General features: G+C 39.4%; 1 protein-coding gene across 6 annotated transcripts; it reads right to left on the reverse strand.

Moving 5' to 3' along the window:
• Positions 1-5626: 5626 nt before the first annotated feature.
• LOC101167610 (low-density lipoprotein receptor-related protein 8) lies at positions 5627-176106 on the reverse strand. Of its 6 annotated transcripts, none has more exons than XM_023954326.1 (19): positions 175876-176106; positions 175122-175247; positions 92323-92445; positions 75169-75297; positions 54500-54874; positions 50352-50474; positions 48248-48370; positions 46255-46374; positions 44998-45123; positions 38984-39155; positions 36323-36547; positions 35611-35729; positions 32958-33097; positions 26794-26935; positions 24071-24223; positions 18218-18565; positions 14804-14872; positions 11751-11923; positions 5627-10363 (listed from the first exon to the last, which is right to left on the reverse strand). In XM_023954326.1, exons 1-19 carry the CDS (start codon positions 175979-175981, stop codon positions 10325-10327), a joined length of 2931 nt encoding a protein of 976 aa, XP_023810094.1. In that variant the 5' UTR covers positions 175982-176106; the 3' UTR covers positions 5627-10324. The 6 variants fall into 6 exon arrangements, with proteins under 6 accessions (XP_023810094.1, XP_023810093.1, XP_011472457.1 ...); XM_023954325.1 differs by having other exon boundaries at positions 11751-11941; XM_011474155.3 differs by having other exon boundaries at positions 5627-11923; positions 14804-14869.
• Positions 176107-272162: the final 96056 nt, after the last annotated feature.

Consider the following 272162-nt stretch of genomic DNA (forward strand, 5'->3'; position numbering starts at 1 on the left):
CACCCCCTGGTGGTTGTGGGGTGTAAGGACAATGAAGAGATGAAAAAAATATGGGGTCAAATGCACGCCAAAGCACAGCGCGAGAGGTATGAAAATAAATAAATAAATTGATGCCCCCCTTCTCCCCCCCTCCACCCCCTGGTGGTCGTGGGGTGTAAGGACAATGAAGAGAGGATGATAAAAAAAAAGTATTGTCTCGTGGGGTCGTTTACGATCCGTAAAACAGCGGAGTGAACGCTTTTTTTTTTGGAGAAAAAAAAATAAAGTATTGTCTCTTGGGGTCATTTGAGCTCCGTAAAACAGCGGAGTGAACGCTTTTTTTTTTAATAATACGGGGTCGAATGCACGCCAAAGCACAGCGCGAGGGGTATAAAAATAAATTTTAAAAAAAATGATACCCTCCTCCCTCCCTCTCCACCCCCTGGTCTTGGGGTGTAAAGAAAATGAAGAGAGGATGGAGAGAGAAAAAAAATAAAGTATTGTCTCGTGGGGTCACTTATGCCCTGTAGAACAGCGGAGGGAATGGGTTTCGTGCTGGCCACCGAGAAATGCATCGTGGGGTCACTTATGCCCTGTAACACAGCGGAGAGGATGGAAAGAGAAAAAAAAAAAATAAAGTATTGTCTCGTGGGGTCACTTATGCCCTGTAGAACAGCGGAGGGAATGGGTTTCGTGCTGGCCACCGAGAAATGCATCGTGGGGTCACTTATGCCCTGTAACACAGCGGAGAGGATGGAAAGAGAAAAAAAAAATAAAGTATTGTCTCGTGGGGTCACTTATGCCCGTTAAAACAGCGGAGGGAATGGGTTTCGTGCTGGCCACCGAGAAATGCATCGTGGGGTCACTTATGCCCTGTAACACAGCGGAGGGAGTTATATTTTTTTGGAGTGGGGTCATGCAGACCCCAAAGCACATGCCAACCTAAGGGAGCGGAAGGGTTATGCAACCATTTATTTGTTTTAAAAAATATGTTTGGTTGACATAAATAAAGGTAGCCACTAGATGGTGCTATGGCTTTGCAGAAAAAAAGAAAGTTTGAATTTGTAACAAAAAACTATAAGTCACATTTAAGGTTTGTTAAATGAAAATAATATTTAACTTAATAGTTAACTTATTTCTGGTTGCTATACAGGGATAAAATAAATATTTAAGGATGATAATGATGATGATAATAATAATAATAATAATAATAATAATAATAATAATAATAATAATAATAATAATAATAATAATAATAATAATAGGCCATCTTTAGACAAGTATGTGATCACTAATATTAAGTAAGTTCCTCATAAATCTTACATTTAAATTCAAAATTCTGATATCCAATTATGTGTTCCATGTGGACCAATGTGAAATGAAAAAGGATAAACTGCATGAAAAATGATGGAAATGAATAAGAGTAAAAATAAGTTTTAGTTGCATTTTTTCAAGTTTGATAAGGAGATGAACTTCTATATGATGCAATACAATTTTCATATCCAAATCAAAGTAGAGTCTAAATACATGTAATCATAGTCTTGCATTTTTTTTGTTTGTCAGAGATCTTTAACTTTAACTCAACTGTGAGTCTTAAAAATGATATTTCAGTGCAAACATCTACCTACTTTTTTATTTTGGTAAATTATAGAATTATTAGATCAGCATTCCAATCAATAAATGACCTTTATCATTAGGCTTGGTCTTCCGGTCCATTTTTCTGTCATTAGATTAAAGGTACGCAATTAGATTAGCACTCTTGCCTCACAGCGAGAAAGAAGCCTCTGGTTCAAATCCCAGCTGGGATCTTTCTAGGTGGAATTTTTTAGTTTTTCCCTGGTTGTCTCTCAGTGATGGTGATTCTCAATTGTCCTTCAGCTGAGTGTGTCCAGGGTTAAGCCCCGCCTTAACCCCACAAATGCTGGGTCAGCTTCACCATTGCCGTGAACTTGAGCAGGAGTAAGCAGGTTTAGAAGATGAATGAAAAAAAGATGCTATTAGGATTGTTTTTCATTCACTAACAGCAGAGCCAAAGCAGTGTCTTTGAGCAAAGCGCCAATCAAGTTCAGAACCACCAAGAAAAGGAAAAAAAAAATCCACATTAAACAGAAAAGCTGACATCAAGTGATAAAAGAAAAAAAGAAAAAAAAAGCATTTGAATTTTTGTACAAACTTTGTTTGAATAAACCATCAAACGTAAGTTGATTGAATTTTGCTTCATTTTAGAGACTATTTTGCACGTATATGGAGACAAACCTGTAGATACAAACACACTTAAGTTTTCTTTAATCTTTTTTAACCAATTCCACAGGGGAACAAATTAAAAATGTATATTAAATTAGATTTTATTTAACAAAATAGGAAAAAATATTAAATTTTAGGACAAAAAGCTCAATTATTTCATACACATCATGTTGATTCTAAATTGAAAAAAAGGCTATTACTGGGAGTAAATAGATTTCTTATTAGAAGCGGCAGAGAGCAGAGAAGAGCTGAACTCATCGTTCACCAAGCTCCTATAACAGCAAATTAAAACTAATGTTTGCATTGATGTGTGTGCATCCTAAAACATGCAAACACACCCTAACAAGATGATTTCTGTCATAAAATGTCAACACGTGTCTCTGCAGTCCCTTTACATTTAGACTAAAAAAATAAATAACATAAAAATAATGCACAAATGTGGAAAAGACGAAAGTTGGAGCACAAGTGTAGCTGATCTGAATTGCAGATATGTCTTTGTGTGTTCCGAATCTACCAGCTTTCTGTTGATGAGCAGTACTCGTTAGCATGGAGACTTTTTAACAGTAATTATCTCTAAATGGCACTTAGCCCATCAGCTCCTCCTGTAGAGTCCTACTGCAGGCACAGTCTCATGTACCTGCGCACACACCTACACACACGCACACACACACACGCTTAAATGCACGTACACAGTCACAGCAATGCAGTCGAGGAAAAATCCATTAAAGCAGACGAACATGAAAAGCTAAACCCAGTTATAGTGGAATCCACCACTATGAGCAGAAGGGGCTGGAATGGGTACGCACACAAACACACAAACCCAGTGCCATATCGTTGCTCCCATGCTGACGCCTCTGGCTAATCTGTGCAACTTATTATCCGGGAGATAATAGAAACTGTCATCCGTGAGAGGAAGGTGCGAGGCAGAGGTGCTCACTGCATTTTTAAACAGAGGACTGTTGCAATAACTTTGTGGGAATAGAGGTTGCTTGCTGTTTGCTGCAACTTTCACAAATCTCTAAAACAAATGATGCCAATGGCAAAGTAATATAAAAGCGGGAGAGAAAGTGCTGATAAGGGGGTAAAATGGAATGGGCCCAGAGAGGCAGGCGGTGGGCTGCAAATGCAGGTCTTGTATTTAATTCTAAGCATGGTAAGTAAAAGTGTAAAAGTGTTCATTTTTGGGAAAACAGCTCAAGTGCAGCAAATTGTAATCTGATTGGAAGAAAAAGGAGCAGAGAAATATAATGGAAGGGAGAATGGCTGACAGATGGATGCTGCTGCAAACCAAGAGCAGAGATTGTGTCAATTCAAAAGAAAATGGCAGATTGATCTGTGTTTGATCATCAGAGATGAGCAGATCAGCAGCCTGTCTGGGTTTTGATGTCTCCCTTTTACAATAAAAGAATGGGTGTAAGTACACCGCGCAGCCACAAGGGGCAGCAGAGCACACAAAAGGTCTCAGGGATTCAGCTTTCATCTGAGAAATGATAATAAAACCTCCTCTCTTCCTTATTTTTAGCTGAAAAGATAAAAGTCAGCGATCCAAATCATTAAATATAAGTTAATCAATTACTACATTAGAAGATATTGACAATATGAGGTACAATTCATGCATTTCTTTTAAATAATCAAAGTTTTATAAATATGTGGATCACATGATGCTGCAAATGTTTAATGATCTGAGGAAATCCCAAAAACCCCCACTGATTTTACCTTTCTTCTAAGGGTTCTGGACACAGATTGTCATTATTAATATTGATGATAAATTACCTATGCATTTTATTTTCAAGGGAAAAGGAAAATCTTGAAATTCTAAGCAATGCAAAATGACACCCTTCCCATAGGTCTGCTAATGCACCAGTGTTAAATACAAAATCCCTGTTAGGCTTTTTTTATTATTATTTTTAATTTACTTCTGATGTAGACTAAAAAATTAAGTTCTATTTTTTATCTAGTTAGATGCACAGCATGCTCATTTGTTGAAGAATTTTGTTTTTCCCATTTAGTGCAGAAACAAAGAGATAATGAAATATATATATATATATATAAAAAACACGGACTCTAAAAGAATAGAGCTTAACCTACAGTTTCTGACAGCTTCTGAAATTGATTTGACAATTTTAAAAAAAGGATGAACAAATATGAATAGAAAAACGCCAATATGCCTACTGAGGCTGTTTCAGGTAAACAACTGAACCTTAATATTTATTTTCAGTGATTATCAAATGTCTACACCCTTGTAAAAAAATGTTGTCCAGATTTTTGGTTTAAACATTTCTAAAAAATCCCTTTGTGTGTTTGTATAGCACATCAAATATTGCTTTGAGATAAAACATATTAAGTGTGTAAAAGAAAGTTTAATTGCACTGGATCATTTCATTTTAGAGGTACTGGTGAGAAAAAGGAGCTGCATTTTCTTTGGTTATGACAAAACATCCCCCCAAAAATTTAAAAACTATTGCAGTCACCATCATAGCTTCTGTAAGTCTGACAGATCATGAAACGCAGCAGCAGCCTGGGACCAAACAATAGGCAGATGGTGCAGCTGTGCTCCGTGTCCTTTTTTAATTGATGTTGGATATAAATAACAGCTGTGGAGCAACAGCGTCTCATTTTGTTAAGTGCCTGTTGCCTCAGAGGCTCCAACCTCCAATTTCCTTCCAGGACTCAGGTGATGGTCAGAAGAGGAGTTTTGAAGAACCACCTCCAATGAAAATCTCTTTGTGTGTGTCTTTAACACATTTTTGTGCCGTTTTTGTCACGATGGGGGACATGTAACAAAGATTATGCTTAAAGCTCAGTGTTCAGGGTATGTCTTTACTCAAATCATTGTGAATCAAGAAAAGACAAAAAAAAAAAAATCCTGTTGGAAACATCTTGTAGGCGTAACGTACAGGCCACAAGCCCCCTGCTCCATTCTGATAAATCACTTACAATGAATAGATCCATGTACGTCTTTGTTTTCCTCGTCTGAGCTGATATCTAGATCAAAACTGTACGATTGGGTAGCTGCAATATTGCACGCCAATTTGCTGCACCAATAATGCACCAGTAAGGGTGTGAGGGGCTGTAAGCTAGCGGGAGACTGTAAACAGATGGATTTAAGGAAGAAACGGCAGGCTTACTCCACAATAACAGTCCCACCCACACCTCAGACAAACATTGATCTACTGCTGCTCTGTAGAAACTATGTCCTAGAAAACCAAAGCTTTTTTGATTTTGTTTAAAAGCAGCTTAATCATAATTAAAAGACCACTGGGAACACATTTAAAATGGATCAAAAGATAATTGGAGTGAGACTTTAATGCATTTTACGCATAATGTTAAAAGATTAGATTTTTGTTAAATAAAAAATAACAATTAACTAAATGTAACAGGTAAAAAACGACAGCTTAGACACTTAAAGGTTGCAGAGTTTTTATAAATTTAATATATCAATATATAGAGATATTTATCAACAACTTGATTTCATAGAAACGTGAGTGAGACCATTTTGGCATACAGTACAGATATTCCATGTAAGTACAGAAGTTGCTAAGTTTTTTTTTTTTTTTAACACCACCATCTCCCCTTTAGTACCCCCCACCCCTCCACCCCAAATTCCCCCCCTTCTTACAGACACACAACACGGAGAAACAGAAAGTTTAAAAGTATACAGGAGCACAAAACAAGGCACCAATAAATTAAAAATACCCCCTCTCTTTAAAAACAAGCAGAAAATTAAATGCAATAGAATTACAGAGCGGACGCTAGAGTCCGCAGAGATGTTAAGCTAAACTCAAACTGAGAAAAAGAACGGTACAAACAGGAAAAAAAAAAAGTAAAAACACTTTGGCAGATTATTAATTTTTAGTTACAATCAAGTAGTAAAGAAACCCAGTGCTCTTGTGTACAAATAAATTCATATATAGTCTACACTCCTTTTTAACCAGAACTGTATGTACAATTTGTTGTTGCTTTTTTTTAGTTTTTTTTTTTTACAGAAACATTTAAAACATTATCAAAAAAGTTTTTTTTTGCGGTATGAAAACGTATTATTTACACGATTTGAAAACCATTGGACTGTTCTCATCAGCCCCCCACCCACCCCATTTTCCTTCCCCACCAGGAGCATCATCTCTTTACACAGTGCAGAAGGCTTTTTGAAAAGTCATGTGCAACAAACAGCGTAAAAAATGCCTGTCATGTGGCTGAGGAATGGACACAAACACAGGTTAGCAAAAATATGTGACGTTGTTTAAAATGACTGAATAAATGTGCTGCAAAAAGTTGCCAAATCCACATAAACCGAACGGACTTCTTCCTTCATCTTTGACGGAGTCTTCCTTCATCTTGCATCAGCTGCAGGGTGACTGTGAGCGACTGAACCTTCAACTTTTCAAACATCGAGCGGGTCAAACTGTGGGGTAGTTTGGAAAGGAGCTAGTACAACTCACATGCAGTTTCACAGTTCAAAACATGGTTAAAAAGGAAAAAAAAAAGACCTATGAGAACCAGAGGAGAGTCAGAAATGTCACCAAAGCAGAGTCTCTGACAGTTTCCGGAAAGTGTCGCTGGAGGGCGAAGCTCCTTTTTGGGATCGTGCGCCGGTTTACTGGTTCTCTAGAGGAAGTGTTTCCCCTCTCAGGTCTGGGAAGTTTTCTTTGTTTCTGTGATGTTGAAGGGATTTCCTCCAGCGCTCGCTTCATCCACTGCAACTGTCTACAAGAAAACTGAGAGCCCTTGCCGAAGAAAAGATGGCTGAGATGAAGAGATGGGAGGGCAACAAGATGCAGACAGTTTTGCTTTGTGGAAAACGTAAAATTCAGGAAAAATGACAAGCAATGAATTAAAAAAGCTCTGAGCTGGAACTACAAGGGATGCTGCATGAAGAAGGAGGGCGAGTTAGTGGTTAAAGTCACGTCAGAGAAGCATTATAAGTGCAGAGAGGAAGGACAGGAGCAAAAAAAAAATCAGGAAGTCTGCTGACAAAATATAAAAGATGTTACGATAAAAGTAAAAAAGTTTCCCCATACAGGAAGCTTAAATTATTAAAACACTACGGAAAATGCAACAAACATCTCTGATGGTCTAGATTTTTTTTACAAATAATTCCAGTTTTACAACGCAGATGCTTGCTTGACGACAGTGTTTATTATTAATATTAATATGATTAAATTATGTCTCATTACTTCATTAAATAAAACTTGACAGACTCTGGTCATTAACATTTAATTATAAAAAATGAAACGAAAGCTCTCTCTGTTGGTTTTCAACTAATTCTAAAAGGTGTTAATAAGATTCAGTAGCAGCGCTAGAAATTATTTAGCACTTTACACGTCAAGTTTCTCAACCTTAGGACTAAGTCCTCAACATAAAGCAGCACTAGATCTACTATTTCTAATAAATAACAACAACAAGTAGAGCTATCAAAACTCTAAAAGTGCTAGAAATGACTTGACTTCAGCTGTTTGGTGTCATTGGTTTTTCCAAAGCACCAAATAGTGGATTTAACACTGAAAATGTCCACGTAATGGACACAAACCTACTTTCAAGAGAACAGTAGCGGCACAACCAAACACTCCGATACCTGAATAAGTTAACACATGGACACACAACCAACATTCACATCGCGTCAGCAAAAACAAACCAAAAAAAGAAGTTCAGTCCTTTAATTGATCCTTATTCCTGGAGGCTGCTACCAGACCATAACAACGCCTGCCTCCGAGTGCGAATTAGAGCCTAAATGGTCCCTGTAAATACACATCAACAGCACAGCAGGGGTGTGGAGAGCATAAGGTCACCCCGTGGCCTTTGCTACCACCACAATTACTGCCTTCTAAGTAACGGGAGCCGAGTCTGGACTTGAGGCGGTGTCCTTCAGCGAAGACGGCGCCTCTGGAGGAGAGCACAAAGTGGGCCAACCAATCTGTCTTCACATTGTCGCAATAACAACTTTTCCACAATGTCACGCTCAGGCACCTAAATAAATAAGCAATTTATTGCAAGCCCACAGCATGGAATTAGACCGGAGGCAAACGCACTTTGGAGGGAAAGTGTGTGTGGGGGGGGCAGAGCCGACTCAACTCAAGGGTCAATCTGACAACGCCTGAGTTTTTTATCCAGCCTTAACCCAACACAGATGAGACACCTGTCTTCTACCCCTTATTGTTTTTCATCTCTCTTTTGTCCCTTAGAGACACGATCCTGTAAGTACCACACCGACTCCTCATTCCCGGTGTGTGTAAACTCTCAAAGTCAGTCCATTAGATTGAGTCCCTGTGCAAAAATGCAACAATGAAGAAAACCAGCAATGTATACAGGCTGTTCTGTCACCCTCTGCATCTTAGTTTGACTCAAATAGAGCAGGAAGAAGAATAAAGGAAGCCTAACTGATCATCTTTGGGTTAGATGTAGCTGCAAATGAGATGTTGGACTGCAGTCTGGCCTCAAAAAAAGCGAATTGTCTGACACAAAAAATACCCAACAGACTCCTATGTGGTGTAGAGTCACTCCACAGCTTCAGTCTGCATCCTGATCTCACATATCAGAGTAGAAACAGCCAGACGGCTAAAAGTTAACCAACAGTTGAGGAACAGGAAGACGGTTCATTCATTCTGTTTTGGAAAAACAAACTGAACACTGTTTTATAAGAGTGGAAGACTAAAGAAAACAAGCTGAATCTACGATCAATTGCTGCTTTGTACCTTGCATATTTCATGCAATATAAGTGCTTGGAGACATCAAAAAGGCCAATTATGGATAAAATCCAGTCTGAAGTACAGATTTGTTAATAATGTTACCGTTTATAACATCCTCAAGCCACAATATGAACAGTTATCATGATTTTCAGTGGGGCATAAATCCCATCCGAGCTGGAAGCATATCAGAATCAAGTCAGCTCTGGCTCACACACTTCCTCCCCAGCTTTGAAATCAAATCAGCGCTGGGTTCAGTCAACCCTGGAGAATTACTCATCTGCTCGAACCAAATAGTGCCACTCAAAAGCAAGACGGACCCTCAGTGACAGCAGCGAGAGCGCCTTCCTCCGAATCCGAGTGTTTTTCTTTTGCATCATTTCACCCGGTTGCACCTTCAAACGAGCACCCGAAGCCCGTGAAGCCACAGCAAGCAGGCCGCTAATGTCTGCACTGTGCAACAGCTAACGATGAAATCTGTCAATCATGTCAAATTGAGAGAAGAGCAATCGATTTGGAGTATAAATACTTTAGGTAGGGTTTAAGCTCCCCTCTGGCAGCTGTTTTAAACCCATCAATATTTATGTCACTGTCTGAGTGAGGGGAAAAAAGGAAACGCTTCTGTTCAGCAGCTTGTAATTCCAAAACTTTAGCAGCAGAGCTGAAGTCTGCAGGTGATACCTGTCTCTGTCTTCATTTAAATTTAATTTCTCCCACAAATTCTTTACTTTTTGACATAAGAAGGACTTACTCACAATTCATTGCTATTTCTGCCTTGGTAGGTTTTGCCTTCAAACACCCTTAATAAAACAAACAAAAAAAAAAAATGGCTCAACTCTCATTTTTATCTCAAACTTACCTCCAAAAAAAACAAAACAAACAAACATACAAGCCCTACACTTTTTATTCTTCTTTTCTCTTGGCTAGAATTAGCTTCCCAGTGTGTCAGAGGGCGAATCTGAGGGTCTGGAAAAGGATAAAAGCTTCTCTTTTCTAAAATAAGACGGAAACTGACCTGCTGAGAAGTTACACGTTGACTAAATACCCGAAAACGGAAAAATCTAAAGCCCACCCCCACAGCAGCCTTTCCATTCACAGACAGCAGAATGAGCCATCATCCTGTCTGAACACCACTACAGTTAAGAAAAGGTAGAGGAAGGACAGTGGCAGAGGATAGTAATCCAGCACTAATGGTAGTAGTAGTAGTAGTAGTAGTAGTAAGAATTGCTAGTAATGGTAATGTTGACACTTCTGGGTAAGAACTAAGAGATGCCATCTGTGCTCTTTAAAAGTGGAGGCAGAGTGAGGGCTCGCCTCCTCTGTTATACTGGTCTCTGTGTACAGGTGTGGAGGTTGTGGTGGGAAGACGGGTCAGGTAGGAAGGGGGGGGGGGGGGGGCACAAAACCCTTCCCCCCACACATCAGGGATACCCATCGTCCTCCAGACTGAGAGCCACGCGCTGCAAACAGCAGATAAAAACACGGTTACCACAGGGGAGAGAGGAGGGGCATCAAGTGAAAAGGATAGGAGCAGAAAGAAGACAAATAGCAGCTAAGGCTTTATTTTTCCTCTCCTTGGGACTGTTCAGGTGTCCCTCCTCTCCCTGACCTTCCTTCAATGTCTCTCTTCAGTTCTCCCCTCCTTCCTTCATTGTGTGAGGTCTGCAGGTTGCTTACAACTGCAAATATGTGACCCAAAAAAACACCAGCATGACTTCTATTTGTGGCTGCCAGAGTGACCCCCTCCACAAAATAACACGAGGCGTTAAAGAGACGAGAAGTCGAGAGCAAAGGTGGGGGAAATAAAGTAGGTAGTCTGGAAAACACGAGAAAAAAAACAGTCTCTTTCCCGTCCTTCTCTAAAGCTGCTTGTTCCTTCGACCTTGAATCTTAATCGTGCACCTGCTTCATGTGTGTGTGCTTTTAGCCTGTCATTGTGCCAGCAATACCCAGAATTCTTTGCTTTTTTTCACCCCCCCTTCTCACTATTCAGTCCCACAAAGGAATCTGAGCTACCATGCCAACCGATCAAAGCACAAGACTCCCTCCTCCCTTTGATAAAACCTTTTTGGATGCCTTGTATTTTTACATAAAACACACATTTCGAGAGATTTCGCTGCATTTTCATACATAAACAATGCAGGTTCAAATTGTACCGGGAAGCGTGAACATTTAAGACGTTCTTTTAACAGTCATGGTTTCCGCAGCTGATAGAAAAACAGGAAAATTGCAGATGCGGTTTGTCCTTCGACTTGATTTGTGCTTCCTTGTTGTGCTTTGCTGAACTATAGTCTGTCAATTCTCTCAGATGAAGACAGCAGTTACTATTTAAGCCTCAATACCAGATAAAAAACTGTTGGGATTTTTATTTTAGCAAGAAAGTAATTCCTCTCTCACACACCTCACAATGCTTATCTGGTGACTCAGATGGATTAAAAAATACATTTTGAATAAATTGTTTTGTCATAAAATGCTAAAGTGGTTTGGATTTTTTTTTCAGGACGAACAGACTGAACTGAAAACACAATGTAGATGGGATGGTGGGGCGTCAACAGTGAGCTGGTGGTGACAGATGTGTGTACGGCTGCTGAATGTGAATGAAATCTGATCACAGGTGTTGTTGTCAGTGATGTCAGACAGATATGTGAGCATGTGGAAGTGTGCGTGTGCAAGCCTGTTTCTACCCTCTCCACCAGGCCGAACTTGTGCATCTTCCCTTTTCTGTCCTGTTCCTTCTTACTTGCCACTGGAAAGCATAGGGGCCCCCGAGTACCAGTGAGAGTTGCTGTCTGAGATGCTGCCCCCCAGAGGAAGAGCCAGAAACGGCTGACTGTGGCTGCCACTCACAGGCGGGTAGACGTGGCCGATGGACTCGCTGTGGCGGCCGATGTGAATCTCATCATCGTCGTCCTCCGTGGTTTTGCGGTAAACCGGGTTGTCGAAGTTCATGCTCTTGGTGTTCTTGCGCCGCCAGTTCCTCCAAACCAGGTATCCGCCGGTGCAGAGCAATCCAATGACCACTGTGGCAAGGATAGGGACTGCATGTGTTTAACACACACAACAACACACGGCGGGAGCGTTAACACAGCCCAGGGGACACGGAGCGGCGCTTAAAGCACTCAAACAAACACAACCAGCACAGTTTCTTAGATTGCCAGAAGACTCATTATTTTCAAAATAATTCCCACCGTGGATCCGGTAATGAAGATCTTACATAAATCAGTGGGACAAATTTCTTTAGAAGTGATTGATCGAGAGTAAAGGGATCTCTCAAAATTTAGCAACTGTTTTGACAAAATTCTTAATAAAACCCAAAAAATAATGAGCCTTCACCCCCAGTAAAAACACTCATACAAAAACTCTCCTTAATATTCATGAATGATCAAATGCACACACATACAAAAACACACATGCACATTTTCTTTTACCACTGCATGAACAATTATGACAATGAATAAATCCCTTCATCATTTGCACATGCATATATCAACTCATGAAAGCAGATTAAACAGATCTTTGAATAAATCAATAAACACCCTGAAAAAAGTGATTTGTCTTTTAGTTCATTAATAAATCTCTGAATGGTCACTCAGCTGTCGTCAGTGTTTCATCTCAGTGCACCATGTAGGCTGGGATGTATAATTTTGCACTCAACTGAGAAATGAAAAATTAAATCGTGTCTACAAATGGGCTGGTTAGGAGAAAAGAGGAAAAAACACAAGGAGCTGAAGGATTAAAGATGAACTCTCTTCTCATATAGCATAACAGCCCAACCATCTGGCTGTGCAGAGCCTGTGTGTGTTTGTGTGTGACAGGAGAGGCCGACAGACCAACCAGAGGAGAGAGAACGTCACAGTCTTTTATGTGAGCCATACTGCATCTCCAGACGTTTACCTCCCAGAACTGAAGCTTTATCCTTCAACAATACAGATCCCAGCACAGCTATGCTGGAAAACCCGTCTTTATACTCCATGCGCTCAATCGTTCAAAAATCTTTTGGTTCGTTTTGAACATTTCCCTCCAATTAGAGAGCAGCAGAGCAGCTTGACTTCCACTAAATACTGCTAATCATTGCTGTTCTTCTTCTCCTTGTGGAGCTGTGGGTGGCGTGTTCCTGGATGTGAGAGCAGAACCGAGCTGCACAAAGCCAGCCCTTGTGGGCTTCCAATAATAATTACTGTTTTAAAGCTGCCAGAAATAAAAGAATGAGGAGGGATTTATGGCAGAATGGCAGGGGAACTGATTCCAGAACGAGAGGCAAAGGGTTAATAGTATCTTGAATAAGCTGGTATTTTGACAGTTAAAAATTGTTTTAGAATGTTTTTAAGCTTCTATGACATGAAATTATTGAGCAGCAAGGATGAAAATGTTTTCAACCAACAGCTTATGCTGATTCTGAAAAGTCATTTAAGGGTAAAACTGAGAGCAAAATTATTTAATATTTACATAAAATGTGTTTTTTTCCATTTCAAAACAGAGCTAATAGAAAAGATTAGTTCACTAAGCTGGTTTAAACAAAGAAAATACATTACAATAAACACTCACTGGCCACTTTATTTGGTACACCTGTCCAATTGCTCATTAATGCAAATTTCTATTCAGCAAATCAAATGGCAGCAATTCAGTGCATTTAGACACGATCAAGATGATCTGCTACAGTTCAACCCGAGCATCAGAATGGAGAAGAAAGGTCACTGAAGTGACTTTGAATTGTTTGCATAGTTATTGGTGCCAAACGGGCTGGTCTGAGGATTTCAGAAACTGCTGATCTACTGGGATTTTCTCCCACAACCATCTCTAGGGTTTACAGAGAAATGGTCTGAGAAAGAGAAAATATCCAGTTCTGTAGGTGGAAATGCCTTGTTGATGTCAGAAGAGAACGGCCAGACTGGTGATGGAAAGGCAACAGTAACTCAAATAACCACTGGTTACAACCGAAGTCTGCAGAAGAGCATCTCTGAATGCATGACATGTCCAACATTGAGGCAGATGTGGCTACAGCTAAGAACAGGCAACTAAGGGTCCAATTCACACAGGATCACCAAAATTAGACAATAGAAGACTGAAAAACGTATTCCAGTCTGATGGCATCATGGATGTGCATCCGACAAATCTGCAGCAACTGTGTTATTGTAGCATTCCATCAATATGGACCGAACTCTCTGAGGAAGGTTTCCAGTAACTTGTTGAATACATGTCACAGGGCAGTTAAGGCAGTTCTGAAGGCAAAAGGCGGTGCAACCCGGTACTAGCAAAGTGTACCTAATAAGGTGGCCGGTGAGTCTACATTGAATGTATGAGTAGTTAAGTGATGGCTTCTTCTTGTTTTTGCTGCTTGTACAGAGTGGACATAAATGTATAGCTCTGGCTCAGACATGTTATCTGATTAATCCCCAGTTCAGCAGAGTCTAGCTCGGTCACAGAAGTAGGTCAGATGGCTGAAGGGTTGGATGGCCAGTCTACTGTCTCATGGAGCATCTAGTTAATACTCTGACAGCTGGGGATGACAAAATATGAAAAGTATTTTTTTTTTATTGTCAAAAAGGACTAACGAAGTGATACTGTGCGCATTACAGAGTCTGGCTGTTCACCAGCAGACAAGTTTAATGGCTCTTTCCAACCATAATAATAGTGTTAGATACTTTCTCAATTGTTAAAATATTATTTAGTACTTTCCTTTCTCTCTGTGTCATCAGTTGAGTGAACTTTAGATTTAATTGTTCTGTTTGGTGATTCTAAAACAGTGAAAACATAAGTTCTGCCGCACGAAAACACAAAACACACTCATGCACAAATAACATGCAGCACTTCAGAGGCGAGCAGAGGTGGAGGAGCAAGGAGGGAGAAGCAGCAGGCAGAAAACTCAAAGACAACACAGAGTGGAGGTTAAGAGCACTCACCGATGGGAATGACAATTCCCAAAACAGCCACTGTGATGTTGTTCCCTATGAGGTAGTGATCACTTGCTGCTGGAACAATAGGACAGAGAAAAGGGCGATCAAGCCGAGATAAGTTTGGTTTTTACTCTAACACAAACCCACACTCTAAATGCTTGGTGAGGATGTTTGATGGAACTTAAGGGCCTCGTGCTACCAATAGATCATATTTGCATAATGTAAAGACAGAGAAACCATCTGCGGGATGCTTTTAAAGAGGAAAGAAGGATTCTAGGATGCTATAAAATGCAATGAGATGCTTTGTTGTTATACTAGAGGAGACGCATGGATTAAAACTAAGTCTTGATCGGAGTTTCTGTGAATATAATAGAAAGACTTAAAATCCTAGATATTCTTTAGCTCAAATTCAATTTAACAAACTGCAAAGTTCAAACATTTTTACCTGAGTAAAAAGTGAAGATTAACAAATAAGAAGCTAATGTTGACTTTGCCAATTTATGAGTCAGTGTTAAGAAGATTAAAGTTTCTATGATGAGCAGAAAGCCCTAAATGGTGTGGGAGGATCAAACAGGTTATAGATCATAAATATAAAAAAAACACAAATATTTGGAACAGGATTTCACTTTTATCTTCAAATATGAGTGGCATTTCTTTATTTCAATATGTTGAATGGGATCATTACAACCTTTTTAACCAAAGCTGTTGTTACTCCAGAGGGCAAAAAGCAAAAAGTGAATATTTTAGTAGAAGAACTTTAATTAAGAAAGATTTACTTTTCTTTGCATAAACAGTAATATTTTCCTTTAAAGGACATATAATGAGGACTAGTATGTAAGTCATTAATAGGCAAACATTTTATTAGAGTGGAATTAAAAAAACAATTAAAAAATAAACATGTAACCAACTCTAAACAAAATATTTTTGAGGACTATTTTAGCACTATATAAATATTTCTAATATCACAGTTCCTTTAGAAAAAAATGAATATCTATTCAAATATTAAAAGGAATTCTTGACATGTGCATCTTACAGCCAGTTAAACGTAACTGACAAGAACTCTGGCAATGTTGTGTGCATCTACAGCCCCAACTCATTTTAGCGTTTGCTCCTCCTTTAATTGATTCAATTATGTTCCCTCAGATGCTTCACTGCGCATACTTTCCATTTACACAGTTTCACACAAGAATTAAAAAGGTTCTAGAACACTTTTAAGGGGTGGTGTTACAAACTAAAGCAGCATGAAAAAGAACAAAAACATCTTAGTGTAAACAAAAACTGTCAAGTTTGTGGAATTATTACCTCTATGAATAGAAAATGAAAACATATATATGAATATGAAAATTACTCATTTTAAAGACAGTACCAGCCGTTTGTTTTTTATCCACCCTATGTGAAGTACGGGGTTTCTCTGCGCCCCACCATGTGGGCCCCAGTGCAGCACACGTAACAGTTGATGCCAGCAGACTTGACAGTCCGCAGCGACGTAAAAATGATAACTCACAACCCATGGGTTAGTAGACATGTCTTGTTTATGCCTCTTTTTTTGCGTGTGCGTATTTCACCTCTCGTTTGCAGCATTGGCGGTGAGCGGAAGTAGCGCACAACCACAGAGAAATGAAGGAACAGCTTGTTGTTTTATGAAAAACACTCAGGGTCCAAAAGTGATGCAGCAAGTACTTCCCTCATGTTGGAAAATGCTAATATGTTACATAATTTTCCTGGTAACATTTGGATATTTTTCCCCCACTAGTCATCAACTCTTTTTTTCTTCTTTATAGTCTGTTGTTTCATCTTTTCATGCAATACTATAAAGGCCCCCCACCCTGGTGAAAATTGTGTTTTTGGTGTTTTTAACATCTTTTTTCTGATGATGTAGGACATAAAGACAATTAAGCCTAAAGTGCTGACTCTCTGTGGTTTTTATTGGCATTTTTTACAAGCCCTTTATCCTATTTAAATAGAAATGAGATGCAGAAAAGTCTCTGTTATACTACTTCTCATCTCAAAGTACAGGGGGTTGGGGGGGCGTGCTGTCACTCAGAGTACCATCAAAACCAGGTCAGAAAAATATGCTGCCCACACAAAACGCACTCTGACAGTTGTGCTATAGACCTTAGTTGGTACTCTGTGATGTACATCCCATAATATGCAGTAGGCTCTGGAGCGGGTCTGAAAAAGTGTGAGCGGTTTTCTAAAACTTGTAATTTCTCAACTTTTAAGTGAAGGTTAGAACAACTAAACTCAGCTTCAAAAGAATTGAAAAAAATGAACGTGCGAGTTGGCTTAAAAAAAAACAAAAATCTGAGCTAACCACACAAGAAAAGAACTTTTAACTGCCATTTGTGAATACAACAGTATATCAATTAGTTCAATTCTATGAATTCCCAAGGAGAAAATGAAGCCCACAACAAAGAGCTATAATTGGAGCATCGCTTTACTTTAGCTTTGCATCAGCCTCAATACAATTGTTCTCTTAGTAACACTCTTAAATCTATATACGACATGATGACTGATCACACGTTTAAATGAAACATTTAAAGAAAAATGATCACGATGGGTGCACAAGAAGGTTAAGTGATAGAATGTTGCAAATTTAGCCTTTAAGATATAAATCTATACGACTGCTACTTCATTATTACAACAAAAGTAGAAAAAAATCATTTTGATGTAATAAATTATTAGTTTCCATTTTTCTAAACAGTGTATTGCTTGATAGATTTGATATATTTTTTATTTTATAACAGATACATTAGAATGTACAAAAGAACAATAATATTTTTGAAGAACTGCATCATTAATAATTATATGGAATTGTTTAAACTGCCAGATCTGACAGGTGTCAACTGTTTTAATAGAAGCTTTGCTTAAAGACAGAAACATATGAATATGCAAATAATGAAAAGAATTGAATTCATAAATGCAATTTAAGTCTCAGCATAGCTTTGTCAACAAGTGACGCTGTTCTCAATTTGTGCTGTAATTGTTTGTCAGGCCTGTAGGATGGTGTTTTTTGCAGCTTGATTGGGGTTTTGGATGAAAACAGGGGAGAGAGATGGAGGAAAGGACAAACTCAAACGGTGAAGACAGGAGAGACTGGCAGAAAGTGAAGATGAGTGATGAGAGGTGGATGGAGGGAATTGTTTGTTATTCCTGACACCTCTAACGGACGATGGTCACCAGGGACGGGAGAGAGAAGACCAGGAGGGAGATTCACTGGTAAATGGTGAGAGAGGTAGAGGACGGGGTCATTAAGGAGATAGACAGATGGTGAGAAGGAGAAGTGAAGGGAAAGAAGCTGGAATAAGTATTGGTTTTCAGCTCCCTGCTGCCTCATTGGCAGGGGGTGATGATAGTGGCTGACAGCCCACACTTGACACTGCTTTCATATATTTTTGTGCACAGATCTATCACACGTACCTCTGTGGGAGAGGTTGGCGTTGGCCTCTCTTTGACTGCTGTCAGGGGCTGCTGGGGCCAGTGGTGGCGTCTGCGTGGACGTGGGGCTGACAGCGGCGGCCATCTCTGTACTCGTTGCAGTGGGGCTCCAAGGGTGCACAGTGGTGGTGAAGCGTCTGGTTGTCTGAGGCAGCGCTTGTCTGGTTGTGGAGCTTTGTGTGGTTATGACAGGCGTGGTGGTAGTGCTTGTGGTGGAGGGGGTTGTGGTGCGAACCGTGGTGCTAGTGGTTGTAGTACTTGTGGTAGTGGTTGTGATGGGTGTTGTTGTAGTGGTGGTTGGTGCTGCTGTTGTGGTTGTCCTCAATCGAACTGTATAATAAAACAAAGTAAAAGGAGAACATTTGTGTAACAAGGCAACACATGCGATATGAATCTATATTAGCCTACTATCAAAATTACTAAGTTGGCTACAAATACATAATGAGCATTCATGATTAAATGTTTATTTACCCATCAGTGCATTTTATGGAGAACAACGCGTCACGTGACTGCTCTGTTGTACAAGTTTAACTTCATTACAATTTTAATGAAATATGTTTCATTGCTTTGATAAAATTAAAGAAATGCAATAAAGAAATCCGATTTTTGATGTCATTTTTATTTTGAGGATTCGAAAAACCAACAATAAAATGGAAAGTGTATAACGTGCCCCTTCTCTGGGAACTAAACAGAGTGCAATAAAACACAGCCAGCGTTTATAAAAATAAAACAGCAGCCTTTTGAAAAGGTAAAGTATATAAAAATCAAATTAATACAGTTTAAGTTTGATTTCTGTGCGAATGCCAAGCAAGTCAGTGCAAGGGTAAAACGCAGCAGCATCCTCTCCTCTTCTTTCACTTCACACCAGCGTGCGCTCGAATGAAAAAACAGCTTCAAGCATTTGCAGCGCAGTGTTTCCCCGCCCCTGGAGACTTTCATTCAGCTGGTTTAGGTGGCTTGTCAGAGTCAGGTCCACCAAAAAGTGTAGTTTTTCGAGCCACTTAGTATCTTCCAGTTGCGGGTAGTTCAGATCTTTGCTTTTCAGGAATGTTTAATCTAAACAGACGACAAAGCAACGCAAAACCTCGCCCCTGGACAGCCGTCAGACTTTGTTGTGTAGCAGGAGATCAGAATATTCACTTTCAACTTCATCAAGCAATGCACGGAACTGACAGTAGTTCAATTTACATCAGCCACCTGCCTAGCAGTCCGCCGCCCTGCTGGTAGAAACGTGTGTCGCAGACTATGACGCAAATCTTCGTTGACAGAAATGTTGACATTTAATATTTATTCTACACATTCTTACAACATTGAAAAATGTTAAGAATGTTTGTGTCATGTTTGTCCTCCTTTACAAAAACCACATTAAAACAAAAAATATATTTCTCTTCCCCATCTTTTTACATTTTCAAACGTTTTGAAAATGCTCCAGGGAGCCACTAGGGCAGCGCTAAAGAGCTGCATTCTGCCGGCCCCCGCGCTAGGGGCAGTAGTAGGGGTTTTCCTGGTCATTTCAAAATGGCTGCTTCCAAGAAATCTTAAAAAAACAAACACTTTTGGTGGGAAATAGTTTGCTAATTTTTCAAAAAATTATGTTGCAAATTATTCGTTTATATAATTATTTAACGTCTTGAAAGAAGGCAACATTAGCTGTTAATCATTCCTTATAAAACAGTAACACCATGTGAAAAAGGTGGGGTTGAAATTAGAGACGGTGGACAAATAAGTGAGTAAGTCAACATATTTGCATCTTAGACTAACATTGTTGTGAACAAAAACTTCCCAAATCACGCAACGTATTATAATTGATACAATCTATACCTCGTTAAAAAAAATAAAATGAAAAAGATTGTTTGGTAACACTTTATATTAAGATTCCTTAACCAGCTTTGTTAACACATTAACAAGCATTATAAATTAATTTATAGGGTGTTAGTAAGACATTTATTAGTACAATAAGTTTAATAAGGTTTATTAAATTACTTAGTTAACATATTTACAAGCATTATTATTAGGATGTTTTCAAGATGCTAATGATGCATTTACTGATATTATAGGTGCCTAACAAATGTGTCAGTGTTAATAAGCTTAATGAGATTTATTAACAACCTTTGTTAACAAATTAAGAAGTATTATTATTGTTTGGGGTTCTAGTAAGATATTTATTAGCATTATAGACGCCTGACACAAACCTAAGTGTTCATAGGCTCAATAAGTTTTATTAACTAACTTAACAAATTATTTGGCTTTATTAATGTGTCAGATGCTAGGAAGATATTTATTAGCATTATAGATGTCTTGCAAATACCTGAAAGTGTTAATAAGATTTATTAACATCTAAAGTCAGACAATTGTCTCCTAAATCCATATTACTAAACTGCTTATTAGCTTTACAAATGTATTAATTAACTTTGTTAATAGTTTATTAATTGTTTTGCAGCACCTCATCTAAAGTGTGGACGTTTTTTTACCACAAACAACCACAAAGCATAAAGATTGTAAAAAGAACTTTTACATTAAAACAGAATAAACATACACAAATTGTTCTGCAAAAGATATATAATAATTTAATTCAGACAAATATTTTTTTTTAAAACATATATACTGGTGTTGGATGACTCTAGCATCATAGCTAATATGGATAAAGTATTAGCATCTATCCTGAGTGAAACATTTATTGCAAATCCCATCACCAGGAGACAATTCTCTGCATTCAATGCCAACTGCATTCAACCACTGTTGCCTTGCTTGAAAGTCCACAAGAAAGTAAGTTGCACAAGCCAGTCATTTTTGAAGAACGAAGACAATAAACCTACCTACGCTAACACACTAACCTGCCCATCTTTGCTTATGAATCAAAGATGGGGAGGTTAACTAATGTCACCATTGGCTAATGAATCTGTCAATCAAACTCATCAGCAAAACAGGCGTGCTCACTTTCAGCCAATTGCATGGCCTCTTAGACTTTGCTTTCACACAGGTGACGAAAAAAGCCCCGCCCATCTTTGATTCTGTACCGGTCGGTCGTTAGAGTGTTAGCTTTAGCATGGCTCCTGTAGGTTTATTGTCTTCGTTCTTCAAAAATTACTGGCTTGTGCAACTTTCTTGTGGACTTTCAAGCAAGGCAACAGTGGTTGAATGCTGTTGGCATTGAATGCAGAGAACTGTCTCCTGGTGATGGGATTTGCAATGAATGTTTCACTCAGGATATATGCTAATACTTTATCCTTATTAGCTATGATGCTAGTCATCCAACACCAGTATATATGTTTTTTTTTTAAATTATTTGTCTGAATTAAATTTTTATATATCTTTTACAGAACGATTTGTGTATGTTTAGTCTGTTTTAATGTCATAAAGTTCTTTTTACAATCTTTATGCTTTGTGGTTGTTTGTGATAAAACACTTTAGACACACTTTAGATGGAATGCTGCAAAACAATTAATAAACTATTAACAAAGTAAATTAATACATTTGTAAAGCTTATAAGCAGTTAAGTAATATGGATTTAGAAGACAATGGTCTGACTTTAGATGTTAATAAATCTTATTAACACTTTCAGGTATTTGCAAGACATCTATAATGCTAATAAATATCTTCCTAGCATCTGACACATTAATAAAGCCTATTAATTTGTTAAGTTAGTTAATAAAACTTATTGAGCCTATGAACACTTAGGTTTGTGTCAGGCGTCTATAATGCTAATAAATATCTTACTAGAACCCCAAACAATAATAATACTTCTTAATTTGTTAACAAAGGTTGTTAATAAATCTCATTAAGCTTATTAACACTGACACATTTGTTAGGCACCTATAATATCAGTAAATGCATCATTAGCATCTTGAAAACATCCTAATAATAATGCATGTAAATGTGTTAACTAAGTAATTTAATAAACCTTATTAGACTTATTGTACTAATTAATGTCTTACTAACACCCTATAAATGAATGTATAATGCTTGTTAATGTGTTAACAAAGCTTGTTAAGGAATCTTAATATAAAGTGTTACCGATTGTTTTTTGTGGATTTCATCAAAGGCTTTAAAAAAACATCTTAATTTCCCAAAGTTTGAAGTTTCTGTCATTTTTTTATGCAATGAGTTAAAGAGTAAATTTGTGGATTAGCAAGAAAATTGTATTTAATTTAGTCAAACCCTATAAAAAACAGAATAGTTTAAAGAAGATTGTATATAAACTAAAACTTTAGACTAAGCAAAGTACTTTAAAATAAAGCAAAATTCATAAAGGAAGTCATTAAACATTTCTTTTCAGGTTATTTAGTACAATCCAGTGCTCTGCAGAAGCATCTGAATCTTGGGCTTTAAGACAGGCAGCTAGCAAAATGTTTCCTTTTGCCTCATGTGCACAAACCAGAAGAATGAAAATCCAGCCGGTTTATTAAAGATAACAACTTTACTGACGCCGTGACTCAATGGACGCAGTGAAGCAGTTGAAACTGTGCAATAAGCTGACTGAAATAATGGAGGTATGTCAGGGAAGCAGGAAGAATCCCTGACCCATTTCCTGGTAATGTGTTGAAGGAAGGAAAAACCTTTATTTCCTCGTACGGTGGATCCCTCAAAATTAAAGTGATTACATGTACACTCTGCTGACACTAACACTTTTTAACTTTTATATAAAAAATAGAAAAACTTTGGCTTCTAAGGTCATACACTGAATTATTTGGGTACTACCATTCTGTTTATTCTTATATTTTTCCACACTTCTTATAATGTACCTTATTAAAAATGATCCATACACACTAAAGAAGAACTTGCACATTAGATTGCAACAAATATATATGGAATCATATTGTATTTAATAAGGAAAAATGTTTTTTTGTTCTAGTTTTTGGGAGGCTTTCATGCTAATTTTTTCTCTAAATAAAAAAAAGGTGTTTTTCCTTAAAGTTTTTATGCTTGTTTTCATTTATTCATTCATTTTCTACCATTTTATCCCTTTCGGGGTCATGGGGCTGCCAGAGCCTATCCTGGCCACTTGTGGGCGAAGGCAGGGTACATCCTGGACTGTACGCCAGTCTGTCGCAGGGCCACAGTCACACACCCATTCACTCTCACATTCACACCTAAGGACAATTCTATGCTAGTTTTATTTTGTATTTTTATGCTATTTCTTTAAGAACCACATGAAAACAACCTTTACAGCTGTCCTTAATTTGACCTTTTGTAGACATTGAAATACACAAGAGATATTAGGCTCCTCTCTAAAAAGATGATTTACCTCAACGTCTATGTGTCTATGATATTTTAAATGTCAATCAGCGTATAATCAGGTGAACATTTTTACACTATATTCATAACTGTTTTCTTCTTTTCATAGTTTATTTATATACAATGTTTGAAACAGTAAAATCCTGATTGGTTCCAACTAAAAAAATCTTACTTGTATGCAACGGTATTACTTATCTATGGAGTATTCAGATTAGTTTGTTCTAACTTTTTAAGATATATTTTCTTTTATTTTTTAAATACTTTGTTTTTTAAGATGAATTTTTTTGTTTTTTCATGATTTTCGAGATAATAGTTTTGTTTTTCCCAGACATGTTTTTCTAAGTTGCATTTTTTTTCAGAGAATTATTTTTTAGTTTTTATAAAATTAGAATAAAGAACTTGTTTTTAATTTTTATTGAATACATTATGTTTCCAAATTAATGTACAATATCATAACAAAATTCCTTTCTGAAATGGAGAAGTGTGATTAGAGTAGTGGGCCAGGAGCTCAAAAAGCTTTCTTTTTTTTTTTTTTTTTTTTTTTAATTATGTGTGTCTCCAGACACACTGCTTCACTGGTGGGGAGTGTGGCGGACTTACCCACAGCACAGCGTCTCATGTCAGGTCCCAGCTCCATGCCGTCAGGACACGCACAGGTGTATTTGGGGGAGTGGTCTGTGATCTGGGGGGCTTTTAAACAAAGATACTCACAGCCCCCGTTGGGTAGGCTCCCCATATTGCACGTATCGGGAGCTTTAGAAGGTGGGGGTTGACATAAAAAGAGAATTAAAGAAAATGATTTATAACTGTTTTGGAAAGTAAACAGAATGTTGTACAGTTTAAAATCTCTACGCAAAGCTAAAATGAACTTATAAGAGGATAAAATGACATCAAACAACCAAGACAGATGGCCAGGTAACACACAAAAAGGCAAAAAGTAAAAAAAGGCAACAACAGAAAAAAAAACAGAGACAAAGACTCGCAAAAAATGCTGTCTGTTCTCATTCTACATTTATTTTTCTGTCTCTGAACTATCATCATTTGGTCTCAAATAAAACCTTACAGTGGAGCTGGAAGGAAAACAGGAATGTCCAGGCAAAAAACGTAATGTATGGATTTAACAACGCTGAAAGATAAGAGCATCCCAGTGGGAAAATACTACAGTTCCAGAAATGTTTCAGCTGGCACTAACTTTAGTGAACTAATTGTCTGTAAATCTGAAATTATAAATTCCTTATCACTCTATATGTATTGACCTTTTTTCTTTAGTGGGTCCATTTTGGCCAGAAGACTTATTTAAGGAGCTTGATACTAATTTGTGCATGAACCGGTCACTGAGGCATCCAAATCTATCCCATCAATGTAACATGTCAGCCAAAAAATAAAAGCGCATCAGATTGACATGTGCTGTTAAACCAGTGCTTCTTAATTATTTTTTGCCAGGCCCCCCCTAAGAAAAAGAAAATGTTTTGCGCCCCTCCTCACACTCGCGCGGTGACAATATACTAGGTTAGTATCTATAAAAATTGTTTAAGTATACCTAAAATTGTATCTTCTAACATTAACAAAACAAAACAGCAATATTAATCCACTTTCACACATTAACTTTATTTTGCCACAGAAACCCTGTTATAATCTAAAAGAAAAAAGTAGCTTAAAGTGCCTGAAATAAAAAATCTGTCAGTCCTTATTGAAACTAGAAACATTTTGACCAACTGAACCATTTGATGCTGAGAAAAATATTTCAATCAATAAATGATATTAAATGTAAATTGATCTGAAACATTAACACAGCAGCACCAATGTATTTAACATTTGTAGTCTGAAGAAACAGGTAAAAAAATTTGTGCTCATTTTTTTCACGTAGCCGTGTGTGACAGGAGACAGGACCAGCTGCAGGGACGGCAGTTCACAGTTTCAGGCTGTTACAAACTCTGTCATACTGCGCGCATCCCCTGGCATCATTCAGAAGAATATTTATTTTTAAGAAAATGCTAACTGGACTCCAATATTGTGTATGCTGGAGATATTCAGAGGATGCAAAGCCTTTAAGAGAAAATAAACTCTAATACTATATATTTTACACAAAGGGCATGTGACCCCATTCCAGAATTCACGTTTAGCCCATGGTGTTCTCACTGGACAAACAAGAAGGTCCTGCTTCTTTTTCTCCTTTTTCTACTGTTTACAAGCACATGTCTGCAATCCATCCGTCACTACCAAATTTGAGTCCCTGATTGGTCCAAGTTTGACCTGGTTTTACTTTTGACAAACATTGTTTATAGAGCACAAAAATGGTTTAAAAAGTTTGCATGATTGTGAGAGTTTTGAACGCGACAGCCAGAACTGTGGATTTCATTATTTTACATAGACTTTTCGTTGGAAGTGACCACTTAAACGCCAATTGCTAAGGGTTGTGTGTAAATGCAAAATTATAGAGCATCTTGAAATTATGCAAAATAAGAAAAGATGTCTTTTTTTTCTGTCCCATTCCACATTAACAAATGTTGCTCTAATTGCAACACAAAACTGAGCAGATTATGAGGTCTTCCTAGAACAAGTAAAGTCATTTTGATTACAGATTAATTGATCAGTCTATTATTTCTTTTTTTTTGCAAATTTATATATTTTTTCAAACTGTAAATTTATGCAGCCAAATAATATAAAAGTGCATGTTTACAAATTTTATTTCTTTCAAATTATAGTTGTAGGAAACTATTTTTACTAACATAAAAAATAAATGTTTACTGATCGCATCAACAGCTAGGAGTTGTTTGATCCATACAGCTAAAAACAGTTGGAACAATCTATTAATCCAGATAGTTTTGTAGTGGTTGGACCACTGGAGGCTGTTTGAATTCAGATATATCCTTTTTTTGAGCAGAACTTTTGATTTATTAATGAACGAATGCAATTAGCTCCCAATTGGCACATGGTCTGCTCTGAGTAAGCAGAGAAAAACAAAGCGGAAAAACACAGAAAACACATACTGCTGGCGCACATTGCCAAACACACAGCAGTGTTCACTGCAGCAGCGGCTTTCACTGCAGCAGCAGCATTAACAAGCAGACACGCATACTGGGAATGCATCCATCCCGGGGAAAAAGTAATGAACACATCATTGTACATTTCGCAGCACAGCCACTAATCTAATTACACTCACAGAGTTAGCCCTTATTGCCTTAGAGACTTTTCCTAAGAGTGTCCTCTGATATTTTACCATTATTAGTCCGATTACATGTCACCTGTGGCTTGTTGTCAGGAGTTATCAAACTGACTTAAGGAAGGCCTGACTAAAGCCATGAATGGAAAGCGTTTGTTACCTTTGGGCTGCCTCTGCTCATGAAACACCACCAGGTCCAGAGGGTTGTTGAGGTCTTCTGCCACCTTCGCCACATCATGTCCAGTTAATCTGTTTACACTGTAAATAGCCTCCTCCTCCAGGTCGGTCCAGAAGACACGATCCTGCATAGAAAGCAGACAAACGCCCTCATTGACAAAACATATATAGAAGTATTTTCTGCTTTTACCACATATGACTGACAAAGAAAATACCGGTGTCAGCGTTTGAAATAGCTGACCTGAGCAACATCTAAATTATAGCTGAGGCAAAATCTGAAGCAACCTAAGCTTTAAGTAATATTAACAGCAGGGGTTTAAGAGCCAGAATGAGGTTAGTTTTAGTGAAACACATTTCTTCTACCCATCACTCAGTCATTCATAAATAAAGTGGGTAACACAGGACTTTCTGCAACCCCAATTTCTCCTGATCCCAGCAAAATCAGCTCACAGTGAATGGAGAATTTTAGGTGGGGTCTGCTTATGTGCACTAGGCTGTTTTTCTTTTCTCTTTAATTTAAACCAAACTTGTTAATAGATGATTTTGTGGATTCAAATATCTCTCGTGTAAAACAGGTTGGGAAAACAAAAGTCGTCTTTACTCTGTGACAAAACAATAGAAAGTTATGGTTAAAATAAAGGGTGAGATTAAGGGAAAATGGCTCAAAAAGAGGGATAAATGAGAAGAAATGAAGAATGAATCAGAAATTTTATTTTTGTTGCATTCCGGAGCAGTTTACATAAGATTTTTGGTTTTTAAATAATTAAAACCTTTTGAGTAACACTAAGTATATCCCATTACTAAAGCGGATAAACATAAATAGCGGTACTTCATGTCAAAGTATTCTGAACTGTTTTGATTGATTCCTTTTTGGTCATATCTCTATTGAAGCTGCGTCATCGCACGACCATTGAATTCATTCATCAGTTTACTAATCAGCTTGATTCCTAATTGCATGCATCATCAATACATTTTTTTAATTTCGTCTTTTGGTTTAAAAAAAATCTTTTTATGTGCGTTTATATAAACTGAGCAAAGACAGAACTTTGATTATCATTATTATAGTTTCTTATAGTCGGAACAAACACAAAACACTTTTTTTTCACTTTAAAATTAACAAGAAATTGATTTTGAGAAAAATTGATTCAGGAATTTAATGAATACTTTTTGCACAATGTAAATGGAGATTGATCTAATTCCAATCACTTTTTAAAACCCAGATCTAGGTTTAACATAAGTTCTGTCTGTGCTTGAAAAAAAACCCTTTTAATGATAGAAATTAGGCTTTTACCATAATCAAACTAATCTCATAGACATCTCATTCTCTAAAACCTCAACATTTCTTTCATTGTGCTCCAAAAGAAAAAGAAAAATTCACAAATGGCTACAGCACTTTGTTTCCACAGCAACCACAATTTATTCTGTCTTGATAGGGGTCTTAACTTAATATTATAATAATAACAATAACAATAATAAAAAAAGACACAATTTAAGAAGAAATTGTGTCTGTTTGCATCACTGTGATTGTCCTCATCTTCCAGTTGTACAGGATTATCAGGTGAATCTAACCTTTCTCAAACCTTTTCCAATCTTTTAGTGAGCTCTTTTTTTTTAATTCTCTGCACTCAGGATAGGTTAACCTTCAGTCCTGTGACAGAAGGGTTGAAGGTATGAAAGGTGACTATCGTGCATGCTGGGAAAACAATTCTTTCATCTCTTATTCCATCTTTCTCTTTGACTTTCTCTCCCTGTGGATGTTGTCTTCTCTACCTGTACCTTTCTTCTTCTTCAGCTTCTCTGCTGTCAGTCTTTTCACATGTCACTTCTTCTGACCTTGAACGCTTCAAACAGCAATGGCAAACCTGAGGAGTGGTGGTTCGCTTTTTTGGTAGGATCAAGGTGAGTCTTATGTGTTGGAGTATAGGCCAAATTTAGACAAGTAAGCACAAACATCTTTCTCCTGAGCATGTTGAATGCAATGAGTGGAGAGCACATTTAAATGGATTTGAAGTCATTAAAGAGTCCAAGGAGAACACAGGTTTTGCCATTTTCTTTTTTTTTTTTTTTACACAAAGCTGATGTGGAATCACAAACTAAAGCTGGATAGAAGGCATGTATTAAATCCTGCCTCTGTACTCAGATGCAACTGCACAAAACAAATTTTTAGATCTTTCGGTGCTTATTTTCCCTATTAAATGCAAAGTCAACTTATAGGAATCGAGAAACATAAAAAATACATTTTTGAGACATTCAAAATAATCGTGGGCTCTTTGCCAAATTTATTGAACAAAAGATGACTTTTCTGCTTACTTTCCATTAATTAAGCTTTAAAATGTAACTGAAGATTTTCATTACATCAACATAGATGTTTAATAGAAATGCAATAAAATGTCTGTTTTTCTGAACTTCAGATCCACAAGTTAAACGGCCTATACCATGCAAAATTATCTCTTGAGCTTTTTGAGTATAAAAACCTGCGCTCTTATATCTATTAAAACATTTGAAAACATTTTATTTTAAAACACAAAGGTAAAGTTACCAACCAAAGGTTGCACACATTTCAGAAAAGACTTTTCTTCAAGACACATAGAAGTCTAAATATAAGTAGGGATGGGTATCGTTAAGGTTTTAACTGTACTACTACTCTTATTGATACTGCTTATCAATCCGGTTTTTTAACGATACTCTTATCGATACTTTTTGAGGATGAAAAATAAATAAATAAATAACAAATTAAGAACATAAAGTGTTTTATTTCCTCATTATGCAGAAGTGGTTAAAGTCCTCACTTCCTTGTTTCGATTCTGCTCATAAAGTTGCTTAGTTCCAACAAAAAGACCAGCTAAAGCTCATATTTAGCGGTGTAGCTTTCCGCGGGATCCGGTATCAGACCGTGAAACAAGTGAACAAACCAAGAATCTCAGAGACGCGAGTCTGTCTGGCGTTCGGCGGCTGTTTGCACTACATCTCCCATGAGGCATTGGGTTAAAGTGACAGCGTCTCTGCGCACAATGAGTCTGCCTTTGACGTCTTGAAACCACAACAAACACACGTCAGACAGTTTTTAAATCTTGTAACTTAACTTTTATTACATCATTTAGAAAAACAGCTGCAACTTCCAGCTTTTCTTCCACAATTATGACAAATATGCACGTGAGATTGCAGAGGTGCTGTACATCAATCCAGACTAAGAGTTTCTTTTTTTTTTTTTTTTTTTTTGGATGCTGGTGTGCCGCGGGATTTTTGTCAAGGTTAAAGTGTGCCGTAGCTCAAAAAAGGTTGAAAAATACTGCTCTACACAGAAAGCGCAACATACGGTCATCATAAAAGCAAGGTAACAGGATAGTAGGGGCGCCCTGACGCAAATTTAATGAATTTTACGCGGGAATGGGTGGTCTAAGTCTAGGGGAATACATTTTTTTTTTCTTTTTTGGGCGCTCACGTGTCCCCTACGAGATCGCCACTGACTGTCTTTCCAGAAAAATCCATCCCTAGATATAAGCCTGTAAGACTGTCACATTGATCCCACACTTTAAACAAAAATGGAAGACACAACCTGAGTTCAAATAGAAGAAGTCTCCTAAACTTTTACTGCTATTCCAGCTTTAAATTTCCTTGTTGGGAAAGCTCTCAGTGTGTGTTTGGTGATGGTTTCTTGCTGTACTTCTATTCCTGGTGTCGTGCAAATTAACTACGAAACCTTAAATATGACGTTCAGGATTAGAAGCATTGTCTTCCTCCTTTTAGCAGAAATTACGGAGGCACTACTAGTGCAAAATCATGGTATCTTCTAACAACAAGCAGAGGAGATTTACTAAATATACAATAATGTCAAAATAATAGCTACAAAGAAATAAAAACATCACAACTTCTAAGACAGGTGTTAGACTAAAACAGCATTGGTGCTTCTGGTAAATGCTTCAGAGGTTGCTATGGCTTCAGATGGCCACTAGATGTCCCTGTTTTTTAGATGACCTATGCTTCAAAGCTTCGAACCTGTTAAAGCGACACACAGACACTCATATCTCATGCTTGCAAATTAAAATTGTTGAAGTCCCATCGCAGTTCTGACAGCTTCCTGAAAACCAGTAGCAGTGATGGTGCTTCAGATATGCCTAAACTTAAAGCGCCACCGAACAGAAATGTCACATGACCGTTGCCGTTCCCAGGCAACTCCCTCTGCTTGCAAACTGTCTGCAGCCGTGCTTGAGAAGAACCAGCTGTTTCTGTTGATGAGCATCTATACCAACCAGCTGCTGATCTAAAAGCTCCTCAAAATGCAGACAACACTATTTGCACTTTAATGAGCTTTTTTTGCCCAGCTTGAATGTCAGGCATTGGATTGCGGCGCCAAAAGCAGCGTCGCTCCTGTGAGCCCGTATCTACTTTAAGCAGAAATGTCATCACTTTCAGAATACTGTGTTCAGGAAATTTCCGTGTTTGCATATAAAGACATATGAGGAAGCAAATGATGGTGCAGAAACATTACTTTAGGCTGGTAAAGTGTTGTTAATGAAGTCATGATTTCATAGCCAAGCCCTTTAAAAGACATCAAAATGACAAATTTGATTTTTGCAGGGGTTTTATGATGGTATAAGCTTATGTCTTTAGTTTAACATTCAAACTATTTTCATGAAATGTAAAATGTTAAAATGTTTAAATGTTTAAAGATTAAATTCAGTTTTTGGTGATTTTAACATGTTTTGTGGCATTTTTCTCATGATGGAGGACACATATCTTTATAAAAACTGGATAATACTAATTAAAAGACCTATGTGAACGTTTTTACAATAGATGAAAAGATGATCGGAGTGGGTCTTTAAGTGTGTTGCTTTTACGCTGTCGTTTTTTAAAATCATGACATGTGTTTGTCGTCATCTCACTGTCTCACAAAGCATTTTCCTGCAACGTAAACCTGCTAAAGTCGTTAGGAGCGTTTTCTTTTGGATAGCACTTTTCCTAAAGAGTGCACTGTTTCTTTAAGAGTGGGTACCAACTGATTTTACAAAAGCCCTCGTGTTTCACCTCACAGCTTGTTCCGAGGAAACCCAAAGAAACAGATTTCACACCATCGCTCAGTGGGAAGCTGGACAACCTCCTGTACAGCTAAAGGATTTTTAATTTGTTCTGTATCATAGCCAGAACAGAACATAGAGCAGAACAGCAAAGGGCTATTAATCTCAAGAGCTTAGCTTCCAATGCTGTCTGACAGGGGTTCTCTTCACATACACACAGAGAGCCAGACATGATGGATGCCCCACCTTTGGTTTGCTTCTTATCATCATTGCGTGGGCAGGAAAGAGAATACTAATAAAAAAAAAACTACTGTTCACATTTGGCCTCCTGCTTTCCTCTGACTTCTTCTATTCTCTCCTTTGGCTGTTTCAACCTTTTCCCCACATTTGCTTTTGATGGAGTCAAACAAAACTAAAATACTCCCATAGTAGTTGTATTGATTGCTAAAACTCTCCCCTTGCCTCATAGAAAATAGACAGTTCGTTTTCTGTGTTTTTTTCTTTTTGGCTGAGGGGGGCATTCTTAATCAATCAGGTCTCTCTCATTTTTATCTTTTCCTAAATCGTTTAAGAACCAACACTTTCCATCCTCCCACTGTGCGAAACCCTCTAAGAAAAAACCTCCATGAGTTTAATAAAGTAAAAACAGCCATCGCGTGTATTAGTCATCAAAAGCAAACACGTTGTTCCTGCAGCATTTTATTTACATCTCTGATAAGGAAGACAAAAATAGCAAATTCAAGTCTAAGACCTCTTAAAGTCACTAGATTTGGCTCACACATGTCTTTAAATAAGCATCGGTGATGGAAATCCACTGTAGGAAACATTTACCTGAAGACACAAATCAAATTGGAGTAACTTTTCATCTCAAAATTAAAAAAACTGCAAGAAATTTAGCCCAAAATCATTATATATATAATCTTTTGAAGTTATTGGGGCATTTAGTTTTCAGCCATCAAAGATGGTTTTACCCGAGCTTCTATTTACAACCTTGGGAAGCATTTAAAGTGCAGAGATCCAGAGCTGTTTGAGGATTTTCCAGATGTCTGTATTAGCACACACTGAAAGCTCTTTGACGGCACAGACTAGGCTGTGCCACTGCCTATATACTAGTCTTGATTCGCTCTCGTACCTCAAAGACGGTGAGGGCGAAGGGGTGTCCTAGGTGGTGATGGGAAGACAGCAACACTTTACGGTTCCCGCCGCTCAGATCCACGCTGGACAGCAGGTGCAGCTTGGAGTCCACCCAATAAAGTCGCCTGTTAGACAAATCTGACAAGATGTGGGGGGAGTTTAAAACATGAATAAAATCAGGGGTTGAGAAGAAAAAAAGAAAGAGAAAAGAAGAGGTCACTTGGCTACGAAAGGCATCAGACTGAGGTATATGAACATAATGGCCGAGTAGCTGCACCATCAATCTTCTCTGACATGACGGCTGAGAAAACCCACACGCCATTGTGATATTCCTGTTTGACTTGCCTGCAGGGAGGCGGGAATATTTGGACCCTTCAACAAATTCATTACTTTCGGTGGACCGTCTTTAAAAGATGCTGTTTGTATCAGAATCCACAAGAGTTTACAAAAAGCCTGCAACATTTCAGCTGTGGTGATGATGGCCTTCATATGGTGGATTCTTTTATTCATCTATTTTCAGACTATGCGAAATTTGACATAAAGGACAAATAAAGTGGGATTTTCACATTGTTTTCATAAGTTGAAAAAACATGACTAAAGACCTACTTTGATGAAAATTGTGTTTTTTGTGTTTTTAACATGGCATTTTTTAGCTTAAAATTGCATTTCTGAGTATTTATTTACTCACTTTGTTGTTAATCAGGAGCAGACGAAAAAATGCCATTTGAAAAAGCTTGTAATTGTGACGTAGATGCTACTACGGCAAGCCAAAAGCTCAAAGCTCAGCTCCTTTTTACATCTTTGTTTTCCTCATCCGAGCTGGCATCTGGCTCCAGCTGGATAGCTCCAATATTGCTCGCCATTTTTGTTGCACCCCCACCACTAATGGTTGGGGGTGTTGCTCTGCACCAACAGCCTCGCCTACAACTCAGAGGCGAATTTCCAATGAACTCCTGCGGCACTGGAGAAAACTATATCGTACAAAACAACACTTTTTATGTGGCCAAAAAACAGTAAAATCATAATTTCAAGAAAACTGGGAACATTTTTAAACTAGATCAAAAGATGATCAGGGTGGGTCTTTAAAGAAAAAAAATCAAAGCAAATTTGCCAAGAATTTGGCAACTATAAACACGTGCTTAATCCCCTTAGCAGTCACAGGGTTGCTGGAGCCTATCCCAACCGCTATCGGGCAAAGACGGTGGATATTTGCCAGCCTTTCATAGGGTTTAACATAGATATTTCATGTAAAAGTCAAGTTATTAATGTAAAAGCATAAAAACTGTTTCAAAATTTAAATGGAGGTTGAACTTCAAAACTGACTTGTCAATGAACACACGCTGTACTGAGATGCAGTGTGTGAGTATCTGTGAGGGCTACAAATCCAAATTGTATTATTTTATATTGCATTAAAATGTATTAAAATTGCTGTTGTTTTTCCAAACTACAGAAAAAAAAACCCATCATTTTCCTTCCTGGCTTCCAAATCAGTCTCTGGCTCTCTATGATATTTCGATCGAAGGAAAATAATCCCCCCCCACCTCCCACAGAAGTGCAGTGCAGTCGGGGCCTGCTCCCTCATCTGCTTTATTTTAAAAAGAATTTGTTTTCATACAGATGCACGACACCTCAATTCCACAGAGCGAGGCAGCTGAGGGGCTTTTATTTTTCCTCAGGCAAAAGCGACCAAGAGAAATTGGCTGGTGCAGCGGAGGGAGTTGAAAAGGATGACGGGAGGTATCGACAGCACAGACAGCACTGGCTTATTAATTCGTGGACCCATACTCGCTGTTTTGATTGATGAGAGCCAGGCCCAAACTGAACCCTAACAATAAGAGCTTCATCTAACTGCAGCACTCCCAGAACATTTTCCATCCTCAACTCAAGCGGTTTATTTCCGTTCCTTGTAGAATCTCTACTGATGTCTTTTTTTTGGTCAAATTGATTACTTTTGCAAGTAAAAATAGGCAATTTTTAAGTATTGTTTGTACGTTTTTTTTCTTTTTTTGGTGTATAGGTTGAGTTTTTTTTGGCCAGGGTTGCGACTTTTACTCGGAAGCAAGATGTGATTTAAAAATATATATATATATATCGGCTCATATATCCGTTATTTTCCCACTAACAACCGGTTGCTGTTCAGCAGTTGTTTCCCACTAACCATCGCTAAAGGACACTGTAGTCGTGTGTATCAATATTTGCTACCGACAGCAACAGACGAAGCGCCATCCAAAACAAACATGGAGGAGAATCAGATCGTTCTTTTTTTTAACTTTATGATATTCTTCTTATTTGCATCCTGAAATTATTATTCTTGTTTTGATTTTTTCCTTCCTCAGACTAATGCGGGACAGCAAGTCGTCAAACAAAAGTACAGCTGTACTCAGTGGTCGAACACTCATAGGGAGATTACAGGTTCAGTTCCCGCTTTGCCCGCCTATGTGCTGAAGTGTCTTTGGGCAAGACACTGAACCTCACATTGCTCCTGGTAGTTATAGGTTGGTACCAGTGTTTGGCAGCAGAGCAGCTATCAGTGCATGAATGTGAATGTATGAATGTGACTGGAAAGGCCTTTGGGACTTAAAGGAAGGTGTATATACAGTATATATTTATAAGGTGTATATATATATTTATGTGTATACTCAATTTCTTACCTAGAGTGATTCCATTGGGCCACTCGATGTGATCAGACACCAGAACTTGTCTGTCCACCCCATTCATCCCAGCTTTTTCGATCTTTGCATGCTCTCCCCAGTCTGACCAGTACATAAATCTGTGAGAAATAAGTTGGATTAAAAAAACATGCATCTGCATATGCAACTTCAATGTCAAGACCCACCATGTGTGATATCCAACAATGCTCTCAGGTCATGTTTCTGTCTACTTTTGAAAAAGCCTTGCAGACTCTAAAGGATGGCAGAGAGTGTGCAGAGCAGCACAAGCTGGGAACTTATGAATATGTTTGTCCAGGAGAAACATTAAAACTCTGTCATTTGCATGTATTTTATGCAAGCCTGGCTTTGTGGATATGTGAGAACATTCCCTCAGGGAGCTCGAGACATCGCAAATGATGAGTAGAGAAAAAAAATAATAGAAAGAGTTGCGTCGCCTCTCTGAAAAATTGTTAAAATGCTTAATATACCAGATGGCAGAGCACGAAGACAAGAATTTCAATGGATCTGCAAACTGTTTTGGGTAAACTAGTGATTTTATTTATTTTGTCTATGAAGTCATTCTTGCTCACTATTAGAAAATAACAATATATTTTTGAATCAATCTTTCTGATATCTACTTATCCTTCGTCCATTTGTCCAAATAATGATCGACACAAAACAAAGAAAAAAAACAAAAAACTTTTTGACTCACCCTTGGTGTGGATCCACTGCGATGGCGCGCGGTTCGCTCAGCTCTGTAGCTATAAGCACTTTCCTCTTCCTGCCGTCTCCCGTGGCGACAGAGATGCTCTTGTTGCCTGAGTCGGTCCAGTAAATGTTCTTATGGACCCAGTCCACGGCCAGACCCTCAGGGGAGTGCAGCGAGTCAATCAGAGTCACCTGCTGCGAAGAGTCACTGGCCTTGTTGATGTAAGCACTGGTAAATGAAAAGGAAAGAAAGTTTGTTGCTTAAAACATTACAATATGCAATTGTTCTGCTCTTTATTGCATCACTCATATTCATTTTAGTCGCTTATAAAAAATCAGCATTGTAAAAAAAAATTGGAAAATGTCACTTTTTACATTTTTTACACGGATAAAAATATCTCTTTTTTTCCAGAAGAGGATGGGCAAGTTCATAGAGTGAGGGATGGACAATAGATTGATACTTCCAAGCAAATCTTCCTGACGATTGTCAGTGCCACCGTTTTCCACACACACACTCTTCCTATGCGACTGTGTAGTGGTAACGCTGCTGCTCCGTAACTGACAGAAAATCCAGAAAGGAGGTTCCTGTCTGTTCTTTTACGCCTCAGGGTGTGAAATGTAAATCCAACACCTGTCTCCCACAGGGGGGAAACTGAAGTGAGGGCTGGAGCAAAGTGGTGGAAATCTCTCCTTTTATTGATGTGACAGAGGGCCATCTCTGATCTGAAGTGAAGATCAGACCACTCTGAGAGAAAGACAATTGGCCTTTTTTTTTTCTTTACACACAGTGCAAACCCACCCCTCTGTGTTAATCCCAAACCAGATCTGAGTCTCATCCTAGAGGGAAATATTGCTATTCACAAATATTGGGAGGCATTGCCATCATTTGATTAGGTTCTTTGTATGAAACTCTGAATTTTCTGGTAGATGTGGCCTGGAAGAAAAAAGGCTACAGGAAGCAGCAGAGACTGGGACAGACTAACATTTTTTGCTTTCCACATTAGCCATGTAATTTTCATTTTCATTTGAACAAGATAAAAATACAACATGATAATACAGACAAAAAACACACAAGCTGGAGCATACAGTAAAGTGATAAAAGCTTTTAATAGGTTAATTTTGGACTTGTGATGTAGATGTACAACAAAAAATGATATATTTGCATCTGCCTTGGTGTTAAAATTACAAATAATAATCATAAAATGCTCCAAAATATAGAGGTTTTCTGCTCTATAGCCTCAAATGCAGAGCCCACTGGAATTTTAAGCAATTTAAGAAATTCTCGTCTGCAAAATGTTGTTCAAACTATAGAATTATTGCCTCTATCTCTAATGTGTTTTCAATTGTCCATAAGATGCAAAAAGCAAGGGGTGGGAACATTTTGCAACTAACTGGAGATGACAATTTCAGATCTCAAACAACCTGTGCACGATCTGCAGCCACATTTTGGCCAGATTTTCTTCACTTGAAAATAATAGAGTACCAATTAGGACCAATAAAAACATGTAGAGATTGTTCATGTCATACAAATCTTAAGTCTCAAACCAATGACATGCTAGTATTGTTAAGATAGAATGAAAAGATTCAACCGTAACAGCAGATATAATGTCACCAATTTCCCAAAGTAAAAAGTTGAACCTGAACCACCACAGAGGGAGAAACATTGCAGGTTAATCCTATGGATCATGTGTTTGGTTAAGCAAGAGCTTTTCCTTTCATTTGATGTTCCCAAAAGTAAATGTAAAGAAATTCCTCATTTATATTCAGGGAAAACATATCCTGAAACAAAAATAAAACAGAGGATAATTATTTCATGATGTCCCTGAGAAAAAGACGAATACTGAACTACGTCTGTAAAAGTTGACCATTGCTTGGCAGCATCAGCAAACTCAAGTAAACATCAGATTTTTTCAGTGTGAATCCTCTGTAACAAACTCACATGAGCTTGGAATTGTGTGAACACAGCAGTAAACGTACAAATATAACTGACAATATGATGTATCTTTTTTGGTATTTGTTACTACAATCTTGTTTGAGTGTGTCGCATAAACACACACACATTTATTTGCAGCTTTGAAAATAGAGTTCACTTTGAAGAATGACTTTATTTGTCCTTTCCTTGTCACAAGCCCCTGAGTGCAGTTTCCCTGACCAAATTTAGAAGATTAAAAAGGTGTGTGAGTGCTTTTGTATGTGTGAGTAATGATTGTGATTATTGAGACAGTAAAATTAGTGGGAGCATATGGCTCAACAAGGATGATAGAAGGCCCTTCCATCTACCTGTGTGTGTGTGTGTGTGTGTGTGTGAAGGACAAACGGCTCCGCCCTTTGCCATCAGTCAAATGACACAGCCCTCCAGGTGAGTGTGCCTCACAAGCAGAACCGTGACAGCTTCAAAGAGAAAGGACAGATACACCTGACAGATAATAATCGACTGGCTGAAAACTGCTCTAAACTTCAGAGCTCTTGGGTCTGGGCATCATCATCATCATCATCATCATCATCCTCCTGCTGCTCTGTGAAATTAACTAAAAGATACCGAGCATTGAGTCAAGAATGTTTTTCTTTTCCCAGCAGAAAAGCAGCTGACTGATGCAGTTTCCTTTTTTCACTTCTGTACAGCACAAACATGGATGGATGAAAGCAGGTGGGCATCTGCGTTTACCTGTATATTTTACGGTGATAGAGATCACACCAGAACATCTTGTTGGTGGACACGTCCACATCCAGGGCCACAGCGTTCTTCAGAGTGGGGACGACCTGCGTGTACTCACTCCTGAGCAGGTCAATGCGGCGGATTTCATGGCGGTTGGTGAACATCAGGTATGGACTGTTTCCTAATGATGGGGGAGGGGGAGGGGGGATATGCAGCATGATTATTTATGAGCGGATACTTTTTTATGGTCTGTATTTAATATTGGATGATGGAGGTCAGGGCGGCCTTGAAGCTAAGGAAGATAGAAAATCATTGAAAGATTCCCAAAGGTCAATGCACAAAAGAGATTTTTTAAATGTATTAAATAAAAATGTAGAGGTTTATGATTAAATTTGTGATGTTGCAGTTGTTTGGCAGAAACGGCAGTGATATTTAACATGTAAATGACTACTTAATAGCACATTAGGCCACTTTTTAATCATAAAGTGATTAGTAATTAGAATTAAGTCAATTATCCAATAATTGTTTAAACGCAATATTATATCAATGAATCTGTGCTTGTTTTTTTTTTACAAAGAAATATTTCGCCTCCACTAAAGTATATCTCTCATATTATAATATATGATATTCTAAACAGCCCAATAAGATACATAAACCTTTTTTTTATCTGGAAATGTGTTGGTATTTTATAATATCATTAATTTTTTAAAGAATCTCCTCAGAAGGAGCAAAAGCAGAGTCACTGCTTTCAAAGTGAATCTTTCATTATAAATGAGCCAAGGATCCCTTACAGTTTGACTTTTAAGAGAGGTTTTTTTTTATATATAAAAGAAATGCCTATTCACCAACTGTTTTGGTGCAATAGAAAATCTATTCAAAAAGGCAGCAATTCTAGATGACCATGTCGCAGCAGCATCAATGTGAGATGGAGAGACGGAGTATTCGATCTGCTTTCTGCTCCCATTCACACCACACTCGTTTTAGTCTTTTATAACTTCCCAAGCACAGAGCCGTTGACCACATTCTGTCATTTTGTGGAGCTGTTACTCATAGGTTTACATAAACAGATCACTGAAGTGGGAGTAATGGGCTGAGCGAATGGAGCTACAGTCTAAATTGTTTGTTCAGGGGCATTTTTGCTTTGAGTTTCTGTCTTTAGATAAGATTCTAACTCAAAGATTTACTAAGATTCAAGTTCATTATTTTTACAGATCTATAAATACAGGTATTGAACTGGGGGATCAGAAGTGCAAAGATAGCAAATGCAAAATAAAATACTAAAAAAAATCCATGTCAAATAACTGAAATAAAATGATCTCCTTTTAGCTTTTATGTCACACTTACAAGCTTTTTCCAAATGCATTTTTTGTCTGCTCCTGATTCACAGTGATTTGAATAAAGAAATACTCAGAAATGCAATTTTAAGCTTAATTTTCTTAATATATGTCCTCCATCGTGAGAAAAATGGTACAAGAACATGGAAACACAGAAAACACAACTTTCATCTGAGCTGGTCTTTAACTCTTTACAGCCCACAAGCTAAACTTAACGTCCGCAAGCTAATTTCAGCTCACAGCTTTTTACTCAGTCTTCTAAAACTGGCTGTTCCTGGTGCACTGACCATGAACCAGGTGCGCTATCGTACATTTGTGAGCGTGTAAAGAGATATCTTTATCTCCACAGAGGCAGAGCAAATTTCCAACCGGAATCAAGAGAAAGCCACATGTAATTTCAAAATCTAAAAACAGGAAGGTTTTCATAGAAAGCAATTAAAACAGACTTTCAAAAAAAAAAAAATTAGAAAAGGGGACGTCTTCTTTGTTTGGGGGCTGTGATGGTAGTGAGGGAGGATGAGAGAAATGTGAAGGCCAGTGTTGATGATTGTTTTTTTTGGTTCGTTTTTATGTTTTTTACTGAAGGTTTGATTGTTTTTGTGAGGTGAAGCACTAATTTAAATGAAGTCCTACAAACTACAAAAAAATTGGAAAAATAGGGAAAAAGAATGATCCAGCTGTTGAAATGCAGAGTCCACAGTCATAAAAGCTTCTTTAAAAAAATAAATAAATGAATAAATAAAATAAATAAAACTTCTATTGGTAGCTTTATTTTGAGTGAACAATAGTCTCTTGGATTTTTTTTTTTATATCTCTACAAGTTAAAAGTCAACAAGCAAGTCTGTCTCCAATAACAGAGACTTTCATTTGACACTAATAATTTAAAATAAAGTCATTGGTAAAATTGTTTTTTTCATACTTTTCATTTATTGGAAAAGTTTTCTGATTGACTAAACCTCACTTGTGGTGAAACTAGAATTAGCTTTTGCTTCATACATAACCAATTGAGGCTGTACATGACTGTACAATGGTGAAGCTTCATTTTTTTAACAAATTACTTCAGGTTATAATATTTTATTTCGTTTTTATTTTTTTCTCGTTATCAGACAGTAAAGAATAAATTTTTTTTTTTCCTTCAGCCAAAACGTCACAGATTTGATTATTTTTTTTTTTTTTGCATCAGGGTTTAGATGATCCTTATCACAATTCCTTTTTTGCACACCTCACTCAAAAATAACACTCTCCAAAAACAAAGATGTTCTCACTTCTTCTTTAAAACATATACAATAACGTTTTTACATTTCTGCTTCTGTTAGGATGAAATAATTTCCCCCTGACTAGATTTGTAGGCATAAATCTCACCAGATGAGAGAGATGGAATGGAATAGAGCCAGGAAGAGACGGGGAGATGAAAATGTGATGAATACAGGCACTGGCATGGAGGAATGAAGAGTGAGAGGATGTAATTAGAGGGGAGAAAAATAACATATCAACTGACAGTGGGGTTAGAAACTCAGTCAGTGAAGTGAAGGAAGAAAACAGGATGGAAAAAATAAAACACAAGCATGTGTGTTAAGGCAGGAGTGGGCCCTAGTTTTCCAAACCCCAGGTTGACATTTGAGGCAATATAACTTCTTTGTTTTTAAGTAATAAATTACTGTTTTCTTAGGCCGCAGCAAAATAAAGATGTTTTTCTACAAAACTGTATACTTAATATTCATGTAAATCCAACGCAGCAACAGGCGGATATAATAAAAAAGACATGCTTCCCCCAAAAAACTTTTAATCTGAAGGACCACCTCGGGGATGCTCTTCCATGTTAGCCAATTAAGATAAGCTTGATATGATAAATACGGGCTGGGGAACGCTGTTAGGTACTGATCTGGTTTGCACCTTAGCAGATGTTTATGTTATGAAGTTGGCAAAGAAAAAAGCCAGAATCCAAAATGATAAGAAATTCTGCAGCTTCAGGGAAATTTTCAGATGCAACAAGACTTTATGGAGCCACATGGGGGGGCAATAATGGAGGGCTGTTTCAGGGGCATGTGAGAGCTTGGGATTGGGAGAAGCAAAGCGAGTAAAAGATGACCTGGTTTTTCTGAGGCATAAAATTCAAGATGACATACTTCTTGCATTTATTAAACAAGACTGCATTTTGAAAAACAAGGGAAAATGTAGGGATGTACAGAATGAGATCACTGATTGAAGTTACATTGTTAGTTGCACATCATCAAACCTTTTGTAGATCTGTAAGACTCTTATCTCTCCCGTGTGCAGTTCTAGTCGTGAATCAAATAAAGGTTTTGTCAATTGTTAAAAATAATACTAAGCTCTTATTAAAGAACTATTTAAGATAAATTTAAATCTAGATCAAATTGCAACAGAAAAGATGACAAGACCCACGAGTTAAGAGTTTTTAAGATCACAGTGCTTTTGAGAGGCAAAAAAACTAATTCCAAGTATAATCTTATGTTCAGTGGAATACGGATGTTCCTCCACACAATTAGAAAAGGATAAACAGTGCGTTTTCACAGTGTGATATCAGATGCATGGTGTAAACATGTATCTAAACAAAAAAAAAAAAATTGTGGCAGAACTTCAGGTATATTTACATTTACAGTGAGTATCTATTCAGGTTCTTGTAATCCTAGTTAAGTGAACATATTCTACAGGTTCCCAGCATTTCTGTTGGTGTTCTAGTGTTTAATGCTACATGAAAATAAACTTTTCAAAAACGCTCTTGAGTTTTAGGGCCATCCAAAATCTCTATTTTAATTTACATTTATATACATATATATATATACATACATACATATCCATACATACATACATATATATATATATATATATATATATATATATATATATATATATATATATGAGATAAAGTCATAAAATTTTGAGAAAAAGTTGTAAAATGAGAACAATTACAAAGGAATATAAGGGCCTCCATTAATATATACTTTTTTGAGAATAAAGCCATAAAAATATGAAAAAAAAGTCCAAATTTGACAAGAATATAGTCAGAAATTTCAGAAAAAGTCAACTTTGCAAGAACCAAATAATAATTTCCTAACTTAAAAAGTTGAAATTTTACAAGAAAAAAGTCACGCTTTTTCTCAAATCAAGATGGAATTTCATGAGAATCAAAAGTAAAGCATATTCAGCGATATCTAAAAGCTGTTAATGTCTATCACATTTCTTTAAATTGTATGCAAATTGTAAATAAATAAACTGGTAATGTTTGAATATCATTGTTGAAAAATGTTTAAAGCTAAATGCAAGCTAAAGAAAAACATGTTTTGATGTAGAATTCTTCTCATAATATGACACATTTATTTTCATAAAATGTCCACTTTTTGTGTAATTCTTTCATTAAATGTTTACTTTTCTATCATATTTTTACAACCTTATTCCCATGTATTTGTTTTTCTTATGCTTCCCCTATACCCTGTCTCTACACTCTTGCATGTCACTGGATTACATTGTCTGTTTTATTTTACCGTGTTTATTCTTGTTGGTTTTTGCACATAAAAGTGACAATAAATTGAGCACATGTCACTATATTTTGTTTTTTTAATTTGGAAATCCATGAACGAACTAGCAAAATGATTCACACTATACATATTTATAAGTCACCTGGACAAGGGCGGTGCTCCCTGTCTCAAAAGGTTCACAGAGACATTAAGCAATCAATTTTTATGCTACTTAGTTCAGGAGTGATGACATATTTTCCGCTTTAAGTACTCTCATTACAGACCAGTTTACCCCACAATGACTTTACCTAAGACCATAATTACTTATTAGACTCTCTGTCTGCTTCTTCTCCTTCAGCAAAGTTAATTCATCGTGTAAGTCTGGCCCATTTAAACCTGTAAAGGACCGACACACACGGATATTTTACCATTAGTTCTTAATCTTCCTTTTTAGTGATGCTTTGATAAGTCCTAACACAGCTAAAGTCAAACAGGAGTCATGGATTCCTTCACTAAACTAGTTATTTGGTTTCTTTTGTTCTGAATACTTGCACCATTGCTCATCAACATAAAGTAATCGTCACCAAATTAAGAAGAACCTTTGCTGTGTTCTTCTTGATTCACACTGTTAGTCTATATGGTATTGTGGGTGTTGCACAACAAAATAGGGTAAAAATTATCTAAAAACTACAGTTTTGAGTTGAGGTCTAAATCGTTTTAAGTGGACAAACAACCAATTTCATGGCAATGAAGAATTCCTTTCTCAGAAATGGGGTTTATCAGCTGCATCTCTGTGGGGGCTGGGTTTCATTTTCATTCAAAACACAGCTCACTGCTCTCTGTAAAACCAACAAAGGTTACAAACCCTGCCTGTGCCCCGCTGCGAGTACAGGCTTATTTCTCACACGGCATCGGTGTTGATGCCCCTCTGACGGCTGCAAATTTGTCGTTAGTGAGGACAGCAGAAAAAAGACGGCAAATATTTATCTTTGCACAGATTGCAGTGCAAACCATGCACACAAAGGAACAGCCACACAGTGTGAGAATAGCATAGAGCTTCACTTGGTAGCTAGGGGTGCTGGAATGATGGGTAATTGGTGTTTATATAAGACGAGACCTCAAAGTATGATTATAGCTCAGTATATGTCCGTTCATGGATGTAGGTTTGGTGAGAACGTCTATCAGGGACGGTGTGCTGCGAGAAAATGCTCACCCACGGCTTTGCAGGTCTTGGAGGCTGGGTCCATCTCGTAGCCTTCGTAGCACTCGCACTTATAGTCACCTTTGTAGTTGATGCAGATTTGACTGCAGGCGTCTGGATTCTCACACTCATCTATGTCTGTGGACATAAACAAAATGGATCAAATGAAAGCCATTTGTTTTCCGTTTTCAGACATTTGTTGATTAAATTGATGAACAAATTCAGAATACTGTGTGCCAGCAGAAAACGGCATCTTCCTCTTTTATGAAGTGGACTGTATGTTAGTTTCTTATGTTAACAAACACACAAAATACGTCTTCACTGCTAGCACTGCGAATAAAACGAAGCAGCTAATATAGTAAAATAAAACACAATATCACATAGATATTTACATAGATATGGATTCCTGAAAAAATAACAGCCACATTTGCCACATTTGAAAAAATATGGTATTGTTGGCAGTTGCCTCCATAAACTGATGCTTATGTTGTACCTATGTGGTTGGTAGTGCTAGTATGCTACAGGGCTGTAACGGCTTGTAACACGTTAAAAACAAAAACAAAAATGTAGGAGAAAATTTAGCAAAAATGTGCTTTTTGAATCCTGTTGAATTGCTGTTGCATTAATGTTGTGACATACTGTAATTAAATTAGCCTGCAAAACATAAAAGTGAGGCAGGAAGATGCACCATTGTTTTACTGTAATGTTGCCTATAGTTAATCAAGATCTTGCCTTATAGTGGTCCTCTGCAGCTGCAGTTGTTTGCTCAACCAGTTTCTCTTTGGAGGATTATGGATTTTGTCTTTGCAAAGTTAAAAACTCTTGCAAAAAACAAGCTAACTGATCCGTCTGGAATCGAGAGCCTTTGTCTGCTCACAACAAAGCTAAATGTGTGGAAACTGTTATGAGTGCAGGCTTGAGATGTACAAGGGTTTATTGGTTATTTGGCTTATAAACTTGAGGAGCTTTAAGTGTAGAAAAAGTTCAGTGCAGAAGCAAGTTTGTGACCCCTAATGTAGTTTTTGATAGATAGCTTTTAGGAACTTGAGGTGAATTTAAACATTTGGCAGACTTTGTAGTACTTCTCTTGCAAATACTGTTCATACTTTGTTTACAGGAGTTGCTGTCCAGTGACATCTCAACTTCGTGCTTAATAGTCAAGTTAATCACGTAATAGAAAGTTGTCACATTATGTAAAGTCTTCTTGTTGAATGTGAACTTGGCGAATAAAAATACATATCATATGTACTAATGTTGTTTTTTTCTTACCTCCACAGGTCTTTTTGTCCAGCAGTTTGTATCCTGAAGGACAGTCGCATTCATGACCAATTCTCCGGTCCCTGCAGATGTGGGAGCAGCCACCATTGTTGTCTGCGCACTCGTTCAGACCTAGACAGAGGAGGAGACAGTCAGAGAGAAAGGGCAGAAGAACAACTAGACGGTAAAAGAAAAACTGAGGGGGAGCGTAGTCAAATATTAAATAATTCCAGCCGATTCAGACAATGTACCACATACCCACAAATCACTGCATGTGAGGGATGTTTTCGAGCAACCTGCCAGTCAAGATAATTCTATCCCTTCAAAGATATTTGTGCATATCCGAATTTTCCTTCGGTTTAGAAGCCGGTAAGTCTACAGGTAACACAAAGACACTATTATAAGGTGTTTTACATTGTGTTCATGGCTTAAAATGGCTTAAATTGGCCAAAAGCCTTCAGAACTGATCTAGTCCTCCACGCTAATTGTGTCTTACCAGGTCCCACTCTGTTATAATACTCATTGTTACGTGAGCACACCGCTTCTTCACCCCCCCCCCCCCCCCAAACACACACACATCTTTATTGTTTCACTTTCCTAAAGCAGAACAGAGAATTCTCTCTGTAAGCTCTCCTCTCCGTATCAGTTACTGCACCTCCAATTATCTCTTTGTCTTTCAGTCACCATCTGTGGATCTAGGAGTGATAACTGCAGAGAGCTAAAGCTCCTGCTTCATTAACGATTTCCACTAAAACCAGAGGCCACCGGCACACCCGCGAGACACTTCAAAGACTCAAGTGGACAGACAGAGGCAGGTGATGACTTTGACAAGTCAGCACTGCGTTAAAAATCTTAAAACTGCCACTGCAAGCGGAATCGCTGGAATGACATCAAACGAGGCATGAAACAGCTCAGATGAGTTTCACTGGAAAATGAGACCAGCTGCACCAAACTGTGCGTAAAGCAGTTTTATGTAATGTGTCTTTTAACAAGAGAAACACAATTAGTGTCAGTTATATTATGATTCAACTAATCTAAGTGTACAAAAAAAGAAATCAAAGTTAAAGTCGTTGCACCAGGTATGAACGTTTGAAAAAACGAAAATGATGTTTCACAAAAATACATCAAAATATGACAGACCATTGAAAATACAAAGGATCAGGCTTTACAAACAGAAAAGGAAATATACATTCTTTCTTTACAGTCCCACTCTGATCATCTTTTGATCTAATATAAAATCTCAAGTGGATGCATCAGAATGGAGTAGTTGTTGCATAACAACTACAGGCTTTTTTCAACTGCATTTAATACTCAGATACTTCGATGAGTATTGAAAGATACCAAGATTTCCACCAATTCAGATTCAGTCCTATCAAAAATTAGAAAAACCTTGTTCCAGTTATGAAGTTAAGCTCAAAGTTTGTTGCGACAAAAGTTTGGAGTTCCCTTATTATTTTCCTCGATATTCAATTTAAAAAATAAAACGCTTGTTTTCAGTAAAATGGATTCTGCCTTTCTCTTATAACGGATAAACAAATAAAAGGAAGACTGGTGTCTTTTGTTCCTACAATAATGTGAGAAAACTGCAAGCATCTCAGCCTTTGAAAATCCTGGTTTGGCAGACAAGACACGGGTATTTTTTTTGTCTATTACACACGGTTTAACAACTTCAAAGATCTTAACAGGTGTGCTTTCCTCTGCTGCGTTTCTCTGTTAACTTCTAAAGCAGGATGTGTGTCTGGAGATCACAAAGTGATAGTCATCAATTGTGTGTGGATAATCTGTGAGGTGATGCAGCACACTCATTCATGTTTTTAGGCTGAGATGGCGGCAGAAGACCATCAATGAGCTCTTTGATCATTCCGGATCTCCCGGATGAAACCGTCTCGATTAATTGAGTCTCTATTTGCATGAATGCACGCCGCCCTTTATAATTGCATGTGTGTTATCAACATTTCAATTAGTCAACTTTTTTTTTCCTTTTCATTATTAGCTGTGTTCTTACCGCACTCCTTCGGTGGTTCATCGGACCAATCCTTGCAGTCTTTCACATTGTCACACACCTTGCTGCTGTCGATGCACTCCCCGTTTTTACAGCGAAACTTCCTTGGCCCGTCACATTTTGTAACTGTGATAAAGAAGAAAAAACAATGACTTTTTGCATATGTGTGCTTCGAGGTTGCAAACATACTTTAGGTCAAGGATCAAACCAAAAATCAATAAAACAAAGCGTAAACGATTATGGCTCAAATCCAATAAAAATATTGTAATCGCTTAAGTAAATCAAACCAAATGTTCTTAACGTATGGGCAGGCAAACAAGGGCCATCCACAAAAACTTATAACATTAAAACAACAACTTAGAGGGTAAAACAATTAAAAAGTAAAGTATAAAATAAGAGACATTTTACAATAATAACACACACAAGCAAAAGTGATTAAAACAGATGAAAGTTTCTATGTCAGTGTAACAGTTTACTGCTTTCCCTTTTTTGATGGTGGAATTTTTCCAATAAACAAAGAAATGAAAATGGTTATTTTCTTTCAATTAATAGTTCAGGGCAGGGGTTAGCACCCTTCAACACCGGATCCATTCCTTACAAACCCCAACCCAACAGGAGGTACAGTCTTCCTTCACCCCTCAGAAAATTATTATTTTATTGTTACTATTATGATAAACATGGATGAACTATTGCTTTTTTTGGCGCTAGGTATGGATTCTGGTTGTGCATCTGATCCAAAAGTAGATTTTCTGTGGTATATAAAGCTCTAAAATCTGTCAAAATGTTTTCGTTTGATGTAGGTTGTTGAAGAATTACAGTTGTCAGGAGCCTTGTTGAGTGATGCGTACGGTCCTTCAACTGTGAATAAGTTGAATAAAGTTTGAGTTAATTTACTTTTTTTCCAACTTTTTCTACTAACTTTTTATTTTACAGTTACTTTGTAAAACTAAAACCTTTTTATTTTTCTGTAACCAAAGAGTCAAAATGGAGGGGTGAAAGAGTCACATGTGGTTCTGGAGCCGCAGAAATCATGATTTGCAATCAGAACCAGACCAACGTTAATGCTCAAGAATAGAAATAACTTAGCTTTGTGTGGACAAAAAACTGCAAACAATAAAAGGCCAAGATATTTTGTTTTGGGAGATTTTGATTTAAAAAATAGCATAAAAAAATACCTAACAGACATTTTTTGATTGATGACTAAAAGTTAATGTAGGAATAATGCATTTTCAATTATGCAGCATCCAGGAGCAGTAAAAATACAGAGACAGCTGAACTTATGACCCTGATGTTGGTAAAATAAAATACTTTGGCTCAATGTTCACTAGTATCCATCTTTGTAAACCTGCTTCAGCTTTCAAGTGCAAATAAATGTATTCATCTTTATATGCATCTTTATAAAGTAAATAAAGCCCCCCCCCCCCCTTTATAGTTTTTTAACTTACATCCCATTATGGAGTGTTTCTTTTTCTTAAATTAGCACAATTTTGCTTTATTTAAGAAAATCAAAGGCAAAATAAATGGGTCCAGCTATCTGATGCACTGTGGTGTGATGAAAATCCCCTGTGGATCTCCATCTGTTCATTTCCTGTCCCCACTTCACAGTGTTAAGGGTTGCATTGGGGACAGAGTGTGTCCCAGCTGTCAGTGAGCGGAGAGAGGGGTACACACTGAAAAGGTTGTCGGCTCCTCACAGGACCCCACAGAGACAAACAGGATGGGAAACCATGCCCAACCACGAGCACCTCTGAAGACAAATTTAACCGCAGATCAACTTCACTTGTATTTGTGGACAGTGGGAGAGAAAGGACATAACCACACAGACTACAACTTAGTTTCTTACTTTTTTTTCAAGTGGAATTTTTTTTTAAATTAAAATAACAGAAATTACCTTAAAAAACTGGAATAACGAAACACAAAGTCCTATAGCTTTCCAGATATTACATCAGCATGTACAACAAAGAATGATGTTTTACTAGAGCATTTAGTTAGGGGGCAAAAAAGGAATTTCCAATTTAAGATGTAATTAAAAAAAACTACGAGAGGATTTTGTTCTGTTCCATGTCACCTGCTTGTCTGCCTTTCTCTGTGCCAATGCCACACTTACTGTTGACACAGCCGGCCTCGTCACTGTAGTCTGGACAGTCGTGAACTTTATTACACTGTTTGGTGCCATGAATGCAGGTGCCATCACCACACTGGAACTCATCAGGTCGGCATGTAAGTAACGCTGAAAAAAAAAGAAAAAAACACATATGACATATGTAAAGATGCTTAAAAACATTTGCTTATACAATATGCAACAGTTATGTTTTTGTTTGTATTGGGCAGCTGGAATAACCCAAGCACACCTCAACATGTAATCCCAATTTAGAAATATTTAGATTTTAAAAAAGAAAAATGGGTGTTTCTATAGACAAAATGTGTTTTTGGATATGCATTCACATCTTCAAGGACTAAAATATCTAAATCAGATTGAACTTGTTTCAAATTATCATGGGAATACTGCAGAAAAGGAAGATGACAAAGCTAGAAGTTTTAAGAAGCAGTACAAACTACACTCTTTTTAGTTAACTGACCATTATGGCATCAATAAATGCAGTCACATATTCTTTCTAAAAAATGTCCACTTTAAAAGGCATTTATATGAAAAAAAAATCATAATTTCTGCATGTAAATATAAAAAGCCATCAACATTTAAAAGAAAAAATTTATAATATCCAGACATTTATTCATGCAGAGTCTGGGGGAAGAAAAACGTCAATATCCAGGATGAGCAAACATGCCTACAGACATGAACGGTGCAGGCTCTAACCACAAAGGCCAGGCTTATTTAAGCCATTCATCTTTTTAACTGGCTGATTAATAATTCATGTACTGTGTGTTGCACCACCTCTGCTAAAGCATGGAGCAGACACGATCAATAACAATGGAGTATGTAAAAAAAAAAAAAAAAAAAAAAACTGCTGCTACACAACTACTGTGAAATTACAGCAACAATAAAGAAAAGCCAAACAGGGACACACACCATGTCAGCAAACCTGCAGGTGATGCACAGAAAAACGATAATAACAGCTTGGGTGGACACAAATCTTAAAAGAAAAAAAAGATCATGGTAGGAGATGTCAGGAATGAAATGGGAGACAGGGGGAAGAGCCTGACGGATTTGAGGAGGAGCAGAAGGGTTTAAGCTGTGACTCACACGTCTCTCATCGACAGTGGAATGCAGCGTTTCCTGAAGCTGTACTCAGCCTCATTTACATTACACAGGCGCCTAAATCCATTACATCTTGTTTTACATAAACCTCCAATCACCTGCCTTAGTCCATAATAGGATAAAAGCACAGACTTGGACAAAGCAAAATACAAAGCCTCACAAGACTAAGTTAATGATACCACCTTCACTATGAGTACTTTTTCACGTGTACATGTAGTTTCCAATATTTAAAATGAATTTTCTAAACCTACATGTTTGTATCATTTTTAATTTAGAAAATATTACATGCAAAAATGCCTTTTCTAATAGGGGCAAATGTTCATTTTTGATCAATCTGAAAACTTCTGTGGAAAGATTTGAGTAGGCAGTTGAGGGTAAAAGAATATTTAACTAGTAAACTGTTAAGTTAATGTAAAATGTATGTTTTTTTTCTATAATAAAGACAATTTTCAGATAATTATGCCAGTATTAGATGTATGTTGTAGTTTTTAAGAGGATCCTCTGTCCTCCACCTGTTACCTGTATAAATGACACCTGTTCGAACTTGTTTTCTAGATAAAAGACACCTGTCCACAACCTCAAACAGTCACACTCCAAACTCCACTATGGCCAGGACCAAAAAGCTGTCTAAGGTCACCAGAAACCAAATTGTTGACCTGCACCAGGCTGGGAAGACAGAATCTGCAATAGGTAAGAAGCTTAATGTGAAGAAATCAACTGTGGGAGCAATTATTAGGAAATGGAAACATACAAGACCACTTAAAACCTCCCTCCATCTGGGGGCCCCCCGTAAGATCTCACCCTGTGGGGTCAAAATGATCACAAGAACGGTGAGCAAAAATCCCAGAACCACACGGTGGGACCTAGTGAATGACCTGCAGAGAGCTGGGACCAAAGTAACAATGGACACCATCAGTAACACCTTACGCAACAGGGACTCAAATCCTGCAGTGCCAGATGTGTCCCCCTGCTAAAGCCAGTACATGTGCAGTTCTGCCTAAAGTTTGTTAGAGAGCATTTGAATGATCCAGAAGAGGATTAGGAAAATATCCTGTGGTTGGATGAAACCAAAATGGAACTTTTTGGTGTTTGGAGGAGGAAGAACGCAACCTTGCATCCAAAGAACACCACACCTACTGCAAAGCATGGAGGTGGAAGCATCATGCTTTGGGGCTGTTTTTCAGCAAAGGGACCAGGACGACTGATTCGTGTAAAGGAAAGAATGAATGGGGCCATGTATCATCAGATTTTGAGAGAAAACCTCCTTTCATCAGCAAAGGCATTGAAGATTAAACATGATTGGGTCTTTCGGCATGACAACGATCCCAAACACTCAGCCAGGGTAATGAAGGAGTGGCTTCGTAAGAAGCATTTCAAGGCCCTTTATAAGTGGGAGAATTTGTACAATTGGCGGCTGACTTGATACTTTTTGCCCCACTGTACATGTTAATCGAAAATACGTTAAAATGGTTGAAAAAGGTATAAGGGTTACAAGAGTGAAACTTTCTTTCTTTTTACTTTTATACATTTACAGGTAAATATATCATAAGAGATTAAAGGAAAACGTTTAAAAACCTAGGCCTCTCATTTAATACCACAAGTATTCAGTAACTCAGTAGTTTTTTTTGAGAAGATTAGGTTTTGTTTTTACTTCATTCTACCTGAATTTAAATGCTTTTCAGACTCTGAAATTCCTTTTCACATCTACTGAAGCACAGATTTTTACAACTTTTTTATTGAATCGTCCCAGGCTTCACTTGCAAATAAACAGGCTTGTTTTCAGACAGACCACCTGAGTTGAGATGAGCCATCAAACTTGCCAAACCAAGTGGCCCATTCCAGGAAACTGTCATACTGTGAAGATGTTCTTTCAGTGGAAGAAAAGAAGTTCACACATTAAGTGACCACTGTGCTTGGCACCATTTCAGCATTTAAAGGTATCGGTTTTAGATTCAGGAATACCTCTGCTTTCCCAAGTTGTCTCGACTCAGTGAGGTATTTATTGAACACAACTGAAAACAGGCCTGAAAAACTGAGTTTCTGTGCCAAAACTGCAGGTTGCTATTGAGGCCTTTTCTGTGTAAGTGCAGGTCTGACTGTCTGCATCAGCTTGAGCTTCAAGCAAACGCTCATCAGTGTGTGTTTGTGCTTATATCATGCCTTCACACGTGAGGCTGCTGTCAGCTTACTGAGTGGTGTGTGGGAGTGTGAAGAGGAGACCAGATGGGGGTCTCGCTTGATGAAGGGTCCTCACTTCCCACACAGGCATGCACACATACACTTAAAAGAAATACGAAAAACCAAAGGAAGCATGCTCTCAGAGCTTCTCCAGTTTGTGTAGATGAAACGGTTGCATAGCAACACACTCATCTATCATCATGATCCCGTTAGCATTGATCTTCCTTCAGTCATCTGGTGAAACATCCATAATGTAGTCTTTGTTCACGATGAACGTAATCCACGTGTTGTGGAAGCTCAGAGATGCCCGTTTATCCAGTGCATCATGGGATATTAGTGTCTCCATTAAAGGCATTGGTTTAAAGCTGCAGCTTGTCTTTTATAAATTCAAAGCAACCTGCAATAAACGTAACCCTGTAGCAAATATTGTGCAGCAAATTCACATAAACAATATCGTCGGCAATTACATTTCCCAGTGTGAAACGTGACTGAGTCATTGTGCACAGTCAGCAGAGCTGCACAAATATACAATCAGTGTGCTACTGGCTTCAAAATAAACCCCACAGTCTATTTTAATAAAGAAATCCTTCACTCTTATGACTGCTTTATGGGGATTTCTAATTGCTCTGAATAACACTGCTATACTTTGGCGCTGCGGGATTGTTATATTATCCTGTGCCAGCACAGAGTATTCTTGTTGGCAGAATAAATTTGGTTTGCGAGAAGTTTGTTTGAGAGTAATTAAACCGACAACCCCAGCATCATTTTATCCCTCCGCTGAGCTCCGCACTCATCAGCTCGCTTGTTTACCAACCCACTCATCAGACCTCCCAAACACAACACGTCCACCAGTGACTTACGGCAGTTAGCTTCGTCTGATTTGTCTTTGCAGTCTGCATCGCCGTCGCACTTCCAGTTCATGTGCACACACTCCCCGCTCCCACACTGGAACTCGCCAACTGGGCAGCGGGGCTTCTGGGGCTCTTTCCCACGGCTGCAGCGCTCGGCGGACTCGTCTGACTTGTCCTTGCAGTCTGGGTCGCCGTCGCAGCTCCACAGGGCAGGGATGCACTCCGAGTTGTTGCAGCGGAACTCATGCTGGCCGCATGTTGGGGAGGAGCACTTCTCCTCGTCGCTGGAGTCGCCACAGTCGTTGTCGCCGTCGCAGACGAAGGTCGGGCCTATGCACTTCCCATTACGGCACTGAAAATCTTTGGAGGCACAGGCCTTGGCATCTGCAAGACCCAAAAAAAGACTTTTAAATCATGTGCGACATGTTATCGTGATTTCATAATTTGATTGTTATGAAACAATAGCTGCAAGTTATTAGAAAAAAGCTCAGGATAATGAAGTACTATGGGATATAAGGAGAAACACCTTTAAAGAGGGTGTGTAGAAGGCAGAAAATAGAAAACGGGATTTACAAGACAGATGACCTCATGACTGCATGTATTCCAACTCCTCAGAGAGGTGGAAATACATGCACACACACTTGTCTTCCTCAGATTCTCCTGAGATTATGAGACAGAGTTAGTGTTACAGTTGACAGGTACAGAGGAAAGAGCAAATGCCAAACAATACTTTTTGCTCCTTTTAGCATGTGATAGGTCTGGAAAAGGAAATCTGACAGGGTTTTAAGGAGCACCTCATTCAAGAAGTATTTTCCCTGGATGTGACAGAACAAACGGGGCAGGTGAAGGATATGAAATATGCATCAGTTAAAGGAAAGAAGAGCCAACATTAGAGCTCACGAAAACCTAAAATGTTATATTTATACAGAAAAATTGCTGAGAAGGGGATGTTATGGACATTTAGCACAAGCTTGAGAGGCTTTCTGCAGCAGACGGATAGAGTGAGGAAATGGGGGCATAATGAGCTGAGTTGGGACTCAGCAGCAGGTGTCTGCCGCAGTGCAGAACCCCCCCAACAGGAGTGTTTGTGCTGTACACTTGCTCATTCCCAACCCAAAAAAGAAAAAAAAACAACCACAAATATTAGCTTTTAACAATATCCTGCTGTACCAGAGAATCTGCCGTGGTGCTTTATTATCAGAGCAGCGACATTTAAAAGTCCCTTCAGGATTACACAAACTCAAGAAAACAAGAAGGAATACACCAAAACAAACAAAAGATACCTTGACATTTAGACTGCCTCTATATTTCCTGGCTATACATTACATTAAAGATACATTTATGGCAAACTGCAAGAGACTTATCTACTAAAGCACATAAACTTCATCATCATCTGCAGCATCCCACCACTAACTCTGCTTGTTTGTATCAAAGGACTTATACACAGAATGTGTAAACATAAAAATACCCCTGATGATATTAAAAAAAAAACAAAAACACAAAATCTCAGAGGGTCCTGTACTTCACAATTACCACCCATGTTGTTGTTGTTTTTTTACACTTGGGGAGTTTTTCATTAAAGCAGGGGGCTTGGTCAGTCAAGTGTTGGCTATAAACCAGCAAGGGAAAAAAGAAGAAGCTCAATAGAATGGTTCCCACTGGGATACTGAAACATAATTAAAAAAAAAAAAAGTTTGGTTTTTGAAACTTTTTCTTCTTGACAGGAACTATTGGGGAACTTGCAATTCAACAAATGTTTGCTGTCAACATTTTTTTGTAGTACTAAAATTCCCAGAATTCTAGCAGTTGGCTGCGTGTAGACCTGACGCATGGGAAACCAGGGTCCATTTCCCAGTGGGCACGATGAGCTTAATCTCGTGTGGGTCCTTAGGGAAGGCCCTTTGTGCTTCTGCCCAACTATGTGGTCACAAGGGGGCCTAATTCTGGGTCTCCCTGTGCCAGTCCCCAGCCCAGCTTTATCACAGGGTTGTGTCAGGAAGGGCCTCAGGCGCAAAACTGTCAACCAAACGACCTGTGAGAATCGGTGAAAGCTGATTTACTGTGGCGACCCCTGAAGGGATATGCCCAAAAGTGAACAACAACTTAAAATTCCCAAATTTTATTGTTCCAAGGAGCAACAATAATTTCACTTAATCATATTTATCAGATAGTCTTTTTTATACAAAGGTAAATGTAGGCTGTCTGATATGATTATCAAAGACTGTCACCTACAGGCCTCACTGGGGCAAGAGGGTACATGCCATAAATCTGCAACAGAGAGTCTGGTGATGTTCAGGAACAAGTATGATTTGTGGTGCTCTACCTCACAGCTTAGAGGAATTAGAGGGATTTGCAGCCAACATCTGCTGGCTGATAGCACCGGGCACCTTCAAAGGTTTTATGCCTCAGTGGGCCAGAGCTGTTTTGGCACAATGCAGGGGTATTAAAAATGCTGGCTGATCACCGTACATGTGCATCTAACGGACAAGTCGTAGCAGTCTGACATCTGGGGCCATCCGAGTACTATAATCGATGTGAGTTCCAGTCTGTAACAACTCAGTGTTGCGATAAATTCCGCATGCAGTTGCTACATTTCTCTAGGTTGACAAAAAGTGAATAAAATATTTATAAAAGTTATAAATTTAATGTTAAATGAGATGGGAAATTTAAAAAAAAGTAAAATGTTCCAACTGATCAGCTATTTCAACAAAGCAAGAAGATCTTTGACAAAATTTGCTGTAAAGCTAAGAAAACGGGCGGCCGTGGTGCAGCGGTAGGGCGGTCGACCTTTGATTGCTGGTTCTATTCCCGCCTTGCACACTATGAGTCGAAGTGTCCTTGGGCAAGATACTGAACCCCATCTTGCCTCTGGTGAAAAATTGGCGCCAGTGTTCGGCAGCGAAACCGCCACCAGTGTGTGAATGGATGAATGGGTTTTGGGCTGCAAAGCCTTCGAGGAAGGTAGAAAGCGCCATACAAGTATATGGTATTTACTATTTATGCCAAAAATGTGGCTACAAATTTGATCATGAATGCATACATGCTTAATCACAGCAAAGTAACTCCTCTCTGTGCTGCCATTCTTGAACAGAGTTTGATTACAATTTCATTTTCTCTAGGACAATGGTTGTGTTTTAAGATTTTGAGCTAAATGCAGCAGAAGAGACACAATAACACATACTTTCTATCAAAATTATAAAAAGATCCCTCTAAAATTGGTTATTAAACAAAAAGTACTGTTTTTCTTGCATTATTAGGTGCACATAAAAGCCTTAATTCTTTTCAAAAAAATGACAGTGAGCCTTATGGATCAAATCTGGTTGTGCTGTTGCAAACGTGGCAGTCACAGTAAGGTCTGTGTTAGCGGTACCACTCCTTTTGTTACATGTTGCGAACAAGGTTCGGTATAGTGACTATGCCAACGCGGCTAACATGTAGCGTGTCACAAACAGGTTTTAGAATTACTGTGAACACAGTTAATAAACTCTTTTGTCTCGCTTAATGTTCATCATAGTTCAGAGCACCTTATAAGTGACATAAATTGATAAAAAGACCATTCATTGACGGTACAGCTTACAATCCGAAGCGCCCTATAGTGTTTAAAATTTGTTATGTCTTCCTTATTTTTTTATTTAATTTATTTGATTAACTTATTTGATTTTCTATTAAAACACACATTGTTTGGCTTCTAGCACTGTCACGTGATCTTTCCAAAAACGTTTAACCATTAACTAATTCAAATGCATTTATTGGTGTGTATGACAAAGTGGGAGGTCGGAAGGAAGAGCAGAAGCCATCATTGGCTGTTTGGACACAAAATGCCTTTCAAACTGATATGAGGAAAAAAAAAAGGGGTTAAGTCACAGCTCCATTTTTCATCACTTCCACTATGAAACGTCTTATTTTAACTGTTAGCAACAGCGGATGCTGCTGTCAGCCCCTCCCACATCCCAAAAACTAACAGTATACATATTTGTATATATTTAAAAAAAAAAAAAAAAATTGCTGTGATTAAATATTACTAAAATTCTATCAACATCAACTACAAATGGGTAAAGAACTCAGATTGCTGAAATGGACAGCATATGATGACAAATTTAGAACTGCACAATTTGACTACAGATTCAAACAATGGGCTGAAATGGGTATTACGGCCATGTGCAAAATAATAAAGAAAGGCGAAATGAGAGAATTTCAGGAACTTAAAGACACATTTGGTCTAATAAACCAAGAGCTATTCAGATATATGCAAATGAGAGACTACTATGAGAAGCGAATCAAAACAGAGGAACACACAATACACCCAATAATTAAGACATTTATACAGGCCTACAGTCAAAATATTCCCAAGGTTATATCCGTTATATATAAGCACTTTTTGGAATGAAATGCCGGGTCAACTCTATATGTCAGAGCAAAATGGGAAAAGGATTTGGGAGAGAAAATCTCACAGGAGATGTGGGACAATATGTGGAAAATTCACCAAACTACCACACAGTCACTAAAATGGCGAGAATTTGCTTGGAAAAACCAAATAAGATATTTTATAACACCACAAATCAAGGGCAAACTAATTAAAACTCAGCAACTGTGCTGGAGAATTTGTATGGATAAGGATTCAAATCAGACACATATTTTTTGGGAGTGTAAGAAAATAAAGCTGTTCTGGGACACCAGCCACTCAGCTATATGTGAAACACTCAGGTATAAGATCCCCCGAAGCTGTCTTGTGATTTATCTGGGTTACTTAGAGGGAACGGAACATAAAACGGACCAAAATCTAGTAAAAGCTCTTCTTGTGGCAGCAAAGAAAGCCATAACTAAGAACTGGCAGAAGGCTGAAGCAGCAACACACAAGCAATGGATGTATATTGTGGAAGAAATCCAAACAATGGACAGACTTACCTACAAACTAAAAATGAAGGAAAAAAAAATTTCTGAAGTACTGGGAGAAAATGGTTTATGTACAAAACAAGAAAAGGTTATGACATATAGTGAACTTTGTGTTCAGTATCCTGGAAGGAAAAAAATCTCAACCTGACAAACTGTACGTACCTACTTATGTTGACTTTTTCTTTTGTTTTTTGTTCTATATATAATGTTTCAATATTTCTGACTTTGTTCATGTGTTAAAAAATAATAAAAAGATATTTACAATATATTTTTACAATATATATATATATATATATATATATATATATATATATATATATATATATATATATATATATATATATATATATATAAAACTATGTAAGTCCCACTCAGATTTTGTGTTGGTCTGCTGTAAGGTAACTTTTAGTTGTCATGAAAACGGGCAACCACCCTGTATACTTGATTACATCTCATCAGTAACCTCTTGGAGGTGATTGTGTTCAGCTTGGGGTCAAAGTTTTCCATTCATCCATACACAGACTGGCCACCGGACAGTTAATAGATGAAACAGGGCACGGCTTAGTCACCTTGATCTGAAGGACAAAGGAGCTCTCTTTCAATACGGGTCTCACTAATCAACTGATACCATGCATAAATAATCAAGAGGAAAGATTGATTATGACTACAGCTCACATGTAACAAGCAAGGGAGGCCATTTTGGACAGCAACACGCTTTGACCAAATAGGTTATCTCTTTGAATCATTAACTTTAGTGTTTCTGAAGCAAAGAATCAAATCGATCACACCAGTCGGACATGTCAGGTACCCAGTCGTTATGTGCACAACTCCACCCACGTACACAAGCTTACACCAACCGCAGTTTACTAGAGGGTGTTGGCAGAAATACGAGCTGAAGGCAAGCTCCCAGCAACTACAAGGAGATATAAAATAACAATGCCTTTCATAGCACCTGGAATTGTGCTGCATTTTACTGAGCAGAACACAATCGACTTCCCCTTGCCTCCTCTAAAAATGGGCAAAACCTGAAGGCAGTGCAGAGGAGAGTAGGCTTAATGGGCCATCTTGTAGACAAGTAGGATCCTCATTTTTTTAATAGGAAAAAATGAGTAATAGTGTTATAATATAGAGTACATCCTTTCACTATTTTAAGATTTAAAACATCAGGGTACAAAAATATGTGGTTCTCACAAAGCATCAAAATGACAGAAATTCAATTAATGGTTTTCATCCAAAAAGCTTTTTTTTTCTTTCAAAAGAAGGCATATAAAAACTAAATGCACCCCATTGTCCCATATTTGGAAAGATCCCTTTGGCAGAAATGACTTGGAGTGCTTTATTTTTGGTTGACTCAGTTCATTGAGGTTTTAGGCACATTTTCTTTTCACTCCAGCCACAGCATCAGTCAAACTCAACTTCAGCTGGACTGCTGCGGCGCACTTTGACCATTTCCTTTTCATGAGCTAAAAACACTTTTGCCAGCTTTCTTTTTCAAGAAAGTATTACAAAAGTCTAGCATATAGAATTGAGGTATACCTGGAAATACTATCTGAATGCATGCAGAACTAAAGTATTCCGACTTTTGTGAATTCCCACCATATATGAAATATTAAGGCTATGCAAAAGTAATTCAACTTAATGAGGTTAACCCTTTCATGCATTTATTTCTAAATATATTAAAAAAATCTTTAGTGTTTTTATCCATTCTAGATGAGAATAAGTTGACTACTAATTAGTGTACAACCTTTAACATTGTTCATACTCTAACTGCAAAGTAAACAAACATAAAAAACAAAGTTTGATAGAACAACTTATTGAGCAGCTGCTCCATGCAAATGTCTCAATGACAGAAAGTGGAGATTGAAAACTATATCCTGGATACCCTTTGTGCATTTATATGCATGCCAGGGTTAAGAAGCAAATGCAACTAATGTAATGTGAATGACTAATGTATTGGGGGAATGCCAAAGGCTTGTTTTTATTTTCAGTGATAGGATGTTGCCTGAAACAGTATATATTTAGCATCCTGCTTCACTCAGGTCCAACTCTGAGAAATGTATCTAAAAGAAGAAAGAAAAAGTGGGAGTAAAGGCCCTTTTTGATGCTGTTGATGCAACATCCTGCTGAAGTGTTTATGCTTCTGTGTGTGAAGGCAGATGTGGTTAAGTTGACATGCGGTCCCTCTCCAGAGTTTTCGGTGTTTATCTGTGTTTTGGCTGAATTAGGCTTTTGAAACATCAGCACAGAGTGATAGCAGTCTCTACACACTCAAACACAGCCGGCAGTTCTTCAGCTTCCATGTGTTTCTTTTTTTCCCTTAACGGAATAGACAGCGCGAGGCAATGACATATAAAATTGATTTATCACCGACTCACAAACAAACAGGAAGCATCTTTGCAAGAAATTCACTTTCCGACATGTCCAGAGGGGTTCAGTGTGCACACTGCTAAAATAACACATTTGGAAACATGGATTGGGAGCAGCATCTGACAAATCAGTCTTCTGCAATGGTGGGAAGATGCAAAAAAGAAAAAAGATGCAATTCAGAATGCTGCTGATAATATTTGAACAATTGGTTTGGCTTTTTTTCCCCCTTTTGGATGCTCCCATTGGGGTTATCAACGAATCGTCAGCTTCCCTCTAACCAAGGGGTGGTCCAGGCCAGACCAGCAGCAGATGCATGTAGTGTTTCTGTAATCCACCTCATTACAGAAAGAAATAACATGAAATGTGGATGAAAGCAAGCTTTAATTTTGATTGAAAATGAATGAATATATTTGAAAACAGAACATCTTGGAGTTTTTATTTCAAAACTGTGGTCAATATACTAATTTTATTGCAAGTTGCACCACAGTTTGATTTTTCTCAAGAAAAAGTGCAAACTTGGAGAAATGCTGTGTTCATGTGTTGGAAAAATGACTGTATGACTTGGAAAACACACACACAGACGTCAGAAAAACAACAAATCATACACTGCATGAATACAGAAATAACTTTCAGTACCTAAGCAAACATCAATGTATTTGCCGTTGACGATGTTTGCTGTCAACTATCGGGATGGACGATGACATCGTCGGGGGGGCGGGGGGGGGGGGGGGGGGGCGGCGGCTATTTTTTAACATTTTTCGTTCTTGTATAACTGCTATTCGTTATTTTACTTTATTTATTTTATTTCCCAACTAATGACTCCAGTATAAACTGAGGGAAGTGACTTTAACAAAAAAATTAACAAACAAAAAAGAAAAGAAGTAGTCCGCTCCCGCACTTAATCAGTCAGGTGGACCGGCGGAGCGCGGACTTACAGCTTTGTGTTTGAGGGGGGGGTGCTTTGTTACATGAGCGGTATGTGTGGGAGATTTAAGACTGCGATCCGTCCCGCAGCTCTAGGGGTACGAGCTACCAAACTCAGAACCGGGTCTAAAAGTGTGTGTCTGACCAGAGCTTGCACCGTCAGCACACACACAGCAGCTTTGAGGCGGTGTGAGCTTCAAAGCAGAAATGTCGCTCAGTCCTTAGAAACCGTTCAAACAATCACGTGGATTTGTGTTTCCAGTCGTGTCCCGACTAAATAAAGGCAGATGTTATTCCCACATGTTTACGTGCAGCCAGCATGCAGCGCCACCCAAAGCTAATGTTGTTAGCCCGTGTTAGCATACTGCTAATCCTGGCTTCGTTCAGAAAAAGCACTGACCACACGGATTAAAATTCAAATGCTGAGCGAACAGGTGCTTCATAATAATCGCAACATTATTAAAAGCACGTTTAGAAGATCGTCTCGTATATAACCGAGCTGACATGTCAATGTATATAGCCGCTTGGCGCTGTTTAACACCGTTTTGTATTGAATTGTTACGTTCGATAAAGTTTGAAAAAAAAAGCCGCTCGGCGGAATTTATATCCCCTTCCGGTTTTCAAACCCTACTGCGCATGTGCGAATGATTTATTCCGACCGAAAGTGTGACCTTAGTGAACGTTTTTATATTCTGAAAACATTTTTCTGGGCCCATGTACACGGTTGGATTCTAATCCGACCATTGATCCCATCAAGATATTTTGTACATGTAACCGCGGCTTATGGTGTCGACTCGCAACGTGACGGGGGCGTGGCATCACGATGGAGTCTCTCCATCGGGATGTCAGTCACCCATCACGAAGGACGATGATATCGTCCATCGGCACAACCCTAATTTGTAGTCCACCATCTATGGGTAGGCACCAGAATTACAGGAAAATAAAACATTGTTGAGGATTATTAACATAATTTATTCCAGTTTGGAGGGCCAGCTAGGTTAACAGGCTGCATAGGCTGCATATGGCCCATGGACTATAGATCTAACCCCATACTCTGCTGGATCAAACCATCTTATGACCTCCTTCACTGCATCCATGAATATTCTTTTTTGGTCCTTCTCCTTCTGAAGTAGTTGGTTCTGATCATATCCGTCCATCTATTCCCTGTCACTGCTATCTTTACAATCATATAGGGAGCTGGAACTTCTACCAGCTGTCTTTGGGCAAAACCAGGGTGCACATTTGACAGGTTGCTAGTCTAATTGCAACCATCTTAACTCTAAAACCCTCTAAATGGACATGCCCACCTTTTCTAATGCAGTTATTTCAAAATCATTGATAAACACTGGCAAAAGCTTTTGTTGTAAACTAGAACCGAGATTCCTTAATTTCCAATACCTGCTTAGAGAGCCTCTGCTCAGAGTAAAAATGAGGTAAACTGTGAGTGAAAAGCCACTGAAAAAAAATAATAAGTCTGGATTAAAGGTGTCAGCTGAACCGAGGGACACCAAATGAAATAGCGTCTGAGATAAATAGCAAGTTTAGTGAGAGACTCAAATACAATGCTACCTTGATTGGTGCACATTAGGGAAAGAGAATGGTTAACTGACTTGTGATGAGTTGGGACTGTGGGGATTGTGCACACGTACACACAACATACAAGCAAAAATATGCACAGCCCAACAGGGACAGCACACTGAACACAACAGGAAATTTCAAAAGCTCCACCACAATGCCAACTGACAGCAGCTGAGACCTGAATATTAACTGCATTAGAAGGAGTCGCAGTGGAGTGTTAGAGAACGCACAGGTCCTTGAGAGTCTTGATAAAGGTGTAGGTGGGATAGAATGTGGATGCCCATTAGTCAGATCATCTCATAGTTTCATAACATGCCACTCTATAAGTGTACAATGAACATGGACGTCACTAATCTTGCAGGTCCTTACAGCATTTAATCTTATCAGTACATCGTTTGTTTCTTTATGTAAACATATGGATGCCTGCAGGGGATACATTCCCTTACATAATCACCATATAAAAATAGGACACAGATTACACATAATGATTGCTTCATCCATCCATGCAGCTTAATACTAACATAACCTCTATACTTCTAAAAGGGTTTGGTTTCAACAGTGTTCTATTTTTAGGAAGACTTTGGGCATATATCTTCTATAAAATAGTCTTTTTTTTGTCTCCCATCTGGCACCAAAAAACACGTCTAATTTCATTTCCTATGAGGTCTATTTAAAAAAGAAGCAAAAATCAAAACTTATCCCAACTTATTAGTAGGGGTGGCTGCCAATCAGCATCAACAGTAGGTGAGTCACTGTGCTGCAGTCTGTCAAATGTGGCTAGTGTTGGTACAAAGCAAGTAAACTGAAGTAAAAGACAGCACTTAATCATTTTCAATCCTTCTAAATAAAAGTATAAGTACTCCCGAACAAAACAACATGATATTGATTTTCTTATTTGCAGATCCTCTCTGACTTCACCCAAGGAATCCTGCACAGAAATGGTATAAAATGATCCGTCCATATAGACCTAAGCTCATTCCGTCTCACTCTGCTGTTTTGAAAATGGGCAATAATGGTGGGTAAATGGCGTATACTCTGAGCGTTTTCCTACCTTGATTAAGGCCCAAGGCGCTTTACAGTCACAGTTCCAATCACCCATACACACACTGACGGTTGTTCAGCCTGTAACCCTCAGGACCAGTGTGGGGTTCAGTGACGCATGGACAAGCAAGGTGGGACTCAAACCTGCAATCGTACAAACTCTACATTTCTATGGGGGGTTTTAAATAATGAAGAAAAAAGCTAGAGTGGCAACAGAGGACATAAAAATTATTGTGCAATAAGTAATGATTTATCCTTCTGCACTCCTGTTTAAACAATATGCATTTGTATATTCACAATGACAAAAAAAACGATAAAAATAAATGATTAAAACTTGCTGTTTATCATTTTATCAGTTATGAGTCTAACATAAAAAGTGTCTTCTTGAAAACATCACGTTTTACAACTGTCCATTGAACAGTCTAAGTCTGAAGTGCTACAGCCTGTGGGCAGCCAGAGAGCCTGTGTGCACGCGCTCCTATACATCAGACGTACGCACACAGCAAGACTAATCACAGGATTGTAAATGGAGAGTGGAATGAGAAGTCAACGTAGAGGCTATAGGCTACAGCTGCATCTGCATGTCTGCGCTGTCACATAAACTAAAAATGTGGGCGGCTACATCAAGATAGGAGGCAACAACATGGTTTTGTTTTAATCACTTCATCTTTAAAAATGCAGCAATAATATTTCTATATTCCAGAGTCAACATGAAAACAGGTTACGCTGTGTTCACCTATCCTGGTTATTTATCTTTATTAAGTTAAAAGGGCAAATGCTTTGCCTTCTGAAGCAATTCAAACACTTATTGAATGTAGTGATTTGCCATTTTGATGCACCTTAGAATGAAAAAGATGTACGTTTTTGTTTATTATTATTTTCTTAATAATTGCAAAAAAAAAAAAAAAAAGCATTTAATTCACATTTTGCCTAAAATTTAGCGAGAAGCATTGAGTGTGCTGAATAACCTGAAAAAGTATCCTCTATAAATGGATTTCTTTAAAGAAAAAATAGCCATAGCACTACTATGGGGGGAGGAAGATGGATTCTTGTACAAAAAAAAGTCACTTTAAGGCTGCTATTACATGTCATTTACATTACTATGGACTTAAAATTGGAAACGTGTGCCAATATGAATTTTTCCAACAAAACCCTTAAATTGCATGTTGGCTTTTCAGTTTTTATTTACAGATCAGAACAATAGACTGAATCTGACAGCAACCAGGATCCTACAGTAAAACCGTGAGGCAATTATTATTTTAAAAAGTGTCTTTTTAAGTCAGTCTCCTATTAATTTCATGATCCTTTTTTTAAAAATACATTTAAATCAAAATGAGGGACACTGAGATAAGACTGCCATACAAACAGTTTTGTATTTAAATGCATGAGTGGATTTACATTTACATGTGTGATGGAAACCGCACATGCACAGCTTGCATCACACAGATTGCTGTTGAGGTTGCCACTTGATGTCCTCTCATCATTTAACATACAAGATGGAGAGTATAGAGAGTATCGCTTTTCTGCACTCATCTCTAGCTGCTATAAATCTCCAGCTAACTTCTCCCTGGTGGGCATCGACTCCACACCAGCTTGGCCTAATGCAACACAGCAGCACAGGCTGATGTGAAAAGATCAACAGGTCCTGGGGGCATGCAGAAGCCACACTGACCGTTCCCCTCGTCTCTCTGTGTTTGCGTTTCTCCCTGTCCATCCCTGTCGTGTGCTGAAAATGACTGTAGAGCAAATACAGTTGCTGCAGAGCAAGAAAACAAACTACATTCAAGTAGGTTAGACTAAAAGGAAAAGGGAGGAAAGTGTTTACACTACGACACCTAGCTTTTTTGGTTAGAGATCCTGAATTGTTCGAAACTGTTTTATACAAAGAATACATTTACAAAATTACAATTTAACTACAAAGCATAGAAAAAAAAGACAAATCTATGCATTTTATTATTTAGTTCAGACAAAAATTAAGGGAAAAAAGTACAATCCAAACAGGCAAACCCTATAGAAAAAGTGTATAGGCATTGTGGTTAAAAAAGAAAATAATTCTCCTTGTGATTTAATGGATCCATAGGACATTAAAATGAATGCATAGCTTAATGGGTAAACAAGTGTGCAATCCCACTATGTAGCAACATTTCTAAGCTGACTGTAAAGCAATAAAACTAACTTTTTACTTTATTATTTTTGAATTGTCATTTAATAAAAAACATTCTTCAAGTATTTATTTTTCAAAAAATTCAATAAAAACATACAAAGCCCAAAGCACATAAACAGACAGCTCACTGCAAATGCTTAGCAAATGCAATTTGCCATTAACATAAATTAAAGGCTCATAAACTTTCCTAAGAGGCTTCCAGTAAATGTAATAAAGGACCTCTCTTCCTGAATTCATGTTTTATTCAACATTAGGATATGCTCAATTAGAAGCCCTAATTAACATTAGCTGTCCTCCCAGTGTGGCGGCGGATGAAGGGGGTGAGGGTGGGGTGAGATCAGAGGTGAGGGAAAACGGGCGGCGTGGATTAACGCTGAGGATGAAAGAAACAGATGTCAAGAAGGAGGAAGGTATTAGAAACACACGTTTGCTGATTTCTGAAGGGAACAAGTGTCTGTTGAGAGAGTAATCAAAACCTAGTTTTTTGAAGATTTATTATATAGGTAAAGATTTACTATTTTTTTATTAACTGCAAACAGTTTAGTATGTGTGTTCTCAGCTACGGTATAAGTTGAGCTTTAGTTGTGTAATATTGAATGCCATTCATGCTCAGTAGCTCAGTAGTAGAACAATCAGATTTTTCTCCATGTTGGATTTGGACTCCTCCGGCTGATTGGCTGTCATGTCTGGTCTTCTTTGTTAAAGGTCTGATGTTTAAAGTTTCGATGTGCCGCGTTGCATGTAATGTGATGTAATGTCCAAAAACGCACTGCTGATGCGCCGAGTCGGATGCTCAAGTCACACCACAGGACCTCTGATTGTGTCTGTACATTGACTTAACATTGAACCTGGACGTCCCTGATGCGGTGAAAAACATGTACAGTAAAAAAGTTTTTTTTTGAAAGAATTCACATTTTTGATATTACATTTTTGATATTGTGATCAGAATTCTGAAAATAAATGTTTAAAATTACAATTTAATCTTTGAGCTTGAAAGGAAAAAGAACAACTTAATTTCCGATGAAAAGTTAAAATAAAAATCAGGCTCTAACTTTGATATGTCACTCTTATCTTCTTTCTCTTTCGGCTTGTCCCATCAGGGGTCGCCACAGCGAAACAACCTCTCCTTCGAGGACGAGTCGCATGGTTAACTTGGCAATGTTTTACGCCGGAGGCACAGAAACAGAGAAGGGAATGATATGTCACTCTTATACGGTGATTTATATGGTTAATGTGTTTCATGCTAAGGTGAAAAAATTCACTTTTTGCTTTTATGTACCGTAGATACTAAATTAAGGTAATTTTGGAGCCAAAGTGCTTTGATGCATTTCCACATCAATAGGCATCAAGTCCTCTACAACATATTGCCTCCTAAATATTTATCACTTTATCTCTACAGGATAGATCAAAACTATTGTTTTAAGATGGGAATTATCACAGCATTTCTCAAAAAAGGAGCCAACATACAGCTGAGCCACCTGAGGTTAAAAAAAATCTAGTAACATCAGGGGTCCAATGAAAAATGTAGCAGATTTTCTATTAACCTGCAGTAATGAACAGAGGCCAGCATGGGTCAGGCAGGAAACAGGAACAGAAAAAAGCAAATATATTGGAGGAAAAAAAGAAAAGTGGAACAGAAGAAAATAAAACAGCATTTATTTCTAAATATTTTTAACAGTAGATGAAAGAGACATATAGACTGTATGAACACTACACTGACAGCCTGGGCTGCATGTCTAAATCAGCGGTAAGCGTTGTTTTCATTAGATTGCGGCCACCAACTCCCTAATGTGATCTCTCTTCGCACCAGCAGTCTGCAACTCGCAGCCAGAATGGAGATAAATGAACAGGCGGAGGCGCTGAGAGGAGCTTCCACAGAGAGTGAGCGTCCAAGGCGGAGACAAATATGCAAGAAGGAAGATTACAGGGACTCAAGATACGTCTTCATTCAATGACTTAAACATGTAATATGAACTTGCAAACTGGCAATAAATCCTAGATTTGATATATTTGAATTATAAAAAAGTGTTGCAGAAAAGAAGACGTTCAAATCCCATGAACATATTAGTAGTATAATGTTCGCTTCCTTGCACGTAACACAGACAACACTTGTATTCATTAACTGCTACTGTAACCCTTTAAGGATTATGGCATCTGTCCTCTATAGTTTAGGGCTTCAGAACAATGATGCATGTACTTTTACTGCATTTCTGTCTAAAACTTTACTTGGACATGTTTAATTTTGTTCTTAAAATGGTCATCCTCTTCCTCTATCCGTTTAACCTGCTTTTCAGTCTCAACACTGAGATCAAATGACACTGGATCCTTCAAGAGCATATGGGAAAAAAAAATGCAAACAAAAATTTGTAACTTTTGCTTCATCATCTGGACAAAAACATGCAGCAAAAAGTATACTCTCTCTTTGAACTAAAACTTTATTTAACCTATCGTGATGACCAGCATATGTATACCGCTTTTCTTTGCCGCTACAGTGAGCTCAGTTGTTGCCATGACAATGCGCTGCACCACGTATCAAATAGTCCGATTTTTGAGAAAAAGCAATTTAAACAGAAAAAAACCCCAACAAGAATAAATAACAAAAAATGTATTTAATTTTTTTTCTTTTGTAAGTGACCATGGTACTTGCGGGATAAGGCCCTTTAAAGTGCGCATTATCAGAAACTGACAGACTTTGCGGAGGTCCGTAAAGTTCGCTTTGTGTCGGACGTTCCATGTTTCGACATCTTTTGTTCATTTCTGAAAATGCACACTAAGGGCACAATTCCTTACGTATTTAATATTCAACAACGTTCATCAAAGCACAATTTAGTTCCTGATTTAAAATACTTCAAATATGTTTCTCCTGTCATGACTTTCTTTAGTTTGCATCTGATCCAAATCTGTCAAGTTCTATAGATTTTTTGTATCTTCATATTTCATTTATTGTGTATATTTGGAGCATTGGATGGACTTGCAAGTTCCTTTGGGATTAATAAAGTACTCTATTTATATGTCTACATATTTATTTATTGTTTTTAAATCAAACACAATCTGGGTTAAATTTGACTAAAACACAAACTTGTCACTGACACTTTTATCTATGGTAATTTTACGTAGTAGCATAATCCTGAGCTCTAGAACATTTTTTTGTACCAGTATGCCTCTTTTTTTTCTCAAAAGCTAGATGCCCCTTGATTTTCATCAACATTGCATTCAATACCCCGGTTTTAACATTTATGTTCCTTAACTGCTCTCCGTTTTCTGCTTCCTGCCCTGACAGGAAGAGAGAACAATCAGGCTGTGCATTTATCGCTGCATAAAATGTGTTGTTTAGATGAATTGATGTAGGAGATTTTCAGTGTTTTTTTTAACTCAAAATGTTTTCAAACCAGTAAAAAACAGCACTATTACCAGCTGTCGTCTTTCCACAGTCTTTACAATAAAAACATTGCATCCTATTTTGGGCTTTACTGTGTCTGATCAAGGGACATTATTCAAATCACTATCTTTCACATGTCTACACCAGAAGAAATTAAGATTTTCATCTCCAAACACTCCAATGCTTTCATGTAGTTGTCTAAATTTTGAGCAAAAAGTTTGATTTGGTTTAATTATCAGACTTTTGATGATTTGTCTTTCTTCTTATAACTCTGAATATTTTCTCCTCTCTTTTACTATCTTCTTCCATTGCTGTCTGCACTGAAATTTTCATTGAAACTGTTATGAATTGTTTAATTTCCGTAAAATAAGACAAATACTGCATTTATTCTATCTTAAACTACATTTTCCAGACCGTCAAACTGCGTTCTCATCCACTTAATTCTCTTCTTTCTTTATTTTTTTTCATGTCGTCTTTTTGTGCTGTCAAAAACAGAGATGTCACCAAATGTAATATCACAGCACAATGCTCTGGATGTCCTATTATTAAAAGCTATCAATCATCCACACCTGAATATCTCACTGTTTTTTATTAAAAAGCAACAAAAAAAGGGTTTAGAAAATATTCAGTCTACCGCACTTACCATATTTGGAGTTTTGTAAAATGTTATGAAGCTAACATTCAAAATCAGTTTTGTGTGAAAATAAAACGTCCCAGTTTTGTTAATGCTCATATAAAATAACCACATTGGGTCACTGTTAGTCCTACGTTTGGGAAATTTGCTGGACAACCTGCATCTTAGAACAATCTGTGTGGAAAAGATTGAACCACAGTGCATTGCTAACGTGGAGGTGCAGTTGGTTGCCTCTGGACTGAATAGAAGGATTTCTAATTGAAGCAGAGTCCAAACCACTGCAGAACTGGAATAAAAAGTCCTCAGTTGAACAAAGTCTTTATATTTTTGAAAGGTAAGGCCTGAAAATTCTTAACACAAAATTTTGCAATCTTTCTTTTGATCAGCTCCCATCATCTAACCTATATCCACTCTGTTTGGACATGGTTAGCAAACTTCCTCTGGCCAATCAGAAGTGGGCTCGCACTAGTACAACATGGGATCTTTACTGAGCTTTTATACACTTGCTGGCCACTTTATTAGGCAAACTGTCCCACTACTTGTTAATACAAATATATCAGTTGACGCGGCAGCAAATCAATGCATAAAGGCATGTAGAGATGGTCCAGACGATAATTAAAGGGACTTTGAACGTGGCATGGTTAATGATGCCAGACGGGCTGGTCTGAGGATTTCAGAAAACTGCTGATCTCCTGGGATTTTCACCCACAACCATCTCTAGAGTTTACATAGAAATGGTCTGAAAAAGAGAAAATATCAAGTGAGCAGCAGTTCTGTGGGTAGAAATACCTTGTTGATGCCACAGGTCAGAGGAAAATGACCAGACTGGTTACAGCTGACAGAAAAGCAACAATAACTCAAATAACCACTGGTTACAACCAAGGTCTGCAGAAGAGAAATCTCTGAACGCACAAGTCCAACCTTGAGGCAGATACAGCAGCAGAAGACCACATTGCGTGTCACTCCTGTCAGCTAAGAACAGGAAACTGAGGCTACAATTCACACAGACTCACTAAAATTGGACAATAGAAGATGGAAAAATGTTGTCTGGTCTGATGAGTCCATTTCTGCTGCCACATTCAGATGGTAGGATCAGAATTTAGGGTCAACAACATGAAAGCATGGATCCATCCTGCCTTATACCAACGGTTCAGGCTGGTTTTGGTGGTGTAATGGTGTGGGGAATATCGTCTTGGCCCACTTTGGGCCCTTAAGTACTAATTGAGCTTGGTTACAATACCACAGCCTACCTGAATATTGTTGCTGACCATATCCATCCTTTTATGACCACAGTCTACCATCTTCTGACGGCTACTTCTAGCAGGATAAGGCGCCATATCATAAAGCTTGAATCATCTCAGACTGGTTTTTTGAACATGACAATGAGTTCACTGGACTCAAATGGTCTCCACAGTCACCAGATAACAACCCAATAGATCACCTTTGGGATGTGTTGAATGCATTGAGTATAGGTCACATATACTACCACACTGGTCCCACTGTAGAGCTGTGTTCTATTTTCAAATGTAAACCCCACAATGCAATGCAACGATTCATCACAAACCTTAGAATTCTTCTTGCTTACAGGATCACATTTTTCTCATATGATATTTTCTTTCAGACTTAATACACTCCCCCCAAGGTAAGCTACAACAACAAAAAGAGAATGTCTGAGCTTTATAAAGTAGCTGGCCTAAAAATCAGGCATGAAAGCTGGTAGAAAAGATGGTGTTAGTTTGAAAATTAAGGTCATAAGAAAAAAAAGGAACTCTTAAGATTACCATTGAAAAGAGAAGCTGGTCTCGGTAGAAAAGCAGTAAAATCTGTTAGCTCTGGAAAAGATTCTTCTGTCAGCAGTTAATAATCCTGAACAAACCTCAGAATCAACAGCAGCACACGCCTGACAGTTGTTGTCAGAAAAGTAATGTACACAAGGCAGGCGAAGAATGAGCAAAGATCCACTTTAAACAAATTTAACGGGTGTTGTCAACTTTGGTACAAGTCAAATGAGACAAAGTTTATTGGACAACAAAAAAATAATGGACAGGCCCAGTAAAGACCCAAAAAAGAAAGAAAGGTTGCATTATGATGCAGTATTGACATAAACCAATATTTAAATCTTAAACTGCTCTTATGCGTTAGTAAAGAAAATGTGCGTGTTTGTGTTTGTTAAAAGCTAAAAATAAACATCAATAAAGCTTTTACTCAGATTTTTGTGTCAGTGAAAATGCTACTTGTAGAGCTCTAACATCAGCAGTAAAGACGAGGGCTCATAGTGTTTCAGTGAGAGAACAGTATAAAGTCACGTTTATAGATTAATAAAAAAAATGTTCAACAGCTCTTTAAGGACATATCTAAGGTCCCTTTTCTACGGGAAATATTGTATTTCTGACCAAATCCTAGTATCCATCAGTGGCAGTTTTGTAAGATCAAATTCTCTGTGTAAGAAAAGATTTCATAGTGGATTACGGCGGGTTAATTTGCAACATTTGTAAATATATGTGCCACATCACATATGCTACCCTTTTTTGTTGCTTTTTATGTTTCTGTCACATCCAATTTTTTACACAACATGTAAACGTTTAAATAAAAGTTTCTACCAGACACAATATTAAATGGCTAAAATGATCCACTTCTCATCCTTCAACTGTGTAGTGTGATTTTTTTTATTTTATCCCTGTGCTTACTTTTGGTGCAAACTCCTTCTGAGAGATGGAAGGGTTAGTGTGACCTGAATGATTAGGATGAGGCTAAAAAGCTTGTGATTTGATAGAATCCTACATGAAGCACAAAAGAACAGAGTTTTGTTTGAAAGGCCTTGTATGTCTTCACATACAAATGGGGTTTTTAACCATAATCACAATTCTTGAAATTAAACTTCAACCGTATAAAAACCATTGGTATCAAATTTAATACACACATTTCAGGGACCTGAATCTCATTAGCATCATCCAAGCTTTCCTTAAAAACCCATTCTTTATAACCTTGGGCCGTGTTTTTGCCCTGTAGTTCATCATCATTCTACTAGGGGCAGTAGAAGGGATTTTCCTGCTCATTTCAAAGCTCCTGCTTCCATAAAATCTCAAAAAACACTCGGAGGGGAAAGTTTAGCTAATTTTCAAAACTTTGTGTTGAGAACAATATTGTTTAATTAAAGAAAATGAGGATTGGTTGTATTGCAACAATGGTAAATTTGATGCTAAATAATTCTTTACAACACATTTACACCATGTTAAAAATGTGTGGATCAAATTTGAAACATTTTTTTTTCCTGACCACTCTTGTCAATATTGTTGCATCTTAAACTAACATTGGGGTGAGGAAAACCTTACAAAATCACCCGACATATTGTAATTGATACAAACTTTATGTCATAAAAAGCTTTTTCTGGATTTCATCAAAGATAAAAAATTAAAAAAAAAACATAAATTGCAAGAGAATTTGCAAAGCTGTCAGTTATTTGATGTACTGGGCTTTACAGGATTAAAAATAACTATTTTCCAAAATCAAACGTCATGATTGATATACATTTTCTAAATTTATTTAATTGATGAAAAATTAAATGGTTCATCATATATTTTTTAGAACTTTCCCTTTTTGTAATGTACAAAAAAAGTATTGAAGTATGGCAATAGAACATGTACATTGATGGTGCAATAGTGACAAGCTTTAGGTTATACCTCCCACAGCAGACTCACCTGCGGCACACTGCTCTTCATCTGCTCCGTTCTCACAGTCTCTCTCTCCGTCGCATCGCCATGACAACGAAACACATTTGCTGGCAGCCCCTCCACAATCAAACTTCTCTGGGGGACAAGTCTGTCGGCCTGTTGGGAGATAGTGACAAAAAGAGAGACAGTTGAGAGGACGGACGACAGGCAAGGCAAATGGATGAGAGAAAAGGGGAGAAAAGAGGGATAGAGAATGAAGCCAAGGAGGATAAAATGGGTCAAGAAACAGAGAGGAGGCAAAGATGGAGGGAAAAGGGACAGCCAGTCAATAAAACAGTTTGATAACTTAGTTATCGTGGTGCTGAAATTGATCTTTTTTCAAAGGCTTACAATTTAACTAGACACACAGTGACAGTGGAACAAAGAACACTAGAGTGCTGAAGACACAGGCAGGGATGCACACACAAACAGTAAATAAATAAATCAAGAAAGAGGGAGCTAAAACAAGCACTTGCTCTTGTGTGAAACTGTCAAGAATAAATCAGGGAAGCTTACTTTATTTTAAAATCTTCATTCAAAATAAGTACAGTTTTTAACCAGGTTTTAAATTGTTGACAGTACAGAAACATTCATTCTCATTAATTCGTATTTGCTGCCTCAAATGTGTGTCACAACATTGTTTGTATGAATAGTTTCTCCGAAAAATAATAAGAACATATAGAAAATATTAAAGCTCGAATGGAAAAAAAATAAATATCAATCCATATTCTTTCCCTAGGAAGCTGCATAATATATATATATATATATATATATATATATATATATATATATATATATATATATATATATATATATATATATATATATATATATATATATATATATACATATATACATATATATATATATACTAGGGTAGCACGGTATGAGGAAAAATTGCGATATTGGTGATAAATATTTCCATTTGTGATATTGGTGATCAATATTGCGATGACAATATAACTTGTGATATGTGAAGAAAAACAAAACAACTAAATATATCATTTCCTTTTCACAGCAAGAGTTTAAATACGAGTCAACATAACTTAAATTACACTCCAAATGACCCCTGTCTACATAGGAGGCGTCCATCTAAAATAAAAGGACTCCATCTGATTGTTCTATGATGTAAAGGAGTGCATCCAATTGGTCAAATGCATAAAGGGATTTCTTCGATTTATTAAATATTTCAAGCAGCCATAAGATTGTTTTAGCACATTTAAGGTAAGCATTTATCGTAATTTTTGCCGACTTTTGGGATATGCGTATTGCACAGCTTGACATCATGATAACGATAAATGTGCGAATTATTGTGCAGGCCCAATATATACATATACATATATATATATATATATATATATATATATATATATATATATATATATATATATATATATATAAGGAATGAAGACAGGATTCATCTAGACCAGAAACCTGGACTAAGCTCCTCCTTGCACAATAATTGTACAACAATTGCACGGCTCAAACTGCCTCTGAAGCAGCTTTTTTCTTAATTTACAGCAGAGTTGTTTCGTTCTGAGACCATGGTTAAAGTTTGGCTTTCTGGACAAATTCACACATGGATAGTGGACGTGTGCTAAACATCTTCAGGTATTAAAAGAGAATAGGCCTTTTCATCAGCTGAATTAAGTGCACTACGCTGACCAGCACGCCCACAGTCCTCCACTGTGCCCATTTCTTTGTGCTTCTTCAAAAGAGCTTGACTAGCACATCTTAAAACCCCAGTGTGTAATGATTTCTTTTTTTTTTTTTGCTTTAAGAAAGAAGTTGCTGATGCAGTGCAAGTACCTTATGTTTTATGGCTGTGCTCAGTCCTCCCGGAGTGGGTTCTTGTTGACTTAAAAGTCTTCTTTAATTATTCTCAGTTGCAGATTCTGGCTGTGTCATTCCATGTTTAAAGCCTTTAGCACAGATTTTTCCATTTAGCTTTAGGTCGTTTTAATGGATGCTTGGAATTGACGTTCATTTGCACCTATTTAGTATCATATAGGTCACTATACAACCAACAATATTCCTGACTCCTAGCAGGTTTACATAAAATAAACGAGTAGTCAGAGAAATACTGATTTGATTTGCAGATTTTTCCTGCTTCCTCACATTTTTAACAAGCTTGGTTTGAAGCACTTTCTCCATCCTGGTCTAAAAATTGGTAGACTTTGTGATTTACAGTACTGAACCCATAGGGTGTGTGAGTGAAAGGTGGGTCCCTTAAGGTGAACACCTCTTGCACTCAAGGCCTTTGTTCCTCCATGAGGAACCCCTCCGAGGGGTTGGTGCACAGATCAAAAATGCAGCATTCTATTGCATCAAATTTACACCAAGTCCCCATAGCAAATCTCAGTCCTTTCTTCTTTCAAACCACAGTATAGACGGACACATCCACCAACAGCACCGCACCACAGAGACTCCAGCTCCAGATCACATTACTCTGCTGTGTCAAACTCAACTCCATCAATTACATATATTTGACCATCAGTGAGCCTCTTGCTGACTGGTCTGTGTTTGTGCGTGTGTGTTGCAACCGCAGATCGATAGTACTTCTGGGATTTTTCCCCTTCCAGTCTCATTTTCCTTTGTTCATCTCATATTTCTTTCTTCTCAATTTGATTTTTTTACAATCCAGAATGATTTGTAGCCACTGAAAGGCCTCACAGAGTGCTCTCTTGAGAATTGAGGCTGTGAATTTCAGTTTTGCCAGTAGTGGTTACTTCAACTCTTAGCAACCTTGGCTAGAATATTATGTAGCGTTAGAAATCTGTCTTGGATTTTAGTTTTTGGTACATCTGAATGGGATGAAGATTGCTTTTTCTTTAATCAGAGCTAATCAGTTAAGGGAACAGTTTAAACATGTTTAGTGGATCCCTTCAAAGTTTTTTTGATAAACATCTAGAAGTGTTAAAAGAGCAACACCTGCATTATCAGTTCTTTGAACTGTAGATTGGAGCGCTTCCATTAATTGAGGGTTTGTGTTTTGTGAGCAAAACGCAACTCATCCTCTCAATGGAGTTGAAAAACTCTGCATTAAGACTGCATTAACATTTGGCATTTTCATCCTTTGACATATTGTGACTGAAACTCTACAAAACTTAAAAGGTGTGTATTAAAAACACAAAGCAGCAGTGAGAAATTCTGCATTCTAGCTCAAAAACACATAGCTTACAGACACAATTTCACTGATGACGGCTGAGGCAACCCATGAGAACCAATTGAGGGATGACAACAGGATGAATTTGGATCTTACCCAGACAGAACCAGCAATCTAAAGAAGAAATTCTTCACCATAAGCGTTAATGGCTACCGTGCGAGACTTGTCTTTTACAAAGTCAGATACGAAAACCCAACGCCTTAGGGGTTTGATAAATATCTGACTGACAGCTAATTTAAAAAGGATATCATTTATCTGACCGACTATGTCAGGGTCAGAGCGTGGAAGGAGGAGCCAGAAAAGGGCTGCCACTCAATCACTACATTTAAATGGAAACAGCAGAGAGCCTCTCGGACTTCAATTACGGTAAAAAACGAATGGCTTGGTTTTTATCCCAATTGTTGTAAAGTTCACTAAATAAAAAGGGAAATTCATATTTTTTGGCTGTATGTATAAGTAATTAGTCATTACTATCTAAAAAGTCTTTTTTAGGTGCCTTCCATTTGCAAATATATGCATGTCAATGGAATTTGGAAAATGTTTTGCCAAATAAACCATTTACATACAGTAAACTATGCAAATTGCTTTTCCGCCTTAGAAAAGCTTTGTTAGCATTTCAACATGACGTGTTTACTAAGTTCAGAAAAGTAGTACAAAGGGGAAAACAGATACATGAAAAAAGCTTGGTGTGTTTTAAAGGGAGGACGCACATTAAACCAAATGAATCACAGCTCCAAATCCAGCCTCTTAGCTGCCCGCCATGGGCATTTTAACTGAGTTTTCAGTTCTTAATGCTTTTGTGTTGAATGAATATTTCAAGAGCTGTGACTCTCCCAGGGCACGGAGACAAACACTGGGCTGTTAGCGGCCAGCTAGTTTGCCTGCTGCCAAGGCTTGGAGCAAATAACAACAGAGGAACTGATACTAGCCATGCTCCAATGGAGCAGCTTGGAGGTTAGCAGTAAGAGGTTGAGCAAAGCAGCTCCCAGGTGGGAGTACGCATTATCGAATGAGTGCAAAGCAGGGTCAAAACAGGCAACGTGCAGTCAGTGAATATATCCAGGATACATCAAGGCTGAGTAAACAAACAAATGCAGCTGATAGCAGCACCTCTTCATCTGCTCAAATTCTGCATCGTTAGCAGGTAAAGAAGAGAGCGCCTTGCGAGATCTGCAATTATTATAACAAACCAAAACTAATTTTACTACTGCTAATTGCTTTATGCTAATAAATTATAGCTGAATGCCATTATCGCAATAATTACAGTTTTGCAATGCAGAAACCTATTTGATCAATGCTAGTATCTGATGGAGGCGTGTTGCGTGATCAACCTTCCAACACTGTATTTGACAAATTTTTACGTTTTTGTTATTCACATAGATTTTAGGTGAGCCTGGATGGAGGAAAATCATTTGTGTGACAGGGTAATGTGCCGGCTTTTCATTCTGATCCACAAACTCGAGCAGTGACGACTTGGTATTCCCCTCACACGGCTCCTCTAAGTGTCTATTATGAGCGGGGTACAGAGATGGCTGAAGAAAGGCGCTGTATGCTAATGAGCTTTTGATTAAGTACTCTCCCAATTTGCCTTCTCAAGGAGGGAGGGATTGGAGCTTTGAAGCCCCTCCTCTATGTCCACCCCCCGAATGCCATGCTTGGCATTACAGCTAGCCTTGTAATTGATTGATTAGGAAGCTCAAAGTGCTGGAAGCAAATGCTGGGATAATTTGTTTATTATGAAGTGCATGTCTGAGGCCAGGTAATACAAGTCAGCTTCAAGTTACTGTCTGTCACAGAGAGACACAACATCTACACAAACACTCCTTGGAGGGTTTGGTCATTTGGCTCATGATTAATGGGATCCAAAAGAAGCTTATAGATGATTTACGTTGCATCAGCAATAAGGACTACATCCATTTATCCCTCCACAATCTAGACATTCTCCCTGTTCAGCATTATGGAAGAGCTGGAGCACGTCGCAGCTGTTGTTGGGTAAAATGGGATGGGTCTTTTCGCCACAGAAAAAAAAAGAAAAATCCATGAATTTCAGATACCTAAAAAAGGTCCACATTCCCCTGAACTCAATGCCGCACATTTCAGATTGATGAGCTTTGCGAGTTTAATGTGTTTTTATGCAAACACCTTGGAAACATTTCTCACTGCATCTGTGGCACATAATGCATTCTCCAATTTCTTAGCAATGATATGACTATCATTGAGGCCTTCCACAAGGACAAGTGTATTATGTGCTTTAAAAGATGCGTTGTTTCTATAATATCTTGTGGAAAATTGTAAACATTCATGACATGACATTTATATATTTTTGCTAATTTGTTTTCATTTCATTTGTGATTGAAAAGTTAAAGATAAATGAGATGAGTTGCCAAGAACAATCAGAAGGGCCGTAATTTTACTTGTCTCTGTATCGAGTGATAGTAAGCGAGGTTTCTTTCTTTCACAAGTTTGACGGATCGCCAATGAAGTTTGACTTACAGGGGATCCATTACAGCCGATCGTCTGTGAAATAGGATAATTAAAGAGAGATTTTAGCCGTAAGGTAACACCATAAAGTGGTGATTGCCTGCTTGAGAACAATAAACTTTTATTGCTTGGCTACCATGTGCACTAAATGCAGATCCAACGTTCCTTGAACAAATACACAAGTACCCACTCAGCCTTCCTGGTGGCTCAGTCAGTTTATATAAAGGCCGTACGAAAATTAATCCATTTCATTTCAGATGATTAACTTAGTGACACATTGCAGTGTTTGCCAGGAGCCTCAACTGATTAGACTGAATAGAAAATGGAAAAAAAAAAGGTATAAATGAAAAGAAAAACCTGTTTTGTATTTAATTACACCTTGGTGTTTGCATCCTGCTATTAAAAAAAAAACAGAAACATGTGTTAATTAATGATAATAAGTAACTTACCATTTCATGATAAAAATCTTTACAGGCCTAACTGTAATCCAATTACAAATGCAGGCTAGATTTTATCAAAACACATTGAAGATTTTTTTTCTTTTTACACCAAAGATGCAGTTTTTTAGTTTAAAGTCTGTAGTTCTGTATAAATCAGAGGAATCCTCCTGAAGGTGAACAGTTCATCAATTTTAGGAACCAACTGAAAGGAGGATTGGAGAAAGAAAAAGAGGCTTATGGTTGCTGAGCCGGAATGATTAATACAAGCCAAGAAAAGTCAGATTCAGCCAATAACTTGAGTGGGCCACTTTATCGTAGTGATAGTCATTAACATCTAGCAAAGCAGGAGTCCAAATTCTAAAGGCTAGTTTAACAAATTACGATGAAGTCAAGATGTTGTATGTATGGATCGGATTATGACACCTAAGGGTTAGGAAGAAAGCTCAGGGAAAAGCTATTCACTCATATTAATGATAAACAACATTTTGTTGATCTCTGCTAAAATTTAAGAATAACTTAAAAAATCTTTGAATGTTTTAAAATGTTAAATGCATATTTTAAGCACATGTAAAAGTATGTCAGTGGAAACCATTGTTTGTCATAAAGTTAGAACAAAACCAAACGTATGACTTTTGAAAATTGCGGAATTCCAAACAGTAAGCATGTTAAGACAACTGTCAACAACTACATTTCTGAATATCAGGGCATGAATGTATCACTGTGAAGGTCAGGAGTAACAAATGACAGCAATTTACAGTCAAATACTAGAAGAGGGAACAATCAGATTCTGTATGTTAATTTAAGGGTTATTCAATTGAAACTGTTTTATTAAGTAAATACTCATAAAACTGCATAGTTAGAATTAAAAGTATTTGCGTGTTTGATGCAGGATGAAGCCAAAAATTACACATTTTTTCCTAATATTTAATTCTGTACTTTTAAAACTGTAAAAGTGAATTAAAAAGAGAAAAAAATACAAAGAAAACTATGTTATTAAACCTCTAGCAAGGACGTGTTGGATATCATCAAAAATCTTCTATATTTACCCAAGAATTAAAAAAGGGAACAAACACTACTACCATTGCTCAGCGCAGAGTTTCTAAAAATGCCCACATAGCTCTCTCTTTATTAAGAACAGCAGCTGAAACAAGATGCAGTCAAGTGACATGGAAATATTGCTTTCGGATTCACTGACCGTTTACAAAATATGTGCTATAAAATTTTGCATTTTTAATCACACCTCACAGACATGATTTCTTCATGAGTCAACTCAAAATGTACTGAGCATGTGCAACATGTACAGTAGGCTTATGAGCAATTTCTGTACGTGTGACAATAGTTACGTACAGTTTTATGCATGACTGAGTGTTTGCTTACAGGCAAAATGGTGTGTGCATTATGTATGTGTGAATACAAGAATTTGCACATCTGACTTTGCACACCGAGAACTGGAGCGTGATATCTGAAAGTTTTGAGGGGAAAAGAGGAGGTGGGGGTGGGCGGGTGTGATGACTTGAAAATGATATGTTCAAAGCATCCCTTTAACCCTAATTTGTAGCACTTCAATAAAAATTTAAACCTGATTAAGCAAGCAGTTTTATGCTTTTTTGGATCCTATTTTTATTTATGGGACATATTCAATTTAATATGAAGTTCCCTTCATTAAAAATCCTGTGATACACATGTTAATACACTCTGGTAAATGTTGCATCGGTGAACCAAGACTGAATGTTTAAAAAGTTACCACCCAAAAAAATTAAAAGACATACAGTATTTACTTTTTTTGACATTGGGATAATTTTATTTTCTTCTTTGCACTATACAGCTGTAGAAAATGTGTAGCATGAAGCCATTGCCAGACTAGAAAACCTTGCCTTAAAAGTTGCCACTAAAGTGGACTTCGCCCAGTGCTGTCCTTTAGCTGCAAAATCCAATTTGCTAAGAGGGCGTATGTGGTTAATATCAGATTACATTTTAAATGAAGGTTGGTGTTGATTAGTGCCTTTCATTGGAACAATGATCTCTAATTATTCCAGGCCTGAGGTGGGGAGACAGCGAATTATGTTGAAGAGAGAAAGATCAAAGTCATAGAAGGGAAAGAAAAAAAAACCTGAATTGGATGTAAACCCACACTTGAAGAGAAAGTAGCCTGATGGTAATGAAACAAAGAAAATCAGCTTTGCATAATAACAAAAAAAAGCTTAAGAACGTAGTTTTGTACAGATACAAAGATGTCCTTTTCTATATGGCGAAATAGGTAAGTGGAAGAAAAATCATAACATCTATTAGAGACTCGATCTTAAAACTAGCAAAACATATTCCAAAGTGTAATCTTCTTATCCAAAATCCTTTTTTTTTAAATAATAAATACATTCCAGTGGCATACTGCAAATGTTCACCTGCATTTCTGTTTTTGCCTTATTTTTTTGAATGCTGTGGTCATAAACCTGTTCTTACTTTACAGACTTGCTGTCCTTAGTTATTTTTATAGGTACAGCAGAGATCCCAGGCTTGTTAAATGTCCAAACTACAACAGTCTAGTTGTCTGGTAGTGTCACAGCTGGAGAAAGTAAAGCACAACACCTCTGCTTTCATAGAAAATTGCCTCTCTTGGTCATAGTTTAAGGCCCAAAACATTGGGAAGTAAAAATAAAAATAACTTTCAATGTGTTCAATGAAAATTAATAGATTTTAAGGTTAGGAGCCAAGCAGACAATAAAAAGAAAATCAGTAATGATATTTTTTGCCACAACAATGTATCCAAAATGAAGTCAGAGGGCGATGAAAGTAGAAGGTTGCTGGCAAAAACAACTTCATGGGGCTTACCAAACACGCATTTTTGGAGTAATTATACTTAACTACTGTTTTTATCACAGATAAACAAAGCTTTTTTTAGTCTATCCCAACATGAAATAACAGTATGCGATTTTTAGATTGTTTTAAAAATAAATAAAGAGAAAAAAAACTGGTGTTACTAAATTTCAGTGTTTTAACAATGTAATTTTAATTTACAGTTAGTTATAGAAGGAAAACTGATAGCAAATCAATCTATATATATATATATATATATATATATATATATATATTTCACAAAGGTAAAATTTGGATTAATCTGACACGTTTAAGCACATTGACCAAAGTATAAACCAGATTTTTTTTTTTGCCTGCTACAGTCTTTTGTCCATTTTTTTTCTTCCCTTTATGGCTGTTTTCAATATTTTTGCTTTCCTTAAACAGATTGCTAAATATAATGTGATAAAGCAAACAACACAAAAAAGGTCCTGGAGCATCAGCAATAGAATAGAAATATGGTTTAAAAACAATAGTAAAGGCAATCCCATCAGACCGTTGTGCTTTTACTAAATGACTTTTGTGAACAACAACATTGTGACCGTAGATCAATTGTAAGTAGCCCAGAGGCAAAGGTCACTAATCAAATGACAAAATAAAATTGACAAATGAAATCCCATGGTGGTTGATAGGCTGGTGAACATGTCTTTTGCTGACATTTGCTCTGCCTTTTGTAGTTATGAAACACTTCAGAGAAAATCAAATAATTTAGAAAAGAAAAGTAATAATTTATAGCCTTTTGTTTTTTTTTTCTTCAAAATGTTTTCCCATGTTGGTTGACTAAAATACACACAAAAATGAACCACTTAATCGTTGTGAGTACAGTTAACTGCCCGTTTCGCAGATAGGTCAGTCTTTTTATGTTCATCTCTAAGTGGTGAACTTCAAGGTTGAGTCTGAATTCCTTCACAACTCACTACTAAGTGCACTATATAGTATGTTTGCCATTTAGCAGAGCTCTCCAAAACTATAATTCCAAAATCAAGTGTCGTAGAAATTTCCCAGAAGTCTTTGCGAAAAACCAACATGCATCAATGCTCACTAGATTGGCGAATATAGACCACAGTGCATTGTATTTTAACTACTTTAGCGAGAAAAAAAAAAGTATTTTTATTCCTTTTTCATAAACCATCCAAGTTTTCCTAATCAGAAAAAAGTGGATATATAAATTAATAAAGTCTCCATAAAATGTTCATATTTATTAGTTTTTTTACTCTGGAATATCTGTAACATCTTGTTTGAAAAAGTAGTCAGCTTGGTGTCTGAATTGCTTTTTAACTCTAGGGCAATAAATAGTCCTGCACTATATAGTCTCTTGGAGTTATCCTTTCTCTTGAGTATTTATTTATTTATTTTTTGCCAAAAAAGTTGCAGGCACCCCATGTGGCAGGAGGTATTAACAACCAACTGGACACTTGTGGAATTTACAGCATAACTACAAGAATTCCTATAGGTTTTTTAAAAATGTTCAAAAACAACAACATGCCCTTTACTTTTTAGTTACCCCGGCAAAAAAAAGAGAAAAAACCAAAACACTTGCATGGTGTTTGAATTACTGGGGGAAAAAAGTGTGAAATTAAGCTCAAGACATCGGACTTTCTGGGTGTCATAACCACACATGAGACTGTCATTTTCTTTCATTGTTTAAAACTTTTTTAAACATGAGTGTCAGGGTGCTTATTAGGGTGTATTTAATGATGGGGTCAATGACTTTGTAGCAGGCTTGAAAGAGCAGGGGGAACGGACACAGGTAAAAAGAACCCGAGGCAAACCACTGGGGAAATTACAGCGTGGAGCGCCGATACCTCAAGCATAAAATTGAAGCTGTCCGACAATGCCGGTCAATGAATCCTTCCCGCTTATATTCCAGAAATATTTAACAAGCACAATCTCCTGGCGACTGGCTGGAATAGGCTGACCTGCTTGGTGTCTCTGCACAAAAAGACACAGCTGACCCTCCTTCACTAAATAGAAGGAGCTGGAACAGCCTGACAAAATCAAACATTTGCTGTTTGATTATTGTGTCAATATTCAGTAGGATCCAGACGTTTCTGCAACTCATCAAATCACTTTCACACCAGCAGGCGTGAAAGGATGCTCTACAGAAACCCATTGAAACGTCTTCCGTAATGAAGTAGGATACATAGTGTTTGTTGTGTCAATCACCTGAACAAACTGGCAAACATTCAAACTTCCCTCTTCGATTGTAAACATCTGACACTCCATTAAACCTGTTTGGTTATGTGGCAACATGTACAGCCGCAACTCTCCACTCACCTTTCTGCCTACACTTCAAAAGTGAATCCTGGTGTTTCCCCAGTGAAGCTGTAGTTAATTTTTATAAAATGAATTTAAGAGCAAACAGGCCAAAATGTTCTGTAATAAAATGGCCCTTCTGTTTTTTTTTCCCCAAAGAGATATTTCTAAACATTTCTGAGAAGCTGCAAGATTTTAAAAGAATTTTATTTAATATTTAGATTTTATCAATTTTCAAAAATGTTTTAAAGCTTATGCTGCACATATAAGTTTTAAGTACCTCAAGAATATTAAATGGAGAGTCAAAAGTGGATGTGATATGTCTTGGAGAGAGCTGGTGGCTGACCATGTAATGCTACGTGCACACCAAACCATTATTTTATGTACTTGAATGGGCGTTGATCCCATGGTGGTCACACTGGACAAGTGGGGAGGGGCTTCTTCTTGTTTTTCTACTATTTACTAGCATATGTCCACCACCTACAATTGGAAGAGGCTTTGTGTGAAATCTTGCAATTTGGGCGCCAAATGGAAACGGTTTGGTTCATTCCTAGCGTCCTTGCAAAGGTAGATATGAGTTACCATTATGTCAGTAGGGTTGCCTTGATTTATCTTTATCTGAAAAACCAACACAGATGTTGTCAGGCTCACCACCATGTCTGGGTTCACCAGATAAACCAAATCCATACGTCACTACCAAATCAAAGTGCCTGATTAGTCGAAGTTCAACCTGGTTTGACCGGGAACACTCGTTCAATGGCCACATGTTATGTACGCAGAGCCGGAAAACTGTCGTAGAAACTTGCGTTACTACGCATGAACGTAAAAGCCTGAAACGTGCATCTATGTGAATTTTACATACAATTTTCATTGGAAGTGGTCAGTTGAGGGCGGTGTGTGTTAATAATCTTTATTTGTACTGACAGAATGGGACTGAGGGAAACCCAAATTTTATACCTGGTATAAAATCACATAAAGATGCAGTTGGAATAATTTTCAAGTCACTGCTGCTCCACTTGTCACTGATGATTGCCTTATGTGTCAACTGTGAGCTGTTGACTTTATATCCTAAAAATGTATGGCCTACATGATGTATTACATATATCTACTGTCAAATTTCTTAGTGTCATGTTACCAAGAGTGATGTGACAGCTCCTCACTATGGAAATGATTCATGGATCAATGTTTTCTAAAAATATTTGAAAAGTTTTTGGATAGATTTTTGAACTTTTGCCTCCTTTAGGTAACTAAGGCTATTAGCAAAGTCTGGTATAAGCACATTGTGTTATGCATCAACAACCACTCGTCTGTAGAGTGTTTTCTCCAGAATCCCCTCCAGGTTCAGGTTCATTTTCCAACATATAACTACAGGTAGCTACATTGCATGCACAAGCAAGAGAGTACGCATCAACGTGCGTGTGTGTGAGATTTCAGAGCAGTCATTGGAGGTCCATAGTTAATCAGCAGTCAAGCAGAAGTCTCTGGGATCAGTCCATTGATTCTCTCCCAGGGCAATCAATGCTATCAAAGACATTACTTAGACCAAACTCAGAAAACGGATAACACGTAGCAGAGAAGAAAATAGAGTCAGAAATGTATTTCAAAATGGCAAACTAACTGTTTAACACTAGACAGCTAAGGCAAAAATGCCATGGGAGGGGCATGATAAAACAGGTGAATTACGTATGGCTGCCTTTTTAGTGACTATGGTTCTGGATGGGTTCCTTGCACAGAAACACAAAGAATCATGGGTAGATTTGTAAACAAATGAAAAATAAACTGCATCCACTGCTGCCTGGTTAATGAATGAGTGAAAAAAAAACTCTGCATCTTTGTACAAACAAGAAACAATTCTTCAGCTTCTTGACATATCAGAAAAGTTCTCTAAAGTAGCACAACAAACAAATGTTGATCGCCGCCAAGTGAATGAGGTCAATTTAACATTTTCCCCTATATGTAAAGTACCAGGAACACTTTATATTCATGTAGTCAAGGAACATATGGGCACCTTAAAGCACAGATTTTAAAGGGCATAAGCAGTAGTGGTAATCTAATGCACAGATCCTTTTAGAAAAGAGCTAAATAAAAAACAGGCAAAAAAAGTTTTCTTGCATTAATGAGAATAAATAACTGTCGTCAACTGTCGTCTTCTGAACATGTATGATGAAATATAGACCTTTTTGTAATCATTTCACAGCAATTCACAAAATGTATTCCTGTGAACTAAAATCCCACTTGTTGAACACAGTGAACCAAACAGCCCACTGGCACGGTTTTTGAAACACTTGTTCCAGTAAGTTACAAGCTGAGTTAAAATCCAACGGTTTACAAAAGCTGAGCTTTCCCAACAGTTAGCCAGAACTGGAGAAGCCTCTAAGGCAGGGCTGTCAGACTCTCGGCCTCGAGGGCCGGCATCCTGCTGGGTTTCTCCAGAAATCTTACCTCATCTGCTGCTGATTACCTGAATCGAGTGCGTTTTGCCAATGAAAAGCTACAATGGCAGGTTAATTCGGAAACATAAAGGCACCAACGCTTGAGGCCTGGACTTTGACACCTGCATTCTAAGGCGAGACATTAACTGTCTTTTTTAAGTCAAGTACATAACTGCTTTTAGACTTTTGGGATCACCTGCTGCTTCTGTTCTTTTTTAGGAGAAAAGAAGACAAACCTATCAGTGCATGAATATTGCCAATTATTTAAGCCACCTTTAGTTGGTTATCACATTCTCTTCCTCTAATAACAATTTTGTACTTACTTATATTAATAAAAATCAAAAACTTATCAAAACTTATATTGTATTCATTCAGTCTTTTTTACATTTCTAAAAGTAAGAAAAGCACACATTGGACTGCACAAACACAAAGCAGAGAAGACCCAAAAGTAAGAGGAGCTCTGTGTCTGACCTTGATTAAACATAATGAGACTTAACCACAACTTCACTGATCTGATAGAATGACTTTCATGTTCACCTTGTGAGGAATACTAATTTTATGTATCGACTCTCTTTGTACACACACACACACACACACACACTAATAAGAATGTGCAGACCCACACTATCCAAGCCTGTGCCAATCAGTTGTATCACTTCATAACTTCAAAGCGGCTCTTTGACATTCAAATAAAAATTGCAAATAGAAACTGGCTGATAGTAACAGATATAATTTTTTCCCCCCTTCTTTTTTTAATAAGGCAAGAGACAGGTTTCATGCAGCTTGATGCATGTTTGAAGAATTTATAAATCAGCCATGAATTCTGTCTGATATAAAATCTTCCCCAGAGGCACATTTTTAAGAGTCATAACGAAAAAAAGAGGATCATCAAATGTGACAATATCAAATCGAGAAAAAAGGACTCAACTAAATTCGCAACTTAAACTAAAACCATTTTGTCCATCCTACAATTTATTACCAAAATACTTCTAATTCCTGTGTGACATTGTGTTTTGTGTTGATCAAAACAAGGATCCAAATATGAAAAGGAAGTAAAGAAAATCCATTTATTGCAACATATCATTTTTTAATTTGTTTACATGAGCATCCAAGCTACATACCTATACCCACTAGTTATTTCACATTCTGAAATATCAAAAATTTGAAAAACAGCGAGTAGGTTTTGTGATTGTAAGTAATAAAGAAACAGCACAAAGCAGCAAGACTTGCCATTATTGTACAGTGTGAAAATATTCATTTTTGTAAGTTGATTCAAGCCTATGCAGGAAGAAATCATAATGTTGATGGTTAGTTTCTGTGACCTAATAGCAGCATAAAATTATTACCACAGGATTGAATGGAAGCAGTTCTCTGAAACTCCCCTCAGCTGTAACATAATCTTTATTTTAAGCATTTTTTAATTACATATTTATTTATCGTTTTCTCAAGCTTTCGAACTTCATCCAAACATCTTTCGATCATTCATTTGAAAATGCTGGTTTAAAATCTACGGCCTCAACATACAGCTACAAACTAAGACTGGGTATCTTTGCAAAAACATTGAAGTCCCACTGTAATCACCTTTTGATCTATTGTAAAAGCATTCCCAGTGGTCTTTTACCTATGAATATGCCTCTTTTAGCCAAAATTCAAAAACCTGTTTCATTTTCTAGGACTCCAGGGGAAAAGGAGTTCATTAGAGATTCACCTTTGAGTGGTGGGCGGGACTGTTGGTGGGGAGTGAGTCACAGACTCCTAAAGCCTTCTCAGCATGTGTCAGTACCATGGTAAAGGACTAAAGATTGCTCCGAAAATGGAGGCTGCCCTACACAGTAGTTCACTGTCTTTAATCCTGTCCAATTCCCAGGTAATGGTAGTGCTCCAGGATCCGTACAGCTAATCCGTACATAAACCAGAGCTGCTGATGCACTGGTTTTTGAAAAGTCCACACTTTTCTTTCTCTTTAATCACATTGAACTCCAGCTATCCATCCGTCCATGATCACTAGTGTTTAAACAAACCTGATTCACTTTATTCGTGGGCCAACAAATAGACTAAAGTAATCAAAAGAAGAATTTAAACTCATAACAGGTAAGAACTTGAAAAATGTAGATGTAGAAATTTTTTAGAGTTACTGTTCATCCTGCTGATTTATCATTAAGATAATCAAAATGTCCCTGAACCTTGAAAAACCACTGACACCCAATGGCACTTTTCTTTGTAATGTTTTTATTGGCTTTATACCAATATTTTTCAAGCTTTGCAATATTTTACTGCCTTACTTGTTTTTTTTAAGCCTGAAATTGACAAAAACATTAAAATCCACTTAAGACTCCATAACAATATTTCCCAACTTTTATGGATCCTTTCAACAATAAACCCCAAGTTTTACGAGTGGATAAAGGGAAAAGAAAGCTCATAAGTTCATAACTCGCGCAGCTATTTTGTCACCTTGCAGAAGTGTCTTAGGTCATCTAAGCTGAACCATTCTTTCTGAAAGCATTTAATACCCTAATATCAATAAAACGAAAGGTTTTGAAATGACTCTATATCCATTTTTTATCGTTTTGCATTTTTGAACATCTTTTCTGCAATAAAAACTCATGGATACGCTACATATATCTCTCTGTTCCCCGGAACCTGACAGCATGACCATTGTTCAACCTGCAATTCATCAAACTTCTATCAGTCAAGGTAAGTATGCCATCATCTCTGCAGGTTGCACAAAAGCTACAGCTCAGAAATGAAACTACAATAATGAATGCTTGTTAGCAGATGGAAAAAGACGTGTTAAATACATTTAAACCTTTTTTTTTAATTTTTTTATTGTAATAAACCATGCTCATATTCGAATCACAAAAAAACTAAAATGGTATTTGCAGCAGGTAAACTAAATCAGCTTCATGAGATACACATTTATTCAAGCAGACATTGCCTTGTCCTATAAGTCTAGCTTTTGATTTACAAGTTGGGCTTTATGGAAATGATATGAAGTAATCATGTGAAAGAAGTTGGTATGCTGTTTGCCCCTCTGGCCTGTTTTGCCCAGACCAAACCATGTACGGAGGCCCTCCATCTGACACTTAACACTAGATGCGACTAAAAGCAATTTTCTGAGGCAATGTGCAAGAAATGGAAGGCTGACCCTGGGACTGTGCAAAATGTGACAAACTGAGAATGAGTAACCATGAAGGTGCCTCATGTTCCTAAGGCTGAACCAAGCATGCACTTACATGTGGTCCCTGAGGGTGAACCAGCTACTACTACCTTACACAAAAAAAACAAAAACCAGAAACAAAGTCCTGGGGTTTTTTAGAAATTCTCTAAACTTGGTTTAAACTATTTCTATTAATGAAAGCTCCCATAAAAATTAGCCACGACAAACACTAAGGACATGTCAATGTGAATGCAGTGCTGAGCTGCAACATTCATATTTGTTTTATTCCGTTAGGTCTTGTAGAACTGTTTTGTCTATGTGTCTGGTTGTGTTTGTTGGTTCGTCTGTGCCGTTACGTACTGCAGATTGCATCAGCCTCATCAGAACCGTCGGCGCACTCCGGTTCTCCGTCACAGCGCCACTTCGAGGGGAGGCACTGCCCATTCTTGCATGTGAAGTCTGTGGTGGCACAGGTCTTTTTTGCTGTGGAGACAATAAAATAATCATTAAAGGAGGGTATAGCTCTCTACTTAAAGGGTAAAGCGTTATGCTATAACTGGTGCTATAATAAAAAAAACTTAACATATTGTAATTACTAAGATAAGAAGCCTAAAATTTTACCAACTGATAAAAATTAAATCAGGTTGAGAAAAAAATTCCATGGCTCACAGCAATATTTCATTGCAGATGTTCACAAGCAGGATTCCTAGTAGTGTTTTAAAGTGTGGTTTGTACCACAAGAAAAGAAGGGAATAGAAGATTTTTGATGTGCCTGTCTTTGATGGTACCCAGTCTTTTTTTCCCCTTGAGTCTAGCCTCTTTTTTTAAAATACTCCAGGAATCCTTCCATTTCCACTATTTGTTCTGATGGTGAGAGAAAAAAGTGTACAGTACTGGAGAAACAAAATTCATTGAAAACCATTTACACCTGAAACAGTTGATTTACTAATTCCACATACATGCACAAAGGTATTTTTAGCTTACAAAGTGTAAATGCAAAAACAGTAGAAACCAGAGAGGTTAAGAAGAAAAAACTGAGCCCCCTGTAGAGGACATTTGGATGATTTGGGAAGTGCTGAATCTCAGTGTTTGTTAACTTCATTGAGATTTTGAGATTTTAAAGTATGGTATATGAGGAAGCTCTAAATTCCTAAGCAAAGCTTTACTTAATATGCCTCCTACTTGTCAGTCCAGACTGTCTCCATAGATGTAGCTTGATGAACTAAAGACTAAAAATTTTGCAAAGACATTTCCTGAGTGAAATTAAACTTTTTGTTGCGTGTGAACAATTTTTTGACCGTAAAACAAACCAAATGGGATATATTATGCAATTCCAACTTTATCTTTGAAGACCCACTCGATAAAACGATGTTTTTGGTGTTTTTAACATGTTCTTGTGCGATTTTTCTCATCCTAGCGGATATACATAATGAGTAACACTTAAAATTGCATCTTAAGTATTTCTTTATTAAGTGGTTGTTTATCAGGAGCAGAGGAAAAATGCAATTAAAAACAGATTATATGATCTGAGCTGGTATCTGGCTCAAAACGATATGGGTGGATAGCTCCAATATCGCACCAGTAATGTTAGGTTCTCATTGTAAGGGGCTATACGTAAGCCGGAGAGTGTGCAAAAAGATGGATGATGGGAAGTAGGGGGTTGGCTACCTCCTCGCCAACAATCCCACCCACAACTCAGAGGCAAATTTCTAATAGCCCCCCCTGCTCTGCAAAAGCGATGCCCTGGAAAACAACAGGTTTTTAGGGTTTTAGTGAAAAAAATGGCATAATCAAATAAAAAGACCACTGGGAACGCTTTTAAAATACATCAAAAGATGCTTGGAGTGATCAGCGTCAAAGATATGTTGTCCAACAGCTAGGCAAACAGATGAAAGCTGAAGGCCTGTTGTGTTGGACATATTTTATTTTAACAAGAGGGGTTATTCATCTTCAGACAAACCAAAGGTATGTCTGAATAAACCCCTTTTGTAATTGAGGCCAAACTTTATTAATTTCAATCATGTTTGAAAATCATTGGTGTTGGACCGGACGGAAAAGGAAAGAGGGGAAGAAGAGAGAGGGACGTTAGAGAGAGGGGGGGGTAGGAGGGTGATAATAGGAGGGGAAGGGGGGTAAGACCATGAAGCAGCATAGAGCAGACAGGTTTACTGGTTGTTTATCGTTACGGTACGGTTCAAATGTAGTACAAAAAGGGCGGGGCCTGTTCACACACACTCAAATATTATCAACACACCTGCTAGCCGCAAAAATGTCCACATGTCAACATGCACACAAAACAGATAGTGTTCACGAACGCATACCTATGCCTTTAAACCAACTAGTGTGAAATCTTTCATTCATTCAATCATGCAAACTATTAGTGCAAAGGTGAGCTAACACCTGTGCTCAAGTGAGTGTTTATGTTCTTCTAAAATGGATGGTGGAATGTGAAAAGAAGGAGGAGGAGCGCCCAGCCACCCCCACACCCATACCCCCGCCGCAGCAGCAGCGGCAGCCGGAATTCCCCCAACGCCACACGGGAACAGGCAGGGAACAACCGCCCCCCGGGCGACCAAGACCGCCACCCAGGCCAGGGCCAGCAGGACCGCCGCGAGGCCCCCAGAGCCAGAGAGCAGGGAGGCGCAGAGGGAAAGAGAGCGCCGCCCCAGCCCAGCCAGGAAAGCAGCCCCCCGCCGCGCCGGAAGAGCCCAACGCAGGGCCCCACCGGAGAGGGACGCCCACAGCCCCAGACGAGCACCCCACCACCCCCCAGGAGTTCCGGGCATCCCCCCGCCCCGACCCCAGGTACGAGCCAGGACCCCCCAAGGGAGACCCGCTCCGCACTCCAGGCAGCCACCCACCCGGCCCACGGTTGGTCCAGGTAGGAGCAAGGCCGCCCCCGCCCAGGAGGGGGGAACCCCGGGGAAAAAAGGGCGGCCCACAAGGGATGTTATAAATATGGCCCGACCAGGCTCGGCCATGTTGGAAGTTTGGCGGGGCCCAGCGCCCAGGGGCAAGGACCAGGACTCACCCCCCAGGGACACGAACACCCCCGGCTCAGGTGTAATATGAACCCCCCCACCGTGCGGAGAGAGCACCGCCGGGCCCAGGGAGCCGGCACCCAAGGGACACGGCCGCCATCGCCAAGGGGCCCGCACCCCCCACCAGGGAAGGGGTAGGGGACAGATGGACCCAGGTCCCACCTTCCTTGTAAAATGTGTGTGCGTGTATGGGTGTTTGAGAGGGTGTTTGTGTGCATGTGTGTGTGTTTATGTTTGAATGTATATATTGAAGGGGGAGGGGTGTGTGTACTAAGGGGGGTGCAGTTAAAATTGGCGAGTAGGGCACTAAGGGGACATCTCCTGATTACTCACAGTGATGTCCCCTCACCCTCCACACCAAGGGGCCCTAAATGTCTAAGGTGCGGTTAAAATTGGCGGGTAGGGTGCCAGGAGGACATCTGCTGCTTGCAGTGATGTCCAAGCACCCCCCCTACCAAGGACCCTACATGTCTAAGGTGCAAATAAAACCGAAAGAGGGGGGGCCCACTCCATACGGCAACCATAGGAGGGGGGCCACTCCCAAGTAGCCCCCCCTACCAAGGCGCATCGCAGGCTAGACCCCCCACCCCCTCACCCTAATATGAGGTTATATAAGGAAGGGGGTAGGTTGGGGACAGCTGGTAGACTGTCCCCCGGTGGTCAAACAGCCGTCCCCCAGCCCACCCCCAGCAAAGGGGCCAGGGCCACCCAGCCCAGGGGCCCACCCCCGGAGGCGCCGACACCCCAGGCCCGGCACCACCCACCCCACACAGAGAGAGAGGAGCCAGAAAGCGTCGCCCCCCCCCGGAGCAAGCCCAGGCCCCCACCCCCAGACGCCGGCCCTAGAAGAGCTCTGGTCAGGCCTCGACGGGACCGAGGAGGCCAACCAGCCGAGGCAACCACTGATTGCCTCAGCGGAGACCCCGACCCGCTAGCCCCCCCGACCCGTACTAATAATGGGCCCCCCCTCCCCCCCAGAACGCCCCCCCACAGGACAGGGCCGTCAAGCCCCCCACCCCACCCCACCCCAGACCCCGCAGCCGAAGCGGGTGACACCCAGAGCGACCGGGGGCCCCGAGAGGGTTGTCCCGTCCCGTCCCAGAGCCAGGGAAGGGCCGATCCCAGCCCCAGGTGCAGATGGGCAGCCCATCCGGCGCCGCTGGGCCCCCCCCACCCGAGCAGGGCCCCCCGCCAACCCCCCCCAGCACAGGCAAAGGGACCACCCCCCCAAGCCAAGCCAGACCACCACCCCACCCCCCCACCACGCACCCCCACACCCAAGCCCAGAGGACCACGCAGCGCCCCAGCCCGCCCCACCCAGGCACCGGACCCGACCCCCCGACCAACGGAGCCCCCCACCGCCCCCGCCAGGCACCGGAAGCCCCGACCCCCACCCCAAACCACGGCAGAAGGGCAAGGAGCAGCGACGACCAAGCCCTCCACCCCCTAAGTCATGGAGTCAACCACAGGAGACCAGAGAGACTGAATTCTTTCAAAGTTACTTGAGCTTTGGGCTGACATTTTTTCCAAGCTGATATGATCAAACAGCAGATTTCTGTGTTGACTTATGTTTATATTTTTCTTGTTTTTCCAATTTATTAAAATAGTTTTTTTGGCAATACAAAGAGTTATGAAAATGATAGATGCTAATCCTTCTTCTATATCGATGGCACTCATGTCACCAAGCACACAAAGTGACGGTGAGGCAGTGATTGAAACCTTAAGCCAGACTGATAAATCGGCACATACCTGCTGCCAGAGAGCCTGGACAGGAGTGCAGAACCACAGTGCGTGCATGTAGCTGTCGGGTAGATTATTATCACAGTGCTCGCAAATGTCTGAGTTACTGAGACCCATCTTGAACATCCTCTGTCCAGTGTAGTAAATTCTGTGAAGAGTTTTGAGATGGATTAGCTGCAGATTTGGACTTTTTGTCATTTTAAAGGTGTTTAGACAAAGTTCTGACCAGAAGCTTTCATCTGTGCTGATGCTCAAATCTGCATCCCATTTTTTTTGTTGGAAGGGCAATATTGTTATCTAAATTACATAAAAGTTTGTATATTTTGGAGAGAGTTCTATTCATTGAAAAATTAATCAGAGTGGTAACTACATCTGGTAGCTTTAAATCGTCGTCTTTAATTTTATACTTTTTAGTAATACTTGATTTAAGTTGCTGATATTCCAAGAAGTTATTTATTCCATGTTTGTCTTGAAGTTCCTGGGGGGTTATGAATCTTCTATCAATAATTACGTGCTCTAGTTGTTTTATGCCCCCTGCTTGCCAAGCTGGGAAGTGAATCATTTTTTTGTTAATAAGGATGTCCGGGTTGTTCCAGATGGGTGTCAAAGATATGTTGTTTCAATGGCTTGTGATGCCTTCAATTTCCGTCTGACTTTGGATGTTCTGGATCAAGGTTGTACAATATGGCTCCATTTTATTATAGCTCCTTGACTCAAGATAAGGAGCGATAATGACAATATGCAAGCCATAAAAACAGACAGCAGGGGGGAGCAATCCTTTATTGGTAAAAAAAAAAAAAGTATTCCAAATTACTGGCAAAAATGTCATTTCAAGTACAAAAACCCACAATTCCTGAATCTGAAGACTATGCTGTTTTTTGTTTTGTTGGTTTGTTTGGCAAAAGGCACATTGAATTGTAGAAGGTGTGCGCTTAGAATGAAAGAAGAAGCATGTCTCAAAGGATGACAGAGCAGTCCTATCCACAGCCAAAGGTAAATAGAAGGAACTGGGGAAGAGAACAGAGGTGCATAAATGGAAGACAGAAAAAAAAATGCTGTCATGGTGGGGTCTCATGTAATGGCATAAGACTTCACAAAGGAGAACAGAAACCTTTTTCTATCTGCCAGCATGTTTGCTGAAAGTCTACCTCTAACAGTGTGCCCTCCTTGTTTTCATCTGTCCCCATACAAAGAGAGCTGTCTCAGCACACACTTCTCATTGAGCAGAGAGAAAACTTCGAAGCTCAACGAAACTGGCTGGAGAGATCCCAAAATATGCTTTTTATCTGATGTCAAGGGTCATCTTAATCCTCTCCAAAACCGGCTTGTCTAATTCAGATGAGGCCACAAAGTGATAAGAGTGACAGATGGCTTATAACATACACTCACAAGGATTAATTAAAATATGGTAGCAGCTATATTTAAGGCTTTAAAAGCTCCACCAAGCATTTTTTTATAAATGCTGTTTCAAATGATAGCGAAAACGAAGAAGAAGGTAGCGGGATTCAAGTTCAACCCATCTTGTTTGGAGAGATTAAAGCACCAGAAAAAAAAACCTTCTCTGTGAGGAGAAGCATTTAGCTGACCTTTTAAACAGATAATAGTGAGCACTCCCACTCTGATGAAATTAAAAAGCTGCATTAATCAGAAGGCATACAAAAGCGATGGAGGGAACCAAATCGACAACATTTAGACAAAAAAGCAAATTTCCTAATCAAACAGGCATAGAATATATTTTTGGGGGAGTGACGATTAATTTTAGCAACAATTCATATCATAATTTGTGGTTGCTTATATGATTTAGTCGATTGAGTTTGAACAATCCAATTTACTGACCTAAAAATGACATCAACAATTCAACCAGTGTGACTCATAGATAAATGCCTGGGTACTGAACAGTGCAGGGGAAGTTTTCCAGATTCCTTGAATTTCTTGCAAGATAATCAACAGTAAATTAAATATGTGTACAAATCCATTCACATTTTAGTTTCCTAGTTTCAGCTTAATTTCGGTTTAAAAATAAAAAAAAATACAAATGGAACCATGTATGTTGTCCCCTGTGGTCGATTTTACGGCATAGTAAAATGAACCTACCCTACCTCAATCCAAATTGTATTTTCCACCATCGGTTATAACAGATTTATTTCATTTTGAAACATCTTTTTACATGGAAAAGGTCAATTCAATTAACAAGTTTCCTTAGATTAATCTGGCTGGATCATCAGAATATAAAATGATTTCATTAATTAATTTGATTTGGTTGATTCCTCGTTACACCCCTTTAAATTTTCCATTTCTTAAAAACTCAACATTTCATTTCATATTCTAAACATTGCAAACATTTTACTTTCGAAGCAGGCACTGTTTGAAAGAAGGAATAATTCAAACACATCCTAATATCCAATACAGTTATCAGTACAGTGATAAATATTCATAAAAGATGCCAATGAATATTTTTCTGTCTTTCTGGTCAATCAAATCCTAAAAGTCATGCTAATGCTTCAAACGTCTGCACAGAAGGCCTGCCCACATTTGGCCACTCCTCTCAGGAGTTGCTGACACTCACAAACAGCTGCATATAATCTGAATTCTGATGCAGCCAGAGCTGACATATACCCGCATCATCCATATGTAGCAGCCCAAATAAAGCTCATGAGCTGCAAAAGTGAATGGAGAAGCAGGAGGAAGTATACATACATTAAACCAACATGCAAACCCACACCTGCCAGCCAGCCTTCTACCCAGAGTTGAAACACAACATTTCATTTTGCCCCTGTCTCCTGATGGAAAAAGTGATGAATATTTATGTGAGGGGTAGCGGATCCAAGCGAAGCTCCTCTGCTGGCTTTTCTCCACATTATTGAGCCATCAATAACCTGGTTCACTTTTAAACTGAATCACCTCCACGCTTTAATCATTCCACTTCACTTGGAATACAACCAGCTATTTCTCAGCCCTACGAGACAAAAGACAATAATGCAATTTGCAGCATAACTAATGTGCAATTAAATTTACCTTGACTGAGTTGTGTTTTATTCAAATTTAGCTGGTAAGAAAAGCTAATTCACTGCTATCCATTGTAATCTGTCCATTTATCTATCTTGGACAAGCAGGGGATAAAACCCTTAGGAGATGTCCGTTGTCATTAATAGACTTGCTGCACATTGAATGAGTCTGATCTCCACATCATCCATCAACTCCTGATAGCAGACACCTCCAAGGGTAATCTACATTATCCAGTGGTCAACTGACTGAAAACAAAAAGAAAGGAGTCTAAATATAGAAATCTTTTATAAATGAACACAAAATACGTTGTGAGTTCAGTTTAAATGTGTTAAGAGATTGGCAAAGCAAGCTGCACCATTACTGTGAAAAGACTGACAAATGATGGCTAGTTTTTTATTTTTATTTTTTAGGAATAGAATTTCTGGCAGCAGGACAAAACAAGGGTGTCACTTTTTTTTCTTTTGGAAATGCCAGCACAACCCTGTCTGTGTGGTGTCCATGTGAGGCTTTTGTGACAAAGGAATGTGTGAGGAAAGGAGCTTTTCTTATTTTGGTTATTTTGGTTTTATTTTAATATTACCCACAGCTATTTTGTGTATTTCAATTGACCCCCCGCTTATTTTAAAGTCTTGTTTTCAGTTTGTCTTAGTGATTTTGCTTGTTTTACCCCACTTTTGTTTTCTTAAAGATCCAGTTCACACCAACAAGTACTTGGATAAGTACATCTCCTGACTGAATGCTCATTAAAAGCTCATTCATATGAGACATTGGTGAGGCTTGTCCATCAAAAACCAAAACTTGATTTTGATTTATATAAATGAGGTATTTCTGTCAGACTGAACCAGTAGACTGAACAAAGATAGCATGAACTCTCATGCCTCGTTCACACCGGACCAAAAAACGTGTGTTCAAGCGACGACTTCCAATGAAAAGATGAAGTAAAAGCTTGTCCTATATATTGGTGTTTCGGGCTTTCGCATTCAAAACTCTCACGCTGGGCTTCACATACAAAGCGACTGACCACTGAACAGGCGGTGAAACTGAACACTGATCGTTAAGGAGAATTTAATAATTTCGGTTTGTGTCCGGCCAGAATTCTTTGACACCAAGTCTTTTTATCGGAATAGATCTGTGAAAAAAAAAGCTTGGAGAAAGATTCACGAGACCTACTCCGCTGTAACATTTAGCATCAAGCCTCCTCCAACTGTGACTACATGCGCTAGTATTAGGGAGCGACAATCCAGTGTGTAAACAGTATTTTTAAAATTGCATTCAAGAATCCATTTTTAGCACTTCTTGAAAACGCATGCCCGATGTGTACGTAGCATTAGATGATTAGGCGTCATCATTTTTAACATAAGAGTCCGTCTTTGGTACTCAGAAGATGTCATTTTTCTATCCCAAAAGTTTTAAATGTCACAGTGTCAGCAGCATCCTGATGTCACTTGATCACAGCTAATCTAGCACATTTACTGAAAATGTTGATTAAGCAGTTTTCTGAAATTTCCATGATCAGGCTCCTTTGTCCGGCTTTGATAGACACTCCGTAGCCCAATGAAGTCAAGAATTTCCCCAACGCCCGGGGGGCGGTTGTTCCCTGCCTGTTCCCGTGTGGCGTTGGGGGAATTCCGGCTGCCGCTGCTGCTGCGGCGGGGGTATGGGTGTGGGGGTGGCTGGGCGCTCCTCCTCCTTCTTTTCACATTCCACCATCCATTTTAGAAGAACATAAACACTCACCTGAGCACAGGTGTTAGCTCACCTTTGCACTAATAGTTTGCATGATTGAATGAATGAAAGATTTCACACTAGTTGGTTTAAAGGCATAGGTATGCGTTCGTGAACACTATCTGTTTTGTGTGCATGTTGACATGTGGACATTTTTGCGGCTAGCAGGTGTGTTGATAATATTTGAGTGTGTGTGAACAGGCCCCGCCCTTTTTGTACTACATTTGAACCGTACCGTAACGATAAACAACCAGTAAACCTGTCTGCTCTATGCTGCTTCATGGTCTTACCCCCCTTCCCCTCCTATTATCACCCTCCTACCCCCCCCTCTCTCTAACGTCCCTCTCTCTTCTTCCCCTCTTTCCTTTTCCGTCCGGTCCAACACCAAAGATTTTCAAACATGATTGAAATTAATAAAGTTTGGCCTCAATTACAAAAGGGGTTTATTCAGACATACCTTTGGTTTGTCTGAAGATGAATAACCCCTCTTGTTAAAATAAAATATGTCCAACACAAGAGGCCCTCAGCTCTCATCTGTTTGCCTAGCTGTTGGACAGGACAAGTTAAAAAAAAAAAAAAAAAAAAGAATTTCCCCAACACTGTGTATGTATGCTAATTAATATCAATATAATGGAAATGCATCAGATTAAGACAATACATCGCGGCAATACCACTCCAAATTTGGTTTAAGGAAATTAATATAACACCATTTCTACAGTATTATGCATGTAAACTTTGTAATTACAACCTATGCACCGTATTTTAAATATTAGTAAATGATCAGTCCAATCCTCCAATGCTACATCCATTTAGGGTAATTTTCCGGCCAAATGGGCAAAAATAATATCAATCTTATTAATGCACAGAAGCAAGTAAAAATCGACTATATTGGCATGTTCCAGGTATACTTAAAGGTGCTGCAGTCTGCCTTTCAAAGTGATAACATCGTGTTAATCTTCTGCTGACTTTCAACTAATGTCACACTCGTAAACCCCTGTGATCAATAAGTGACTCAGTTTATCGGCTGATGTCTGTGGCATCTTCACTCCAAACAAACGAGTTGGACAACCATTAAGATTCTCTACCCTGCACTCCAGATGACATACACTGTGATGTTATGCTTTGACCTGACTACAGGTAAAGGTCACTCTGTGCTTTGAAGTCATTCAATTTAGTGGCTTCTTTACACCCACCAACACACACATAAACACACATTTGTGCGAGGTAAGGGGAATTGCATTTCCTGTTTTTCCCGCATGAATGGAGACAGCTGAACCAAAGCGCCGAAATAGGATTTTAAGAGGGGAATGCTAATAAAAAGGCTGTAAAGAATGAGGAATCAAAGTATGTAAAAGGGAATAGTACAACCGATTTACAAAATCACCAAAGGGAGTTAACCCTTTAATAACAGAGATGCACACAATAAAACATGTTCTTCGAAATATCATAACTGTTTGATGGTTTATGCAATTTCTATAATTCCAATGGATTCTGAGAAAATCGTTGGTTTACGTTAGTTACGTAAACACTTTACTGCCATTGGAATTATGGAAGTTGCATCAACAGTTGATGGGTTATGATTATTAAATAACATCAGCACAAGAGCTAGGTGTTGATGTTAATTTAAAGTTATTTGAATTACTAAAGCTTCAGGGTTCAAGGATTAACAGAAGATAAAAAAAAAATCTAGATGTTTAACAAAAAATGATTATTGTGAAAATAATGAATAATAAAGAATGATTTAAAAAAATAAATAATAAACAGTCATTTTCATTTATAAAATATTACTTCAGAAAAAGAGAAAAAACCTGATTTCTTTTAGTCTTGACCTGCATGGTCTCCAATACTGCATGACACAAAACCTTGTCGATGAGTTCAGATAAATGGCACAAAAGACCAAAAAAAGTACTATAAGCACTTGACTTAAAAAAAAGAAGAAGTTTGGAGCACTGATGCATTAAAAAACCCAAGCAGGTCAAAGAGACAGGGAGAGAAAAACGAGGCGAAAAGTGCAGACAGCCAAAGAGGAATAGGAGTGGATGAATGTCAGAGGAGGAGGAGGAAATGGATGAACTTCCACATGGGGATGATGGGGTAAAGAGCTAAAGAACAGAGCATGTCAGGAGAAGGAAAGGGGCAGTTAATCAGCGAGAACAGTTTAAAGCTGAAACATAGGGGGAGTGGAGAGAAATAAAGTACACTTTTGGTCTTCGGAGGTGATTATAAGCCAGTCCACTTTCCTAAAAATCATTTGGAGCTAAGATTTTAATTAGTTTAGCTTGCACATAATCATTGCATGCTAGCTTTATGTTTTAGTCCGTTTGAATGAAGGAGAGAGAGTATGCACTCATGCTTACATTTAATGTATGAGCATCGAAGCTTCAATCCCTTAAAAAGAAAAAGAATATATTCTCAAATTGCTTTAACGGATTAAAAATAAAATAGTAACTCAAAGGGAGAAAAGTAAAAAAAAAAGGTTTTCCAAACTCTTCAAAGCTCACTTAAACTCATGGTGGCTTTGAAAAAGGGTTTAAATTTACATTGGCCATTTCGTTCTTTCACCATCGTCTTAGCCAATAATTTAAACACACACAGCACATGCTTGTGCTTGTGTGTGTGTTTGTGAAAGTCTTGTGCGGACACAACAAAGGTTCCAGATACGAAGTGAACTCACAAACCTGTGTTTCAGACAGCTGCTACATCAAATACACAATATGCCGGGCTTCTCACACTACATCAAATACCTATACCAGTTCAAAGAAGCTTGTTAGCATTTCATGACCCTTCCACCCACCCTTCCCATCGCCCATCCCCATCCTCTCCGGACATTGGAGAACCAGACCTATAGATAAAAGCAAGGACTTCTGATCTCCAGGAAAGAAGCATCAGAATCATTCATGTTATGCACCACGAAAAAGAGCAGGAAAAGGCTGGCGGGAGTCGAAAGCACCTGGGTGACAGTTGCATCACCTGTTCCAGAATGACCCCCAAAGATCAAATGTGGAGGAGATGAAAGAGATGGAGTCACACTTCATAAACCTGCGTCTATGTATTCACAGAGATGAAAATTGCAGGAACATTAAAGAAGAAACACATGATGCAAGGAGCTGGGATTTGGATACTTTTCCAGAAATGTAAAAATACAGCATAAACTGCATTTGGTTCAACGAGTTGCGCCTGTAGCTACAACTATACGTTTGCTGGGGATTTCTTATTAAAAGCAAGACAGAAAATAAAAGGACAGAAAGTGGGAAAAAATAGTTTGCATCCATGCAGATCTGTTAATCCCAACTGCATCAGGTGAGATGATTTGGCAGCTAAATCTGCAGCTGAGAGAGCTCTCACAGGGAGACAAGGATTGGCTTTATTTAAGCTACAAACCCCTATAATTTGGCTTGAAAAATCACTAGTTTCTGCAAAGCTAACTAGACAAAGGGGAAAAAATTACCTTTTTTTAAAATTTGCAACCACCTCTTTAAATATCTTCTCTTGAGCTTTTTTTTTTTTGCCTTTGTATTTGCCTTTGTATTTTTTCCAAATAGAGCTGGTGGGAATTGATCATCCTTTGACATTTTTGTTAGTTTTTTAATTTTTAAATAATCCATCCTCTATCATATCTTACCTTTCTACTAAAAATCTGAAAGTGTAATCCAATTTAGATTTGTTCATTTATGGGAACAAATGTCACATCTTGTGTCATCATACCTTCATTAATATAAATGGGAAAATGACATGAATGTGATGCTCTGACAAAACTATGTGAGTGCTATGAATGTATATCACTGACTCAGCTAAAATTAATTTCACTTCTTTTTTGCTGAAATTTTTGTCAATAGAGAACTTCTCGATGGCTTTGATTTTAAAGGGATTTTCATCTGTGATGCTGCAGAGAACTGCACAGAAAAGCATGACTAACTGCACATGTTAAATACATCCAGGAATCCAAACAGAAAAAAAGACACTAAAAAAAATCCTGTTTATTATGTCATCTGCTTAAACAGTTAGTCACCCATGTTTGCCAGACAGCTTGATCAAATAGTACCATTTACTGTACATTTCCTTCTTTTCACAAGCCAATGTTAAAAGCTGGAAGTGAAAACTGTGACTGACTGGAAAGTTGATGTCTCTCAAATCGATTAGTATCATGTGCAGAAGAGCTTTCTTTGGATTTAAACTGCAAACAGAAGTTAAACGTTATGTACAGCATTAGCTGCCATCGGAAAAATGCTTCGTACTTAAGTTCATAATTGGCTGGCCAAGAAGAAAGATGAAAAGATGGAGATTTTGATACTGTCACCATTTATATAAGTCACTCTCTCATCCTTGGATACAAATTTTCTGAAGAAAAATGGCTTTGTCATCAGCCACATGTTGCTGCCTAAGACCCCCCCTCAAATACTGTCATAGTGCGGCTTCAGGATTCTATTCATCCTTTTAGGATTGGAACCTTAAATCTCTCCAAATTGATTTAAATAGAAGGAGAAACAAATAAATAAAAGAAGAAGACCCAAGATCCAGAGTGAAGATCAAAGTAAGAAGCAGGAGTAATTCTGGTATAATGGGATGAAATGAATGAAAAGTGTCAGCCTCTGTCTTTATTCCTCTAATGACATTTCTGCACACATAATAGGAATCTCCTCCAGCCCCATAGATCAAGATAAACCTCTGTTAGCAGTGTGCCCTAATGAAAACGTCCAAAGCAGCAGCACAACATTAAAAACACCAGCAGATTAATTATTGTAGCTGAAAAATGCATACATTTGTGTTCAGAAAATCAGCATAAAATTATACTTTCTACTAAATGTGCATCATGAATGCAGTATATAGTAGCTTTAAAGCACAGCAGGATGTTTCTAAATGTTCTAGTTGAACATCCTTTAACAACACAGGAGGTGAAATTCACCCATAAATTCTGATCTTAGGTAGTGTAAGTAGCACACAGTAGTTGTATTTGGCTTTTGTAGGTTTTTTGCACGAATGATTCCTAAAAATGTTTATTTAAAGATATTCACATGTTTGGGCACACAGCTTAATAGGAAATCCGCATGGAGTGCTGTGGGATGCAAATGTAAAATACTTAGCTTTTATATATTTATAACAAAATACATAAGGTAATGGGATAGAATCTGCTTTTAAGACTGTAATTTGGAGGATTTTTGATCATTGCTGTGACGAAAAGTTAGTAGATCTTGAAATCAAATGTTGACAATCAGTTTTATTTTACCCCTGGCGAATGTTCCATCCATTCTTCTGATGTTCTTGATTTGGGGTGTCATACTTAAAAAGAGGTTCCCCTTTTTTTTCTTTGAAAGAGCCCCCCAAGCGCAGAGAAAATGACAGCAGCACCTCTGTTTTAGCTTCAGAGACTGCTAATTAAGTCTCGGCACAAAAGGGGGCATTGTTGGAGCACGCGGTGACGGAAAATCAAGCACGGCCAACCTTGCCTTTTTGTTTTTTTTCTTTTACCGTCAAGCCCATCAGTTTCTCCAATTACTATATCAGACAAACACTCTGAGCTGCACTGCAATACGTGATTTTTATTCTGCTCGTCCCAAGGAGACGGAGGAAACTGGCCTTTCAAAGGTAAATGAATGTGAATGGAGGTGTTTCACTGGTGTGTGTCTGGGGGGAGGAGAGGGTAGTGCTTGCAAACATGTTTGGGGGCCACGAGGTCCCATCGTCCTGCTCCAGTGCCGCTTATTAGAGATGACATATGCAGAGTGAAACCCCACTGTTCCTGCATTCTCCGCGACCCGCGGACCTCCAACACAAACATGCTACAAATCCTGCTAACAAAAGACCATCAGGGGGACATGCGGCTCTCAGACTTGACCTACACTGACTCATTAGACACCCAAACACTGATCCATTACACACATGCATACCTGCACTCAGATCCAAGTTAATCCTGTCGTTCCACATCCCAACCCTGCAAAATCTAATCTTATCAGGGTATCAAACCCTCAACTCCTTCCACAGCGTTTTGAAGTCCCACTCCGATCATCATCTTTTGATCTGTTTTAATTTAATTTATTATTATTTATAATATTATTTATTTATTTAATTATAATGATTCTAGGACATAGTTTCTGCAGACCGGCAAGATTTATCATACTGTTCCTGATTCACGATTTGAATAATGAAATACTCAGAAACGCAGCCTTAATCTTACTTTTCTTGTCTTTCTTTTTTTTAATTAGCCCAAATATTAGGAGCTTTTGGCTTTCAAATCCATTTGCTGTCATTTGCTTCACCCCTAATGAAGTGTTTGTACCATATTTAAAACGTGTGTAGCCTTAAAACACTTGGAAAAATGCAATATTGTGAAAAAATCTCTAAGAGAATTGCTAAGACACATTTCACAAACATAACTCACTGGTTCTAGCAGACGCATAACTCAAATGTCCCACTGGGGATATATAAACCTTTTTGAAGTATGGGGGAGGGAAGATACAGTAGTACATAAGACCTATTGTTCAACCTTGTAGTGACTGCTTGAAAAGGTGTGTGTGAAGACCAGACACAGACCATTTATTAAGAAAAACATCTGCTTGAATGACAATCAAAAGTGTCTTTTAGGTTGGCTGATTATCAATCGATTATTACTCGTCATGACTGCAGTATTGAAGTCACTGAATCCAAATGAATCAGACACGGTGCAACTGCTGCTCAGATCTGCTCAGTAATTACACTTCAAGCAAGCAGCTGACTGTGGAGCAGATGCAGGCGAAGCTTCGGCGGCCCCTCCATCCATAACAAAAAGAAAAGCCCCATACTAGGAGACAGTGTTCCTACTGGCTATATCAATTGATGCTTGGTGTGTGCTGCATTTCCCCTCTTGGCCCTGTCCTTTCACTTGCTTTTCCAGCCCCAATTCCAGCACACATGCAGGGCACTGCTGCTCAGCCCACATTACAGTTACTGCTGGGCTTATTATCAAAATTCTAACTCGCCAGAGGGTAGAAGCTGGCGTTTCCAAGAAACCTGCTGTGCATCTGAAAAAAAAAAAGACAGACAAATTCCTGTTTTTCCTGTACAAGAAAATAACTAATTTCGGTTATAAACAGGAGCCTCGCTGAGGTCACCGAAGGTCGGAGCATGAGCATAGGACTGCGTGTGCTTCAGCGCTTTGCAGTTCGCAGTGTTGATAGTTTGACACAGTGAAGCCCCTCATAGGTGACAGCCAAGCACATCCGCAAGCGCACAAATAACTCGCTTCTGTCTGCGTTTTGTTGCTCTCCAGGCAAAAACATCACAACGTACAGCAAACAAGCACCAGCATTGTGTCTGTTCCCGCCATGCTCTTTCATTCTGCAGCTCTCATCTCCCCGCCACCCCTTCCAATGTTCCGTCTTGCTCACGCCTCTTTTTGGGTCCCTTCCCTTTGTCTGTTTTCTTTGTGCACTCTGATAAAGCAAGTAAATAAACACATGCATAAAACCGAGGCTGGATGAAGAGTTGTGATTATTTAACAAAACATCTGACATTAAAAATATAATCTTCCAATATTAGCATTTATCCTAAACTTAACTGGTTGGGTGAACATTTCAAAACCCATTAATTGATAAAAAATAATTATAATAAAAAACTAACTTAATACAAAGAGAAATCAAAATTCTATACCTAGTTATAAGCAAGAATTCAGGTGAGTGAGTTGTTGCTGTGAAGCTACGTTTACAATGCCCTCTGCAGCGCGTGTTGAAGCAACCACTTCCAAAGAAAAGCCTATGTAAATGCACTTAAATGCATGTTTCAGAGTTAAAGACTCTGGTGTTCACGCAAACCTGCACAACTTTTTCCGACAGTTTTCGGACTCTACATACAAAAGGCACGGCCATTGAATGCTGTTGAAAGTTAAACCAGGTTTAATTGGATTTTGCAGGGAGGTATAGATGCTGTCTCTTGATTCACGGAAGCACCAACCTTTTGAGAATTTATCATGGAGGAGAAATGAATAATTGCGGTTTGTGACCGGTCAGAATTCTTTGACACAAAGTCTTTCATATATTGGAAGAAAGCTGGGAAAGAAAACGACACTTTGCACCAAGCATGTCAAAAATAATTAAGATATTAGCAGAATGCAAGTTTAAAAATGACCTAAATTTGCCACTGATGCCACTATTGGAATGGTGTAATCTATTTCCAAAGACAATTCATCATAGACCTTTCAACACAGATAAGTACTATTTAGAAGGCTGTAATAAAAAATATTCATCATAAATTATGTTGAGTACTTCTGAGTGCCACTGATTTTAAGTATCAATGAAGAAACACGACGTTAGCTAACAGATTTTGTCATTTAAAATATATATACAAAATAACGTGAGTTGGTTGGCAGTGCAAGGGAAAACTATATTAGTATTTTCTAAACAATTCTTAAGAAATTTACTTAAATAAATCGTAAATTTATTTTTATTCCTCTTTTGTTTACTGCACCTGTTAAATTAAAGCTAACTAAAGTAGCTCATTCCGAGTCAAATATGAAGCCATCTTAAACTTTTATAGTTTTTCACATTTCACTTCAGGGATCGCCACAGCAAACTAGCTTTCACTGATTCGCACTGGTGGTTCGGCAGATAATATTTTGCTGGTTTCCCGTTTGAAATGTATGGACCAAACTTGCTGCAAACTTTTTATGCAACATTTCAAATTACAATGAAAGTCGTAACTTTCTATGGCTTTGATTTTCTATGACCTAAAACATATTTGCATAATGACAGTAACTTGCCAAAACATGAAATATTGCAGATGTAGCAGTGAGCGTGTTTTCAGCCCGGATGGCCTAAAGTTACCTCTTGCTGTGAGGCTGCTTTTAATCATCGTGGGTATCAGGGGAACAGTGAAGAAGTAGCCACTTTTTTAGCTTCCTCCTTCTGCATGCTTTTCAGTCACCTAGGTGTATCCACGGATACCCCCGACCACCAGAATACAAATACTAACCAGTCTTTCCTCTCAGACTCCATCACTACAGGCACACTCACACAAATCCTGTTCCACCATCACTCCTGCCATCCCCCTTCATTAACCGCTTTTCTGTTAAAAAAAAATAAAAAAAGAACTCTCAGTAGACAGTTTGCTCAGATTCTAAAAACAAAACCACAGGATAAAATGTATTTTGTTTTCCACACAGTATAAATAATTGATGCATATAAAGCACGCTTTGCCTTTAATGTCTATCGTATTGTTCTAATAGTGACAACTTTCCTGTTTTACAAGCATTACATGCTGAGCTTACACAGCTCATAAACATGGTTTTTGATTTAAAAAATAAAAGCCTGTCAAAAAGTGGAAGCACCAAAGGAAGTAAAAATGGTGTTGGTTTTCATTTATTATACTTTTTTACTCATTTAAAATTTTTATAAATTAACTTGAGGTTTGAAGGCATGTTTAAAATGATCATAGATTGAAAGTAGATAGATTAGGAAAAAAAATCCATGAGTTGTTTCCTTTTTTTTCCACAATCGTTTTCTTAAAACTACTCCAACATGTCCATGATTGTATTTGCATCGACAGGATCAATTCGTTTCATCAGAAACTTTATTTTAGCCAACTGTGCTGAATTTGACGTGAATCAGTTTCCCAACGTGCAAATGGGAAATATCTTCCTTAAGCCTTAGTCACAACTGCCCTTATGGGATGGATACGGAGTGTCTGCAGGTGAAAAATGGCCAAACCTGTGTTTAGCACACAGATGGCACGCACAACATTTTAAGATCGCAGACCTCTCGGTGAGCCCATTGAGTTCAAATTTTCATGCACATTTTTTTTCTGACAGGTTGTAGTGAACACTGAACAAATAAGGATAAGTAAGGGTGAAGTAGGTGAGATGCGGGTATTTCATTTTGATTTTTCATTTTTTCAACCCCCACAAATTCTCCGCCCTGTGCAGGGGGTCCATTAGTCCTGTTCCAGGGATATGTGTGCGCTCCTTTTCTAAGCAGTTTGAAAATTAGAATTTAAGTAAGGGCCAGAACGCACACCTGGCGTTAAGACACCATACCACAGTATCACCTGAACTTCATAAGGAGGTGTAACTTACATTATCCTTACAAATAATTCATGTTACACTTAATATACGTACAACAATGGTACGTTCCATTTTCATGACGTTCCTTGAGGTGGCGGCTGCACTAACTTTAAGATGCAGCCACACCTGTCTACGACCCCCTACAGGCCCAGACAATCCCAAAACCTTCAGCATGTGACTATGGCATAAGAATGCTAAATAAATGTCTGTTTAAGTCACAGAACCTTTATGTTCTGAATTAATGTGGATGAATTTCTCCATCAGTGTGCTTGGATAAAAAGATTAGAGAGGCTTAATAAAGCAGCACAGCATGTGCTCGTGGCCACACAACTTAAAAGCAGAATGGCCACTGGCCATAATGACAGATAAGAGGAGCCAGAAGGGCAGAAGGAGGAGGGCAAAGAGCGGGCTTTGGGTGGTGTTGGGGTGGGCTGGCTACGAGGCCAGCAGTGTGCGGGCACGGCTCTTCAGTGGCACCAAACAAAGCCGACCTCTTCATAGTCATCCAGAGATGCAAATTGCTCTTCATCAAAGTTTCACACTCGGCTTACAGAGAACAGAAATTAAAATTCTGGCTCCTTGGCTCAAACTGTCAGCAACACCCCCATTTTCTGTCCCCTTTCACCAGCAAAACTGGCAGTTCCTAAACGAAGACGGCACACACACATACCCACTTTAAGATGACATTTGCGCACATACAAGGCATTAGACAAGCACTTTCACACTCGCATCACTTCAGCCTTGACTTTTTTTAGTCTTTTTTTTTTTGCCCATCAGTATCTTTTCCTTTCTCAGTAAAGTTTTTGACAAACTCCAATAAAACCAGGTGAGATCATCGCTAGAAGGGCATTTAAACCTGATCGACCTCATCATTAAAGTCTATAAAGGAGAAACATAGGTGGGAATGTGGAAGAGGAACCATTATTGTACCTATGCTGAGAAAAAAGTTACCTCTCAACATGATGGCGTTGTTTACTTTTAAAAATACATTTTAAGTTCCATGGTTTGTGATCCAGCATCCCCAAAAAGAAAAGAAAATAATAATAATAATAATATATATATATATATAAATAACAAGGTCTTCACTTATAGCTGAATGATACCTAGTTTGTAAGTAAGAAAAGTATGAAGTTCAGCGTTTCTCATAACTTTTTGTTTTTACTTCCCTTAACTGAAGGAAGGCTGAAAATGGAGGAAGCTTTACAAATTAGTATTCTTTAGACCCCTTAAGAGTAGACAGAACCGCAATCAGAATTCAAGGAAGTCCTCGTTCTTTCAGAAAAGCACTGAGGGGGGGACAAGACAGTTGAGTCCTGTCTAACGTGTAAACAAAGCTTTAAAGATTGCGTTTACAATGTGGCACAGTTTTAAACGAGGATGCAAACCAATGGGAAAGAATATCAGCCTCATTTTCTAAATATGCGAACGATCCTTCGACCTTTTTCGTAACAAATTTGAAGGTTTTCTTTTCCATTTTATGAAAAGGCAAACTGGAAAGAATGTGATGGCAAAATGTTGGGTCTGAATATTTTATACAGAAAAAAAATCCATAAGAGTGAAATGTTTAGATGAGAGATGAAAGAAAGGTGGAAGACAGGACGCAATTTTTATCCTGCAATCCTCAAAGTCAATTAAAAAAAACACATCTTATTTGAACATTATAAAATGACAGAACAGCTTTAGTTTCTGATATTACAAAAAAAAGTTCATCCAGTTCATTGTTGAAACATGCAAATCCTCTGCAGTTCAGTTTGCGGTGCAACCTTATGACTTACAGCACAGATTAGAAAACAATTAAAGTAAAGCACATTTAAAAAATAAAATAAAAACACTTCTTCCAGCACCCTCTTTTTGTGGTTGGTGTCACTGATATTGCATGGCCGGGGTCTCATAGGCCTGACGGATAAGGGGCCCACCGGAGCCGACTGGGCCCTGATAGAGGTACGAGCGGGAGAGAGCGTGAACGCCTGAAAGCCCTCCAGAGGAATAATTTACAGCTCTGCCACAGCTGATTTCCCTCATGACAACCAAAGGCGCTCAGGAACTGCCCCATAGCGCCACAGCTCACTTGCAGGAACGCTGAAAGTGCCGCCCCACATTCATACAATGAAGACTCCAACAACAGAGACGAGGAAGGTTTGGGTTAATAAGAACTGGTCTTAGCAAGAAGGCCGAGGAAGTTGTTCAATCGTTCTCCTTTAAATTAGACCAATATTGATGATGTTTTTGTTTCTCCAAACATGTCAGTCACAAAGTTCCTCATCTGCTGGGTAGAACTCAGTAAAACCTCCAGGAAAGCAAAGGGTTTGCAGCTTGGCATTCAAAGGTACAGAATGGATCGAAACCACATTGGAAATCCCTCAGATGAAAAAGGGCATCAGTGGTAATGAGTGTTCAGCTGCACTATTAAGTTTCAGTCAGACAACAGGACTTTATTTATAGCAACAAATCAGTCAAAGCACACCAACGTCTTTTTTTTTTAAGTTTCAGTATCATTGATACATTTAAAAAAAAGTAATTAATGAAACACTTAAAACGCAAGGCAAGTGTTGCAGTTACAGGTCGGCATATAAACTGGACATCTTTGCAAAATGCACTTTTTACGAATCTGACACCGTTCAGTGTACGTGAAAAAAATGCTGAACTCCCACTCCCGAGTACACAGACCTCTGAGCGACCCGGACACACATTATCCACTCAGTTGCAAAAAAAATAGACTGACTTTGACACATAACTGTGCATTGTCCTGTTCTTATCTGCGCGGCACATAATATAACCCTGACCTTTATGCTGTGCGCCGGCTCAGCTGCATCTGCATGAAACTGCTTCAATGAAAAGCCAATTATCTCCTCAGCTGCACCGCTGCACTGCTCGCACTCTCAGTGTTTGTGGAAGCAAGCCCAACCTACAGTGCTGACTGGGACAAAGTCCCGACCATGCATGTAAAAATAAGATCAGAACACAGGGAAAACTCAAATGAAGATCTGATCTAGAGCTTGCAGGGTTGAGTTTTCAACTTTATTCGCATGCGACATCCTACATTGAAAGACCTCAACTGGCACTAAAGGCAAAACTGTACTCTGTTGTGCAATAAATCATCATCAGAAATTTTTTGCCCAAAACACAAACACATGACATAGATAAAGAATAGTGAAAGCTAGGTGTCTAAACAGGGAAATGAATTGAATTCAATTCTGAGAACAACAAAATTGGGATTAATTTTTATTTCCATGAATGTGAGGTGTTTCTACAAAATAGAAACATCTAATTCCAACACAGACATTCTTAATCTAAAATAAAGTGGCTCATTAAACCTCCTTTCCAATATAATCTCTTAAAAATTAGCAGAAAATCAATTGTAGGATTCCTGCTAAGGTTGTGCCGATGGACGATACCATCGTCCATCGTGATGGTTGAGTGACATCCCGATGGAGAGACACCATCGTGATGCCACGCTGCGAGTCGACCCCATAAGACGCGGTTACATGTGCAAAATATCTTGATGGGATTAATGGTCGGATTAGAATCCAACCGTGTAAGTGCAGGACCAGACCACTTCTTTCCTATTTTGTTTATTTGATTTTTTTTAAAGTCACTTTCCTCAGTTTAGACTGGATCATCGCGGATGAGTCATTATTTGGGAAATAAAATAAATAAAGTAATAAAGTAAACTGACGAATAGCAATTATATAAGAACGAAAAATTAAAAATAGCCTCCCCCCCGACGATATCGTCCATCCCGATGGTTGACTGCAAACATCGTCAACTGCCAATTTAGGGGACATCGCCCAACCCTAATTCCTGCAGCAGGAAGATCAGCAAAATACAAACTAAACCAAACAGCTTGCAAAAAGAAAGAAATGATACTTGTTGGAATTTAACTGAAAAAGTCAAACTCTTTGTGTTTTCAATGTCATTTCACTGCCAGCACCATGACTTTTTGTCTGTGTGTGTGTTTGTGTGTGTGTGTGTGTTTTCCTTGAACAGAAAGAACCCAAGTCAAAAGGCTTTTTCTCATGTCTTCATTGGGATAAATGGTTGAATGGAGAGGGGGGCAGGGAAACGTCTGCGATTACCTTCCTATGCTCCACCCAACAACCAATCCATCCCCGCACAGACACAAATAGGCACACGGATTTCCCCCTAACCTCGCTGGAGCACAGGACAATCCTCCTTTCAGCCCCTTTATTCCTGGGAAAAGCTTATAGATCTTAATTGCATTACTGGGGGGCGTGAGGGGCCACGGGGAGCCTCAGAACCTGATGAAGCCGAAACAGAAATGGAATTTTGATTGAGCAGAAAGGAGAATCATCCCTCTGCCTACTGTCTGGAGGTGATCTATCCGTCTCTTTCACTACTCCTTCTTCAGCATGCCTTGACCATCTCCTGTTCCCACACATCCATAATCATCTGACAGTCCGGAAGGCAATCACAATGATTACACATGTAAACGGGAGATCTGATCACCATTTTAGGGTTTGCGTACTTTTAAAGTAGAATATCCTTTGACCAATGAGGAGATAAAAGTTACAGGGCTTCAGTATTTGCTGAATTATAAATGGTTATAACCAGAATCAATGGAAGGTTTTATTTCATTATGAAGAACAATATGGGCGTTTTTGCATGTCCACATGAATAAATGACACGCCCTTCAGAGAGGTTCTGTAGATGATCTGGTGACACTAAAATTTTCCTTCTAGTTATAATAAAGTACTTTCTCCTAAAATATTGACGGGTGAACTTGTGCAATTTTAACTGTATAAAAAGTTAACTGCTTCATCATTATTTCAGTAGACATTCTGGCGTTTTGCTAACGGCTATTCAAAAATAAGGAATGTATCTGCTCCATTCTTTTTGGTATGCACATCTTTAAGAAGCATACAAACTAGGGCTGTAAGGATTCATTTTAACAATGATTTGATTCATATTATAATTTGTGGTTGACGATACGATTCATAGTCTATTTGGGTTCATTTTAAACAATCCCAAAATCGATCCAGGACATCTTTAGAACATGTCCTTGCAAAACTCAAACTCATTGGACTGTAATGATGAATTGATCATTTTTGGCTGCCATCACTCATGTGCTGTCCGCTGTGATGACACTTGGTTGCTTTTATGTTATAGTAAACTAGTGGACCTAAATCCAAATGGTATTGTCCATTAATTATAAGTGATTCGTTTAATTTTAAAACCATTTCATAATGGTATGGATTAGTTTGATTTAATTCAATTAACAAGTTGCCTCAGATGGATCAATCTGGTTGGATTGTATGAAAATAAATTGATTAAGTGGATTAATCAATACACACTTAATACAAATTGATTTCCTGAATCGTTTTACTTCCCAAAGCTTAAAAGCACTTTTTTGAATCAGATACCATAGGTCCTGCAAATCCCTAAAACAAGCTGAAAAACTGTTAGTAGTAGGGCTGCTAGCGCTCATTTCCAATTTTTATGATTTCTCTGAGCTGTGTGACACGCTGAGCTGTCCGCCTGCTACGTGTTGACGCAGCCTATTCAAACAGAGAAAAACCGCTGCAGTACAAACACAGACGATGCTGCACAATTGAAAAAGCCTTTTTGCTTCAATGTCTTTTGTTATTTCTGTGACAGACAAGACGGCGCGCCTCGATGCATAACTAAGAGGAAAAATGTGAATTTTGAGACGTTTGATTTGTTAAAAAACGGTAATATAGTGTAAAATAGTCTTGCACATACATATGTGTATTTGGTGTGTTTTTTTACTACAGAGGGTAACCATTGTTCAGACCAGAGGCCTTCAAGTCAATGTCTGAGCTCTTCTCACCCCCCTCCCAACCTCTAAAGGGTGACAACTATAGGCCTGAACTCTTAGATTAATGTTGTCCCCTTTTTTATCCCGAACAAGGGCTCAGGCTTTTATAAAGCCCTCCTCCCCATCATTTAAGCCTAGACACATACACTTGCACTTTGGCAAGCAAGAGCAAAACAAGCTAAGCTACCAAAGAACCAAAAAAAGGCTGCAGAACTTTTAGGTACCACATACCTTCATAGAGCACTCAAACTCAAACACAAGGTGTCACAATATTTTCTTGGAGCAGGAGCCAACATTTGTTACATCAAATGTTTCATTATCTCCACAAAGTGAAGCCCTCTACCTGGAAATTCATGGGACTTTGAGAAGCTTAGGACTGTCTATATGGTTGCAAAAACCTTGTAGAGGACAGGGATTACAAAACTAACAATGCAAGTGATCTCAATTAAAAGAATTTGGGGCAAAAAAACAAACAAAAACATACTTAATATGTAAGTGCAATTTGCAAAAAAATCATCTTTTCCTCCCTACATTTTTTTACAAGTCTTTAACTTAGTGACAAATTCAAGTAATTACAAATGGGGGCCTTTTAGCAACATATCTTTTACTTTAAACCCTAAAAAAACATTATCTTCAAAGAACAACAAAAAGTAAATAGGTAACTGTGTGGTTGTGTGACAAGTACTAATGATAGTGAGCCGTTCTTGGGGTAGTAAGCCCCACTAATAGCAAACACAGAGATAAGCTCTGTTGTTATGCAGCCCTATAAGACAAATGATGTCATTACTCCCGATTGAAACTGGGGAAAGAAGTTTATCTGGAAAAGTCAGCAGGAGCTGTCTTGCTACGCACCATGCCAAGAGAGAAAAACTCTCAGTTAACCTTTTGAATCAAATTGAGGGGAAAAAAAGGGGGGACGGGCCACACTACGGAAAAAAAATCTAGGCATTTAAGCGTTTATTTAAAATGATTCCATTATTTTCTTCATGTCTACACTCTTGGTGTATTTTAATCATATGTATAGCCAGCTGGTTTTAGATACTCATTGTTCTTTCTTTTGTAAATATAATCCTAAAATTAAACAGACAGTTGATTAAAAGAATACAAAGTGGCATCTAAATATTATACGCATCAAAGGAACCAAAATAAAAATAAAAAGAACAAAAATCTTTTATAACGGGCAACTTATTTTAAAATTGAACTATATGAATGCCTAAGATTTACTAATAACCCTTTAAAACTGTTTCCTGTTAAAAGAAAACTACATGTGATAAAAGTTCATGTATTATCTGCTCATTCATACAACAATCATGTTTAATTTTTTTAAAGAGGTTTATGTTTTGCAAGAATTACATTTTTTTAAATGTATTCTGGTAAAAATTGCAACTCAAGACAATACCTTCAGTAAGAAAGATAATTTATAAATTATTGTCCTTATGTTGTAGCAGCAAATACCTAAAAACAAATAATAAAATGTTGATTGCAAACAATATTAGAACAATAACTATATAATTAGATTATTTTAAATAGACTGAGCAACAAAAACAAAGTTATATAAAAACTTTTTGCAGATACACATTAATGCTTAAGTAATTGTTTAAAGAATGCAGAGCAATGTACGCAGAGCAACCTCCATCATCACTCAGGGACCCCCAGCACCCCTCTCATGGACTGTTCTCCCTCATGCCATCTGGGAGGAGGTTCAGGAGTATCAGCTGCAGATCCAGCAGGATGCTAAAAAGCTTCTTCCCGCAAGCTGTGAGGCTACTGAATGGTCTGTCCTCCTCATGCATTCATGCAATCACAAACTCCACTCTGTAATAAGACCCAAAGACACAATACATGGACACAGACTCTAGTACCCCCCCCCCCCCCCCCCCCCCCCCCCCCCATAAATAAGAACTGCCGTTATGCACAGTCACTTTCTCGCTTCATGCTGATCTATATTCCATTCTACTATATTTTATTTTATATTTAATTTTGTATCTTATTTATTTCACTTAAATTTGTCTTTTTCTTTTTTAATGGAGCCAGTTTAGCTCGTGCTGGTTTGCGGCGCCTTCCGTCCGTGAAACCAGGGTTCGAATCCGGGTTGCTCCCTATTCCCTTCTGTGCCAGTCCCAAGCCCGGATAAATTGAGAGGGTTGCGTCAGGAAGGGTATCCGGCGTAAAACATTGCCAAGTTAACCATGCCACTCCTCCTCGAAAGAGAGGTTCTTTCGCTGTGGCAACCCCCGATGGGAAAAGCCGAAAGAGGCAGTTTCACTTAATTTTTTATCCATCTTATTTTTATTCTAGGATTTCTCTTACTGCTATTTTCATTATTGCTGTTTTTTGCACTGTCATGTTAGTGAGAAACAACATCTCGTCTCACCCGTGTATTTCTTCCATCTCCACTGTGTGTGGAATGACAATAAACATATCTTGAATCTTGAATTTTGAAGAACACTAAAGATTTAATTTTGACTCAATTTTTATTTCAACCCAATTCCACTCAAAGTTGAATGGGTCTTCAAATTAAGATATGTTAAAATCTTAGTCCTAATTCCTATGAAGTTAAAAGTGCTTCAAAAAGTTGTCCCAGGTTAAAAGGTCAGTTGAGTAATTACAGACTAGTGTTGGGGAAAATGTAAAATCTGCCCACTGCTTATGTAAAAGTTAGCAAAAATGGAGTTAGATCCCTTGATAAGCCCATGGGCGAGCCCCTGAATGTAAAGCTTTTCAGAGGCAAATTGCAGCTTAAAACAAAAGCTGCAGAAATTTAGCTCAATCACAGGCTGCCATGTATGCCATTAATCCTTTAAAGCTCAAATTCATATAAAATCCATGAAAACCTTTAATAAATAAGCATGGCTAAAGAGCTCCAAAGCTTCTGTTAATTACATAAAGACTGACCTAGAGTGACTGCTCATCCTCAAGCAGAGACAACGGTTCAACTGGTTGGATGCATGGAATGGCAAGACAAACCTGTTAGTCTGTACAAGAGCAAGAGGAGGCTCCTGACACCACCTGGAAATTGTTTGCCCTGATCTCTTCAGAGCTGTGAAAATGCAACTTCCTCCAATGGTTGCAGTTATCTCTTCACAAACCTACTCCCAAGCTGTTTGAATTTTAATGTCAATGAGATGAAAAAGACAAAATGTTGAGGCACAATGTGTAAACATGAGGGGAAACTAAAATGTAAGATTAGAAATGATGCTACCAAAAAAAGGCGAGAACTTAAAACATGACAGACATCCATTTATTTAAATTTCAAATAGAACTAGATATAGTCATAGACAATTGAACCTATGTAGAAGATTTGGGGGGTGAGCAGCACAAACAAGAGGTAGTTATAATTTGAAACAGTAGTTGAGTTTAAAAAAAAATAAAACAAAAACAGAACATTTCTTTAGGTGACAAATGTCTCTACAGAAGCCTGACAATGACAGTCATCAAAGGCAGGTGTGTTTGAGCAGGGTTGGATTAAAAATAAAAATGCAGGACAGTGTTCCCCAAGAACCTGGGTTGGCAAACACTGGTCTAAATAATGTTTACGAACTATATAAGCTACAGGCAGGAGTAAAATATAAGTTCTTTTTAACCACGTAACTATAATTAACATTGCAGAAGAGTTGGAGCTTTACCTTCCAATCAAATGACAATTGAGCTTTTGTTGGTTTGAACATGTTCTTGTAGCATTTTTCTCATGATGGAAGACCGTGTTTTTCAGTAAAAATATTCAACCTCATAACTGCAATTCTGCTGTAGTTCTTTAACTATAGGTCTCTGCAAAGTCTTGGAAACAATAATCATGTAGGAGTTGAGATGTGAATTAGTAGAAACATCAAACTTCTCCATTTTCAGGTCTTGCTCACCGGCAGCATGAATAAATCTAAAACAGAATTTAAAAATGATTCTCCACACATAGACTGCAAGCTTACTCGTTGTCCCTAGAGTTTCTGTCAGAAGAAGTTGAGGCAAAGCCCTAAGATATCAAGCTTCTTTCACATAAAAGAAGGTACTACCTTCTGTTCAGGAGAAAGACAACCTCTCTACCTTTAAGATTTGACTTAAAATGCTCCATTTGGCTTTGGAAACCCTGAGCCATCTCACTAACCCGAGTGTGGCCTGAAGCAAAAGGTTTGCTTTTATCTCTCAGGCAAGAGTGCAAAAAAACTTTAAGACAGAAAAAAAATAGAGTAACAAAGTAGATAATTGTGTAATCTAAGTTAATTAATTGTGTAATCTAAGTTTTTTAAAGTGTGTTACATTTTTGTGAGTCTCATTTAAAGTGTTGAAAAGTGAACAGCTTTTACAGCAATGATGAACTTACCCACTTCTAAAACGTGTTTGTGAAATGTCTTATTAGTCATCAACTATTCTGTTGTTCATTAACAGTATTAATCTATATTTATATTAAGGCTAAAGGGTTTAAAGACACTTTGTGATATGCAATAATAGTGATTAATATGTGATGACAATATTTTATGATACATTGTTTTTTGGACATAGTTTCTGCAGAGCTGCAATAGCGTATTAGAAATATGCCTCTGAGTTCTTGTTGTTTTATTTGAAAAACTCTTCTTTTTGTTGCCTCTAAGAAACAAAGCTGCACCAGCAAATTGGCGTACTGTACAAAAATGTGCAAATTTTAGACTCACGCTTTGATCAGAATTTTGAAGTCACTCAATTCACTGTCATCTGCCATCAGTAGCAACCCTTCAAAGCTGACGGCTGGCCCTTTGATGTCAAAACATGCCCTTTGGCAAATGTGGGTATAAGGGGGAACACTCTGATAAATAATCCAAATTGCATTTTTTCTCCATGCACTTTCATCATGCTCAAACACGACGAGCAAGGTGAGGATGATTTGTTCAAAGATCTTCGCTGACACGCTGATGTGACACGCACTTGATTGAGATTTTGGCTTCAAAATAATGTCAAACCCTTGCTATATGTTTTTGTAAGGGATCTAACAGAAAATTTTACAACATGGCAATGATATGTCAAGAAAACAAAGCTTGCCATTTGTCAAGAAGCTGAAGAAGTACACCTAAAACTTAAGAATTAAATTTAAGACACGGGAGAGATCTTTACTTTTTTTTCTTTTAACTATTTTCTATTGTAAAGAAAGAAAAGTTGAAAAAAAACAGTGCGGATGAATATTTTTGCATTTTTACATCAGCAGAAACCTGGAAGAAGAATCCGCTACAGATTTATGGTCTCTCGTGCCTTTACGCTGCCTAGCAGCCCTTTAGAAAGATCAAAGAGTATCTTGTAAAACATATGCAAACAAAGCGTTTATATTTCACTAATCGTATTCCTGCTCAGTTACCCCCCCCCCCCCCCCCCCCTCTTTAACAGCTTAATATCTCTGTCTCATTGCTGCATACAATATTTCCTGTATCGGCGGTAGGCAGCTTGTGAAGCTCAGCTGTATCGATCCGTCTCAGTGATGGTAAGCCGTGTCTTTGCTGCGAAAAGGCAATGGGGGTATAAGCAACGATCCATTTACAAAGACTAAGATGTGGTTTTCTTTCTTTCATTTTATGGTCTGGTAATGACAGCAAGGAAATCTCATTTCACGATTCACTGCCATGTTTTGAAATCCGCATCGGGGAAGAAGCAGGCTGCATGAAGCACTGTAGACGGCCAAGTAGAAAGCGCACCTGGCTGGGCCATTGACATGTCTGCAGAGAGTAAACAAAAGGAAAATCTGAAGGCCGGGGCAGGTGCAAGGGCTTCAGGACAAACGTTGACAACAGCCGCTTCTTTGGTTGCTAATGGCTTATTGATTGAAGTGACGATTCGACTAGCTTTCATTCTTGAAAATCTCCTCCATCCAGATGGGTGAAGCAGAGAGCTGTCAGATCCCTCAACTTGGGATGCTGTTCTTTCCGTTAAAGCCCTCAGAACAAGAACGAACACCAACAGCTCTGTTTGGTACTTACGAAAAGCCTTTTACCATGCAAGACAAGGAAAGGCTATCATTTAAACTGTCAACATAAACAGCTAACTAATATATCCAAGTATAAGGATTTTAGTTTCTTATTTCAGATGGAAAAATGTGGCCGTGGCTCAGTTGGTTGAGTGGTAATGTGCCAATTACTTCATCAGATGTTCCTATTTCAGGAAGTCATTGTGCCATTATGACCTTAGGCAACAAACCCTAATTTGCTCTTAATTAAAAAAAAAAAAAAAACTTTGGATATTAATTTCATAATATTATTATATATTAATAAATAATATTAATACGATATTTTAATATAAAATGGTAAATGGAGTACACTTCTTGGGGAGCAGGTCACATCTTTGATGTGTGCTTCATATAAAAAAAGGTTGTTCTTTCTTTTCTTGTCATTTATTTTGTGAAACAGAGAAAAACATAACAGTGAAAAGAATACAGTGAAAAAAATACAAAAAATAAACAACAAAAGTAACATTCAAAGGTCGGAACACCATCTAAGATTAACATTCTGCCGTGGTTCCCAATTTCTAAAATCCCAGAGAATGCCCAAAAAAAAGATATGGCAGTCCCCAAATGCATTCAGCCAACAGGGAGCTCGAGCGACCGAATGGCCATGGCGTGACAGGAGCAGGACATGCATGGAAGTATAATATATAATTCCAGCCAAATGGCTCCAAAAATAAGTATATTTCTTTTGATTAAGTCCCAAAGTGCTTTAAAGTCACAGAATCATTCACCCATGCACACACGCATCATACACAAATGGCAACTAGCATGAAGCCACCAAGAGAATTGTGGGGTTCAGTTTCTTGCCCAATGACAGGCCGACACATTGGCAGGCAAGACAGGAAGTGAACTTGTGATCTTCAGGTCAGCGGTCGACTCATCTACCTACAGCTGCTCCCCAAGTGGCCGTGGGGCCACCTTTATGTCTGATTTAAGGTTTAAAAAAAAAAGAAAATTTCAATATACCTATTAATTTTAAATGTAACAAATGTTTTAAAAGTCTTGTTTGTTCGGCATGTGTTCAGTCTGCTAACAACAGGAAGCCCACACCAGTAGTGTGAGGTAACAACACTTCAATGGGGTCATAATTAGCCACTGCTAAGCCAGTTACACGTAGTGACGGGATGCTTTGTTCGATTTTAGAAAGTGATTGAACATGGTTTTTCAATTTTACATCAACTAAGAAGTTTAGCTTTTTTGTCACATTCAGGAGCCAGTGTTATGTGTGATTATACACAATACAATAACAAGTGTCCATTTTGTGAAAGACTGTCATCCAGAAATTGAAGTGATGCACATGTGCATCTTGTGTCCAAGTCAATCTGGCCAATTACAATAGTATTCCTACATTGACTGAAGCCAAGACCAAACTCAGGAGTCAAATGTGTGTATGAGCACATTAACAGAGAGGGAGGCTATTAGGGTGTGTGCATATGTGTACGTTCGTTGTTGCCAGCTCTGGGCTTGAGATGAATGGAATCCCACCATCACAGCTTTCCCCCCTCTTTACAGTGCACCATGTGTGGGGGGTGCATGCTCTCCTCCCTTTCCCATGGGCAAATGCCCATCTTCCACCTTTTAATATGCCACATTCTGTTGTCTGATGAAAAACTATCTAGGCCACAGAGATCACCGCTGATCTGAAAGGCAATTTCAGACCCATTTACCATTCAGCTGAAGATCTGAGGGACATGCTGCAATTCTGATGGTTAACTTGGAACTTTTTTAAAAAAACAACTACCGTTTACCAGTAAGCTTTGCTCAAACACACTTTGAAACTGAGTTATTACATGAACCAGTAAGGTACTTTTTATCAAAAGATACATTTAAAATATAAAGGTGTCTACTAAAAGAGAAATATTGATTTTTTTTTTCTTTAAATCATCCAAACTGTTTATCGTCAAAAACCAGCACTCAAGTGAAGATTGTGCCTATTAGGGCTGTGCAATTTCATATTGAAGCAGTCATAAATAAAGATTGCAATTTAAGTGCTTATTAAAGTACTCTTAAGCATTTATGTTAACAAAAGAAAAAAAATGGGGATGAGAGTGAGAACTGTGCACCAGCTCTGCACAATGACGCAGCACTAAAGATAGAGCTACTTCAACAGCATGGAGGTGGTTTGGATGGTCAGGTCAAGCATACCATGTTGCTTTGAAAACAACATTCAGGGAAATTGTTGTGGTTTCACGGCCAGAAGAAAATACAGAGTGTGAAAACACGAGGAAGAGGAGAGGAAGTTAAAAGTGCAGGTCATGAAAAGCCCAAACAACAAATCATTCAAACGATTATTGCTGAAGCGCTCACAAGGCTGTTTAAAAGGTCCTTTAAACAACCTGATTTAAGGTGCATACTAAGTAGAAAATGCTCATCTGACATTAAAACCACTGTGTGAAGACTAATGCAACAAACTGCTTCACGTCTATGTTTGAACGTATTTTGTCTCATCAACGCACACCTGATTGATCCAAGCAGCCGAACCGAATGTCAGCTTGACTGGACACATCATTGACAACTACTCAAAGTGGCTAAAACCTGATTCAAGACTAATTTTTCCCTGATGGATAGGTGGCCAAAAATGGTGCAGGAGGAGTTACGGGTCCATCTGGATGGATAACAGGAGAGAGGCTTTAAGTCACCTTGATTCATTTTTTGTCCAGTGCCCATCCCTGCAGTCAGAGAGAAATGGGCCCAGGTTGGCATGAGCCTTAATATGAAGGTCAAAAAGGTGATGTAATTATCAATATGAGGCTAATGTTTTGACATTGAAACCAGTTTTACAGTCTTCCCTTGTTTATCGTAACAGTTGAAAATAACCTGCAGAGTAGGACTTTTTAGGCAGTAAAACTCCTCACTACACACTTTCTACACTTTACAGACATGAACATTCCCAATTTGTTTTCTTTTTTTAAATCTCAAAGTTGAAACCTTTATAGAAAAATAAGTCCAGTATTATATAATGAAAACAACAATATGATCGCGATCAAAAATCTATGCAAACTTTGGCAAACTAAACATGACTGGAGACATAGCACGGATTGATTGGTTGGTTGGTATGTTGACAAGGTTAACAGCCTATCAGAACTCAGAACACAATGACTTGTTTAAAACAAAAAAAAAAAAATGCAAAGCTGCACCAAAAAAACTGCAAAATGTCAAGACCACAAAAGGTGAACCGCAATACAGCGAGGGAACGCTGCATAATCTTTGTAAATCTGTTTTCTCACTGTAAAATTATAAACTCCAAGTACGTGGAAAGCAGTGTTTGATCTGCGAGCATTTCACACACACAAAAAAAACCTGAAAGATCCCAACCAAAAACTAGCCAATTAATTCCTCTCTTTTCAGATCCCGCTGGCTCCCTATCAAGGTAATGTGGCTCCTGAAGCCAAGCCGGCTACTATTGGCATATACCCTGAACACGCCGCCAGTCTGTGGCAGGGCAAAAAATAAATAGATATAAAAAGAGGAATACTTGATTTTTTCTTTACCTCATCTATTCGTACGTAATGAGTTAACAGTATTTACTGTTTGAAGGTAACACAATGACACTGTAACGTGTCTTTAGTTTTGTCGAGATCAGGCTTAGTTTACCAAACTTTATTTAAAGCCTATATCTCTTTAATGTCCCAAACACCAAAAAGTGAAAGAGTATCTACATACTCTTTCAGTATATAATATTTTTATATATATTTTATATATTATATTTTTAAATATCTTTCTGTATTTAAAAAAAAAAAACTACTCTCAATGCCAACGACATTCCTACAATAAATCACTACACGATTATCTGCTTGGGTGCATTTATCGACAGCGCCGTGAGAATAAAAGGCAGTTCAGATCAATCTGATGTAAGACATATCACTCTTTCCAGCTGTTCACCATCAAAGTTCAGAGTCAGGGGGAGTCAAGCAATATCTGTGAGGCTTTCACAGAACAAAGACTCCTTCACATACGCTTCATCAAAGAGATTTGAAGAGATCTACCTGCAACAAATCGTTGCCATTAAAGAGCTTCTTCCCTTTTACTTAAGGTGAAATACCAACAATCTTTTAGTGTATTTCTACAAAAGAAAGTTTAAATAACTTAAAGGAAAATGTAAGACTTTAAATGTTGTTGTAAAAGCGAATATCCTTGTAAGACTATACCTGGTGCTCTGTTCAAAGTCTCATGCATTGCTCAAGGGTGTCAACGGGATTCGTTACCCCACTGCATCTCCACCTCAGGGTGGAAGTCAATTCTTTCAGACATAAACAGTGGGAACACTTATTGTAAAATTATGATTATGCGGGCGGCAGTGTCTCAGGCGGTTGAGCAGGTTGGCAAATGATCAAAGGATCGGCGGTTCAATCCCCGCTCCCCCTAGTCAACTGTTGTTGTGTCCTTAGGCAAGACACTTCACCCTCCCTGCCCAGCTCCACCTGTGTGTGAATTCCTATGAATGTCCTGGAGATGGTCAGAGGGGCCGTGGGCGTGTACCGGCAGCCACACCTCTGTCAGCCTGCCCCAGGGCAGCTGTGGCTACATTAGGAGCTCACCATCACCAAGAGGGGTGAATGAATAACGGACACATTGTTAACGCTTTGAGTGTCTGGAAAAGCACAGATAAATCTAATCCATCATTATTATCAAAATTATGGTTATGCCGCTTTTAGCCAAAATAAAAAAAAAACTTGTGCCTGTTTCTAGAAACTATTATTCGCTCTAGAAATTCATCTCTGAGTTTTTACGCAGGCCTGTTAGTGTGCAGTAAGCCCGCCCCCACTTCCCGAAAACCATTTTCACAGGAGTGGGTTTTTTAATTCAGACATGGCACACGAGAACTTGCACTTTCTTTCATCTGATTTCTCAATGTTTTTAGAGCACAACAGTGTTTTCTGAATGGTTTCTTTGACAGACGAAGAACATTTTTTTTAAACAGGATGATGAGCCAAGTGGGGGGTCAGTTTGGTGCCAGTGTCTCTACTTGAACCTCCAATGCCACGTCATAAAGCTCTCGGACCAGCATATTTAATCCAGAGTCAGTTTCACATGTCTTCCTAATACTTTCATATTTAAAGTCAACATCACTTCCTAGTTTATTTTAAAGCTGAAGTGATGTAGCTCTACCTTCAGCCCAGAGACGTGGACTAAAGAAAATCCCTTCCAGACATAGGTGAGCAGAGACATGTGAGAGGGAGGATGCAAAGGCATGCTGGTCTTATCATTGCAAACACATTCAAGCACGTGTCATAGCTGTATAAACAAACAAGGTGTTCTGACATGTGGCTGCCAAAAGCAACCCAGATTAAGGTCAGAACAGCTCTGTGATATATTAGAGTGGGAGAAAGTCAATTCTGTCTGTGTGAATCCTTGTCTTTTAAATGCATGGGTGTGCAGAATCCTTTAGTGGACTACCAGGTCCCTCAGGACTGGTTGGACTCATCACACTTTAAAGAAAACACAAACTAAAATAAAGTCAGACAGTTGATTTTTGATTTACAGTTTAGTATCCAGGCGGGATAGATATGATTAAGCAAAATTTCCTGAAAACATTTTTTCCCCCACATATTTCTCATTTTGCCCAACACTAAAAAAGGAAAAAGAGAAATAAGGCCATGAAAAGACGCAGAAGCCTTTGAAGTCTGCATGGCCAGGAGGCTGACAGCAGGACACTGAACTGCAATGACCTTGCCTTGGCATTGTGGTGCCCACCAGCAGCTATCAGTGACAGCATATATGTGTATGGGAGTGCCTATTCGTCTACAGTCATAAAAGGGAAACAAAATCCCTCAAAACTGTTCTGGTGAATTTGCCCCAGTGTCAAGGCAGTTCATTCCTCGGATCATGAAATAAAACCAAACACCTCCAAGCTTTAACGCATCCAAGACAGATAAGAAGCATTAAAGCACCTTAAATGTTTTCAGAACTATTAGATCAAATACATACTAATAACCGCCCAAGAGAAAAATATTCTGTCCATTAGCATCAAAAACACAGTTTGTTTTAATGATAAGTGTAGTTCTAAGTCTATAAACTGTTCACAGCGGTGCTGTTTTGAAGCTTTCACATGGAGATACACAGATCATGGATCAGAGTGCACCTCTGGCAAAAAGAAAAAGAAAGCTGGACAGTTTGATGGTGATCATTTCAGAGCTGAAAGCCGAATCGGTTGACAAATATATATTTCCTTAAATAAATATTGATAATATCTCCAAAAAATATGTTAAGCAACTTTGTGATTAACTTTCTAAAACTGTTTTTATTCGACTTTAACAGCAGTGAAACTGAATTTATTATTATTTTTTCCTTCTTGTTAAGTGTCGTTCTTTTCCTGCCAGGAAAACACAAATTGATTAATATTAATCTGCAGCACACCTTCTCACTTCATGAATCTATTAGCCAGCTGATGAATTGCAGCATTTTTCCTACTAAATCAATATAAATTTTGCATAAACAAGGTTAGCTTCAACAGTACGCAAAAGTAGAGGTTATACAGCAAGTCAAAAAAAAAGTCAGAAAAAAAAGAGAAAAATTTGCCATTGAGAAAGATGAAATGGAGAAAAAAAACAACTCTCTTTTATATGTTGATTTATTACTGAAAGCATAATCCTCTACATCATTTGTGACACGTTATTTTATTTTTTGTTGGGTTGGTAATTAAAAAGAAATCAATCTGCAACAAGGTAAAACTTTATTTCTCTCACCTCTATTCAGAAATAGTTCACACATATCTTGATAAATGAATGCTACGATGAACTTAAAGTTCATATTTTTCTATAACTAACGTTTTGCCCATTTGAAATTGATAGTACTTTGATGAGCATGCGTCACAATAGAGGATCTTGGATTTAGACCGAAGCCCACTAAAGTATGAACTGCCAAAAACAAACATTTTACAGAGTACATTTAAAGCATTTCACTGAAACAAATTACTAGTTTTTTTTTGTAGAAAATAGGTTTGAAATATAGTGAATGTTTACGTGTTGTAATCTAACTGTTAAAACAACACATACAGTGGTGGACAAAATTGTTGGTACCCTTCAGTTAAAGAAAGAAAGTCCACAATGCTCACTGAAATGACTTGAAACGTTCAAAAGTAACAATAAATTAAAATTTATTGAAAATTAAATAATCAAAATCAGCCATTACTTTTGAGTTGTTGATTAACAGAACTATTAAAAAAAAAAAAAAACTAATGAAATAGGGCTGGACAAAAATGATGGTACCCATAACTTAATATTTTGTTGCACAACCTTTTGAGGCAATCACTGCAATTAAACGGTTTCTGCATTTGTCAATGAACCTTCTGCACCTGTCCACAGGTGTTTTGGCCCACTCCTCATGAGCAAACTGCTCCAGTTGTCTCAGGTTTGACGACTGTCTTCTCCAAATGGCATGTTTCAGCTCCTTCCACAGATGTTCAATGGGATTCAGATCTGGGCTCATAGAAGGCCACTTCAGAATAGTCCAACGCTTTTCTCTTAGCCATTCTTGGGGTTTTTGGCTGTGTGTTTTGGATCGTTGTCCTGTTGGAAGACCCTTGACCTGCGACTGAGACCAAGCTTTCTGACACTAGGCAGCACATTTCTATCCAGAATGCCTTGATAATCTTGAGATTTCATTTTACCTTGTACAACTTCAAGACACCCTGTGGCAGATGTAGCAAAGCAGCCCCAAAACAGGACTGAGTCTCCTCCATGTTTCACAGTAGGAACAGTGTTCTTTTCGTTGTATGCTTCATTTTTGAGTCTACGAACATAGAGGTGATGTGCCTTGCCTAAAAGCTCCAGTTTTGTCTCATCTGTCCAAAGGACATTTTCCCAGAAGCTTTGTGGCTTGTCAACATGCATTTTTGCTAATTCCAGTCTACCTTTTTTATGATTTCCTTTCAACAGTGGTGTCTTCCTTGGTCGTCTCCCATGAAGTCCACTCTGGCTCAAACAAGGACAAGTGGTGCGATCTGACACTGATGTACCTTGATCTAGGAGTTCACCTTTAATGTCTTTGGAGGTTGTTCTGGGCTCTTTGGATACAGTTCCAACTATCTGTCTTCCGGCCACGTCCAGGGAGGTTGGCTACTGTCCCGTAGGTCTTAAACTTCTGAATAATATGTGCCCTGTTGTCAACTTCAAGCTACTTAGAGATGGTTTTATAGCCTTTACCTTTATGATGTTTGTCTATAATTTTGTTTCTAATGTCCTGGGACAATTCTCTCCTTTGCTTTCTGTTGTCCATGTTCAGTGTGGTACACACCTTTTCACCAAACAGCAACGTGACTATTTGTCTCCCTTTAAATAGGCAGACTGACTGATTATGGGTTTGATAACAGCTGAGATGTCAATTAAAGGACATTCCTGAGTTCATCATGACCCCCTGGGCAATTAGTTCTCAGTCTTTATGGAGGTACCATCATTTTTGTCCAGCCCTATTTCATTAGTTTTTTTTTTTTTAATAATTCTGTTAATCAACAACTCAAAAGTACGACGGAGTTTTAGGGCCACGGTGAGGAAAAAAAATTCTGGCCAACATGACGAGATTAAAGTCGTCATGTCGACTTTAATCTCATCATGACGAGAAAAAAGTCGACACAAAGTTTCGAGAAAAAACTCGTCCTGTCGAGATAAAAGTCGAAATAAAGTTTCGAGATTAAAGTCGCAATGTTGCGCGAGAGCAGTGAAGCTGAGTCTTTCAGGAATATTCAGTGTTATGGCTAATGTTAGTGAGCTAGTGGCTTTGTATTTAAGAGTATTTATGGCCACCAAAAAAAGAAATTTTATTAGGAGATAAAAACTCGTAAATTTACGGGAAAAAAGTCATAGATTAACAAGGAGAAAACCCCGAAGTTGTCTGTTTATCGGAGCATCGCTTGAAGATGAAATATGTGGAGCCTTTTGTGAAGCTTTATTTCCGGATTATAGGTTTAAAACAAAGAGATTCTGAGTCTTTTGGCGACTCAAAATCAGATTATTTTCCGTGTAGTAGTCTTTCCGGGGTTCGGTGTCAGTAAAGCGGACTTTCATATGTAAAATAAGGAGCTCAGAGACACGTTTGGGTGTAGAGGACCGCTGCAGCCTTTATTCTCCTTTTCATTCACATAACCTAAAGTTCATCTGTCACATTACGTCATGAACCTGTCATCCGATCACCAATGTGGAAGTAAACAGTGTTACATACGCCCCCTCCTGCAGATGAAGCGACCCGTTTGATCATTAAAAAACAAAGATGAATGAAAATAGTCTGTTATATTAGCATTACAACGTTGAAAAAGGCAAAAAGTGCTTCTCCTCCTCAGACGGAAGCATCACACAAACGTAGAGATCTGGGGCCTCATTTATAAACGTTGCGTACGCACAAAAGAAGGCGTACGCCACTCTCTACGCAACAGTTGAGATTTATAAAAAGCAAACTTGACGGGAAAATGTGCGGTCCTCCACGCAAGCTCTGACCCAGGCGTACGCACAAAAACGGGTGAAATGAGAAATGGCGACACCGTCGGCAGATGGAAGAAACACGTGAAAGTGACAGTGTGTGCCAAATCGTGGCACACACTGTCACGTGGCGGACACACTCTGCCGATGCAGCGCTAGACGTTTTTTTGCCTCGACTTTGATGTCCCATCATTTCTTTCATTTCTTTTTTATTTCGGCCACGGTCCGAGGTTGTGAGGCTACAGCATTTACGGCGTCTGCCACCGTTTGCCGCTCACGTGCCTTTTTGGCATTAGTAATGCCCACACTATGGGCGTGTCATGTAGCCGCTAAAGCTGCGCTGCATTTAGAATCGGTTGTGATTTATAAAGGGAAAGATGCGTAGGATGTGCGTGCGCACGGTTTAATAAATCCGAATATTTCTGTGCGTACGCACGTCCTATGTTTCATCCGTACGCCACTTCTGACGCAAATCCTACGCAAAGTTTTATAAATGAGGCCCCAGGTCTCTGGTGGAGGAAGAAAGGATTCAAGCAAACAGCTGCAGGGACAACCGATGACGGCTTCATCGGGCTGCAGTGATCCTGCAAACCAACCATCAATAAATAAAACTTTAATAACTTGTAAATCAAACAAATGAGCTTCCAGACATTTGGAACGTTATCAATTAACATTCAGCTCACCTGTTCAACTGAGTTTAGTCGGTCTGCTCTGCTGCTGCGCGGCGTTCACCTGCTGCTCTGCGTGCTGCTCACTCCCACAATAATCTCGTAAATTTATGAGTTTTTTTCGCTCGCGCGCAACATTGCGACTTTAATCTCGAAACTTTATTTCGACTTTAATCTCGACAAGACGAGTTTTTTCTCGAAACTTTGTGTTGAGTTTTTTCTCGTCATGACGAGATTAAAGTCGACATGACGACTTTAATCTCGCCACGTTGGCCAGAATTTTTTTTCCTCACCGTGGCCCTAAAACTCCGTCGTACAAAAGTAATGGCTGATTTTGATTATTTAATTTTCAAGAAGTTTTTATTTATTGTTATTTTAGAACGTTTCAAGTCATTTCAGTGAGCATTGTGGACTTTCTTACATTAACTGAGGGGTACCAACTATTTTGTCCACCACTGTAATTGTTTTAAAAAACGTTACAAGTCCAATCCTCTTCCACCTGTGAGCACATGCGCTAGTATCAGGTAAGGACAGACCAGTGTGAACACCGTATGCTAAAAGTGCGTTCAAAAAACCACATTCAGCCCGCTCTTCAACACACCACACGTGCCAGGTGCATCTGTAACTTTAGTCAGTGGAAGTGCTTCTATAGAGAACAGGTAAGCTATTGCAACACGCTCACTGAGAATTAGTATTTACACCTAAATGCTCTGGTTTTATCCAGCTGAACCCAATCAAAACCCCAAACCTGTGTAAAGTCAATAGATGTGGGAAAAAATGCCATTAAAACATGTTTTCTTAGAATTGAAAATGTAGACATTAGTGAGTACAGAGTTTTTTTTTTTTTTAACCCACCATGAAAAAAGTGCTGATGTAGCATTTTCCGCCCCCAATCAAATCAACAAACATCTCTACCCAGGAAGCACACATAACAACATTAGCATAAAGCTAGGGGAAAAAATTAGCAGAGATATCTATTTATGTGCCACATTTATGAATCTTACAAATAAATAAATATAAGAGGCATAAACAAATGAAATAAAGGGATGAAGGAAAGATGATGGGTGTAATGAAAAGAGGAGGGGAACTTGCATGATGGGTGAGGAGGAAAGGGATGCAGGGCAGATATTGTATTCTTTGGAACCTTACAAATCCAATTTGTATTGTATGAATCGTGATAACGTCTCCTTATTTCCCCCTTTGCCAGTCTACATTTCCAGTTTACAAAGATGACGGCCGAGCAAAACAAGGAGATGGCTCTGATAGGGTCACTTCTGATTCTGGCGAGATTACAGCTAATCACAGGAAAAAACATCAGACTCTGGTTATGACTCTCTTTTGAGGTTTAGAATAAAAGATGTGTAAAAAAAGAAAAAAAAGACTACATACTAAGAAACCCTATTTAAAAGCTAAGGTGGGCAAATGCAAGCGTACATGCAACCCTGCATTAAAAAGTAAAACATAACTTCCATCTTTTTGAACAAGACTGACATCCTTGTCTCCAAGAAATCAAACTTTTATAGCTTCTTTTCACAAACTAGGTCACCAGAGTAGCATATTTTAATCTAGATTCTCCAAGAAAGCCATAAAATAAAGCATTTTTTAAAGGGAAAGATTCAATATATGCAAATATTGATGATGTTGTTATGTCATAGTCACACAGGGGAGTTAAGGAAAAAAATGTACACACAAACAAAACCAGAACGTCTACTTTTTCAAGAAGAACCCACAAAGATTGGAATAGACTTAAACAGAAAGGGAAATTGGTACACATGACCTCTTGCAAAGTGCACAATCCCTGCTTATCCAAGTGAGAATGTTCTCAGCACCTTAACTCTGCCTAAGGCCACTTTGCTTTACTTCAGTGAAAATGAGAACGCATAAACACATTCCTCATTACAGCACAAGGGAAATCTAGCAAAAAATATTTCAATGTTATGCAAGGGAGAGTGCTCAAGGCGCGGCACGAGCCTTTCTCGTATGCTAATTCAACATCATTAAATATTATCAATAATGTATTTACCTGGAGTTGCTGTTATAATAAATGTCCTAAGTGCAGTGTAGAAAAGACGGGGATAATCAGTCTGTACGGTGGCTTTTCTTAAAAATTCCTACTTGATGTTTGTTTCCGACTTCAAAAGACAAACATATGTAATGATGCAAAAGCTCCATGGAAACCACTGCAATCTATTCCAACTATGATGCAAGGTAAAGTTATATATTTACATCCAAGGCGTTTTATCATGAGCCTCAGCAGAGATGCATTTGCATTTACATTTGTGGGTTCATTAAAAATGGACACAGACGAAGTGAGCGCCACTCATCATCGTGTCAGTTGTTTTGCAAGCAAACCTGAAGTCCTGCTTCATGCGGATTGCTACTTCGACGAATACCACCCACCTGCACTCAGCTGCAGTCGGATCACATCCATGCATGTTAACAATATCCCCCAATGAATTCTGCCTGTCTCAGCAGTAAAATGAGCCTGCCCACTCTTTGAAATCTGGTCAGGAACAATTTAATAAACCCCCCAAAAAAGACCCAAAGGCCCTGACCTGAGCTTCAAACTCCCAATCTCAATTTGATGAATCTTTCACGGTATACACCTAGACAACCCAGGTCACACAGGCATACCCAATGAACCAGAAGACCCAAAGGAAAAGAAGAGTAATAGTCTTCAAGTTTTTTTTGACAAAGTTAACTATATTTGATGGCTATATTTCAAAATAAAAAGAATTCTGACATTGTGCGGGGTGAACACTGAGGTCCACAAGTGTTGAGAAGCTTTTATATCTGCTTTAGATTGGAAACCATACCTTAACATGAATTTACAGTATTCAAATTTGTTATAGATTTTCCCCTAACCCGAACTCTCAAAGTGGAAGCGGAAAAAATTGGACACCAACTTCAGCCTCGTCTGACTATTAGGGTGCAACCGATAAATACAATAACAATAAAAAGGTTAACTAAAACTGGTATTTTATCAATACAAAAACAAATGTGAATCACTGCTGGTAAAGTAAGCTTCTTTTTTAGCAGCATTCTTGTAACATTAGTCATTGGGTTGCTGAATATTCTGCATTATTATTATTATGGTGTGTGGGACCAACTGTCACGATGAGTCCATATTTGGAGTAAATGCTCCTGGTTCTTACCTGTAAAATGCAGATATCTTTTATTTTAAAGTCCAAGGCTCTTATTCTTTTTTTCTCACTGGATCTTTTCTGTGAAAAGAACATTTCCAAATGCATTTGGTTTTGTTGACTTTGCTAGCTTGGGGGTTTCAGTTTAGTATATAGTGAAGTTGCTTTAAGAAAGTAGCAGGTGTATTTCCAACACATGACAGTGACTGACGCACATCAAAAATAAAATCCGATGTTGTGGAGAGAATCCACTAGTTTTCCAAAATAAAACTTTCCTCAGAATCAGATTAGAAAATAAAAATAAAATGTGGGTTGAATTTTTTTTTCTCTACAGCCCAGTACCAACTGGGGGTTGGGGACCACTGGCTAAACCACAGGGATGCAAAAATGTTTGGAGAATATTGTTGGTCTAAATCCACTTTCATGAAATACCAAAACACAACGCTTTAGCTTTAAGGGTTGGACTAAGGATTAAACCACCAATAGGTTCTTTTTGGCTTCAAATTGGAAGCTGCTTGAGTGCATATTCTACCACCATCTCTGATAATTCTTTCTCAGCATTGCCCCTCAAAAGGTAAAATCTTTTGAGGGCAATATTATTTAAAAGTTGCAGCAGAAGATAGACTTTAATTATCCCCAACATACTTTTATCAGTCATTTGCATCAACAGAGCATGATTGGAGATAAGCAGCATGTTTGTATATCATGTATTCCTCCTACAATCCTATTGGCTATACTTAATTTTTTTTTTTTTTTCCCAAAGATTAACATTGCAACCAAATTTGGATGAATTCTTTCAGAATCAATATCTGAAGCTTGTGTCTTGTTCTGGAGGCTTGTTCCACTGAGGATCAAGGCTTAGCTTCATGTGTAACTTTCTGCTGGTGGCACACATCTCTATGACAGGTCTGCACTGAGGCTGGGATGAAGTAATCCTCTTTTTATTAGAAAGTAGTATAAAAAGAAACACCTAAGCCTAGTCAAAGGAAAATGATGTTATTCCTGAAGCCCATCTGTGTTTGCAAGTATATATATATATTTTTTTTTCTGGATAATTTCAAACTAAATACATTGTTAAATTAAAGTTAAACAAAATGTGGTTGGATTAAAACTTTTTTTTTAATCCAAAAAATGTCTATACTGAAACTTCCACAGCCAATTTTACAGAGTGTTATAACACCATGTTTTAGGTTAACAGCATCTCAACCAGGAAGTGGAAGGACATAAACTACCAGTTTGGGGTCAGTAGATGCTGAGCACAATTATGTCCAAAAATGACTCTCTTGTGAGTCTCTACTGGCCTCCAAGCTTCCTGCGGCCCTCAGGTTACCTCAAGAACAGTGTGTAAGAGCTTCATTTAATGGATCAGTAAAAGTATAAAGCACACTGTCACTGAACTGCTTATTGGAGACGTGTTCTCTGGACTGCAGGATCATCTTGTAATCTGAATGAGTAGTCTGGGTGCCAGGAAAGCAGTACCTGTCTGACTGCATTTACCAAGAGTTTAGATTGGTGGGTTATAGTATGAATTTGTGTTTTTAGGAAATTTAGCACCAGAAAAAGAAAATAAAATCTTTCAGCACAGATTTTAACACTTTTATTCTTCTACATTTATGGAATCTGTTTTGAGACGGCGCCGCACTGTTCTAACATGACTGCAAAACAATGCACAAAGCAAGATCCAAAAGACCCATTCCAATGAAAATGGCGGTTTTGGTGATTTTAACATGTTTTTGTAGCATTTTTTTCACGATAGGCAACATTCATAAAAAAAAAAGATTAAAACTACCTTTCTGAGTCTTTTGTTTTACAAATTGTTGTGAAGCACGAGCAGATGAAAAAAATGCAGTTTAAAAAAGCTTGTAGTTATTATAAAATCTGCAATCTGTGGGCCACAAAGTCCCACCTCCACTCCATTCTGATGCCCCCTCTTGCAGACAAATAGATCCATGTATTTTCCTGGCATCTGGCTCAAACCTGTACGGCAGGATAGCTTCAATATTGCTTGCCATTTTTGTTGCATCAATAATGTTAGGTTGGGGTTGTGAGGGTCTGTAAGCTAGCAAGAGAGTGTGGAAAACAAAGGGATGATGGGAAATGAAGGAAAGGCTCACTTCATGCCAACAGTCCTGCCTACAACTAAAAGGGGGAATTGCTGCTCTGCAGAAACTATATCATCAAAAACAACACAGGTCTTTGGATTTTGGCTAAATACGGCATAATCATAATTAAGAGACCACTGGAAACTCTTCTAAAACAAATCAAAAGATAATTGGAGTGGGACTAAAACGACATGGACTGACCATGTGTGATGTTAAAGACCTGGACGGTTTGTTCTGTACCTGACAGAACTCATTTGAGTTAATGCCAATGGCCTTTCCCCCAAAATCAGTGTCTGACCTCACGAATGTGCCTCTCGGAGGGCGATCAAACATTCCTATTTACATCCTCCTAAACCTTGTGGAAATCCTTCCCAGAAGATATTAAGCTATTACAACTTCCAATAATGAGTCCACGCCATATGGATTATGAATAGGATGTCAATTCAGTTTATTTGCATGTAAAGGCAGATATGGACATGTTTGGCATTCTTTTTAATGCACATTTGCCAGAGATTTATGTTGTATTGTTATAAAACCTTGTTCTGATCAGTCAAGTAAGCGGTTTATTCAACATGGCGAGCACAAAGTTAAAGGTCGCAGCATAAACCCCTTTTGGGTAAATTCGGCTGCTTCGCTGCCAATTTGCAAAATAGAAGTTCCCCTTGTGTTCTCAGAATTTGCTTGGCATACTTTAATCTTTTCAGGAATCACACCACCACCCACACTCATTCTCAGAGTGTGTGAGTGGGAGGGAGATTAAAGCCACAGTGTGGGACGTTAGGCTCTGGTTGACTCTTCAAAAGGAAGTATTTGAAAAACTTCCAGTGCCATCATCACGGTTTATGATGGCGCTGTCCTTTTTTTCTTTTAGAACTGGAGGAGATACCTGATTTGTATTTCATTTATTTGGCTCTTTATGTGCAGTAAATTATCTGCTCTAACTAATCAGATCTAGAAAGCTTTTAAAAGTCCTGAACGTCATTGCTTCAAAGTGGTCCAGCCATGATAACACAGGGTGAAAAGAGACCAAAAATGTCCACCTGTGGATCTGCTTGTCCTTACAAACATATTTCATGTTTGAAAGGTAAAAAAGTTAAATAAAAATACCTGCATATAAAAACCTGCATGGTGGTGTAAATGTGATCCTGTGAGCTACACAGAGAGGCTGCAGGAGGGGAAGAGATGGTCTTATTGTTTGGTTTGTCCCACATCTCTTTATCTTCAGTGAACTGGTATTGGGGTCACTGCCTTCATAAGCCCCATTTCCAGTTAAAAAGAAGAGGAGAAAATAGAAGGTGTGGAGGGGGGGGGGGGGGCAGCGAACAGTAGAGAACCAGCGTGACCCAATGTAACTCCAAACAAGACATAAATGAAAGAGACAAAGGAGAGGAACATTCAAGTGTCCCGTTTGCCAAAGTCATTGTGGATTGCCCATTCACCCACAGGACTGCCCTCCACTTCAGTCGCTCTTGCACCTTTAACAGTCCTCTTCTTGCAAAGCCTGGGAAAAAGCCATCAGCTCGGAAGAATTTCAAGAAGCAAGAGATGAAAGCTTTTTTTCTGAAAAGTCAGTCCCAGGAATAACATGACAAGATTTGACGTTGCATCCTCAACACTAGAGAACAGAGAAGAGGAACACTTTCAGGCATTTTTTTCCCCTCCGTAGAACACATCAGAGCAATCCTTGTGAGAACTATGTAGACGGGTATAATAAAGACCCCCAAAAAAAAGTGAATCAGCGCTCCTGCCAGGAAAGAAGAGCAGGCTGAGGTGTGGGAAGGAGGAGGAATCATTTCATCAACTGCCATTCGAGGAGGAAAAACTCAAAAGCTATTCTAATCATAGTCTTGAAATATCCCAGGTATATTATTGGAGCACAGAAAGGGAAGAGAATATGGATTTCAGTCATGCAGACCTGCATGAACATTAAAAAAGCTGTAAACTTTTATACTTTTTCAGTTTTGACAAAGACAAATGACTATATGGGACAACTTAAAAGTGTCACAATTGGTAATCCAATCCCTAAAACAAGGAGCTGAAGCTGCATGGTGGGATAGTGTTAGCACTCTTGCCTCGTTTAGTTTATTTTAGTTTAGTTTTCCTACATGTGTCACAAATAACAAATCACCTCACAGTACAAATCGTGGAAAAATTGGACCCCCCCCGAAGCAAGCATTGCCTCATAGCAACGAGGACCTGGTTCAAACCGCAGCAGAGACCTTTCTGTGTGGAGTTTACACGTTTTCCCTGTGCATGCGTGGGTTTCTCCGGCACTTCCTTCCACAGTCCAGTAAAGGTGCATGTACGGTGCAACAGACCGGTGACATGTTCAGGATGTACCCCCAAAAGTAGGGTTGGCTCCAGCAGCCCCATGACCCTGAAAGGGATTCAGCAGGTTCTGAAGATGAATGGAGGGAAAAAAAAGGAGCTGCATCACTTAACTTGACTTCACAGTCCAGTAACTGTGTTCACTCAGCTGCAAAGTAAACATTAATGACATTTGAGTTCAAAGATTTAATGTCTGTGTCATCTCAACAACCCCCAAAGAAGGCCCTTCTCATCTCCAAAAGGCATACATCCACGATTCAATTGCAAAAGTACAGGAAAATAATTTCCATCACAGCCCTTTAGAAGCTTCTTTCTGAAGATTTTAAATCCCGCCTTTCATCACTCACCACTTCCTGGTAGTAAGAGAGCATGTTCAATAACGCAAGGCTGTGATGCATTCCACTGTGAGAAGCATAACGTGGTACTATTAAAACTCTTTCTCTAAACTATTGGTTCTGGGTTTCGGAGCAAGCCTTTAGAATGTAATAAAATTAGATCTTCATGTTTCAAAACTTGTTTCCATGATAGCTGCTAGAATGACAGAAGAGCATTGATTTTCTCCCCTCATCAAACTAGTTAGTTCAGAATATGAAAAGCCTCCGTTTCATGGCCACACTCCAGGGGAAAAGATATGCTAATATTTTAACACAACCACTCTGTGAATAAATGAATTCATGCATGGATGAGTGCAGACTGTCACCCTGATTATCATCACATCAGACAGCAGGGGCTAAGTGACATCTTTATGTAGCAATACCCAGATCCTGTTGGCGGAGTGCTTTAATAGAGACTGAAAGGCCAGTTTAGGTGCATCGTTCATCATTATTACGTCTCCATCTCACACAACTCCATCTGGGACAGACAGACCCCCTTAACATGTTTCTAAAGAGTCATTCTTCAGAGGTGGTAATGTTCTGCAAACAACAAGTGCTGCCATTAGACAGCCAGGGGCACACGTGTCACAGCTATAAACACACCGAAGCTGCTTCCCCAAATGTTCACAGACTGCTGGCGAGAAGGCAAAAGCTTGTTTGGAAAACAATTCTACTTTACGCTCAATGAAATGATCTAACTTTATTGTAATATCCCTTCTATAATTCCACAGTGCACTGAGCAGTTTGAGTTGCACATAAACCTGAATTGGTAATGAATGTTTAACCTGGTTTTATAAAGTCACTCTGCCGCAATTTATTGCTCTCCATTTTGTTGCACCGGTAATGTTAAGTTGGGGTTGTAAGCTAGCGTGAGAGATCAACACAAAAGGCCTTCGGCTCTCATCTGTTTGCTCAGTTGTTGGACAGAACAAGTTAGAAGGAAAAGAAAAAAAAAGCTGGCGTGAGAGAGTGTAAACAAGAGGGATGTTGGGAAATGAAGGGAGGCCCACTTTGCGCTAACAGTTTCACCCACAACTCACAGGTGAATCTCTGATGAACTCCTGCCGCTCTGCAGAAACTATGTCCTCGAAAACAACACAGGTTTTTTTTTTATTTAGGCTCAAAACTGCATAATCATAATTAAAAGACCACTGGGAATACTTTAACAGTAGATCAAAAGATGATCGGATTAGGACTTTAAAAAATAAAGCACAAAACTGCAGATTTATCACACATTGGAAGCAACACTCAAAGTCTGGAAATCCAATTTTCTATCTAAAATAATACTAAACACTGTAGAGAGATGGGTTTCAAAAGAAACTGTTGTAAAGATCTTGAATTAATATGTTTTCCCAAGATGCAGTTTTTTCGAGTCTGCCATGTGCTTGGGAGCATTTAAATCAGATTACATAAATTGTAAAGCCCAATACTTTAATTTAGGGTAAAAACAGCAGAATTACCCCGGGACCTTTTAAATTAGTGGCATGCTTTACACTTTCCATGAAGAAAGGACACTAATAATTCAATTGATGCCTTTCAGATGTAATTCCTGATGAACAAAGGAGCACTTAAGGCAACATGGCAGCAATCCACAGGGGGAAAAGAAGACAAATGTATGGCCTACAAATGAATGCATTTTTGTCCTATAAAGCAGAAGAGTGCCTTTTAGCACAGAATGCTTCGTCTGTTTGTTTAATTGATGGTCTGCATGGATCAGTTGATTATTAAATAAAATGCCATTTAACAATTTTCAATGTTTGCTTTTAATTTTCAGATTTCTAAATGAGAAAAAGCTAATACATTTGTGACAATGGGGTCAAGAAAATTAGAGGGAGAACAGCAATAAGGTTGTATATGAGGGAAATGAGCAGAATCCCCCCGCCTCAAGAAGCCTGTAGGGCAGAAAGGAAAAACCGAATCACATCAAGAGATGAGGCAGGGGTGAGCTTCCTCACTGGATCTCAGTAGGCAGCATCAGCTACAGCTTTAAAGGGGGGAATAAAGCCCCCCCCCCCCCCCCCCCACTCCCCCATCACTCCACCCAAAGTCTGCAGGCACATAGCATGAAGAATGTGGGCGGGAAGCAGGATGGCAAACAAACAACGTTGCCATTAGACAGAAATCATTCACACCTCATCACTCTCTCATCTCCTCCACCCTTTGCATGATTTTTGATAAGTCATTATGTCAGACCGCAGCTTGCAGAAATGGGTCAAGAAAACCAAGTGACTCCTCCATCACTCTGACCTGCATTCAAACCTGCATTAGCTACAAAATATGGTGCAATTGAAAAGTATTAGATTTTGTAGTCAATGTTTTTCAACACTCTGCTATCATTATCATTATGGCTTATTGCTATAAATCGGTTAATTTTGATGCAGTAGATTTTTTTTTAAAGGGACACAGAAATCCACTTTCGAGTCCTGACACATTTTATCACCTTGGTGTTTTGCTGACACATTTCTCACAAATCTGCATCTGTTCATTAAGAAATGTTTGTTTTCATTGCAAAACAATAAAGTTTCATAAAATACTATTTTTGTTGGATTAAAATGCAAATTTCCAGTATAAAGTTTTACTAATCTTGGAATCAGCAAATAATCTCTCAGATTTATTAAGGCATCGTTTTATGGATGAAATGACTTATTACCTTCTTACTTTTTCCTCGTGCACAGAAAAAAAAACAGGAATAATAAAGTTATTTAAAAGAAATAAGACATTAAAACAACTATAATAAAGCATCTGGTTCTGTTTTAAGCAGGTCTTTCTTAACTGGATTCATCTATTTGATACTCCAAATTTCACCTGCACTTTTTTAAGGATCTTTTTGCATCATTTAGTCCTAAGTATTTTTTAATATTTAGTCTGCACAGATAAACTAAATACAGACAAATGCAGTCCTTGTTCTGCAACCACAGACTGTACCAACTGATCAAAAGAATGAATGAATAAAGTATAAACTCAATGCATTTTGTAAAAAAAAAAAAAAGATAAACAAAACAGCCATGGTGTTGGTGTGGTTGTAAATATTGTTTCCACAAAAAGACACAACATTTTATATTTATCATTAAAGCACTGAGAGAAGAATCAGAGCCCAGTCGAGAGGCATGACGAAAACTACCCAAGAGAAGATGAAAAAACCCAAGCTCGTCACATCTCCAGGACTTTTCTGTACATTCACATACATATAAATGCACGTACAGTGACAGTGGCCAAGAAAAGCTATCATCCTAAACCTATGCTCCCTCCTCTGACTCCAGGCTTCTGAGGATTTAAGATGCTTCCATCCTCTGACCGCCTGAGGAATTTTGGCCTTCAGTACAGAGCAAAAACCAAACTGTAAGATCCAGACAAACAAGAGGATTTTTACTGCATGTTATAACCAGCATTACTCATCTAAGACTGGTTTAGGGTCCATTACGCCATAATCTATCATGTGTGTTTGCAATACTTTATCAGTTACTCTTACGTGTCATTTTTATGCTACCTGCGCAATTCAAAAAGGATACATTAAAGCTCTAACGCTTTTATTTTCTGCTTTGAGCTGCGTGTCGCCTGTCTTCAGCAGATTACCTTCAGATATTTATCTCACATTTTAATTGATGCAAATTCATTAAACATGCATGCATGCAGATTCTTACATGGGCCTTCCCCGGGGAGTAAAAATGCTTACAAACAACCTCTCACTGGGCTCCACCCCATCTACCCCTCCCACAACATATGCACACTGCACGTACATCATTGCGAGATTAGTCCAATCCATTAGTCATAATAAAATGTGGTAGTTTGCGTGAAACATGTTTCTGTATCTCCAAGAAGCAGATGCCGAATTCCCCGACTGAAACGAAAAACCAAGCTTATTTGATCACATATTATTCATGGGGAGGCATCCGCTTATTCCAGATCATAGCAACATCAGTCTAACATCTTATTGGAAGCCCTACCGAGATGCTGCTCTGTGTCTCTTCATGTGAGTGTTTCTGGGAGTGTCAGCAGTCAGCTGAGAGAGTACGGTGGCAAGGGGCCTGAGACAGCTGCCGTAATGACATTTTCACAGCAAGTGACTGAACAGCATGTTATTTTCCTCCAGGAACAGCTAGCCCATGGGGAAGAAGAAGAAGCCTAAACAAGCGCTCACGACTTTTCAATCAATATTCTCAACAGCAACCGTTCGGTTGCTGCACTACATTTGGCCAAAGAACATGTGATTCTAAGTAAATGAATTAATTAATTACCATCAAGTCTGGAGTTTGTGTGAAAAAGAGACATGTTCTATGATTTTTTAAACATTTGGGTTACAAAGCACCATCAACAACAAACATTACAGTGATCTTTGACAACACTTAACCACAAAGGAGGTCGGCAGCTTTGTTTTTTTTCTTTTTGGGAGAGCAGAAAATGCAAACTCCATGGATTTTTTTCATATATTTATTGATAACTACATCTCTTTTCTTCCACAAGTTCCACAACCATGCACATCTGGATTCGGCTACACCTGCATCAGATCTCAAACATGACTGATTGCTTGAATGAAAGACTTCCCATCATCACAAAGTCAAGATTTAATCAAAAATAAATAAATAAATAAAAGAAAGAAAAATGTAATAAATAAAACCCTTTTGTACTCTACAATATCCACAAAAAAAGGATTTTTCATCAAATATTAATTAGGTACATGATATCTTTGTTTTAACAAAGAAATAAACTATAAAATCTCTAAATTTATGGGTCCATTTTCTAGGCATAGTTTCCGCAGTGTTAGTAGTTCATAAGAAATTCGCCCTCTAAGTTGTGGGCGGGACTATTAGTGTGGAGAAAATCCACCCTTTTTCCCCCCCATTATCCATGGATAAAGCGGAATGGAGCGGAGTAGAGAGCTTACGGCCTGCTGATTGTAGCTCCTTCATTACAGCTACAAGCCTTTTCAAACTGCATTCTTTTCTTCTGCTCCTGATTCACAATGATTTGGATATAAAAATACTCAGAAATGCAATTTTAATCTCAATTCATATTCATATATGTCCTTCAAATGAGAAAAATGCCACAAGAAGATGTTTGAAATATCAAAAACACAATTTTCATTACAGTGGGTCTTTAATATTTAGGAGATTTTGACATAAAATCCATAGTGCATTTATTCAACATTACACTGTATGGTATATATGGTAGAAACTGTAAATTTTTATTAGATAATTGAAAAAGGAGAAGACATGCAAAATGAAGAAAGATAAAAACATTTTGTAATTTTGCCATGAATAACAAGTCCGTGAAAACAAAAAGACAAAGGAATGCTTCCTTTTCTAATCAACTAAACAAATAAGTATTTCACAAGTGTAGATCATGCGACAAATGGCGACCTGTCCAGGGTGTCCCCTGCCTTCGCCCACAAGTGGCCGGGAGAGGCTCCGGCAGCCCCGGGACCCCGAAAGGGAATAAACGGTAGAAGATGAATGAATAAATGAAACAAGGGTAGATCCAAGTGTGTGAGCAAAGCAAAAGACTACGCAAATTGTATATATTTGACATTTCTTGTGCCCAAATGACCAGCTATGACAATAACCAAACAACAATAATGATCTAAAGAGCCTCTGAAGACAATTAATTATTCATAGTTTACTGCCCCTTTTGCAATTGCAGAAACCATTTACATCAGATAAGCATGAAATGCATTTTTTTACCTAAAGTCTTATTAGCAAGTGAAACCACAAATAACCTGAAACTTTTTCCTCTAAACTCTGATTGCCTCATTTAGCTGGCAGGCAGGCAGGCAGCAAGTGAAATTCCAGTAGAATGGAGTTGAATTAGCATGGAAAGAAGGGCAGCCTTCATTAGGGGTCTTGTGGCTTGTCTGGGTTGATAGGGCCCAGCAGGGAAGGAGACGAGCAACACATCAATACTACACAATGAGCAATGTGTGACACACTGGAGCCCTAACTTAGATTAAGACTTAATGAAAACCAAATCAGACGAAGGAGCAGGACAGTGGGAGATGGGAAGACATAGTAAGACCAGGAAGAGATAACAGAAGTGAGATAAGGAAGGGCACTCTGACAAGAAGTCCCAACTGGATGAAGGAAAAAGTTAGTTGCAGATAGAAGAATCTTGGGAGTAATTGCTATATGAATTTAATGTATGCATGAGTAAAAAAAGAGCAGGAAGTGGGCTTTGGAGAAGGTCTTTCTGACACGAGGGTTAGACGATACACTAAAGCCTCCTTTCCAGTGAGTGGTACGGTACAGTTTATTATGAGACTACCGGAAAACAATAAGACTAGAGGTCATCCAGCAGCTCTTTTTTTTTTCTGCTTGGCTTTTGGTACTTCCTATCCAAAAGTCATTTAATGTTGTTTAAGAGAAGATTGCGAAGATAATATTGATGTAAAAGAATGTCAACCTAACATCTTCCACAATAGAATATGTACTCCATTTGCTTTTGTTTTACAACAGGTATTCTGGGCTAGATTAGATTTGATACTGAAAAGTATAAAAAAGCTGAGGTGTATGTTTTGCCTGAGGCTCATTTGTTTTCTGAAAAAATCTAGAAGTCGTGTTTTGAGTGGTCCATTGAGATATTCTATCGAGGTATTATATGTAATGTTCTCTATACTGTTCAACTGGGCAAAAATAAAATTTTAATTTGTAATTCACAGATTTTTGTTGTACTATAAATAGGGAGATACAAGTGAAGTACTGAGAAAACCTTCCCGATAGTTCCACACAAAGCTTGCTCTGCCTTCTGCTCCATATGTTTGTCCATAAGACAAATAAGATTTTGAATTTACCCCAACATTGACACTTCACAAAGTAGACCCAAAAAAACTGTTGTTTTTTTTCAAACTTCAAAAATATTAGGTATTTGAAATAAACTTGAGTGCCTAATTAAGTTCATGTTTTCCCGATGTGTGTTTTCACAGGAAACAAGCTGTGCTTGTGTTGTTGGCAATTTAAAAGCTCCTGATTATCAGCACGTCTGCTCGTTTGGAACTTCGTACTAATTTGCTCGTCTCCTCACAGACTTGGTTTTTGCCACTCTTCAAATGTGTTTGTAGATCAGTGCAGTTCTGGATCATCAACCAGTGAGTCGTACATTGGTAATTTCCAAAGAAGGATCTGGATTACTCTGAGCATATCTAAATACTAACTGTTAATATTTTCCTTTAAAGAAAATGATGGCATGCATTCCTGTATCCACTAAACAATATACAGTTTAAAGGCATCTGATGGCAGTATCTCTGTTACATTCTCTCAATTCCAACAAAGTAGGAGTCTCAGCAGCACATTATGCCCAGGCATTGCTTCACTGCATATGGATTCACACTCATGCCGGGCATAATCAGCCATTTCCCCTACCTCAGCATGACAAAGTGTGTATGCGCATGGAACTGTGTGCGTTTCAATGGCACCTCCTCTCCATGTGACAGATGGGCTTCCATGGTAGCAGTTCACATGAGGGTGACCAAAAGTCCCTATTGGACACAATAACCTTCACACACACACACACACACACACACACACACCCAAAGACTGTTGGGAAAGAGAGATTCAGAAGGAATTCTTTTTGGAAGAGATTTGAGGTCTGTACACAGACAGGATCTTTCTGTGGGTTTGAAGAATAAACAAAATTAAGACAAGACAAAGCGTCAGACCAAAAAACCTGGGCTCCCAATTAGGTTTAAATTGAATTTAGATTGCTTCTGTGAACATGGTCTAAAATGCAGCATCCAGAGATGCGGGATTACAATGAATGTAGATCATAAATTGAATTGTAAATTGTGAAGAAAGGCATGAGAAACAGATGGGAACCACAGACTGAGGAGGACAGGACAGGTGGACGGCCTCGTCTGTGCTGTCTTTTGTGAAAAATTTGTTCTAGACCCCTTGTTTTTGTCTGATTTTTTGGGAAGTGTTATTTAAATTATGTCGTGAATAGCTTGAAGTTGAACTGCATGGTGTGGGTGGTTGGATCAATAGAAAGGTTTGTTGTTAACCCTATTTTTTTTAGTCCACGCATAGCTTAAAGTAGATAATAAAAAAGTTCAAATATATTGATTTTTCTTTTTTCCATGCACATTACAGTCAGCTTGTAAAAGATAACATTCAGATGCGTTGAAATGTTTTGTTTTTTTCATTCACAAGGTCTTAAAAAAATGCAATTAAGCTTTTTTCTTTTTGTTTTTTTTAGGTTGCTTTGCCTATGAAAGATGATTGACGTTGGATTTTGCAACTTGCTTAGGTTTGCACCTCAGATGAAAGGTTAAAAAATGGGGGGAAAAGTACAAAGTAGAATGTTATATATAGTAGCCCAATTCGAAATCCACTTAAATAATTTAGAATCTGGAAATGGTATATCCCACCCTCCCCCACGGCTCATGACCAGTAGGTTAAAGGTTCAAGCCTCATCAAGCCTACAGTCACAGTCTTGTTGGATCATTAAGGACATTCATGGAAGACTATATGCCAAACCTTTGTTGAAAAAATTAAACAATGTAAATAAAAACCTAAAAGCTATAAAAGGTTTAAGAGTTGAAGTTAAGCCTGCACAATAAATCGCAAATTTATCGCTATCGCAATATCAAGCTGTACAATATGCGTATCGCGAAAGATGGCGAAAACTGCTATTAATGGTTACCTTAAATGTGTTAAAACAATCTTACACCAAATATTTAACAAATCAAATAAATCCCTTAATGAATTTGAACAATCAAATGGAGCCCTTTTATGTTAGACTAGTCATTTGGAGTGTAATCTAAGTTATGTTGACTCATATTTAAATGAAACTGTTGCATTATAATGGAATTGATCTTTTTGGTTGTTTTGTTATTTGTTAATATATCTCAAGTTATATCGTCATCGCAATATTGAACATTGATATCATATAGCGAGTTTTCCTCATATCGTGCAGCCCTAGTTGAAATCAACATATATTCGTCTATTTTTTGAAATTCAATGTTTAATTCAAAAACGAATAAATAAATGAAAATAAAAATAAAAAGCTTTCATGTCCATAAACTCCTTTTAGGGGATTTAACAACATTTAGAAAATAAATGAGTATTTGTACTGGCTCTATGCATTCACACCGGGCTTTAGAATGCACGTCCATGCATGTTCTGGCCTTCTTTGTTCAAAACTCTTGCGTTCACGGGTTGCTATGCACGTTTTTAAGTTCTTTTTTGGGCTCCATATGTAAAAAACGCATGACACCTGAACCCGCACCAGAGGTTAGAACAGATTAACCTAGACCAATAAGGGACAGTGTCATTTTTAAAACACTGAAGTACCAACTGTTCATGAAGGAGAAATAAATAAGTGCGGTTTGTACCCGGACAGAATTATTTGACACCAAGTCTTTCTTTTATCGGAATAGAGCTGTAAAAGAAAAAGCCCAGGCCTCTTCCAACTGTGAGTATGTGCTAGTTCTTGAACATCCATCACATCCCCGGTGTGTAGCTGTAGCTTTACAGATCTTTAATGTGGACTCAGACTACTTCTACTCATATCTGTATTTTGTCACTGCCTTTTTTCTTGAATCCCTCTTCAGGCAGGTTATCACAGGTGACACTATCATCAGCTCCCAGGCATAATTAATGCATTGTCTTACAACAACCCCTGTCAGCCATTCTCTTCATTTTAATCTCCATTATCAACTAAGACTCACACTCAACCCTGCGTCTTTTTTTCACCTTTTTCCACTCATCCTCCACACTCTCCCTCTTTCTAATGTTATGCAACTTTGCCAATGAGAAGGAGCAGGATGAGAGAGAAAAAATGAATCTGGGTCACAGGAGGCCATGCATCTCAAGTCTCCTCTCTGCCACAATAAAAAGGAAATTGATCTGTGGCTTGCCTGGGCTCCCTCTCCCTTTGCAAAGCCTATATGGACCCACAAACAAACACACACACATACACACAACAACAACTACTGAGTCAGTCTGCAGAAAAGGGGAGTTCATCCGCCTTTTGGATCCACCATCCGTTTTCCAGAGCAGCAGGTGCGCTCACACAGAGCACAGCATCACACATGCACACACTGGGCCACTTCCCACTTCAGCACCACTTCTTCTGGGTGTTCTCAAATCTATGCGTGACTGTGTAACACAGATTCTCATATCAAATCCAGACAATGGCATGAAAGCAATTTACCAGGGACTTACAACTCCAATCTGGTTTTATCTTCAACATCCACACTGACACTTCTTTTGCGATCCGTTTGTGGGGAAGTACAGGAAAACCTAAACAAATTCTGTTGGGATGGGTCTCCGTTAACTATAAAAATGTCACCCTACCAGTAGATGCTTAAATAAAGGCACGGAGTATATCTGTTTCCACTTTAAATGAGTAAGAACTTAAAAAAATAACCTTTCTTGGATCATCATTTGTACAAGGATTCAAAACCTTTTGTTAAAAAACAAATGCTAATATATGAAAAACATATCTTAGTTTTTGTTTATGTAGTTTAGGAATTGTTTATGTTTTTATAGTCTAAAGAAGAACAATAAAGTGATTCTTGATGATCTTGCATGCACATACTTTGGTCTTTATGTGCTTTGCATTCTCTTTAAAGACCACAACATTACAAATAACAATAACACTTATAATAACAACTCACACACAATCATTTTTCTTGGAATAAGAAATGAAGATAGCCTTTGAAAAAAAAGACAAAAACAAAAAACCAGGATGAAGCTGTTGAATCTTTGTGACACAACTCCTAAACACAAACGCTTTTTTCCAAATCCAAAAATGGCTCCCTAAACAGAAGGTTGTAGTTTCTGTGTCCTTCTTCAGAGGTTACATTAAATCAATTAGTGTAGACTCCTGAGCTTTTGCATGGCGAACATGGAAGGTTAGAGCCTTGCTCCAGATTCACTAGCATTACTATTCCTCAAAGCTAATGATCACAGGGTATGCACTGGACCCTCTTCATCATTGAGACACCAGAGAAGCATAGGTGGGAGCAAGACGCATTAACCAACTTGATCTATATAGTGACTCCATCATGGGATGCAGGCTACCAGTAGAAAAAAAGGCCTCTCCTACCACCACACCACAGCTGCCCATTGCACCCTCTTTCACTCTCCCTCCTTCAAACACATGCTTTTTCAAACCCAAACAGAATAAGATGAAGATGCCTGGATGTTTTTATTTCTAAAAAGAAGAATGGCTTTTAGTCATGTTCCTTTTAAATGATCATGCTACATTCACACAGGGTATGTGACGCGTGTCTTGAACGCGTGTTTAGCTTTTGTTTTTTTTACACTGAACTGTCGCTACCTGATAGTGGCGCATGTCCACCACCTTCTGTTGGTGCGAAATGTTGAAGTGGTGCAAATCTCGTAAATCTTGCTTTTCTTTTACACCTCTATTCTGATAAATGAAAGACTTGATGTCATATTTCTGGCCGAGCACAATTATTATTTTCTCCTCCATGACCACATTTGGCACTTCCATGAATTAAGAGGGACGCCATACGTCACTATCAAACCTGAGTCCCTGATTGGTCAAAGTTCGACCTGGTTTAACTTTCAACGCGCATTCAATGGATGTGAGTTTATCGTCATAAAAATTTGCATGAAAGCGAATGCCTGGAACACATTTACATAGACTTACATAGACTTTTCAATGAAAGTGGTCACTTGAATGCCTAGGGTGGTGTGAACATAGTTTTGTCTTATCCATCACTGCCTATTGTCTACCATAAATGGCAGAAATTGTTAAACGTACTGCAGGGAACAAAACACAATAATCGAGGAACTGTGTACCTTTTGTCCAGAAATATTTCCAGAAAGAAGTTTGTCCTAAAGTTGGGGGAAGTTTTATGCTCAGAACACCACAGCAACTGTTCAACCTCTACTACTTAGCAGTTTTCAGACTAATCCCAAACAGTATAAACCCAAACGCATTTAAAAAGTGTCACCGTCCTCCCCAGCAAAGGTTTATTTAAAACTTCAGTAACATCTGTATTCTTCAGTGTCCTCCCGTATACCCCAAAAGTAACAATGCAATCACAAAGCCTCCACACATGAACAGCTTTGCCCCTCCAGTACACTTCTAGCTGTTGATTAAAAGTATACACCAGGGATGAGGGATGAGACAATGATGGATTTAAAATGAGGAAAACAGAAGCAGCAAAAGCGAATACAGGCCTCAAAGAATTCCTATAGGTCACGTAAAGTGACCTGCAGGAAAGCTCGTATAATTATATTTTTTTCTTGGAACCCTCATAAAAACATATACACAAGCAAGACTGTTGTAAACAAAGATGCATTGTCTCTTTGTTGATTTAGCGGTCAATTTTATCATTCATCTCACATATGTGCATCCATACGAAAGCATAGAGGTCAGTTTCCCTTCACTGCAAAACGAAAAAACAGAACACACACAATTGTGTTGGGATATGCAAATTAAGCCACTTTAATATAGAGTCCACATCTGATCAATGGGTCTTTTCTTACAAATTAATACACTAAAAAACACTACAAAGACTCAAATATGGGATAAAAACAAAAATGATACTGTAGAAAGTCAGCAAAAGGGATTCTTCTCATGTACGATGAACTTTTCATAAAAAAAAAAATCTCAACTAAAATAAATAATGATTCAAAACAATACCCTTTAAACCAAGATGCCATCATCCATCTGTTGATTTAGGGGGCAATTAAAAGAAACATGAGTGCAAGCACGTGATTAAAGATTTATCTGTCTAGGGTCCCTGGAGCCAATCCCTTCACACACACAGACACACACTCACTAAAACACACATTCCTACATACACAACCGCTTGTACCATCAGGGAATAGGGGAGGAAAGCATTGATCTCATTAAAAAACTGACTTTAAAAATTGCTGTTGGCCCCCATTGGATCTCACACACACACACACACACACACACACACACACACACATGCACACTTCTAATGTCCATGTGGCCAAATAAGTGTGACATAAATCTGTGATTTAGTAAAATCAGTTAGCCAGGCTTGCTGACTTTAACATTATCATCTTGTCATGGACGTATTAAATGAAGGTTTACTCAAAATAAACACAAACTGAAATGTTGTGAGTTTTATAACTCCTATCTCAAACTTTTTTTTCTTTTAATTTTCAATGAGGACATGAGTCTTCCCACCGGAAAAAATGTAACAGATGTGAGTGCTTGATTACAGATGGATCACTGCTTCAAGGTGATCTTAGAATCTTAATAATCTAAGTAAAACTCACACATACACAACTATTAGAATAAACACTTTTTTTTTAACTTACCAAATATACCTTTGTATAGCGGAAACTCCCCTGCAAATACCTCACCTTTCAAGTTTAGGCAAAACAATTTGCATAGATAAAGGAAGTGTGGCCCCTCTTTCTATCAGCCCATCACTGGGAGAAATAAAAGAAATAAAAGATGTATTGACTAAGTATTGTGCCTTTACTTTGACATCCAAACACCTGCAGAGTTGTTTTTCCACTTTAATCACAAAGCTCCAAATAATAATTAAAAAAAACATGTAGTAAAATAAGATGCTATTTTGCCACGACAAAATTCATGAAAAGCAAGTCTGAAGTGCGAAACATGCATTTCAAACCTGTTTATGGACATCCACTTAAGCAGGATTTGTAGACAAATGTTTTACAATGCGACCAAATCTGTCCCCAGCATGCAAGTTCAACGATGTGCACCTTCAAAGAGCCATTTACAAGAACAAATGCCAAGAACTCCATCCAGATAATGTCAGGGTTTAATTAAGCCTTTATGATCATTAATGAAAGCTAGCAACAGAATCAAGTCTGAAGCAAAGGATGCCTGGTTGGAGCCAAAAGTGGTGGTGATAATTCCAGAAAGATAAAAGATTCAAAGTAACGGTTCTATGGGGCTAATTCACCACCTTCTGTTGAACTGAGTAAGGCTTTAAAGTGCTGCATGGGCATTTAGGTATGTTGTATAGAAGCTGGTCTACATGAGTGTCATTAAAATTGCATTGAAAAAAGGAATTCAGAATAGTATTTTGACAGTTTGCCATCAATAGTTTAAATTTTAATGATTAATAGATTAAAATAAAATTTACAAACGTTATCATGCACTGTTCTCACGCGAAGTCTTTTTTAAAGTAAAGAGTCACTCCAATCAAAATTGGGGTTTCGGTGTTTTTGTTGCATCTTCTTGTGGCCATGATGGAGGGCATGTATTATGATGATTAATATTAAAACTGTGTTTATATGTAGTGTTCATTCAAATCACGGAGAATCAGTAACAGATGAAAAAATGCTCTTTGAAAAGGTTTGTAGTTGTTGCATACATAATACAGTTGACAAGCTGCAAGCTCCATGCCCCACTTCATTCTGATACATCCACCTTCAGCCAAATAGATCCATGTGTGTCTTAATTTTCCTCGTCTGAGCTGACATCTGGCACAAAACTGTACAGCTGAATAGCTCTGATATTGCTCGCAATTTTTGTTACACCACTAATGTCAACTCGGGGGTCGTAAGGGGCTGTAAGCTGGTAATAGAAAGGGCAAACAAAGGGATGATGGGATATTAGTGCAGGGCCACAACTCGGAGGTGAATTTCTGATGAACTCCTGCGGCTCAGCAGAAACTATGTCGTAGAAAAATACACGTTTTATTTTGCCTAAAAACTGCATAATTATAATTAAACGACCACTTCAAACACCTTGAAAATAGATAAAAATTACTGGAACCAACAAGTAAGACAGACAATAACGGAGCATGGAGAAGTTGACATGACAGTTCAGCCCAAGCACTAGTCAAAAATCATGCCCATACTTTTTAGCCAAAGAAAATAGTACCAAGTGCACAACAGCAGGAGTCAGAGCCATGCAGAAAACCTTTGCTTTTATTTATTTTTAGATATTTACTTGGACTTACTTGCAGTTTGTTTTCTCTTATTGCTAAAAATATCTTCCAGGTACACTGCTTGAATGAAACAACATTGTAAAACAAAGGAAAAATGTATGAGCTAATAATCTATAAAAGTAGTACAGATCCCTTCAAGTTCTGGGTTTTCTACCAGAGACCTAGGAACTTGAGGGTCCTGCACAAGATCTTAGGTGTGTCTCGGACTGCACTTTTATGCACAAAGACCAAGCTCCCAATTTGAGTGTTCCAAATCCTACTGTCGCCTTTAAATTTCACATTTTTTCTTGGCTTTTCTTCTCATTTTCCTTCTCCCTGGTGTTGTCATCACTTGGGATTGTTACACCCATCATTACATCTTTCTTCTTTCTACCTTGACCATCACTGCTATGACTTCTCTTATCCATTAGCATTTTGTTTGCCTGTATCTGGACATTCCACAAGGTTCTTAGCTTCTCAGCTACCTTCAGTGGTTTTTCCCATCTTGAACTTGGGACTTCAAGCCTAAGGTGTAAAGATGTTTTCTGTAAACTATTCCAACCACTTGGTTGTAATATTAAATATCTTACATCTTACAACCCTGTTGTTACATGCCAGATTGCCTAAGGGGTGTCTGATTAGCCTGCACCTGAAGTCCTGTCTGGTATAGTAGATCTTGGTATTTTACTTGGAGCTCCTTTGCTGGGTTGATTATAGCCTTTGAGCTGTCTGCAGTTTTTTCCAGCCACTGGTAGGATTTCTACTGGTGGATTTTCCAATATTAGCTACTGCTTCTGATTTAGTAATTTTGTACAGTTTTGCCTATATTGGTTTCTTCTGGAATTTATTCTGCCCAAGGTATTCACCACCCATGTAGACAATTTATCATCCTCATATATCCTCAATATTTATTTTATCTTGAGTAGTAGCTCTGGTGCTTACTCAACCTCCCTACCTCTGTTTAGTGTACAGTCTAAGGTTAGTCTTTGTCTTAGTGTCACTTGCCTTTATCTCATCTTTTGGCCATTTTATTATGTCAGCAGGGTGTCAGATGACTGGCAGTGTGTGGATTGGCTTGACTTTGTCTTTGCCATTTAGCTGACTTTTTCAGAACTTGCCTTAATCTGTGATTGGATTTGACAAATTAGTTTTTCTTTTGAAGAACTGCAGATACTTGTAGCTCCCTTCAACATCTGTTCTGATCATCATTCCTGTCTTTGTTACCATCCAGGAACACTTGTCCAGTTTGAATGTCAATCTGGTATCATTGTTGTAGATCCTAGTAGTGTAGATTGGAGTTTATGTCTTGTTTTCTTATAAACTTAATGTCACCTATGTACACATGATGACAGGCAATGGACGATATCTCTTTCAGTGATGATGTGGCTAAGGAGGTTCAGGCCTATGGAGCAAGGATAGGAGCCACTCGTTATTGAATGTGCTATTGTTTGTTAGTCCTATAGGATGGGTTTCAAAGAAAGGATGTAGGTAGAGTGAGGGGTTATCAGGTCTTGTCTAAGGCTATGTTCACACTGCAGGCTGATTCCGATTTTTTTGCCCCTATGCGACCTGTATCTGGTCTTTTCATGACAGTCGGAACGACACAGATGAGATCTTTTCAAACGTGACCCAGGCCACTGGGGTATGTGGTCCTGAGTCCGATACGTATCCAATCTTTTGAAATGCGACCTCCATCTAAACAGCCAGGCCACATGCATCCGACCCGTACGTAATTGATGCGCTACAAACGTCATAATTCTGCATTGAAGTAGGCGGGAACGAGAACATAAACATCAACCATGGCGGACGATGCTGCTGAGACCAGTCAGCGGAAGGGAAGCAAGGTCACCGATTTGATTAATATTTGGGGTGACAGCTATATTTAGGCCAAACTCGAGGGCTTTTATGGGAACCGGGCGGTTTTTGAAAAAATTTCCAGCGAAATGGCCGAGCGTGGTGTTGAACCTTTTACTCCAATGACTTTTTTTCCTTTCTGACCGTGGTCAGAAGCGCGGGGGAGACCTTCTCCAGGGCCGGAGGTGGATGCTCATTCGGGGCTTACTTCCCTGTTCGGACCCTCAGATTCTCCAGGGCGGGTCAATAAAGAGTCATTAGCAGTTATTCTGGGAGAAGCCTTATTATTGTTCTCCTTCCTCCGTAACACACAACATGAATGCGCGCACCTAACACACTTCCGCTGCCCCCTCTCACTCCCTCCAGCGCTCTATGCGCCCTCTCCTTTCTCTTACACACCCACGCGCGCGCACGGCCCAAACACATACACATCCCCATTCCACAACAGTGGGTACAGACAACCTGGCTCCAATGTCTTCTTAAAATGAGAAGAGTGTAATTGTGCTGGCTCCTTTGTGAAAATAAATGTAATAATGCAAAAAGAGCTCTGCTGTTGACAACAATGTTGCTGACATCCATTGTTAACGTTAACTACTTCCACAAACAACGAGTGGCGTCGTTCACCGTTGAGTACTCTTCTGTGCTTGCGGGTCACTTCTGGGTCATTTCACGGTCACACAGGAGATCACAAAAGTTCGCATTTAATTGGAAATGTGAACGGGCAGGCAAAAAAAAAAAAAAAATCGAATTTTTTCAAAAAATCTGAAATGAGCATTAAGCCCTGCAGTGTGAACGTAGCCTAAGGATCACTCCTTCTGGAAATCATACCCTCCAACAATCATGCAACCCAAACAAAATCTAATTTTTCGTTTCAAAACACATGAAAGCAGGCATAATTTAGAAGCAATTGAAGTTTTTTTAATCAAATATTCTCACCTTGTTCAACAAATGCAGGGTCAGTTTCCTTTATTGTTGCTTCCGAAAAACTAAATCCGAACCCCCGCCTCCCCTTTTTGAAGTATCTGACTTTGGGTTCAAGATTAAGGGAGAGAGGGGGCCTCTTAAGGTCTATTGAGAAGGTGTCACCCTGCTTGCAAACATTCAAGCACTGCTTCCAATCATGCATAATAGGGTGTGGGGGTGGACAGAGACGGAGAGAATGGTCACTGGTTAAACACTTGCCAGGAGAGAATACCAGAAAAGTAATCTGGTCTAAAATATTCATGTTTCACTTAAGGCTCCATTTCCTCGCTAGGTTTGCCTCAGTTAAATTTAAACCCAAGTGGAAACCTTTGCAAAACAACAACAAAAATCACTTGAGTGTTTGCCTCTTGATGCATTTGGACAAACGCTTGATGCTGCTGAAGAATCCAAAACTACTCTTTTTTATTTTTCTATTTCACTTCAAACAAACTTCTAACCCCTTCATCGCACTTTGGAGAGGAGGAAGCTTTTATATGAATTTCAGAATAATTAGAATAATCAGAAAAGGGATGTTTTTCCCACCTCAGATCAACAGAAGGGGGGAAAAAAGTAGTCTGCCTTCCCATCATCATCCATTCATCCTTTAATCTCCCCCTGGCACCGTCATTTTGACGCAGTCAGTGCACAGTGATAATGAAGCATGCTGCAGGTAAAAATATTACATTGGTAATGTGCATATCTTCAAAATATATCCTTTGTGTCGGTACGGGATTTTGTGTCACTTTAGTCTCTCTCCCTCCCGATAAACAGCATTAGTGAGGAGCAGCTTTATCATCAAAGAGTTTCTCACTTTCCAACATCTTGCAATAAATGACAAGCGAAATCCTCTTGAGGTAAACAGACCCACTTCTGGGTTTAGGATTTGGCAAAGTGTGCAGACGAAGTATGCATGTTGTGCTTTATCAACATTAACAACTCCATTAAAAAAAAATGTAAAACAGCAAAAACCGACAAAGAAGCAGCCTTTTCTGAACTCTGGCTCTGGATGACATTGCTGGCTTTGCTTATCTGTCAGTGAGAAATATGTCACTTCTACTTGAAGGCTCCTCCTTTTTTTATGCTGAGAGCACACACGCACAATTATTGCAACAAATACTGGGCACTACATCAACTGGGACAGATTGCACAAGGTCATAATTTTCTTTCTACAAGACGACAATTATCACGTAGTTTGTCGTGACAGCCATAATGTATTGGCGCAACATTCAATCGGTGGTGGTATCAAGTGCGCTGCTTTCTTTCACAAATATTTATGATACAGGTGGCTTGTTTTCTACATAGAAATTATTGGTAGGATGTATTCTTTCACACGTTACACATAAACAACAAGAATTTTTTTTTTTTTTTTTATCAGATTGTTGTGTGACAAACGTATTAGTGTTTCACAATATTTATGAGAAAAAAATATTTCCAGTCCAAGATTACAACAAAAAAGGACAATTTAAAATATTTACAAAGACAGTGTTCGAGGCAATTTCATATTAATTTTTTAAAAAGTGATATTTGTGTAATAAATTAGTGAGAACATTTAGGTTTCCTTTAAAAAAAAAACTTTTAAAATACACAGTTTGTGATGAAACTAAGTCGTTCTAAACGACTCACTCTGATGAAATTGTGTTTTTGGTGTTTTTAACATGTTCTTGTGGCATTTTTCTCATAATGGACACACTAATTGTTGATTAATGATGGGTTTTTGCTCAACAGATCCCAGCCGGTATCTTATTGATAATAATACAGGGGTATATAGCTAAGATCTCTCTCATTAATTCATACTTTGTGACTATTTTATGAGGCTTTCAAAGACGTCCACATACGTTAGGAAAAAAAATATATACATTTGCTTCACAAATCACCATTATATACAAACAGAAGTCTTTTATTCAGATTAACCATATTTTATTTTCATTTTACAAAGCAACAAAAATGGCAAATGCAATGATCCCAACAGATTCAACAGTTTTTTAATCAGTTTAAGAGGAGGGTTTGGTGGTAGATGAGGCAAAATGCATATAGGTAGAGGAAAAAAGCTAGTTGGTGACACAAACCACTGTAGCCCGTTATTAGCCATGTTTTATTCATTGTCATTTTTATACTTTATTTCATATACAGCTATCTGTCATAGTGGAAACAGCAACAGAAGCTAAAAAAAAGAAATTAATAAAAGCAGGATTACAGGAAAATGTAAATAATAAATACTGAAGCCGCTGAATATATTCAGTTAATCTGAGGTGAGGATTAACACCACGGTACTCTGTCAGACACTGTAGGATTGAGGGGCAGCAAGACCAAGCTGCATAACAACTAATCCCACACAGTTAATATATATACTAAATGCACACACATAAACAAACTGAGGAAACCTGCAGGAAAATCATCAGAGTTAGACTTTGAACAAATGATGACTTGGTGCAAGCAGGAAAGCAAATCCAGGTAACCCCCCCCCCCAAACAGAAAAGCTCCTTCTGACAAAAAAAAGTGACAAAGACGCTTTGGAAAGTTAGAAAAAAAAAGAATAGAAAGAAAAGTATTCAAACTATAGAAATGAAATAATTTCTAAATCTGGATTACATCCAACTCTTTAGTTTTTTCACAGTGCACAATGTTTGCTTCAACTTCCAGCAATCACTCTTTCACACACATTCACATTTTTCAGTTTAACCTTGAATCATTTTAGTGGGCCGTTTCATTCCTGCATCACATACAAGATGACTTCGCTTTCTAAGCCACACACAGAGTGAACTGCTCAAAATACATTGAGTTAAAGTCATTTCCACTTCCTTACAGACGTTATTTTCTTATAGTCTAACAGGATTCACTTTACTGCCTTACCATTTTAACAGATTTTGATCTGTTACCATCAATTGATTGTTTTTGGAACAATGAAAGTTCGGTTCAACTATCCTTAAAGCAAACAAGCAAGCAAAACTAGGAGAGATTCAGTCCAGGGGAGGGAGAATTCAATTAGCAAATGAAGGTGTCTATATTTTCGGCATCAAATATTGAATATAATATTTTAAGTTCTCATTTAAAAGTGTCATAAATCCTGCATTTCTGAAGCTTCCTTGGATAATTGACTGGTATGCATGTCGTGTGGAGTGGAATGTGTGGGCTTTTTTGGGCACTCCAGGTTCCTCCAAGAGACCCAAAAAGAAGTGGGATCGTGAGTGTGTGACCCTGAACAGGAATAGGCAGTTGTGAGATGGATGGCTGGCTGGCTGGCTGGCAGGCTAGCTGGACGGATGGACGGATGGATTGACGGATATAGCATTTGGATGTCTAATCTCATATTCTACAGTCAACACTGCAAATGTATTTGACTTAAAACACATGAAAAAAAAAAATAAAGATGGTTTCTCTCTTTATTTTCAATCCTCAATATGTGGGATAGAAACTTCTAAGAATTCAGATGCTCACCTGCTGTGATCATCACTAACCGGATCAGACCTATGCAATGACTTCTTTTTCTCCCACTCTTACGCATCTCTACATCTGCGTCTCTCCTGCATGTGTCCTTCCTCTCACAAACAGCAAAGTCCCAATGTCAACCTAAGAGGCTTTCAGCTGACAAAAAGATGAAGACAGAAACCTGAGCGAGAGCGAACACCTCAGGCCAGCACTGACCTCAGCTAAAATTACTTTGCTGCCGTTTTGCTCCGCTGCATCCAACACCTATTCAGCACACAGGGTATTGATAACTTGTAGAGCACAGTGCACTATCCAGTAAAGGTGGGGGACCTGGCATACTTTAAGCCTGTCACCTGTCAAAGCTGCAAGACAACTTGCTCTTTTATTTTCCATTGGATTGTTTTTTCCTCATAAGGCGACACTGACATGCTGGTAGTCTCTCTTTCATGTAAATAAAAAAAATAGCTTGTTGCTCTTCAGATCTACAAGTTTGTTAAATAAATGTTTCCTCTTTTTTATACCATTACATTAATCCTCTTCTTCTCTCTTTTTGGAGCCGGTTTAGCTCGTGCTGGTTTGCGGCGCCTTCCGTCCGTGAAACCAGGGTTCGACTCCGGGCTGCTCCCTGTTCCCTTCTCTACCTCTGTGCCGGTTCCAAGCCCGGTTTGAGAAGGTTGCGTCAGGAAGGGCATCCGGCGTAAAACATTGCCAAATTTACCATGCGACTTGTTCGCTGTGGCGACCCCTGATGGGAGAAGCCGAAAGTGGAAGAAGAAGACATTAATCCTCTTCTGTAAAAATCCACAAAGTGACTAAAGTAATAAAAATAAATGTGTTTTTAAATTGTTTTCAAAAACAGCCTATAGAAATCAGACGCTGCTATTGAATTATATTAGCTGTTGGAAATAAACACATCAGTTCCAGTGAGATGCTGATGTTCAAATGCGGTTGGTTAATCGTAGCTAATGGTTTGCTAGTCTGGAGCAGTCAGCAGTGTTTTACCACAAAGCCAAGGACAAAAGGCATCAGTAACGATCTCGGAGAAGGGAGAGTTGCTGCTGATTAATCTGGGAAGGGTTATAAGGCCATTTCAAATCAATTTGAAGTATATCATGTTGGAGTAAGAGAGATCATTCACAGGAGAAAAACATCTCCAAAAGCCTTTTCAGCTCAGGAAGCTCCAAATGGGATTTAAAGATTTATTGGTTAAAGAAATTATAAAAACACTGAATCTTTTTTTTAAAGCATATTTAGTAAATATATTCAGCAGATTAAATTCCTCGAGTCTTTTCCATTTTTGCTAGTTCGGAGTTTGTTTGAACAGAAAAGAGTTGAGATTTTCGACTACTCAACTTCAAAATGTTGTAAAAAACAATCTGTGAAATACAGTGGTAGAGGGGTGATGACTTGAGTTCAAAGTTCATTTTGAGGTCAGGTATTGGCGCATTAAAGCTTGGAAGAATTGGATGATGGCAAACCAAACAATGTCCTTGTTGTTGTTCACCGTTCGACACATCCCCTCGGGAGCAACCACAGCAAATCAGCTTTCACTGATGTGCACATTTGGTTTGGCAGAGATTTCCACTGACACAACCCTGTATTTTCTACATGGCGAGGGAAACGCACATGGAGACCCAGACCCGGGCCACCTTGTGGCTACAAAGGTAGGAAGTAGCATGAAGGGTTTTGCCAAATGACCCACATTGGACTTCCTTAAACCACAATATTTTACTAAAGAATGACTTAAAACAGTAATGCTCTAGGCGTATGAGTCAGACTTAAACATCAGCGAGACTAAAATAACCAAACTTTGAGTATGAAAAAACAAATACCCATTAACGTTAATGGAAAGAGCCATCATGAGTAAGTGCTTCAAAGTTCCTACTTAAAAAAGTTACTTTTAAATCCATTTTGTGTTTGTAATACCATAATTAAATAAGATGCAAAAACATAAAGAGGGTACACTTTCTTTTCAACGTCCATCGTCATTGCTTCAGGGTCACGATATCAAAAACCTACGTGTTAAAGTCTGCAATGTTGTAACTGATTAAGCTACAGGCGAACCTTCACCTCATATTTCCATTAAAATCATCTGACCCCAGCAATAGGGGGCAGTAAATGAGCACATGTGTGTGTGTGTGTGTGTGTGTGTGTGTGTGTGTTTGAATCAGCAGGTGACCATAGTGAGTGTTTGTGAGACCATTGCTACAAGGCATTTCACGTCTGAACCCATTCTCTGGAGTCTCTTATTAAACTATCTAGTGTCTGTGTGTGTGTGTGTGTGTGTGTGTGTGTGTGTGTGTGTGTGTGTGTGTGTGTGTGTGTGTGTGTGGGTGTGTGTGTGTGTGTGTGTGTGTGTGTGTCTAAAAGTCTTTTGTGTGTTTAATAAAGGCTGATCTCACACACACATACATGTGTGGCTGTACACACACACTTGGCAGCAGCGTGAAATGTGTTGTGATGTCTCCTCTATGAGAAGCGGGTCTCAGGCTGCAAAGGAGACGCTCCCCTTCTCAGACCTGCTTAGACTCATTGTCCTGCTGTGACACACACACACGCACACAAGGAATCGCACACACATACATGGGTTCATGGGTTTTTTTTCTTCCCACCCTTATGTATTCGCTTTCTATCCTGCTGCCTGTAATTGTTTTGAAATGCCAGAGTTCCAGAGGAAAAAAATACACATTGGTGAGCTCAGATGTCATTAGTGATTTTTAGAATGATTTAATGTTGGGAAAGCTTAGTCAGTATATAGTGACTGTCAGGTAAAGGTAACTTTTACCGTTTTTTTTATTTTTTCCTAAATCAATAGTAACAATACTATGAGACCAAGGCCACTAAAAGCTGCACACTCCCCAGCAGTGAGATACTGCATAGATAGCAACTGGAAGCTAACACAAGGTTTAGATATCCACTGATATTACACGTGCACTTCGGATTAGGCATGTTTAAATCCACTTAAATCCGCTGTAAAAGATGATAAGGCCTTATTTTTTTTCTCTTTTTGTGGATTCCACAACTAAAATATAGGTCAGACAGAACCTTACAGAGATGGAGTATTGCATGCATGTGTGCAGAGAGAGCTGTGTAAACTACAAAGGATGAACGCATGTGCACAATATCCAACCATCACCGCTTCGCCGTCTCCCAGAGCAACAAGAGCAAGATCAACCATGAGGCATGTTGAGAATGGAGTAGAGGGGAGGTATGGAGTTATTTCAGTCTCAATAATCAGAAATACACACAACCGGTTTTACAAATACACACGCTCCGATTCACAAATGTCATTTTATGCAAACGTGAAAAATAAATTCGGAAATACACACCCTGTGTTTCACAAACACACACATTGTGTTTCACAAATGCACACTAAATGTTTTACAAATGCACAATAAGTGTTTCTCACAAATGTGCACACTGTTTTTCACAAAAACATTTTAGAAATTCACAATAAATGTATCAGAAATGCAGACTAAGTGCTTCACAAACGTGATTTTTAGGTACACATGTGATGTGAACTCACAGATCATTCGAATTGCAGACTGTGCATTCAAAATCCCGTTCTCGTTTGTGAATCTCCCCGTGTGTGTGAGAGATTTTTCTACGGTGAATATTGAGACTCATCTGACGGAGCGGGTCGACTAATCTCACCATTGGCTAGTGAATCTGTCAATCAAACTCGTCGGCAAAGCAGGCGGGTTCGCTTTTAGCCAATTGTATGGCCCCTTACACTTTCTCTACGCTTTCTGCGGGTGGCAAAAGCCCCGCCCATGTTTGATTCTGGACCAGTCGGTCGTTAGCGTGTTAGCTTTAGCATGGCTTGTCGGTTTATTTGCCTTCGGTTGTCAAAATTTACTGGCTTGTGCAACTTTTCAGTGGACCTGGTAGCAAGGCAACATTGGTTGAATGCAGTTGACATAGAATCCATCGAACTCTGTACTGGTCATGAGATTTAAAATGAATGTTTCACTCGGGATTGTTTGTACGTTATCCTTCTCTTAGCTTTCATGCTAGCGTCATTTCAACACTCAGACACGGTCCCCTTCGGTCTTGATCATATGAAGGTGGAGGAGAAAAACCTGCAACTTCCACAGGTTTTGTGGAGAAACTGGCATCACTTTGCTCCGTACCACGCAGTGGGACTACATTACCTCAAGTTCATCTCACTGTCAATCACAGATACCCAATACACCTCCCCTGCTCCCCAAGTCACTCTGCTGGACCTTAATTTTATTTTTTTAATAACTCAAATGTCATAGATTTTATATTGTAACCATATACATATACACCTCTTGGCCAGGTCACCCTTAAAAAAAGTTTCCTCATCTCTCTGGGTTTTATAACTGGTTAAATACTACACAACAAAAGATGGTCATAGAACAACAAAGTGCAAACATTCACCCTTTATTGCAGAGTAAAATTCAGTGAAAACATGGACAGATTAAAACATCAAAATTTAAGCAAATGTGGGATCTCTACTGATTTGAATTTTATTTAAACTGGAACTAATTTTCATAACATCCTTACATACAATGAAGTCCCTTGAACAATACAGCAGTATTTATTTGAACTCTGTCTTGCTCCCCTCAGTCTCTCTTCTTCTGTATGTAATTATGTCGCCTAAATTAAGTTCTAAACAAACGGGACAGTAAAGATGTAGGTCCACTCCCAAACGGTCTGAATTACACAATGGGTTGATGTCGTCTTGCAGTTCCAACATTTGTGGACCCAAAAGGGGACTGTCCCATACCAGGACATTGATCCCAGGATGAGGTTCAGCCATGGATCCACTCTCCTCCCATTCATTCTCTGGAACCAGCATACCCTGACAAAAAAAAAAGATACTGTTTATGAACAGCACTGTTTTTTTTATGTTTTAGATTATGTATGAACAGAGACCCACTAATAATGACTTATATTGTTTCTAGCAGGCAGACCTCATATCTCCATAACTGTTTATAATTTGCAAATAAGTGACTCTTAACAAAGTAGTGAGATTAGTACAGCTGATGGCTCATAATGCCATGCATTGTGATGCATTTTGAACTTGAAGATGTGCTATTCTTCCTACTTGATTTAAAAAACCAAACAATTTAGGGAAATAGTTTGCACCACACAACAATAATACTTTTCATTCATTTTTGATGAAAATTCCTTGTAGTCATTGTGATTTCATTATACTGTTCTTGATACTTTCCACTTTAGTCGAACTGCACACAAATCAGTTGTCCAGTACAGTGAGATTAAATAAAGCAGTGTTTTTCAACCAGTGTGTGTGCCGCGGCACACTAGTGTGCCGTGGGAGATGGTCAAGTGTGCCGTGGAAAATTGCCCTCATTAACTGATCTAAAAACATTTCCCATCTCCAGGAAATCAGCTCTTTGTTAATCCAAACAGGCACTGATAAAACACTGAGTAGTTAGGAATATAAAAGATCTTAAAATGACTTTTTCTTTGTGTTTATTTAATTCTATAAAATACATTTTGATAAGGTTGACGGTGCCGCGATTTAGCTGCAGCTATAACTGTGTAAGGAAAAGTCGCGCCCCTTTAACTGTCTCCGCCAATCATTATTGAAGGCTTGATCACATGTCATCAGTCTGACCAATCAGAAGTGGTTAAAGTTTTCCCTTCCTTGTTCTTAATTCTGCTGATAAAGTCGCTCAGTTATAACAAAAATACCAGCTAAAGCTCGTCTTTAGCGGTGTAACTTTCCACAGAGTCCAGTGTCAGACCGTGGAACAAGTGAACAAAGGTTGAAAAACACTGAAATAAAGCACTTACCCGGGGATCAGAAACAGGGTTCTGGGTCAAGCCCAACTGCCACAGCTGATTTGGTGTCATGCTTTGCTCCGTCCTGATTGGATGGCTGTCCCACGCGTCACTAAAGACATCCAAACTGGCCTGAATGCGTGGTAGAAAAATATAGTGGCAGCAGAATACGTGATGTTACCGATATTGAGCAAGTCTTGGTCCTCAGGAGAGTGCAGGATGTTGTAATATAAACCAGTAACAGTCATGAAGACATCACACCAGAGGAGCTCAATCCTGTATTTGGAAAAAAGCAAAAAGAAATATTATATTGTCAGATTTATTTTTAATACATCATTCACTTTTATGTTTATATTAATGCGTCTAAAACTAGGTTCAACTCACCGTTGATTGTGTGTACACTTTTGCTGCAATGAAGCTGTTTGTGTCAGTTCTACGTACTGTGAGCATCAACTCAGCTATGCCCACATTTTGTCCTCCGTGATCTCCTCTCACCCTGACAATAACATGAAAATCATGTCTCAAACACATAATTACAAATGCATCGCCAATACGGTACACATCAATTTAAAATGTAATGTTCTTATGTATGTTGCCAATAAGTAGAATTTCTAGGTTAGACAAATTGCAGGAGTGGGTTACATGTATCACTGGGGAAAAAATTGAGGTGAGAGAGACTGTTAAGGGGGGGTAAAATGTTATTCATGAGGGGAAAGAGTTTTAGAGTTGCCTTTGTTTTCAGAGGAGTCTAAAAAAAGTTATTTTATTTTTGTACAAATAACCAAGTGCTTATACTGCCCGATATGTGAATAAAATATTTCTTTATGAATAACATGAATACCTCAGAGGTAATCCATACACGTTCACAGCGTCACTGAAGAAGGCCAAGTGGGTGTCTGCACAGTTGTTCTCTGCTATCTTCAGGTACAAGATCTATGGAATACAAGTACAAATACTTTCAACTGGCAGATATTTACAGGGGCAAAAATGCTAAATTCCCAATTGATAGGTAAAACAGTAATACAATAGGATGATAAAATATGAAATAGAATAGAATAGAAAGGTATTTAGGATGTCACACTTCAGCAATTCCTAGAGAATAAATAAAAACACGACAAACATGGATTAGATCATTTAGCTGTCTGAGATTAAATTACATAATTTTCAAATATTAGAAAGGGGAATTTTTTAAAACACTCTTGCTATGATAACTTGAGCTTGTAGTAAAGAACAGCTTTAAAAAAATCAGAGACAAGACACTGATCACAGGAAGCCTGTGTGTAATACTTACAGTAACTTCTACTCAAATCACTGTTGACAGCTGATTTCTCCCATCCGCCCTTTCTGTGACTACTTATCGACTACAAAACAGACTAAAAACATAATGTTTGGGATTCTTGTCATTTCGTCATTGGAAGTAAAGATACGGGGAATTTAGTGGCTGTCACTCTGACACAATCTCACAGGGCTTTTCAGCACAATACGGGTTCTAACGTTAGAAACTTAATGAGGCTTCTTTCATTCAACAGTGGATTCACGTCTGTTATATTTACAAAATGCAGTTTTCATGAATGTCATGAATTAACTTTGTTGCACAATCCACCCCGTCTTAAAGTCTGGGTTGTGAAAAGACTGTGTCTAACTTTAACCCGGATCGCGTTTACATAAAGGCAGCACACGGAACAGCTAACTAGCTAGCTAGTTAGCATAGCATCAGTGTTTAAACAAATCCCCGTCTCCAAATCAATACTTTTTATTAAACTTTCTGTGCTGCTGTAAATCCGGCATGTTTTCCCCTTAGTTCCTTATGAATCATGTTAAGAACCTACAGATTGGCTGTATATCTAGCTTGAACCGACGCGCTAGCTTAAACTTCCCTCACACTCACAGGGCAGACAGACAGAATTTGAGTCAAAAGCCGGCTAGTTTCGAGGCCCCTGGTTGGTTGTAGTTACTCGTGTTGTGTGAAGAGCTGGTATGCCAAGTATAAAACTTGACAAAACCATCATAAGTCCTCCCCCGCTTTCATAAAAAATATGACCGCACAGGCTAAGCTAAGCTAATTTGCGGTGGGGGTACTCTGCAAACGACTCGGCTGAAATGTTCATAAAGCATTCACACATGTCACTTGGCCAAGGAGAACGCTTCAACTTAGTATTCAATAACATTACAGGACGTACAACGAGGGAATAATAATCAAATAAGTGCATTACTTACGGGCTGAGACTGATCCCTTTCAGAAGACCTCTCCGCCATGTTTGCCGCCCGCGTCCTCCCAACTGCTGTGTTGAACAGCTCCCTCCCTCGTCAGTTGAGAGTGAAGAGTGTAAGGGGCCATTCGATTGGCTAAAAGCGAACCCGCCTGCTTTGCCAATTAGTTTGATTGACAGATTCACTAGCCAATGGTGAGATTAGTCGACCCGCTCCGTCAGATGAGTCTCAATATTCACCGTAGAAAAATCTCTCACACACATGGGGAGATTCACAAACGAGAACGGGATTTTGAATGCACAGTCTGCAATTCGAATGATCTGTGAGTTCACATCACATGTGTACCTAAAAATCACGTTTGTGAAGCACTTAGTCTGCATTTCTGATACATTTATTGTGAATTTCTAAAATGTTTTTGTGAAAAACAGTGTGCACATTTGTGAGAAACACTTATTGTGCATTTGTAAAACATTTAGTGTGCATTTGTGAAACACAATGTGTGTGTTTGTAAAACACAGGGTGTGTATTTCCGAATTTATTTTTCACGTTTGCATAAAATGACATTTGTGAATCGGAGCGTGTGTATTTGTAAAACCGGTTGTGTGCATTTCTGATTATTGAGACTGAAATAACTCCATAGGGAGGAGCGGATGATGAATGAAATAAAATAAAAAACAAAGAGTGGAGAGATGGGTACAAACAGACGACGAATCTACAAAGGCTTCCTGTTACTCAACAGCTGAAAAACTATTGAGGCAATCTATGACCAACAGAGGGCACTCTAATCAGCTTAACCTTTTGTGACCCCTCAATGTACTTCTGTAGTGTTGTTTGTAAAGGGCAGGGTTGATGCTCCAGTTCAAGTCATTTCCTTTTCCAATAATGCCTGACATCCATCTCATTTTTAAATTTTATTTTTTTCTAAAAGTAATATTGACTATTGGGGCTTGACTTTAAACTGTAAACATTGTTGCAGCTAACGACTACTATGGCTATTTCCTAATCCTCTTTGGATGAGTCCTCAGTCACGTTGCTATAAACTAGAGGTAAGATCAGGCCTAAAAAATCCAGCCCGCCCCGACCCAGGCCCGCGGGCATTAAAGCCCAACCCGGCCCGACCAATTAACTTGATTTGAAGGCCCGAGCTCGAAGCAAACCCGAAATTTCAATTTATCCCATAGTATTTTTGGCAGAAAAAAACGCAAGATTTCTTAAGGTTAAAATAATCGACATATTTTTATGATCATGATAAATGCATTTGCACAACGAAACAACGCTGGAACACAGAATAAGAGGCCAGACAAAGAGAGTGAAAGAGAGATCTTGATGCGCACTCGCTTCATTACGCGGAAAAATACTCTGCGCTTCCTGTTTAGTAGTAGTTATATAGCAATTACCTTACAGCACCTTCTCTGTTTTAACCAAATTATTTATTTATAACAAGTATTCCTTATTTTAGTATCCACACATCGTTTTAGTCTACATTTTTATAAACATTTATTAAAAAAGTCAGCAAGAGAGAAGCCCGGCCCAACTCGACCCCAACGTAATAATTGTCATTTTAGTCCCCGACCTGGCCCGAAATTCGGGCTCGGGCTTAAGATCTTTCTACTGTAAACCAACGCATGTCCAAAGCTGACATTGAGTTCTCAAAGGATATACAAGAAAAAAAGGAACATTTTCATGTTCAGAGTAAACTGATTCATTTTGTTTTGAAGAGTTATCCATGTCCACTACAGCTTACCGACTAGCTGTAACCATAGGAATCGCTCTGAAATGTGTATTACTTTTAATGCTACATAGTCTTGTGTGTTTTTCAGTCAAGTCACAGATTGAAGATTTCCAATGATGATTATTAAGAGACTCAGGAGAGATAAACCATTTATTGGCCCTTTCCTGCGCCAATAAGTAGTTTGAAAATTCCCCATTAAGATGCAACTATCAAGTGACCCATAATTGAGTCAATGCCCTCAACATTGATGTAAGCAATTAAAGGAGAAATATCAGAACAGTCAGTTGATCCCAAGTAGAGGAAGAAAGCATGCAACTAAAAAAAAAAGTGTTCGATCACACAAGCCTTCTGTTGATTCATCATACCTCCACATTCTTTAAAACGTCTAGTTCTCATTCCCTTCCCGCTTTTCATTTCTGTCAAATCGGCGACTTCATATTTTTTTTCTGCCATCTTCTCCTCCTCATCCACCTCCCCCTTTCTGCAGAGCTCTTGCTGATGATATTTGGTTTTTAGGGAGGGGACACAGTGGGATTGCTGGCATCTGTTCGAAGGGCTGGCATGTTGCCATCACTCCAGCAACCAGAGTCATGCTGTTGGATTTATCTCCAACCAACCTGTCAGCGTATGCTCTTTGTGGGTGCAAGAAGAGTGGGCATAACCTTTTTGGCATTGGAACCATTGAGGTGCTAAGGAGAGAGGCTTTTAAAAAAATATATATGTTGGAGAGGAAAGCCCCTTCATGGCTGCAACAATGCTGGGGAGATGAGACATTTTCATTTTGAAAGAGTCACTTTCAATGCAGGGTACAGGCTGGGGCTCTCAAAGTACAGCGTGCTAAGATGCTGGGTGGGGAGGGAGAGAGTCAAAGGCATGGAGGAAGAGTACAAAGCTCTGCAAAGATGGAGCAGGGAGATAGAGATAGAGAGTGACAGAAAAGGACTGATTGAGAATGTTACAGTGAGTCCATGACTGCAGCTTACAAGACGTGCAGCAAAGGCGGGGAAGACACAATCATAGCTTCTGCCGCAGACAAAGAAGGTCAAAAGCAACAAAAGTCTATGCGTGACCTTGTGTCTCAAGCTGTCTTTGAACCTCTCGCACCGAGAAACCTACACCTGTAAATCTACGTTCACACTGCTCTTGGGAGAACGCGTTCAAGCAATCACTTTCAACGAAAAAGTCTATGTAAACGCACATAAATGCGCGCTTCGGGCTTCTGCGTTTAAAATTTTCACATTAGCATGTAACTACTCAAGTTTCTAAGACCGCTTTTGGGGTCTAAGTACATAATGCTTGGCCATTTAACACATGTTAAAAGGTTTGGTATTGGTTCACACCGCTCTCTACAACATGCATTCAAGCGACCACTTCCAACAAAGAGTCAATGTAAACACTGGTATATGTGTATTTCAGGCTTCTGTGTTCAAAACTGTAACATTACGGTATTGCTATGCAAGTCTGATTTCCAGGCTCAATGTACAAAACGCACAGCCACTGAACACACATTGAAAGTTAACTGAGTTGAAATTTGACCAATCAGGGACTTGGATTTGGATGAGTGGCATCCTTTTTAATTCACAGAAGTGCCAACCACGCATTCAAGAATGCACCTTTTTGCATGCCTGTTGAATGAGGACGCAGCATTAGTGTGAAAGCACCACATTAAAATGCAGTTCCTGCTCATGTCAAGTATTACCCACTAAATATCCGGTAAATCCCAGCAAATCTCTAAAGTCAGCTGCACAATTAAAAAAAAGCAGAGTTCCTGCTGGGAAACTCCGCATGGAGAGCATGTGAGATGAGGGAATCATGTGCTTTGGTGTGCTGGCCCCTGAACAGAAGTGGTGAATCAATTGGCTGCTAATCCAGCCATTCACACAATTAGGACTATGACAAATTTCTAACTAAACTGGGATTACCAATGAAAGGGGTTCAAAAAAGGATCCACCCAAACTATCAGCATGCTCACAACCAATTCTCAGAAAGAAAAAAAAATTAATTGTGATTTAATGCACAGTCCAGAGAGACGAGACGACAAAGCAACAATTCGTTATGAGCCACATCTATGAATTTCACTCAAGCAGCATTAAGACAAAAATCCTCCAGTTTAAGGATCCAAGTTACAGATTAGAGGTCATTTGCGAGAGAACATCACATGCTTTTGACTGAAAACACAGTTGTATCCTTCACTGCTGATGATCCATGCTTCTACTTGTGTAGAGCCACCGCCCTCTACAACGTGTGTTGAAACGATCACTTCCAATAAAAGGTTTACATTTCAGGTGTCTGCGTTAAAAACTCTCACATTAAGGCGTAGCTACCCAAGTTTTCGGGCTCTACGAACAAAACACATCAGTTAAACATGTATTGAAAGTTAAACCAGGTCAAACTTAGACCAATTAGGGAGTCAATGCCAGCCATTTAAAAAATTTATCATAGAAAAGAAAATGAATACTTGCTGTCTGTGCCTAATCAGAAGTATATGACACAGATGCTTTTATATATCGGAAAAGAGCTGTGAAAGAAAAAGACTGGAGCAAGATTTGCGCCACTTCAATATTTCACACCAAGCCTCTTCTAACTGTAGATACATGTGCTAGTAAACAGTAGAAAAAGAAGAAGCCCTCCCTGTTTGTCCAGTGTGACCATGGGCTTTATGCAAACAGGTTCTTGAACGTGCGTCACATCCCTAGTGTGTCTGTAGCTTAGGAGTTTGGACGGAGAAGAGAAATTAAGAAATCAGAGAAATTCCACTGGCCATGTGACATGATCCGGGATCAGCAGTTTCTGCACAGACTTTTGGGAGATTCCAAAATGGCCAAAAGCGAAAAAGGATAAGAAGCTTTTCCTTAGTCCAAGTTCATTTATTTTGAAAATGAAAGTGTTAAAGTAATCAGCTGTGGGCTATTAAAAAGTCACTCTTAATGACAGAGATAGAGTTGTAATGTGAGAACGTTTAGAGCTTAGGGCAAAAAAAAAAAAAAGACAATCAAGGAAAGACATGACTGTGAGAGATTTGAGGGTACTTACGACAGTTCTCTTCATCACTGTTGTCTGAGCAATCGTCATCATCATCACACCTCCAAAGGCTGGGGATGCATCTTCCGTTGCTGCACTGAAACTGCCCTGTTTCACACTCCGACTCAGTAAGAGTTCCTGAGAAGAAAAACGGAAAGCAAACCTGTCAGTAACTGCTTGGCGTCAGTCATGATGATCATGGAATAAACGGGACTTCAAGCCATCAGAGCTCCGCAAGTTAAAGGAAACCTGACTGTGAATGGATAGAACTTCAGGAAGTACGCTGATAAATAAAGCACATGCTGGATGACGGGAAGCTGCGATCGTTGATTCAAGCCCCCAGCCTTGTTTGAGGACCATTATTATGTTTCTCTCACGATCGTGTCACCTGACCTTTCAATGTGTTGCCTATTAGTGCGGTACTGACCGCCTGCCGGGGGGAATTAAACCCCCAGATCAGCTTAAGCGTCTGTATTTAATATTCATTTAATAGGTGCTGCGTAAAAGCATAACCGAGTTTGTGATCGCATCCCCACGCGCTGCCCTCGCCTCGGTCCCGTCAGACACGAGAGCGCGTTTGCTTCCGCCCATTGTCCCCCGCCTGCCACCTGGGATGAGGAAACAAAAAGTGGCGATCGCCTGGCCGCGATGTCACAAGTCCCCTCGAGGTGTTTGGTCACCTGATGATCCCGCTGACATTCCATTCAGCAGGTGACCATCCCCGGCACCACATGGTGGTACACTATCTCCCCCCCACATCCCTCACCTTTAGCGACGCGAAGCTCCAGGAGTAATAAATGAAGCAGCACGAGTTTCCCGATGTCGGTCCACATCGCTAGTATTCTCCGTGAGGGCTCCGCGGTGTCGGTCATGCACGTGAAAGAGAAAACAAAAACCCAATGAAGGATCCCCCCCCCAGCCTCCGCGCTCCTGTGTTGCCCCTGCTCGGAAGTGAGCGTGCGTCCAGCCCGGCTCGCTGCCTTTCTGCGCCTCTGCTGTAGTTTGAATGTGTGACGTTTGTGGGCGGGGCCGCTCGGCAGAGCGTAGTAAGTCGGATATCTACGTGTTAACAGAGAAGTTGTGTCTGCTGAAACTGCTGAGTCACTCTTCTGAGCTCTGCCTCTGACACTTTCAGTTCAAACTTTAGAAAAAAAGTAACCTTTCACATTTTAAACCGCACTCAGAATAAGCTGACTACGGAGGCCTGGACATCACATTCAAAAACAAACAAACAAGAGATTTCCTCAAAAAAATAATTTCTGGCCACGAATTAGTATTTTGTCCACACAAGTTAGCTTTTTGTAGCCACAATTTAGCATATTATAAATGATTTGTGCTCACAAATCAAAAAGTTTCTGCACAAGTTAGCATTTTGTGGGCACAAATGATCTTTTTTTCCGTCACAAATTAGTACCAGGAAACAATGTATGTATGCAATTTTAATATATTTTGTTATATCACGATGAGCATAAAGTTTCATATCTTGCTTCTATGAAAATTTCTATTTTGTGTGGGTCCATCAAAGCCCCTGTTTAACCCCAGAGCTTCCGGTTTGAAGCCAGTTACAAAACAAAAGTGACCAAGTCTTGGTCATTTCACCAACTAGCCAGCAGGTGGCTTGTTACAGAGGTCCCTTTTCACTTAAATGGCCAAAATTTGCAAGAAAAGAGGCATTTCAAATAGTCTCATTCCAAAAACCATTTTACTTCTGTGGTTAGATTTATAATCAATTGTACGCAAGAGGATTAGGGCCATGGAGAAAGAAAAAAAAAGGACATAAAAAATTCTGACTTAAATCTCAGAATTCTGATTTTAATCTCAAAATTCTGAATTTTTTCTCAGAATTCTGACTTTAATCTCAGAATTATGGGCTACCGGCGCATGTGAGCCACATTCAGCCGAGGAGCTGCAGGAGTGAAACCAACTAAATTGACGTCTGTAAGTGTCTTTTTGCATGCTCAAGGCTTGCCGAGGAGGAGGTCATTTTGCTAATGGAAGAACAGAAGGTTAGTAAAAAAAGTAATTGTCTTAAACTGGATCAGTGACGTGCGGTGAAGTTAATGGCTGGTGAGGCACTGACGTCATAAGTCAGATTTACAAACATATGAACCATACTGAGTAACTTATTTGATTGACAACAGTTAACGTGTTTTGTTTAAAATATCATTTCGACATGTTTTTTTTTTCATATACAGCATATGCAGCATAGAAAAAAGCACAAACGTTATTATCGTCTTACCTTTACTTGTAAATAAAGTCCATACGCCGCTCCTTGCTATTGATGTGGAGTGGGGGGTGTGTTGGGGACCACGCGTGCGTGTGTGAGAGGGGGAAGAAGCGCGTGCAACGAGAGAGGGGGGTGAGATCACGGAGCGGAAGTGTGTGAGTTTATATTGTGTGTTGGAGAACGGAGAACCTTAAGAAAAAGAAGATGTCCCCCCCCAAGAAGAACGGTTTTGGAGTCTTTATTAACCTGCTCTGGAGGCTGAGGGTCCGAACGGGAAAGTGAACCCCGAACTAGGATCCGCCTTCGGCCCTGGAGATGATCTCCCCTGCCTTTCCGACCACGGTCGGAAAGAAAAAAAGACAAGTCATCGTGCAGGAAAGGTTCAACAGTATCCCTGAGGCTGTCCACTTCAATCCTTTCTTCCTCCATTGAAGACCAGATCTCTATGTTTGTGTGATGCTTCCGTCTGAGGAGGAGCACTTTTTGGCATTTTCAACATTCTAATGGTAATATTACAGACTATTTTCATTCATCATTATTGTTTTATGCTGAAATGGGACGTTTCATCTGGAGGAGGGGTCATATGTAACACTGTTTACTTCTGCATTGGTGTTTGGATGACAGGTTCATGACGTAAGGTGACAGATGAACTTCAGGTTATGTGAATGAAAAGGAAAATAAAGGCTGCAGCGGTCCTCTGCACCCAAACGTGTCTCTGAGCTTCTTATTTTACGCATGAATCTCCGCTTTACCGACACCGAACCCCGGAAAGTTGGCTCCACTGACATTAGTCTGATTTTGAGTCGCCAAAAGGTTCAGAATCTCATTGTTTTTTAAACCTATCCGGAATTAAAGCTTTACAAAAAGCTCCACGTATTTCATCTTTGGCTCAGATAAACGGATAACTTTGGTGTTTTCTCGTTAATCTATGACTTTTTTCTCATAAATACACGAGATTTTAAATCATAAATTTATGAAATAAAAACTTGTAAATTTACGAGTTTTTTTCTAGTAAATTTACGACTTAAAAGTCGTAATAAAAAAAAAGACAAAGAGCGTTAGATCCAGATTTCACTATGTGGAGAGCTGGGTAAATTTATATTTTTAGACAAACGTTTGTTTGTAAGAAATTACGTTACCTAGTAAGAAAACACCCTAATTTTGTCCAAATATCACGTAGCTCTCAGGAACGCTGAATAGTTTGAAACAGAATTATTTTTTTTCCGTCGGTAGGAAAAAAAAGTCATTTCTGTTGTGTTGAGGCTAATGCTATTGCTGCGGCTATGTCGTCATGTTGCGGGTAATTTCGTTGTGCTTCGTGTAATGCCGTTGCGTTTTTTCTTTTGTATGTAGTGTTAGCCCTGTCGGCCACCGTATTTCTGAGATTAAAGTCAGAATTCTGAGAAAAAAGTCAGAATTTTCCATGCTCTTTTTTTTTTCTCCATGGTCCTAATCCTCTTCCGTACAATTGGAATGGAAACAAACTGTTTTTTTTATTTGTCTCATTATCATTACTAAACTGAACTTGGTCTTTTAATTGAAAGTTGACTGTCAAATCTGCAATTCTTACACATCCAAAGTGTTCGAAAAGTGTCACGATTGTTTGTCTCTCTTGTTTAAACATTAAGCAAAAGGCTTGGGTTTTTTTTTTTTGGAGCCTGGTAAGAAAACTCATTTTTTTGGGGAAAAGAGGAGAATATTGACCCAACCAAAAGAAAAGTGAGCATAGATGGTAGCAAAATCCAACAGGTTCTTTCCCAATGTGATTCATCCGAAAATTAAATACTCCTTTCCTGTCCAATTTTCTTAAGGGTGCAACTCATTCAGTTTTTCTTGAAAACATCACTGATGTAATGTTCAGTGAGCATTTTTTGGAGACACACTAAAATGAAAATTGAGTTTTTGACATGTTCTTGTGGCATTGTTTTATTACTACCAATAATGCACCAAAACAATGACACGAGGATTGCTTTTCTCACGTTAATAGCTTTCATTCATCCTTTTGCAACAAGAACCAATAAAAAAAACACAATAAAAATGAAAGCAAAAATGCTTAGCTAATCTTAAATCCCCTTTTAGCTCACGCTGTGTCTGTTAAATATATTTTCATTGAGATTGAATTTGTTTTTCAATACATTTTCATTGAAAGAGCTCATGAAACAGCTGGGTTAATGCATTTAAGACTACTTTTGAGCACAACTGTCACGTTCTTTGTTGTTTGATATTCAACAGCTAAAATGACCATAATCCCAGTTGAGCGTAATGACCATCATTTAACAGAACAAAGCGGACACCTATATTTGCACGTATTCTTGAAGCAAGTGAGAAGACTAGACGTTGAAGGAGAGAATGATGGCCAGAATTTGAATAGAGTGATAAGTGTGTGCATTGAAAGGGAACCTGCACGTCTGCACCGCTGTGCCATGCAGCTGGAATTTAGGTTTGATTTGCTGCAGTTCAGCATGGCTCGTGTGCATGAAATGAGTTTAACACATGAATCAACACATGAATAATGAAGACTGCACAACAAAAGAAGGAAAGAACCACAACTCTTTATCCATTATTCAGTAAGAAAAAAGTGCCAATGAAACATTAAAATGCTGTCACATGTGCAAGAAATAGTTAAAAATAAAGTTTTATTTTCCCTTGTGAGAAAATAATTCCCATGGAAAGGCTTTGTTGTTTCTACTCTGACACTTTTGCAGAAACACAATTAACTTTCTTCCTTAACAAAAATCTCTTTTATTGTTGCTTTCAGTGAGTTAAAGTCTAGCGTCAAATTTTTGTAATACATCTGACCTTCCATCCTTCTGTTGGCCACACTTGTTTGAAGTGTACACATTGTGTTTGCACAATAAGCCTGCAGGACTACAGCTTGTGTGTGTTACACCTACAGTGCAGCCCTGCAGTTGGGATGAGTTCACAGTTGTGCGAGAATTAGAGCAGAAGAGCCAATGCAATGGTTTTTGCCCAGTTTCGCAAAACAGCTTCCAGCAACATCCTAAAATAATCCACAACGTGGTCAGATGTGTCAGTGGATTAAAAAGACAAGATGTGTAAAGTACTTGGATGTGAAACAACCAGATAAAAAAAAAAAAGTTAGTAACACCCAGCAAAAATATGAATTAGATGGCAGAAAAAGACGCAGCATATCATGGTTTTGAGTTTGCCCGTGCATCATCAAAGACATGAGTGATGTTGAGAGAGTAGCTTGGGTGTTATTTCTTTGGCTCTACAAAAGAGCTGGTAAACGAGTCTCCATGTCTGGATTCATGACATCATTAGAGCTGCATCAAAATTACATTTTCGTTTTTTCTTCCTTTGCTCTCAGCTGGCCCTCCATCCCTCTCTGTTACAGTTTGATGACTTGTCCCGTCAGAGGGGGGAAACAGTACAAGTGAGAATAAAATTTGAGGGCCTTTTTGTCATTTTACTAATTTTTTTAATGTCTACACTGCATTGATTACACCAAAGAAACTGGAGTGCAGAAGAAAAGCATGATGTTCACAAATTTCTGATATGTTTTGTGTTTTTTCTACGGAATCATCTGTGCCAGAGAACTATGGGGGCAACTGAAGGAAGGGCCTCAGTACAACTTGTTGCCCTTAACACAGCTGGATGAAGGAAACCACTCTCTACAGAGCCAACTGGATTCCAGAAAATTACTCCAGGGACATCTATGAGATTCTCCTTGAGTCCCTTTGCCTCACCAGTCCAGGCATGGTACGTCACTGCTGAACATGTAACAGTCAAATTCATTTAGCTTCAATTATTTTTTTTTAACTAAGATACAATTTTCTAGGTGTCTTGTTCCTGTTTCCCCTGTTTATCTCAATGTGTTTAGTATTTTCAATTTCTGTAACTTTTTCATTGAATGTTTTTTAATTAGGCAATGGTACATTTTCTACTTTTCTTGTTTGAAATTTATTAAAACCTTCCCTTGCCATGTTTTACAAAATAATAAAATGATATCACTCATTTAAATAAAAATAGGTGAAAGACTAGGATCCATGTCCAGGGGCCTCATTTATAAACCTTGCGTACGCACAAAAGAAGGCGTACGCTACTCTCTACGCAATAGTTGAGATTTATAAAAAGCAAACTTGACGGGAAAATGTGCGGTCCTTCACGCAAGCCCTGACCCAGGCGTACGCACAAAAACGGGTGAAATGAGAAACAGCGACACCGTCGGCAGATGGAAGAAACACGTGAAAGTGAAAATGACAATACTGCCTCTCATAAATAACATTAAAACTTCACAAAGCAAGTCTTACAATTAACAGCCTACACCAACACCCGTTTGATCGATCAGCAGTGAAACAAACAAAAAAAAATCAAACAAAAATTACAACAGAAATTCAAATGAACACTTACTTGCAAAAAGAAAAGTGAAATATGTTCTGCAATATTGGCATGTTGTGCAATTCATCCTCATAAATAATATAGTTAACAGATCAAAATAATGTACAAAACTGAGATTCTCGTCAATGTGTCCGTCTGGCGGAGCAGATATAGGTGCAGACAGACAGACAGACGTATTAATTGTCCACTGGGGAAAGTTGTTTTCATAGTAAAAAATGTCTTCATAAACTACGGAATTATGGTATTCATGCATATATTCATGCCTTTAGTTTGTTTTATTTTTGATAAAACAATGTATGGCGTATGTCTCAATCATTCAGAAAGCAATAAGAAATTACATTTGGGCTGAACAATTTCCCATTTCCAGGGCGATTATTACCGACATCTGTAGCTTGTCAGATGTAATTAAATGGATGGAAATAAAATCCCCCATCACAATGCGTAATGACGCACAATGGCTGATCTTTGTTTTTTTTTTTTTTTTTTTTTTTTTTTTTAACTTGTCCTGTCCAACAGCTAGGCAGACAGATGAGAGCTGAGGGCCTCTTGTGTTGGACATATTTTACTTTAACAAGAGGGGTTATTAATCTTCAGACAAACCAAAGGTATGTCTGAATAAACCCCTTTTGTAATTGAGGCCAAACTTTATTAATTTCAATCATGTTTGAAAATCTTTGGTGTTGGACCGGACGGTAAAGGAAAGAGGGGAAGAAGAGAGAGGGACGTTAGAGAGAGGGGGGGGTAGGACGGTGATAATAGGAGGGGAAGGGGGGTAAGACCATGAAGCAGCATAAAGCAACAAGTTTACTGGTTGTTAATCATTATGGTAAGGTTCAAATGTAGTACAAAGAGGGCGGGGCCTGTCCACACACACACTCAAATGTTATAAACACACCTGCTAGCTGAAAAAATGTCCACCTGTCGACATGTACACAAAACAGATAGTGTTCACACGCATTCTTATGCCTTAAAACCAACTAGTGTGAAATATTTCAGTCATTCAATCATGCAAACTGTTAGTGCAAAGGTGAGCTAACACCTGTGCTCAGGTGAGTGTTTATGTTCTTCTAAAATGGATGGTGGAACGTGAAAAGAAGGAGGGAGAGCGCCCAGCCATCCCCACCCCAAGACCCCCACCGCAGCAGCAGCGGCAGCCGGAATCCCCCCAACGCCACACGGGAAGCGGCAGGGAACAACCGCCGCCCGGGCGACCAAGCCCGCCACCCAGGCCAGGGCCAGCAGGACCGCCGCAAGGCCCCCAGAGCCAGAGAGCAGGGAGGCACGGAGGGAAAGAGAGCGCCGCCCCAGCCCAACCAGGAGAGCAGCCCCCCCGCCGCGCCGGGAGCGCCCAACGCAGGGCCCCACCGGAGAAGGACGCCCACAGCCCCGGACGAGCACCCCACCACCACCCAGGAGTTCCGGGCATCCCCCCGCCCCAACCCCAGGTACGAGCCAGGACCCCCCAAGGGAGACCCGCTCCGCACTCCAGGCAGCCATCCGCCCGGCCCACGGTTGGTCCAGGGAGGAGCAAGGCAGGGGCCCGCCGCCCCCGCCCAGGAGGGGGAACCCCGGGGAAAAAAAGAGGGCCCACAAGGGGTGTTGTAAATATGGCCCGACCAGGCTCGGCCACAGTTGGAAATTTGGCGGGGCCCAGCGCTCAGGACCAGGGACCAGAACCCACCCCCCAGGGACACGAACACCCCCGGCTCAGATGTAATGTGAACCCCCCACCGCGCGGAGAGAGCACCGCCGGGCCCAGGAAGCCGGCAACCCGGGGACACGGCCGCCGTTGCAAAGGGGCCCGTACCCCCCACCAGGGAAGAGGTAGGGGACAGATGGTCCTAGGTCCCACCTTCCTTGCAAAATGTGTGTGCGTGTATGTGTGTTTGAGAGGGTGTGTGTGTACATGTGTGTGTGTTTATGTTGGGATGTATATATTGAGGGGGGAGGGGTGTGTGTGTACTAAGGGCGGTGCAGTTAAAATTGGCGGGTAGGGCACTAAGGGGACATCTCCTGATTACTCACAGTGACGTCCCCTCACCCTCCCCACCAAGGGGCCCTAAATGTCTAAGGTGCGGTTAAAATTGGCGGGTAGGGTGCTAGGAGGACATCTGCTGCTTGCTGGCAGTGATGTCCAAGCACCCCCCCTACCAAGGGCCCTAAATGTCTAAGGTGCAAATAAAACCGAAAGAGGGGGGGCCCACTCCATACGGCAACCATAGGAGGGGGGGCCACTGCCTAGTAACCCCCCCCCAAGGCCCATCGCAGGCTAAGCCCCCCACCCCCTCACCCTAATATGAGGTTATATGAGGAAGGGGGTAAGTTGGGGACAGCTGGTAGACTGTCCCCCGGTGGTCAAACAGCTCCCCCCCCGCCCCACCCAGCCCAGGGGCCCCACCCCCGGAGGCGCCGACACCCCAGGCCAAGCACCACCCACCCCACACAGAGAGAGAGGAGCCACAAAGCGTCCCCCCCCCCCCCCCCCCCCCCCCCCGGAGCAAGCCCAGGCCCCCACCCCCAAGCGCCGGCCCTAGAAGAGCTCTGGTCTTCTAGGACACCCAGAGCGACCGGGGGTCGCTCTGGGTGTCATCCGCAATGGCGCTCTTAGAAGATGTGGCAAATGGAAGAATTCGGAGTGAACGCATCTTTAGACAGCAAGAAGACTTGCTGGCAAACGAGGACGAGTGGCTTATGAGCCGGTTCCGACTTCCTCGAGCCGTCCTTTGGAGCTTTTGGGGGGGGTGTCACCCGGTGCATCTGGCGCGTCGTGTCCCCCTCCGCCACAGTCACCACTCCACTTAAGGGATTCCCCAATAATTGCCGCCAGTCTCTCATCAAGAGGGGTCAGCTCCGGTGTCCCCCTTTCCCCCACCCGTGGCAGATACACTCTGGCGATGCAGCGCCAGACGTTTTTTTTGCCTCGACTTTGATGTCCGACCATTTCTTTTTTATTTCGGCCACGGTCCGAGGTTGTGAGGCTACAGCAATTACGGAGTCTGCCTTTTTGGCATTAGTAATGCCCACACTGTGGCCTCCAAACAACATTTTTCTCCTCTTTTCCACCTCGCCAACGATAACTTCTACTTCACATTGAGTGAACTTACGTTTTTTTTATTTCCTCTCGGTGTTTGCCATGATTTCGCAATCAATGAATATTCATTTGTGGGCGTTTCACGGACTATTTATGGGCAACTATGGGCGTTTCATGAAGCCGCAAAAGCTGTGCAGCATTTAGAATTGATTGTGGTTTATTAAGGGAAAGATGAGTAGGATGTGCGTGTGCACGGTTTTATAAATCCGAATATTGCTGTGCGTACGCACGTCCTATGTTTCATCCGTACGCCACTTCTGACACAAATCCTACGCAAATTTTTATAAATGAGGCCCCAGGTTGGAAGAAATTTGGAAGACACACCCGCTTGGGGCAGCTGACGTTTGCTTTAAGACATTTTATGTCTGATATCAACAACCCCAAGATGTGGGCTTCTTCATGGGCAAAGTGATTGTTGGTTATAAAAGATTTTATATTCATGCTATGTTAACTCCAGCTAATAGTTTTTAATATTAAACCATCTATCTGTTAAATATTAACCCCTGCTGATACAATCAAGCATCGGATGAAATGTGTGCCTCTGCATTTGTATATGATATTCCTGTTTGGTTTGTTTGTCTAAATAAAAATTTCTCATAAATTCCTTGATTTCTTTTTCTGGGTTAAACACATGTTAAATAATAATGATGTGTGATTTTTAAATATTATTTTTATTGAAATGTATTAGGAGCTTTGCTTATAATAAATAAAAACTTGGTCCTAGAAGCAAAAACAAAAATGTATAAATTTAACTCCAAGATTAGGAGTCAAATAAACTCAGAGGATGGGTGTTGTTTTGACATTTTAAATTGGTTATTATATCAACCGAATACTTGGGTTGATTAGAATAACCCAAAATTCTGGGTTAAAATATCACATCAAATAGTTGGTCCCTTTTTAACCCCTGAGTTGGGTTTAAAATAACCCACATTGGGTCATTTTAAACCACTGAGTTTTTAGTGTGCAGATAAAATATAAAGAGAGAATTTACCTCCATCTGTTCTCACACTTGCACTGAATCTTTTGCAATTTTGTAGACATTATCTGAAAGAACTGTTAGTGGGAATGAAAATGTCCAAATCAATCCAACCAGACACTGCACTGATTTTATCCTGCCCGCTATTTCGCACCAAGTCTGGATAAGGTTCACGAGCACAGCATGTAATTGTTCAGGAAGTATGCAGCAGCTGCATATTCACTGCTTTGAACTATCCTTATATTTTTATTGATATCAAGTTATAGTGAACTAATCAATCATACAGTGATTTAGAATTAAAACCATTATTTAATTATTATCATTAAGGGGGATTTACAGGTTTTTGATTCAGCTTGTTTCCAATAACTCATTGTTTTTAATTAGCATGCCGCTGATTGACAGTACACATTCTAGGGGCGTCAACAATGCAGCACCTGCAGTTAGGTGGTTCCTGTCTTCCCTCAATAGCCATGTGCTACTTTGTGTTTTAAGCAGCTAGAATCGCAGATGGTAAACATGAGCTGTCTTTGCAGAGTGGCAAAGGTCCTTAGAGACAGGGTCTCATGTTCAGTCACCTGGGACAGGCGCAAGTTCAGCAGAAAATGCTCAACATCCAGAGCTAGCTGAGGGGATTTAAACATTTGGTGAGAATGCAATAAAACACCTCCGTGGTGAAGCATTACAAGGATGGAAAACCAAGAAGATGCCCCATTGCAGACCCCAGACAGATGGAATCTAAAGAGGCGAAAGAGACTTTTAAAAAAGAAGAAAGAAAAGGGCAGAACAGGGATGTCTGGAAAATCTTGGACAAATAGGTGTATGGAAGTATGGACGTAAAGATGGAAGAAGAAAACCTGCTGGAGATGAAAGATAAAAACTAAAAATAGAGAAACCAAGAAAGCAAGACTTGTTTTTTTTATAATCTGGAGGAGATAAACTAATAAAGTCACAGCCTTAGCAATATGTTTGTAGAAACATGGAAATAATTACAACTAAATTACATACATTTAAATGAAGGGGGGGGTTTCAGCGATTGAAAACTTGTCTTGTCTGCTCACAAATTTAGAGATTAATGTCACATACAGAAGACGGATAAGCTATGGATATGTTCAATAAAAATCAATCAAGATAGATCTTCAGCTATGAAAATGCAATTTCATGTATTTTTAGGCAAAAACAGCATTTCCTATTTTAAATCGAACTACTAGTTATGTAAAACATTTTGTGTCCAAACAAAATTAAGTTTAAACAAAAATGTCAAACATAAATTAATATATAATCAAGATGAATCATTATTAGTAAGTCTCAAAGATGCAGCTCATACTTTCAGTGTGACAAATGTATCAGAAAAACCTGCATTTTCTCAACATAACTGCAAACAAACATTAAAAACAAACATTAAGTGTATAGTCAATGGGGCATGTGTGCAGCCTCCCATTTTTGTTTAAGGTGGGTCTGACCAGCAGGCCAGTCCAGTTGCAGTCCCATGCTGTTAGTGTGCTTCCATGCTCACGTTCAACTGTTTCAGATTTTTACCCCTTGAGGTCAGTGCTGAAATTGCGTTCATCTTTTATCCCTGCACACACGGCAGGAGCTAACTCTTGCATTCATCTGTGCCGCAGGACAGTGAGCGAGTCTGACAGAGACCTTCAGACCTTTAAGATGATTACTTTCCTTTCTGTCTCTTTATCATTCTCTCCGCCTTCTCGTCCTATGTCAACTCCAGCCAGATTTGCCTTTTTCTCCCTATTTTAATCTCCATTTTTGCCTTGGCCTCTCTCGGTTCTCCCTCCTTCTTCTCGTCATTCGTCTGTCCATCTCCTCTGCTCCTCCACACAGCTCTCTGGTTTGAGACGGATTGCACTGTCAGAAGACGACAACAAAGCTGGTGGTCAGCAAATCTTCTGTCTTTCCTGCAGAGCACCTCTGTGTGTGTGCATGTGCATATGACTGACTCAGTAGAGTCAAAGACAAGACAGTCATCTGCTTTCCGATCACAGCGTGTGACCCAAAAACCACAAGAGAGGTCCAGTCAATAGCTGGCTCCATGCCCGCTGTAGGAAAAGAGTGGCTACCAAGACAATTTAATTTCATTGCATCATCATAGAAGAACACAACTGGCAGAAGAAGGTGAGTGTTTGATATAATGACTTAGAAATCCTTTTTTTTTAATTATTATTTAAGGTACTTTCTTTTTAATAACCCATCAGATTGTCATGAAACAATGTATTGTGGAGCTTTCCATCATTAAGAACTGTGCTCCTGCATTCCTGCTGCCATCTCCAAATATGATATTTCTTTCTCGGTCACACTCAAGCATGCTGTGGCAGGGCAGAGAAAAACTGTGTTGTGCTGCCAGGTCGAGTGCATCCTCTCAGCCAGGCCACAGCTGGAGATGTCAAAACTGGCATTTTAATCTGATGAGGACAGGCTGGCAGCAATGTCTGTGCACGGAGGAGAAAAAAGCGAGATGGTGAGTTAAGTTTTGAACAAAGTACAGCAAAAATTGTCATTGCAGGGAGGAAGACAATTTTCAAAACAGTGCCACTCCGTCAAGCGAGGTCGAGGATCTCACTGTTTAGGAACGAACAATTGAGATTCTGCTGTGCATTGTTTTATAGAGAAGCTACTATTTTCTGTGAAAAAATTAAAAAGAAAAGCTATGATTCATTTGTATTCTTTTGAGTGTTGAAACATTCATTTGGCAGGTAAATCCATCTGGGTCCATTCCAATGTGATGTTTGCTGCCAAACAGCATGTCATGGTTTAAACATGAGCAAAGCTAAATGAATATCTGCCAAAAAGCCTTCATTTCTAAGGCAATTTGATGTCTCCAACAGTTTTAAAACAACTAATATTCTTTATAATTTAAGGCAAATAAGATCACTATTTCAAACTACAGTCAGGATTCTACAGTATTTGTTGCTACAATATTAATAAAGTACAAAAGCAGTTTTAGAGGAACATCTAACTTTAGAAAATAGCCAGAGTACATTTTATTCCTGTAATCCATTAAATGCTGTCACAGTAGCCACATGTAAAAATTGGAAGAGCAGGACGAGGCAAAACATTCCAGACAAGAGAGACATCACAGTTATAAAATAAGCAATATGCAAATGTTGCCTGAACTTTTATACTGACTGGAACCAAGTTTTCAAACAATTTGGGTAGAGTCAACAATGTAGGAAATGCAGACATTTCTTTTTTTTAGTTGTTAAAAAGGATGATTATAGCTACAGAGCTTTGTTCTTGCTATGTTTTTTCCACATTTTGGCCTCAAACCATGATGTCGACTCAGACTGCAGTTCAAAAACAGCATCAATAAGAAAAGATGTAAAAAGAAAAAAAAAATTTCTACAAACTTCCAGAAAGTCAAGAAACATCTGGAAAATTGAAATAAACCTTTTTTTGGGTTATGCATTTTGTCATTCACCTGTTTCCAGCTTTGATTCCCAGTTGATTCTATTCTGCAGAATACAATCATAGCACTGACATATCCTATCACATAAGCCAGGCCATACATAATTCAAAGGCAAACTATTTCTCATGCCCTAGTAATCTGGTTAAATAATTTGGGATTACATTGCTTCAGCAGCACAGTAGTAAGGGGATCAGCTCCCTCCCCATGAAATGCCCTCTGTTGTATGGTACAAAGGGCATCTCAGTCATTCACGTATTTGCAGTTTGGATAATCTCCCACTGGATTTAGCCTCAAATGCAGGCATGGTTTCATATCTGGGAAGCTTTGTTACCAGCTGAAGGGGCTAAACGTCTGTGAAGATTCTCAATCATCCAGGTCATGTAATCTCAAAATTTTATACTTCAGGGCTACTAGACTATTACAAGTTAATCTAAAAGAAGTTTTGTGGCTCATCTGAGGAGCTTCTTCAGACTGGAGAATGGAAAAGTGGTATGGCTCAGCACCCCCCAGAAAATCTTTAAAGTCCCACTCCAGTCATCTTGTTATCTATTTTAAAATCATTTCCAGTGGTCTTTTAATCATGATTATGCTGTTATTAGGGAAAACGGCACGCTGTGTCTTTTTCTAGGACAAAGTTTCTGCAGCGGCAGTAATTCTTTAAAAATTTACCTCTGAGTTGTGGGCTGAGCTGTAGGAGTGAAGTAACATTCCCCCATTTCCCATCATCCAGCTTTTTACAGCCCCCCCCCCCCAACCTCAACCTATAACACTGCCAGTGCAACTTAAATGGCGAGCAATCTTGAAGCTATCCATCTATACAGTTTTGAGCCAGATGCCATCTCAAACGAGAAAACTGAATACGTGCACGGATCGAGTCATCTAAAAGTGGAGGCATTGGAATGGAGCGGAGCGAAGCGGAGCAGGGAGCCTGTGGCCCTCCGTTTGTAGCACCTACGTCACAACTACAAGCTTTTTCCAATGGTAATTTTTCCTCTGCTACTGATTCACAATGATTTGAATAAAGAAATACTCAGAAACACAATTTTAAGCTTAATTTTCTTTGTACATTTGCTACAAACACGATTTTCTTTGAAGAGGGTTTTTGAAAACCTGATTCTTCTCAATCCTGTGTGCTAACAGGGCTGTTTACTCCTCCCCCTTAGGTTGAGAGGTGACTTGGAGTAAGACTATTTAATCTAAAGCAATCGCATGGTGATGACACCCATTGAAAAGAAAAGGAAAAGCCTGTGAAATCCTCTGACTTTGATTTTTGTTTTTAAAAATTGACATGAAAAATATCCTTTGATTCAAGTAATGTCCTCAATCTTCGAAGCATCTGAGCCAATTTCACATTCAAGCTTTTGACTGTTTGAATGAGATAGAGAAGAAAAAAAAAGCCAGTATTCCTCATTCTTATTGTAAAAACTGCCAGGTGACTAGTTGAGGGCCACGATTATGCTTCCAACGTTTCCTTCTCTCCTGTGTTCTAACTTACACATGGGGCTAAAGAAGTTTAGAGTGGACTGTTAAGGCATGCAAACAAGAGGGATGTTACCAAGAGGTATGCTTAAAACAGGTAAAGAAAGGGGGGAAAAAAGACTGGGGACATAAGGAAAAGGCAGACAGAGATGAAGGTGAAAGACGATAAAGCAACCCTGAAGTCTGCCCTTTCTCCCCCTGGCTCCTTGCTTACATGTTCCCCTGAGAGACAAGGGAAAGGGGTGGAAGAGAAGGACTGGTAGATAAAAAGCAGGGTCAGATCATTAGAGCAGCAGAGGTGAGAGCGTACACGGTCAGTCATCCTGGAGAGGACAGAAAGGGAGAAGCCGGTCAAAAGTTCTCACAGCTGGATGTGGATTTATAAATTTGGATTAGTAGATTTTAATTTCACATCTTTTAAACTCCTAATCCCAAAGTCATGCAAGCATAAATAATTTGCAGGGGGCATTTTAGGTTAAAAATCCAACCCTAGTTCTGATCGAAAGCTGAGCCAGGCTGTACTGTACTATTTACAATAACTATACAAAACAACCAAGATTTGAGAATATAGATTGCTGCTAATATTGATTTATCAAACACTAGTCACCCTGAAAGTAGCTGCTATTATTATAGTGTCTGTACTAGCGGGTGAGGTGATTGAGAGGCTATTTATGTTGCAATGAACCTTACTCAGTCAGCACTGTTGACTCTATTTCACCTTCACTATTATTTCCCACAGGGCTAAGTACGAAAATCTGCTCATCTAAATGCAAATCATAAATGTCATTTCCAATTATTTTCCTAATACACTGTCTAATTTCCTTGTATAAATATCAAACTGTTTCCGACCAACAGACATGTATTTTCATCCTGAAATTTAGGTTGCACTTTTCCTTTTTGAGCTTTCTTTTTCAAATAATTTCTAAAATCGTTTTACTCAAATCATGGTGTTTGTTTTTTTCAAAAGGAAGCTAGACAGATTTTATTTTTAATGGAAGGTATCCTAACCTATTTACCCTTGTGGCATTTAACCAACAGCATTCAAGGCTAAAAACAAAATCCCATTGGGAGTAATTAAGAAATCCAGCAACGCTGAAACAAAGACTCTTATTACATGTTGCAAAGACAAAGACTCTTTAAGCCTGTTCACACATAAAAGAAGAAAAAATGTGTTACACCCTCACTTCAAACCCACTCCTCAGTTCTACAATGGACGCTCATAAGCCGCAAGATCAGAAGTCACAGAGCCGTGGGATGCACGATGGGTCCACGCGCACAAAAACACCAGAGGCATTCAATTATTTGCTACTCAGCAGGGATTTAACTGAAGGGATCCAACAGTGTTCTTAAAGGAAGACGGAGAGTAAGCTGCAGGGATGTCCTAGCTTGTGTTCAGAGAGTCATTTAAGTGGAATTAAGTACAAGGAGATGAAGATGGAAAATTAAGATCAGACCTAATCCTCCTGTCCAAGCAGTAAACACCATCAGGGGATGAGCAATAAACAGGAAAGGGAAATCTTTTTCTGGACACTTGTACCTAAACTTGGAATAAACCGAAACTGCTTTTTATGCAGTTATTATTTCCAATTAGTTATGTAAAATGAATAGGTAGTTTATTGTTGCTAAATTTTATTTATAGCCAACTTGACATTGGGATATCCATCCAACCATCCATCCGTCCGTCTGTCCGTCCATCCATCTATCCATCTATCCATCCATTTATCCATTCATCCATCCATATATATAAATTTAACAAACATGAAACAGTTTAATTGATATTATTTTTTGTCTAAAAATGTAACGTGTCTCTTAGAAATAAAATGCTGACCGTCTTCCTGGTTTTCATCATTCCTTTGTTTAAACTCTCTCCCGCTAGCTTACAGCCCCTCACAACAAAAATGGCGAACAATATTAGAGCTATCCAGTCATATAGTTTTGAGCCAGATGCCAGCTCAGATGAGGAAAACAAAGACGTCCTTGAATTTATTTTAAATTTTAAAGACTAATTTTGACAACTAAGAACAGACTGTTTTGACCTTTTTACAGTCAATTTAACAAATCAAACTGGCAACGTTGCAGTAAGTCTAAAACACATCCTTCTGCACTGGTTCCAACCAAGTAGAAAAAGAACTGTTTTCTGGCCAGGTTGTAAACCAGCAGCCAGTGTTAGTTCATCTATTCATGTGTTCACCTCTTGGGTGCTTCAGTGGTCACAAAATTGGGTCCCTGATTACTGCAATTTAGAAATATTTTAACCAAGACTTGAAGCTTCTGAAGACAATGCAGTAGTCCATTTTTAGCTAGTTGGGGCAGATTCACTACAACTCAGGCTAAAATGACGTAAACTGAAGACTAATAAGGAAACCTAGCAAAAACTGATCCCCTTCAGTTGGATCACTTCTTTTCACTGTTGAAACACAGCTACCACGGAACAATTTACAAGGTTGGCGCCATGAGCAGATTCTTTGAGTTGCAATTGTGCAGCAGACCTCCACACTAAAGTTCTTGGTCAGATCTGTGTGACCCAAATAGGGCCTGGTACCTGTGCCCCAGCATCCAACCTCTAAGCCCAAACATGCTGGGTGTAAACTGTGAGGGGAGTAGAAAGAGGTGTGTTGCCAATTTATTTTCCATGACATGTTACGGATTAATTAATCTGAAAAGAAAATAATCTTCCTAATAGTAAATATTTTAAAAATGTAGTAAAAGGTTAAATTATACGCTGTCTTTTTTTCCCCTTTATTTCATAACCAGATTTTCTACCAAAATAATGACCAACTTTATCTTAAAGATGTGTAGATTATTACAGTTTCTAATTTGAAATGGTGTGATACAACAGAGTACAACCAAAGTAGTTATTGATGAGCCAACATACATTTCTTTAAGAAGTTTAACTTAACTACGTCTCTCAACATAGGGCTTAGCCGCCCTTCTGCATAAACGGACAAAGAAATTATTAAGAAGGAGAGAAAGCATGAAGATATGCTTTTGAAAATCAATCACAGAGGATCTCTGGTCAGTCTTTCACGCAAAAGCAGTTTGTGTCACTTTCCAGCTCATGTGTAAGTGTCTGCACGGTGCACAGCCTAACTGCAGTTTCTAAACAGATGTGCAGAAACATCACATGCAGTGATGGCTTTGGACTGAACTGTTTGTGGGAGATGTAAAAAGAAGCAATCATTTGGTCTCAGGCTATCCTCCTTCCATTTATTAACATATAAGTCCATGCATGTTTAGCCGGTTTCCACCTCACAAGGACGATGTAGCTGTACGTTAAAGTGAGCTGAGAACTTTGGTTTTTGCCCTGAGACAAAATGTTTTTGCTGAACAAATGGTGTACGACTCCTAAACACAATCAAGCCACTCGTGTCAGGCTACCTTAAAACAATATGATCGTACAATTCAGTAATATATTTTTACTGTTGCTGCATGTTTGATCTATATTTTATTTTTCAATCATATATCAAAAAGAGAAAACAGACAGATGAAAATACATCATCTAAATATAATAAGTGTAAGATGAGCCCGAAGATGCTTTGAGTCCCCCTGGTGTCTTTGAGGCCCATTTGTAACCCCACTCATAGTATTAACTAATTGTCCTCATTATTTCTCACATGCTGTTAGGTTGAGATGATAAAGGTTGCTTAGGGTTGCTAAATCTTGATGGTTTTCAGTCTTATCGTGTGAGTCTCAAGCTACGTTCGCACCACCCTCGGCAACGCGCATTCAGGCAACCACTTCCAAAGAAAAGTCTATGTGTACGCACCTAAATGCGCATTTCGAGCTTCCGCGTTCAATGGTCTTGCGTTCATGAGTAACTATGCACTTTTTACGACCGTTTTCAGGAGGATTAAAAGTTAAACCAGGTCAAACTTTGATCAATCTGGGACTTGGATTTGGTAGTGACGTATGGGTAATGGATTTTTTAATTCACCAATTTACCAACCATTTGAAAATTGATCAGTAAATAACAGTTTTTGACCGGCTAGAATTATAAGCACCAAGTCTTTGTGACATCTGAAAAAAAAAGCTGTCAAAGAACTGCAGATGAGTAAAAAAAAAAACTCCTGGTATGGTTGTCAAGAAAACCCCAGACGTGCTTTACATTGATGCATATGTGCTGCTTGTCATGAGAGACAAAACCTTGCTCGTGTTCATCCACACAAATAAGATAATTTTCTTTTCATGTCTATTTCATGTTTTATCCCGGGACCATTTGTGTGACCATGCTTCCCTTTGTGTCACGGTCCAAAGAAGCCAGATAAAACGCCTACCGGTAAATAAGAGGAGTTAGTGAAACCGTTGATATGTGTGGACATGACAGCTTTGCATCACGACGTAAATAAGTGCAATGAATTTGACAAGGAAAAGATTAGATGGTCGCATCAACTGCCAATGGATAACAAGAACCTATAGGAGCTAAAAGAAAGAAAAGAAGACAGTAAGTAGTGAATCACTGCCAACAATCCCCCCTGACATCAGCTGCACCACACGGGGAGGTTAGCCATACACTTGCAATGATACTGCTCACAAACAACCTCTCTGGGGGATTAAGCATGAGGACTTAAACTGTAAGAATGGGGATCAGGTCTGTTCTTCTGCTGAGTCTTTCCTGTACTTTAAGATAGGGGTCAGCTTAGACAACCATGTGGTTTCAACATGATGCCTAAACCCAACAAGGACTGATTAAAATAGGTCAAGTAAAGCTTTGTGGAAGTACTATCTGTCAACCTCTAAATCTTGACAGAATTCCTCCAAAATTGGGGGAAACAACTTCCACTACTAGCTTGCAGCCATTTTTCTGTTGTTATTGTTTCTTTCTTATGCACGTTTTCTCATGATTTGATTCTTAAAAATCTACTGGCTACCAGCCTCCACACAACCCCCCAGTTTATTGCCAGCACAAACACCATATGTGTTGATTTGTCAAGCTAATGGTTTTGACACAAATGTGGGTCAATTCAAATTCCTCCTGGACCTCCATCATGACAGCACGGTTATTTGTTTCATTTCAGAGGCTCTTGGGATAACAGACTGCATTTCCTTTAGTTGAGAAAAAAATTCAAACTGCAATTATGTGTTATAGAAATCTTTATGGAAAACTTACTCACTTTGATGTATAGGATTTTACTGCACCAGCACCACATTTTCTAACCCTTCATCACAGCACAGACGAGCTACACAAATACCTTAATTACAGCATCAGCTGCACGGTCCAAGGTGTGATATCAAAGCAAGCTTCAGTGGGATTGCTTTTCTGAATTGATACACTCATGCAAGCTCAGGTAAACCATGCAGGCTGTTTTTAATTCTATGTACAGGATTTTTTTTGTTTTTTAAGTTTTGTTTTCAGACCAGAACTAAAGCTTTCTAAAAATGTCCTGAACATATGCCGCATTGAGAACCAACAGGGAACACTGAAGAATTTCTAAAATCACGCATTTTAAAGATTCTCTCCAATGAAAATTGTGTTTTTGGTGTTTTAACATGTTCTTATGGCATTTTTCTTTTAACGGAGGACATATATAGAAAATTAAGCTTTAAATTTAAGCTTATTCTTTGAAATTGTTGTAAATAAGGAGCTTACAAAACATAATGCTGTTGAAAAAGCTCGTAGCTGTGACGCAGGTTCTACAGTTGGTGGGCCACAAGCTGCCTGGTCCTACTAGATAACTAGATCTTGGTACGTCTTTGTATTTCCTTGTCCGAGCTGGTATCTGGCTCAAAACTCAAAGGTTGGATAGCTCCAATATTGCTCACCCTTTTTGTTGCACCTGCAATGTTAGATTGGGGTTGTGAGGGGCTGAAAGCTATAGTGGGAGAGCATGTAAACAAAGGGATGATGGGAAATCAGGGCAGGTTTAATTCGCGCCAACTGTCCCGTCCACAACTCAGAGACGAATTTCTAATGAACTCCTGCTGCTCTGCAGTAACTATGTCCTAGAAAATGACAGTTTTTTTTATTCAGGCTAAAAACAGCATAATCATTACTAAAAGACTTCCTTGGAATGCTTTTCAATTAGTGGGACTTTAAAAGACCTAAAACCATATAGAAATATATACTCTGTTTGTCTGAAAATCCATAAACTTATTGTAATAGTATAATCTGTCCAACACAAGAAGCCTTCAGGTCTGCTCTGCTTGCTCAGCTGTTGGAAAGGAAACCAAAGCAGACTCTGATGTCTCATTTACAATTGTGTTAGTACTGCTTGCCAAAGTCCAAACATTGAGATCTTTTTGTGTACTAACAGAAAGAAATTCCTATTCTATCAACTCTCTTTATTTGGACAAAAAAATAATCTCAAACTAATCATCTTAATGCATGCATATTTTTCAAATGCTCTGTGGTGATGTGTCCCCAACAACAAACACTGTGAGGGGTTCAATTCTGTGTTGCCAATTGCTTTCATGGTATAACCATGTGGTTTTAACTCATGATATGGCCCCTCCCCCCATGTAATCCTTAAAGCATTACTACTAATTTCCCAAAAGTACATTATATCTAGTTAAGAAATGACGAGCAGATGCGCCAAGAAAGTTTAATATGGAGAGTGCACACACACTTTGTGTTATTCTTTTATATGAAAAGTGCTTTACAAATAAAGTTTGATTGATTGATTGACAAGCATGCACGCACGCACGCACGCACACACACACACACACACACACACACACACCCACACACACACACACACACACACACCCTGAGATTATATCCTGACCAAAAAAAATCTTTAATGAAAATAAAAAACTAATAGTTGAAAGTTACAATAAAAGGTTGTACATAAATATTAAGTATGTAGATATAGAGACAAATTAAATCATCTAAAAAAGAAGCTAGATAAAAACACAATGATTTAACTTAAGTGACAGCAAACATGCAGCATTACAGAACATAATGAATGTCATTCTCATTGAATGATCGTTTTTAAATCTTTGAAACCGAATCTGCTACTCAAACAAAATTCAAGTGGAGCCGGTCAATGAAATAACCGTGCATTTTGTGGTAGGAACATCAAAGTTGGCATGGATGAAATGTACCTTAGGATCCCCTCTTTCAGGAAAGCATATTAGCCATGAGAAAATTCAAGATTTCTTACATACTATACATGTAATGGTATTCTGCAGTCACCCCTCAAGGTTAAAGACTGCATTTTGTACATGAACGTTTATTTTTGAGACTGTGGCAAACAAACATTGAAAATTTTTGTAACAATTAAGTGTATGGCCACCATCTTTACAAATGGCTACTATTTTGGATTTTTCTCATGGCTAATATACTTTTCTGAAAGAGGGGATCTTAAGGTACCTCCATGCCATATTTGGTGTTTGAACTACAAAATGCACGATTTGTCTGAAATTTCAACATAACTAGCTCCGCTAACCGTCTTTTCTGTACAGCTCAGAGGCAAATACATTTCTGAGGAACTCCTGTCGTTTTACAATATATTTGTCCTAGAACAAGGGTGTCAAAATTCAGGCCTCCAGGGCCATGTGCAATATGTTTTCCAACCAACCTGCAATTGAAGCTCCTTATTGGCTAAACACACCTGATCCAGGTAATCAGCAGCAGATAAGGCAGGATTTCTGGAAAACCGACAGAAGGCCGGCTTGGCGGCCAGGATTTGGACACCACTGTCCTAGATAATGACACAGGTTTTTTGATTTGGGCTAAAAAATAGTGTACTCATAATTAAAAGACTACTGGTAATGCTTTTCAAATGTATCAAAAGATGATTGGAGTGGAAAAATCCTGCTCTGTTTTTGTTACTAACCCTGATGCTTTTTCTCCAATATAGTTGAACCAGGTTTCTTGTGTCTTCTTCCACTTCCTCTGTTGAGTAAACACCTTTGTTTCTCTTAAAATCTGCAGTCAGCTCCTTTGAATTTTAGAAAAAGTCCCCCAGAGTTTACACCCTGTTCTCAGAACTTGGAAGTACAGCAGATTCAGTTTAGAAAATGTATTTTTTGTACGACAACAACAAAAGCATTCTTTACATCTTAGAGCATTTTTCAGAGACAGAGTTGAACTAAGAGTGTTTAGATTTCTTATGTCATGTATAACTGCAAAGACTCTTCATATGTTTTTTTCATGGTGTGCTTTCTAAATAAAGAATGTTGCAGTTTGAGAAAAGTGGAAAAACTGCATGTTTTTCTCCACGTCTCTCTCCCGATTTCAAAGACTTATTTTTTTTAAATAGCATTTGGTAGACCTGAATCCCGCAGGCAAGTGTGCACAAACTAGCCTTTCACTTGTTGTTCTGCTTCTTACATACACTAACACACATGCAGAGAGTATTCGAACACATCTTTCTGTTTCTATTATAACCTTCCTGTTCATGCAGAAGAGGCGCTGCTGCCAAAAGATGTCACACTCAGTTCCAGGCAATGCTGCCCAAGCTTCTGCTAAATCCCACTTGACAGCTGCTTTGTCTTTGGTTTGGGGCTCCCTAGGAAATAGGTGACGGTGAGACAGAGTAAGGACAAGGGGATGGAAAGATTTACAGTGTGAGAATCTTTTTATTTTTTATTTTAAAGCATTTGAGACATCTTCTTCTTCCTAGTTATTAGAAGTAAGCAGGTCTGCCAGTTTGGTCAAGTTTAAAAAATGCTGTAAGTGTTTCTGAAGAAATGCAGAAAAACTGTGAGCTAGACATTTTGCCCATTATATTTATTTATTTGTAAGTAGAGCGTTTATATGCCAATTTTGTGCTTTTTAAGGCCAACTAAATAAACTTTTATCAGCTTTAAAACTCTCCTGTTTTTTTTCTCTGCTTCTGTAAACTTCAGGTCTCATTACGGATGAACAGTGCCAATAAATCCACTCAGAATCACAGCATTGGCTCTTACAGCTTTTAACACAATACTTTGTTTTTCTCAAAAATCTTTCCCAGTATTCTCTGCTTCACCACTGCCTCAGCTTCTTCTGGCAAACAAAAATCAAACACGTCAAGGCCAAAATGCCTGAGGTTGTTTTTACACAAGGATTGTCCGGTCGACTTGCCTTAAATGAGAATGTCAAAACGTTTCGCAGCTTTCCATGACTTAGTCAACACTTTCATTGCAGATAGAGCAGGTAAACCAACCAAAAAAAGTGTCTTGTAGTCACAACAACTGATCACTTGGGGGGCATTCTAGCCTGATACAAAGAAGAAGGAATCAGTGCTTCAACTGTCTTTTTTTTGTAAGCTCCACTATCTCCTAGTATCTATCTATCTACCGCTTTATTTATTTATTTTTAAAGATGAAAATTCTTTTATGACTTGAGCTTCCTCAGAATTACCCAGTGAACCAGGGCCATACATAGATATGTAGGCATTGGCGGGGGTGGCGGCAATGCCTCCCCAAATGCAGTGAATGCCCCCAAATCCAAATGTAACTAAATAAATAAAAAATACAAAACAATCACAAACAAATAAACAAAAAACACAGAAAAAAGAAAAAAAATTAAAGACAAAGAACTAAAGGTGGACAGACATAAAAATTATTTAAAAATAACGCTAAATGCAGCCTCAACTGGGTACAAACTAATGTTCTGCTTGTGCAGGTCCCAAGCCTGGCACATGCAGAGGGTAGTGTCAGGAAGAGCATTAAACACAAAACTTTTAAGACACCTCAAACAGATCAAAGGAGAAGATGGATATATGGATAGATGGACTGATGAGATAATAGCATGGTTTTCTGAGTACACCCCAAACTCTCAGGAATTCCAAACTGGCCCCCCCTTGATAGTCTACCGGTAACCCATAGTGGAGCTGGCTATATCTGGGCCTGGTGTGGAGCATGCTTCTTCTCACTCAAAATACACAACAGCTACTTAACTTACTTTTTTTGGTTTACAGTAATCCCTCATTAGTCACCTGAATTATGTTCTAAGAAGAACAGGTGAAACAGTAGGTGAAATTGAACAGGTGAATTGAAATTGTGCAGTTGTTTATCACAGGAGTTCCATTCCAGAAATAACCAACGATAAGTGAAATCTGTGAAGTAGTCTTTTTTTAAATGATCATAGATATTTAAGGCTATAAAACCCTAACTACTTTTTCACACTTTTCTCGCTTATGTAAACAGTCTTAAAGTTCAAATCTTCAGTGAAAAATAAGTCCAGTATTATAGAATGAAAACAAAGATCTGCTCCCAATCAAAGATTTATGTACATTTTGCAAGCTGAGCGCATTCTGTACAGCAGACACAACACAGATAAGTTTGACTGACATTGGTCTACAGCCAATCAGAATGCAGAACACAATGCATTGAAAAGAAATTACTAAAAGTATGCAAAATTGCAATCATAAAAATCTGCAAAGTTGAAAAACAGTGAACCCACAATATAACGTGGGGCTAGGATACTTCTCTTTGGTCTGCCAAGTATTCCAGCTACTTTCACCACGGTGACAAACACAACCAAGGTTCACCGTCGAGCAAAGCAAGAACAAACTCTCATCTATTAAAGCAGGAGAATTTGTTTGTTTGGAATGCACTTCTTCTTTCTACAACAGTCACTTGGTGTGAAAAGTTTTTTCAGATGTAAAATTCATGATCATTTGCAGGAAAAATCTTTTCTCAGATTTAAACTTGTGTATTTTGACAATCAGAATTACTTGATTGACTTTTGGTAAATCTGTGTTTTTTTTTTGTTTGTTTTTTTACTTTTAATTTAATCTGGATTTAACCTGATAAAAGACACTGAGATTGAGAACTCCTGAACAAAGGCAACCTGGCCAATAGGTCAGTAGGATATTAAAACATTTACCAATGTTAGAAAATCCAGGAAAAACAAATGGAAAAGTCAATGAATAGTAAAACCACAAAAGAAAAACAAATTGTACATAAAACTGACATTTAAGAGGACAACTAAACAAACTAAAATCTGGTTTCCCAAATTGGTCAAACAGGGGTAACAACCAAATGATAAATGAAACATGAGCACAGAGCATACTGACTTCTTGACCTTTGCAGAAGAGTAATGAAATAAGTTGGAACAAGGCCAAGAAGAGTTTTGTAGATCAGGTTCAGCCCGTGAAAATACTTTTGCATCATCGATGAAAGGCACTCTGCTTTGATTACTTAATAATATGATTTCTGCAGTGTTAAAATAATGCAACATTAGCCTGATGTTAGCCCGACATGGATGTTACTGACATCCTGGAAACCTGGAGATTGTAGAGGGATTTTTTTTTTGAAGTCCCAGTAATGAGGACAGATTACTTGACATCTTTGACATTTAGATTGATTTAATATAGGAAATGCAGTCCACAGACATGTTAACAAAGAGTTCGGGAACTCTGTCTTTAAATGCCACTGCAATCATCTTTTGATTTATTGGTTGAATGCTGTAAAGCATTCAACCCTTTGTTTTCCTGTTTCTCTTTATTTATTACGCCAATCTTCCGCCGTTTTTCATCTCTTAACTCCTACAATTTTTAACCTATTTTATTTTTTATTTTTTCAATTTGTTTTTATTGCAAACAAAAAGAGAACTGTTACATACATGAAACACGATGAAACAAAGATACAGTTTCATATTTGCAATACAACGTGGCCAGTTTTTTATTTTTATTTTTTCAAACACCTTGACCCCCCCCCCCCCTCTCCATGGTTTGCAAGACAAGGATAAGATATATATTGTCTAATGTAACAAAAGCATATCTCTACGTGATCAACTCGATGGCCAAATCGATCAGCCAAGTGGCAACATAAAATAGAGAATTATATTAACATATATAGCTGATGTGATATTTATATGTAAGAAAAAGAAAAATAATAATAAAAATACTAACAGTGCTAATAATATTTAAGAACAGTTGGATTATTTTAAACTATAAACTACTGAGATGTGATGGTAGAATGTGAAGAGGCCTCAGGTAGAATTCTGAGTTTGTCAAAGTGATCTAAAACCGGGCCCCAGATTGAGAAAAAATTGTCTCTCGATCCCTGAACTGAATATTTTATTTTTTCAAGTTGTAGTAGTTGCATGAGATCCGTCAGCCACTGGGACACCCTGGGTGGGTCCTTAGATTTCCAGTGCAGTAATATACGGCGCTTTGCTATTAGAGTAGCAAAAGCAAGAATGTCTTTGTGTCTTTTTCTTAATGTATCTGGGTTTTGGTGTGAAACACCAAATATGACTGCCTCTGCACTAGGCTGGAGAATGATATCTAGAGCATCTGATAAAGTTTTAAAAATTGTAGACCAGTAATTCACCAGAGCAGAGCATGACCAGGACATGTGGGTTAGATTGGCTGGGCTGTTTTGATATCTGTCACAATTTGCACTCAGATGAGGATAAATTCTTGACAGTCTTGCTTTAGAGAAGTGAGCCCTATGTAGAATTTTAAACTGTATTATATTTAACTTGGCACAAGAGGTACTGTGGTTAACTCTCTGTAAGGCCCGGTTCCATACATTATCATCCATAACTCGCCCAAGCTCTTCCTCCCAGCTACCTCTTATTTTCCGAAGAGCTACGCTGTCATGAAGTGATATGCAGTCTTTGATTTTGGAAATTAATCTTTTTGAATTAAGTGGCAACTCAAACACCTCATCTAACACAGAGACTGGGGGTATGTTAGGGAAGTTAGGGTCATGCTGCTGAAGGAAGTGACGCACTTGAAGGTACCGAAAAAAGTGAGATTGAGGCAGATTAAATTTGGAAGCAAGATCATTAAAGTTTGCAAATATACCGTTTAGGTACATGTCCTTAAAGTTGATGATACCTTTCTCTTCCCAAATTGTGAATGCGACGTCTGTCTGACCAGGGAGAAAAAGGTGATTTTTGCGTATAGGACTAGTGGTAAGCACTTGAGTGAGTCCGTATGTCTGTCTGAATTGAAATATAATTTTAAAGGTATTAGTAACGATTGGATTGTGTGTAATATAGTGTGAAATGACACAGGGAAGACTAGATCCAGTAAGGGCTGTCAGAGTTGTTGTTTTATAGGAGGACGCTTCGAGTCGACACCAGTTAATATCAGAAGCCTGGAGCCAATGCATAATTTTTTGAATATTAGAGGCCCAGTAGTAGTGGCACAGGTTTGGTAGGCCTAAGCCACCTTGATGTTTAGGTCTTTGTAATAATTTTAAACAGACCCTTGGGTTCTTGCCGCTCCAGATGAATGAAGAAAAGCTTTTGTCGACTGATTTAAAGAAAGATTTAGGGATGTAGAGGGGGATGCACTGGAACAGGTAAAGGAATCTGTGAAGTATTTTCATTATTATACTATTTACTTTCCCTGCAAGAGACAGGTTAAGAACTTCCCAGTTCTTCAGGTCTGTCTTAACCTTCTCCAGTAAGGGAAGGAAATTTTCTTGATACAGACTTTGCAAGTTTCTTGTGATATTAATTCCCAAGTACTTAAAACCGTTTCTGGATATCTGAAAAGGTAAGTCAGTGTCTTTTAATTGAAGCGCTAAGTTGTTGAGAGGAAAACACTGACTTTTACTGAAGTTTAATTTATATCCAGATATAGCCCCGAACTTCTGTAGGACATCAATGATGTGGGGAACAGTTGGGACAGGGTCAGAAATATACACCAAAAGGTCATCTGCGTATAACGAAACTCTGAGCTCTTCCCCTCCCCTGTGGATGCCTTTCATTGAAGTTGATGATTTAAGGATAATAGATAAAGGTTCTATAGCTAAAGCAAATAGAAGAGGACTAATTGGACATCCTTGTCGTGTTCCTCTGAATAACTGAAAATACTTAGATTGTTTGCCATTTGTGATCACAGAAGCTACAGGAGAAGTATACAAGAGCCGGATCCAGGAGATGAAGTTTGGCCCATATCCAAATGTTCTTAGACATTCAAATAGATATTCCCATTCAATCCTGTCGAAGGCTTTCTCTGCATCCAACGAGACAACCACCTCGGGTACTCCAGTGGGCGCCGGAGAATAAACGGCGTTCAACAGACTACGTATGTTAGTGAAAGACTGGCGTCCAGAGATGAAACCGGTTTGGTCAACCGAAATAACATTATGTACTGTTGGGTCTAAACGCCGGGCTAGGATTTTGGCTAAAATTTTTACATCAGTATTTAAAAGGGAAATAGGACGGTATGATCCACATTCAGAGCTATCCTTTCCAGGTTTAAGAAGGAGAGTGATGATAGCTTCAGTAAGTGTTCTTGGAAGTGAACCATGGGAAAAGGAGTCGTTGAACATATCAAGCAAGAGTTTTGACAACTGTCTGGAAAACTTTTTGAAGAACTCCAGGGGGTAGCCATCTGGGCCAGGTGCCTTTCCACTTTGCATTTCAGTTATTGCATCAGTTACTTCCACCAGTTGCAGTGGGCGTTCAGTTTCATTCCTGTGGTGAGGTGTTATGCATGGAGCATTGAGATTATTAAGAAACTGTTTCATTTCACTGTGGGCATTTTTAGATTCTGATTTATAAATATTTGAGTAAAATAAGGAGAATGTAGCGTTTATTTCATCTGGATCCATTGTTAAGACACCATTGGATTTCCTTATTTGAAGAATTTGTCGACTGGCTGTTTGTCGTTTAAGTTGGTGTGCAAGGAGACGACCCGCCTTTTCCCCATGCTCATAGTGATTTCCTCGAGACATTAGCAATAAACGTTCTGTTTTAGCTGTAGACAAGAGATTATATTTAGTCTGGAGGTCGATCCTCCTTTTGTACAGTTCTGGAGAAGGGGCGGTGGCGTATAATGAATCGGCTTTGTTTAATGATGATATGAGCTGGTCTTGTTCAAGCCTCTGCGACTTATTGAGTCGAGCAGTGTATGAGATTATCTCACCTCTAATTACAACAGCGAGGCCCTCTCTTTTTGCAAACTCGGCGGTGAGATGTTCCAGCGTGAAGGCCGCGGCTTCGGGTCTGTGTTCAGGAGGTGAATCCGGAGGATGGCTGCCGGCGACGAAAGATGCTAGCTTACCAGCAGCAGATGTGGCTGCACGAGTAGCTGGAGTTTGCTTTGGATTTTTGTTCATGTTCTCCCTTATCTTTTTTCCAAGCAAAAGGGAAAGTTGGTATTCCTTATATTTAGCAAGACGCTCCAGGCGTTCTTGCTAGCAAAAAATGGGTAAACCAAAGAATAAATGTAAAAAAGCACGGGAGCCCTGCCGTCTGCGTCCTCACTCTACATCGCTACCGGAAGTCCCCTTTAACCTATTTTAACCATTCAACTATTAAAATGTTCAGCTCTTTCGGCTTATTCCTGCTATGACTTTTGGTTTTTTCAATCTTTCAAGATATTACAGGTTTTCCGGGATTTTTGCTCCATTAAAATACATAGAGAAGTTTTGGTGCATGAGGTTGCCAGTTCAAGACCCTGTTCGGACACTTCAAATTTTTTAACCATTCAACTTTTAAAATGTTCAGCTCTTTCAGCTTATTCCTGCTATGACTTTTGGTCCTTCAAATCCTTTTACTTTTCCAGATATTCCCGGTTTTCTGGGATTTATTGCCCCATAGAAATGCATGGAGAAGTTTTGGTGCATGAGGTCGCCGGTTCAAAACTTTGTTCGGACACTTCAAATTTTTTAGCAATTCAACTATTACAATGTTCAAGTCTTTCAGCTTATTTCAGCCATGACTTTTTGTCCTTTAAATCCTTGAACTTTTTAACATATTCCACGATTTTTCAGGATATTTGCTCCATTAAAATACATTGTGCTTAACTTCTTTTAAAGTTTTTTACCTACTTAACCATTCTACCATTAAACAGGTCAGCCTTTTCAGCTCATTCCTTTCTGCTAACACATTCATTCCTTCAAATCTTCAAATTCTTTAAACAGTTCAGCCATTTCTTCAACAATTTCAGCTTTCATGTTTAACCCCTTTTACAAATCGTAACCTTTTTTAGCCTTTCTACTATTACACTGTTCAACTTTTTCAGCTTATTCCTGCTATGACTTTTGGTCCTTTAACTTTTAAAGATATTCCAGGATTTTCCAGGACAGTTCAGCCATTTCTTTAGCAAATTCAGCTTTCATTCAGCAATACAGCATTCAACCCTGCATTTTCTTATAGAAATGCAGCTTCTTCTAGTTTTGAGAGCGTTTCTAGTGATCTTTTAATTATGATCATGCTGTTTTTGGCCTAAAGCAATGAACCTGTATTTTTTAGGACGTAGGTTCTGCAAAGGGACAGTAGTTACTTACAATTTAGCCTCTGAATTGTGGGCAGAACTGTTGGTGCAGAGTAGGCCTTCTCCACTTCCCATCATCCATCCGTTTACACACTCTCCACTAACTTACAGCTACATCAAAAATGTCTGGCATTATTGGAGCAATTTTGAGGCAGATACCAGCTCAGAAGAGGAAAATAAAGACTTACATGGATTATGTCTTCTACAAGAGGATGCCTCGTAGTGGATAGGAGCAGGGAACTTGTGGCTTTCCCATTGTGGCGTCACACCAACAACCTTTTTCCAACTGCATGTTTTCAGCGCCTCCTAATTCACCCAAATTGAATACAGAAATACTAAGAAATGCACTTTGGAGCTTAATTTTTCCATGTCCTCCATCATAAAAAAACCCCAAGAACATGATTTTTATCAGAGTGGGTCTTCACATAGCACAACGACCTGAAGACATCAGTCAGATATGTTTGCAAATTCTCCTCAGCTGAGCATGATGCAAGTGACTGAAGCAAGGTGATATTTTGGTTTCTCACAGATTGCATAGCATTTATTGGTGTTGTTGCATATTTGCACAGAACTAAAGGTATGAAAATCTAACCGGATCTGACATTATGCAGCAGACAATGCATGGAATTTTATGTAAATCAATGTTTTCTTGAATGTAGAGACTTCAAAAGGTCAGCATCTGCGCTGCAAGCAAAAAGGGATGTTCTTCACGTCTAAAGCCTTTTTTTCATTTCATTTTATTTAGTCTAATCTGCTGCATCTTTGCCATGTAATGGGATTTCAAAGAAAAAAAAAGGAATGGAAATCAAATGAAAAGTCACCGAACGTATAAAGTCCATGGTGTTCTGCTCTTCGTGCAGTCACTCTATCTGTGTCACCCTTTAGTTTGGCCTCAACTGGCCTGAACTGAGCCAAGCAAAGCTGCTTTAACAGATATGCAGCCCAGATATGGTTCCAGATCCACATTACTGCATGTTTGGCTACGGTTCTTTAATCATGACTGATGTGAGATGAAAATCTCACAGCTGCTGCTCTGGAGGTTTTTTACTTCTTTCGTTGTGATGAGATGGATTTGAAAACATCCTAAAGCCATTTCCTGTTTCTTTTATGCATTTTTTTTTGAAAAAACTGAAGAGAACAGTGGCATATTTTAGTGCAACAAAGACAAAAGCAAGACAAGAGACAAGGTGGGAATGATGGGAAGGAGTGATGTGAAAATAAGACATGCTAAATGGGGAAGGGGAACAAATTCTCGTTTTCGGGAAGGTTCAGTCTTCGTGTCTGTTACCTGGGCATCCCGCTGTGCATTGAGAGGAGCATTGCTGAGAAAGACGATCACTACCCAGAATAAGGTTGTTAGAGACAACATTGGCACAATCACCTGTTAGATCTGAGAAGTGGAGTGAGGAGATGCGGGCAGAACATTGAAAAAATAAAACAACACAGAAGAGGGAACAATGAGAACAAAGTACATTTTAAAAATGTATGCATTGTCTATGGGGAATGTCTCCAGTGTTCCTCATCCTTAAAATTGTGTGAGAACAAACCATTCACTCATTGCATTAGGAAAAAATTTAGATGAAAATAGTGTTTTTGGTATTTATAACATGTTCTTCTGGTATTTTTCTTAAGATGAAGGACATAAATATAAAAATTGGGATAAAAATTGCATTTCCTAGTGTTTCTGTATTCAAATTAGGTGAATCAGGAGCAGATGAAAAAATGCTGTTGGAAAAACCTTGTAGGTGTGATGTAGGTGCTATAATTGGTGTGCCATAAGCTCCTTGCTCGGCTCCATTCCAGTGCATCCACTTGTACACGACCAGATCCATGTATGTCTTTGTTTTCTTCATCCCAGCTAGTTCAAAACTGGACGGCTGCATAGCTCAAATCTTGCTCGCCATTTTTGTTGCACCGGTAGTATTAGGTTGGAGTTATGAGGGGCTGTAAGCTAGCGAGAGTAAACAGATGGATGACAGGAAATAGGGGTGGGCTTACCTCACGCCAACAGTCTCGCCTACAGCTCAAAGGCAAATTTCTAATGAACTCCTACCGCTCTGCAGAAACTATGTCCAAGAAAACAGCTGCCTGAAAACAGTATAATTATTATTAAAAGAGGCTTTTAGAATAGATCAAAAGATGATCTGAGTGGAACTTCAAAACTTATTTCTGTCTCAACCAGACGTGCACTACATGCACGTCTTTATCACAGCTTATTACTGGTTTAAATATAATTGTTTCTTTGCCACTGTGTCTTTTGGGGTTATGCATGTAAGACTCACCCTCCCTCTTTGACTCTGATAGACATAAGTGATGGGATTTAGCACTGAGCCAGGCACCATGCCCATTCCCAAACTCAATCCTGTTCCTAAACCACAGTAACATCAGCCCTGGAATTAGAGCTTAATGATGTGACATCAATCTTAATCTGATCTTTACAAAAGCTTTTGGTATGGTATAAGTTTGTGATAAAACCTTGAAAATGCTCAGTTCAGCTTGTAAGGGGAAGCAGACAGCCATGTCATCATGTTAAAAGATGCAATTGTTAACAATTCTAATGTGCTGTTTATTATATTTAATAGATTTCATTTAATTTTTTTATTGAAATTACCTCTATTATTGTTCACAAAAGACATTTTAGGTCACACAAAAATTGGCTTTTTTCTTCAAAACTAACAAAAACACTTTTTTAAAATCAATACACATTTTCAAATGTTATGTTTCCACAACTGTTACTTTACATTTAACATAGCCTTGGCATGAATACATCTTTTTGCTCACCAAGATTATTAAATTGTTTGACAGGAAACTAATGTACTTAGCTAATAGTACACTCTAAAAAGAATATTTGGGCTGTAATTGGAAAGATACAATTTTTACATTGATCTAACTTAATCATATTTTTGGGGGAAAATAAATCCTTTTTCGAGTTCATTCAGCTTAAGAATAACACGTAGTTGTCTGACAGTTATTTTGGTTTCAATCAACTTAATTCAATTAAGTTGGTGTAACTTTGATCACTGCGTCATGACGTCATAACGTAAGGCAGCGCAAGGAATTTTGGGATACCATTTTCTTTGCCTATCTGGGCAGATTGGGGTCTAAGTCTGAGTTTTTGTCCATGTGTTTTGTTGTCTAGCTTTTTTACTCTGTTTTAACTAGTAATTTAAACTGTTATGTTTATTTCTTTCTGCACCATGAGTCAGAGTTTGGGAGAGGATAATCACCAATCCCCTTGTGCGGAGAAACACTATATGTTCCAATATCAAATTAATTAAATTAATTAAATCCACTTAAAAATTAAAAATCAAAGTATATTGATTTTTGATTTTGTTTCCTTTGAGCTACTTGTGGAGTTTGACTTCCTGGGGGGTAATCCAAAAAGCAGGTTATGTGAGTTACCACGGTAAGTTTGAGGCTAAGGAAGCGTATGACCTCAGCTTTCGGTTCCAAAAACGGTGCGGCCGTGGTGCAGCGGTAGGGCGGTCGACCCATGATCGTATTATTGCAGGTTCGATTCCCGCCTTGCACGCCCATGAGTCGAAGTGTTCTTGGGCAAGACACTGAACCCCACATTGCTTCTGGTGGTAGGCGGGCGCCTGTGTTTGGCAGCGGTGCCGCCACCAGTGTGTGAATGTGTGTGTGACTGGGTGAATGGGTCTGTGACTGTAAAACGCTTTGTCCTTTTAGGAAGAAAGGCGCCATTTACCATTTACCAAAACAGAGGTATGTTTCAGGGTATGCTTAGTTCCCATAGCAACTCATGCTCTGAACATAACCTGGTCTAGAGCAGATTTAGTTGAAGGTTAGTTTGTTTTCAGAGTGGTGAAGGAGCATGGCGTGTCCATTTGAAGATGATTTAGCGGATGAAGAAGCTGAGATAATACTTTTTCCCCTGTGAGAGGGTGTTAAGACCCCGTATGGATTTTAGAAAGATTAACTTTTTTACATTAATCTAACTTAATTATTTGCTTCAGTTAAGATAAACATTTTTTTTAGTTCAGTCAACTTAAAATAACACATAGTTATCAGACATTTATTTTACTGTCATTCAAATTAATTCAATTAAGTAGGTGTAACTTCTGGTTCTGAGGTTAGATCGGCAGCACAAGGATTTGTGGGATACCATTCCCTTTGCCTGTCTTGAAGGATTTGGGTACAAGTGTAGGTTCGTCTAAATATGTTTGTAGCTGTTTTACTGTGTTTTATCCAAGTTATTTTACCCTGTTATGTTTAACCCTTTTGCTATAGGCACTTTAACATTGGGAGTTGGGTCATCTAGACCCACTAGACAGTGCTCTGAACCTTTTTTCTTCAATGATTTGTGATCTTCAATGGTGTCCATGGATTACATGAAATCATCTTCACTTTTGTCATGGTAGGGAGAACACGTTGATGTGAGGATCGGATCATCTGGACCCCATAGGATAGCACAAGGGTTAATTCTTTCTGCACCATGAGTGAGAGGGTGGGAGAGGATGATGAGCTTATTTAGCCCCCCTACTGTGTGGTATAAGAACTGAAGTTACAGTCAGTCACAGTGGCGATTTCTTTAAGAATAATGTCACAAAATTATTGGTCAAATATGTACTATTGTATTGTATTGTATTAACATTTTATTGACTAAAAATGCATTAGAAAACGTTCGATTCGAACGCTGAGATTTTGCCCCGCCCACGGACGCTCATCATCTCTGTGAGTGAATGGGGAGTGTGCTGGCCCAGACTCTGAGCTTCTGCGTGATGATTGGAGGGTGTGTCGAAAGACTGCATCTCCTTTTGACTGACAGCGATTCTGTACTATAAGGAATCACCATTGCTGACCAGAGCGTCGGCCCAACGCTGCTGGTCATCGTGGCCACGCTGGTCTGATAATGAATCTCCCAGGAAAAACGGTAAAACAACTCAGACAGAGCAGCTCATCTGCAGCTCCGGCTGATACAAATCCGGAAGCTAACGGCAGCTACTAGCTACTTATTCCTTTTTCATTATTGTATTTCACTTTTTTGTATTGGATCGTTGTGATCAATGAAGTTCTGGAAAAAAAACATAAATAAATAAAATATGGGGTAGTGTGCACAAGCCACCAGGGGGCGCTTCTACTAAGCAGTTTGGAGTTGCCGCCTGTCTTTCTGTTCCTGTAGATGTCTGAGGACTAGACAACAGTGACATTGCACAGATTTACGCAGATCAATAAGCAAAAACTAGTCCTTCAGTTTTTAAGTTTTTTAGCATTGTTATATGCTCTCTATTAATGAATGTTGGTTCTGTTTGTTTTGGTCTTGTCATTTGGGCCTTGAGTCCGTCATAAATAATTCATTCATTCATTCTAAAAATATGTTTATATATTAGTTTTTTGTGTAGCAATAAACATCATTGAACAAATATGAATAAATAAAACCAAGATTTAAAAGATTAAATAAAATTTGATTTTTATAAAGAAAGCCCACATAAAATAAGTCATGATCCTTTTTTAAATTGCTCCGTCCAGAGTTTTTTAAATTATATTGCTGTGATTATATTGTGTTATATTGCTTCAAATTATATTACTGTGACCCTGTTGTACTACGACAGGGTCGAAAACCATTTTCTTGAAAAGGAACGTAGGGCAGAATTTACTTTTAAATAAAGAGACAATTTCTTGATGTTGGCCAAAAATGAGCTTCCCCTCTCTGACAGACCAGTGGCCGCCACTGTCAGAGGCAGTCGTGATTAGTAAATGCATGGTATATATTGGTAAATACATACTGTATCGTTTATTTTAACTTTATAAAAATGAAAAAATCTGCAGCCTCTAACTTAAGACATATGCGAGTTCAAGAAGTACAATAAATTAATATGGAAATTGAATTGGAGTAAAATGAAATTTAGTTAGATAAATATGTAAATTTGAGTTGTATAAACAACTTTTGAGTTGGATAGACATAAGAAATTAGGTGGAATAAATTTAATTTAGTTACTTTTTACCAATTGAATCAATTCACTTAAGTGTTATAAGTTGTATATATATGCTTTGAGTAAAATAAATAAATAAATCGGGGCTGCTATGGTTTTCTATCATCTGTCACATCACGGTGTTCGGAATGGCCTGAAACCAGTGAATTGGCACCCCCCTGCAGCTGCACCCGCTCCTGTCGGCTGAAAAGATGGCAAAAGGTGTGTGAAGAAAAAGGGGAGGGATGGAGAGAATCAGTTCAACTGTGGGCCTCTCCCAAATTAAGTGAATGGATGGGGGAGGAGGGTGGGGGCACAATCTACTTTATAAATTATTTTAAAAGTCAGTCATTACTTGACATTCTATAACCCACAGTTTAAAACAGGTACAAAATGTATGCGTTTCTTTTGAGTAATTTTTGAATAAAAGGATAAATAAAATATACCATGGTCTGGGTGAATACTCAATTCAATTTTATTTGTATAGCCCAAAATCACAACAACAGTCGTCTCGATGGGCTTCGAAGTGAAACATGAACTCAAAAGGATCGTGAATACAAAGAGTGCAATAGTAAAATACTAAAATGAACTAACAAACGTACTAAGCTATACTGACATCCCTGCCCTTAGACCCCCCTTCGCGGTAAGGAAAAACTCCCAAAAAAACGGATTCCGGAAAAACGAAGAAACCTCAGGGGTGCCCACATGACGGAGGGATCCTCCCCCAGGACGGACAGGTGATTTACTAGAACTCAAAGAGAAGAATTTACTTATCTAAATCTACAACTACACATTTAAAGTCCAGCAGACGAGCTTCGTCCAGCAGACGAGCCGTGGTTGGGGGGACAGTCAAAGGCGCGAGTCGAGCCGGAGACAGGAACCACAGCCAGGTGTAGGAGCAGGAGCAGAGGCGAGGTACTCGGTCAGGTACAGAGCAGAGACGAGCCAGAGATGAGCCAGAGGCAGGATCCACAGCCAGGTGTAGGAGCGTGAGCAAAAGCGAGGTAAACGGTCAGGAACTGGAGCACGGATGAACCAACTCGACTCTGATTGGCTGCTGGATGTGCATTAAAAAGTGATATACCACAGGATAACCACAGGGTGAAAAAAAAAAGTAAAAACGGGTTACTATTTATTTCTTTTGTAAGCGACCATGGTACATATGGGTTAATGGCCTTCGAAGTATGTTTTATCACTTTTTAATGCATAGTCGTCGGACAGTTCAGGCTTCCACAGCGTGCGTTAAAAAGTGATAATGCATACTTCGTCGGCCATTAACCCTTACATAGACAACACAAAACGATATGGTCACCAAAGTGAAAATTGTTTTAGTTGGTGCCTTTGGTGGAGAAGGTTATTACCAAGTGCCAAAACGCCAGAGAGATGGACATAAATATGGGCAAAGCCATCTGAAGATGGTTTTCAAACTGTTCTTTGACCAGTTTTTAACTGTGGATTTTAACAGTTAATGTGGGTTCATTGTGAGCCCGCATGTATGACATTTATTTTTCCTTCATTTCCAATCCATCATGTTGGGTTCTATGTTAAGGCGATGAAATTTTTTATAATTCTGTAGGTTTTAAACATAAAAGTTTACCATTTACTACAACTTTATGGTGACAAAACACTAGTTACCCATCAGATGTTTTTTGCAGTTTTTTTTAATTTATTTTAATAAAGTTTGTATTATTTTAAGTTCTGATAACTGTTACTGCGCGCTGCAGAATTGTGTTAAATTTCTTTTTTATCCAGTTCTCAATTGTAATTGCGTTAGAACATGACCATTGACATATACAAACAAAAACAGGGGGGGGGGGTGTCGCCCGGGAGTAATGCAGTGTAGGACCTTAACTGAGTTAGTACCAAGCATTTTTACGGATGGATATTTTTTGTACAGTTCTGAAACAGTTTTACAGACACACAAATCTGTTATTACAACTACGCAACCTTTGTACCAATACACAGTACTTTAGCAACATATTTAACTTCATATGAATGGGACCACACTTAATTTTGTAAATTTGAATTGTTTTCTTTTTTTGGGTAAATAGAAAACAAATTACTTTTATAATCTTTAACCTGTGGCTTGTTCTTAAACGCTCAGTTAATCACAAATATATTTAGAAAAGGAAATAAAAAGGGAATAGATGGGAAACAAAGAAGAATGAATACAACAGATGAACTAAAGGACAAAAACTGGGACAAAATGATTGAACTGACATGTCCGCTTTTGTGTAAAAGGAAAAAATGCCTCAGCAGAGAAACTTGTTTTCAAGAAACAATTACTCAGAAAGCAAACTGTTGCAGTCTAAAGGTTATCCTCTTACAAAGATTGAATTCTTTCCTCTTCCGGCCTTCTAAAATTGAGATAGAGGAGTGCAAATTATCTCTTTTTCTCCCATTTTTCCTTTGTTTCCTGGTCCCATTCAATGGGGAGATGAGAAAGAGTGAACTGAGGGGACTGTGAAAAAGACATTTCTCCAAGGCAGTGAATTTTGATGATATCCAATCTCCATGTAGAGATACAGACACAGAGGAAATGGAAGAACAGCCGAATCACTCAGGCCCAGCCAAACCTTGCATCATTCAAATGTGAACTTTTTAAGTCTCGTGAAAGGCTTGATTCATTTTAGCCAGGATGGACCAAGATGTATTGATCTATTGTGTGAACTATAAAAACAGAAACAGAGGACGGACAGACGTTTTTTTTCAGCCACAGACGCTGCTTGTATAAATGTAAACAAGTTATTAAATTATTTCCTCAAATAATTTATCTTGACATGACATTCCTGTTATGTTTTTTTTCTTTTTTAAAATTTTGTTCTGATGTCTCATTAAAAAGATCAACAGTTTAGCACCAAAACAAGAATACAGTACTTGTGCTGCAAACATATTTGCATGTGTTTAAGGAACGAACAAGCGTTTCATCACACGCTGCATGCCTGCACACCTTCCTTCCCACGCTCGCCATCTGGCCACGCTTGGGCTTCTTTTCTTGTAGGTTTTGAGGCTCGCATTTTAAGTATTGCATGTTTTCTTTGGCAGGAAGTAAAATTTGTTCTTGAAAGTGCATTTATGGACATATTACACTGACTTTTGTACGTAAAGTTGGGTTTTAGAGATTTTTACACGTCAAAGAATTTTTTTTTCTTAAATTTTCCTTAACACAGATTACATATCTGGAATTTAGGATTTTTTTCTTGTTAATGACTTATGGTTTTTAAACTTCACATATTGTTTTTCAGGAAATCCCCTGGATCTTGTCTTGGAGTTTGCTGTAACCTGTATGACAGGTAATATATTTTAAAGGGAAATAGATTTGATGATGTTTTGTTCTGATAAACATAGCTTGGGCACACTTCAATACATACAACTGCTGCCAGCATAAACACAAACAAAATCAGATTCATGTTTCTCTTTGAAATCTCTGCCAATTTTTAAAATATAGTGAATTTGTCTTTAAATGTTTTATTCAATAAAAAAAATCTTAAAATAGTCTGTGTAGAAAGAACAAAATTTCTGATTTATTAAGATATAAAAATAAATATAAAATGTAAGAAATATAATACGTTACTTTTGGGTAACGACACAATTTTTAATGACTCGAAAAACTTGAAAGTCTTGCGTTTCCTAATTTACTTTTTTTTTTTTTTTACAGTGATTGTATTTACATTCTATTAATGCACCACAGTCAATTGAAATTTGGATTTGTCAAAGTATTGACCCTCAAAGAGCAGTTTTAGTGTTAGTTTTATAGAATTTTATTTTTAACATACCTTACGAGTTTTTGCAGGCAGTTGTTTTGTTTGTTTGTTTATTCTACCCTATCAATAAATTAAAGAGAAAATAAATTTGAAATTAATTAATCAGATACAACACAACTTCTGGATTTTTCTTTAAAACGTTCAAAACTCTACCACAGAACAAGCAAATCTTACTGTTGAGTATATTAAACGTGTAGGAGTCAATCAGGTTTGTTAGTGTTCATTGGTAGTACTAATATTTTTCTTGGGAATCACCTTCTTTAAAGACCCACTCTGATGAAATCATATTCTTGGTGTTTTTAACATGTTCTTGTGGCATTTTTTTCATGATAGACGACAAATATAAAGAAAATCAAGCATAAAATTGCATTTTTGGATACATCTATTTAAATCGTGAATAAGGAGCAGACGAAAAAATTGCTGTTGGAAAAAAAGCCTATATTTATGAAGTAATAACAATTATAATGGAATAGACGTATCTGTGCTTTTCCAGACGCCTGAAGCTCTATAAAGTGTCCATGTTCATCCACTCCTCATTCATACTTTGTGATGACAGAGGCGTGGCTGCCAGATTGCGCTTACGGTCCCCCTGACCATCACCGGGTCGTTCATTTACATTCACAAGCCACACTGGAGGCAGGGAGGGTGAAGTGTCTTGCCCAAGGACACAACGACAGTTGATTGGGGGGAAACAGGGATTGAACTGTCTCAACCGCCTGAGTAGAAAATACAAGAGCTACACAAGTTCCCTGCTCCGCTCTATTCTGCTGCATCCACTTGAAGACAACTAGATCCATGTACGTCTTTGTTTCCCTCGTCCGAGCTAGCATCTAGTTAAAAAACTGCACGGCTTGATAGCTCCAGAATTGCTGGCTGTTTTTGTTACACCGGTTATCTTAGGTTGGAGGTGTAAGGGGCTGTAAGATAGGGGGAGAACACGTCTGAGCTATCAGATGAACTCCTTCCATTTGCAGAAACTATTTCCTAAAAAACTACAATTTTTTGATTTTGGCTAAAAAAATCAAAATCATAATAAAAAAGACCACTGGGGACACTTTAAAAATGGATCAAAGGATGATTGGAGTGGGACTGGATTCTTTAAAATTATGAGAAAAAATAATGTGTCGCTAATTGTGAGTAAAATTGGAAGCTATCTAAATGTTTTAAACAAGGGTCAAACTTTCGTTACTTAAAGTTAAGGACTGACATTTCAAACAGAAATAAGGCAAATCCTACTTTAGTTGTTGCAATTTTTACATATTTGTTGCTACATAAGGAATAAAGTACCAAATCAAAGCCCAACAAATTGTTGCATATTAATGATGGCAGTTCTGTTCGGATGCTAGGCTTTTACCAATGTGCTTGGCGTCTGTTGGTGTGGTTTCTTTTCTAGTTTCTCTTTCCAGTCAGAAAAATAGCCTCAGTGATTGTGACCTATAGAGTTTTCCAGAGAAAATGGCTCTCTGTGAGACAGAAATGACACACGGGGAAGTGAACAGTGAACACACACATGTCAAGCTGCTGTAAGAGGCCAAAATTGGACAAGGTGTCGGTCAGAAAGAGGTACAGAAACAATCATTCTGACATGATGCCGAGCAAGCGCAGAGATTTCCTGATAGACGGGTTCGTGTGCAGGTGTGCTGTCATATGACCTCATGCTCTGAAACCAACATTTACAGATCCAAGGGGAACTGACTGGTTTTACTTTTTTATTCAATGTCTTCCTTTTTTTTTTTTTTTTTTTTTTTTTTTAACTTGTCCTGTCCAACAGCTAGGCAAACAGATGAGAGCTGAGGGCCTCTTGTGTTGGACATATTTTATTTTAACAAGAGGGGTTATTCATCTTAACCAATAAACCCCTTTTGTAATTGAGGCCAAACTTTATTAATTTCAATCATGTTTGAAAATATTTGGTGTTGGACCGGACGGTAAAGGAAAGAGGGGAAGAAGAGAGAGGGACGTTAGAGAGAGGGGGGGGTAGGAGGGTGATAATAGGAGGGGAAGGGGGGTAAGACCATGAAGCAGCATAGAGCAGACAGGTTTACTGGTTGTTTATCGTTACGGTACGGTTCAAATGTAGTACAAAAAGGGCGGGGCCTGTTCACACACACTCAAATATTATCAACACCTGCTAGCCACAAAAATGTCCACATGTCAACATGTACACAAAACAGATAGTGTTCACGAACGCATACCTATGCCTTTAAACCAACTAGTGTGAAATCTTTCATTCATTCAGTCATGCAAACTATTAGTGCAAAGGTGAGCTAACACCTGTGCTCAAGTGAGTGTTTATGTTCTTCTAAAATGGATGGTGGAATGTGAAAAGAAGGAGGAGGAGCGCCCAGCCACCCCCACACCCAGACCCCCGCCGCAGCAGCAGCGGCAGCCGGAATTCCCCCAACGCCACACGGGAACAGACAGGGAACAACCGCCCCCCGGGCGACCAAGACCGCCACCCAGGCCAGGGCCAGCAGGACCGCCGCGAGGCCCCCAGAGCCAGAGAGCAGGGAGGCGCAGAGGGAAAGAGAGCGCCGCCCCAGCCCAGCCAGGAAAGCAGCCCCCCGCCGCGCCGGAAGAGCCCAACGCAGGGCCCCACCGGAGAGGGACGCCCACAGCCCCAGACGAGCACCCCACCACCACCCAGGAGTTCCGGGCATCCCCCCGCCCCGACCCCAGGTACGAGCCAGGACCCCCCAAGGGAGACCCGCTCCGCACTCCAGGCAGCCACCCACCCGGCCCACGGTTGGTCCAGGTAGGAGCAAGGCAGGGGCCCGCCGCCCCCGCCCAGGAGGGGGGAACCCCGGGGAAAAAAGGGCGGCCCACAAGGGGTGTTATAAATATGGCCCGACCAGGCTCGGCCATGTTGGAAGTTTGGCGGGGCCCAGCGCCGAGGGGCAAGGACCAGGACCCACCCCCCAGGGACACGAACACCCCCGGCTCAGGTGTAATATGAACCCCCCCACCGCGCGGAGAGAGCACCGCCGGGCCCAGGGAGCCGGCACCCAAGGGACACGGCCGCCATCGCCAAGGGGCCCGCACCCCCCACCAGGGAAGGGGTAGGGGACAGATGGACCCAGGTCCCACCTTCCTTGTAAAATGTGTGTGCGTGTATGGGTGTTTGAGAGGGTGTTTGTGTGCATGTGTGTGTGTGTTTATGTTTGAATGTATATATTGAAGGGGGAGGGGTGTGTGTACTAAGGGGGGTGCAGTTAAAATTGGCGAGTAGGGCACTAAGGGGACATCTCCTGATTACTCACAGTGATGTCCCCTCACCCTCCACACCAAGGGGCCCTAAATTCAATTCAATTCAATTCAATTCAATTCAATTCAATTCAATTCAATTCAATTCAATTCAATTCAATTCAATTTTATTTGTATAGCCCAAAATCACAACAACAGTCGTCTCGATGGGCTTCGAAGTAAAACATGAAATCAAAAGGATCACGAATACAAAGAGTTCAATAGAAAAATACTAAAATGAACTAACAAACTGACTAAGCTATACTGGCATCCCTGCCCTTAGACCCCCCTTCGCGGTAAGGAAAAACTCCCAAAAAAACCGGATTCCGGAAAAAACGAAGAAACCTCAGGGGTGCCCACATGAAGGAGGGATCCTCCCCCAGGACGGACAGGCGATTTACCAGAAATCTTAGAGAAGAATTAACTTATCTAAATCTACAACTACATATATAAAAGTCCAGCAGACGAGCTTCATCCAGCCGTGGTTATCGGGACAGTCAAAGGCGCGAGTCGAGCCGGAGACAGGAACCACAGCCAGGTGTAGGAGCAGGAGCAGAGACGAGGTACTCGGTCAGGTACAGAGCAGAGACGAGCCAGAGATGAGTCAGAGGCAGGATCCACAGCCAGGTGTAGGAGCAGGAGCAAAGGCGAGGTAAACGGTCAGGAACTGGAGCACGGATGAGCCAACTGGAGTCTGGAAGCACTCCCACTCCCCAGGAGGGGAGAGGAAAAGAGGGACAATACATGAATCGCACTTCACCAAACAGAGGCATGGAGAACTAAATGATAAATTATGATCAAGAATAGAGGAGAAGAAGGGTAGAAGTAAAAAAGGAAAGAGGACAGAACCCCAGTGTACCATAGTTACCCCAGCTTCAACTTCTAGCAGCCTTTTAAAAGAAATAGTTATTATTAAGTTTAATTTAAACAAACTAACATTAAGTTAAATAATCTCTGAATACTAACTAGTCTGACAATAAGCCTGTCCAAAGAGGAATGTTTTCAGTCTAGCTTTGAATGTAGAAACTGAGTCGGCCTCTCTTATATGAGCTGGGAGTTTATTCCAAAAGACAGGGGCTTGGTGGCTAAACGCTCTACCTCCAACCGTACTTTTACCAATTCTAGGAACCACAAGCAGTCCTGCATTTTGCGAGCGAAGTGTTCTGATTGGTTGGTAAGGGACTATGAGGTCCTTAATATAGGACGGGGCCATTCCATGTAAGGCCTTATAGCAGGGGTCGGGAACCTTTTTGGCCAAGAGAGCCATAAACGCCACATATTTTGAAATGTAATTTCGAAAGAGCCATACAATAATGTAGTGTCCCTTTCCCACACTGAGGCACGGAGACTTAACCTCTTTTAAGGTTCTTAATTCTGGTTACTGCAGACCACAACAAACGCCGAACAATTAATTCAGCAGCTCCTGAATCTCTCCCGCCGAGACGAGACGAGAGCGCGTCTCCCAACTTTATATTCCCCTGCTCCCGCTGCAGCCCTCCCCTTTCCCTTATTCGGCCCATAGCTGAACCCCATTGGTCCAAACTACCTAACAACAGGCTGAGCGACAGAACTGAGGGCCAATCAGATCTCTGCATGATCGATGCGTTCCATGAACTCCAGAACTTTTAAAGCGGCCCAACAGCCACCCAACTCAGTCCGCGACAATATGTTTAAAACTAAAATACAAGTGAATGTGTGCATTTGATGTAATTTCAACATTTTTAAAGTACAATAAGTCTGTGGATTCTTTTTAATAACATTGTTATGCTGTTTCTAATAAATGATGAGTATTTCTCGTGGTAGTTTTGCTGATGGTCTAGTCTGGTTTACGTGGTGAGTTTCTGCTTCATGCAGGCGTTGAGACTTTAAACGTGATCTTAGGTTGGTATGAATGTTTTGTAGATGTGAGACAGACTGCTCACATGCGGACCTGGAGCCAAACACACATTCACACGCTGCAGTGAGTGACAGGCAGTGGGTTTTACCTATTTACAATCCCTGCGCGATTCACCTGCTGCCGGTCCCCACAACACCTCAGCCCCACCCTCTGCTTTCTCCCTCACACATCCCGTCCCCGCAACTGCGCGCTCTTTCTCAGAGACGGGAGCGCGCAGTTTTAGGCACGGCAATTCACAGGTTTCCGGGTGGTACAAACTCTGTGAATTAATAGACAATTTTAAACTTATACTAGTGCTGGCGCAGATTTGTCTCTCTAAGCACCGCTACTACTGCGCGCCTCTGCCATCGCATCGCGCACGAGAAGGACTGGTCTAATGAAGAAAAAAAATTTGAATTAAAGATTTGTCTGCGAGCCACATGTGACCATCAAAAGAGCCATATATGGCTCGCGAGCCATAGGTTCCCGACCCCTGCCTTATAGGTTAACAGGAGGATCTTGAACTTAATTCTAGAATCAACTGGGAGCCAATGGAGCGAAACTAACACAGGAGTGATGTGATCTCTTCTGCTGGTTCCAGCTAACAATCTAGCAGCTGCGTTCTGAACAAGCTGGAGACTTCTTAAGGAACTCTTAGGACACGCTGCTAACAAGGAGTTACAGTAATCCAGCCTCGACGTAACAAATGCATGGATGAGTTTTTCAGCATCACTCTTAGAAAGTATATTTCTGATCTTAGCAATATTCCGCAGGTGAAAAAAGGCAGTTCTACACGCCTGAGATATATGAGCCTTAAATGATAAATCCTGGTCAAGTAAAACCCCAAGGTTTCTAACTGTGGAATTGGGGGCTATACTTATACCATCCAGGGAGACTATCTGAGCAGACAGAGCATCTCTGAGGTTTTTAGGACCAAGTATAATGACCTCAGTTTTTTCTGGGTTCAAGAGGAGGTAATTAATTGTCATCCAGGTCTTGATGTCACTGATGCAGGCGTTCAGTTTCTCTATCTGGTCATTCTGGTCAGGCTTCATGGATAAATACAACTGCGTATCGTCGGCATAACAATGAAAATTAATGCTGTGTTTCCTGATTATGTTTCCTAGGGGTAACATATAAAGCGTAAACAGGATCGGTCCCAAGACTGAGCCCTGTGGGACTCCATAGTTGACTCGAGTGCACTGAGAGGAATGGCCATTTACATTAACGAACTGATACCTATCAGACAGATAGGATTTAAACCACTGGAGAGCAGATCCTCTGATCCCTATGTCCTGCTCTAATCTATGGAGTTAAATACCGTGGTCGATAGTGTCAAAGGCAGCACTGAGGTCCAACAGGACCAGAATAGAAAGTAGTCCCTTTTCTGAGGCCAATAACAAGTCATTAGAGACTCTAACTAGTGCAGTTTCCGTACTGTGGTGAGGTCTAAACCCCGACTGAAAGTCTTCAAAGTGGCTGTTGTCCTGTAGGTGGCAGTAAAGCTGCTTAACTACAACTCTTTCTAGGATTTTAGAAATAAAGGGCAGGTTTGATATCGGTCTATAGTTGGCCAAGATGCTAGGATCCAAACTGGGCTTTTTCAGAAGAGGTTTAACAACTGCATATTTAAAAGACTGTGGCACGTAACCCGTTTCCAGAGAGGCATTTATCATTGTTAATATGGGATCATTAATTAGGGGAAAAGTTTCTTTAAAAAGTCTAGTGGGAATTGGGTCTAACAGACACGTTGAGGATTTGGAGGACGTAATAATTGATGTTATTTCCGCTTGATCCACAGCAGTGAAGCAGTCTAATGTTACAGAGGTTTCTATGGATGCCTCCATTTCTACCGCTTCAGCCTGTTCTGGGCTGATAGTAGGAATAACTTGATTTAACTTATGTCTAATATTTGAGATTTTACTATCGAAAAATGTAAGAAAATCATCAGAGCTGAGAGAAACAGGAACATGTGGTTCTACTGAGCTCTGACTGCGAGTTAATTTAGCTATAGTGCTAAAAAGAAATCTTGGATTGTTTCCATTCTCTGATATTAAGGTTGAATAGTACTGGCTTCTAGCTCTACGCAGAGCTTTTTTATAATTTAATAGGCTATGTTTCCAGATATCCAGAGACTGCTCTGAACCGGAGCGGCGCCATTCTCTTTCCAACTTACGGGTTTCTCGTTTAAGAGAACGAGTTTCAGCGTTAAACCACGGTGCTACTCGGTTTTGTCTGACGAACTTAGGTTTCAAGGGGGCAACAACATCGAGTGTACTCCTGAGGGCTTGTAAGGCATCATTAACAAAGTGGTCATTTATACTAGGACTGATACTATGGGAGCTGGTCTCAGAGTATTTTCTCAGAATATCACTAAGTACTGGCTGAACTGTGTTCAGCCAGTATGTCTCTTCTTTCTCTTTCGGCTTTTCCCATCAGGGGTCGCCACAGCGAATCATCCTTTTCCACCTCACTCTATCATGGACATCTTCTACCCTAACATTAGCCAACTTCATGTCCTCTGTTAAGACATCCATGTATCTCCTCTTTGGCCGTCCTCTTGCCCTCCTGCCAAGCAGCTCCATCTCCAACATCCTTCTACCAATATATCCACTATCCCTCCTCTGAACATGTCCAAACCATCTCAGTCTGGCTTCTCTGACTTTGTCGCTGACACAGGCAACATGAGCCGTCCCTCTGATGTACTCGTTCCTTATCCTGTCTAACCTGGTCACTCCTAAGGAGAACCTCAACATCTTCATCTCCGCTACCTCCATCTCAGCCTCTTGTCTCTGTCTCACTGCTACCGTCTCTAACCCATAGAGCAGAGCTGGTCTCACCACTGTCTTGTACACCTTTCCTTTGAGTCTTGCTGGCACTCTTCTGTCACACAACACTCCTGACACTTTCCTCCAACCGCTCCAACCTGCCTGCACTCGCCTCTTCACCTCTTTTCCACAATCCCCATCACACTGAACTGTTGACCCCAAGTACTTAAACTCCTGCACCTTCTTCACCTCAGTCCCCTGTAACCTAACGCTTCTACCTTGATCCCTCTCGTTCAGACACATGTATTCTGTCTTACTACGACTGACCTTCATACCTCTTCTTTCCAGAGCAAACCTCCACCTCTCTAGCTGTTCCTCCACCTGCTCTCTACTCTCACTGCAAATTACAATGTCATCCGCAAACATCATTGTCCAGGGAGATTCCTGTCTTACCTCGTCTGTCAGCCTGTCCATCAGCATAGCAAACAAAAAAGGACTCAAAGCTGATCCTTGGTGTAGTCCCACCTCCACCTTGAACTCCTCTGTCTGACCTACAGCACATCTCACCACCGTCATACTTCTCTCATACATGTCCTGAACTACTCTGACATACTTTTCTGCCACTCCAGACGACCTCATACAGTACCACAGCTCCTCCCTCGGCACCCTGTCATACGCCTTCTCTAAATCTACGAACACACAATGCAGCTCCTTCTGACCTTCTCTGTACTTTTCCATCAACATTCTCAAAGCAAAAATGGCATCAGTGGTGCTCTTACGGGGCATGAAACCATACTGCTGCTCACAAATCTCCACCTTCTTCCTAAGCCTGGCTTCCACTACTCTTTCCCACAGCTTCATTGTGTGGCTCATCAACTTTATTCCTCTATAGTTGCTGCAGTTCTGCGTGTCACCCTTGTTCTTAAAGATTGGGACCAGAACGCTTCTCCTCCATTCCTCAGGCATCTTCTCACTCTCTAAAATCCTATTGAACAACCTTGTTAGAAATTCCACTGCTGTCTCTCCTAGGCACTTCCATACCTCCACAGGTACGTCATCAGGACCAACGGCCTTTCCGCTCTTCATCCTTTTCAGAGCCTTCCTAACCTCATCCTTTCCAATCTCTGCTACTTCCTGCTCCACAACAACCACATCTTCCTCCCTTCTTTCCCTGTCATTTTCCTCGTTCATCAGCTCCTCAAAATACTCCTTCCATCTTTTCTGTACACTCTCTTGGGTTGTTAGCACCTTTCCATCTCTGTCCTTAATCACCCTTATCTGTTGCACGTCCTTCCCATCTCTGTCTCTCTGTCTGGCTAGCCTGTACAAGTCCTTCTCTCCTTCCTTTGTGTCTAACCTGTCATATAGCTCATCGTAAGCTTTCTGTTTGGCCTTTGCCACCTCTCTCTTCACTTTACGCTGCGCTTCCTTGTACTCCTGTCTACCTTCCTCAGTCCTTTCTACATCCCACTTCCTTTTAGCCAACCTCTTCCTCTGGACGCATTCCTGTACTTCCTCATTCCACCACCAAGTCTCTTTACCGTCTTTCCTCTTTCCAGATGACACACCTAGCACCTTCCTACCTGTTTCCCTGATAATCTCTGCTGTAGTTTCCCAGTCCTCTGGAAGCTCATCCTGACCACCCAGGACCTGCCTCAACTTCTGCCTAAATTCCTCACAAGTTTCTTCATTCTGTAGCTTCCACCACTTGGTCTTCTTTTCTGTTTTCCCTCTCTTCTTCTTCCTGACCTCCAGAGTCATCTTACACACCACCATGCGGTGCTGTCTGGCTACACTCTCTCCTACCACCACTTTGCAGTCATTAACCTCTCTCAAATGACCTCGTCTACATAGGATGTAGTCCACCTGAGTACTCCTACCTCCACTTCTGTATGTCACTCTATGTTCCTCTCTCTTCTGGAAGTAAGTGTTGACTACAGCCATTTCCATCCTCTTCGCAAAGTCCACCACCATCTGTCCCTCCAGATTCCTTTCCTTCACACCAAACCTGCCCATCACCTCCTCATCACCTCTGTTGCCCTCACCAACATGCCCATTAAAGTCTGCTCCAATAACAACTCTCTCTCCTCTGGGAAAACTCTCTATGACCTCATCCAACTCACTCCAGAATCTCTCCTTCACTTCTAACTCACAGCCAACCTGTGGCGCATACCCACTGACTACATTCACCATCACCCCTTCAATTTCTAACTTTAGGCTCATCATCCTGTCTGAGACTCTTTTCACCTCTAGAACACTGTTTACAAACTCCCCCTTCAGAATCACTCCTACCCCGTTTCTCTTCCTATCAACACCATGATAGAACAGTTTGTATCCTCCTCCAATACTACGTGCCTTGCTGCCCTTCCACCTTGTGTCCTGCACACACAGTACATCTACCTTCCTTCTCTCCATCATGTCTGCCAGCTCTCTGCCTTTCCCTGTCATTGTGCCAACGTTAAGAGTCCCTATTCTCAAACCTATGTTCCTGCCTTTTCCCTTCTCTCTCTGGCCACGGACCCTTCTGCCTCCCCTCTTTCTTCCACCAACAGTAGTCAAATTTCCACCGACACCCTGTAGGTTAACAGCATCGGTGGCGGTCGTTGTTAACCCGGGCCTCGACCGATCCGGTATGTCTAAAGTGTTGTGGATGATTCGCATGGTTATTTTGGCAATTTTTTACGCCGGATGCCCTTCCTGACGCAACCCTCTCTATTTATCCGGGCTTGGGACCGGCACAGAAGTTACTGGCTTGCAACCCCTGTGGCTAGATTCAGCCAGTATGTCTAAGGTGCGGTTAAAATTGGCGGGTAGGGTGCCAGGAGGACATCTGCTGCTTGCTTGCAGTGATGTCCAAGCACCCCCCCTACCAAGGACCCTACATGTCTAAGGTGCAAATAAAACCGAAAGAGGGGGGGCCCACTCCATACGGCAACCATAGGAGGGGGGCCACTCCCAAGTAGCCCCCCCCAAGGCTCATCGCAGGCTAGACCCCCCACCCCCTCACCCTAATATGAGGTTATATAAGGAAGGGGGTAAGTTGGGGACAGCTGGTAGACTGTCCCCCGGTGGTCAAACAGCCGTCCCCCAGCCCACCCCCAGCAAAGGGGCCAGGGCCACCCAGCCCAGGGGCCCCACCCCCGGAGGCGCCGACACCCCAGGCTCGGCACCACCCACCCCACACAGAGAGAGAGGAGCCAGAAAGCGTCGCCCCCCCCGGAGCAAGCCCAGGCCCCCACCCCCAGACGCCGGCCCTAGAAGAGCTCTGGTCAGGCCTCGACGGGACCGAGGAGGCCAACCGGCCGAGGCAACCACTGATTGCCTCAGCGGAGACCCCGACCCGTTAGCCCCCCCGACCCGTACTAATAATGGGCCCCCCCTCCCCCCCAGAACGCCCCCCCACAGGACAGGGCCGACAAGCCCCCCACCCCACCCCACCCCAGACCCCGCAGCCGAAGCGGGTGACACCCAGAGCGACCGGGGGCCCCGAGAGGGTTGTCCCGTCCCGTCCCAGAGCCAGGGAAGGGCCGATCCCAGCCCCAGGTGCAGATGGGCAGCCCATCCGACGCCGCTGGGCCCCCCCCCACCCGAGCAGGGCCCCCCGCCAACCCCCCCCAGCACAGGCAAAGGGACCACCCCCCCAAGCCAAGCCAGACCACCACCCCACCCCCCCACCACGCACCCCCACACCCAAGCCCAGAGGATCACGCAGCCCCCCAGCCCGCCCCACCCAGGCACCGGACCCGACCCCCCGACCAACGGAGCCCCCCACCGCCCCCGCCAGGCACCGGAAGCCCCGACCCCCACCCCAAACCACGGCAGAAGGGCAAGGAGCAGCGACGACCAAGCCCTCCACCCCCTAAGTCATGGAGTCAACCACAGGAGACCAGAGAGACTGAATTCTTTCAAAGTTACTTGAGCTTTGGGCTGACATTTTTTCCAAGCTGATATGATCAAACAGCAGATTTCTGTGTTGACTTATGTTTATATTTTTCTTGTTTTTCCAATTTATTAAAATAGTTTTTTTGGCAATACAAAGAGTTATGAAAATGATAGATGCTAATCCTTCTTCTATATCGATGGCACTCATGTCACCAAGCACACAAAGTGACGGTGAGGCAGTGATTGAAACCTTAAGCCAGACTGATAAATCGGCACATACCTGCTGCCAGAGAGCCTGGACAGGAGTGCAGAACCACAGTGCGTGCATGTAGCTGTCGGGTAGATTATTATCACAGTGCTCGCAAATGTCTGAGTTACTGAGACCCATCTTGAACATCCTCTGTCCAGTGTAGTAAATTCTGTGAAGAGTTTTGAGATGGATTAGCTGCAGATTTGGACTTTTTGTCAGTTTAAAGGTGTTTAGACAGAGTTCTGACCAGAAGCTTTCATCTGTGCTGATGCTCTGCATCCCATTTTTTTGTTGGAAGGGCAATATTGTTATCTAAATTACATAAAAGTTTGTATATTTTGGAGAGAGTTCTATTCATTGAAAAATTAATCAGAGTGGTAACTACATCTGGTAGCTTTAAATCGTCGTCTTTAATTTTATACTTTTTAGTGATACTTGATTTAAGTTGCTGATATTCCAAGAAGTTATTTATTCCATGTTTGTCTTGAAGTTCCTGGGGAGTTATGAATCTTCTATCAATAATTACGTGCTCTAGTTGTTTTATGCCCCCTGCTTGCCAAGTTGGGAAGTGAATCATTTTTTTGTTAATAAGGATGTCCGGGTTGTTCCAGATGGGTGTCATTTTGCACGGTTGAATTGATGATTTTGATATTTTGAAAAATTCCCACCAGGCTGTTAAAGTGGCATTTATATTAATGCTTTTGAAACAATCCTGTTTTTTAACTGTTTGGCTAATAAATGGTAGCTGTGACAGGTTGATCTTTCCACATAACGCCTGTTCCAAGTCTAACCATGAGTTGGTTTCTGGATTATTTTTTAACCATTTTAAGATATATTGTAATCTATTTGCAAGAAAGTATTTGTGGAAGTTAGGTAATTCTAATCCTCCACAGCTTTTTGCAGATTTTAAAGTTTTTAGACTAATTCTTGCAGGTTTGTTGTTCCATAGAAAGCTTGATATGGATGAGTCTAATGTTTTGAACCATTTTAATGGCGGTTGTGTGGGAATCATTGAGAAGAGATGGTAAATGGTAAATGGCGTATACTTATATAGCGCCTTTCTTCCTACAAGGACAAAGCGCTTTACAGTCACAGACCCATTCACCCAGTCAAACACACATTCACACACACAGTCACACACTGGTGGTCGCTCCGCTGCCAAACACAGGCGCCCGCCTACCACCAGAGGCAAGGTGGGGTTCAGTGTCTTGCCCAAGGACACTTCGACTCATGGGCGTGCAAGGCGGGAATCGAACCTGCAACCTTACGATCATGGGACGACCGCCCTACCGCTGCACCACGGCCGCCCCTGGTTAATAATTAACCTTGGGTAAGATTTTCATTTTAACCGTGGCTACCTTGCCCATAAGGGACAGAGGCAGGTTGGTCCAGCGTGTTAGATCGTCCTGTATGCTTTTCAGTAATGGGGTGTGGTTTAGCTGCACCAGTTCTGATAGTTTGGGGGAAAAGTAGATACCCAGATATTTGATATTTCCTGTTTTAACTGGAATTGTGAGTCTTTGTTCCATATTCCTGTTGAGTGGTAATAAAACAGACTTATTCCAATTAATGGAATAGTCTGATATGGAGGAGAATTCATTTATGATCATTGCTGTTTCATTTACAGAATGTAAATTCCTTAAAAACAGTAATATGTCATCCGCATAAAGAGTAATTTTATGATGGCTGTGTTTGGTTTTTATTCCTATAATGCTCTCATTCTGTCTTATTGCTGCAGCTAAAGGCTCAATGAATATAGCAAAAAGAGAAGGAGAGAGTGGGCAGCCCTGTCTGGTTCCTCTTCCAAGAAAAAACCTGTTTGAAGTCTGTTTATTAGTTCTAACTGATGCATTGGGGTTGTGATATAATATTTTGATCCAATTGATGAATGCTTCTCCAAAACCAAACTTATGGAGGGCGGCAATAAGGAACTTCCAATTAACTCTGTCAAAGGCTTTTTCAGCATCCAGCGATAGTACCGTCATTTCCTGGTTTTTCAATGGTGGCAAAGTCTATTATATTAACTAGTCTACGGACGTTATCATCCGAGTGTCTGCCTTTGATGAATCCAGTCTGGTCGAAGTGAATTATGTGAGGAGTGATTTTTTCTATTCTCTGTGCTAGTGCTTTGCAGATGATTTTTACATCTGCATTGATTAGGGAAATAGGGCGATAGCTTGAAGGACTAGTGGGATCTTTGTCTGGTTTTAGAAGAAGAATTATGTTGGCTGAGTTCATGTTAGGTGGCATTGATTGGCTCTCATTAATAGATGTGACAGTTTTATAAAATGTTGGTGCCAGTTGTTCCCAGAATTCTTTATAAAACTCAGCAGGAAAGCCGTCAGGCCCTGGTGCTTTACCATTGGGCATAAGTAACAGAGCTTCATGAAGTTCAGACAGCGAGAGCGGAGAATCTAAGTTTGTGATTTGATCCTCATTTAGCCTGGGTAGGTTTACATTATTAAGAAATGAGTCAATACTTTGCTCTGACGGATTGATCTGCGGTGTATACAGGTTTTTATAAAAGTTTTCAAATGCGTTATTAATTTTGACCGGGTCATGGGTGACATTTCCTGTTTGGTCGGTAATAGAGGTGATTGATGATTTTTCTCTATTAATTTTAAGCTGATTAGCCAGAAATTTGCCAGATTTATTAGAGTTTTCAAATCTTTCAAGTCGTAGCCTTTGTATTTGAAATTGTGTTCGTTTATTAATGATGTCATTTAACTGCAGCTTTAAATTTTTCAGATCTCCCAGAATGCGTTCCTGTGCAGAAGCAGCATAAGCAGTCTCCAGGGTTTTGATTTTATTTTCTAATTCTAATAAATCTGCTTTCTCTTTGCGTTTTTTGTGCGTTGAATAAGAAATGATTTTCCCTCTCACGACTGCCTTTGCTGTTTCCCAAAGAACGCACGGTGGGATGTCTGGAGTATTGTTGAAGTCTAAGAAGGTTGCCCACTCTTTTTTAAAGAATTCAAGAAATTCCTGGTCCTTTAACAGAGACGTATTAAACCTCCAGGTTGTACCAGAGGGTGTGGATTTTTCCCTAGAAATGTTTACAGAGACTGGTGCATGATCACTGATAATAATTGGATGGATATTGGAGCTTTGAATATTTTTTAAAAGAGAGTTACTGATTAATAAATAGTCTAAACGGGAGTGTGAATAGTGAACTGGAGAAAAAAAGGTGAACCCTTTAGTGTTTGGGTGACATGAGCGCCACGCGTCGCAGAGACCCAAATCATTCATGTACTGCTTTAGAATACTTGCAGATCGCCAAGTACGCTGATTTGCTGCTGTGCTGAGTCTGTCAAGTTCAGGGTCCAAAACAAGGTTGACATCTCCTCCTATAATGATTGTGGAGTCAGAGTGAGCTGAGAGTGAGGTGAAGAATCTGTGAAAGAAGGAAGAGTCGTCAACATTAGGGCCATATACACTCACTATACAAAAGTCCTTATTCTGAATGGATATATTAATGATTACAAATCTGCCTTCTGGGTCAGTAACTGTATCCTTATGAGTAAAATTAAGATTTTTATTAATTAAAACAGCAACTCCTCGTTGTTTGGAGTTGTAACTGGCAGAGTATATAACTGGAAATTGTAAGCAGCACATAAGGTGATTCAAAGAATTTGATAAATGGGTCTCCTGCAGTAGAGCTATATCTGCTTTTAGACCATCCAGTGATTTAACACTTTCAGTCTCTTTGGCTCAGAGCCAAGTCCACGCACATTCCAGCTAACGATGTTAAGACTGTTCATAACTGCTCTGACTGAAAAGGTGTAAAGCTAAGTAGTGCTTGTGTACCAGTCCGTGTGCGCGTGCCCGCATTGAGAAGCGCTGTGCGCGTGAACGTTTTCTGGCTATGTGAGCTGCGTGTCGCGTGCGTCCTATGAGAGCCTGTGTGAGGTGATTGCAGTATGTCGGCGTGTGTGTGCGGGATCGCATGTGCACGCCCCTGTGTGCGCTTGTGTGTGCGCGCGCCCGTTCCGTGCATAAATAAATACTTACCGAGGATGAGTTGCTTCCAGGTGATTTACATATGATGAGGGGGGAGAGGGGGGGAGGAGAGTAAAGGAAAGAAAAAAAAAGATAGCAGGGGAAACGAAAACAACAACAAAACAACAATAGAAACATCAGTGGGACTGAGGTGACGAAGAAAAAAAAAAGACTGTTTTCCTGCGATCGAGGTGTGGATTATTGATGATCCTGTTTTCCATTCATTGAAGTAATTTTAACGGGTTTCTTCTGGGCAGCGCAGATGTTCTCAGCGCGGATCTGAAAGCCTTCAGCACAGCCAGGGGGTGATCTCCGGGTCCCGGAACAGCCGGCCGTCCACGTAAAGTTTGTCAACGGCCACAATCGCACTCGAACCAGCAGCAAGATGCTTCCTCCTCAGCGGGAACAGGATCTTCCTTCTGCGGAGGATTTCTGCCGGGAACTGGTCATTAACGCTGTAATGCGTGCCTTTCAGTTCCCGTCCGCGGCCCTTCACCAACTCCTTCTGTTTGAAATGTTCAAATTTAGCCACAATAGGACGCGGGCGCTGGTGGTCGGACCTTCTTCCTCCGAGGCGGTGAACCCTGTGGAAGGAGATCTTCTGCACCTCCTCCCTGGGGAGCTTCAGGTGGACCTCTAAAAAGGATCTAACGGTGGCCTCAGGGTCTTCTCCTGCCTCCTCTGGAACCCCCGCGACCACTAGATTGTCCCTCATGCACCTCGACTGAAGATCCAGGAGGGTTTCCTTGATGGATCGGTTCTCCTCTGAGAGACGGGCGGTGTCATTGCTCAGGGTCTTCACGGTCTCTCTGAGGGCCTGGTTCTCCGCTGCGAGCTCCCGCACCTGCTGCTGGCTGAATTCCAGAGACTCCCGCAGACCTTGAAATTCTCTATGGAGGATCTCCAGCAGATTGAGGCGGCAATCAAAGCTGGAGAGCTTTTTATCAATCGAATCCAGGATATCGCTCATTCCGCTGCCTGGAGAGGACACAGCCCCGGGAGAGTCCTCAGGCCGTTCACGCTTGGCGGAGGGGGTGGTGGTGGTGGTTCTGGGCTTCACCATGTTGCAGGTATTAAAACACTCGTCAATGAAATTCTCCAGGTCCTCCAGGCTGACAGAAGCTTAATACTCTTAACAGGTTATGTTAGTTAGCAGGAAATATTTTAATATGGCGGAAAAATGAAACAAGATCGAAAATGTTTGTTCAAATGCTTACGCGCCGCCAAGTCGACTCACCACACTCGTCTCGCTGGGTCTCGCGATACTACAGCATACTACAGCATGCCCCTACTACAGCATGCCCCTACTACCAATGTCTTCCTTTTTGTTCTCAAGTCTCAATTCTCAAGTTTCTTTTTTTATTTTTATTTTTTTTTCTAACTTGTCCTGTCCAACAGCTGGGCAGGCAGCTGAGAGCTGAGGGCCTCTTGAGTTGGACATATTTTACTTTAACAATAGGGGTTATTAATCTTCATACAAACCAGAGGTATGTCTGAATAAACCCCTTTTGTTATTGAGGCCAAACTTTATTAATTTCAACCATGTTTGAAAATCTTGGGTGTTGGACCGGACGGAAAAGGAAAGAAGGGAAGAAGAGAGAGGGACGTTAGAGAGAGAGGGGGGGGGGTAGGAGGGTGATAATAGGAGGGGAGTAGGGGATAAGACTATGAAGCAGCATAGAGCAACAAGTTTACTGGTTGTTTATCATTACGGTAAGGTTCAAATGTAGTACAAAAAGGGCAGGGCCTGTCCACACACACACTCAAATGTTATAAACACACCTGCTAGCTGCAAAAATGTCCACATGTCGACATGTACACAAAACAGATAGTGTTCACACTCATACTTACGCCTTAAAACCAACTAGTGTGAAATATTTCAGTCATTCAATCATGCAAACTGTTAGTGCAAAGGTGAGCTAACACCTGTGCTCAGGTGAGTGTTTATCTTCTTCTAAAATGGATGGTGGAATGTGAAAAGAAGGAGGCAGAGTGCCCAGCCATCCCCACCCCAAGACCCCCGCCGCAGCAGCAGCGGCAGCCGGAATCCCCCCAACGCCACACGGGAGCAGGCAGGTTACAACCGCCCCCCGGGCGACCAAGCCCGCCACCCAGGCCAGGGCCAGCAGGACCGCCGCGAGGCCCCCAGAGCCAGAGAGCAGGGAGGCGCAGAGGGAAATAGAGTGCCGCCCCAGCCCAACCAGGAGAGCAGCCCCCCGCCGCGCCGAGAGAGCCCAACGCAGGGCCCCACCGGAGAAGGACGCCCACAGCCCCAGACGAGCACCCCATCACCACCCAGGAATTCTCAAGTTTCTTTCACGCAAGCTTCCAGCGTTGTCTCATTTCAGGATGACGAGGAGCGCCCTTTACCGTCTCCTAAGAGCTTTGCTCTGGCTTCACCCATCGTGCGTAGCAAAAGCACCTTCAGGAGATGGACTGGGAAATCTGAATGTGTTGTCTGTTACAAGACCACACAACCAAGCACAGACACACTCCAGGCCTCATTAGCAGTGCGAGCATGCTATAAAGCAGCTGCTTCGGCTCTATTAATAATCCTCTGCATATAGCTGGCCACCGTGTCCAGGAAACAAGTATAGGCGAAACATTCATTTTGAAAATAAATTAGCTTGAATACACTAAGAAATGCAAGAATGAGTGTGACAATATATAAAACTAAGAGTGCTACATCCTAAAAAAAAATCAGTTGTATTGTTAAAGTCTATAAGTTATGATTTTAACCGGAGGAATTGAACTAAAACTAAACTTATTCATTAAAATAGGTTTTTTATTTGTCTTTTTTTTTAAATAACAGAACAGTTTTCCTCACCCAAAAATGTGTTTTACTTACTTTTGATATTATAAAGTAAAGTTAAAAACTTACAAACCCCAAAATATCCAGTGTTTGAAAGAACTACTTCTGTGAGATTTGCCTGTGACATATAAAGAAAGAAAAAGACAGTACAAATAACTGGAAAATACTTTTCTACATCTAACACAATCTATTTGATCAACTACCATTAATATTTTTGCACTTTTTGTCGTTATACAATCACTTCAGTGTCTGGTCAACCGCTTTCATACTATATATTGAATTTAAGCAATGTGATTTTTTCAAATAAAATTCAAATATTCCTGTTTGCTTAACAGATGAAGTTTTTTCTTTGTTCTCTTAATGGAATACAGTTACTTTATAAGTACACAAATTTTTGTTTGTTTTTTATTCAGCAATAAAGCCCTGGAGGTCAGTTTTTTCTGTTATCTCATTCTAACATTGCTAATGGTTAAATAATTTTAAGCTAGGTATTCCAAAGAATATTCGACAATTTGTTCACTAAACCAATTCAAACAAAATACATTTTTATTGCAATAAATGCAGAGTGGATCAAATTCTGAGCTCTTCATCAATGACTGTGTCAGAGAACAGGACCTAGTGAGTGTGATATCACCCATAGAAAATGACTTGGTTTCAATGAAATGAAGTCAATTTGGTTGCATTTTCCCACAATATGGATGCCTCATGTTGGAACCAGAACATGTCAGTAAGCAGTGACAGTCAATGTTTCTATGGCAACCACTCTCACTCTGAAAACTCTTGGGTTAAAAGTAACCCAAGTTGTGTTGTTTTTAACCCAACTCTGAGGTTAAAAAAGGGACTTACTTTTCTGGCCTATTTAAATCAGCTTCAGTTTTGGCTTCTTGGATGGAGTCAGTGGGTACTTCCTGTTTGGAACGAAGGAGGGGTCACTCAGTCCAGATCTCATATACAGTCAATGGTCTTTATGAAAGGCAACTTTACACTAGGTGTATTTTCTGCCGCAAAAGAGTTTGATGACAACTGTGTAAACCATGAGGCTCATTAAAAATAAATGTACCCGACAGAAAAAGACATTTAAATGTGTTTTTCACAAACGCTCAATTGACCTTTTTTATTTTGCAAAGAGTTACAGGATTTGCTGCTGTTTTTTTCTCCTTTTTTTTGAAAGCAATCTGTGATAACGCTGAAGTTCATTTTGTAAACAAAGCAAAAAGCCTAGCTCATTAAAGGTGTGAGGAATGTATGATGAGATGTTTTGTAGATGTGTTAGAGCAACCAGAAAACATGACAACTAGTAAGTTTGGAATTAAGATCCCTTTGGGTGAATGTGAAATAATGTTTCCTCCAACTCTATTGTTTGGGCAGAACTTAGAGGATTTCTGTTTTTAAAAATGATCCAGGGAAAACATTAACCGCTGATTTGATGGTTTCCAATGCTGGCTGTCTCTGTTGTTGATAACTTTTCATGTCAGGGGCATACATAAGCCTCCGGCTAATGTGATTATCTTACCCTATGCACCCAAAACTCTTGAGACATTGTAGTTGTGCAGAGGTGGAAGTCATTCGCCTCAGAAACAGATTATTAGCAAAATGCCTGTATGTAAAAAGACATTTATAATCTGCTGTCAACTTTTACACTTGAGCTAATTTAGAAACAGATCTTTTTACAGAGGTCATTTATAATTCCGTCTCGCTAAAAAGAACAGGCGGACAGATCCATTGAATCATTTAGAACATTTAGAAGTAATTTAGAATGTGTTGCCGTGCTTGTTTATGTGAAAGAGGTAATTAAAAATATATGGTCCATCATCATGCAGCAGGAGAGTCACGCTCACCTAGTTTGTGAAATACATTAACAGCTGTGTGCACTTATCTCACAGTGAGTTTCAATTTAAAGCAGTCTGACAGGTACTTCATTTCAGAATAAAAGCATCGCTTTAAAAGTATTGGTTGAAAAAAAAGTTGTTCTTTAACTGATATCTGACATTAAGTAAAATCAACAAAATCATTAATTAAAAAAATATATGGTGGATTCCAATGTGTGATCCTAATGTGGTGATAAGCCCCACAGATGTTTCTGAAATTACAACCTAGTCAGTTTAGGATGTTGAGCAGTGGTTAGTTCCTCCTCTGCAGTTATTGTGCGACTGCTGTGGAGACTTTTGTTTTACAACAACATTAAAGGCAGAAATAATGAATTTTTTTATGACTGGATATTTTTGGTGCTTTCATGACCAGTCATCTGTCTGAGCTGGCATGACTGTGGCACGCGCTTCACTCCCTGCAGATTTCTGGGGCTGCTGCACTCAGACAGCCCATCAGTTTTGAGACACTAGCCATATCTGTCACTCTGATGTGATGCTCCCCACTCATGGGTGGGCTGAAAGCCACTCAGAAAGCCAGATCAATAGGTAGTCCAACAGCAGCGGCAGACGAAGCGGGACGGGAGGGCCGAAAGCTCACCTTTTAACCCGAGCACATCATAATGAGAGCATGAATGTCAGGAAAGAAGGACAGAAATGAGAAAGAATTAAAGACCTGATGACAGTTCGTGGATATATTAAAAAATGCCCATTTACCTGCCAGTGCAAATGCTCCATCAATCTATCGCTCAGGGCTAATGCGTGCATTTTGATGCATCTCAGAGATGACTAATAAAGGAATGACAGAACATGGGGAGGAGAAGTCAAGGTATGTAAAAAAAAAAGGAGAAGATCGGTTAATCCACAGGGTGATGGGTTGAGCTAAATCCTCTTAAAATGCACACAATGGCAACACAGTTTTGCTTCTTGGTGCAAAACACTGTCATGCTCACAGTTACAGATTAGTGTGCTTGCATGCTAAGATTCAGAAATAAGCTGTGAGTGATGGGAGTGACATTAAGGAATAAGCCCCTGCTCTGCATCTCAATTAGAACTCTCTGTCTGAATGAAAAAGTCAACATTTAACTCATTTTTCCTGAAGTTTGACCCATCCAGAGCTTAACCTGCTTCATTACGCTTGAGAAAAAAATAATCACAAAATGAGGTTTTAATTACAGCTTTTTCCTGACTAGGAGAGGAGCAGGTGACAACCTCTGAGATTTCTCAGAAGTGCCTGGAAACCCACGTTCATGAAGGAAAGATCTAAATTCCTATTATGGGAAATTAATGTTGAAGAGGCTGTGACTGCGCTCCATCAAGAAGTCTGTGTTGGAGGAAAGGAAGAAAGATTAATTGACAACCTCCAAAGTGTTTTGTCTGTCTCTCAGCAGAGACTAATCAGCAAAAACTGCAGTAAACATCTGCTAGAAAAATCTCGTCAGTTCATTCACAAACATGCATGCCTGTCTACTAACGAAGGAGAGCTCATGAATTGCGGTGCTTGCAAATTTAGGCTTTTAATCATGAGCTCAGTGTGAAAACACAAAGTGCTAAGAGTTATTTCTCTGTGAATGAAAAGAAAAAAGCTCAAACACAAACAAAGGAGAGTTTCTTCTTCCTGTTTTTAGCATAGCAGCAGGATCGAAGCATATTCCCTCGCTCAACATTAGAGAGCTGTTGCAGTGTGTGACTGTCAGCAGAAAAACAGTGGAAACACTATCCATTTAGATTTTTAACGAATCACTCTTGGCCCTTAAAATACAGCTGGTTGGTTTGAAAGGCCACAATTGGGTCACTTTTTGCTGAATTTGCACATCAGTTTCACACCAGAAGTTCAGTTACAGTTTCTCCCCAAGTTTCTTCCAGATAAAAGTTCATCTCGTGAGTTATTTGTGCAGATAGAAGCTGTATAAACAGCAGTATATTCGGTCCCTAAATCAAAAAAAATAAGACCTTTCCTTTCTGTTTGAACAAGATTCCTTCCAATAATGTTTAGGATTGTGTTTATGTTTGTTCAACTGCATATTGTTTCCAAAAATATCAATAAACAAATAGCAGCTGAAAATTTGCATTCTTGGACATTTTTCACATTTAAATAGTTTTGTAGCTTTAACACGATAGGCACACTTCCAAAAATGAAGTAAGAAGTTTGGGGGAACCCTTAGTGCACACTTTGAAGAGTTGCAGGAAGTAATCAAGTATTAAACATTGTTTTCCGAATGTTCTCATTGTGAAAATTGTTATTTATTCAACCTTTTTATTTTGTTTCCTAAATTTTAGGCCCTTTAGTCGGAAATTAAAAGTAATCTGGCTGCAATAAATATATATTTTTTAATCGTCTGATCACACCACCTCCAGATTTTCCAAACTCTAAATTTTAGCCTCAGCAGTGCATCCTGATAATATATGGATGCCTGATTGCTCCAATGTGTAGCCAGCTAATTAAATATTTGAATCATGTACCACTAACTGAAAATGTCACAAAGTACATTTCTTAGATAGCATATTTTGAGTGTAGCATGAGAAAAGGTTTGAGTCCCTAAATGAAATAAAATATATTTAAAAAAAATGTACCCTGTATTTATTTCTGCCTTGCCCTCCTTAATAGTTGGAGGTATTGCATTGGGAGTGAAAAAACAAGCAACCAAGTCATCCAAGATAGAAAAACGAATCCACTAAAAGATTAAACTGCAGTTTGAAATATGGTTTTAATAGAAGAGGGATTACAAGCTGAGGCAAACCCCTTTTCAGTCGGTGTGGCCAAATGTTGGCCACGTCTCTGAGGACAGAGGGAGAATTAATTGTAGATGACCTGTTTGGTTTTCCGTCTGTGCACAGAAAACAGAGCTGCTCTGAAGCAAAGGATGCAGAGAGACAGATTGTCGCCTTGGGTTGTACACATCTGTACATTACCGACTGCATGGCTTTGAAAACTGGATCAAATGGTATGCATGATGGGCCAACAGACTAACCACATGCATGCTTGGAGCTACTGCTCATACACACACACATGAACTTGCACTACATACATGTATGTGTTCTCAGGAAGGACACCTCATCCATTTGAGCAGAGAAAAGTCGTGTTTCACGTGTTTAGACATGGTCTAAACTTGTTTGCATTCAAATTTGCTGCACTTAGCATTGAAAAAAAACAAAGAAAAAGCCTAAAACTTGACAAAAATGACGACAAACTTTTTATTTCTCTTCATGGGAAAAGAAAAGTGTGATGGAAGTGTTTTCTGGTGAATAAAATTTATATTACATATTAGCCTTGTGCATTACATTCACTCTTTGATGTGTTCTGATTGCGGATGGGATAATGTCATTTAATAATCTATGAACAATCAGATTCTGTCAGTGTGCAGAAATTTCACTCAGGTAGATCAGTCTGTGCTTGCGTGTAATTTGCATGTTATGAAGATTTGACGGCATCTGAAGAAAAGAACAGATAAACTAAAACTGTAAGTGAAATAAAATGTTGATAAACAGCATCAAATTCATGTTTTAAATTCAGCCTTGTAGGGTCATGTATTCATACTGTCCCAACAAGATTTAGCTCATACAAGCTAGACTGTAGCTAAAGATGAGCGAAAATATTTATTTTAGGTGAAACCCAAAATGGAGCCGAGAGAATAATAATAAAGCAAACTTTTTCTTTCATTTTTGTTTATTATGCTCTCCAAATACTTCAGATCTTCTTTGTATTGTTTATGTGTTTTATTTAAAACCTTCAGGTTTTCCGGTGGTTTTTGGCCTCGTTTTAATAAGTTTTGTTATTTTGTGTGCACACGTGTTACTGGCTGTTTCTTCAGCTGGACAGTTTTTGACAGTTCTCTGTTTTTGGTCTGCTGTGCTCCCTTTGTTTGGTGCACAGATTCCTTTATTTTCTGGCTCCCGATGTGTCTGTCAGTAGTTATATTCTGCTTGATCCTTTTTCTGTTGCCCTTTTACTTTTAGTTTTTATACATAATACTCCCCCCCCCCCCCCCATGTTGCCTATGAGGCTCCCTTTGGCTTTTATATGCTGTCCTTTATGTTTGATGTATCTCAAAATGAGTCAGTTCTCTGTAAACATTTTTTCTCTAGAAATGTCAATTGCAATGCTTATTTTTGAAACTCATGCATTCCAGATGATTCAGTGATTGATAATGCATCGATGGCTGCATTTGTTTACACACACATTTTACCAGCAATAGAAAAAAAAAGTCCCCGTAGTTGTTTCAAAGGGGAAATTCCCATCATGGCTTCTGGAACCTCAACTCGCGCAAGAGGGCAGAACTCTGAATACCCACTGGACCAAAACTGGAGGCCAAATGTGTTTAGTGACTCCTTTTACTCAAATGCCTTTCTGCCTGATAAGGCGGCTAATGTGATATAATTAATAACACACTGCTCACGCGCATTTTGATAGCTGACACGCAACTACAGGGCTTAAAGGATCTTCACTGCGGCTGACTGGGACTGAGAAAACGGTATGTAAAAAGCTGGAGGCAGAACAGACAGAAATCTGCACTTGATGCAAATGAGCAGTAAAGAGAGGCATGAATGTGGAGGAATGTATACTGTATGCGAGCCTGAGGGCTTTGTTCTTAGAGGAAATGTAAAATGTCAGAGCTTAATGATCTCAGCACAATTTTTTTTTCACGAGAGAAATCCCATGATGCAATTCAAAAGTTGCTAAGTTTTATGACACCCAGTATGCTCAAGTTGATCCAACAAAGAAAAAAACAATGAAAACAATCTTTAAATTTAACATATACACTTTTTTTAGAATGCATTTATATTTTTGATTTAAAGCATTTATTGACTTTAGTTTTTTCAGGAGCACAACTTTTCTCTGAAAAACTGTTTTCTAGCAGATGTTAAAACTGCATAAAGCATTCAAGTACACTCTAGTGCTCCAACAGAGATAAAAATAAAAATGTATGTGTTGCTGCTGTCATCTTCACTCTCGAACCAGAGCCACTCATTTGAGGCTTCTGCGCAGAGAGAGCATCCCATCAGGGCACTTGTAAAGATCTTCATCCCAATCTGTCACTTTTAAAGCAGGGTTTGGAGAGGAAAAAGAGAAAGTTTGACTTTGTTTAAAACTGACTTCTGAATTTTTTTTTATTGTGAAGCAGAAGAAGCTTTTCAAAAGCTGTTAAACTTGAATTTTAATACTTCTGTAGTCTGGTGAAACTCAGGCTTGGAGAGCGTCTCAAAAGTTAGAGACGGATACACTGACTTTTCATGTGGTCAGAGATTTGAGGGGTTGGTTTGTCAACGAGATGGTTGGAGTGTGGTGTACACACCAGCCTAGCAAATAAGATAGTTAATGGATACATAGTGTGCAGATAAAAAAGCTCAGCATTTGGGTATTTATTCATTCATTCATCTTCTACCGTTTAATCCCTTTCGGGGTTGCGGGCCTGCCAGAGCCCATCCCCTAACTGTTGCAGGGCCACAATCACACACCCATTCACTCTCACACCTAAGGACCATTTAGATTAACTAATGAACCTATAAAGCATGTTTTTTAGATGGTGGGAGGAAGCCGGAGACCCCGGAGAGAACCCACGCATCCACAAAGAGAACATGCAAACTCCACACAGAAAGGTCCCCCATTGATGTTTTAGTTCAGGTCCCCCAGCTGGGACTTGAACCGGGGGCCTTCTTGCTGTGAGGCAAGAGCGCTAACCACTTTGCCAACGTGCACCCCTATTTATAGATATTTATTCATTTGTATGGAAAATTTTTTTTTGCTTTTGCAGAAAAATGTCTATTTTTGTGACACTAACATATCTTATAGATACAAAATGTATCCCACTAAAAGTACTATTATAATTCCACATATGATCCAAACCAGGCATGTCCAAAGTCCAGCATGTGGGCCAAATGCAGTGCATGTTCAACTTTCCACTGGCTTCTGTCGAAAAAAATCAATAACATGCGCCCACCAAAACCTTCTAAGAACTGTGTGTATGATTTCTTGATTGTAATTGGCTGAATTATATTAAATCAAATCAAATCAACCTTTATTTATATAGCACTTTTACAACAACATATGTCACTCAAATTGCTGTGCATAAAATACAATAAAATTTAAAAACAAAATGACAAGACAAACAGTGCCAACAACCCCCCCAAACACACAGACACACGTACGCACACCATGATAAAAAAGTGATAAAATGATGGAATGTAGAGACCTGGCTTCCTCCTGAAGTGGGGAAACAATATTTTGGGGACATGTCCACATCAGTGACCCCCCACCCAAGTTCACGGAGAACACTACCACAGAACCCCCCAGATCCGATCAAAAGAGTCAGACCCGGGAGATCCCATTGCAGCGACCCCGTTCACTGGGAACCGATGTGGAGGATCCCTCAGAGGAAAACACTGGAGTTACAAATAAAATGTAAAAGGAATAAAATTAAAATTAAAACATATTTAAAACATGAACAAGAAACAAATAATTACATAAACCTTAATAGACAAATGAAATGGTAAGTGTGACTAAAAAATTAAAAATAAATAAATAAAATAAATAAATAAATGTATATACATACACATATAAAATTAGTAAAAACAGAAAATAAATAATTAAAATATCAAATAAATTCCTAAAATTCGACTAAAAGCTAAATTAAAAAGGTAGGTCTTAAGCCTTCCTTTAAAAACATGAACAGTCTCTGAGGCTCTCTGGGAGGCTGTTCCACAGGCGAGGTCCGTAAAAACTGAATGAGGCCTCGCCGTATATTTTAGTTGTCACTTTTGGTAAAACCAAAAGGCCTGTATCAGACGACCTCAGGGTCCGCGAGGGCTCATACTTTAAAATCATGTCAGATAAATATGAAGGCCCGAGACCATGAAAACATTTATAAACCAATAAAAGAACTTTGAAATCAATACTGAATTGCACAGGGAGCCAATGCAGCGATTGTAAAATCGGTGTAATGTGTTCCCACCCCCTGGTCCTCGTCAACACGGGTGCTGCTGAATTTTGCAGAAGTTGAAGATTTGCTATTCTTGTTCTGGGAAGACCAGAGAGCAGGGCATTACAATAATCTAATCTGCTGTTAATAAAAGCATGCATTAGCACCTCTGTGCTGGCAAGAGAGAGAAATGGGCGGACTCTGGATATATTTTTTAGATGATATAATCCTGTTTTCGTGACATTTTTAATTTGAGGGATGAAATTCATCTCAGAGTCAAAAATGACACCCAGGTTTCTCACACAATGAGAAGTTTTGTAATTCTTTAGTTTAGATAAAACAACCTCTCTCTTGTCCTCAGAACCGATTACTAAAACCTCTGTTTTGTCCTGGTTTAGCTGTAGGAAGTTCTCTGCCATCCAATGTCTAAAATGACCGACTCTTCGTCATGCGGCTTATCTATGATAAGCCGATGTGGTAACAACCTCTGGCTACTTGACATTCAGAACCTTAAAAGCGATACCAGAAGAACAGCTTTTTTTTTTTTCCTTTTACAATATGTAGCATTTTATATTTATCCAAATTTAGAGTTGACATTCTTTTTCCTTTCAATTTCTGGTCTTCAAATCAGAAATACATGTAATTTTGGTAGAATGTATTCAGATGTATTTCTATTTTTTGCGGACAATTGAAAAGTATCCCATTGCAAAGGATGTTAATTTGCATTTAACGTCATTCAAAGGGATTCAAGAATGCAGGTTGATGGGTTCGCCCTCATACATCACGTCACAAAAATCTGGTCGTCTTTGCAAAACGTGTGGACATTCTCAACCATACTAACTTGGACTAAAACAGATCTTGTGGCACAATCTAGCACCTCTTTCCTGTTATTACCAAAGGAAGACTTTTTATGTCAAAGCTGATCTGATTTTTATTATATCTATGATCTGTTTTTTTGTTCTAAACGTAGGTTTCACTCTGTCAGATATTTACCCTTCTCCTACCCAGAGGAAAGAAAAAAGACAGATACCAGCGGTCCTGTGACCTTTATCAGCATGCAGCAGCAACAGAAAAAAATGATTGATGGAACTATAACTGGAGTTTGCGTTAGTCACAAAGTCAGCTCCTTCTTTGCAAACCAAAAGCAAACAGCTTTTCTAATGCGTGAGATAAAAGCAGGGAATGCTGCTCGTCTGATTTTTGTAAAAAGTCGTGTTCTTTCCCTGGTACCATCGTGGATTCAATGAAGGCATATGCTAATCTGCAGAAATTGCTATTCTTCCTTTAGGCTTTGACTGTGCAAACACACCGTTTCCAAATTCAGGTAAAGAAAACAATAAAGACACTGCAATGTCACTCACTCTCAATGTCATGTTTTTATTCACAGAGTTATTATTATTTGACAATTGCTGACCGCTCATTTTTTATTTTCTTATTCTTGAGTAGATACATTTAGTTGAGTCTTTGCAGCTTTCTTATCACATCTCCATCAGACAGATCAAGGCGCAAACAGGTTTCCTCTATCTCCTTCATTTTTCCATAACTGTTTGCTTCCAAGCATCTCTTCCTTCATCCTCTTCCCCATTCTCACCTGCATCTGTCATTCCACATGGCCCTATTATCATTTCAAAGAGGGGCAGCCAGCTCTGCCTAAGATCAGCCCTTCCTTGAAATAACAAGCAGATTTTAAATGAGGTTCTCCCAGTTCATCATGAAAAATCCAGCAGCCAAGGACACATCTGGACACAGATGAGTCAGTCTGGCAAAATATTTTAGCTGGAGCTCAAAGGTTCTGAAGCAGCATTGCCAGTCAGGATGTTGCAGAATTTGAAAGAAAATGGGCTTTTGTCATCTTGGCCTTGGCATTTAGGAATACAGAAAACTCAGTTTAGGGAATAAATATGACAGAAATTCTTCTTTTTTATAACCTCAAAATCTTATCTCAATCAGTTTGCACATCGAGACACTGAAATTTTTGCCCTTTCCTCCTTGCAAAACAGCTCGAGCTCAGTGAGTGTTGATGGAGACCGTTTGTATACAGCAGTTTTCAGTTCTTTCCACAGTATATCGATTGGATTCAGGTCTGGACTTTGACTTGGCCATTCTAACACCTGGATATGTTTATTTGTGAACAATTACATTGTAGATTTTGCTTTATGTTTTGGATCATTGTCTTGTTGGAAGACAAATCTCCGTCCCAGTCTCAGGTCTTTTGCAGACTCCATCAGGTTTTCTTCCAGAATAGTCCTGTATTTGGCTCCATCCATCTTCCCATCAATTCTAACCATCCTCCCCGTCTCTGCTGAAGAAAAGCACGGTTCAACCATGATGCTGCCACCACCATGTTTGACTGTGGGGATGGTGTGTTCAGGGTGATGAGCTGTGTTACTTTTACGCCAAACATAACGTTTTGTTGTTGTTTTATCTGACCAGAGCACCTTCTTCCACATGTTTGGTGTGTCTCTCAGGTGGCTTGTGGCAAACTTTAGCAACACTTTTTATGATCTTTAAGAGATGGCTTTTTCTTGCCACTCTTCCACAAAGGCCATGTTTGTGCAGTATACGACTGATGGTTGTAGTATGGATAGACTCTCCCACCTCAGCTGTAGATCTCTGCAGTTCATCCAGAGTAATCATGGGCCTCTTGGCTGCATCTCTGATCAGTTTTCTCCTTGTTTGAGCTGAATGTTTAGACGGACGTCTTTGTAGATATGCAGTGGTCTGATACTCCTTCCATTTTTATTTTTATCGCTTGCACAGTGCTCCTTGGGATCTTTAAAGATTAGGAAATCTTTATGAGTCCAAATCAGGCTTTAAACTTCTCCACAACAGTGTCTCGGGCCTGGCTGGTGTGTTTCTTGTTCTTCATGATGCTCTCTGGATTTTAAACAGACCTCTGAGACTAAAACAGGGCAGGTCCATTTATACGGAGACTTGATTACATGCAGGTGGATTGTATTTATAATCATTAGTCATTTAGGTCAACAATGGATCTTTCAGAGATCCTCACTGAACATCTGGAGAGAGTTTGCTGCACTGAAAGTAAAGGGGCAGAATAATTTTCCCTGTCCAGTATTTCTGTTCTTTATTTGTTAAAAAAAGTTTGAAATACCCAATAAATTTCGTTCCACTTCATGATTGTGTCCCACTTGTTCATTCTTCCCAAAAAAATATATTTTTATATATTTATATTTAAAGGCTGAAATGTGGCAAAAAGTTTGAAAAGTTCAAGGGGGCTGAATACTTTCACAGTGCACTGTATGTGTATTTTACTGGATTCTGATTGGACTTTGCAATATCAAAGTTGGTGCAAATATCATAGTGATAACCGGCCGTAGTGCTGAGGTAAAGTGGCTGACCTTAGATTGGAAGTTTGTTACCCGCCTTGCCTGTCATGTTTTAAGGTGTCTGTGGGCAAGACACTGAACCTCACATTGCTCCTGGTGGTTGAGGTTGATGCCAGTGTGAATTTGTGCATGGAAGGGGGGGGATGGAACGGTGACTGTAAAGCGCTTTGGGCTTTAAAGTAAGGTAGAAAATGGCTGTATAAGCTTTTTACCATTAGATGCAGCTGTTGGGCCACAGCTCTGGTGTGGCCACGTGACCTCTCCCCAATCCAGAAAGTAAAGAGGAGGAGTGATAAAAGGCAGTGCCAACAAGGTGAGAGATGGAGCAGGTGCAGCTGGTGTTCAGGGAAGCCACCACAACAGCAGGCCTCCTGGTCAAAGGCTGGAGACCGGAGGCTGGAGACAACCATGGAGGCTCAGGTCCAGGGCTGGTGCCTCTCTCACTTCTCTTTTGTTTTTATAAACTCTGGCTGGGAAAGCACAGCCTTTGAGCGGAACGTGCGGAAAGTAGAGCTAGACTACTTTTACAAGAAATGAAAAGGAATTGTGGCTTATTTTCTGTGGATCTTATTTTGGCCATGATTCCTCCCCAAAATAAAAGCACTGGCGTGATTGAGGATCTATTTTTTAGATCTCAGAGTATTTTGATCCTTTAATTAACCATTTTGCTTCACTACATTTAAGCTACTGTGGGATCCTCACACCAAAGAGAGAGTCCACTTGTTTTTTTTCACAAATAAAATTGAATTGAACAATAAGTGTAAAGCATGGTCAACACTTACAACAAAATATATATTTTTTCAACAGACCTCAAGACCCAACAGACCCTCAACTCTTTCTAGATAAATGGTCCCAGCAACAGCACTGACTGACTAACATTTTGAGAGGGAGTGAACCGAATGTTGTAGATCCAGGTAGGTGATGATCAGGACAAAGTTGTGCACACCCCATATCTCCCATGTTGCTACGTTTTTGTTTTTCTGGTTCTGTCTTAAACCATAAGGCAGAGACTTCTACAACCCCAACAAACTCTTGGCAGTACTCTGGGCATGTACTCATCCAGCAAAGCACCAATCAATGCATTAAAATGATATTTGTCATCTGTTGTAGTAGTTGTACACTGGACAGACCATCTCTGGTGAGCCACATCACCGTCGGCAGGCCTTTTTCATCTGTGGTTCATCACCCAGCCCGGGGCAAAAATTCAAACTGTGCATGAAATTCATCCAAGCTAATTTGCCCTCATATCTAGGGGGTTCTCATTATAGTGGGAAGAAAAACACAAACAATTTGCCGTGCTCATTGTTTCTGCATTTGGAAGGCACGGGATCTTTGAAGTAGCAGCCATTTTAGCCATGTCCCTCCTCTGTCCCACTATCAGCCAGCTTGGTAAGCTCCTTCCAATTCGTCTTCTTTCTCCCACCCAATTCTGTTAGAAATCATGGTCCAAAAAGGCCACGGTCCCAGCAACAAGCCACATTACAGCTAAAATGAGTCAATGTAGAGTAAACTAAAACTTGGATGTCGTAGAACAAAACACTTAACTTATGATAGTAATAAACACATGGATAACCTTTATACATACATATACACTTCATAAATAATTGTGTATACACTACTGTATATTAAGCTGTACGAGTGACCATGGGACAAAGGTCACTGATGAAACAATGGCGTCGACAGGCCTTCCAGCAAGAGACTGTGCCCATGAAAACTTAAGCTGTGATCTAGGTGTTTATAATTGAAATAAATCTTGTGCACCTTTTACCACAGATTAATCCTCATTGAACTCTGAAATCACTACATCACTCACAGTGTTTATTATTTTTTTTTTGCATATATTAATTTCCTATATTCAGGTAAACCAAAGAATCATGCATAGAATTGTTGCACAATCTTTATTTTTTGGTTTAAATTTGATTTTAAATGAATGATAGTTTAGACACTCAATTAAAATGTAAAGAATTGTGGTTTATTACTACTTTGAGCATTTGTGTTACTCATTTTTACAAGCAGCCATCCACAAATATTCTATAAAATTTGTGTTGACAACTCATCACAAAAGCTACGTTCACACTGGACATTTGAAGTCCATTCAAGGACCTGTATTTAGCGCATTCTTGAATGTTTAGCCCACAGTGTCCACATTGGACAAGCAGGAAGAGATTCTTCTTTTCTACTGTTTACCAGTGCAAAAATTCGAAGCGGTGCAAAACTTGCTCCTGTTTTTTTTTTCTTTAACGGCTCTTTTCTGTTTCATGAAAGACTTGGTGTCATATAATTCTGGCCGGGCACAAACTGCAATAATTAATTTCTCCTCCGTGATCAATTTCCAAAATGGTTGGCACTTCTGTGAAATAAAGGGGACGTCATGCATTTGTCACTACCAAATCTGAGTCCCTGATAAAGACTTCCTTATCTATGTGAACACGAGAATTATGGTCGCGGAAGCCTGAAATGCACATATATGGCCGTTTACATAGACTTTTCTTGGAAGTGGTAGCTTGAATGCACTTTGCCGAAGGGCGGTACAGTGATCCCTCGCTGTAACGCGGTTTACTTTTCACGGTTTTGCTACTTCACGGATTTGCATAGTGCATTGTGTTCTGCATTCTGATTGGCTAAAAAGTCACTCCGCTTCTTCTCTACCTGTGCGTCAATAACGTTGCAGTTTAATATGTACACGTACGTAAAACAGCTTGCCAAATTTACATTACACACGTGCAAATTCTCTTGCAATTTCGAGTTTCTCTAAAACCCATAGAAAAAACAGCGACAACAACTGCCTATCACTATGTTCTCCTCCCAAACAAACACAGCTGCACCGCAGGCTTCAAAAGGAGAAAACACTGCAGAGCAGAGTCAGGATGCAGCGGCTCAGTCTGTAGAGCAGTGAAATACACCTGCGTCACTATTTGTTCCACTGTACTTTGTATTTTTTTCATAATCGTTTTAAATTTTCTCCCGTTTAATCCAATTAATCTGGTCGCGGTGGCGGGGCTCATCTCCGCAATTTGAAGCCTTCTGTTCACATTGATGATTAAAATTGTTATTTGACAGTACAGTACAGAAGTTATTTGTTGAAAAAAACGTTTCGAAGGTACTTTTATTTGTGAAACAAATGCTTGAGCCTGTAAAATGGTTTGTTCTTTCTTTTCAATGTATAATAGAGTTTTTAATTGTATAATACTTGTTAAAAAAATAGAGGTTTCTACTTCACGGATTTTGCCTATCACGGGTTCTTTTTGGAACGGAACCCCTGCAAAAAACAAGGGTTTACTGTATATCGTAGCTTAAGGCTTAAGTTGGCCTAACAAGTTCAAACTTCCCGGACACACCAATGGTTGCGTCTTTGTTTGTAGGCATCACCCAAAGATTCAATATATGAGATATTCAGGGAGTGACCATTGTATTGACCACCCAGTCAACAGCCTCAGGAGTTCTTTAATCTGCTTAACTTTAGTTCTGCCATAACTCTGTGCTTTTCTCTCGATTTGGTGTCATAAGTTGCACAAATCGGTGTTGTTAGCTGGTCTTGCCAGCATGCTACATGCTTGTGGCAAATATCCAATAGCAATGGTGACACTCCATCACTGCCCCAGCCTTGCATGGCCTTTGTCAAGTCACAGTCTCCAGCACGTTTGGTGCTTCTTAGTTAACATGAAGTTCGGGAACAAAACTAAGGGGCTTAGTTTTAGGAAGAAAAAGTACAAAATGACAGCATTTCTTTTCTAAAAGTGGGAAGGGTAAATAGTTATTTTGAATGCATTTATTTTGTCAATTTTTGTTGCATCTTTGTTTAAACACATTTGTCAAACTCAGTCTGATACCATGTACAACTCTTAACTGTAGTTGTTGAACTGAACGTTCATTGAAAAAGTGTTACATCAAAACTGCTCCACACTTTGTGGTTCTAAATGATGCCTCTACAGCCGTGAGCTTGCGGCTTTACACACAAAAAGCGGTCAAACTGCTGGATGAGCACTGCTGTAATGCTGGATCAGTGGCAGCCCCTGCTGAAGTCTTTTTGGGTGACAGAACACACACTCAGCACATATCAAGACATGAAAAAAGCACACACAAACACATCAAGATATAAATATACACATATATACACGTGTATTCATTTGTGTAGGTCCTTGAAGCATCTTGATGGTTTTTTTATGACACGAAGAAACTCGCTTTATCAGCCATTTGTATTTGTGGCTCAGAGTGGAAAATGAAAGGCTGTGATTGCTGTAAATGATCACTTTGATGCCCTCATCAGAGAACACACACACACACACGCACGCACGCACGAACGCACGCACGCACACACACACACCCTTTGCACTGTGCATGCAGAATAAATATAGATCCAACCTGACATGTTTGCGTCTTGCAGTTGTCTGACCCCCTTTTCCCAGTAAATGATGCTGCAGATCCTGACAGCATGCCTGCGTGAATGACATGTGCAGTGAGGCCCTGAGGTTCCCGCTCAGCCTCGTCTCTTCTCACATCTATGTAGCTCCCCACGAGGTGATGTTTGTGTGTGTTGTGCATTTGTTCACATGCCCTGGTGGCGTTCTGTATGCTGCTCGGAGTACGCCTCTCTTCACTGTGCTTTGGAGAAACTAGAACAAATTGTTTGGGGACATCGTCAGCGTGGGGAGCCGGCTGGCAGACTCTGTGAACCAGAACATTTTTACACTTCATTTCTTTGGTTTTTTGCTGACTTTGAAGGGACCCTCTAAGCATAGATCGATTTGTGAATAAACCGATCTTTGTTTGTCACGCTCACGCGCCTCAGCATTCACCAATGAATGACATTTACCTGAGCAGATGACCTCTGTATTCACAGGCTCACACCACATCTTTCAGAACTGAAGACACTTTCAGATTTTGTGCCAGAAATCCTAAATGAGCATATGCAAAAATAAAAGAGTCATTTACTATTTCGTAAAGAGCCAAGTTTTGTTACATATTTTAGTTGAAAGAGTGGGAATGTCTAACTCACAAATTCAGTGGACCTGGCCAAAACCATCAGTATTTTTTCAACATTCCTGCCAATCAGATCCAGAGATTATTACGGTCATAATGATTCATTCTTAAAGTGGTGGATTAACTCAAGTTTATTTTATTATAATTTTTCTTTTATCTTTAATCAAACTAATTGAAGCTTTATTCAAAGAACACTTACTCGGTTTAAAATGAATATAACGTCCCTGTTCCTCTATTATATTATTCCCTAGATCTCTCTTTTCATTCAGTGAAAACTTTTAAAATGCAACCAAATCTTTTGGTTTTGAGATAAACATTTGTGTTAATTGACTACAACATGTCTCCATTCCATTTAAAATTTGAAGCATGATCTTTCTAAACATCGCTTCTCTTTCCTTCATGTTCAGTGTTGTAAAATAAGTCATATTTCACATTAATGACATAGGGACCAGAATGTCAGCCCACTAACAGACTGATTAAGCCATTAAGGCTACATATGTCAAGTCTGAAGCAGACCAAAGGACTTCCTTCTCATCTCTCTCAGCTCTCTCCAGTTTGCTTTTTTTCTGTTTAACTTTTGGATAATTTGATCTCTTTCTGATCTTGACCTTGCCCTACTAATGAGTGCACAAAATGCACTCCAGTTCAAAGTACAGCTAAATGGTTTATGGCCAGTTCAACAGTATCAGTTGTGTTATTTTTCCATATTTTTCCTCATCTGGAATTTTAAATTTTTTAAAAGCTATAGTTTATTTCATCTTATTCTAATTTTTAACATGTTTACAATTATTTTACCAAAAAGAAAAGTGTGAATATAATCATGCATCCCATGACTAAATAAAGAAATTCTCACGAAAAATATTTCCTAGATAAAAATATTATAGCTAAGAAAGAGTTTTTCCTTTAAAAAATAAACCTTGAAAAAATGTAACAAAAACAAAAACATTAGGTAAACACTAATCTGAAGTGTAATTTTCACAAAAAGTTACTCGAGTAAATGAACTGGTAAATGTAACTGATTAGAACTTTCTTCGACAGCCACTAGAAGAAAACTCAGGCTGCAGCAGCAGAGCCAACAAACACGATCGCTGCGTCTTTGATAGAACCGTTTCTGTCATGTGCGTTCAAACTGTCCTCTCAGACAAGCGTGCACCTCTGCCAATGCTTCATCTTGTCTCAACAGAACTCATATCTGTTCATGATTAAAAACTATGCATTTAAAGCCTCACCAAGCTTGTTTTCCATCTTTGACTGGCACTTTTCCTGCCTTATCCTTCATACTTAAGGTCAAGCAGTTTAGTTGGACTCAGGAAACAACTTTTTTATCATTCCACAGATTTTCATGCTGCAGTTAGTTTTCCTATTCCTTAAATCTGCCTTTAAAATGACCTCCAATAATTTTTTTCTGGTTTTGGAACAATTTCAAGATGTACGTTTTCAGTTTCAAAACATTTTCAGTTTCAAAACATGTGCTGAAGGTGAATTCAACAATGACGTGATGGGAAATTCAGCAGTCTCAGACTGCGGCCACAGCTTTAGCCACATTTCATGTGAGACGACTGTTTTGGATGTGAAGGGGAATAAAATGCCTGAGGGAAGTCACAATTTCAGTTATAGTAAATAAAAAAAAAAATCACAAATAAACTGATGTTCATAAATCTTATACCCCTTTGAGGGCTGTTGGAAACCAGAAATTAAAACATTTCCACTTCAAAAGTGGTCTGCAGTGTGTTTATGCATGAAGCGGGAGTGTGGAAATATAAGCAACGTTAGAAAAAGATGAATTAAACTTTGTAGACATAAAGAGATTTAAAAAAAAAGACGAAAAAAGCTTCTTTCCTGTTGAGCGATACTTACCTTTATACTAGCATAGAAAGTTAAGTCATGGTCAAGACAGTATGCTTGCTGATATTGAGTCAAAGTCAAAGGGTGATTTTAAACATGTGGTGAGCTGAAGGAGACTTTTATCCACAGCATTGCTAATTGTGCAAATTGTAACTTCCAAGCATGGAAATGGACTGTATTTGTTGGTTGCAGTCAACCCTGGGGCCATAAGAAGCTGTTCCAATAGGGAGACAGATGAGCACATGTCCTTGCACTCTGATTAAAGTGTTTGCATGTGACAGTTTAGGATCAGACCTGAGCCATAACAATCAGTTACTACAGAATCTAAAACTTTATGGGTTTTCTTATTAAGAACAGGATTCGTAAGTGACACCAATAAAAATGCAGTGTTTTAGGGAGGGCTTTTGTTTTACAATGTTTGTCTCATTTAATTTTACCGTTTTATTTTAGTTTAGTTTTTAGTTTTGAGCTGTCAAATGGAAATTTGCATAAAAAAGCAGCCATACAAGACATTGGATTGAGACAAAGATGCAAACACATGATTGTGTCTATTGAGGTGCCTCTACAAACAGCAAAACTGAATTGTTTTGCACACTGTCTGCACTGTGTGCAATGAAAGAAAAAAAAGAGACACAGTAAAATGTCATGTGCTCATGTTCCAGTGAGAATCTATTTTGTCCAATTTGACTTTGAAAATGTCCTGCTCTGTGAAACCTTTTCATAAAATTGCAAATGTATCCGTGTCACATGTTGCAAGATTCTGACACCCCTCGAGCCAATGGGAGACCAACGTATGCTAATGGCTACTTAGACAGCCTGTCAGTTATCCAGTGGGCCTGAAACTCATTTGCATAATTTTCAAATTGAATCCTGCCAGCTGTCGCAGGAAAACATTTGGCAGCAAAAGCAGAGTTTGAGTTTTGCATGTCGTATGGTCTTTTTCTCCCCTTGTTCTCCAGGTTTTTTTAAAACTCCTTTTAGCTGTGTATCTTGTGTTTTTTTTGAATTTGCACTCACATGAGTGAATATGCATCTGTGTACCCATGTGCACAACCCAGAGACTAGAAGCTGGTAATTTGTGAAGTAGATACTAAAAACCATGGTGTCCGACAGGCCTGAGTGGACTCCATTTTCTCTGCCTTGTTACACAGACTAAACACAGTGTAAAAATTACACCGATTCTCATGCACGACCTGTTCCTGACTGACTAAAAGGACGACAGGAGGCAGCAAAGTAAAGCTGAACAAACAAATTGTCACACGTTGACATGTCTGTGGGGTTTGGTGTACTTTTATGTGTTTTTAATTTTACCATCTGTCTCATCATGTTGCAGAAGATGCCTGCAGATGCAAATGCGGTTGGTTTTTTAAATGACAAGTGTAATAAAAAAGTTCCCACCAGCTTTTAACAACATCAGTCTTTCTCTGTGACCCCAAAACTAATGAGACTCTGAAATGTAGTGTTAACCCTATATGACCATTGGTATCATGCTTGAAACACCCATTTCTGAGACCCCAATCTACTTGGTATGATCCAAACTTTCCTTAAACACCCATTGTTTATCATTTGATCCATGTTTTCTGCCTTGTAGTTCATCCTCATTTCACCAGGGGCAGTAGAAGGGCTTTTTCTGCGAAATCTCTAAAACCATTTTGGCGGGAAAAAGTTGAGCTAATTTCTAAAAAGGTTATAGTGAGACTAACTTATTTAGTGTTATTTGTTTTTAAATCACTAGTTGTATTGAAAGAATGCAAATTTGACTGCCAAACTTCCAACAGTGGCCGAGCCTGGTCGGGCCATGTTTACAACACCCCTTGTGGGCCCCCCTTTTTCCCCGGGGTGCTCCCCTCCAGGGTGGGGGTGGCTGGCCCCTGCCTTGCTCCTCCCTGGACCAACCGTGGGCCGGGTGGGTGGCTGCCTGGAGCGTGGAGCGGGTCTCCCTTGGGGGGTCCTGACTCGTACCTGGGGTTGGGGCAGGGGGATGCCCGGAACTCCTGGGTGGTGATGGGGTGCTCGTCTGGGGTTGTGGGTGCCCTTCTTGGGTGGGGCCCTGCGTTGGGCTCTGCCAACGCAGGGAATAACATAAACACTCACCTGAGCACAGGTGTTAGCTCACCTTTGCACTCATAGTTTGCATGATTGAATGAATGAAAGATCTCACACTAGTTGGTTTAAAGGCATAAAAAGAAAAAAATAAATAAAAATTTGACTGATAAATTAATTACACCATGTCAAAAATGTGTGGAGGAAATTTGAGACAGTGGGTAAATAAGGTGCTTTTAGCTTTTTAAACTAACACAAAATCACGCAATTTATCATAATTGATAAGATCTACATTTTATAAAAAAGGGACATTTTGTTTATTTTTTGTGGATTTCAAAGGATTTAATATTAAAAATCCAAATTAAAAAAATAAAATGAAAGTAGCATTTAAAAACCTGTAAAAATGTTCCCCAAAAAGTACAGCAATAGTAGGTCGGCATGAACAAAACACATGTCAAGTTGTTTTGGAACCATATATATTTACAGGGTTCCCCCCAAACAGGATCTGTCAAAAAAACAAAAAAAACAAAAGCACAAAGGCTTAAGGCCTAAAGGCTTGCATAAGATACATAATTAATTTTGTATTATTTCATCAAATACTTGCAGAATGTTTTGTAACAAACCACAAAGAATGAATAAATCATTTCAAGAGAATATCAACCTTTTTTCATTGTCCTCTCTAGCCCATAAAGGCGCGGATGACAATTTTTTTTCATCATTCTAGCCGCTTCCGCTGCAACTTTTAACATCACGGCCACTTTAGCCAGCAGCTGCTTCAGATTCTTGTCATGGATCATCACTAAACACAATCAGCTCAGTGTTGTGCAGCAGACTGCAGCAGTAGGTAAGGCTGCTCACTTACTTCATGTTTGCAAAAGACTTTATCTGCAGGAATGTGTTTGGTAGCTCCTCACATCACACCAACAGAACTTTGATAAGATATTGTGCGTCTCTTGACTGAAACGCCTTTTGATCTAATAAGTATGACTCACTGGTTACACCTTAATAAACCCTTTTCCTCTCAGTTGGTTCCGCTGCATACTCAGCTCTAAACACAGCAAGATCCAATGTTGATGTTTTTCAAACATTTGAGTGCACCTAAAATGAGTTTTAGTGGGTCCTCTGCTCCGTTTCGGTCACAAATCCCAACCCTTATTTATATGAGTGAAAGCAGGAAACTGCCAGACGTATAGCAAATGAGGAAGTTCATCACTGGGAATAATGTCAGCAGTCAATCTCAGGTTTTACCTCTGAAAATGGCACACAGCTTTCCCTCCCTGCAGACTTTTTTTTTTCATTTGTTCAGTGTTTCAGTTCTGTGATTCCAGTCTCCACGCCAACATACTTGAGGGGAGTTGAATTTAGAGATTGTCCTTGGTGGGTAATCTGCAGAACTTGCATCATTGTGTGTTAGAACTAAAGTGACAACCCAGCCTATGTGGTGCCATCACAGAAGTCACACATTTCTGGTTGCAGTCAGAACTGTCTTTTTGTGTTCTTGTTGACCTTAATGTTTCCTACCTCTGGTACTGCAATGATTTTTAGGACCTGGTTACCTCTACAAACTCTTTTACTTTTGGTTGTTTTTTTGGAAGCAATAATGAATTTGGTGAACTCTGTGATCAGCTTTTGGTCTCCTTAGATTTTAAAGTATCTTAGCTTTATTGGATTGTTATTTTGCTGAAATCTAATCTAAAAGTAAAACCACTCCACAATGTTTAGGGAGACAAACCTAAACTGTATCAGATTAGTCTTATGAAGTCCTCAAAGTCAGCAATAATCTAAGTTGAAACTTAAAAATAGCAACTTTAAAATTCTTGTAATCCTTTAAAAAAAAAAAATCACAATAAAATTAATTTTAGAGGCAACAAAACACAGCTGTTCTGTTAGTCGTTTTGAAAGCACCTCACCCTTTATGATGCAGTAAAAACTTAATTATGTTAAGATGGCCCTAACTGCTGCTCTTCAAAGTCATAGTTTTACATCTTTACAGTTGTGTTTGTTTACAAATTACAGAATTTCAATAGTTTATTGTCTATTATAATATTAAGTATGGCTGCACGGTGGCGCAGTGGTTAGCACTCTTGCCTCACAGCAAGAAGGCCTCCGGTTCAAGTCCCGGCTGGGGGATGTGAAAAACTACATCAATGGGGGACCTTTCTGTGTGGAGTTTGCATGTTCTCCCCGTGCATGCGTGGGTTCTCTCCGGGGTCTCCGGCTTCCTCCCACCGTCCAAAAACATGCTTCATAGGTTAATTGGCAACTCTAAATTATCCCTAGGTGTGAGAATGAGAGTGAATGGGTGTGTGTTTGTGGACATTCTACCCTGCGACAGACTGGCGACCTGTTCAGGGCATCCCCTGCCTTCGCCCACAAGTGGCCGGGATAGGCTCCGGCATCCCCGTGACCCCGAAAGGGAAAAAGCGGTTAAGAAAATGAATGAATGAATGAATATTAAGTATCCCTTTAAATAAAACTTTATTTCAAATGTAACATAAGTCCAATTTATCAAAGCCAAGTCTGCTGAATGTTTATGAACAGAATAAACCATTCATCTTCAATTTATTCGCTATTTATAATTTTAGACATTTTTTGCAACATTTGTAAATCAATATGCATTAAGAAAGCTTCAGTATTAATCTTTCAAATCAAAAAAATGATTTGAGGTTTGCTTAGAAGCAATTTGCAGTTGATTTTTTTTTTTTAATTGCACACGGGGAAAAAATAAAATAAATAATCGCACCGGTCTGAATCCCAAATGTCTCCGTAAACTGTTAACAATCCGAACATGACACTAAGATTCGTGTGAGAACCTAATCTTAACAACTGCCCGTACTTGAAATGATCATGGCGCTTGTTCTGATTCAGACTCCGTGTTAAATAGTCATTATCGTGCATTATAATTTATCACACACAGAGTGACACACGCTGTCACAAATAATAGCCTGCCACATCTCTCTTCGTAAGAGATAAAAGAAATCACATCTGTCAACTCTCAGGAAGGGCGGCATTCTTTGTAGGACTGTAGGAGACCGGTCTGTGGGAGGAGCTTAAAACGTTGATGAATAAACCCAAACATGACAAATGGGCAACGGAAGAGAAAAGCCTGACCAGGTTAAACTGAGGACCAGACGCTTCAACATGCCAAGGGTAATCATTGCAGGGGAAAGAGATGACCAATTGAAAACATGAACCAGGTGTGTGGTGACAAGGGGAGCGCAGAGCATGACATAAAACAAAGCATGACTAATCAAAACTCACAACATCTCCCTCAACAGGGCTGAAAAGCGTTATTAAAATGCTAATGCCTGACAGATTAGCATTCACGGGTTGGATTTGTTTTCCAATGTTCATTTTCCAGCCAGAACATTTCACACAAAGCAACAAAAAGGAAGAAGCTACTGACGGACCGCTGTTTCCTCTTAGACTGGCTTCATATGAAAAACACAGACGTTTAAAAAAAAACATACTTTAAATTTGCCTGCTGATGTACTACTGCACCTATTTCATCTGAGCACATCCCTCAGAAGGTCAGGGGTCAGTTTCATTTGAATAAAATTGAGTTCCCTGGCTGTTTTAAAGTCTATTATCAGCATAAATGCTTGTGCAGACTGGCATAATCACTGGGATATGAAGAGGAAGAGCCCAACTAAATTATCTTTTGCTCCAACTGAAGTACAAAGGAAGTCAGAAGCAAAACATCTGTTTCTCCCTTTGAAAATAACTTGCAGAAGCTAGTTGGATTTGAATTGGATTAAAATTGATCAATATTGTAAAAAAAGTTCTCCAACAAAGTTATCAAAATCTTTTAAACTCCTTATAACGACTTAAAGTGTCATGATGAAATTATTTTCTTTGATCATACTGGATTATCTGGAACTGTGGAAGAGATTTTGATGTTTTTTTCCCCCCCCAGGTTTCATCAAAGGTTTTCATATACTAGAATATCAAAGAAAATATGGCATAAAAGTTTCTTTTTTTTTTTTTTTTTTTTTTTTTTTTTTTTTTTTTTTTTTTTTTTTTTCCTTTTTACCTTGTCCTGTCCAACAGCTGGGCAAACAGATGAGAGCTGAGGGCCTCTTGTGTTGGACATATTTTACTTTAACAAGAGGGGTTATTAATCTTCAGACAAACCAAAGGTATGTCTGAATAAACCCCTTTTGTAATTGAGGCCAAACTTTATTAATTTCAAACATGTTTGAAGATCTTTGGTGTTGGACCGGACGGAAAAGGAAAGAGGGGAAGAAGAGAGAGGGACGTTAGAAAGAGGGGGGGAAGGAGGGTGATAGTAGGAGGGGAAGGGGGATAAGACCATGAAGCAGCATAGAGCAACAAGTTTACTGGTTGTTAATCACCATGGTAAGGCTCAAATGCAGTACAAAAAGGGCGGAGCCTGTCCACACACACACCCAAGTGTCAAACACACCTGCTAGTTGCAAAAATGTCCATCTGTCGACATGTACACAAAACAGATAGTGCTCACACGCATACTTATGCCTTAAAACCAACTAGTGAAACATTTCAGTCATTCAGTCACGCAAACCGCCAGTGCAAAGGTGAGCCAACACCCGTGCTCAGGTGAGTGCTCATGTTCTTCTAATATGGATGGTGGAATGTGTAAAGAAGGAAGGAGAGCGCCCAGCCATCCCCACCCCAAGACCCCCACCGCAGCAGCAGCGGCAGCCGGAATCCCCCCCACGCCACACGGAAACCGGCAGGGAACAACCGCCGCCCGGGCGACCAAGCCCGCCACCCAGGCCAGGGCCAGCAGGACCGCCGCAAGGCCCCCCAGAGCCAGAGAGCAGGGAGGCACAGAGGGAAAGAGAGGGCCGCCCCAGCCCAACCAGGAGAACAGTCCCCCCGCCGCGCCGGGAGAGCCCAACGCAGGGCCCCACCGGAGAGGGACGCCCACAGCCCCAGACGAGCACCCCACCACCACCCAGGAGTTCCGGGCATCCCCCCGCCCCAACCCCAGGTACGAGCCAGGACCCCCCAAGGGAGACCCGCCCCGCACTCCAGGCAGCCATCCGCCCGGCCCACGGTTGGTCCAGGGAGGAGCAAGGCAGGGGCCCGCCGCCCCCGCCCAGGAGGGGGGAACCCCGGGGAAAAAAGAGGGCCCACAAGGGGTGTTGTAAATATGGCCCGACCAGGCTCGGCCACAGTTGGAAGTTAGGCGGGGCCCAGCGCTCAGGAGCAAGGACCAGAACCCACCCCCCAGGGACACCAACACCCCCGGCTCAGATGTAATGTGAACCCCCCCACCGCGCGGAGAGAGCACCGCCGGGCCCAGGAAGCCGGCCCCCCGGGGACACGGCCGCCGCTGCAAAGGGGCCCGTACCCCCCACCAGGGAAGAGGCAGGGGACAGATGGTCCTAGGTCCCACCTTCCTTGTAAAATGTGTGTGCGTATATGTGTGTTTAAGAGGGTGTGTGTGTGCATGTGTGTGTGTTTATGTTGGGATGTATATATTGAGGGGGGAGGGGTGTGTGTACTAAGGGGGGTGCAGTTAAAATTGGCGGGTAGGGCACTAAGGGGACATCTCCTGATTACTCACAGTGATGTCCCCTCACCCTCCCCACCAAGGGGCCCTAAATGTCTAAGGTGCGGTTAAAATTGGCGGGTAGGGTGCTAGGAGGACATCTGCTGCTTGCTGGCAGTGATGTCCAAGCACCCCCCCTACCAAGGGCCCTACATGTCTAAGGTGCAAATAAAACCGAAAGAGGGGGGGACCACTCCATACGGCAACCATAGGAGGGGGGGCCACTGCCTAGTAAACCCCCCCCCCCAAGGCTCATCGCAGGCTAATCCCCCCACCCCCTCACCCTATTATGAGGTTATATGAGGAAGGGGGTAAGTTGGGGACAGCTGGTAGACTGTCCCCCGGTGGTCAAACAGCTGTCCCCCGCCCCCCCCCCCAGCAAGGGGGCCAGGCCCACCCAGCCCAGGGGCCCCACCCCCGGAGGCGCCGACACCCCAGGCCCAGCACCACCCACCCCACACAGAGGGAGAGGAGCCAGAAAGCGCCGGCCCCCCCCCGGAGCAGGCCCAGGCCCCCACCCCCAAACGCCGGCCCTAGAAGAGCTCTGGTCAGGCCTCGACGGGACCGAGGCAGCCAGCCGGCCGGGGAAACCGCCGATGGCCTCAGCGGAGACCCAGACCCGTCAACCCCCCCTGCCCCGTACCAATAGTGCCCCCCCCCCCTCCCCCAGAATGCCCCCCCACAGGACAGGGCCGACAAGACCCCCCACCCCACCCCACCCCAGACCCCGCAGCCGAAGCGGATGACACCCAGAGCGCCCGGGGGCCCCAAGAGGGTTGTCCCGTCCCGCCCCAGAGCCAGGGAAGGGCTGATCCCAGCCCCAGGCGTAGATGGGAAGCCCATCCAGTGCCGCTGGGCCCCCCCCCCCGAGCAGCGCCCCCCGCCAACCCCCCCCAGCACAGGCAAAGGGACCACCCCCCCAAGCCAAGCCAGAACACCCCCCCCCCCCCCCACGCACCCCCACACCCAAGCCCAGAGGACCACGCAGCGCCCCAGCCCGCCCCACCCCGGCGCCGGACCCGACCCCCCGACCAACGGAGCCCCCACCACCCCCCGCCAGGCACCGGAGGCCCCGGCCCCCACCCCAGCCCACGGCAGAAGGGCAAGGAGCAGCGACGACCAGGCCCCCCCATCCCCTAAGTCATGGAGTCAGCTATGGGAGACCAGAGAGACCGAATTCTTCCAAAGTTACTTGAACCTTGGGCTGACATTTTTTCCAAGCTGATCTGATCAAGCAGCAGATTTCTGTGTTGACTTATATTTATATTTTTCTTGCTTTTCCAATTTGTTAAAATAGTTTTTTTAGCAATGCAAAGAGTTATGAAAATGATAGAGCCTAATCCTCCTTCTACATCGATGGCACTCATGTCACCAAGCACACAAAGTGACGGTGAAGCTGTGATCGAAACCTTAAGCCAGACTGATAAATCGGCACATACCTGCTGCCAGAGAGCCTGGACAGGAGTGCAGAACCACAGTGCATGCATGTAATTGTCGGGTAGATTACTGTCACAGTGCTGACAAATGTCTGAGTTGCTGAGACCCATCTTGAACATCCTCTGTCCAGTGTAGTAAATTCTGTGAAGGGTTTTAAAATGGATTAGCTGCAGATTTGGACTTTTTGTCAGTTTAAAGGTGTTTAGACAAAGTTCTGACCAAAAGCTTTCATCTGTGCTGATGCTCAAATCCGCATCCCATTTTGTTGTCGGAAGTGAAATGTTATTATCTAAATTACATAAAAGTTTGTATATTTTGGAGAGAGTTTTATTCATTGAGAAATTGATCAGAGTGGTAACTACATCTGGTAGCTTTAAATCGTTGTCTCTATATTTAAATTTTTTAGTAATACTTGATTTAAGTTGCTGATATTCCAAGAAGTTATTTATTCCATGTTTGTCTTGAAGTTCCTGGGGAGTTATGAATCTTCTATCAATAATTACGTGCTCTAGTTGTTTTATGCCCCCTGCTTGCCAAGCTGGGAAGTGGATAATTTTTTTGTTTATGAGGATGTCTGGGTTGTTCCAGATGGGTGTCATTTTGCACGGTTGAATTGATGATTTTGATATTTTGAGAAATTCCCACCAGGCTGTTAAAGTGGCGTTTATATTAATAGTTTTGAAACAATCCTGTTTTTTAACTGTTTGGCTAATAAATGGAAGATCTGACAGGTTGATCTTTCCACATAACGCCTGTTCCAAGTCTAACCATGAGTTGGTTTCTGGATTATTTTTTAACCATTTTAAGATGTATTGTAATCTAATTGCAAGAAAGTAATTGTGGAAGTTAGGTAATTCTAATCCTCCACAGCTTTTTGCAGATTTTAAAGTTTTTAGACTAATTCTTGCAGGTTTATTGTTCCATAAAAAGCTTGATATGGATGAGTCTAATGTTTTGAACCATTTTAGTGGCGGTTGTGTGGGAATCATTGAAAAGAGATAATTAACTTTGGGTAAGATTTTCATTTTTACCGTGGCTACCTTGCCCATAAGGGACAGAGGCAGGTTGGTCCAGCGTGTTAGATCGTCCTGTATGTTTTTCAGTAATGGGGTGTAGTTTAGCTGCACCAGTTCTGATAGTTTGGGGGAAAAATTGATACCTAGATATTTGATATTTCCTGATTTAACTGGTATTGTGAGTCTTTGCTCCGCATTATTGTTCAGTGGTAATAAAACAGACTTATTCCAATTAATGGAATAGTCTGATATAGAGGAGAATTCATTAATGATTGTTGCCGTTTCATTTACAGAATGTAAATTACTTAAAAACAGTAATATGTCATCTGCATAGAGACTAATTTTATGATGGCTGTGTTTAGTTTTGATTCCTTTAATGCTTTCATTCTGTCTTATTGCTGCAGCTAAAGGCTCAATGAATATAGCAAAAAGAGAAGGAGAGAGTGGGCAGCCCTGTCTGGTTCCTCTTCCGAGAAAAAACCTGTTTGAAGTCTGTTTATTAGTTCTAACTGATGCATTGGGGTTGTGATATAATATTTTGATCCATTTGATGAATGCTTCTCCAAAACCAAACTTATGGAGGGCGGCAATAAGGAACTTCCAGTTTACTCTGTCAAAAGCTTTTTCAGCATCCAGTGATAGTATGGACATTTCCTGGTTGTTAATGGTGGCAAAATCTATTATATTAACAAGTCTTCGGAGATTGTCATCCGAGTGTCTGCCTTTGATAAATCCAGTTTGGTCGAAGTCAATTATGTGAGGAGTGATTTTTTCTATTCTCTGTGCTAGTGCTTTGCAGATAATTTTTACGTCTGCATTGATTAGAGAAATAGGGCGGTAGCTTGAAGGACTATTGGGATCTTTGTCTGGTTTTAGAAGAAGAATTATGTTGGCTGAGTTCATGTTATGTGGCATTGATTGGCTCTCATTAATAGATGTGACAGTTTTATAAAATGTTGGTGCCAGTTGTTCCCAGAATTCTTTATAAAACTCAGCAGGAAAGCCGTCAGGCCCTGGTGCTTTACCATTGGGCATAAGTAACAGAGCTTCATGAAGTTCAGACGGCGAGAGCGGAGAATCTAAGTTTGTGATTTGATCCTCATTTAGCCTGGGTAGGTTTACATTATTAAGAAATGAGTCAATACTTTGCTCTGACGGATTGATCTGTGGTGTGTACAAGTTTTTATAAAAGTTTTCAAATGCGTTATTAATTTTGACCGGGTCATGAGTGATATTTCCTGTTTGGTCCGTAATAGAGGTGATTGATGATTTTTCTCTATTAATTTTAAGCTGATTAGCCAGAAATTTGCCAGATTTATTAGAGTTTTCAAATCTTTCAAGTCGTAGCCTTTGTATTTGAAATTGTGTTTGTTTATTAATGATGTCATTTAACTGCAGCTTTAAATTTTTCAGATCTCCCAGAATAAAAGTTTCTAAAAACCACCAGAATCGTTGATAAACGTTGGAAAGAAGTCAGTGGAGTGAAGCGCTGCACTTCTTGCCTTTTCTCCTTCTGATTAGGTTTTGATTTTGTTCTGAAAATTGTCCATAAATTTAGGTAGGTAGGTAAAAGAAAAATTGTATTCTTGGTTTTTTTTGTTGTTGTAATAAATAACCATATAATACCAGATGTCTTATTTCAAAGTAACTTTTTTTAGAACTGAAACCTTGACAAAATTCTGTTTTTCTGTTCTGATCATTTTGAAAGTTTATGGTTTTTTGTTCAAAAAAATATTTTTTTCACATATTGTCAATTTTTGCTATTGTAAGAGGGAAAGTTGGAAAATAAAGCAACTTTTCACAACTTCTTTTTAATTAATGATTATGTTCATTTACTTCAACACATCTATATATTCTCTACTGAGAGCAAAGGAAGAAACCTGGGCCAATGGGAGTCCAGTTTTTACTCAGGCTAAGTTGTATGACTGATGTGAGACGCTGCATAAACCATGAGTCTGGATTTTTGAGCACCAGCTGAAAACAAGAAAACAAAGTCTCGGAAAATGAGCTGAACTGTTTCTTCAGGAGAGTTCCTGAGACAATGTCAGGCATGAAATGGGGCTGAGTGCATGTGAGATAAATCTTCCATCATTTATGTATGAAAATACTTCAACCTGTAAATGCTGTGTGCAGACTATTTGTTGGTGTGCGTGTGAATGTGAGATCTAAGTTATGCAATTTACTTATGACACTTGTGTTATGACTCTGTATTATTGACTCCCCCCCTCCCCATATTTCCCCCATCTTAAACCCTTCTTCCCCTCTCTAACATCCCACTCTTTCCTTATCCTCTCTTTTTGCAACCGGTCCAACAAGGAATGTATATAAATACAATTATTATGAATAAAGCTTAGCCTAAAATAAAAAAAGGGGTATATACAAATATACACTGTTTGTCTGAAGATCGATGAACCCCTATTGTAACAGCAAAACCTGTCCAACACAAAAGGCCTTCAGTTCTGATCTGCTTGCTCAGCTGTTGGACAGGAAAAGGTAGAGAGAAAAAAGACATGAAATGGGTGATTTTAATCTAATCTTACTTTGTAATTTCATTTCATCTGTGCACTCCGACCTTGTGATAAATTTTCATCACACCCCGTGGCATGATTGATTCTGATCTTTAACGAGGAGCCTCTTGATTGGAGATAATTTATTGTTACCATGAATAAAAAATAGGGAAACCTTAAAGGCTTTGCCTCTTTTGTCTCGGGGCTTTGGATTTAAAATAAAATACTTAAATATGAATAAAAAAAGAGCTGTTTTAGGTCTTTAGAACTCTGTCCTCTGCTTGGGTCTTTTCTGTCTCCAAAGAAAGGCTTTGATGCAGGGTTTACAAAACTGCAGGTAACAAAACACAATGCACTGTTGTGTTGAACAACTATTCGTAAGAAATGTTTTATTTAAATAAGTTGATTTTCAGTCAAGTTCTGTTTGTGATCAAAATGAAATGGTCCTGATAGATGAGGAGGATGAGTCCAAAGTGTTCCAGTGTGACCAGTCGTTTTAACAATTCGATTCCCATCATTATTTGCTGATAGGGTTCATAGTCGAAAATTGGTTCATTTTGAACGATTCGATTCACTGACCTAAAACAGAACATCTTTAACCAAAATTTCTACTAGTGGGATTCAGACATAAATACGTGGGCACTGAACAGTGCAGGTGAAGATTTCCAGATTTCTTTAATTTCTTTCAGGATAATCAAATTTAAATGAAATACAAATATATAAATATAAAACAAACATTTAAGTAAACAAGAAGTTATGGCAAATCCATTAACATTTTAGTTTTATAAAATTCAGCCCCCTGTTGTTTTTCCACATTAAAATAGTTTAAAATACAAAATTACCATCATATGTCTGCTGTGACTTGATAATTTTTTGGCTATACTGTACTACTATATAGCTGCACTAAAGGAAGACTACAGAACAAAGGAGCAGCTTGATGTTCTTGTAACTACATTTATGCAGAAGAAGGTCCACTGTAGGCTTGTGACTGAAACAGTGATGAAGAATTTAAACAATCTCTGCAGACGCTGAAGGTGAACTCCAAGTTCAAAGTACATCAGTGTCAGTTTCTTGATTCAAAGTGGAGTTTGAGCTAGAAGGCCAATGAGGACACCACTCCTCTATGCAAATGACAAAAAGGATCTTTAAAAAACAGTTAAAGGTTGTCATTTTTTTTGAATGCTTCTTTTAAATATTAAATTATACTAAAATTCAATTCAGATGTAAAGTCTGATTTTGACTTGTGGATTTTTTATTTATTTTTGTCCCCCAAAAAAATGATGTTTGTCTGTTCAGGCTTTTCTTCAGTGACAGCTGAAACAGTGTCGTGCCAACTATATAGACCAAGTGTGTGTGTGTGTTTTTTGGGTTCAAGCACTAAAGCTAAAGCTTTCAAATGTCGGAGGATGCCACAAATGTACGCCTCATAGCTTCCATTTCCTTACTGCCATGTCTCCTCTTCCCTTCCTTCCCTCTGTGGTTCATTCTCCTTCCATATGGGCGTTGGTGCGGCATCATTATCCAGGCGGAGGCAGCCATCCGGCTGGACAACTCAACAATTAGCAGAAGAATAAGTGTTGAAATGTATTTCTGTATTCTAATGTGCTTTCCAGCAGCCAGTAGATTCTGATTACAGTACACATATTTTAAACTGTTATTGCAACTTACTTAAATCCATTTGGGCAAAACTGAATTTCTTTATTCTCTTTGCACTCATCGGTGCCACAGCATGGGGCCAGCTCCTTTACTGAGCTTTGAAAATTCTGACAGACGAGTAAGGAAAGCTAATTTGATTCATGGGTAGGTTTAATGGAAGACACAGTGAAGTGTGAAAGCATCTATAATATATCTGAGTCTCCGCCATACATAGATGTCATAAAAAGAGAGCAGAAACGTGGAGATGGTATACTTTACCGGCTTAAAGAAGAGACAGCAACAGAAGGAGCTTCAAAGCATATAGGAAAAATACAAAACAAGAAACAAAAGGGAATGTCTAGGAATGAAAACTTTTTAAGTTTAAAAACAGATTTGCAGTTTTCCCAAAGTCTGCACAGCTCTCCATCATGTTTTCCATGAAATCCCATGATATTAGCAGCCATTTACCGTTGCTCCCTGGTGCCCACAGACGACCAAGAATAATCTCACACTTTGTCATAATGATCTGATTTGCATTCCAAAGTATCTCCTAGAAGCCTCCAGAAGTTCTGCTCCATTCACTCTAAGCAAAACCCAAAGGTTTCCTTCCTTACAGCAAAAAAGTAAAATCTTTTTTTCTATTTTTGCCGTTTGAGCAAAAAACAACAACAAAAAAAGCCATTTAACTAATTGGGTAGTATTTGTTCTTTTTTTATTAAACTGCTTTATTTGTTAATTAGCTCAAGTGTGGACAAATCACCTGCAAAAAACAGAAGCATCTGTAAATATTTCACAAGATATTAAAAAACGTTTTGACCGGGTTCCTTGGTGTCCCAAAATATCAAAGAAAAGCAGTTTAATTTAAAGTTTATTCACCTGGAAGTTCATTATGCAAAATAATTACACAATGAAGAGTCTTTTGGTTTGTGCGTCTGAAGGGATATTGCTTTCCACACCCATGGGGAGATCTTTATTTGGAAAGACAGAGGAGCCAATAAACTTGAAGAAACATCCAATCTGATTTGGAAGGTGGAAGCAGCGACTAAATTGGGTGGCTCTTTCGCTCGTGATATTGCACACGACTGCGCGGCAAACGGGATGGCTGTGGATGTGAACGCCTGTAAGATGCTGGGGTGTTGACAGAAGGCAAAGATAAAACGATAGATGAAGAGATGAAAGGAAAATCTGACCTGCGGGGTCATCCATAGAAGGTTTAGATGCATTTGTGAACAGAGTGGAGCTGTTTCTGCATTATTTAAAGGCTCTCATTAACCTGAGCTGGAAACAGACTCAATCAATACTCGGTGTGGTACACAGAGCTTTTCAAGAGGCTGTAACTGCTCCCTGTGCGGATGCCAAAGTGAGGATGAAATATGACTGCAAAGGGGGGTTAAATCCATGCAGAGATAAAGCAGGGCTGTCTGGATCAGAGTTCACCTGCCTGACACTGACATGGCCCACAAAGAAAGCATTGATTCAGATCTGAAGGTGGGATGCAGCCTGGTCTTTAGGTGTCCAAACTGTAAAACAAAACAAAATAAAATGAAGTAAAATAAAATAATCAATGAAAACACCAACAAATATATAAAGAATAAAAAAAAAATTAAGAAATAAATATTCAAATAAATAATAGAATCATAAACATAAAAAATAATACCGGTAATAATAGAAAATACAAACTAAATTAAACAAATTAAATATAAATATAAAAGTTTCCACACTGGACTTTGATTAGAGCCCTTTAAAGGAAAAAAATAATATTACAACTAAAAAGGGACCAGGAAAAAATATGAATGTTGGCATAACAGAAAGAAACCGACTGATTTAGGTTCAAACACAGGATTAAACACCTGCATTTTCACCCTTCAAAAGGGAAAATTTCCTTCAGAGGACCTTTTTGTAATGTTGTTTAGATGAAGTTAAACATATTTTACCACAAAATGATCAATTCAGAGTCCTAGAAATGAAAACTTGTCTCAGTCAATTTGATGTATTTTAGGAAAGCCATAGTTATAGGAGGAGTTTCTAATAAAACGGCTAAAATCTGACTGGAATAAAGGAAGAACAAAGAAAGGATGGATAAAAAAGGCACATAAAAAAGGGAACTTTTTGCCATCATCAAGTTTGTCTCTAGCCATCAAACAAATCATAAACTAGATGAAGTTGGACAAAATAAATAAAAATCCTCTTTTGAATGTATCCGACTATTCCCTTGTAAAACAAACACTCGTGTACAGCCTCAGGACTCACTTTTCTGGAAGATGTATAAAACATATTTCAACCTAAAGAAGTACGTTAAACTTAATAATATTCGCTCCAACATCAAATGAAGCCTGCTTGCTTCAGATCTCAGACTATTTCTGGTCTGATGAATTCACTGCTGCGCTGTTTGATTGCATCTGGCTGGATGTTCGTGTCTGGGTCCCCCACAACCGTGCAAAAATACCCGCGCTTCCCAAAGAGATGAATCAGCTGCAGCCTATCGCTCAGATCAGGCACAATATTCTCACAAACTCTGGTGACAGCTCTTAGGATTTCTGCTCCTTGACATACCAGACACCATAAAAGTGGTTAAAAAACGTAAATTGACTAGTTTTTATTGGTATTTTTGACCACCCTAAAAGCAGCTCTTTAAAAACATGTAGATTCTAATTTTCTTTTTTGTTTTGTCATGCAGACATTTAAAAAAGACAACTAAGGGCCAAATGAAACTGAAGAAGAAACCAGATCATCACCTAGTTTTTTTTTGCTTCTGCTTTTTTTTTGTTGTCTGTAATTTTATGTAGATTTCTAAAAGGATATATTACTATTTAATTATTATTTTTGTTTTTTTAATTGTTGTAATCCTTAATATGTTATTGCATTAAATACCATAACTACATCAAATCATTTAAGGTGAGATTGAAATATAATCTAAAAAAGTTAGATGCTATATTTTGATTTCAAAGCTTCTTTGTGTTCCCAAAATCCTACTCCATCTCATTCCTTGTATGTACAAATAAGCCTTTTTGAGTGTTTGAATATATCTTTTTCTTTTTGTAACAGAATTTAATACTTGTAAAAATAGGCGACTGAATAAAATAAAAAAAGCAGGCGTTTCACACGACATTATCAGATTTTGTGTTGTAGCCCTGCACATGAAAGTAATAAAGCCCCCAAAAGGGCGTAGCTGTTTATACCGTTATTTATTAAAGCTGGTTTTTGTTCCATCTGAGGAAGGTTGACAGCTCAAAAGCTCTCTGGGGTGCAGGTTAAACCTCTCAGGGAAAAAATGCTGTCAGCTTAACAGTCCTGTCTCCAAACTGATAACAGCCAGAGCGTCTCTTTGCTCGTTTGGGAGCAGGCAGTTAAAGCCGCTAAAGTCTTTGTGAAGGCCAGAGTCTTTCTGTTTTTCCCTTTTGAAGTGAATTAACATTCAGCTCAATATTTTGTTTGAAATCACACCTCACCTTTGAAAATCCTCCAGCACTCTACACCAAGTTGGAGCAGTCATCTTGCCCTTGAGAATCCCAGCAGGGTGCCTGTTTCTGGCGTGTTTGTCGCCCACAAAGAGGCAGATAGAGCAGGACAGGCTGGCACCCTGAATGGTGGAAAGCCAAGGAGTCTGTCAAACTCCATTTTTGCAACATAAATGTTAAAGCAGGAGCAAAACTGTCAGTAAAAACACAGGACAATGAAGGACAGCGCAGGGGGAAGAGGAGGACATGTGACGAGAATGCCAGAGCGC

This window comes from Oryzias latipes, chromosome 4, assembly GCF_002234675.1.
Source record: "Oryzias latipes chromosome 4, ASM223467v1".
NCBI lineage: Eukaryota > Metazoa > Chordata > Actinopteri > Beloniformes > Adrianichthyidae > Oryzias > Oryzias latipes.

What these genes read in the sequence shown, in the direction of transcription:
- LOC101167610 (XM_004068073.4), bottom strand. Translation starts at nt 175,981, where the DNA reads ATGACCGACACCGCGGAGCCCTCACGGAGAATACTAGCGATGTGGACC. An exon ending in CAAGACCTGCAAAGCCGTGG is followed by an intron (nt 39,156 to 44,997) that starts GTGAGCATTTTC and finishes CCCCATCATTAG; the next exon opens with GAAACAGTCCATACCTGATG. An exon ending in CGCCAACCTCTCCCACAGAG is followed by an intron (nt 14,873 to 18,217) that starts GTACGTGTGATA and finishes CTATTGTTCCAG; the next exon opens with CAGCAAGTGATCACTACCTC.